Source organism: Chlorocebus sabaeus, chromosome 23 (genome assembly GCF_047675955.1).
Source record: "Chlorocebus sabaeus isolate Y175 chromosome 23, mChlSab1.0.hap1, whole genome shotgun sequence".
Lineage (NCBI taxonomy): Eukaryota > Metazoa > Chordata > Mammalia > Primates > Cercopithecidae > Chlorocebus > Chlorocebus sabaeus.
Genome location: NC_132926.1, coordinates 61,896,777 through 62,185,134, shown reverse-complemented (window position 1 = coordinate 62,185,134; position 288,358 = coordinate 61,896,777). Strand labels below are relative to the sequence as shown.

At 35.8% G+C, this 288,358-nt stretch overlaps 1 long non-coding RNA gene across 1 annotated transcript; it reads left to right on the top strand.

The window, feature by feature from the left end:
• Positions 1 to 113,498: 113,498 nt before the first annotated feature.
• Positions 113,499 to 279,130, top strand: LOC140709985 (uncharacterized). Its single transcript, XR_012090883.1, has 3 exons — positions 113,499 to 113,724; positions 270,109 to 270,337; positions 277,356 to 279,130. It is a non-coding gene; the product is annotated as an uncharacterized lncRNA (long non-coding RNA).
• Positions 279,131 to 288,358: the final 9,228 nt, after the last annotated feature.

Sequence of the window (288,358 nt, the reverse complement as noted above, 5' to 3'; positions counted from 1 at the left end):
TCGAAGAGGTACCAGAGAAAGGAGAAGTACAACTTAAGGAAATAATAATAATAATAAAAAAAGATAGAAGATATGAGGGTAGAAATCTACAGTGAAATAGATAGCATAAATAAAAAACAATCACAACTTCAAGAAATAAAGGACACACTTAGAGAAATGCAAAACGTTCTGGGAAGTTTCAGCAATAGAATCAAAAAAGCAGAAGAAAGAACTTCAGAGCTCAAAGACAAAGTTTTTGATTTAACCCAATCCAACAAAGACAAAGAAAAAGAACAAAGCCCCCCAGAAGTTTGGGATTGTGTTAAACAACCAAACCTAAGAATAATTGGCATTCTTGAGGAAGAAGAGAAATCTAAAAGTTGGGGAAACATATTTGGGACTTAATTAAACTAAAGAGCTTTTGCATGGCAAAAGGAACAGTCAGTAGAGTAAACAGACAACCTGAAGACTGTGAGAAAATCTTCACAATCTATACATCCAACAAAGGACTAATATCCAGAACCTACAAGGAACTCAAACAAATTAGCAAGAAAAAACAAACAATCTCATCAAAAAGTGGGCTAAGGACATGAATAGACAATTCTCAAAGGAAGAGATACAATGGCCAACAAACATTTGAAAAAATGCTCAGCATCACTAACTATCAGGAAAATGCATATCAAATCCACAATGTGATACCACTTTACTCCTGCAAGAATGGCCATAATAAAAATTAAGAAAATAATAGATGTTGGCTTAGGTGTGGTAAACAGGGAACACTTTTACACTGCTAGTGGGAATGTAAACTAGTACAACCACTATGGAAAACAGTATGAAGATTCCTTGAAGAACTAAAAGTAGAACTACCATTTGACCCAGAAATCCACTACTGGGTATCTACCCAGAGGAAAATAAGTCATTATACAAAAAACATACTTGCACACACATGTTCATAGCAGCACACTTTGCAACTGCAAAAATGTGGAACCAACCCAAATGCCCATTAATCAGCGAGTGGATAAAGATACTGTGGTATGTATATATGATGGAATACTACTCAGTCATAAAAAGGAATGAATTAATGGCATTCACAGCAACCTGGTTTATATTGGAGACTATTAATCTATGTGAAGTAACTCAGGAATGGAAAACCAAACATCGTATGGTCTCACTTATAAGTGGGAGCTAAGTTATGAGGATGCAAAGGCATAAGAATGACACAATGGACTTTGGGGACTCAGGGAAAGGGTGGGAGCAGAGTGAGGCATAAAAGACTACAAGTAGGGTGCAATGTATACTTCTTGATGATGGTTGCACCTAAATCGCACAAATCACCACTAATGAACTTATTCATGTAACCAACCACCACCTATTCCCCAATAACATATGGAAAAAAAATATTGAAAAAAGAACTTACTCATGTAGCCAAATACCACCTGTTCTCCAAAAACTTATGGAAATTAAAAAAAAAACTGACTTAAAAAAATTTTGGCAGACTGTAATGTGAGTATGAACAACTTTTATTTTATCATGACACTTCAGACACTGTTTTGTTCTTTAATTGTTGTAATAGAGAAGATGCACCTAGTAGGCCATCTGTTTTCACTCTTTTTTAAAAAAATATTTTTATTGGAAAAGATACTAACCTTTTTCTTTTATTATTTCAGTTTTGATTCACTACATTGGCATTGTTCTAAGCACTGAGGTTTTCTTTCTTGTTCCCTCTCTTTTGCTTTAAAAAGTTGTAGAGGGTGGGTGTGGTGGCTCATGCCTGTGATCCCAACACTTTGAGAAGATGAAGCAGGAAGATCGCTTGAGTCCAGCACTTTGGGACCAACCTGGGTAACACAGTGAACCTCAACTCTATGAAAAATCAAAAAATTAGCTGGGTGTGGTGTCACACACTTTTAGTCCCAGCTACTCAGGAGGCTGGGGTGGGAGGATTGCTTGAGCCTGGGAGGTTGAGGCTACAGTGAGCTGTGATTGCATCACTGCATTCCAGCCTAGGAGACAGAATGAGAGCCTGTGTCAAAAAAATATTTTAAAAATGTAGAAATGAATTAATCTATAAGCATATAAAGGATGTGTGAACATTTAAATGGAAAAATATATAAAAGTTCAGCCTTAATTGTGTTTTAAACCAATATTACTAAAATGTACTTATCTATACTTAAGTCTGAAAGATTAGCAAGCTGATAGAGATATTTTAAAATTAATGATTTTAGCATTACAGATTTCTGTTTTTTCAAATCAAGATGTGAATACGAAATAAAGAAAAATGATGAGTGATATTGGATTCCCATCAAATATGCTCATATTCAGACTTAAAGTTATATGAAATGCAAATTTCATGCCAATTAAAATGATCATATTCAGAAAACAACATATCCTGAGATTATACACTTCATATTTTAATACTTGTGCATGCAATATATTTGGAGTATATAATCATGACATTGTCAAGTTTTTGTGCATAGAAAGAAATAATCTATTATCTAACATGACAAATAGCCAATAACTATTCCTGTGTCTTCCCCTAGTAAAAGCAATATTCATTCCTTTGACTTGGTAATCATCATTCAATGATTTACCATTTCTTTGTGCTTTTTGAGGCCCATAGCAAATTGCAAACCTCATATTTTCAGAAGAAACAGTTGGAATAAATTTTGAGGAGCAGGCTGATATGCCACGCAACAAATGAGAAAACTACATCAGGGTTTATAAAGGGCCTGTCTTCAGTGTTGAAATGGTTTTTCCTTCATTCTTATGGGAGCCCCATTCTAATCTTCAAGCTGGAACCGTTCAGCTTGTTTTCTCTTGGTATTTGAATGGAAAAGTACAGGGAGCCAGGCTTTAAATTAAATAGCAGAGCACTCTTGGGATGGGGGCCTAAGTGCTATTCATAGGGAGTTGCTTTTATTCTCTGCTTTGCCCCTTCTTGGATGAGTTAGACTGGGGTGTGTACCTCAGTTCTCCATTCTATAAACAGAATGCAATCACTCATTTACAGAGCCTTGTTAATGCCTATGCACACTTCCAAGAAAGTATTGAAATCATCACCCAAAACTTTTCAGTATGATCCTTTTCCCTAAATCTGTGTTGATGGTCTGGCTTGTTATAAGTACCCCTCTATTTTGAAAATGAACAATGTTTGAAAGATTATTATTGTGGAAAGAATTGGCACCAAAAATCAAGTGCCAGTCTTTCTTATTCCAAAAACATTGGAACTTCCTGACAAACTGGGTCCATGAGTGAAAGCAACCTACAGGAAAGAGAGTTTGAAACTGGCAGGAATATTTAACTAGCACACCCAATAACTCAGAAATTATAATAACTCTGGCTGAATTTCCTTACAAATGAAAAGTCCTGCAATTTTTGCCATGAATTAAGGGTAAATAGATTCAAAAGTCATTTATAACAATTCATATCTACCCCCAACACATCTTTGTCAGGACTGTAGGCTGAGCCTTGGATAACAATAATTTATGATAACTGAATTGAATTGCTCTTGAGGCAGTTAGAAGTTAGAAAATTGATCACTAGCCAGGTTGTATTAAGCAAAAATCATGTAATCATTATGAACCTTATTTCTTCATCTTTAAGGTGGGGTATGTTCTCTCATAAAATTACAATATTAAATAATTTTAATGTAACATATGTTTAGTACTGTTAGTGGCCTCTAGTAAGAATTAAAAATCAGTATTATGTTGTTATGATGGTTAATATATCTATCACCCTAAACATTAAGTGAATGAGTTAATATGAACCATTAGACACACTTGTAAATTTCAGGACATTTTATTTCTTTTCTTACCTTTTTTTTTTTTTTTTGAAATGGAGTTTCACTCTTGAGTGCAATGGCTTAATCTCAGCTCACCACAACCACTGCCTCCTGCGTTCAAGCGATTCTCCTGCCTCAGTCTCCCAAGTAGCTGGAATCACAGGCATGCACTACCATACCCAGCTAATTTTTGTATTTTTATTAGAGATGGGGTTTCACCATGTTGGCCAGGCTGGTCTGGAACTCCTGACTTCAGGTGATCTGCCTTCCTTGGCCTCCCAAAGTGCTGGGATTACAGGTGGGAGCTACTATGCCTGGCCCAGATATTTTATTTCCAAAAATGTTTCATTACTTTTACTTTTCTTGGCTCAATTGCCTTCTTTTGCCACTTTCCTTAAAAGGTATGACTACTTAATTTTTTCTGGTTCCTTTACTTAGTGAATTGCTTAGTGAATTATGCCAATTATTGCTCACTAGGACAAAAGTGAAAATGCTTATCTATGCTATGCTGTGATCAACTCCGTTTTCACAAAGTGATGATGAACAGACTGATGAACTCTTCCTAATCTTGTAAGGCCACTGATGGTTGTAAGAGGGGAGATGTCAGTGGTTCTCAACTCTGCTGCTTGTGAAAATCACCTGCCTGGGCTCCATAACTGAAGATTCTGATTTAATGGATCAGGTTAGGACCTGTCCTGGGTGGGTGCTAAAAGCTCTCCAAGTGCGTTTAACATGCAACCAAGATTGAAACTCACTGGGTTGTCTGTATGGAAGCTTTGGTTTTGCAGAGTTGCTCTTAACAAGGTCTAAATTGTTGTGAATCTCTCCATGTTTTCATCAAGGGTAGTAACTAGCACTTGGGAGTTAACCTCATTTGTTTTTTAGGTTGCTGTAGTTTAGTTCAAGTCATGCACTGAAGATTTCAAGTTCAACTGTAACTTTTAAGGAAATTTTATTCTCCCTTTACTGTCTATGTTATGGCTCATACGTGAAAGGCTCCTACTTCAAATGTGAGAGTTAATTGGACTCATTTGCAATTATTGAGTGCATTGCCCAGATTTAGACAAGCAGTATAAGTGAACCCCAGTTAGTGTGGGCATGAGTTTGGCATCCTTTTTTTTCTGCCTTTCTAATGCTACTGAAATTTTTTAGAAGTACCTGCTATTGTATTTTTACTCTTTAGTTAGTGATATTTATATCAAGCACAGGTAATATCACATTTAGTAACTGATAAATCCACAGATGAAGATAACATGTGAGCTTCCCTTAAGGGAGGCTACTAGGTGCAGCCCACGTTACACCTTTCTGACTGTCCTATATTGGTCCATCTGCCTCCACGTCTTGTTCCTACTGCCAGAGCTCTTCGTTCCACTCTGGAACTTTGAGAAGGGCCCTTCCTCAAGGACAAACTTGAATGCTTCCTCCTTCATAAGCCTTTTCCACTTCTGACTATCCCCATCTCTGTGATCCCATCTTCCTTTTCATTCCTGCTTTCACCCACCCCATGATAAAGTTACTCAAAGCTGCTGTTTATACTTTTTTACGTCTGCATCTTGTCTTTATAACTAGCTTTAAACTATTTCAGGTTTAGGAAAATCCTATTGGCTTTACGAATAAGGTCCTGTATTACTCGATAAATGCATGATGGTGGTGGTGAAGATAAAATCACTTTTGAGAAAAAGAATAGACATGGTCTGGATATATTAGGGAAGACAACAGAGAAAGTAGAACTTGAACAGACATAGAGGATTTGGTAGAATTTAGGTTGTTGGAGGAGAGATCCTTCTATAAAGTGCTATTTTTGGTCAGGCGTGGATATTCTGTGTATGTGTGTGTGTGTGTGTGTGTGGCCTGTGTGTGTTTACAAACATACACATAATATGTACCTGTAGTACCAACTGAATTCCTAGATCATCTTACTTCTTAATACATGACTTCAGAATCTTCCCTGATATATACCAATTTTACATATCTGATATATACCAGTGTTTCAATTTCCAGTCTCCAAGTGAGGGCAAAACATATGTCTTTGAAACTTACTTCTAAATGCCAAGTAAAGGAATGCACACATTATTCTGATTCATATACACCCTTAACTGGAGTGAACTCTAAAGGTTGTTCGTTATCGTTTTTCAATAACATGATTGGGGAAGAAGGAATACTAATGTTATCTTATAACCTTAGCACTTGCTATTTAAAAATTTGTAGCCAAATGTCCTCCCATATGCATTTTGTCCTCTAGGAATATTGTATTGGAATAGAGCGTCAGTGATCTTATTCACTTAAAAAGTCTGTTTGGTGTTGCATGTGAAATTAAAAGCTTTTAAAGTTAACTGTGTAACAGAGATGCAACTGGAACTCTTGTCAGCAGTCCTAGCTCTGACAGCTACCTTAACTGCATAATTGGAACATGGTGATTTAAGAGGAGGGATAGTAAAATTAGCCATTAACCTATTTTAATTATTATGGCATTGATGTCAAGTCAATGCCACACAAAATCATCTTCTTTTGTTCATTGGGTTTGGAGGACTAGATTTTTCTGTCCAGCAAGACATTTATTTATTCCAAATTTAAAGCTTAATTTTAGGTTGAGGACCTTCATGTAGACCCAATTTTTTTTTTTTTTCTCCTGAGGACTACTCAGCTTTCTTACAACATACATGACCTTGCATCCAGCCTTCCTCCTAAATTTCCCTGTGATTTTGTATTCAGCATTAGCTGACTCCCACAGTAAATTCAGTGTGCCCAATTACTTTTCATAATGAAGCTCATGTAAATTGGAGTAGAGCAGAGGTTTTATTAATGAGACTGATCTATTATTAAGGTTGCTTCGATTATCTTTTCTGAATACTGAGATAAAAGTCAGAAATAATATAAGTTCTCTTGTCAACAGGCTTGATGAAGAAAATGAAGCTTGGAAAATTTATATTTCTCATTTTTTTTTTTTTTTTTTTTTTTTTTTTGCTTTTGGCAAGGCAGAGTAATTTATTTCAAGTCCTATTCTAGTGTTGTATAATTTCTGCTAGAAAAATTCAGATCTTCTTAAAGGTATATCAGTCATACATATTGAAAATGTTATTTATGTGCAATATGGAGCTGAATGGTGGTATCCTTTGGAATCCATGTATAGCAGGTTTTCTTGACTACCCATGTTCTCATAGCTTATTTTCTGTTTTATCTTCTTAATCTTCTTATCTATTTTATGAATATGCTTATGATTATCATGAATGTATCTGGATTTTTAGTGTGCAAAAGATGGTCAATGTGTCAGTACTCAGCTCACCTTTTTTTTTTTAACTTAAATAGTAGGATTATTAATGGTTAATACTTCCTGTGGTTTCACAGGAAAAAGAATAAACAGCAAGGTAATACAGTTTCAGAGTGAGATGGGGCCCTTCTAAATGCTCCTCAACCTGTGCCAGCTACTTGCTCTGTCTACTTTATAATCACCATTGTTTTGAGCGGGTATCTCAAAACCTTCATCAGTGATCTTATTAATTTATGTGCTTCCCGTGAATTATTTCCATGTTTTCTTGTATTTCTGACTACAATAATTTTAAGCAGAAAGAATCAAAACACATTCAGAGATGAATCAGGCAATCCACATTAAATAAATGACATTGCACAGAGCACTGGTATGTAGAGAGAAGTAGAGGATAATTAGAATAAAGCTCAGATGGGTTTCCTGAGTTTGTGAATGAAGGTTATATATTGGATCATGCAAAGAGACATGATCTTGTCAGCTTCAGATGGGGAGGAGGCCAGGTTAGCACTGGCTTTAGATCGGAGAGGAACGCGATTGAAGAGTGTGGAGTGCTCTGTGGCATACCAGATACCAATATTTCTATTTGCAAGTGACAGAGAATCAATTCAAACTGACTTTAATTAAAAAGAAAATCTGCTGACTTACAAATTGGCTTAATTAAAACAAATTATGGGCTTACATAATTGAAATCCAGAGAAGGCATCTCTAAAGGCAAGCGTATAATTGTATCAGAAATGTCTCTTTCTTCACCTCTTGATTGTGCTTTCCTGCGTCGGTTTCCTCCTCAGCTGAGCTCTCCTCAGAAGCTTCTGAGCTGTATTCGCCTTGTTTACCAACCCTAATGGAAAAAGAGCAGCTTTTCTAACAATTTGCACTAGTTTCTGGACTAATATTTGTAAGTTCAACTTGATTCATTAGTCCTTTGTGAGCTAAATACTATAGTCAGAGGATGCAATGATCTGACTGCTCAGGCTGGAGTTATGTGCCCATTTTTGAGCTTAGAACGGAATTGGCCCCACCCATCCAGACCACAAGGACTGAGGGAGTGGGGAAGGGAAGCTCTCCAAGAGAAACTTGGGAACTGATAACAGATGAATGGGCAATAGAGGAAATAGGCCAATAAGCTGAAAAGCAATTAAGAGGGCTGATGGCATATGGTTACAAATAATATCAGGATGGAGAATGGTCTTTAAGGGAGTAAGGGCTTCAGGGAAAATATAAACCAGGCATTAGGTCCTTTATAGGAGAATCTCAGGAAATAATTATTCAGGAAATTATAATGCTAATACCCGGTTGATGGTTATTAAGATAATGAATAGCTAAATCAAAGAACATATTTTCATGCAGATGTCTTAAATAATTAGAAAAATATGAGGAGGATTGATCAAACTAAAGGATGTTCAAAGTTTTTGAGGAGAAACTTTTAGGTTCAAATTATTTGTTCTTAGCAAGAGTGGGTGTATTTGTGAAAACAGAAAACATCCTTACACGACAACGTTTGTTTTTCAGTCGCTACTTATTTATGTGCCAATCAATACAATTGTAATGCAGGCACAAGTGGCTTCATTTTGCTGGTAAAATACTGCATGTTTGTCCAGAGTAACTTAATTTGTCATGGAGAGAAAAAACGTATTGTCATTGAGAGAAAAAACTTGATATAAGAAGATCAAGTCCCATGTCAAGTTCAAGTCCCATGAACTTGAACTATTGACAAAAACTTGTCACTCTTGAACTATAGACAAAAATCTGGTCACAAGGGATTGACTTGGTTAACATTTCAAAATTAAATATTGTTTGTGAATTTATTCTTGTTTTCTTTAATTTCTTTAATTATTTTCTAAATAGTAAAAAAGGAATTTTATACCAAGGTGTAGAAAGACAAATGAGGTACAGCTTTGGATTTTTGATAATTTTTGTTTCTAAGAAATAAGTTTGCTAGACAATTTGACACACGTGCCAAGAAACTCCGTGCAACAGAATCCAATTCAGAAATTATTTATTAAAGATAGGTGCTGCAGAGTATAAAACAAATAGAGCCTTTCCTGCTTTCAAGCGATTTTCAATCTAACACAGAAAAAAAATGCTGTATAGCCAAGTACACATGATTCTAATTATAAGTTCTATAAGAGCAGTATAAGTCAAATATTATAGAGGTTCAGAGGGGGAGGAGATCATTTGGTTGGGGGAAGAAAAGAGAGGAAGGACTGAAGGAAGTGACACTGACACATATGCCTTACAATTTTTTTTAACAGATCTAATTACTTAGCAAAATATTATTCTATTAGAATAAATAATAGAGAGGCAAATCCTAGATTATATTCCAAGAATAGGATGAAGACCATGAAGAGAAGAGGTGGGAACTGAGGCTGGAGAGGAAGACTGAAGCCACATGAGAAGATATACAGTGATTCACATCTGGATTCTAGAAGATCTAGTGACAGATTTAGTGTAAGGGTTGTGGGAGAAGGTAGTAAAAAATGCCTGAGGTGTTGAATGTGGAGGAATGGGAGACAGCTGATTCCATTTTTAGAAATAAGAAAGTCAATGGGAGTTGTCAATTACTGTGAGAGGGTGAAGATATAATAGGTTTGGGATAAATTAATTTTGAGTGCTCAGGAAATTACCAAATAACGTTTAGGGTAGAGAAAACATTTAACTGCAATATTCTGCCTGGAGGTAATGGTTGAGGCCTTGAGAAGAATGGATGAAATTAAAGAATGAGAGAAAGTTTGAGGACAGGGACTATGGCTGGAGTTCAGTTTTCCCTATAATTTGTCTCTGACCTTGTTACCAGTTCCTTCTACATGTGTCTTCTGTCAGAATTTACTATTGTTCTCTCCCATACCAATGTTGGCTTCAATTTGTCATAGAAGAGGTTTGCTATTTAATCAGATCTTGGGTAAGAAGAATCAGGTTCTTATCTTGGCACTCAGATTCCTGGTGACTTGATTTATTTTTTGGCTTGTGTTTCAGAACTTTTATCCACTGTGACTTCAGATACATACCTTCTTAACGTGTAATTCGAGGTATCAGTCAGGTATTCATCAGAAAACGGATGAAAAATTCAAAAGGGTAAGTGAAAAAAAAAAGAAAAAGTTTAATAAAGGGGCAATTGTCAGTGGTGATGGTAGGGTTAAAGAAACTGACAAAGAAGGGTGAAGCAGGAAGCTATTGCTCCTCTTGAACTTAAAGGGACAAAGGAAGTGATGGTTGGTGGAAGATGGGGAGAATTGTAGCTGCAAGAGAAGATCCAGAGTGACAAATTACCCTTGAGAGAAAAATATAGCCACTGCCACACTTCTACTCAGCAGGGAGGTATGCAGCAGTAAATTCCCTGACCTCTCCCTTTTCCCACCCTCCATCTCCTGCCAGTACCAACGAGGAAGCCAGAGGGTAAGGGAACCCAGGTGGTGTCTTTAGTAGAGGTCAGCTTGCTGAGGAAAAAAGCAGAGAGACATGTTATGTTACACCTGCCTATACTACTTAGACACTAACTTCTTGCTTTTTATGATTTCTAATAGATAAAAATGCATGTTTCAAAGGCACTGAGGACATGTCAAAAGCTTCTTCTTTTTCCATTCTTTTTTGCTTTTTCTCCTACATCTTAAACTGTGGAGTATTAAAGAATTTGAAGAAAAATAAAAGCAGAAGGCAAAAAAGACAGGAAGACTTGTAGAATGGGAGACTTCTTTTTATGTCTCTGCACAAAAAAATGGAGAGGAGATTTTATTGGAGAGAGTTGCTGGAGTTCTGTGTTTCTGCTCACCTGTAGCTGAGTGAACAGACAAGTTGAGCAAACCATTCATAGGGTGTGGGTGAGCTACGGAAGTCCCTGAAGTCCTGGTACAGCCAAGGGATCCACAGAGAGTACAGGAAGATGACTCCTGGGAGAACCTAACATGGCCCCATTGATTTGGGAAGCCAGGGAGTTCTTAAGGCGAGTCTCAGAGCTACCCAGTAAAGTGAGTGGAGAGAGTTTCAGTGGATACACATTGTTTTCTGCTAATATCTCTTTTTCTCATCTATCTATCTATCATCTATCTATCTATCTGTCTGTCTGTCTGTCTATCTATCTATCTATCTATCTATCTATCTATCTATCTATCTATCTACCTAATCTCTCTGTCTTTACATTTGTTGACACCATTGATCATCAGTAGTGGGAGACTCTGGCACTAATATCCATAAGTATAATTGATTTAGTTCTGGGAAATACTTTTGTAAAGGCAGAATATAATGCAGAAAACATAAAGGAAAATTCTGATAGCCCTGGATATACAAAAACTTAAAATTCTGCCAGACAGTATTAATAATGAATCTGAAAAAAATTGCAGCAATTAATCCAAAGGGTTAACATCTAGTAAATCTCCCTTCAAATGTTCAAAAGAGAGGCAAAGTTGATTCATAAAAGAAGAAACATAAAAAGCCAATAAATATGTGCAAATATACTTAAACCTGAGAGTAAGCACTTGCTCTGCTGGTGGGGGTACAAATTGGTAAAATCAATTTAGCAATATGTCTCAAAATATTTACCCTTTGATTCAGTATACCCCATAATAACATTCTCTTCAAAACAATGATGAACAGAGACATCTGTGAAGGAATGTTCATAATAGCATTATTTATATTTGTGAAAAATTGGAAACAACTTATATCTCCCCCAGAATAAGCAAATCCATGTATTTTTGTGGTGAAATACTATGCAACTATTAACAATCATATTTTAATGACTTGGTGATATTGTGATATGAGATTGTTAAAAAAAAAAAAAATACACACAGGGCAAAGAAAGCACTAGCCAGAAGAGAAAAAAACTAGACTTTATTGAAATGGAAACAGTATACTTATTCTTATTAAAATAAAAAACTATTAGCAAAATATGAAAGGCAAATCACGGACTGGGAGAAAATATCTACAATATGTATAATCTGACCATTGCTGCAACTCAATAATTGAAAGAAAACTAACCCAATAAAAAATGAGCAAGTGGCTTGACTATTTCTTAAAAGAAGAGATAAGGATGGCTAATAAGCATGTGAAAAGGGAGTTTATATCAGTGGTCATCAGAGAAATGCAAATTGTAGCCAGAATAAGACATCACCATATACCCACTGGAGTGGATAAAGTAAACTTAAAAAAAGAGGATAATATAAAATATTGGCAAGTTATAGAACTACCAGAAGTCTCATACACTACTAGAGGGAGTGTAAAATTGTACAACTCTTTTGTGAAACTATTTGACAGCTGCTTATAAAGTTAAATATAATACCTACCCTATAATACAGCAATTCCATCCTAAGAGTTACTCAAGAGAGAAACAAAACTGCATGCCTACAAAAGACTTATACAAGAATATTAATAGCAACTTTATTCATACTAACAAAAAATTGTCAGCGATGTAGCTGTTCATCAACAGGCAAATGTATAAATAAATTGTGGTGTATATTCATAATATAGAATATTATTCAGCAGTAAAAAAGGAAAGAAATACAAAATCAACAAACTGATGATTCTCAAAAATATTATGTCAAGCTAAAAGAAGTCAGACAGAGAGAGGACATAAATGTCATTTTATATATGTTAAGTTCAAGGACTGACAAAATAAACCTATAGTAATAGAAATCAGAATAGTGATTGCCTCTGAGTGAGAGTGGCAACAGAGTACAAAACAGCATAAGGACATTTTGGAGTGATGGAATCATTCTCTTGATTGAAGTAAAGATTACGTGGGCTTATAAAATTTTCAAAACTCATGGAGTGGTACACTTAAGATAAATGCAGTTTATTGTTTATAAATTATAATTCAGTTAAAAAAAGACATGAAACTGTATAATCTGGATAGGTGAGGTCAATGGGCAAGAAATGCTTAAATTTTCCTTTAGCTAAGATCCAGCAGAAAGAGCTAACCCACTAGTTGATTTGGCAGGTGCTTCTCTGCAGTAGCGATGGAAATGTAGACTGATGATTCTTTGTTTTTTGCATTTGACTGATGATTCTTCTGTTTCAGTGATATCCAATCCATCTAGTTCCCCTTGCTCTGATTGTATGTTCACCAAGAACATTCTCATTGTAGTAATTGTTTCCTTATATTGATATTCTTGTTGGAGAAAGAAGGTGCTGATCAGTAGACATGTACTAGGCTGTTAGGTTCCTAGCTACAAGTTCATGTATGGGTGCTCTGTTTAATATATTGACTAGCATCAGTGGACCCTCTAGTTGACCTTTCTGATCCTGCAATATTGAGAAGGTGACTCTGGAACAGGAGCCCACCTGCTATGGATGTCCACAGGACTCTTAAAAAAAAAAAAAAAAAAAGTCAGTTCTTTCCCTGCTCAACAGAGAATAGTTTTAATTGTAGTGTACATGACTTATATATTCAATCTCTTTGGGCAGGTTTGGCTTGTCACACATTAGAATCAGGCCCATCCCTGTTGTGATGCTGGTTTTAAATTCCAGCAGGGTCCAGAGATGGTGAGGGGCTGTAGGTGTGAAGAAGACTGCCTTCCAATTTGAGCTTTATTACATTTTAACATTCAGTCCCCATTTCGGTCATGGTGGGTTAAAGGCATAATGTTTCTGTTGTTTGCTGATATTCTCACTATAACTGCTGCTCACTGCATTCGTAGAAATAGAGGAGATGCTGTTAAAAAGATGATGGTTAGTGGAAAGATGGGGCCATTACTTTGGGAAAATGAGAAGAGGGGAAGGAATAACACAAAAACTACTTCAGAGAGTCAGAAGGGCACTCTTTTCCATTTATTTTCCAGATTGTATTTTTTTAAAATTGCCTTAAGAAGAGTCAAAGGATAAGTTAGTTTATTATTGCTTTCAGATAACCTGGTAATTTACCATTAAATGAACAAAAAATAATAACAGTATGAACATCAATAAAAGCTCTGTTTGGAAAAAATTGCTTTGTATGGAAAGGAAATTCTGTAATTTATCCTAAACTGAATTCACTAGATTCATAGCATGATGTAATCCTGTTATGTACCATCCGTGTGACTAACATTATGGGATCTTTTTCTTTTTCCTTAGAGATGAATTGTGCTATTTGGACAGTATTTAATTCTTAGAGCTCATAGGTTGTATATAAAAAGTGTAAAATATTTACAAATATACATATATGTAATTTCACCTATAGTTATGGGGAAAAAGAGCATTTCAATAGTATTTTAAAGATGCTCTGGGTAGCTAGCAAGATGGTTGAATAGAAACAGCTCTGGTCTGCAGCTCTCAGCAGGACCAATGCAGAAGGTAGGTGATTTCTGCATTTCCAACTGAGGTACCGGCTCATCTCACTGGGACTGGTTAGGCAGTATGTGCAGTCCATGGAGGGTGAGCCAAAGCAGGGTGGGTGTCACCTCATCCAGGAAGCACAAGGGATCAGGGAACTCCCTCCCCTAGCCAAGGGAAGCCAGCAGGTACTGTGCATGAGGTATGGTGTTATCTGGCCCACATAGTGTGCTTTTCCCATGGTCTTTGCAACCTGCAGACCAGGAGATAGCCTCGGGCACCTACACCATCAGGTCCCTGGGTTTTAAGCACAAAACTGGGCGGCTATTTGGGCAGACACCGAGCTAACTGCAGGAGTTTTTTTTTTCATACCCCAGTGGTGCCTGGAATGTCAGTGAGACAGAACTGTTCACTCCCCTGGAAACGGGGCTGAAGCCAGGGAGTCAAGTGGTCTTGCTGAGCAGGTCCCATCCCCATGGAGCCCAGCAAGTGAAGATCCACTGGCCTGAAATTCTCGGGGCCAGCATAGCAGTCTGAAGTCGACCTGGGATGCTCGAGCTTGGTGGGAGGAGGGGCGTCCACCATTACTGAGGCTTGAGTAGGTGGTTTTCCCCTCACAGTGTAAACAAAGCCACTGGGAAGTTTGAACTGGGCAGATCCTACCACAGCTCTGCAAATCTACTGTAGCCAGATTGCCTCTCCAGATTCCTCTTCTCTGGGCAGGACATCTCTGAAAGAAAGGCAGCAGCCCCAGTCAGGGGCTTATAGATAAAACTCCCATCTCCATGGGACAGAGCACTGGTGGGAAGGGGCAGCCGTGGGCACAGCTTCAGCAGACTTAAAGGTTCCTGCCTGCTGCCTCTGAAGAGAGCAGTGGATCTCCCAGCACAATGCTGGAGCTCTGCTAAGGGATAGATTGTTCCCTCAAGTGGGACCCTGACCCCTGTCCTTCCTGACTTGGAGACACCTCCCATCAGGGGTTGACAGACACCTCATATAGGAGAGCTCCAGCTGGCATCTGGCAGGCGCCCCTCTGGGATGAAGCCTCCAGAGGAAGAAGCAGGCAGCAATCTTTGTTGTTCTGCAGTCTCTGCTGGAGATATCCAGACAAACAGTGTCTGGAGTGGACCTCCCATAAACTCCAGCAGACCTGCACAAGATGGCCCTGACTGTTAGAAGGAAAACTAACAAACAGAAAGCAAAACATCAACATCAGCAAAAAGGATGCCCATGCAAAAACCCCATCTGAAGGTCACAACATCAAAGATCATAGGTAGATAAATCCACAAAGATCAGGAAAAACCAACACAAAAATGCTGAAAATTCCAAAAACCAGAATGCCTCTGCTCCAAAAGATCACAACTCCTCGCCAGCAAGGGAAGAAAACTGAACGGAGAATGGGTCCGACGAATTGACATAAGTAGGCTTCAGAAGGTGGGTAATAACAAACTCCTCCAAGCTAAAGGAACATGTTCTAATCCAATGCAAGGAAGCTAAGAACCTCGATAAAAGGTTACAGGAACTGCTAACTAGAATAACCAGTTTTGAGAAGAACATAAATGACCTGATGGAGGTGAAAAACACAGCACAAGAACTTTGTGAAGCATACACAAGTATAAATAGCCAAATTGATCAAGCAGAAGAAAGGATATCAGAGATTGAAGATCAACTTAATGAAATAAAGCGTGAAGACAAGATTAGAGGAAAAAAAAGAATGAACAAAGCCTCCAAGAACTATGGAACTATGTGAAAAGACCAAACAAGAGTAAAAAGAAACAAACAAAGTCTCCAAGAAATATAGGACTATGTGAAAAGACCAAATCTATGTCTGATTGGTGTACCTGAAAGTGATGGGGAGAATGGAACCAAGTTGGAAAACACTCTGCAGGATATTATCCAGGAGAACTTCCCCAACCTACCAAGGCAGGCCAACATTCAAATTCAGGAAATACGGAGAATGCCACAAAGATACTCCTCGAGAAGAGCAACTCCAAGACACATAATTGTCAGATTCACCAAAGTTGAAATGAAGGAAAAAATGTTAAGGGCAGCCAGAGAGAAAAGTCAGGTTACCCATAAAGGGAAGCCCATCAGACTAACAGCAGATCTCTTGGCAGAAACCATAGAAACCAGAAGAGAGTGGGGGCCAATATTAAACATTCTTAAAGAAAAAAATTTTCAACCCAGAATTTCATATCAAGTCAAACTAAGCTTCATAAGCGAAGGAGAAATAAAATCCTTTACAGACAAGCAAATGCTGAGGGATTTTGTCACCACCAGGCCTGCCTTACAAGAGCTCCTGAAGGAAGCACTAAATATGAAAACGAAAAACTGGTACCAGCCACTACAAAAACTTACCAAAATGTAAAGACCATCAACACTATGAAGAAACTGCATCAACTAATGGGTAAAATAACCACCTAGCATAATAATGACAGGATCAAATTCACACAGAACAATATTAACCTTAACTGTAAATGGGTTAAATGTCCCAATTAAAAGACAAAGACTGGCAAATTGGATAAGAGTGTGCTGTATTCAGGAGACCCATGTCATGTGCAAAGACACACGTAGGGTCAAAATAAAGGAATGGAGGAATATTTACCAAGCAAATGGAAAGGAAAAAAACAAAACAAAACAAAACAACAACAAAAAAAACAGAGGTTGCAATCTTCTTCTCTGACAAAAGAGACTTTAAACCAACAAAGATAAAAAAAAGACAAAGAAGGGCATTACATAATAGTAAAGGGATCAATGCAACAAGAAGAGCTAACTATCCTAAATATATATGCACCCCAAACAGGAGCAGCCAGATTCATAAAGCAAGTTCTTAGAGAACTACAAAAAGACTAAGACTCCCACACAATAACAATGGGAGACTTTAATACCCCACTGTCAATATTAGACAGATCAATGAGAGAAAATTAACAAGGATATTCAGGACTTGAACTCAGCTCTGGACCAAGAGGACCTAATAGACATCTACAGAATTCTCCACCCCAAGTCAACAGAATATATATATTTTTCTCAGCACCACATTACTTATTCTAAAATTGACCACATAATTTGAAGTAAAACACTCCTCAGCAAATGGAAATCATAACAGTCTCTCAGACCACAGTGCAATCAAATTAGAACCCAGGATTGAGAAACTCACTCAAAACCACATGACTACATGGAAACTGAGTAACCTGCTCCTGAATGACTACTGGGTAAATAACAAATTAAAACAGAAATAAATAAGTTCTTTGAAACCAATGAGAACGAAGACACAACATACCGGAATCTCTGGGACATAGCTAAAGCAGTGTTTAGAAGGAAATTTATAGTACTGAATGCCCACATGAGAAAGTGGGAAAGATCTAAAATTGACACCCTAACATCACAATTAAAAGAACTAGAGAAGCAAGAGCAAACACATTCAAAAGCTAGCAGAAGACAAGAAAAAACTAAGATCAGAGCAGAACTGAAGGTGATAGAGACACAAAAAACCCTTCAAAAAATTAATGAATCCAGCAGTTGGTTTTATGAAAAGATTAACAAAAAAGACCACTAGCAAGACTAATAAAAAAGAAAAGAGAGATGAATCAAAAAGACACAATAAAAAACGATAAAGAGAATATCACCACTGATCCCACAGAAATACCAACTACTGTCAAAGAATACTATAAACACCTCTATGCAAATAAACTAGAAAATCTAGAAGAAATGGATAAAATTCCTGGACACATACACCCTCCCAAGACTAAACCAGGAAGAAGTTGAATCCCTAAATAGACCAAAAACATGTTCTGAATTTGAGGGAGTAATTAATAGCCTACCAACCAAAAAAGCCCAGGACCACAGATTCACAGACGAATTCTACCAGAGGTTCAAAGAGGAGCTGGTACCATTCCTTCTGAAACCATTCCAAACAATAGAAAAAGAGGGACTCCTCCTTAACTCATTTTATGAGGCCAGCATCATCCTGATATCAAAATCTGGCAGAGACACAACAAAAAAAGAAAATTTCAGGCCAATATCCCTGATGAACATCAATGTGAAAACCCTCAATAAAATACTGGCAAATCGAATCCAGCAGCGCATCAAAAAGCTTATCCACCATGATCAAATTGGCTTCATCCCTGGGATGCAAGGCTGATTTTTAGATATTAGATAAAGGTTATTTTCAACAGATTTTTTCCAAAATGATTGCTGTATTTTCATAATAGTAATTATTTCTCTTGTATTATGACATTTTTAGTCTTGAAATTTTTTATATGGAGTTATCCTTAATGTGGGGTAGTAAGTCTATGAGTTACTTTTCATAATGGGGAAGTGAGCGTTTTCCACAAACATGGTTGAAAAAACACATTTTGTGAGTGAAAAATTTGACTCTTGGATGTACAATTTGTGGGTTACAATTTTCCCTTTACTACACTATAAACATTATTTTATTGTAGCCAGCTATCTAGATTTTTTTAAAAAGAAAACTCCAGGTTCAGTCTGTTTTTTATTTCTTTAATATAATGTTGTTTTTCACATTTTTGCTTTTTGTTTGAAACATTTTAAATTTATTCTTAACATTAGCACAATATTGGACATTGGACATGTTTATATATCATTATTTTTACTCATTTTTCTAAATATTGTAGGCCATTCATCTGTCCCGATTTTATCTTCAACTCAGAGAAGATTTTCTCCCTTATTTTTGTAATTGCCACCACCCCATTTGCTTTCATTTTTTTCTTCTAGACTTCCACTTAAATACATATTTGATCTTTTTATTATTTTCTGTATTTTTTTTATCTTCCCCTTATGATTTTCTTTAAAACTTTAAAGTCTTTAAAACTTTAAAGAAAACCTTGAACTTGTCTCGTACTTTACTAATTGGTAATTTTATAATAGCCAATTCTATATTATCTGCTTTCATGTAATTTAAAATTTTCCATTAAATTTTTCCATTTATGTGCAGTTTTACATGATCTCACATATATGTAGGTTTTTTATTGTGATAAAAACTCACATATATTTAGATTTTTTATTACGACTACCTGATCTAGTTTCATGGACAAAATGTTCTTGTGAAACCTGTTGAAAACTCAAATTAAAATATTAAAAAAAATCGATACTAATTTATTAGTTTCCTAAATTTATTAGCCAGGAAATCATTATTTCTGATTTTGCCAAGTGAACTTTCATTTAAACTGCATCATATTCTTAGTGAGTTTAAGATTTCTTTACTTATCCTTACAGAAGGAGGTTTACTTTTGTCTATATTGGCAGATAAAGTAAGTTTGGTAAGACATCCATGTCCATTTCTGAATACATCATGCCTTGATGGAAAATAAAGGTAAAATTTCATATTAACTGTCCGTTACTTTTCCAGGCCAGAAGTCCAGAAGCCAAGATGTGTGTAGGGGTGGCGTGATGCAGGGAGATGAGACACTGGAATCAATGTAGTAAGAAATAGTTGCAGTAGAGATCCTTTTTATTTAGAAGAGTTTCTCTCTATGTTTTATGTGGTAACCAGTAGTTAGGAACATATAGTCAAGTATAAGTCAGAAGATAATATGGCTTAGACACCCTTCTCAGATTAGTCCTGAAGCCAAGAAAATCTTCCACAGCTTCTGAGAAACTTAGTTGCTTTGTTCAGTTCACCTGCTTTCTCTCTCACTGTAGGGCAGTAGTGAGATTCTCCTGGGGTCTCATCCACCACTGTCTTGGCTTTTTAGTCTTTCTTCACAAGTATATTAGAAAAGACATTATTTATCCCTTTATTCCGTCTTCCTGTCTATGCTACATCTCATAGAAATACAGATTGAAAACCTAGAAATTTTTGACATGTAGGTGTCATTCTTCTGTGGCTTCCATTCCTTATGCTTGGTTTTCCAGTTTTTAAATTCTGTTTCTCACTTTGTGAGTAATTAGGATTGAGGGAGTGAGGAGGTGCAGTCATATTCTGTTACCTGGAAGTTATAATGCATTATCATTTTTACTCAGTTTTCTTATTTAGTCAATTTTATGGTGGTGCTACAGTGTGATGAACCCATGTAGCCTAGTTTCTTTATTTTAGAAATTTAGATTCTACAGTGGTAAAAAAAAAGATGTGTTCTCAGATATGTAATTATTATTGTTTTTAAATGATTTAAATGATTTTTAAAGTTTGGCATGTTTCTTGGGATGACTTAAATTGGAAAATCTAAAACAATAGCAGCAACAAAAACCTGATCAGTTCTGAGCTGTGTTAGAATATATTTGGCTGCTAATTTCCCAAATGTCTAAAATAATGTGAATTTAGAAATAGTTCGAAGTGAGAAAAATATTGTTATTAAGTAATATTTACCTCATATATGTAACAATAATTGATTCATTAATTTTTTATTTGTGACTTTATTCCTATAAAAATCTTACAAAGTCATCAACGTTAAATAATGTTTAGTGATAGGTTAAACAAATTTACTTTATTGAAAAGAACGAAATAATGTGAAGTTGACAATGTTTAGTCATGGTGTATGCAGGGATAGCTTGATTTTTCTTCCTGAACAATCTGATGGGAGCATTTCCAACTTAAAGTGTTTTCCTTCTCATAGCCACATGGTCGTTGACAATTTACACATAGGGATCCTGGATTTGTTAGTTGAGAAATAAGAAATTCCTCAGAGTTTCAAACCAATAAGGCAGCTATTCTTTAAGGGAACTCTTCTTTGAGCATGGGTAAAAGGAGTGACAGTTTCCAGGTGTTTGTGTGTGAGGTGTCATTGCATGAATTGCCCAGACCCCTGTCATGATCATGGTGGCTTACCTGAGAATCAGGAAGGGAGGACATCATACTCTTTAATAACCAAGAACTTCCCTTGTTTGAGCTGAGGACAGCATTCAGCAGTTCCAGGATATTCACTATATAGATGTCCTGTCTCTTCTACTTATTTCTTTGTTTGTATACTTCATAAAATGTTATAAAACATACTTATTTGATTGTAGATAAATGAGATTGCCAAAAAGAAAATGGCCAAAAATGTATCTACCTAGTAATATCTACTGACATATTACATATATATATATATATGTTTATGTACAGCAGCACACATATCTACATATGCTTCTTTTGATCACAGTGGGATCATACTAATCCTGTTTTTGTCTCTTTTAACTTACTAATATATGACATTCAACTAAATTTTTTTTACTTTGTAGAGGCAGTCATTTATTCACAAAACATACTTAAATAGCATGTACTGTGTATCAAACACCAAGCTAGATACTGGAAGACATAGCTAAAGAAGATGCAGCTGCTGCCTGAAGTATTTTACAATCGAGGAGGAGGAAAAGCAATTAGACTAATAGCCATAATGTGATATGTTAAGAGCTAGAATAGAGCCAGAATATAGGTAGGATATTTCTTCAAACAAGAGTACCTGTATTCCCAGAGGTTTGTGAAAAATTTCCAAGAGGGCACTTGGACACTAAGATTATTTTTAAAACAATTCAGTTGCAATTTCTCAATGCTCATTTGTATTTTTTCTTCAATTTAAATTGAGCTGCCCTAGACTGGTAAAAATGTAGTCAAGGCACATGCATAGGGGGAGGCTTAAAGCGTAGTCTCTGATCTTCTGCACCTTTCTTGATAGTCTTTTCTTTCACTTTAGAGAAAGGCAAACCTCTCACCCTCTGCAATTCTATAATGTTGAATTGGCCTGGACACAAAGACCACTAGATTGCCAAATGAAGGGACAATTTGAAATCATCCTATTGATGTTGAGAAAGTGAGTAATGGTAATGCCTGAGAACCAAATCCTTTGGTAAGTCAGGTGGTTCCCAGTTCATTACTTTCAACATCACTGGAGCAGGACCCAAAGGAGTTGTTCACTGAGAGGTGATCAAGAATAAGATGTCACTAAATATAATCAAGTGATGTTGGCAGATTATTCAAAAATTCAAATAATTGTATGACATGGTTATAACAAAACACCATACTACCCCATCCATAGTATTTATTTAGATGAACAAATTTTCTCAGTCCTGTATCTGTACAAATGAAAACTAGATATAGTATTGATGTTTAGCTCTGTTTCAGTCTAGGAATAAGTAATATTTACCAATGGACATGTGATCAATTAATAACCATAATCAAGAAGTATTTTTAAAACATTTAGAATCTTAAATTTATATAATAGAGATGGATAGGGTGATCCATGAAAGATGTTTAATTATATAATTATTACATTTGAATAAAAATTTGTCGGTGATGTCAAATGGAAAATCAAGTCAAAAATAAAGAAGAATGTTGCAAACCTTCCAATTGTAAAAATATGTGGTTGTTCATTTATTCTTCAAATAGATGGTGATTATTAAATTGCTATGGCATTTAGATTATATTGGATATTTTTAAAGAATAATACAATTATATATGCGAAGTGTCAATATTTATAATACACAGGACATAACATCTTTTATAATTACTTAGTTTTTTAATGAAAAATTTTAGATGTCATTGTAAAAATGTGTGAGGGCATACTAAGTTTTTCTAAATTATCTTAGAGTGTGTGCTTAAAAAAGTATGGTATAGCACAGTTGCCACATGAATAGTTGTTAAGGTAGGAAAAAAGTGGAGGTGAACTCTGAATATGTGAATACCTCGTTTATGACCTCAAGCAAGTTGCTTATTCTTTTTAAGCCTTAGTTTTTTCATCAGTAAAATAAGTTTACAGTACCTACCCATGAGATTTCCATGAAATTAAAGGTTTAACAAAAATGGGTATGCTCCACAACAGTGGGATTCAAAGAGAATCACACATTGTAAAATATTTTAAAAATATATAAAAAGTTAAATCTATTTAGATGCCACATTCAATTATTTTTTATTTTTAAATTTTTAGTGGAGTTGGCAGTACAAAGGGGGAAGATTCTTGCTCCTGGGAGTCATTTAACAATCCCAACGGAATAATACAGTTCTGAAAACTTGGACATGGGTCTTTGGGATATCAAGGGTGCCACTGAAGTCTTCAACTTTCAAGTCCATAATGGAATGAAGTATTTCTCCTAATCCTCTTTTTGCCAAGCATATACTCAAGGATCCTTTGATTTGGTTTTCAAACTTCTGACCCTTAGTGTTTTGATCCCATGACATCCACATATATCACCCTCCCCTGACAGGCAGCCTACTCCGCTCAAACCTGCTGTGTTAGAGGAGAGCTTGGTCCCTGCCACTTGCTAAAAGACTATTCTTACCTTCTTTTTCCATCTCAGAGAAGCCACACTAGGGATCAGGTCATGTTCTTCTTTATCCCTTGCTCCTCACAGAAAATCTAGCTTAATACCCTTCCATGAATCTGCACTCCCCCAGGGGCTTGAGATTTTCTTCAGGGCTCTAGATTTGGGCACAAAAGTTTGACCATCCCATCTCTAAGGGGATGTGCATCAAAGAATTATCGTAGCAGTCTTGTGCCTGCCATTCTTAGAAGGGCCTTCTTGCAAAGCTGGCCCTTGGTTGGTGTTTGGGAACTTGGATTTTTGGAGTGTTCACTTTTTCTAACTAATGAAAGTGGCTCATTGTGCCTAATCTGTTTGTGCAAACAATAGGGCTTACTCTGGGCACCTGCTTTACTTCTTCCAAGAGTCTGGGATTTTGGCAGAGGCAGAAGGTGAAACCAGTTCCCAGTAAAACTGGGTCCCTAATGAACTTCCTTGGTAGATAACATTTTATATGTGTTGTCACAATTCAGTGCTGTAGGAATTAAATGTACTCTGTATGATTCCACTGGGTAAGGACCCTTGAAAACTTGTACCTTGTTTTTGTTTGGAATACAACTCTATGCTGAGTCCTCTGAGGTTTCCTAGTCAGGCACCAAAACTTGAAGTGGTCTTAGGGCCTGCCTACACAGGGAGATACATGAAAAATTATCTTTTACTATTTCCTAGACTTTCTAGACCAGTAAAAACAGTATAACTAAGACAAAATTAGTATCTTAATGAATTATAGAAATTAAAATAAAATGCCAATAATCATTAAACCAAAAGAAGATTTCCCAAAGAAGATGACGCTTAGTAGGTCTCAAAGTCCTGATGTTTAGTTGTTATGGTATAGTGTAGAAAATTTTCTTAGAAGCGGGAACTCTTGAGTCTAGTTTATATCTTCTAGAGATGATCTCTTTTTCTTTACAATAATTGAATTCTGAGACCATATCCATGAAGTTATAGTTGAACCTGAAAATCTTCCTTTTTCTACAGAGCCTAGCTGGATGGAAAGATAATACAAGATGTATTTTTTAATTTTCTTGATTTTTCTCTTTGCTATTTCTCTTGATACAGTTATTTGCTGTTTAAATATTTTGCTAAAAACTGTGTGTGGGTGTGCGTGCATGTACCCCATGATTCAGGAATGAGCACAGTTACAGAAATCCAATGAATAATCCCAGCTCAAAATAAACAAAAAATAAATCCAATGAATAAACAAACAAATAAATAATGAAAAGTTATAAAAACAGTCTCTGGCATTGTTGAATCTGTGTTATGCTTTGCTAACAAGCATATCAGTCTTTTCAAAAATAATACCAAATAGAGCTGAAAGCACATGATGGAGTATATGGGAATCTTATTACATTGCATTTTATTTCTTAATCTCAATGGATGAGCTGCTGCTGCATCTTGATTTTTCACCAGTGAATGTTGATACAAAATATTTAGTTTTAAGCTGGCAAAATCTGGACAAAATAAATGTCACTAGCCTTAGATAGCAACCCAAGTTTTTGTTGTTTTTCTCAGGTAACTATTTCTCAAAAATCCTGTATTTGTATTTCAAAACAACAGAAATAAAACATATCAAACAAATAAACTTATAGACACCCTGGCACAAAACATTATTGTTTAGATACCAGTCATAGAGCTCTTCCAAAATGGCAGAAGAGTCTTGGCATTCACAATAAATGGTTCATCAATAAATCAGCTTGTGAGAAAATTTAGACTGCCTTTGAAATAAAAAAAGAAAAAGAGAGAGAAGGTTTGATGTACCTTATTTTAAAATCTGCAATATGATCGTGTTAGATATAAAAGTAACAACAAACCTCATCACATTTATCCCACAGAAATCATCGTTTTATTGATTGATATCCCTTTGCATATTCTATCTACCAACTCTTACAACTGAATCTCTGTTTAGTGCTAACAAACTGTCAGGCTTTGCTCTCCTTAAGGACTGGGTGTGTGTGATACTGGCCTTCTAGGGACAAGTCAGAAATGCCTCTCTCATATGCCTCGTGTAGTTCTTGCAGAATTAGTTTTTTTTTTTTTTTTTGCTTTCTACCAGTGCATACACTCTCCTGCTCCCTCTTCCTTATGCTTTCATTTGCATTTGAACTTTGTAGACATGGTTTTAACAGAGGGTTAGAAGGGAGCTTCTATGCATAAGTAAATGAGAAACTACTTATGCTGACACTTCTCAAAGAATATATAAAAAGAAATATTACATTTACTGACATGCTATATAATATTTTATAGAATTTTTTCCCTTGGGTCAGTTTATTTATTTGTGGAATGGAAGTAGCTTCTATTAAGTTTTCTCTGACTTAGGCTTTTTGGCTTTGTAAATAATAGAGGAGCCTTATTTTTAGTTGCTAATTTTAGAATCTCATCCTGTTAGCCAATTTAAAGGACTGGAATCACTCCCTCTAGCTGTTATCTATTTTTTATTCTCGTTTTTAAAAAATTATATAGAGGGCTGCCAGGGGCCACCAGAGGTATACAGCTGTGATCCACCCCAACGATTGTTGTCTCTTTTCAGCGAGGCCTCACTCACTCCCCATAGCACTCCCAAGGTTCTCTCCTTGCCCCACAGAGGAGAATGAACTGCGACAGGGATGGCGCCCCTGTAGTAGGAGCTTCTGTGTTTTTCTTGTATTATGTCTCAACATCTGTGAGAATTTTCCTAGTAAGGAACTGTCTCATCTCCTTAGTATTAACCCCGTATCTCCATCATGGATTCTAATCCTCCAAGGAGGTTTCCTTCCTCCTGAATTAGTGTCATTAGTTTTTAGTGACCCAATTTTCCCTACCTTCTTTCAAAAATATGGTCTTCTGATTTGTTAGTCACCTTCTTGTGACTCTGCCACTCTCTCCATAGCTGTCATCATCTTTATTTACTGCTAAATTTCTTGAATAAATGATTTCTATTAAATCTTCCTTTAAATGCCTCTATTTTCTTACCATTCACTGTTTTCTTGTTTGTAAATGTCTTAATTTTTGTTGTTTAATGAATGTCTCCTATTATTTTTCCAATAGCTGAATTCAATAGCCTTACCTTTCCATTATTCTGACACTATTTTGTACTTTCTTGGAAATTTCAGTATCTTATGCTCATTTTCCTCTTTGAAATACGACTCCTTTTCTTTGGATTAGATTTCTACTACTGCTCCTACATTTCAGTCATTCTTCTATGCTTCAGGACTCTGTTTTTCTTTGTTATATACTAATCCTCCAAAGAACTTCCTCATAGTCTTGACTTTGAGTGTTGTTTCTATGTTGATTTTCCTCAGCCCTATCCTCTACCCTGAATGACAGGTCTAATGCATCCAACACAGATACATACATGGTAAGCATGACCCTATTATGAATTAGGTGACAGCATGGATTTTTATATAAATATTTGTTAGAAAGGCAAATTTTAGTACCTAATCTGATAAATTTTAGAAAAAGAATTACATTATAAATTAAATTAAAGGTCAACTTTGTCTGGGAACTTTGTCAGAGAAAAGGACAAAGGGCCGTGCACTTTGACTTGAGTCAGAAATTTCTAAGTTACAGTGAAATAGCTTCAAGTTCATCTTGAATTAGTTCTAGGATGGGTAAGGATATCAGAGGGAGTAGTACAGGCTCTGTCGCCCAGGCTGGAGTGTAGTGGCACAATCTTGGCTCACTGCAACCTCTACCTCCTGGGTTCAAGAGATTCTCCTGCTTCAGCTTCCTGAGTAGGTGGGATTACAGGTACGAACCACCATGCCTTGCTAATTTTTTTTTTTTTTTTTTTTTTTTTTGTATTTTTGGTAGAGATAGGGTTTCACCATGTTGGTCAGGCTAGTCTCGAACTCCTGACCTAGTGATCCACCCACCTCAGCCTCCCGAAGTGCTGGGATTATAGGCGTGAGCAACTGCTCCTGGTCTCCAATTATTTTTAATAAGGCATTTTTTAAAATTTCCATCAAAGAAATTCCATCGAAGAAATCAGATTTCAAAATATCTTCCTAGAAATAGGAAGATAGGGGTGCTATCTTTGATGTTTACATTTCAAAGAGATATCTCCAAGTACTAAGTATACTAATTTTTTTCTATAGTGATATTGACTCTAAAGAGTTAATGTTTATATTGTGTTAAATGTGAAAAGTCATACAAGTAATGGAAAGAATGTATACTTTAAAAATACTAGCGAGTTTTAAGCTTTAAGGTGTTTCCTTAGTTTTAGGTATTCTGCAGTTTTACTATGGTGTCTCTAGGTGTTGATTTATTTTTATTTATCGTGCTAGTGTTTCTTTAGTCTGAGGAGTCATGTGTTGGGGCAGTTGTTTTCCCATGAGCTTTATACTTTTTAAATGTGAGCTCATCTTTTGTGTGACTTGCTTTCTTCTGTGAAAACGCCTTGTGGCCTGCATTTTGGAATCTTCTCTCCAGAATGGCCCTTCATTTGCTCTGTCAAGCACCCTAGGGATAGCATCAATTTTACCTTAATTTTTCAGCTTAGAGTTTTCTGTACCTCTGGGGAATTGTACATTTGGCCTCTAGATCCGTGTGAGGTACAGGGCTGGGCTTTCAATTTCCCACTAGAGTCTCGGTTTTTCTTTCCCAGAGAAAAGCTCATTATTTCCTTGCTTGCTTTGTTAGAATTTTTTTAGTGCTCCTTTCATGGTCAGTAGTTTTTGGTGTGTCTTGGCTTACAGCCATGGTGTCAGCTGCAACATTCCTCTTCACATCCTTATCTCTTCATTCTTCCCCTAGAAGCGTGGATGTTAACACTCAGCACCTACTGAACACTGGATTTAATCTCTATCTCTATCTCTCACACTGGGAGTTTAGGATCTCCCTGAGTATTTTGGTAAAGGGAATATCAGGGAGAGATAGTATCATGCAATGTAGGTTTATTATTTCACTCTTTAAAATAACAGATCTCTTTAACCACATGGGGCAGGTGATCATTCTGTTGATCTAAACTAGTGTAGGAACCCAAATGTTGAATAAGAATTTTTTATGTGGGCAGCATGACATCAAAGCACAAGACAGTTATTCATGAGTTTCTCTAAATTACTCCCTTTCTCACTTCCAGGCTGAAAGAAGTACAGGCCCAGAAGGAAGAATTAAGTCTAAGGGTTCAAAATCTAATCTATATTATTCCATAAAGTATAAACATACCGAAGGACAACCCTATGCCAGTTTCCTTGGTAGGAATAAAATCTGATTTAGGAAAACCAGAAACAATTAGAGAAAGTACGCATTCCATAGGTGGAGTGATAAACTTAGGGGTTTTTTTCATAAGTAGCTCTATAGTATTATTGTTGAAGTAATTGGCGCAGGAACCAGATGCCTAGATTTAAATTTTTATCCCAAATTTCAAAAATCGTTTGACCTTAGGTAATTAACTTCTCTGTGCCTTAGCAGCTCATTTCTAAAAGGTAGATTATAATATGACCCACCCAAGGGTCGTTGTGAAAATTAAGTTATTGGATGAGAAGTACTAAGAATGCCTGATACAAAGCAGGCATTATGATCTTGATGACAATAAGGGGTTGATGATGTTCTAAAGGAGGAATTGTTAACGTAAAGGCATTCAACTTCAAATGCTTTTAAAACATAGTGGAGGCAAACCAAGCAACTCTGTGGACTTGTATTAGTCAATGTTTATACCTGACTAGTTTATGACTTCCATTAAGGGTAGACATACACAATTAATGGAGAGCCATTACAGAGGATGATTGTTCAATTCAAGCAAAATAAGACAAAGCAAGCAAATATAGGAGTAATGGCACCCTTAAAATAGCATGTCTATCAATTAATAGATATGTATTGAGTATTTAACATGTACCTATTATTTATTTGAGTTAATTATTCATAGAGCTAATGAAGCAAAAAATGGTCAATTCAGTTGTTCATGAGTTATTTCACTCCTTTTTGGGGTCCCAAGCTGGTCATAACCAAATGCTACTTGGAGGGTTTGTCCATGGTTCTTATCATGTATTGGGGAAATAGAAGTAAAAACAAATTCTTTTCCCAATGCAGAAATTCTTTCCATAAAGATAAAAGAGAAAGAAGACACTTTCATGATTGAACAAGCACTAAAGCAGAATGTGATGCACATCACAGGCAAAAGATAACAAAGGCAGAAAAAAACTTCACTCTTTTATATAGTCAAGTAAATACAACCTGTTACGTATGTGTTTTAAAGATAAACAATAACTTATTCTAAAGTAGAAAGACTTGAAAACATCATTTTTTAATACATAGTTCACCCTAACTTTAACTGGTAATTGGAGTGACCACCTGTGTTAGCTAGTTGGCTTTACCCAGGGGAAAAACAAACTTCCCATATCTTTATGACAGAAGGTAGTTTTGCAACTGGAGCAAGGAACTAACAATAGTTAGGCTCTTACCCTCCCACAGAAATGGGAAGATAGGGGTACTATCTTTTGATGTTTACACTTCAAAGAGATATCTCCAAGGTCCTTGAAAAGACAATTCCTTGGTTATAGAACTGACAAATGGCCTATCTAGTTTTTAAAGTATTTTTATGCATTTCCAAGAGAGGAGAAAGTAACTACAATTACAAATCTAAATTAAATGCTCAGAGAAAAAGGAGGGAAGGAAAATCTCCTTTTTTTGAAATAGGAAGACTTAACTTTCTTATTTTTAGTTTGTATTTGTTCTTAAACATACACCTGACATGGATCACCTGAACATGGTTAATCTCCACTTCACAGATAAGTTTCTGAGGCACAGATAAGTAAATTATCTAATCAACAGTTGATGGTTAAAATTCAGGTTTTATACATTTTTAAAGGTGGCAATAGTAGGGAATATGTTTCATGTGAATTTTTTCTTCCTTGTATTGTTAAAATATGGTACCTCTTTCATGGTGTATCTCAGAAAAGAAATGAGAATACTCCAGATAACCTTTCATATTAGTTAGCATTCTTTCTTTATTACAAGACCCTTGGGGAGAAACTCTTGACTGCTTTAATTTAAAAATAATTGCTTATTAATTTTTTCAATATACAGACCATTTACTATGTTAAATCAGCCTGATGTTAGAAATGTTTAATTGTTAACCACAGTCAGATTGGTAGTATGTCATTCTATTAGGAATTTTTTCAAATGTTCTCACCAAATGTGAATTTTTGATTAACTAAATAATCTGGAGGAAAAAAAAAGAAAAGAAAAACGCAGAGGAAGTAGATCCTATGATAAATTCTCTTTATGTGCTTGTTAGGAGCCTGAGGCTGCAGATGAGGAATAAAAGATTTCAATACTGGTAGTAATGATGGTGGTAGGAAGTGGGTGGTGGTGATGAGGAGGATTTCTGGGGGACTTAAGACTTGACATTCTTTTTGCCCTTATTTTGTATTTTCAGTTGTGGGAGATTATCTGCTTTTAGTTTCTGCTAAGATGCAATGAGGTTGTTGAGTTCAGTGAGTGATTTATTGAATCAAAGTTCAAATAAAGCTCCCTGATTACTCTCTTTTTTTAGTCTGACATTTTATTACATGGGCAGTAACCTTGCTCTGTGTGCTGTTTTAATTCATGGTCTTATCTCACAGAGACCTTTGCTGTGGACAAAGTGAAAACATTTATTTGGAATAAACAGTTTTCTCTTCTGCTCAGTTTTTTTAAAAAAAATATATACAGCTTTTATGACATTTTAAAGGCATTATTCTTTACAGACATCAGGCAGTTCAATTCAAAAGTGGCCTTAGTGACTCACAGACATGCTTTGCATCATTGCCGAGCTTAGGGTAGTGCAGCCTCCTGGCTTAGCAGATGTTCTTGCATCTTGAATAGGTCTGGTCATAGAATTGGGAACTCTGGATCTATTTTTATAGCTTAAAACATTTGATGACCTTCTGAGGAGTATCTTTCTGAAAAAATGTAAAGATTAGTGATTCTAAAGTGTAAAACTGAAAACTTGAATTATACTTTATTTAATTTAGATTAGAAGTGTGGCAGAGAACATAATTATTTATCTTGTGGCCAAGTGAAAGAGAAAGAAGAGCAGCAGCAGCTTTTTTAGTTTTGAAGTTGGAATGGAGCATGCAGCTTGGATCCAAAGACACAATATGATGCCTCCTACTTTTTCTCTTGCTTCTAAGTCTAAGTCTTGTGACCCTCTTCCTTGGAAAGCTAGGTTTATTCCATGTGGAAGAACAAATGTGGAGTTGGAGTAGAAATTGTTTACTTTGACTTTGTTTCTTTTAGGGAGAGTTATGGGGGTGGAAGACTCTTTAGAAGCCTAAGGTGTGGGAAGACAAGTGCCTTTCTTACTGTAAAAATAATTAAAAGCAGAACACTTGTAGGGGAAACTGAACACACAATTGAAAACTCTTGAGACTTGCAAGGTTTGTATGACACACTACCTTTCTTGTTGAAAAATATTCCATCAAATTTAGGTTGCATAAAAATTGGTTAGGATTTGAGTTAATAAGTTTAGCTGTTCTTTGGTCATTTCTTATTTCTGTCACCATTATTCATTGTCCTTCAATAGCCACAATGTCAAAGGCACATATCTGTTTCTTGCTGACCTCCATGCAAAGAGTGGCAAATTTACTTATATGTCTTATTCCTTATGTATAGAATTTATTTGAAGAATTGTATATTTCATAGAGAAAAGTGACACTAAATATGTACCTTGGTTTTTATGGTTGACAAATGTAAAAAACAATATTTATAATCCTTTGAGAATCAGCAGTGGTCAAGCTATGGTGCAAGGCAGTATAAATTAGTTTTTCAGCCCTATTGCAAACATGAAAACAATGCTCCTTGTAACTGTCTTCTCTTCTGTGTGTGTGTGTGTTTTTTTTTTTTTTTTTTTTTTTTTTAACAAAAACAAAAACAAAACACATACATCCTAACGCCCAAGTTTGGGTAATGTTGATGACTTCAAGATTGGAGACTGGGGATATGGGGAAAAGTAGCTAGATCAAAGAAGAGAGGAAGGTGGCTAATCCAAAATGAACAGCTAGTTATGTGCAAATTTATTTTTCCATTTCCAGAAAATAATAGTCCATTCACCTACTTAGTTGTATTTTTATTCCCTAAATATTAAATTACATATAGACAGTTGTAGAAATAATAGATGAATCAGCTAGCCACCTAACTAGTGTAAACTCAAGGATTTGAAAACATTTCTCCTGCCTAGAATACTGGAACAACCTAAGGGTAATATCGATTTTTTTTCCTAAGATTTTCCTGTTGTAAAAATGCAAGTGCACTTTGGACAGGCAATTTCCTTGGAGTATCACAAATTTAGAACTTGTTCTAAATAAATTTATTAGACAATGCCCTGAAAAACTTATTTTGATGGAATAGAGATAGAAACAAGTTGAGGCCACCGTGGGTATCTAGAACAGAGGCTGATGGGTATCTAGAACAGATGGGTAAGTTTGTAGGACTGTAACCGCCCAATGGATTCACCTTGCTCGCTGCTTAGACAGAGTCGATTTATCAAGACAGGGGAATTGCAATAGAGAAAGAGTAATTCACACAGAACCTGCTGTGTGGGAGACAGAAGTTTTATTGTTACTCAAATCAGTCTCTCCAAATATTCAGGGATCAGAGTTTTTAAGGACATCTTGGTGGGTGGGTGGAAGCCAGTGAGCCAGGAGTGCTGATTGGTTAGGTAGAAGATGACATCATGGAAACTTGAAGTTCTCTTTGTGCTGAGTCAGTTCCTGGGTGGGGCAACAAGATCAGATGAGTCAGTTAATCGATCTGGGCAGTGCCAGCTGATCCATCAAGGGCAGGGTCTGCAAAATGTCTCTAGCACTGAATTTAGGAGCAGTTGAGGAGGATCAGAATCTTATAGCCTCTAGCTGCATGACTCCTAAACCATAATTTCTAACTTGTGGTTAATTTCTTGTCCTACAAAGGCAGTCTAGTCTCCAGGCAAGAAGGAGGTTTGTTTTGGGAAAGGGCTGTTATGGTCTTTGTTTTAAACTATAAACTATAAACTAAGTTCCTCCCAAAGTTAGTTCAGCCTACGCCCAGGAATAAACAAGAACAGCTTGGCGGTTAGAAGCAAGATGGAGTCGGTTAGATTAGATCTCTTTCACTGTCTCAGTCATAATTTTGCAAAGGTGATTTCAGGACAGAAATGACTGAAGATATAACTGACCTTTTCCACTATTTTATAAAGGACAATTTTTGTCCTCACAACCTTAACATATACCAAATATTTAGCCATGCCAACACGAGTTTTCATGCTGATATTTGTTACTTTGGCACATCAAAGCAATGTGGTAATGTTATATAGATAGGGAAGGAAAAGTTCACATTAGTTTAGCCTGTTATACAGGTTAGCAAAGAAACGATTGGCAAGGGGGAGCTTTTGTATACTATCTGTCCCATAATCCTGTGGAGTATTATGTTGAAAAAACATTGATTCATATTTCCTTCTACAAAATAATACATAAAAAGTACTAGGTGAGGAGTGGGATGTATGCCTCATATTTTATTTAGTACTTAGATAGCATTTTTGATGTGTTCTGCAGTGAGCAGGTCTATACAAACCTACTCCTGAAGGCCAAGGAAATTGAGAGGCTGAAGAAAGAAGCTCACAAATTCAGTTTCTCAGAAATAAACATTTAATAGGGTTTTATGAGCAGAAGCCACTTCTTGGCAGCCATGAGACAAGATACTGGATCTCCAGGCAGTTACTCCCACCCCCACCAGACCCAGGGCTTACATACCATAGGAAATTTGCCTAAGGGTGGGATTTATGGTAAGTATGTGTTTATGATATCATCAAGGTTGTTTTGACCCAAGGGCTGTATTTACAGTATGTATGTGAAAGTAGAAGTCTTAGAGGCATTCCCAGAACAGGGGTTCATCAGAAGTCAACATGGTGGATTAGCATCCAAGATGAAGCCTCTTTGGCCTCTGCAATATGCAATTCAAACAAATTAATGGATAAATATTTTAAGTGAGCTCATAAAACAAGAAACAATTTTAATGAGTATTTATGACACACACAGAAAATTATATTTTTTGGGGGTAATTGGGGTAAAGGGAATGGACATTTAGGGGTCAAACTGAGTAGATAAACATCTCAGCCCCTAAAACCCATTTCAATGTTGGCAGAAACTCTGCAGAAACTCTGCCCAACAATTGAGTAGAGTAATACTGCTATATTTCAATCACACAGTTTATAATGGTTTCCAATACTGTATCAAGTGACAATGATGCTTAGAAATTAATAAATCTATTTTCGTAAGATCAGAACTGTGAAACTAGAACAAAGCTAGTATATTGTTTCGTTTATAAACTTTACCTTTAAAATCATGCTTTAACAGGTTATCAGAATGAATGATTACATACTTTATGTATGAACAAGTGTCCTAATCCCTTCTATATGGCTAGTGAGAAAAACCATCTCTTTCAGACTATTGCATTACTACCTAGAAATAGGTGCCTCAAACTTAATATGTCTAAAATTGAACTCCATCATCTCTGCCAATCCTGCGACTCCTGTGTTTTCAGTTTCTGTAAATAGCTCCACAATTTTTCCACTTAACCTAGTCACTCATCTGGCTACATGCTTTTATTTTTTGCACCCTTATATAGAATTCGTAATATAACAAGTCCTGTTGATATTCTACTTTATTAAATTACAAAAACAAATACTTTAAAAAACAATAATAAATTTAAACTTTTCGGAGTGCATAAAGCAAAAAAGGGAAAGTTTCTGGCTTGTCCCTTTGTTCTCTGTAAGATTCTGAGGGGCCATATGAAATGTGTCTCAGAACTGTGTGCCACACGGAAGGGAGCTTAGGCGTACCCAGTATGGGTTGAAGTGAGGCATGTTCACCTTGCACCCGGGCAAGGCTGGTCAAGGCAGCCTTGACCAAGGCTGAACCAGCCAAGGCAGCAGTGTTTGTAAGAAGTGGGGTTGAGGCCACTGAAGGTAGCAAAAGAGGTGTCTGATAATATATCCTTATATAATTTTATCTGCATCCTGTACATATACAATTATGCATTTCTTTTAAACAAAATACAGAATTACATCTTTGTTCCACATCTTAAAAATAACAAAAATATGGCTGGCAACTTTTCATGTCAATATTTATAGAATTATCTCATTCTTTTAAGTTTATTTTGGAGGGGATCTATTGCATTGATGTATCACAATATTGAAACTGCCTTTTCAAAAATCATAACTGAGAAAAGTATTACAATGAAAAAGAGCTGACCTAACCTACTCCATCTCGCTTCTAATCTCCAAGTTGTCTTTGTTCATGTCTGGGTGTAGACTGAACTAACTTTGGGAGGAATTTAGTTTATAGTTTAACTTTGAAACAAAGATGATAACAGCCCTTCCAAAAACAAACCCCCTTCCTGCCTGGGGACTATACTGCCTTTACAGAACTAATAAATTAGTCACGGGATTAGAAATTATGGTTTAGGAGTCATGCAGCTAGAGGCTGCAAGATTCTGGCCCTCTCAAATAGCTCCTGGGAATAGCATCACTATTGTAAAACCTGAGATCAGTGCTTGAGATAAGCAATCAGCACTTCTGACTCACTGGCACCTACCCACCAAATTATGCTTAAAAACCCCTGATCCCTGAGTTCTCAGGGAGACTGATTTGAGTAATAATAAAACTCCAGTCTCCCATACAGGTGGCTCTGTGTGAATTACTCTTTCTCCACTGCATTTCCCCTGTCTTGATAAATTGGCTCTGTCTAGGCAGTGGGCAAGGTGAACCTGTTGGGTGGTTACAATATGGTGAAATAGAATTTTCCTGCTGATGGAAACTGGTTTCCAATTTTTTTTTAATTTTTGTTTTTTTGTTATTGCGAACATCAATACAATAAACATCCTTAAACATGTATTTTTGCTTTTGTGTTATTTATTGGATTTTAAAAATATCTATCAGTATATTTTTATAGTTTTTTAAAATAGTCTTGTATATCGTCTTATAAATATACCAACAAAATGAGGACCTGGTAAGAGAACACTCACTATGGATGCTGTAGAAAATCAAATGCCTCCATGACTGTTTTTGGTAAAAGAGGCCAGCAGCCTCAAGATCTTCAAATTTGTCCTCTAAGTCTCTTGTGGGTGTATCTGGTAAAAGCTAGTCATAAGTTTATACACTAGAAGAAAGGATGCTGGGAAATATAAATTTTGGATTCAACCTGGGAAAAGTGGTAGAACTATCAAAATGGAGAATGTCCAAAGGTCTTTGGGTAACCACAAATGAGAGATGTCCATCACACCCAATCTGCCATTTTGTGTAACGCTTCATTTTTTTCTTTAAAAATTTCAAATATTCTGATATTTATTTATGTATTCATTCAGTACACATTTATTGAGAGCCTATGATGTGCCAATCATTGTGCTTTTTAGTGGAAATACAGTAGTGATCCTGACTTCCTGGAGCTTTTAGTTTAGTAGATGAGAAAGACATTAATTACCACAGAAATAAATGTAGCATCACAAATGTGATCATTGTGTTAAAGGGGAGGAAGTGGTGTGCTGAGAGGATATATCGGGGATAACTGACCCGCTAAGAAAGGTCATCTAAGAATTTGCTCATGAAGTGGTGCTTGAGCTGAGATTTGGAAGATGAATAGGCATTGATTCAGTGAACGGGAAGGGAAGAGTGTTTTAGGCAGAGCAGATAACATTTTCAAAGTCTGGGAGCAGGAGGGCACCTGCTGCATATGAGAATTTGAAAAAACATGGTGATTGAAGCATACAGAGAGAGAGAAAATGTAGTTCTGAATGGTCCTGGAACATAGGTAGAGGCCAGACCGTTAAAAGCCTGTGGCTAAGATTAGCATTTTGGTCTTTGGGAAGTCTCAGCCTCAGGATTTAGTGTGGAAAATAGTTTGGAAGATTTGAGGTTCCCTTGGATGGACAAATTAGGAGGTGATCACAGTTATTCAGAGAGGAAATACCCAGTGCTCAACCCAAAGAAATGTATGACAATATGTTGGCTAAATAAATGAAGGAACTAAATGCCACAGGCAATACTGTACATCTTCTAAGCAATAATAAAGCAAAAATAAAGGTAGCTGGAGGGCATTCTGTGAAATTTGATGAACAAATCCAATATAGAGTGGAGAATAAAGAAGCTATTTGATACAGATTAGCCAGGCATGAGATTTCTACTAACTGAATATACCAAGTTATAACACAAAGAGCATCTAGGTTGCATATAATTATTGTGTTTAGTTCAGGTTATTCATTTTGATAATTTAACATTTTCATTGTCTGGCTAATGAGATTTCCTAGTAATAACATGTAAACAACTCAGTAGAAATCTGTTAATTTAGATCTTCAGGTTATATAGAAGCTTCCTTAAGAAAACACTCAATGCCTACCAAATGTATTGTTAAGTACGCCGGTTAATATGGTCATTTGTATAAAGGAAGTAATCTGTCAGGCCTTGAGTTTACATGTTAATGGCCACTGAGGAGTCAGAAAGGAATTTAGTAGTGTAACTTGTAAATGTTTTTGTATGTCCCCAATATCTCAAAATGCTATGAATGTCAGTATAAATAATAACCTTGAGTCGAAAGCTACCATAACAGCTACCAGCATGTAAATGCAACATTTATAAACATAGCAAAGAAAATACCCATCACAAACTCCAAGTTCTCTTCATCAGCCACACAAACAAACAAATTCAACACAAACAAAATGTTGTTACCTAATTTATTTGTAATTCTTCCTTGAAATACCATCCAGGGAGCCTTATGCTAGAGCCTAGAGGCAATTGGCAAGATACAGCAAGTCTTATAGCTAAAAAAATTCTATTCTATAAACTTTTGTTCATTTTCTTTTTCTTTTTTTTTTTTAGTCAACTTTAATCCTTTTGCCCTCAAACTTTTCTTGTCAAAAGTAACATTATCCTCCATTTTAACATCCCATTTTGTCCTTGTTTACCTTATAAAAAAAGACCTTTTTTTATTATACTTTATGTTCTAGGGTACATGTGCACAATGTGCAGGCTTGTTACATATGTATACATGTGTCATGTTGGTGTGCTACACCCATTAACTCATTTACATTAGGAATATCTCCTAATGTTATCCTTACCCCCTCCCCCGACCCCACAACAGGACCCAGTGTGTGATGTTCCCCTTCCTGTGTCCAAGTGATCTCATTGTTCGCTTCCCACCTATGAGTGAGAACATGCGATGTTTGAATGACTCTTAAGTCATAGTTTCTCTTTCTTGTTGAGTGGGCTAGATCCTCCTTGATGGAAACAAAGGGTTAAATCAGCACTCAAAGCAACAAACTCCCTTGGTATTCAGCAACTCATGTCAGAATGAGTTTCTTTAAGTTAGTAATAAAGAGGAGAAGTGACATTAGTGGTTGTACTAATTTACATTCCCACCAAGTGTACAAGTGTCCTCTTTTTCACACATCCTCAACAGCTTTTGTTATTGACTGTCTTTTGGATATAAGCCATTTTAACTGGGGTGAGATGATATCTCATTGTAGTTTTGATTTGCATTTCTCTGATGATCAATGGTGTTGAGCACTGATACAGTTTGGCGCTGGTCCCCACCCAAATCTCATCTCGAATTGTAAGCCCCACGTGTTGGGGGAGGGGCCTAGTGGGAGGTGATTGAATCATGGAAACTGACTTCTGCCTTGCTGTTTTTGTGATAGTGAGTTCTCATGAGAGCTGGTTGTTTGAAAGTGTGTGGCATGTCTCCCTTCACTCTCTCTCCTGCTCCGCCATAGTAAAGACATGGTTACTTCCTCTTCACCTTCCACCGTGATTGTAAGTCTGCTGAAGCCGCCCATTTATGCTTACTGTATAACCTGTAGAACTGTGAGTTGATTAAACCGCTTTTCTTCATAAATTACTCAGTCTTAAGTAGTTCTTTATAGCAGTGTGAGAACAGACTAATACAAGTACCTTTCATATGTCTGTTTGCCATTTTTATGTCTACTTTTGAGAAATGTCTATTTAAGTCTTTTGTCCATTTGTTAATTGGATTATTAGACTTTTTCCTATGGAGTTGTTTGAGCTCCTTATATATTCTGGTTATTAATCCCTTGTCTGAGGAGTAGTTTGCAAATACTATATCCCATTCTGTGGGTCTTTTCACTTTGTTTCTTGTATTTTTCGCTGTGCAGGAACTTTTTAACTTGATGTGATTCTTATTTGTCCATGTTTGCTTTGGTTACCTGTGCTTGTGAGGTATTGCCCAAGAAATCTTTGCCCAGATTAATGTCCTGGAGAGTTCCCCCAGTATTTTATTGTAGTCATTTAATAATTTGAAGTCTTAGATGTAAGTCTGTAATCAATTTTGATTTGATTTTTATATATAGAGATAGGGGTCATTTTGATCTGATTTATTTATTTATTTATTTATTTTTATTATTATTTTTTAAGACAGAGTCTTGCTCTGTCACCCAGACTGGAGGGCAGTGGCACGTTCTTGGCTCACTGCAACCTCTGCCTCCTGGGTTCAAATGATTCTCCTGCCTCAACCTCCCAAGTAGCTGGGATTACAAACATGTGCCAACACGCCTGGCTAATTTTTCTATTTTTACTAGAGATGGGGTTTCATCATGTTGGCCAGGCTGATCTCAAACTCCCAACCTCAGGTGATCTGCCTGCCTCGGCCTCCCAAAGTGCTGGGATTCCAGGCAGGAGCCACTGCACCTGGCCCTAGATTCATTCTTTTGCATATGGATATCCACTTTCCCCAGCATCATTTATTGATGAAACTGTCTTTCCCCCAGTATATGTTCTTGGCATCTTTGTCAAAAATGAGTTCACTGTAAGTGTGTGGATTTCTTTCTGGGTACTTTATTCTGTTCCATTGGTCTATGTGTCTCTTTTTATACCAGTACCATGCTGTTTTGGTTACTATATCTCTGGGTTCTGTAACCCAGCCTGTTTCTTAGGCCTTCAAATATAATTTGAAGTGAGGTAATGTGATTCCTCTCATTTTGTTCTTTTTGCTTAGGATAGCTTTAGCTATACCAGGTCTTTTGTGGTTCTGTATAAATTTTATAATTTCTTCTATTTCTGTGAAACATGTCATTGGTATTTTAATAAGGGTTGCATTGAATTTGTAGATTGCTTTGGATAGTAAGGACATTTTAACAATATTGATTTTGCCAATCTATGAACATAAATTACTTTTTCATTTTTTGTTGTTCTCTTCAATTTATAGTTTTCATTATGAAAACTTTCACTTCTTTGGTTAATTCCTAGGTATTTAACTTTATGTGTGGCTATTGTAAATGAAATTTTTAAAAATTTCTTTTTCACATTGTTCACTGGTGGCATACAGAAATGCTACTGATTTTTGTATGTCGATTTTGTATCCTGCAACTTTACTGAATGTTTATCAGTTCTAATAGTTTTCTTGAGCCATCTTTAGGTTTTTCCAAAGGTAAGATCATATCATCAACAAACAAAAATAATTTGACTTATTCTTTTCCAATTTGGATGATTTTTTTTTTGTTTGTGTTTGTCTGATTGCTCTAGCTAGGACTTCCAGTACTATGTTGAATAACAGTGGTGACAGTAGGCATCCTTATCATGTCCCAGATCTTACAGGAAAGGCTGTCAGTTTTTCCCCATTCCATATGGTACTAGCTGTGGAATAATATGGCTTTTAATATGATGTCATATATAGCTTTTATTATGATGAGGTAAGCTCCTTCTATACAGTTTTTTGAGAGTTTTTATTATGAAGGGGATATTGAATTTTATCAAATGCTTTTTCAGCATCAATTGAAATGATCATATAATATTTGTATCTCATTCTGTTGATATGATGTATCATGTTGATTGGTTTGCATATGTTGAACCATTCTTGCATCTCCCTCTTTGCTGAGAATTTTTGCATGAATATTCATCAAAGATATTGGTCTGTAGTTTTCATTTCTTTTTCTTTCTTTCTTTCTTCTTCTTTTTTTTTTGATGTGTCTTTGTCAGGTTTTGGTATCAAGGTAAAACTGGCCTCATAGAATGAGTTTGGAGGTATTCTTTCCTCCTTTATTTTTTGGAATAGTTTAAATAGGACCGATATTAGCTCTTTAAGTGTTTGGTAGAATTTAGCAGTGAAGTCATCAGGTCCTGGGCTTTTCTTTACTGAGATAGTTTTTATTATGGCTTTGATCTGGTTACTTGTTATTGGTATGTTCAGGCTTTGGATTTCTTCCTGCTTCAATCTTGATAGGTTGTGCGTATCTAGAAACTTGTCAATTTCTTCTAGAGTTTCCAGTTTATTGGCATATAGCTGCTCATAGTAGCCACTAACAATTCTTTGAATTGTTGCAGTATCAGTTATCATATTTCCTGTTCCATTTCTGATTTTATTTATTTTTATTCTCTTAGTCTGGCTAAAGATTTGTCATTTTGTTTTTTTTTGAAAAACAACTTTTTGCTTCATTAATCTTTTGTATTATATTTTTATATCAATTTTATTTATTTCTGCTCTTATTTTTATTATTTATTTTCTTCTACTAATTTTGAGTTTGGTTTGCTCTTATTTGAAATATTTCTTCTTTTTTGACGTAGGCACTTGTAACTAGATACTTCCCTCTGAGCCCTGCTTTTGCTGTATCCCACAGGTTTTGGGATGTGTTTGCATTATCATTTGTTTCAATACAACTTTTCAATTTCCTTCTTATTTTCTTCATTAACACACTGGTCATTCAGAAGCATGTTGTTTAATTGCCATGTATTTGTATGGTTTCCAAAATTCTTCTTATTATTGATTTCTAGTTTTATTCCATTGTGATCGGAGAAGATGCTTGATATTATTATTTTTTTGAATGTTGTTAAGACTTGTTTCATGACCTTACATATGATCTATTTTTGAGAATGTCTCATGTGAGGAAAAGGATGTATTCTGTAGCCCTTGGATGAAATGCTCTGCAAATATTTATTAGATCCATTTGGTCTGTGGTATAGATTAAGTCTGATGTTTCTTTGTTGATTTCTGTCTATAAGACTTGTCCAGTGCTGAAAGTGAGGTGTTAAAGTCTCCAGTCATTATTGTATTGGGGCGTATCTCTCTCTTTAACTCTAATAATATTTCCTTTATATATCTGGATGCTCCAGTATTGGGTGATATATGTTGAAAATTGTTATATCATCTTCCTGAATTGACCCCTTTATCATTATACAGTGATCTTCTTTGTCTCTTCTTACAGTTTTTGTCTTGAAATCTATTTTGTCTAAGTATAGCGACTCCTGCTGTTTTTTTGGGTTTTCATTTGCAAGGATTATCTTTTTTCCATCCCTTTCTTTTCAGTCTATGTGCATCTTCATAGGTGAAGTGTGTTTCTTATAGGCAAAAGGTGAATGGGTCTTGTTTTTTTTTTTCTCTTTAATCTATTCAGCCAGTCTATGTCTTTTGATAGTAGAGTTTAGTTCATTTATATTCAATGTTATTATTGATAAGTAAGGACTTACTCCTGTCATTTTGTTATTTGTTTTCTGGCTGTTTTGTGGTCTCTTTTTCTTTCTTTCCTTTCTGTTTTCCTCTAGTGAGGATGATTTTCTCTAGTGATATGATTTAATTTCTTGTTTCTTATTTTATTCTGTATCCATTGTATGTTTTTTGATTTGAGTTTACCATGAAGCTTGCAAATGCTATCTTGTAACTCATTATTTTAACCTGATAACAGCTTAACAATATTTGCATAAACTAATAAAAACTCACTTTAACTTTGTTCTCTTGCTTTTAAAATTTTTGTTTTTTCTATTTGTATCTTATTGTAGTGGTTATGTCTTGAAAAGCTGTTGTAGTTATTATATTTGATTGGTTCATCATTTAGTCTTTCTACTTAAGAGTAGTTTGTACACCACATTCACAGTGTTTTGACATTCTGTGTACTTACTATTACCAGTGAGTTTTGTACCTTCAAATGATTTCTTATTGCTCATTAACATCCTTTCTTTTTCACTAAAGTACCCCCTTTAGCATTTCTTGTAGGACAGGTCTGGTGTTGATAAAAATCCTTCAGCTGTTGTTTGTCTAGGAAAGTCTTTATTTATCCTTATGTTTGAAGGATATTTTCATGGGATATACTATTCTAGCATAACCTTTTTTTCCTTCAGCACTTTAAATATGTCATGCCACTCTCTCCCAGCCTGTAACGTTTCCACTGAAAAGTCTGGTGCCAGATGTATTGGAGCTCCATTGTATGTTATTTGTGTCTTTTCTCCTGCAGCTTTTAGGATCCTCTCTTTATTCTTGACCTTTGGGAGTTTGATTATTAAATGCCTTAAGATAGTCTTCTTCAGGTTAAATATACTTGGTTTTCTATAACCTTTTTGTACTTGGATGTTGATATCTTTCTCTAGATTTGGGAAGTTCTCTGTTACTATTCCTTTGAATAAACTTTCTATCCCTGTCTCTTTTTCTACCTCCTCATTAAGGCCCATAACTCTCAGTTTTGCCTTTTTGAGGCTATTTTGTATTTCCTTTATATGTGCTTCATTGTTTTCTTAAATTCCTTTCTTTTTAATCTCCTCTGGCTGTGTATTTGCAAGTAGCTTGTCTTCATGCTCACCTATTCTTTCTTCTGCTTGATCTACTCTGCTATTAAAGGACTCTGATGTATTTTTTAATGTGCCAATTGAATTTTTCAGCTCCAGAATTTCTGCTTGACTCATTTTAATTATTTCAATCTTTTTGTTAAATTTATCCAATAGAATTCTAAATTCCTTCTCTGTGTTATTTTGAATTTCTTTGAGTTTACTCAACACAATTATTTTGAATTTTTCTGCCTGAAAGGTTACATATCTCTGTTTCTCCAGGATTGGTTCCTGGTGCCTTATTTAGTTTAGTTGGTGAAGTCATGTTTTCCTGTATGGTGTTGGTACTAGTAGATGTTCTTTGGTGTCTGGGCATTGAAGAATTAGGTATTTATTATACTTTTCACTGCCTTGGCTTATTTGTAGCCGTCCTTCTTGGGAAGGCTTTCTAGATATTTGAAAGGACTTGCATGTTGCGATCTAAACTGTTTCTGCTTTAGGGAACACCCCAAGCCCAGTAACACTGTTGTTATTGCAGACTCCTAGAGATAACACCTTGATGGTCTTCGACAAGATCTGAGAGAATTCTCTAGATTACCAGGCAGAGATTTTTGTTCTCTTCCCTTACTTTCTCCAAAATATGGAGAGTCTCTTTCTCTATTCCGAGCTACCAAAAGCTGGGGGTGGGATGACACAGACATCCCTGTGTTTACCACCACTGCGACTAGGCTGGGTCAGACCTGAAGCCAGCATAGTGTTGGGTCTCACCCAAGGCCTGTTGTACCCACTCCCTAGTTAACGCCTGTGTTTGCTCAAGGTCCTGGGGCTCTACAATTAGCAGGTGGTAAAGCCATCCAGGTCTCTGTCCTTCCCTTTGGGGAAGTGAGGTCCCCAAGGCCCCAGGTGGGTCCAGAAGTGTCATCCAGGTGTCAGGGACTACAGTAAAAAACCTTAGAAGTATACTTGGTATTCTATTGTATTGCAGCTCAGCTGGCACTTAAACCATGTGATGCAGTTCTTCCCACTCTTTCCTCCCCTTTCCATAAAGAGAGGAGTGTCACCCTATAGCCTCTGCCAACCCTGGCCACGAGGAGAATTGCCAGACTATCACTGATGTTCCCTTAAGGCCCAAGGTCTCTTAAGTCAGCTTGTAGTGAATGCTGCCTGGCCTGAAACTCACCCTTCAGGGCAGTGGGCTCTCCTCTGACTTAGGGCAGGTCCAGAACTGCTGTCCAAGAGTCAAACCCTGGAACTGGGGACCCCAAGAGCCTGCCTAGTGCTCTACCCCACTGTGGTGGTGTTTCTACCTAAGGTGCAAGATGTCTCCTTTACTTTGCGCTCTGCTTTTCTCAAGCAGGAGGAGTTTTGCCCCATAGCCACCAACCATATAATGTGCTAGGTCTCACCTGAAGCCAGCAAGTCTTGGAGGCTCACCAATGCCCTCGATCTAGTACCTAGGATGTTGCTGCCGGTTGTTCAGGGTCCAAAGGCTCTTCAGTTAGCAGGTGATGTATGCTGACAGGAATGGGTTCTTTCCTTCAAGGCAGCTGGTTCCCTTCTGGCCCAAGGTGTGTCTAGAAATGTTATCTGGGAGTTAGGGCCTGGAACAGGAGCCTCCTGACTCTGACTGATGCCCTGTACTGCTGTAGCTGAGCTGGTATCCAAGCTCAGCTTGGAGGACAAAGTCCTCCCTACTCTTGCCTTTTCTCTCCTTGAGTGGAGGGAAGGGTCTCTTTTGGAGCTGTGAACTGTGCAGCCTGGGGTTAGGGGGATGGAACTTTGGCTCTCTGTGGCAATGTTTGCACACATTCAAGTTCAGACCACTGGGATTGGTGATTCCCCTCTGGGTAGTGGTGGTTTAAAGGCTTCCTTTGTGGGTGGGCATTAACTGAGTTTCATCTAATTTTCCTTTCAGCTCTAACAAGAGAGCACTGAGTTCAATGCCTTATAATTGCTGTGTTCTCCCTCTCCTAGTGCCCAGAGATGCTCTCTGCACCTTGCCTCCACTGCTGGGGGTGGGGAGAGATGGCATCAGCGATTCAAGGCTGCTTTTGCTATCTCTTCAGTGTCTCTTTCAGTGATATGAAGTTAAAGCCAGGTACCATTAGTGCTCACCTAATTTTTGGTTCTTATGAAGGTATTTTTTTTGTGTGTGTGTAGATAGTTGTTGACTTGGTGTTTTTGCCCCAGGGGGACAATTGGTGGAGCTTTCTCTTCTGACATCTTGCTGGAGCAAGATGAAAATGTCGACTCAGTTAGTTCTTAAGGTCACAGGAATATAAACCCTCTGCATGGAATTTGTTTCACTATCTGGTTTGTGTTCCCAAATGTCCTGCCGAATGGCACATCCTTTCTAAAAATAGACAACACATTTTATTGCTGCTAAATAGACATAAACCCAAAAGTTAACAGTTACAAAATTTCTTCCACAAAATCTATTATCAAATACATATTAAAAACTTGTTTCTCAATCTCATGTATTTTTTTCTATGCAATAGATTTTTTCTTTTAATCAAAACTACCTACCAGTCACTACAATTCTAAAACCTTTAAGGATACAGAGAAATGTTTCGTCAACTATAAAGTTTCTATGCTACAGTGATAAATTAGTTATATTATTCATGTTTGTTTATAATTTTCGTAGTACCCTGCAGACATGAGTGACAAGCTATAGGAAAGATTTAAGTTCAATACCTCAGAATTTTCTAATAGAAGTTGATTGGTTAATCTGGCAGTATTAAGTAGCTGCCATAATCTCCTTCAGCTTCTTGTCCTCCCCAGCTCCATTTGATGAGGCTCCCAGTAGGGATAGAAGCACAGTGGTCAGCGAATAGGGATAGCAGTCACAGCAGTCTCCCTTCCTTTCTCAGGGAGAAAGAAGCTGCTCCTGGAGAATAATGATCAGAACTGATATTTGCATGGCTTTTGGCAAGTGTAAAGTATATATCCCACATTATCTTTAGAATAAACACAGCAGGTAAATTGGGATGGTTGTTATTTTTGTCCTTGCTGATGCCAGTATTATTGTTATTCTTTATTACTTCTGATAGAGATAGAAATTGAGATACAGACAAAAAAGACAACTGTTTTAGAAAACTTACACGAGTTGCCCAATGTCCCATACGTAGTAAGTGGCAAAGCATAGACTTGAATCTGAATCCTTGAACTCTAAACCCTTTTTTCTTTTCCATTGGCCAACCTGAATGCCCACTTAAGGCTAGGCATTAGACTAGTCCCCTTACCAAAACTAACTGATAATCGTGAATTTGTGACATAGGTCCGGTTTTTCAGAGTTTAAGCATGTGGAATATCTTTCTATTCTTGATGCTTGAATAATAACTTTGGTTGTAGCACAATCCACAGTACAATCTTATACTGCATATCTCCAGGTTTCTTTTGCCTTTCTTAGCTTTTATTCATCCTGATGGGCAAATTCCTGTGTTAATCTTTCTCTCTTAGTGTTCTTTGTTGAGAAGTATTTTCACTGTGGGACATCCTCTCTCACTACTTTATAAACAGCTTCTTTTTTCTCAGTAGTGAACACACTGTGCTAAGGGATACGTCAAGTTTGTTTTATCTTCCTCAGGTGTTTGAAGTTCTAGTAAAAAGACCGACTACCCAAGGGCATCACCCTTTCTGGTAGGGTTCTGTGCTGCTAGCTTAGATGAATGAGGCCCATTTAAAAACATCTTTACTGGGCTTCTCATGAAAAGATTCTTACAGTATTAAAGGTTTTAAAATTTTATTTTAAAACTTTCTTTTTAAAATCATTAAAGTTTTATTTTTTTATCAGAGAAATATGTGTCTATGTTACAAAGTAAGAAAGACGGAATAATTTTAAATACATAATGAGTTTTTTTGTCCTCACTCCATCCTATTCTCACACCTACTTACCATGGGCAACCTATTATTTTAATTGTATGTGTTTCTAGTTATTCTAGTCATTACGTCATTACCTTTATCACTGCAAATACTATGATAACTCCTTTATTTTTTGATTTATGATCACTAGAGACGAGCTGCTGACATTACCTGCATTTCTAAGGAAGGCGTTTGTCACACTTGCATAATTTCCACCACTTTGCCCCATTTTCCTTCTTTCCATTCCTTCTAATTTATAAAATGTCCTATTGGTTCCCATTCTAATTTCCAGTAATATCCATATATATTTATTATTTAACATTCACTTTATTTTATTTTATTTTTTGAGACAGGGTCTTGCTCTGTCACCTAGTCTAGAGTATAGTGGTGTGGTCACAGCCTCGACTTCCTTGACTCAGGTGATTCTCTCACCTCAGCCTCTTGAGTAGATGGGACTAAAGGTGCATGCCACCATGCCTGGCTATTTTTTTTTTTTTTTTTTTTTTTTGTATTTTTGTAGAGATGGGGTCTGTCCATGTTGTCCAGGCTAGTCTTGAACTCCTGGGCTCAAACGATCCTCCTGCCTTGGCCTCCCAAAGTGCTGGGATTACAGGTGTGAGCCACTGTGCCTGGTCAATTTTACATCGACTTTCAATATTCTCCTTTGAATCCCTGATATGTAAGATGGATGTTTTAGAGTCACTAACTTTTCCACACACCGGTCTTTCCATTGCTCAACTTCTAGCAGTTATAACTCTACATTTGTCAAATTGAAAACATTTACAATTTATTTTGTAATCATAATTAATCTTGTGCATTTCTATAGGCTAATTTTTAAATCTGAAAATGAATAAAAAGTGTTTACATCATTATGTCTACATAAGAAGTTTTTATTTCTGTCTCCTCCCCCATGCCACTTGGGGAAGAGTGTGGCATCAAGGCCAAATAAAGCATTTTTTCTTACACTTCAACATTTTCTCGTAATCTTGTACATTTTAGTTAGCAACATTTTAGGGTCATGACTCTTCTGCATAGTTTTCATTTTCCTGGGGTTTTTTGGTTGCTTTTTCTTTCTTCAAGATTTTCTCCTTGTCTTTGATTTTCTGCATTTGAATATGACATGTTTAGTTGTCAGATTTTTAGTATTTATCCTGCTTGGTGTTCTTTGCACTTCGTAGATTTGTGGTTTGGTGTCTGTCATTAATTCTGGAAAATTCTCAGCCATTATAACTTCAAATATTTCTTCCTTTTCTCTCTCTCTTTCTTTTTCTCCTGCAATTCCCATTATGCAGTTTACACCTCTTGTAATTATGCAGTTTACACCTCTTATAACTGGACCACAGTTCTTGGACATTTTGTCAGGCCTCTGAGCCAAAGCCAAGCCATCGCATCCCCTGTGACTTGCACATGTATGCCCAGATGGCCTGAAGTAACTGAAGAATCATAAAAGAAGTGCAAATGTCCTGCCTCGCCTTAACCGATGATATTCCACCACAAAAGAAGTGAAAATGGCCGGTCCTTGCCTTAAGCGATTATATTATCTTATGAAATTCCTTTTCCTGGCTCATCCTGGCTCAAAAAGGTCCCCCACTGAGCACCTTGTAACCCCCACTCCTGCCCACCAGAGAACAACCGCCTCTGACTGTAATTTTCGTTTACCTACCCAAATCCTATAAAACGGCCCCACCCTTATCCCTTTGCTGACTCTCTTTTCGGACTCAGCCCGCCTGCACCCAGGTGAAATAAACAGCCATGTTGCTCACACAAAGCCTGTTTGGTGGTCTCTTCACATGGATGCGCATGACGCATTTGATTCCATCTATTTTTCTTTTTGCTTTTAAGTTGGGCTCTTTTACTGGCATATCTTTAAGTTCACTGGTTCTTTCTTCAGTCATAATCAGTCAACTGATGATCTCATAGAAGGCAGTCTTTATTTCTGGTACAGTGTTTTTATTTCTAGCATTTCCTTTTGATGCTTTCTTAGTTTCCATCTCTTTGCTTATGTTACCCATCTGTTCTTGCATGTTGTCCCCTTTTTCCCATTAGAACTCTTAGCAAGTTAATCATAGTTATTTTAAAACCCTAGTCTGATAATTCTAAAATCTCTGCCATATCTAAATCTGGTTCTAATGTTTGCTCTGTTTCTTCGAGCTGTAATTTTTTTTTTTTTCATTTTAGCATGCTTTGTAATTTTTTTGTTGAAAGCCAGATATGATGTATTGGGTAAAAGTAACTGAGGTAGATTTTATGTTTATCTGGCTACGAGTTAGGCTGTGAGTAGAAAAAAAAACTTTAAGATTTCTTGCTGGTATAAAAATTCCATCTTACCGTTCCCTTCCCTGATTGATAATTTGGGTATTCTAAGTTTAAAATAATTTTCAGTGTGGCTGATGAAGTCTGAGGCCAATATGATTATAATTTCTTTAGAGACGTAACTTTTTAAACTATGATGAATTTTTAGAACCTTAATTTTTACTCCGGGTATTCTGAAATTTTACAAATAACTCTTTAGGTGTGGGATTTTCATTCATTTGCTCAGGGACCAAGGAGATCTTCCAATATGAAAATCATTTATCTCCAACTCTAGTAAGTTTTTACTCTTTCTTTGATAACTTCAAATCCTTTATTTTTCTGAAACTTGATTATTTTTTCACGATTAAGAATAAAGGGCACAGTTTGATTAAGCTAGTAGTCAATGTACATTTTCTTCTACTGTTGTGTAAGCAGAACTGTTTTTCCTATGTTTCTCATCTAAATGAGAACTCTGTGTTTCTGGGCAGAACCTGTGGACTGGCAGCTCTCTTTTTAGACTATGTAAGCAGAGGCGATCAAAGGATCCTTTTTTTTTTTTTTTTTTTTAGACAGAGTCTCACTCTGTTTCCCAGGCTGGAGTGCAGTGGTGATCTTGGCTCACTGCAATCTCTGCCTTCCGGGTTCAAGCAATTCTCCTGCCTTAGCCTCCGGAGTAGCTGGGACTACAGGCATGCACCACCACACCTGGCTAATTTTTGTATTTTTAGTGGAGATGGGGTTTCACCATGTTGGCCAAGATGGTCTCAATCTCTTGATCTTGTGATCTGCCCGCCTCGGCCTCCCAAAGTGCTGGGATTACAGGCATGAGCCACTGCGCCTGGCCCCAAGGGGATCCTTAAGTGCCTAAATAAGTGCTTTCATCTGGGAGTACCAACTTGTTCCCTGGAAGCTTATCTGCAGTTAATTAGATTGCTTTAGAGATGACCTCTGCCCTTGCTCTGCACCAAGTATTTTACCTGTGAATAGACACCCAGAAAAAAGCTGTGTGGTTGAGACAGGAACCAGAGACAGTAACTAGCAGAGGTTGCTGCACAGTTAAACCCCTTGTGTTCTGCCCTGTTCCCACTGCTAGCCTCAGTATGTGCTCACTCTCGGTTTCCGGTCTTTGAAGTTCAGTCACTGGGCCCAACTTTCAACTTCACTACAGCCAGGATTTCACCTAGTTTTATCCATCGACTTGTTTGAATCCACTGTTTCCTAGAAATTTGTTAAAATCCTTTGAGAGCTGATGACTATGCCTCATTCTTTGCATTGTTGTTGTTCTATTCATTTTGTATGTTTATTGTGCTGTTTCAACAGTCTGGTGAAAAAGAGAGATAAATGTGGATGCTTAGTCCATCTCTTTGAACCCAGAATGCTTCTAATTTAAAATTTGTCTTAGTTATCTAAACAATATATGAAAAATTCTTATTGTAAAATTGTAAGAACACAATTATATAGAATAAAAAGTTAAAATCTGCTTTATCTCTGCCTCACTTTCCCTCCAGCTGCTTATCATCAGTTGACCTTCGCCGTATGCAAGCCCCACTTACCCAACCACTTACTTCCTCACATACAACCACTGTTAGTAGTTTGGTATATATCTCAGTAGACTTTTCTCAATGTATTTTGAATCAAATATGATAATAAAGGTTTATTTGCTTTTATAATAAGTATATTTATACTCCATGTATCATTTATGTAGCTTGCCATTATTATAGAATGACTATTAAGTAATATGTTTTCAATCTCTAGTCTTAATGGCATTCATTTCTTCTTCAAGTTAGCTGAAATAAATTTGGATTGACTCCTTTCCCTGAAGATAGCTATTTTGGATATCATAAGTCTGATATCAAGTCATAATTATCTACTAATCATTTTGTAATTTAGATTCTATTTATTTTTAATTAAATTATTCCTCTTAAGCATTTTTCCCTTTTACTATAAATTATGCAAAAAATAGAAGTTCTAGGCTACTTGTAATAAAAGCATTTTGGCTTTTATTAACCTCATTTTTTAAAATAAGAAATTGCAGTTCAGAAATACTGCGATTTTCACAAGGTCACATGGATAATGATCAGAGGACAAGAGTTTCCTGACTCCTATCACAGTGTTCTCCAGCCAGACAGTGTTTCCTTATAATTGAAAACTCTGCTTCTCCCAGGAGAAAAATAAAACTGCTAACAAATATGAATCAACCTTTGAAATAGAATAAAACAAAGATGCTATAAGAAATATGTAAGGGGGCATTTATATAAGAAATATATCCAGTAGCTCTTGGCACATGCACAGTTAAAAATTCTCATATAATAAGAAAGATAATCTGGAGAGTGTGTGTAAACCTTTTGTAACAATTTTCCTGACAATCTGCCCCATCCTGCCCAGCCCAGATAGTTAAACAGTTAAGCCCTCTGTTTTCTAAACTTTATTGTCCTTTTGACTCTGAATTATGACTTGTTTCATGTCCATATCCTCTCTTAGTAGCAAACTCCTTGATTACAGGGACTTTGTCTTATTCATATCTGAACCCCAGCGCCTAGGCAATACATGGAATGTGCAAGGTGCTTACTAAATGTTTCTTGAATGAATAGACACCTTGTATTACTATGCCAAATTCTTTAAATTTGACCCCTAAGGATAACTAACTGTGGGCTGTGACAAATATTACTTCTATGAATAATCTTATAGGAAGGAGATTCTAAGTATTTTTTATGACAATTATGGGATAAGATAGTGTAATAGGCTCATAATTTAAAGCAAACTAGGAAAGAAGGTTGTATCTATTTTATTCACTCTGAATTTGTAGACAGAAAACATCACAGTTTTAGAACTTGCACAAAAATAAGCATATCACCCAATAAAAATATTCAACTATGTTTTGGGATGACTATATTTTAAAATCTCCCTTGCTAATCAGCACCCCTCACCTATTGTTTAAAGTATGGGCTAAAGTATCTAGCTGTAATTTAATAATGTTTTGCTTTCATTGTTTTTTATTTAATTACAATAATATGCCATTTATGGTCAATGACAGCTTTTTATTCATGATCTTAGCATTAAATTTTCCTTTAAGGATAAACTAATTTATATTTTAAAGTGGGCCAATTCAAAGAATGACAGTAAGGAAAGGACAGTACAGGGAGTGCCACATGATAATAACTGTGGCAGCTGTATATGAATGGCTAAAGTTTGGGCATACTAGGTTATAGCATAAGGCCAGAGCTGGTGTCTAATTCCAGTAACAGATCAACCAAAGCCAAATTTGAACAGCTAGGGAGTCTGACTCGGTAGCTTTACTGTGACTCCTAAATGGGTTGTAGATGAAGGACTAGGATTTCTGGCCTAATGTGAATGAATGTGGAATCTTGTTGAAGTTCTGTGAAGCTTTAGAAGACCAGGGCTGTGAGGGGCAGGCCTAGCTGGAGTCCTGAAGGCCATTTATAGTGGACTTTTTTTCTCAATTTCTTCATCTCCCATTCACCTTTTTATGCAGTCCTGGCTTGCATCCACCCATCTCACATTACCCTACCAATACAGCTCTCACATAGTCAGTAATTACCTTCCCAGGGCATTTATCAATCTTCGTCTTTCTTAACCTTTCCGTAGCTTTTAATGTGTATTTTCTTTCCACCATTCCTTACACATTCCTTTTCCTTGGCTTCACGACACCTCATTCTCCTGGTTGATTTTTAATCATATGGTTTCAGGAAGGCAACCAAAGGGATAGAGGTTACCCTTGCAAACTCATTCTCACTTGTTAAGCCACTAAATGTGGGTATCCTCAAAGCTGGAGCCTAGGCCCTCTTTTTTCCCCTCTGGCCTCTTGCCCTGGACGTGGAATCCACATTAACATTCAATTCTTACCTGTATGCAAAAGACTCACAAATAAATACTTCCAGCCAGATCTTTTCTCTGGGACCCAGACCCATCTACCTAATTGCCATGCTGACAACCTTACAGCGAAGTGGTATGAAAATTTTGTCCAAATCAGCCCTTGGATTGCCCTCCTCCTTTCTGCCTGTCTCCCTTATCAAACCTAGTCCTTGTCTCCTGTCTTCTATCTCAGTAAACGTTGTCATATTCCAGACATTACCAAAGCCAGAAACCTAGAGTCACCCTAATACCTCCTGGAACCTTACATTCTATATCCCAGCCATACCCAAATTTTGGAAGCTTCACAACTTAAATTTATCTCTTACTCTTTTCTCTCTCTACTTCTAGATCATTATTACTGCCATTGCCCTGTTCAAGCTACCATCTTCTCTCCTGAATGACTAAAATGGCTTCTATGTCCCCCTCCCGGTTTTTTTTTTTTTTAAATTTTAATTTTCTTGCTACTCCCCTTCCGCATTCCCCATGCTGTGCATTCTCTTCCTTCTTCCTGAGATACTTCATCTGTTCTCCTCCAATCTTCACATCACACAAATTCAAATGTCCACCAAGGGTCACTCTGTCAGAGAAACCTTAGTTCTCCTCCCTCACTACAGCAAATCCTCCCTTGATAAGCTAACATGACACTGTATGCCTTCCCTTCATGACACTTAATCATGGTAATGATTTTACCTCTACTGTATGTTTTTGTTAGTTTATGTCTATCTTCCCTGCTAAATCATGTTAGCTTTTGTTCACTTGAGTATTTACTTTTTTTTTTTTGAGATGGAGTCTTGCTCTGTCGCCCAGGTTGGAGTGCAGTGGCGCAATCTCAGCTCACTGCAAGCTCCGCCTCCTGGGTTCACGCCATTTTCCTGCCTCAGCCTCCCGAGTAGCTGGGACTACAGGCGCCCACCACCACGCCCGGCTAGTTTTTTTGTATTTTTAGTAGAGACGGGGTTTCACCTGTGTTAGCCAGGATGGTTTCGATCTGCTGACCTCGTGATCCACCTGCCTTGGCCTCCCAAAGTGCTGGGATTACAGGTGTGAGCCACAGCGTCTTGCCGAGTATTTACTTTTTAGGAAAATTTCTGGTATATACGAGATACTTAATAAATAGGTGTAGAATAAATGAAGAGCCAAGTAAGGCCACGAAGTTGGTGTTGGAAGAGCGCAAAGGTAATGAGATTTGAGCATGCCAAGGGCAAATGGTCTTTTCACTGTTTAGCTATGGTGAGAGTGAGTGGCTTTTCTGTCTACTGAATTGGAACTAGAGATACCGGTGAGAGTGAGATTAAGAGTAACCGGCGATACTGCTTCTTTGAATGTTTCTATTCTCTAATGTGCACTTCTCCTCATGGGCTAGGTTTTGGTGTGAGAGTACATTTATAGGAAATGGTTAATTGTGGGATTTGGAATATAGAAGCTTTGCCTGATTAAAAGTATTTTCAATGGCTGGGAAGATTTTCCTAGGATGAAAATACTTACTCAAAGGTTGTTTCTATATTCAAATAAATGGGTTTTTGATAGCATAAACTAGATATTTTGTAAGGTACTTGCCAAAAAAATAAATCTTTGTTCATTTTAAAATCATCCATTTGTGTGCAAGTAAAATTGCCTGTCATGATTTGAAAGGATTATTTATGGTTTCTAAACATTAGTCTCTCCCAACTTGGCTCATATATTGCCTTTACAAAGTGGAAACTTAATTCCATTAGAATGTTCTATTTTCCAATATATACACCTTGTTATATTGTATTGTAATATGATTACTTTCAATTTCCCTACTTGCTATATTAGAAACTGCCAAAGCACATTAAGTAATGCTTAAGTTTTTACTATAAATGTACTGATGACTGTGACTAATACTGTTGGTGATCATTTCAAAGGTAATCATTAGGAACAGTAATGCTTTGCATTGACCCAAGAAGAAAATAGTTCACAGTAATGTAGAAAATAATAATTATGAAATATAGTTATACAATATACTCTCCAAGACCTTACAAGGTGGAAGACAGAATTGTAGCATTTATTTTAATTATTATTATTTATTTTCGAGACAGGGTTTCACCCTGTCACCCACGTTGGAGTGCGGTGGTGCAATCAGGACTCCCTACAGCTTCAAACTCCTGGGCTCAAGCGAGTCTCCTGGTTCTGTTTCCCAAAGTGCTGGGATTACAGGCATGAGACACCATGCCTGGCCAGAAGTGTAGAGTTTACATGACATTTCTCCGAATTTGAATTTTAGAAATGATTTCTTTGGCTTACATTGAATTGCATTGTTTGATATTAAACAGGTATCATGTAAATAGAACATTGTATTAATATGATTTTTGGTGACTGTAAAGTTCTGGAATTCTTGAACTCTTAAATTATGTTTCTCTGTCTATGAGATGGTGTTGCTTAGGGGTGAGGAACAGACTGAGATCTGACAAAAGAGTCTCCATGATGCCATGTCCCTAAGAAATTATGATAAAGAGAGGCAATCAGACTGAAGAGTACCCATCAGACTTTGGAAATTGTCTCTGTTGTTCTGTTTTGGCCAAATGCTTGCTTCATAGGAGGAGACACCATCTGCTTTAGGCATTATTCACACTGAGGGGGGCATGAGCAGTAATTAAGAGGAGATAGTGCATAGGCTGTTAACCACAAAAGAAGACTTCAGAGGAATTTGATACTGTGCACAAACATATAATTAGGAAGGACACTCATAGTTAAAAATTTGAAGGGAAATGCACACATTTGGTACTAAAAATGAACTTATTTTTAAAGACCAGTTTGTACTTTTTAGACAACAGCAGTCTGTATGATTTGAAATGTCTATGTCTTCCCATCTTTTTGTTCTCTTCCTCTACTGAATTTGAGGATAATTACTTCAGTATGTTGGTATGTTCTTTGACCATACTTTCAAATTAGAGTATGTATGGTTCTCCGTAGCTTCTTCTCTGTGCATGAGCAGGTGCGTTGGACGGGGGCTGTATTGTGTCCTGAGCATACACACTCATAAGGGGCTTCTAGAGGTCATCGGCTTTACCTGGAATGAAGTCACTGATTGAAACTGTAAGTTTTGATCCAAGATTGCCATTGAATTGTGACAGCCACACCTTGGAACTAAGGCACTGTCATCTTTTCTTTGTTTTTGTTGGTAGCTTCAAGAAAAATAATCTTTGCTGTCAGAGAAAAAAGCTTTATTTCCAGGTAAAAGGCACAACCATGGCAAGTGTCGGGATTATTATAAAACTTGTCAAATCATGGCAGGCTTTATTATGATATTATGATAATTTATCTTAACTCTCAGGAGATTTTGACAATTATTTCCCAATTTTAGTGACAGAGGAGATGTATAGGGATCAAAAACCTCAAAAACATTGTTTGACCTCCTGAGAAACTCAATATGGTCTATATATGTGCTTAGGAGATTTATTTTTGTAATAAAATGAAAGAGTTTTATAATCTTTCTTACTCTCTTTTCCTTCTAAACCATAGGGACAATTGGTATTAATGCTTGTATAGTTTTGTTTTTGAAAACAGCCTATGTGCTATGGGAAAGCAATTTATAATTTTAGCTGTTTGATGGACTAGACTTACTCAAGGAAATCAATCATAAATTTATCTTGGGTAATTTTTTTTTTCTAAGAACTAGTCTATAACCTCAGTGATGGTCGAGACCATGACTGTTTCGTTCATCTACATAGCCTGCAGGGACATGCTGTGTGCTCAATAAATATATGTTGTTTGGATGGTTAAATGAATGAGAAATAATGGCAGACTGCTGACTATTATTATTTAGTAGATGGCATATGTGGTGAAGACATTTATTGTCTTTTTCTGCAATGCTAAGCATCATGTAGTGTGTTATGCAGATATAAAATATAGGGTCCTGCTGACCATATTAGACAGAAGAGGGAAGAGAGAAAGTACAGTAATATTACTTATATATATAACATATATTTATGAAAAGTTATATATATTTATGAAAAGTTGTGTTAGTTGATAACATATTTAATGTTGAAGGAGAAATTACTACATAAAACAATTCTTATTGAAGAATTCCATGTAAATCTTTTGAAATGATGGAATTTATTCTTCATGTAAGTTAAGATTTCATCCTTTGGAACAGCATAAAATGCAGAACAGTAGTACAAAGGACATACTGTTATTTATGATAAAACTAAAGATTCTTTTTATGCTGCCATACAATGCCTTCTGTAAAAGAATTCTTACAGAGTGCTATCAGAATCACACCTTGCTTTACAAACAGAATGCAAAGTTTGCAGCATGAGGCAAAATAGACAAAAATAAGCCTAATGTTATCAGTTTTCTATAAAGTGACTTCTTTGTTTTTCCCATAAGAATCCCGATCTAAAGTCAAGTTGGGTCTACCCATCAATATATAAATATTTATATCTGAAATCTCTATTTTACTGTATACCTACATCTATCCATGTATCTATGTATGTATTTATGTATCTGTCTATCTATTTATTGGCCCATTTATCTATATATCTCTCTATAAAAATCCCTAGAGGTTTTTAAGAGAGTGACTGAGCCAGTAAGGAGAACTGTGCTCAATTTCTTATAGACAGGCACAAACACTTCTGAAAACCATCAATAATCTACCCTCCAAATACCAGGGGTCCTTCTGTGTATCCTATTCTGGCTTACCCACAGTGTCTACACTATGATGCCCATACTGTGATGTCTACACTGTGATGCTTTAGGCCCTTATTACTGAAGCAAGCTAATATGTATAAAGTTTTTTAAAAAAGTACCTAGTACATTTCCTAGATACTATTAGATAAAACAACAAAGAAAAGAATAACTTACTAAAAAAGATAAAGTCCCTCTGTCAAAATAGGGTTTGGGAGCAGATAGAAAAAAGTCACTGATGATTCAGCTGAAGGGTACTAGAAAGCAAGATATTAGTAAGTGAAAATCAAGATTGTGGAATATAAATGAAACAAAGAGATAACTGCCTAGAACTGTGAAGAGATTGAGATTTTACTTTACCTTCAGGCTACCAGTCAGCCTACTACAGTTTTATGGATGCTGACAAATCACTTTCCGAACTCAGTCTTACTGGTAAGAGGGTTTGCAGTTGCCTTCAAAGGTTTTTATTTTATTTTATTTTATTTTATTTTATTTTATTTTATTTTATTATGTTCCAGGGTACATATGCAGGATGTGCAGGTTTGTTACATAGGTAAACATGTGTCATGGTGGTTTGCTGCACCTACCAACCCATCACCTAGGTATTAAGTCTGACATGCATTAGCTATTTATCCTGATGCTCTCCTCCCACCTCCCTGCCCTCTCCTGACAGACCCCAGTTTGTGTTGTTCCCCTCCCTGTGTTCACGTGTTCTCATTGTTCAGCTCCCACTTCTAAGTGAGAACATGCAGTGTTTGGTTTTCTGTTCTTGCGTTAGTTTCCTGAAGATAATGGCTTCCAGTTTCGTTCATGTCCCTGCAAAGGACATGATCTCACTCCTTTTTATGACTGCATAGTATTCCATGGTGTATATGTACCACATTTTCTTTATCCAGTCTATCATTGAAGGGCATTTGGGTTAATTCCATGTCTTTGCTATTGTGAATAGTGCTGCAATGAACATACATGCACATGTATCATTATAAAATAATAATTTATATTCTTGATTCCATTCTGAACCAAATTATTCAATTGCCAACTGAAAAACCTTTGAGAGATTCAGTTCAGGAGCTCTACGGCTGTAGCACAGCATGAACTATGGCTTCTGATAACATTTGGTAGCCACCCCCCTCCTATTTTTTCATAGCCCTCTCTCACAATTGGTTGGAGATTAGAGCTAGAGATTCAGCACCTTATTTTTATGTGAAGGATTTTAAAATTTCCTCTTGCTCTCAGCATCTATTGCTTGCTTCACAATTTCTGGAAAAGATAATCTGCTCTGACTCCTGTTTACCATTTGGCTTTTGTTCCCTATCAAGTTGGTAGAGATGTCTATCATGTATTTAAACCCATGCCATTTTTCTTTTTATATTTTATCCATCTCTTTGGAGTAGAAAGGATTGATTACTTGCCAAGTCACTGAATCATCTTGAGCAGTTCATACCCTGAGCTGATTTTAGAGTTATGATTTTAGGCCACAGTCTTATTCTGTTTTGTAAAGCCCATCAACAGTTCCATTTCCTAATTTGAGGTGATGGTCTTGTAATTGTCAGATCAGCTGTAAGTCCTAGTCATAAGAGAGTGCATTGAAACAGTCATTTTATGTTAACATCCAGCTGTAGTGGATTAGGCATGCATGCGCTTTTATAAAAAATAATTTAAATAAAAAATACATTCTTACTATACTTCCTCCCACAATTGGAAAGTTTGGTTGTTTTTAATTTCCATGACTCCAAAATAAAATATCAGCCACATATATTAGATTAAATACTAGGTAATCACATGAGAACACGCCTTAGGAAATCATCTAGAAAATGTTAGTTAATCCCACTCTGTGGCAGAAGGGACTAGATAATTTTTTGATGTGTCTCACGGTCTTGATCTGCTAAATATGAGACAAAGGCAGAATGTTAACTCTATTTACTGCACAAAGTAGGTGTTATTTTCTCTGTTCACTTATTACTTTTCAAGGCGATGTTTACCAATGAAAGTTCAGCACCTGGTACAGTACACAGCTCAATAATGAACGCATGCCTCAATGAATGACAAGTTCAGTTTAAGACAATTATGGAAAAGGTTGAGAACTACATCAATTACACTTGGAGCACCTGTGGCATTAGTACATATGTTTATTCTGGAAACTACTATTTCATCTAGTTTCCAAAGATTCATTTTGGTGAATTTCATTTTTTTAAATAAACAATATTTAATACAGCTTTAACTAGTATGTTGATGACCTGCACTTGGTTGTATGATTATAATGACATGTTTAACTACACATGGCATGTTCATATTTTCTATTTTTAAAATAGACGTCAATCATTTACCATAGCCTCAACGAGACATTCTTAGGAACAATGTTGTCAAGGAAACATACTGAAACTGTTACATAAAAGAATGTCTCTGTGAGGAAAATCTTTCAAAATGGTATTTCTATTTTTTCCCAGATTATGTAAAATTATAATTTACAAGCAATTCAATTTAAGTAAATAATTTATAAGCAGTTTATGTAATGGTGCAGCTCTGGGAATCTGTCAGGTAAAGATATTTTTAAATTTGAAGGTTAAGTGATTAGATGCCACTAACATAATACAATGCCCTAATCGGGAGGAGATTTTTAAAAGTGGTATGATGCCTGATTCCCACGTTAAGCATATAAAATTTCAGTGAAATCTTTGAGATACAAATGACATAGTTCTTAGTAGAATTAATAGATTAAAAAATGTTCCTCTATTTCCACGTTGATAGAGTGAGGGAGTGAAAAAAAGGAGTGATTACTTTTGAAGGCATAAATGTCAAAGTCCATGGGAACTTACTAGGAAGTATCATTAAAGAGCAAGTATATATTATTTATGTGTTTAGGCAACTATGTTAGAAAATAGTAGTTGGAGACTAGGCTGGTCTCAGACTTTGCTCATTAGCACTTGCTTGTTACGTATTTTAAATTTATCATTTAGCATTGAAGGATATAAGCTTGAATGAAAAATTTGTAGGAAGATTTCCTGGAATATATATCACATATGTTTTGTTAAAAAGTATAGATTGGCCTACATTGCGTCATAGAATATTTGAATTTAAAGAAACTAAAGAGATTATTCAACAGATGAGAAAATGTGCCAAGAAAGGCTATGAAAACTGCCTAAACTTACTTAGGAACAAAGCCAGAAATAGAACCTGGTTTCCTGATTCCTAGTTCAGTGCTATTTCCATGATATTGTTAGCTTAAAGAACTTGGGGTACCACTCCTTTCCTGTGATTCTTTCCCAATCGTTAGCACTACTGATTTTCAACTGAAATGTAAACTACACATAGCGTTTTGTATGTTGTTTAAATTATTTCTTGTGGGATAGAGGAAAGAATATAAAAAGAAAAAAAATGTTTCTTTAAACATAGGAATTCTCAATGACCTTGATGATACATTAAGAAATAAAAGACTATCCAGTAAGTGTGTCAAGGAACTATAATCATGTAAATACATTTTCATTATCAAAATTTTAAAAAAGAATAAGCTTTTGCTGGAGTCAAAGTAAAAAAGATGTAAGCAGGGAGTTAAAGATTATGCTTTCTATGTGGCACATATACACCATGGAATACTATGTAGCCATAAAAAAGGATGAGTTAGTGTCCTTTGTAGGGACATGGATGAAGCTGGAAACCATCATTCTCAGCAAACTATCGCAAGAACAGAAAACCAAACACTGCATGTTCTCACTCATAGGTGGGAATTGAACAATGAGATCACTTGGACACAGGAAGGGGAACCTCACACACTGGGGCCTATTGTGGGGAGGGGGCAGGGGGAGGGATAGCATTAGGAGATATACCTAATGTAAATGACGAGTTAATGGGTGCAGCACACCAACATGGCACATGTATACATATGTAACAAATCTGCACGTTGTGCGCATGTATCCTAGAACTTAAAGCATAATAAACTAAAAAAAGAAAAAAAAAAGATTATGCTTTCTGTTTTCATTTCTTTTTCATTCATTCTTCTACATTCATATTATAAACTATTAACACAGACAAACCCTGTCTGAGATGATATTCTTACCTGGCTTGTCTCTGGGAGCACCAGCATCTTGACTGGCATTGTCAAGTAGACTCATCCGGTAGACCTCTACAACTGACAGAATAGCATTTATACTCTGGCCTTTTTCAGGGCTGCAAAACGATCATTTAGTGCTAATTATCAGTGATCAATGTTGGTTACTAATCCTATGCATGTGAAAAAGTATGTAGTCGTTTTTCCTCCAACTGTTTTATTATGTGTTAATTAAAAATTTTAAAAATCAAAGAAATGTTCTCTTTGCTTTTGGTTTTCAGAGATTTACTAGTATATGTCTACATGCGATTTTCTTTGCAATTGTCTCTCTTATTCTGTTCATAGCACTTTTTGAAGCTGGGACTTAATGTATTTTTGTCAATTTTGGGCATTTCTCAAGAGCCAGTAGCTCTTCAAATACTGTTTCTGCTTCATTTTTTCTTTCTCCTTCTGGGTCTTCAAATACGTGTACGTAATACCTTTAAACCATATGCCATTTGTTATTTCTACACTTGTTTCTGTATCTTCCATCTTTTTTTTTTCCCAGACTGTAGCTTGAATATTCTGTTTTAGATATTTCTTTTTTCTATGTCACTCATTCTGTCTATAGCCGTATTTAGTACTGTTGATACCAGCATACTGTTTCTAGAATTCCCATTTGGTTTATTTTTGTAATAGTTTTAGTTAATTGCTCAATTCTATTTGCTCAATTCTATTAGGCATATTTATTTAATGCTTTTGTTTCTGGATCCCTGGTGTGACTGTTTTTTATTACTTGTTTCTTTTGGGAGTTTAGATGAACTATCTTGTCTCCTATGTGACCTATTTTTTTGATCAAGTGCTAGATATTACTCATCAAAAATTATGGATATAATTTGAGGATCATGATACTGTTATCTTCTATAAGAGAAAATTTATATTTGTTTCTGGCACAGTTAGGGACACTAACAATTTCAGGCCACAATTTTCAGTCCATATGAAAATCATTTTATTTCTAATTTCTACTTGTCCCCAGGATGTCAGTCTTTGTAATCTCAGCCCAGTCTTAGTGGTTGACCCACGCACCTTCCCTGTCTCTGCCCTTGATTAATCCTTGATTTATGTTTTGTTTTCAATCTTGTGCTCTTAGCCTCCTGAGTGTAATGAAAGCTTTCTTCAGCTTCTTATTGGGCTTTTCTAGTAAAACAGGCAAACACCCTTCGGACACACAGCTCTCAAATTCCAGGTTATAAATCTGTTTTTTGTTTTGTTTTGTTTTCTTAGATCTTATCACAATAAATCTTCACTGCCTTAGTAGTTTTTCAGTGCCATTACACAGATTTTATTTTATTTTGTCCAAACTTTCTATTTTCTTTCAGCAGGAAGATAGTTCCAAGTTATCTAGTTTTCTATTACTGGAAGCGAACATCTCAAATTTTATCTTTGAAATTTGTCTCATTTTTATATACTTGTGAAGTTTTAATTTTTCTACTAACAAGATTTTTTTTTGCGAGGGAGTGAGCTGCTGTGCATTTCTTTTTCTTTTTACTAGTGATACAAAGCTATAACATAGCTAAGAAGAAATTTAACTTAGTATTTTTACTATGCTGCTTTTAAGGTTTGGAGGTACAAATTCAGTAGAATTGTTTGGGAGTGGAGGAAATGTAGCATGCTATATCTTCTTTATCATTCATTTAATACCAGCGTTGTTTCAGCTGATATCATATGTTTATTCCAGAAGTTCAAGAGATAATATTTTTATTTCCTGATTGAATGTTTGTATTGTGGAATATAATTAGTAAGTATAGAGTTTTCTTTTATTGATATACTATTGAACATTCCATAATGTTAAGGAAAAAATTATTAAGAATCATTTTTATGTAATTAAAACATTTCATTTCCAGTTTTCAGAACAATACAAATGAAAGCAAAAGTTATCTGCTATTGTAAATAATTTTTTTTTGCATAGGAACATTATGTATACATATATATATTTTACTGTACTCTAGGTACACAAAATTGAATTGTTCAGAATATTTGATCAATTGTCCACTTTTATTATTGACATATCATGGTCCTCTTTTATTTGTTTCATAATTTACTTATTTTTAATGAATTAACCTCCATGAAACCATCACGTGATCAGAAAACTAGACCCGAAAACATTAACAAAAACTTCCATCTGCCTATTTGTTTTCTCCATCTCGTTTTTCTTTCTTCTTTCTGTGCTGATGTAACCACTTTCTGGGACTTGTGCTCAGTACCTAAACAATATATTGCTTAATTTTAGTTGTTTTAAAATTTTTGTTTAGAGTCTTGACCTTTTGAAAGTAACAAAATCTTCCTAAGTATTTATTGCTAAGCTAGCTGAATAGAAGGCTAATGCCCTAGGCATCTCAGGTCTATTGCTGATTCCTATCCAAGAAAAAGAGAACTGTTACTTGTTGTTAAGGCTCACATCAAAACAGTTAGAGCTTAAGCATACATTCTTAATAAACATTGGTGGGTGGAATAATTGTGCTGCTTTTATTGTATTTTTTTTAAGCCAGGTTTATAGATGGTTTGTAAAGACAGCTAAGTCCATGTGGGCTACAAATAACTAGTATGAATTTTATGCCTGGCATACAAATGCAGTGCTTCATCCATTGCCCCAAATTCCGTTCCTATTTATGTTATTCTCAACTACATTCAGCAACAAGGGAGGGAACTGTGGGGGAGCTAACTGCTTAGAATCTCATGAATTGTGCACTCTTCCATCCAACTTCATGGACTCACATGGGTTCTAAAAATAATAATTATGTTAACTCTGACAGTGATTTTTATTTCAGAGACTCAGATTCTAGTTTTACCCATAGAAGTTGGAAGAACAAATAAAAAAGAATAGATGTTCTTAGTACATAGTGGATAGTGCAAAAAGTCAACAAAACTATTGTGAATCCAGAGCTTAAAATGGCGATTAAAATAGATTGTGCCTCCTACACTCTGTTTCTGGAATGGTTTTATTTGGAATTTAAGAAGAATGTCTTGATTTAAAAATACGCTTTGTGTTATTATTAGAATAAGAATTTTGGGAAGAATGAAAGAAAAATAAAGTAACATAGACAAATTCCATTGGAGTAAGAAAGACATTTTCTTAGGAGAAATGTTAAAATCTTAGTTAGAGGTTTGACTAGCTAGATATGACAAATTAAAGAAAATAAGCCCCAATTTATCTACTTTTTAAAGTGGGACTGTAAAAGAGGGGATTTTTTAGTTCTTCTAGAATTAAGGAGGGTAAATGGAGCATAGAAAAACATGGTTGTAGCATAGTAGCAGGGGCAAAGAGACTGTAGTGTAATTGTTATGTTGAGCAATACCAGATCAAACAAGCCATTTTTTTTTTTAAGAACTTTTGAGTAAACTTTATTCTAAACCTAATAATGAGATGTTTTAGGAACAGACTGACAATGTCAGGCTTTGTTTTGTACCGTTTTCTCTTTCTACTATGTGGATCTAGAAGAAAAATAAAAGCCATTGATATAACTGACTCTACTTTAGGCTAATCTACTTTTCAATTTCATTGTAAAAGGGAAAGATTTTTAGAAACTTTACTTAGTCTATAAATATCCTTGTCTATAGACACCGTGATTATAGACACAGTTATAGACAGATGTTTCGTATTTGGGTAGAATTTGTTTTTTTAGAGTCATCTACGAAATTGTGGACTTAACAGACTCTTGAAAATGTTCCTCTTAAAGTTGTAGATAAGGAGTCTTTAATGAGAACTAACCACATGGGTATAGAATATCTGGACACATGTGAAAGAGAATGATTGAAATAGCAGCCTACATTAAAAGAAGTACTGATGCAAGGTGATACACCTGTTGTAAGTGGGCAGGAAGATACTGTCTCTCTCTCAAGGAGAAGAAATATAAAATAAGGGCTTTAATGAAAGTAATGGGAGCTACTATATATTGAAAGAGAAAGAAAATAATACATCTAATTCAGCCTGTCTCTGATGAGACAATGATTGAGATGATTCAACCCAGGAGGTGAAGGTTGAAAATATTTTTTTAAACAGTGGATGTTTTGGCAGCGCACCAGAACTCACTGACTGTAATGATCTCAAGATAGCGTACCCTACCAGAAAAAACCTGGAGAAAATTATGTCATTGAAAACAGACAACTGAACTTAAAAACAATGAGAAAGAGAGGCCGGGTGCAGTGGCTCACGCCTGTAATCCCAACTCTTTGGGAGGCCGAGGTGGGTAGATCATGAGGTCAGGAGACCGAGACCATCCTGGCTAACACGTTGAAATGCCGTCTCAAATACAATAAATTAGCCGGGAATGGTCGTCGGCGCCCGTCGTCCCAGCTACTCGGGAGACTGAGGCAGGAGAATGGCGTGAACCCAGGAGGCGGAGCTTGTAGTGAGCCCAGATTGCACCACTACACTCCAGCCTGGGCGACAGTGCGAGATTCCGTCTCAAAAAAAAAAAAAAAAAAAAAAAAAAAAACCAAAAACAAAAACCAAAAAAACCCACAAACACAAAAACAAACAAACAAACAAAAAAAAAGAGAGAAAGAAAAGCAGATACTCAGGTTTTGCGGATAGTTATGCCTATGGTAGAGAAGGAAAGTAATCCATTTAAGAAGCAAGGTAAACTATTGTGAGCCTACTTGGAATAAGAGAATAGCAGACAGAAATAAAGCATTAGAGACCTTCCCTGTTGCAGAAAACTATTAAGCAGAAAGAGATGTTGCTGAAAGCCTGGAACATTTGAAAGCTAAGGAAAAGAAGGGCCTTGCAGAGAGTGATTCTCCAGCAGAGACCAAGACTGGGGAGAGGGGAATCTTCCCTTGAAGGCAAGTCTCATTCTCTAAGACATTCCAGAGCAAGCAGCAATAGTCCCTTGAAACAGGCCTGCATCGTGGTCAGATCTCACCCTCAACTGCTATCCTGGAATGGGGGCTAGGGACAGAAAATTAGGCTCAAAGGGAAAATGAAGTTAACAAGTTTTAAGTACGCTGCATGGGAAAGAAGGAAACTTCAATAAGACCCGCTGACTTGGGGCCATGACTACTGCAAATTTCAAAACTTTGTCAGGAGTTTTTCCCACTCTCTGATTGAGGAGAGAGAATGTAAAAATGAATTCCTTTCCCCTTGATATTTGTTAAGCATAATTAATCTTATGGCTGACTTCACAATTCACTGATTTTGGACCCTGAATAAGCGACACTGACTAACGGGGAGTCTAGAGTAGCAGAAATTTTTTCTCTGAATTGACTATCCTTTCGTTAGATAGCACTGAGCCTTTTATGGTCTTTGGGGACAGTACATATTGGTTCCTAGTTTTTGGAGATCTTTTTCTAAAAAATTGGAGATATTCACTTTGGAGCTGCAATTAAGTTGTTTTAAAACTAGGATTCTAATAATTTTTGTGTTGTGTTAACTCTTTGGACTTTCTTAGTAGAGGAGCCCATGGGGAAAATAATTTAATTTCTGATGTCTTGTTGTACAATATCCATTCCTATGGAACACAGCCCAGATTACAAGTCAACTAGTCAGGACTTTTCTAGATAGTACACAAAGAACTTGAGAAAAAAAAAATTTATATTTCTGAATTTAAAGCCAGGTGTGTTAACATTGAGGCTTTAATTTCTTCCTGAGAACTTCATAAGGGAGCATATTTATATTCCCATTTGGTAATTTTTATGTTGTTGATGCTATTATTGGAGAATAATTGTGCCTCTATTTGACTTCATTGTGTAACCTCTGGTGAATTATGATGGAGAGTGAGGCTGGGCACAAATTAGAATGAGAAACAAAATAGGGAGTAAAAACAGAACTTCGTATGAGGGTAGAAGTAGAACTTTGGAATAAGTTTACTTAATGTATGATTCTTTGGACACAGTGGAGCATTGGTTGGTATTTGCAGAGAAGCCTCATCAACAGGGCTGTTCTGAAGCTCATCTCTGTCCCTGGGGATGAGCTGAATCCATCATTAGCCATTTGCTTAGCTGTTAAACCAAATACATGAAGAGAATGGAAACCAGAGGAATGTGTATACATGTGTGGGAATCTTATTTACTACTTCTCATATTTCCACAAGTAGGAAATAATATGTATTCAATCTCCAAGAAGTAAAATGGGCTAAAATCCTTCTAGACTTTTCTCTACCAACTTTACTCCTAGCCAAAGTTCAAATGATGACTTTTGGGATTGATATACTGGGGAAAGGTACTGAGCATGAATGGTTTTGATCTTTCTGGGTTTTCCTTTCTTTGGAGTCAACCTGACTGAAACACACACTAGAGGGAAGCTTACCAGGGCAGATTCTGTCTCTGCAGCAGAGCAGTCAGCAGTCTCGGATGGGGTTGAATTCAGGTCAAAGTGAAATGGATTAGGAGACCCATTTGACCACTGATCCAAACCATGTTCTTCAGTTTAATGTTATCACTAGTACAGTTGAATTTTTATATTCATTTCCTTGACTCTCTGTTCTATATTTTTACTCTGGGAGGCTATAGGCACAAGAGTGATTATCATTCCTAAAACCCCAGGAGATTTAGAGAAGTACCAACTAATGAAGGAGGCACAGTGAGTGCAAGAGCAGGCAGTGAGCTGGGAGAGCCCCTCACGGGGCACCATATATTCAGAAACATAAGAGGAAGATTTGGGTCATCAAAAGCAGAATAAAAACGATGACTTGTGACTATGACCACTTTTTTTTTTTTTTTTTTTTTTTTGAGACAGTGTCTCGCTCTGTTGCCTAGGCTGGAGTGCAGTGGTGCGACCTCGGCTCACTGCCAGCTCCGCCTCCTAGTTTCATTCTATTCTCCTGCCTTAGCCTCCAGAGTAGTTGGGACTACAGGTGCCTGACACCACACCCGGCTAATTTTTTTGTATTTTCAGTAGAAACGGGGTTTCACTGTGTTAGCCAGGATGGTCTCGATCTCCTGACCTCGTGATCCGCCCGCCTCAGCCTCCCACAGTGCTGGGATTATAGGCATGAGTCACTGAACCCGGCCAACTATGACCACTTTTTTTTCTGAAGCAGTGGTTATGATTTCAAATGTCTACAAGGACCAGGTAGGTGAAATGAAAAGTAACAAAGGGCTAGACCTATGTGTTTTTGTGTGAGCAAAGGTGATCACTGGGGGGCAGGTGTCTCCTCCAGAGTACAAGTTCTTGTGTGTGTTAGCAGCCTGTAGCTATGGGGGAATTGTTGGGTCTTCTTATTTTTAAGAAAATGCTGATGTAAGTATTTTTATAAGAAATTCCCTAAGTTTTAAATGTTGGCTAAAATTTATGGGAAAAAATTCTTGGCCAATTAAAACAGGTCTATAGACTTGAAGTGGTTTTGGGACTGTTGTAATAGAAATGATATCCCTTTCAGCATGTTGGGGACCTGCCCCCCAATGTACTTAGATTTGAATTTCTTTCTTAGGAGTTTACTTTATTCCAATTGGATAAGACATTTCAGTTTCCTGTCTGTTTGCTGTATTTAAACTTCTGCTCTACCTTTTTTATTACCACTGATTTAAGAATTTATCATGTACTGCCCTAGACCAAATGTGGAGTTTATGAGTCCAGTGTTCATGGGACTTGACTGGATCCAAGAAAGCACATATGGGGAAATGTGCCATCTCAACATTTTGTCAATTATGCCAGTATACTTGGGCCAGGGAAAGTGATTTCTCTCTCCTAAAGACATATGAGCCAGAAAGAAGTTCTTTGATTTCTTGTTTTATGTGACATTCTGTCTGCAATTAGCAGACTTCCAGATGTTCATGCATTTTATATTCAACTTACACAGTCATTTATGTTTCCCACCAGAAAGCACAGTGGTTTATGTTCCAGAAACTCCATCGAAAAACATTTTTACTAACTTGAACTTGAAATGACTAAATATTTCATGGTGTAACTTCTAATTATAAGTGTTCTGTGAGATTAGAGGACTTTTATTTTTATCTGGGTAAGTTTGAATTTTATCTACATCAATTGAACAAACATTTGAAAATATTTCCTTCAGTTTGGAACTGTTTGCATCTTTTATTTTTTTCGTTGATAGGATCTCTTCTGATAAACTACTGAGACTTTGTAACTTTTAATCTTATTTTAAAAAATCATAGTTGTTCTGTGTTATAATTGTATATTCTAGTTTTCATTAGGCTATGAAGGCCTAGAGAGGCCCTTGCAACATTTCATACAGGACTTTCTTACACCAGGTGCTCAAGAAATTTACTTCATTTGTACGAATTCACTTTCCCTAAGAATTAGGAGAAAAGGCATTTGTAGATCAGTCATTTAACTAAGGGTGGAGCCTTCATCAAGCTGGTCCCCTTTGCCAACCCATGTGGGATATGTGGTATGAACAAGAAATTGACTTTGTTAAGCTGTTATTTCAGGTCTGTTACTACAACATAAGCTAGTCTGTTCTGACTAGTAGACTGAAGAAGAAAGGTTAACAGACACTGGCCAGGCAGCTAGCTGGATCTGCAACATTCTTCCACAGAGCCTGTTTCCATTGAATCCTGCAAAACAGTGGTGGTCTTCACTTCCCTTCTAACTTAATTTTGTTGTGGGCAAATTTTAAATAGATACAAAACCAGAGAGAATGATATAATAACCCAATATACCCATCAACACATGACCAGTCTTACCCATTTCTACTCCTCCCCCTCTTCTCTCCACTCCAATTATATAAATCAAATCCTAGGCATCACATAATTTTATGTGTAAATATTTATGTATATGTCTCTAAAATAAAGAACATTTATAATTTAATCATAATATTATTTTCACAGCTAACAATTAACAGTGTCCCTAATATCATCAAATAGTATTCTCATTTCACCAATTGTCTTATAAAGGATTGTTTTTACAGTTTATTTGTTCCAATTGAGATCCAAATAAAGTTTATAATTGTGATTGTCTAACATATCTTTGAATTCTCTGTTAGTATAAATATTACTCTAGATATTTCCCTAGTTCTAAAAATCCTGTCATTTTTTCCTGCAGAGTTTTCTGCAGTCTAGATGTTGCTGTGTGTTCCCATGGCGTCTGTTAAAACAGATTCCTCCATTTGTTTTATTTTCTGTTTGGATCTAGATCCAACTGGTCTTTAGATCTAGACAATTGATAAGATTGCATTTTTTTTCATAGAGTGGTATCATGTTCTTTCATCAGGAGGCACATGCCTGCTTGTCTCTACCACTCTCCCTCTTGTCCTCTTTTTTAGTGCCTTGAACACCTTAGAGATAGCTTCTGTTTCTGTTAATGGTGATGCATGAAGCTTTCAATAGGACCCTTAATTGTATTGGCAGGGCCATCTTCTCATTTTCAGCAAAATTGAATGTTCTCTTACCTTCTGTTTAAAATCAACTTTCTTGGGGTATAATTTACATAATAGAAAACATCCATTTTAATTAAATAGTTCCATGTTTTGACGAATGTATACATTAATGTAACTACCCCCCATTAAGGTATAGAATTCTATTATCCCAAAACCCTTTTTCTGTCTCCTTCCTGAACAATCCCCTCTCCCTGTCTCCAGGCAACCAGTGATAAACTTTTTACCACAATAGATTAGGATTTCATATAGACAATACAAAGTTTCATGAAAATGAAATTATACAGCATGTACTCTGGTGACTGACATTTTGCTCAGAAAAATATATGTAAGTTTCATCCATATTGTTGTGTGTATAAGCAACTTGTTCCTTTTTATATCTGAATACAACTCTATTGTATGGATGTTGCTGAAAAAGTAGAGAATGTGAGAAGACAGAGGCAGGGAAAAGAACAATCAAGGAGTCTTAAGATGAACAATTCCCAGAGCTCAAACAAAAGAGAAACACTCAAATTCCAATCCTCCAGAGGGCAGAGCATTTGGGAATCATCTGGGACATTAAGGAAAAATGCAAATGGGTCACACTATCTCTGTTTCTCAATACAAATAAATAGATGATGATGATAGATAGATAGATAAATAGATAGGATAGATGATAGAGAGAGAGAGAGATAGAAAGATTAGATACATGATAGAGATAGATGACCGATAGATAGATAAATAGATGATAGATGAGAGAGAAAATAAAAAGTTGACAGGTACACACTTGAAAAAATGATCAATATCATTAGTAATCAGAGAAATAAATATTTAAAAAAAAGATACCACTACACACCCATTTGATTGGCTAAATTAAAAAGACTGCAGGCCGGGCGTGGTGGCTCAAACCTGTAATCCCAGCACTTTGGGAGGCCGAGACGGGCGGATCACGAGGTCAGGAGATCGAGACCATCCTGGCTAACCCAGTGAAACCCCATCTCTACTAAAAAAAAAAAAAAAAAAAAAAAAAAAAAAAAAAAAGAACTAGCCGGGTGAGGTGGCGGGCGCCTGTAGTCCCAGCTACGCGGGAGGCTGAGGCAGGAGAATGGCGTGAACCCGGGAGGCGGAGCTTGTAGTGAGCTGAGATCCGGCCACTGCGCTCCAGCCTGGGCGACAGAGCGAGACTCCGTCTCAAAAAAAAAAAAAAAGACTGACAATACCAAATGTTGACAAGAGTGTAAAGTAATAACACTGTCATACATTCTGATGAATATATAACATTTAACTTTGGAACTATAACTTTGGAAAACTGGCATTTTCTTCCAAACTTGTATATATGCCTGTCCTATAACCCAGTCATTTCACGTCTAGGTTTACCCTAGAGGATGAAAACATACAAATATTCAAAGACATACAGAAATTTTTGTAGCAACTTTATCTTAGCCAAAACCCAAAAACAATCTAAATGTCAATTGACTTGTGAATGATACACTCCTTGGTTGTTCTTTTCCCTGCTTCTTAAAATTTTACATGCACAGATTAGTACTCAGTTCATTTTTAAAGGAACTTATGCAGGTTTTTTGATAACTTCCTCTTCCTCCTCCTTTTTCTTTTGTAGCTTCCTTCTCTGTTTCATAACTTCCAGTCACCTGATTGTTCTGAAGCCCTAATCTCTGTCTTCTCACATTCTTTAATTTTTTTGTGCTCTGCCTGGGGTTCTCTACCCCAGCTTCATGATCCAGAATATTGGATGACATAGAAGCCAAAATGATCGTGAGGTTCACTCATTTTTTTTTTTTATTCTCAGGATCATATGTCTGCACTAGTTGTTGTGCAACGTCTGAAAACAGTAGTCTGATGTATTTTTTCAATTTTTTGTTTCGGTATGAGGCTAAATATGTTTGTTGTTACTCCAAATGGTCAATGGCAAAAATCCTGTGACTTCTTTTTTACATATTCTTGAACCTCTTACACTCAGCTGAACCCTCAAAGATTGGTTTATCAAAATTTACTGACTTTAAATTTGTTGAATCCTTTAAATTTGTTCAATTTCCGTCTACCTACAGTGGATGTTCCTAATCTTTACTATTCTCCTTATGCTCCATCTAATCTTTTCTAGATTTGTTTTTGTAGATTTCTAGAGTTTTTCTTCTCTGAGTAAATAGAAAAGATCAGTCATAACCTCCCTCAATTTCACTCCAGCATGCCTCCAATGTCTGGTAAGGTATCCTGCTCCTTGCTTTAAAGTGCAGTGCTCAATCAATATTAATACATTTCACTTTCATACAATTATATTTTCTTTACTCTTTCATTCTCCAAATTGACCTGTACATCAACATTTCTCTCCATCTATCGCTATGTCTTTATCTTGCCACTTAAAATTAATGCATGATCTTCATTCTTAGATTTCTCTCTTGGTATGGGTTGTCAGTTTTCTTCTTTGAGTTAGTATGAAAAGCCCTTGGTATAACAGTTATTAAGGCTTCATCCAGCCCCAAGTCTCTTTTCTTACACACTTTTATCACTTAATTTCTTTGAGTACTCCTACAAAAGGGGCTTTTCAGTCTCAGATTTATTGTCATTTGGGGCCAGCTTAGTTGAGGGGGACGTTGTTCTGTGCATTGTAGGATGTTTAGCAGCATCTGTGACCTCCACCAAGATGCCAGTAATATCCATCCCTCCACCCAAGTTGTGACAAAATGTCTCCAGACATTGCCAAATGTGCCCTGGTGGGCAAAACGATCCCCAGTTAAGAACCCCTGACTTAGAACAATTTTCTTTGACCTAGAGATTTCCCTCAACTGTAAAATGAAGATAATGAAACCTATTTGAAAGGGCTATTTTGGGGACTCAACGATGATGTACAGGAATTTTTAGCATAGTGCCTATTCAAAAATTGTTTGCTATTATTACAATTATTATTAACTTTTCTGTGAATATACTGACTCACCACTCTCCTTACTTCTTAAATCTAATGTATCATGTGTATGTCTATAGTGTCTCTTATTTATTTATTTTTCCGAGATGGAGTCTTGCTCTGTCGCCTAGGCTAGAGTGCAGTGGTACGATCTTGCCTCATTGCAAACTCTGCTTCCTGGGTTTAGGCAATTCTCCTGCCTCAGCCCCCTGAGTAGTTGGGATTACAGGTGCCTGCCACCATGCCCAGCTAATTTTTGTATTTTTAGTACAGATGGGGTTTCACCATATTGGCCAGGCTAGTCTCTAACTCCTGATCTCGTGATCTGCCCGCGTGGCTTTCCAAAGTGCTGGAATTATAGGCATGAGCCACTGTGCTTGGCCTCTATTATTTATTATAATATTATCATTTTTTCTATTTCTTCTTTTTCATTTTATGTTATTAAAAATTTTTATTTTTAATTTTTGTGGGTACATATTGGTGTATACATATACTTATGGGGTACATGAGATATTTTGATACAGGCATACAAGGCATAATAATCACATCAGTGTAAATGGGATGTCCATCATTTCAAGCATTTATTCTTTCTTTGTGTTATGAATAATACAATTTTACTCTTTTAGTTATTTTAAAATGTACAATAAATTATTATTGACTGTAGTCACTCTGTTGTGCTATCACATACTAGATTATATTCATTCTAACTATATTTTTATTCCCATTAGCCATCCTTACTCCTCCCCGATCACCACCATCCTTCCTAGCTTCTGCTAACCGTCATTCTACTCTATCTCCATAAGTTCAATTATTTTAGTTTTTAGCTCCCACAAATAAATGAGAACATGTGAAGTTTGTCTTTCTGTGCCTGGCTTACTTCACTTAAATAGTGACCTGGACTAGTGATAGAGGGATCAGGTAGGAGGGTCAACATAAATTTCTGTGGGAGATGCTGAAGGGTTAAATTGAGGCAGTAAAAATGAATATGAAGAGAAGACGTTAGATTCCAGAGACTCTTCTGAGATGTAAGTACCATAATTGACGGGGAATAAAATAAGTCAAGAAAAACTGAAATTTCCAGTGGTAGAATAGATTGATAGCGATACCATTTACAGAGGTAGAGAGGCAATTTCTGAGCAGGTGTTAGAGAGTATGTTATATTTGGAATGCTCATGGATAACAAGGTATACTTGGGAACAGAAATCTGTAGCTCGGGAGAAGACCATCCAGAGAGAAGAAAAAGATGTGGGACTAAGCAGATAAGATGCAGAATTAGAGACTGATGTGGGCCTAATCTAGCATGACAAATGAAAAGAAGACTTAGTAGATAAGTAGGAGAATTAGGAATGTGAAGTACCCAGTGAGCTAAGAGAGAAAGGAATTTAGATAAACAGAATGGTTACTTTGTCACTTGGTTGAGTACTGAAGGTAACATTTTGATTTTTTTTTTTCCGCCATGGAGTCTTGCTCTGTTGCCCAGGCTGGAGTGCAGTGGCGCGATCTCGACTCACTGCAACCTCCGCCTCCCGGGTTCAGGCCATTCTCTTACCTCAACCTCCCAAGTTTCATCGCCTTAGGCAGGATGGTCTCCATCTCCTGACCTCGTGATCCGCCCGCCTCGGCCTCCCAAAGTGCTGGGATTACAGGCGTGAGCCACTGCGCCTGGCCAACATTTTGATTTTTTGGTTAGGAGTCTTTGGTGGTCTCAACAACAGTAGTTTTAGAAATGGGTTTTGCCAGTGCTCAACCTCTAATATTAATTGTATATTCCACTAGTCTTCATATGTTCTCTAAAACAATTCTGTGACAATATGTTCATGTTCTTGCAACATCTTGGCAGTATAATTTATCTGTGTTAGGGACTTAAACTGTAGACTCTTTTAATGAATACAACAAAAGATCATGTTTGTATACAGTTTTCAATTTCACAGCACTGAGTTTCTGGAAGATCTAAGTTATACGTATCATTGCAGTCACAATGAACTGGGTAAGTAAACAAGGCAAAATGGTAACAATGCAAGCTCTTTATGATAGCTTCCAGAAAAGCAAGCGCTGACAGTAGGACAGCAAGATATTTAGTTTGATGGACTGGAAAGTTTATTTGCATTAGGTGTGAGCTCTAAAGAAATGGCGGGCAAGTACCTTGCCCGAGAAGAACTCAAGCTCAAAGCAATTTACTTTGATTAATAACTCATCTTCATTTATCTGATCTCAGTGAGTCCCCTGCACAAACCACTCCCTGTTCATCCCTCTTTCTTGTAGTGATAAGAATGTTAACACTATATAGTTTTCTTATTATCAGGACTTAATCTTCAATTATGATCTAGGCATTTTTGTTGATTCATTTATGCTATTCTTATTTGTTTTTATTTTTGTTAGCATAACACACCAAATATTTCCAAATATATATTCAAAGTCCCTTTTCCCGTGAAAGACCTATTCTTCTGAGTTGGTCTAATAACCTCTTCTACTAAATTTAATAGATCTTCTTTTGGTCATTAATGATTCATACTCAACACTTCTCGCATTTGCATACTGAATCACACATCCTGGCCTTTGAGCTTCAATTACTTCAGTGTCTTGTTTGTTCTTCCATTTGCAGTTTTGAGGATTGATTCTTTGATAGAAAGGACAAAAGAAAAATAGGACTTGAGAAGTTCTGTGCTTTTTTGCCATCTGTTAACATTATGCCATCTGCTTTAAATACTGATTTAACCCTCTTTTTCTGTGCTTTTAAAATGAATCTGTTTCTTTTTCTCCCTTGTGTTGTTTGTGATTGTGTTGTCAGAATCTCCTACTGCCAGCCTCCCTCCCTCCCTCTCTTCCTCGCTCTTTCCCTTTTTCCTTCCCTCTGTCCTTCCTTCCTTCCTTCCTTTCATTCCTTCCTCCTTCCCTTCCTGAGAAGCTCATTTTCTTGGACTACTGTCTAGTATCTTAGACCAAGTGATTATACCTATTTTTCATAGAATATGCTTGAAGATACTTATTTAAAGTCTAGAATACCTGATTGTTATGCAAAGGGCTCTTTTCCTAAATTCCATGTATGCATGCATATGTGTGTGCTTGCTGGTATGAGTTGGAGTGGGATGGAGAAGGACTGGGCTGGCAGGAAGGCAGAAACTTGATCATCTCTGATTTGTGTTCCTAGTTACATAGCCTTGACTAATGACATCACTATCAGCCTAATATCTCCAAATAAGAAATTCTCATGCCATCCTAGGCTCTTCCTATTTCTTATTTCTTGCATTCAATTAGTTCCAAGGGCCTATCGATTCTACCCAGGGATAGCATTTCAGATAGACTGCTACCTTTTACTTCACTGCCACCTCACTCCCTTAGTTTATGCTCTTCTAGCCTGGACAGTTTCACAGCTTCAGGCTGTGCAGGCCCCATTTCTTCATCCTCCTTCTCATGCTGTCTATTCACCTGTCTCATCCCACATTCTCATTAACCTCATGATGACTTGTCATCACTGGTGGAAACTTCGACATCCACCTAGAGGATCTAGCCAGTACAAGGTCTCTCATTTCGTTAAACTCCTAAATTTTAATTTTTGTTTTCTGCATCTTCTTAAACCAACCACTGCCATAATCATCACCAGTTACTATCCTGACTCTATATTCTTGATTTCAAACGTTTCATTCTCTTATTATCACTTCTCAGCCTTTCAGCTTTCTTGGTCTAATATTCTTATTTGAATAATTCCCCAAACTTTATGAGGCCTTCCATCTATTGACCTCACCTTTTCTTCACTAGACTTAATTTTTCAACTTTTATTTTAATTTCTGTATTATTATGTTCAAAGATAATTTTTCCAGTTTTATAATTGGAGACAGTAGACAATTTATTTCTTTAGAGTGTGTTTTTACCTACAATCTCAGACTCCCAGATTGCAAAGTTTGGGCAAGTTTTAATATTGCTGTTCCTTTTTGTGAGTCCTAGTAGAGCTGGAAAAAAAAGGATTTTAAGTCAAGAAAAGAATCTAAAGATTACAGTGCACTACACCAGCAGGCAAGACCTGGGCCACACTGACTGAAGAGAGGCTGAATGGTTATTCTAAAAACGTTTAGGCAGCAGGTGCAGTAACAGCAACATGGACCACGTGTGTATGTTTTAGCCTTAAGCTAGATGGTCATTCATATAGACCTCCCTTTCATGAGGTCCGCTGGTTTCTGTCTCTTCTTGGTTCAGACAAGTAAGGGTTGTGATTCCCTTAGCAAAATTAATCCACCAAACATTTTTCGGATATAGTTAAATTTCAGTTATATGCTTAAACTTCAAATGTATAAGTGGCTTCTAACTTCAAGCAACTTTAGTATTATAGATGTTTATCTGCTAGCTTTATTAATCAAAGTCTACGAGCTTTAACTACATTAACAGATAATCTGGTGATCAAATAAAGTCTCCCTGCATTATAGTATTTGCTTGAGGGGCCACTTACCAAGATGGGTCATCATCTTACTTGACTTGCAAGTATCATTTGACAGAAGTGACACCTCTCTCCTTCTCAGAACACTTGCTTTTCTGTGCTTCTGTAATATCACACTCACTTGGTTTTCTTGCTATCTCACCAGTCACTTCTTTGAGTCATATTTTCTAACTTACCCTTCTCCACCATATACTGAAGCACCCCTTAACTGTCTTTGTCTTCTTTTCTGCTACCTAATGGGTTCACTAAATGATAACTTCCATAGCCCTGACTTTAAATATTATCTATAGGTTGAGGTTCATCCAATTTATGTGGTCAATCTTTACCTCTCCCCTGAAACCTAGACTTTTACATCTACTGCCTTATTGGCATCTCTGTTTCAATGTCTGATAGACAATTCAAACCCAACATGGCCAACTTAGAATGTAGATCTACCTCCCACCCTATCTCTTTCCCTTCAGATTTTCCTCATCTCAGAATAGCAGTATTGTTCACCCAATAGTTTAGGACAACATTTTAGGAATCATCCTTGATTTATCTTCTTTCCTCATATCACAAGCTCATTCATAATTAAGTCTTGTTGGTTTGAATTATGGAAAACAGTGTGGAGATTCCTTAAAGAACAAAAAGTAGAACTACTGTTTGATCCAGCAATCTCACTACTGGGTATCTATCCAGAGGAAAAGAAGTCATTATATGAAAATGATACTTGCACACACATGTTTATAGCAGCATAGTTCTCAATTACAAAATCATGGAACCAAACCAAATGCCCATCAATCAATGAGTGGATAAAGAAACCGTGATTTTTATATATATATAATCTCCACACACAATGGAATACTACTCAACCATAAAAAGGAATAAATTAATGGCATTCAAAGCAACCTGGATGGGATTGGAGACTATTATTCTAAGTGAAGTAACTCAGGAATGGAAAACCAAACATCGTATGTTCTCACTCATAAGTGGGAGCTAAGCTATGAGGATGCAAAAGCAGAAGAATAATACAATAGACTTTGGGGCCTGCGGGGGGAAAGGGTGGGAAGAGAGTGAGAGAAGGCTACAAATTTGGTTTAGTGTATACTGCTCGGGTGATAGGCACACCAAACTCTCACAAATCACTGCTAAAGAACTTACTCATGTAATCAAATGCCACTTGTTCCCCAAAACCTGTGGAAATAAAAGAAATATTATCTTGAAACTGAATACTTCTTATTACCTTCACCCAAAATATCCTAATTGTAAACCTCTATCATTTCTCAGCTGTAATATTTTAATACCCACCTAATTAATCTTTGCTTTACTTTTGCCTCTCCTAAAAGGTCATAAAACATATCATGGCACAAATATTCTTTCCATGTATACATTGGATTATGGCATTCTTTCTGTTTGAAAATCCTCCAGTGGCTTCCACTGCAACCTGAATAAAATGCAAATAAACTTCTTACCTTGATCTGTATTTTCTGGCCTTCTGCCTACATTTATGACTTAATTAATCTGCATTCTTCCTCTTATTCACTACACTCTGGCTAAAATGCCTGGAAAAGTGCCAAGTTTATCTCTTTCTTTCTTTTTCTTTTTCTTTTTTTAACCCTAACCCTAACAAATATTTTATTGACTTGGAAAGATTTTCCTTTTTTTTTCTTGCGTGTCTCCATTTCACAACTTAGATATTATTTCACAGATCATGTCTTCAAAGAGAACATCCCTAATTATAGCAGGCCTCATCATTTTCTTGTGGTTATAGGTCTGAGGCTTCCATTTTCCTACTAGCTATTGGCTGGGAACTGCATTCAACTCCTAGCTGTTGACACATCTCCTATAGTTTACAATATGGATGTTTGCTTTCTTCCAGACTAGTCATATTGTGCCTGCCTCTATACCATTCTCTTCCGTTACCAGCTGAAGAAAACTTTGGTTTTAAATAACTTACCAAATTAGTTTTTGTCCACTCAGGATAAACACCATTTTGTCATATAATGTGACATAATCACATGAATGATATTTCATCATATGCGCAGGTTCAACTCACACTCAAGGGCATTATATAGGGCATTTACACCAGGGAAAGAAATTTTGGAGATCATATTCGGATTTTGTCTGCCTAGTTCTATGTTAAAGGAAATGAATTCAGTATTAATAAACTTCCAACAACGAAAACTTCAGGCCTAGTTTATTTCACTGGAAAATTCAACCAAACATTTAATGAAGAATGAATTCAAATCCTACATAACTTTACCAGTAGAAGAAGATAAAAATTGCTTACCAACTTATTTTGTGAGTCCAGCATTACCTTGATACTAAAACCAAAGGTATTACAAGAAAATTACAGACCAGTACTTCATAAACATATTTTCAAAAATCCTTAAGAAATATTATCAAATTAAACCCAGCTATATATTAAAATAATGCATCATGATCAAATGGGATTTATTACAGGAATTTAAGTCTTGTTTAATTTAAATCAAAACATATTTTCAAAAATCCTTAAGAAATATTATCATATTAAACCCAGCTATATATTAAAATGATAATACATCATGATCAAGTGGGATTTATTGCAGGAATTTAGTCTTGTTTAACTTAAATCATATAAAATTTACCATATCAATAGATGAAAGGTCACATAATCATCTCAATAGATACAGAAAAATATTTGAAAAAATCAGCATCCACTCAGACTGACAGAGACAAAATAACACAAAACTCTTAATGTACTAGGAAGTAATGGAAACTTCTTTAAACCAACAAAGGGAGTCTACAAAAAAACCTACTGCCAATATTATACTTTATGGTAAAGGGCTGATTACATTCTCTTTGGGATCATGTAGATCTTAGAGCACTAAGGCAAGAAAAAGAAATAAAAGGCATACATATTAGAAAGAAAAATACAAAAACATCTCCATTTGGAGATGACATTATTATCCACTTGGAAAATAACAAAAAATTCAGAAAAAACTAATAAAAATAAACTAATCAAGTTTATATAATATAAGATTAATAAAGATAAATTATATTTTTATATATTGGGAATGAAAGTTTGGAAATTTAAATGTAACTATAATAGGTTCAGAAGGACTAAAAACATGAAAAGCAGGAATAACTCTAACAAAATATTTAAAATATTTGTATTCTGAAATGACAAAATATTGATTCCAATTATAGAAATCAAAGGAGAATTATGTAGATACACCATGGTCATGGATTAGAAGACTCTGTGTTGGAATAAATGTCAATTTTCCCCAAATCTATAGATTCCATGCTATTCTAATTAAATTTCCAGTAAAATTTTGTTTATTGGTTAGGGAATGACCAGCTCATTATAAGATTCATATAGAAAGGAAAGAACTTAGAATGGTCAAATAATTTTGAACAATAGCAAAGTTGGGGGACTCATTACCTGATTTCAATTCTTATTATAAAGGCATAATAAGGCAGTCAATGTCATATTGCTTGAAAGACAGACACAACAGATCAATAAATCAGAATAGAGAGTAATATAGATAGATACATTCAGGCCGGGCACGGTGGCTCATGCCTGTAATCCCAGCACTTTGGGAGGCTGAGGCGGGCGGATCACGAGGTCAGGAGATAGAGACCATCCTGGCTAACACAGTGAAACCTCCTCTCTACTAAAAAAATACAAAAAATTAGCCGGGCATGGTAGCAGATGCCTGTAGTCCCAGCTACTTGGGTGGCTGAGGCAAGAGAATTGCGTGAACCTGGCCGGCGGAGGTTGCAGTGAGCGAAGACTGTGCCACTGCACTCCAGCCTGGGTGACAGAGTGAGACTTTGTCTCAAAAAAAAAAAAAAAAAAAAAAAAAAAAAAAAAAAAAAAAGAAACAGACGCATTCAGTTATGGTTGATTAATTTTTCATAAAGATGCCAAAGTAATTCAATGGAGGGTAGTGACAGCATTTTAACATATAATGCTCAACTAATTAGACATCCATATGCAAAGGAGTAAACGCTAAAATTACCTCACTCCATATACAATATTATATCAAAATGTATAATACACCCATATGTAAGAGCTAAAGCTATGAAACTTCTCAAAAAAATCTACAATAAAGTCTTAAAGTATTCAGTGAGATGAAGTTTTTAAAACCAGGACTCAAAAATCGTAAACTATAAAAGGAAATATTGATAAACTAATGTTAATTAAAATAACACCCCTCATTTGCCCGCTGTGTTATCAAATGTTATGAAAACGAAAAGGTAAGACACAGACTTGAAGAAAATATTTGCAAAACATATAACTGACAAAATCAGGAATGTAGAAAACTCTCACAACTCAAAATAAGAGCAATAAACTCAATTAAAATGAGTAAATGATTTGAATAGACACTTGACCAAAGAAGAAATATAATTGAGAAACAAGTGCATGAAAATATTTTCAAAATCATTATTAAATGTAATTTCAACATATTCAACATAGTTTGGTAATAGGGAAATGCAAACTAAAACAAAGAGAACTCATTATTACACACTTATTAGAATAGCTAAAAGAAAAATACCTGATTAGTATGCAGGACAACTAGAATGGCCATTTCTTAGTGATGTAAATGTGCAATAGTACACCCACTTTGGAAAATAATTTGGCAGTTTTTTATAAAGTTAAAGAAATACTCATACCATATGACCCAGCAATCTCATTCCTAGGTATTTGCCTGACAGAAATGAAGACCTCCATAGAGACCTTTTCAAAATCTTCTGTACAAATATTTATTTTATCTCCATTTATAATTGCACAAACTGGAAACAACCCAAATATCCTTAAACTGATGCATGTATAAACAAAATTAATGTACAATGGTACAATGGAATATAACAGCAATAAAAGGAGAAAACTACTGATACAGGTAATGACATTGATGAATCTTGAATGTATTATGCTAAATAAAAAGCTACACTTGGAAGGCTATGTAGTATATGATTCCATTTATATGACATTCTGGAAAAGTCAAAAGTAAACAGATCCACAGTTGTCAGATTGACATTTTCATCTAGTGTATTTATTACCTCAAACATTGTAGTTTTCATCTCTGTTGGTTTCATTTGGGTCTTCTGTGTATCTCATGTTTATATACTATATAGTTTTTGAATGTATAGAATGAAGTTATATAAATGTTTTAATGTTCTTGTCTTTTATTTCTAATATCTATGTGTCAGTTCTGGGTCAATTTTGATTGATTTCTTTTCCTTTTTATTAAAATCATGCTTCCTTTTTCCTTTTCATGCCTAGTGCTTTTTAAATAAAATTTAGTTATTGTGACCTGCATCATTTCAGGTTTATATTTTACTTTGTTAGGTTGGAAGCTTTGTTAGATAGCAGAGCAAAATTTATTCTGGAGCTAATTATTCTCCACTATGAAGACACATATACTCTACCCACTGCCCTGTGAATCTTGGGGCTTTTTATTCTGGCTGATATGGAGGGGCACTCTCCATAGTCTTGTGTAAATCCTGAACAATGAGCTTCTAATCCTTCTAGGTGACACTTTCTTCAGCCTTCATAGTTTCTTAACACATAAACTGATTAGTGGGGACCCTTTGGAGACGTCTCGTGTTCTCTCACTGTACAACTACGTTCTCTATCTCATGAACTCTAGCTGCCCTGGCATTCCTGAACCCAACCTCTGTCTCCTTGACTTAGGGACTATACTGGCCCTTTTCTTGATTTATGTTGCCTGTGTTTTGGCCTGGAAACTCTCAGGTCAGTAAACAGACAATCTCAAAGCTCACCTCACTTGTTTGCTGTATCTCAGGGTTTGCTGCCCATTTATGCTTGCTGTCCATTGTCTTAAAAACATTGTTTTATATATGTTTTACATATTTTTTGCAGTTTCTTTGATTAAGCCAGAAAAATAAATCTGTTCCCTGTTACTCCGCCTTGACCAGAAATAGAAGTCTGCAGGATATATTTTTCATACTATTACGGTTCCTTCCTCTGTCTCATCATTGAATGAAGTGAGTTTCAATACACAGGCACTTTCCAGGAAACTCTTTGAGAGGAGAAGATGAAGTTGAAGATAGTATTCCAGTTTTACTGCTATTTTCAATTTAGAAAATCTTTCTTCTCTGCTGCTAAATAGTGGACTGCTGCATCTAATTGTAGCTGTGTCTTTTTAATAATGTATTTATGTATTTTTAAAATTGACAAATAAAAAGTGTATATACTTATTGTGTATAACATGATGTTTTGAAATATGTATACATTGTGTAATGACTAAATCAAGCTAAAAACACTTAAAATCCACTTTTAGAAATTTTCAAGAATATGATACATTGTTACTAACTGTAGTCACTCTGCTGTAAATAGAGCTCTTGAACTTATTTCTCCTATTGAACTAAAATTTCATAATATTTGACAATCTCCTCCATCCCATAACCCCTGATAACCAGCATTCCACTTTCTACTTCTATGCATTCAACTTAATTTAGATTTCACATAAAAGTGAGATCATGTAGTATTTGTCTCTCTGTGCCTGGATTATTTTACTTAACATAATGTCCTCCAGGTTTATCCTTATAGTTGCAAATTACAGAATTTCCTTCTTTTTAAAGGTTGAATAGTATTACAACCTTTAAAAAGAAGGAATGCGGCCAGGCGTGGTGGCTCACACTTGTAATCCCAGCGCTTTGGGAGACTGAGGCGGGCAGATCATGAGGTCAAGAGATCGAGACCATCCTGGTCAACATGGTGAAACACTGTTTCTACTAAAAATACAAAAAATTAGCTGGGTGTGGTGGTACATGCCTGTAGTCCCAGCTACTTGGGAGGCTGAGGCAGGAGGATCGCTTGAACCTGGGAGGCAGAGGTTGCAGTGAGCCAAGATGGCACCACTGCACTCCAGCCTAGTCACAGAGCAAGACTCTGTCTCAAAAAACCAAAAGCAACAACAACAAAAAGAAGGAATGTGTGTATATATGCCATATTTTAAAAATCTGTTCATCTGTTGATGAACACTTAGGTTGGTTCCAGAACTTGCGTATCTATCGTGAATAATGCTGCAATGAACATGGGAGGGAAGACATCTCTTTGACATACTGATTTCGTTTCCTTTGTATATAACTTAGTAATTGGAACATGTGATACTTCTATTATACAGTTTTTGAGGAACTGCCATACTGTTTTCCATAAGGGCTGCACCAACTTACATTTCCACCAACAGTGTGCAAAGGTTTCCTTTTCTCAACATCGTGGCTGTCACTTGTTATTTTTTATCTCCCTATACTAGTCATTCTAACAGATGTGTGGTAATATTTCATTGTGTAGTTTTAATGTGCATTTCTCTGAAGATTACTGGTATTGAACATTTTTTTCATATACTCATTGACCATTTATGTATCTTATCCTTTGCCCATTTTTAATAGGGTTGTTTTCTTACTATTGAGTTGAGTTCCCAATATATTTTGAATATTAACCCCTTTTTAGATATGTGATTTGAAAATATTTTCTCCGATTTCACAGCTTGTTTCTTCGTTCTGTTTCTTGCTTCCTTGGCTGTGCAGAAACTGTTTCATTTGATGTAATCCTATTTGTCTATTTTCACTTTTATTGCCTTGAATTTGGGGTCATACCCGAAAAGTCTCTGCTCGAATAAATGCTATGTAGTTTTCTACTGTTTTCTTCTAGTAGTTTTAGAATTTCAGGTCTGACTTTTAAGTTAATTCATTTTGAGGCTTTTTAAATATACGGTGTGAGATAAGGGCCTAATTTTACACTTCTGTATATGGATATTCAGTTGTCCTAACAGCATTTATTGAAGAAACCATCCTTTCCCCATTGCTTGTTCTTGTCATCTTTGTCATAAAATCAATTGAACAAAAATATGTGGATTTATTTCTGGGTTCTCTATTCTGTTCCATAGGTCCATGAATCTGTTTTTATGCCAGTATCTTGCTATTTTAATTAACATAGCTTTGTAGTAGAGTTTTTTTTTTTTTTTTCCTGAGACAGAGTCTTGCTCTATCACCCAGCTTGGAGTTCAGTGGTATGATCTCGGCTCACTGCAACCTCCGCCTCCCAGGTTCAAGTAATTCTTCTGCCTTAGCCTCCTGAGTAGCTGAGATTACAGGTATCCTCCACCCCACCTGGCTAATTTTTGTATTTTTAGTAGAGGCGGGGTTTCACCATGTTGGTCAGGCTGGTCTCGAACTCCTGATCTCATGATCCACCCACCACAGCCTCCCAAAGTGATGGGATTACAGGCATCAGCCACCATGCCCGGCCTGTAGTAGAATTTTAAGTCAGGTAGCGTGTTGTCTCCATCTTCGTTCTTTTTGCTTAAGATTGTTTTGGACAATTTGGAGTCTTTTATGGTTTCATACAATTTTAGTGAAATTTGAAATTTTCACTGTTTCTATTTCTGTGAAAAATTTCATTGGAACTTTGATAAGAATTGTATGGAATGGCGTCTTGCTCTGTTGCCCAGGCTAGAGTGCGGTGGCGCGATCTTGGCTCACTGCAACCTCTGCCTCCTGGGTTCAGGTGATTCTCATGCCTCAGCCTACTGACTAGCTGAGATTACAGGTGAGTGCCGTCAAACCCAGATAACTTTTGTATTTTTAGTAGAGGCAGGGTTTCGCCATGTTAGCCAGGCTGGTCTCGAACTCTTGGTCGCAGGTAATCTGCCCACCTCGGCCTCCTAAAGTGCTGGGATTACAGGCGTGAGCCACCCCACCTTGCCAGTATTGTATGGAATCTGTAGATCACTTTGGGTAGTATGAACAATATTAATAATATTTATTCTTTAAATCCACAACAATGAAATATATTTTCATTTATTTCTGCCTTTTTCATTTTTTCATCAGTATTTTATAGTTTTCAGGTCTTTCACTTCCTTGGTTAAATTTATTCTTCAATATTTTTATTTTTTGGTAGCTATTGTAAATAAGATTGTTTTCTTGTCATTATTAGCGTATAGAAATGCTACTGACTTTTGTATGTTGGTTTTGTATCATGTAACTTTACTAAGTCAGTTTATTAGTTCTAATGGTGTTTTAGTAGCATCTTCAGGGTTTTCTATATATGAGATAATGTCATCAACAAACAGGGACAATTTTACAATTTAACTTTTTCTTTTCCAATTGGGATGTCTTTCATTTCTATCTCTTGCCTAATTGCTTTTGCTAGGACTTCTTGTACTACATTAAATAGAAGTGGTGTGAGGCTGGACGAATGGAACAGAATAGAGAACCCGGAAATAAAGCCAAACACTTAGCCAACTGATATTCAGAAAAGCAAACAAAAACATAAAGTAGGGAAAAGACACTCTATTCAATGAATGGTGCTGGAATAATTGGCTAGCCACATGTGGAAGAATGAAACTGGATTTTCATATCTCACCTTACACAAAAATCAACTCAAGGTGTATCAAAGACATAAATCTAAGACCTGAAACCATAAAAATTTTACAAGATAACATTGGAAAAATTCTTCTAGACATTGGCCTAGAAAAAGCGTTCATGACCAAGAACTCCAAAGCAAATGCAACAAAAACAGAGATACCTAGATGGGGCTTAATTAAACTAAAAAGCTTCTGCACAGCAAAGGAAATAATCAGAAGAGTAAACAGACAGCCCACAGAGTGGGAGAACATCTTTGCAAACTATTCATCTGACAAAGGACTAATATCCAGAATCTACAAGGAACTCAAACAAACCAGCAAGAAAAAAACAAATAATCTCATCAAAAAGTGGGCTAAGAACATGAATAGACAATTCTCAAAAGGAGATATATAAATGGCCAACAAACACATGGAAAACATGCTCAACATCACTAATTATCAGAGAAACGCAAATCAGAATCACAATGTTATACTATCTTACTCCTGCAAGAATGGCTGTAATTAAAAAATAAAATAATAATAGATGTTGGCATTAATGTGGTGAAAAGGTAACATTTTTACACTGCTGGTGGGAATGTAAACTAGTACAACAACTATGGAAAACAGTGTGGAAATTCCTTAAAGAACTAAAAGTAGATCGTGTGTGTGTGTGTGTGTGTGTGTGTGTATACATATCATGGAATACTACTCAGCCATAAAAAGGAACAAAATAATGGCATTTGCAATAACCTGGATGGAATTGGAGACCATTATTCTAAATGAAGTAACTCAGGAATGGAAAACCAAACAATGTATGTTCTCACTTATAAGTGAGCACTAAGCTGTGAGGACACAAAAGCATAAGAATCAGACAATGAACTCTGGGGACTTGAGGGAAAAGGTGGGAGGGTGGTGAGGGATGAAAGACTACATATTGGGCACAGTGTACACTACTCGGGTGATGGGTGCACCAAAATCTCAGAAATCACCACTGAATAATTTATTCATGTAACCGAACACCACATGTTCCCCCAAAACCATTGAAATAATAAAAAGATTTTTAAAAGATGAAAGAAAAAGAAGTGGTAGGGGGAGGACTCTTGTCTTGTTCCTGATCTTAGAGGAAAATCTTTCACCTGTATTCACCAGTATGATGTTAGCTATGTGCTTATCATATGTGTTCTTTATTGTATTGAGGTCCATTTTTTCTATGCCTAATATTTTGAGAGTTTTTTAAATCATGAAAGGATGTTGAATTTTTTTCAAATGCTATTTTTCACACTATGGTTTTTGTCCTCTATTCTGTTAATGTCATATACCACATTTATTGATTGAATTCCTGGGATAAATCTCATTTGTCATGATGAATGATTTTTTTTTTTTTTTTTTTTTTTTTGAGACAGAGTCTCACTGGGTTGCCCAGGCTGGAGTGCAGTGGCGAGATCTCGGCTCACTGCAAGCTCTGCCTCCTGGGTTCCCGCCATTCTCCTGCCTCAGCCTCCCGAGTAGCTGGGACTACAGGCACCTGCCACCACACCCGGGTAACTTTTTGTGTTTTTAGTAGAGACGGGGTTTCACCATTTTGGCCAGAATGGTCTCCATCTCCTGACCTCGTGATCCACCCTCCTTGGCCTCCCAAAGTGCTGGGATTTCAGGTGTAAGCCGCCGTGCCCGGCCGATGAATGATTCTTTTAATGTGCTGTTGAATTCAGTTCGTTAGTATTGTGTTGAGGATTTTTGCATCTATGTTTATCAAGGATATTGCATGTAATTTTCTTTTCTTGTAATAACCTCGTTGGTTTTGGTATCAGAGTAATGCTGGGCTCGTAATATGAGTTTGGAAGTATACCTTCCTCTTCAATTTTTTGGAAGAGTGTGAGAAAGATTAGTGTTAGTTTTTCTTTAATGTTTGGTAGAATTCAGCAGTGAAGTCATCATGTCCTGTTCTTTCTTTGATGGGAAACTTTTTATTATGAATTAAATCACCTTTCTTGTTTGTATTCTGTTTGGATTTTCTATTTCTCTATGATTCAATCTTGGTAGGTTGTATATAACTAGAAATTTATTTGTTTTTCTAGGTTATTCAATTTTTTGGTGTACTCATGTTCCTAGTAACCTCTTATGATTCTTTGTATTTCTGTGGTATCAGTTGTGATGTCTTCTCTTTTGTTTCCGATTTTGTCTTCTCTCTTTTTTGTCTAACCAAATAATTGTCAATTTTTTTGTGCTGTAGGCATTTATTGCTATAAACTTTCCTCTTAGAACTGCTTTTGCTGTATCTCATTAATTTTGGTATATGTTTTGCTTCTATTTTTCTTTGTCTCAGATTTTTCTAATTTTTTTTTTTTTTTCCATTTCATTGACCCACTTGTTGTTCAGGAGCATGTTTAGTTTTTGTGTATTTGTGACTTTTTGAAATTTGTCCTGTTATTGATTTATGGTTTCATATCATTATGGTTGGAAAAAGATACTTGGTATAATTTCAGTCTTCTTAAATTAGTTAAGATTCATTTTATGGATCAACATATAATTTATTCTGGAGAATGTTTCATTTGTGCTTGAGAATAATGTGTATTCTGTTGCTATTGGCTGGACTGTTCTGCATATGTCCGTTAGGTCCAGTTAGTCTAAAATGTGGTACAAGTTCAATGATTTTTTAAGTGGTTTGTCTCTCTGAATAATCTGTCCGTTGCAGAAAGTGAAGTATTAAATTATCTAGCTATTGTATTACAGTGCATCTCTCCCTTCAGATCTATTAATATTTGCTTTATATATTTAGGTGCTCCAGTGTTGGGTGCATATATATTTACAAATGTTCTCTTCTTTTCCTGAATTGAGCACTTTTTCATTATATAATGACCTTGTCTATTTTTACAGTTTTTGAGTTAAAGTCTATTTTTTTCTGGTATAAATACAGTTACACCTGCTCTCTTTTGGTTTCTATGTGCATAAATATCTTTTTCCATCTCTTCTATGTGCGTTCTTACAGGTGAAGTGAGTCTTTTGGAGGCAGCAGATAGTTGAATTGTGTTTTTAAAATCCATTAAGCCACTTTATGTCTTTCGATTGGGCAATTTAATCCATTAACATTTAAGGTTATTATTAATAGACAATGACTTACTGCTGCTATTTTGTTAATCGGTTTCTGGTAGTTTTATGGAGCCATTGTTTCTTTTTTCCTTTCTTACTGTCCTCTTCTGTGATTAGGTAATTTTCTCTAGTGATATGCTTTGATTTCTTAAGTTTTATCTTTTGTATATCTACTATAGGTTTTTGCTTTGTGGTTACCATAAGGCATACATAAAACATCATATCATTTTAAAAGGCTTTTTAAAGCTGACAACTTAACTTTGATTGCATATAAGACTGTATTTACTTTTTCCTCCTCTAACTCATCTTATGTTTTTGATGTCATAATTTATTACTTTTATATTAAATATGCCTTAACAAATTATTGAATCTATTATTACTTTTAATAGTTTTGTTTTTCAACCTTTATACTAAAGACATAAGTAATTTACATATCACCATTACAATATTAAAGTGTTCTGAATTTGACTACGCATTTACTTTTGCTTATAAGCTTTATACTCTCATACGTTTATGTGTTAGTAATTAGCATCCTTTTCTTTCAGGTTTTTTCCAGTTTAAAGAACTCTTTAGCATTTCTTGTAAGACAGATATGGTGTTACTGAACTCCCTCAGCTTTTTTTTGGGGAAAATCTTTATCTCTTTTTTATTTCTGAAGGACAGTTTTGCCATGTACAGTGTTCTTTTTTGGCAAGTTTTCTCCTTCAACACTTTGAATGTATTATCCTACTCTATCCTGGCCTATGAGGTTGCTTCTGAGAAATCTGCTGCTTGCCTTATCAAAACTTGCTTACGTATAATTTCCTTTATTTTGTTCCTGTTCCCACTTTCAGGATCCTCTCTTTTTCTTTTATTTTTTGACATTTTGATTATAATAGGTCTTGATGCAGTCTTGTTTGGATTGAATTTTGTTGGAGACCTTTAACATTCCTATATCTAGATATTTACATCTTCTCCAAGATTTGGAAAGATTTCTGCTATTATTTCTTTAAATAAGCTTTCTACCACTTTCTTTCCCTCTCTTTTTAAACTCCTGTAACTCAAATATTTTCATTTTTGTTGCTATTCCATAACTTGCATAAACTTTCTTCATTCCTTTCCATTCTTTTTTATTTTCTTTCTGTATATTTTCAAACAACTTGTCTGAGTTCACAGTCTTCTGCTTGATCAATCCTGCTGTTTTACTCTATCATGGGTTTAATTTCATACATTGTATTTTTTAGTTCCAGAAACCACTGTTTGATTTTTTAAAAAATATAAATCTTTCTGTTAACATTTTTATTTTGGTTGTTTATTGTTTTCTTTACAACACTGAATTGTTTCTCTGTATTTTATTCAGGTTTTTTTGAGTTTCCTTAAAACAATTATTTTGAGTTTGAATTACTTGCCAGGTAGTTATCGTATCTCTTGCTCTTTTGGGTCAGCTACAGGGAAATTATTGTGTCTTTTTGGTGGTGTTATGTCTCCTTCGCTTTTCATGTTCCTCGTTGACGTACACTGACGTGTTTGCACTTGGTGGCACAGTCACCTCTGTCAGATTTTATAAGCTAGCTTTGGCATGTAAAGACCTCCCTCTATGTAAGAGCAGTGTGAAAGCACTTATTGGGTATGGTACAGCAGTTTTGGCACCAGTGAGGGTGCAGCTGTGTACTCTCTGTGTAGCCCTATGAGTTGAGATGGGTGTTGTCACAGATTGTAGGAATTCTCAGCAGTTAATACAGTGGATGCTGGCAGTGATGGTGAGGATTCTTGGGGTCTTCAGTAATTGTGATTGCTAATGTCCTCCTGGTCTCTTTCTCCCACTAGGTAAGTTGGGTTCAGAGCATCTCTCTTGAAATTGGGTCTGGTTTACGGCCTGCTCACAGTGGTGGTAGTGACAGTGTCTGATGAGTCATGCCCAAAGGTGTGGTCCTGTGCTGAGGCTTGAAACACAGGCATGTGTGGAGGAACTATAGTTCCGGGATATGAGGTGGTAAAGGTACTGATGTTTTGAGTGCAGCAGCTCCTGGTGCTGCACTGGTAACACTGTGTAAGGTACAGATGCTTGTAAAGCAGCCAGGGAGTCAAGAATGGGAACATAGGCATGTGCAGAGTTACAGTGACTTCAGGGTCACGGCAAGGCCTAGTTCTTTATGGAGGGTGAGCTAGTGCCCAGAGAGCAGGCATGCTCAGAGAGACCTTGTCTTCTGACCCAGATTGTGAACAAGCTCACTATGGCAAAGCCTCCAGTATCTGAGACATGGGTGGGTTCGGTGCATCCACATTTGGAGTGCACGCACTTGTGGTGCAGCCATCAGTTGGCGGTCAGGGTACATGTGAGGTTGTGAGGTGGTGGCTTCTTTCCTGAAACAACTCTATAGTAGCTGCTTCTTGGTGGATGAGAAGAGGGAAGAGGTGTGCATTATGTCTCCTTCTGGAGTTCCCCAACAAGAATGACTGTCAGTCACCTCAGTGGCAAAAGATGCCAGTGTCCTCTGTGGAGCAGGCCGCTTGGAACCATAATGGTTTGTTTTCTGGGTAGTTATCTGCATTTATTTGTGTTGTGGGAGAATAAAGGCTATAGTATCTCCTACTCTGCCATCCTGGTGATATCACCCCAAGGGATATGTTTTTGATCATCAGTTAGAACCTCTCACTTTTATAAAACACATTTTGATGGAAGTTTTGGGTAGGTGCTGCATAAGGCAAATTTCACCCTAAATTTTTATTTCAAATTTTCCCTCCCTATCCACTTCCTTTACCTCAGTTGTTTTGGCAACACTTACACATATTTTACAAGTTAGGGATTTTTCTATCTGTTGAAAATGGCATTTGCTTTATAAATTCTCATTGTTGCTTTTGGATAATTTATACAAGATGTTGAGATACTGATTTATAAAACTTGTTTATCCTGGAAGTCTTGCATTTTTAAAAAAACAACTAAAAATTGAAAGTAAGAATTGCCTAATATAAAGGGAATTGATATTTTCAAATAACAGTATACAAATAATTTATTGATATGAAAAACATGTACTTAATATTATTGAGTCAAAATTTATGTTACAAAGTATCATTTATAGCAGTTATCATTTTGGAAAAAATAGTATAACATGAAAAGGAAAATGAGGAAGGCTATGCACCAAACTATGGACACATTTTGATGTTTAAATTTGGGTGTTTTAAATTTTTTTCTTTTTTTGCCAGCTTTTAATGTTTTTAAACAAAAAGCACTCATTTATAATGTAGAATTGCCATTTCGTCAAATTATAGTAAGCACAGAATTTATGTTAGAAACAGGGCGATTTAATTGATAATGTAAACTAAGCATTGTGTCATCAGTCCATATTGCTATATCCTTCCAAGAATATAAATTCCAAATATACATACATATGAGCTTATATTACAATGTTGACAGCATGACACAATTAAATTAAATATTAAAAGTAGAAATAATTTTCATTTTTACCTTATAACAGGAATCATTCATTTTTACCAATATAACCAATGAGACCATCCAAATCAGAGCCAGACTTAGTAGGGATCAAACTTCAATGTAGAACACATTTTGTCCTTTAACCATCAACTTGAATGGAAAAAATTCACAATGGAGTTTCAAGGACTGATGTGGATGTAGAATTATGAAATATATTACTCCTATAGATGGCACAGAGACTTATTGTATGGTGTATATATGAGTTTCAACTGCTGCAAAAAAGTATATTCTATAGATTAGTTACACTGTTTCACTTTCTGTTTTGCCATCAGTTGGACTGGCTGTCTGCTTAAGTTATTATTGAGCAAAAAGTATGAATTTTCTCTTCCCTAAGTGCATTTGTAGACTGTAAAAATGGCATTGCACCAAGATTGCAATAGTCTGTGCCGTGATTTCAAAGAGTACTGTGAGAACTTGGGAATATCCATTTAGATAGCCTTCTCTATAAAATGCACGCAAGATAATGATGCTTCTTTGATTTGTAGCAGCATCTGTCTTTGCAGTATCTATAATATTCACAAGTTTGTCATTTTAGAGTTTTATCTGAAGTCTTTGATTTACTATTCTTCATTACTGCTATTGATGGCCAGGTGCCCAGAACTATGATTTTTAAATTATATATCTCAAGTCTGCCTAATGCTGTTATACTATGTTCAGTTGGTATCTATATGTCCTGAATTATTTTACAGACTGTAAATTTGAAAATCACCAGTGTCAGCCTTTAAATATGGTCAGGATATCTGGAACTAACTTGAATCTGAGTTTAATGTATTTGTTCAAAAAATTCTTATGAAATGCCATAAGGTACTGGGAGTAAAGCGATGAATAATCTCTGTGTCAAATCTGTAAGCCCAAAACCATCAGGAATATATCTATAGTCAAATGAAGTTAGATTTATTGACTTATGGCTAAGAGAGAAACCACACACGTGGTGAACCATGAACCTTCATAAGAGGAAGATGTTAAGAATGATTTGCTATAGGATTTGTGTTTGTGTTAGATATTTTTCAGGAGGGTCGAAGGAAATGGAGTTTTCTCTGGATTGAGTAATGTCAGAAAGCAGGGTAATTATTCAATTGAATATTTTAATGCATCTTATCTAGAGAGTGGGAAGAATTAATATGAAGGGAAGTCCATAACTGGCAAAACAGCACTTATTATTCATAGTAATAAGGAGGATGCTGGTGATTTTTGCTGTTTCCACTGTTATCTTGTTTTTGTATGTGCTTTGCCAAGGTCACGAAATATTCTTTTTCTTTTTTTTATAATTTCACTTTATTATAGTCTTAGAGCTACCCGATCTGGTGTCAATGCTCCATGAGGTTAATTTTAACAGAAGAATGCCACAGCTTAGCTGAGAGTGCCAGGTCAGCTCCTAATAACACCAGTACCTAGCTGTTAGTGTTAGATGAGTTATTATGTTTCAAGGTCTGGTTTTCCTTTTTCTTGTCAGGAATTTTCGTGTAATGTCATTGTCTTGTTTGGGTATTGGGGTAATTATGGTATCACAGAATGATTAGGAAGTGCTCCATCTACTTCTGCTTTCTGGAGGAGATTGGGATAAGTTGGTATCATTCTTTAGATGTTTGGTAGAATTCACCAGTGAAAGAAAGTTGGTGCTTTCTTTTTTTGGAAGGTTATTAATTACTGCTTTAATTTCTCTAGTAGATATAGAAGTATTTTGGTTATCTATTTCTTCTTGCATGGGTTTTGATAGCTCATGTCTTTCAAGGAATTGGTCCATTTCATCTGAATCATCAAATTTGTGAGCATAGAATTTTTCATAGTATGCCTTTATTAGCTGTTGAATATTCATGAGATCAGTTGCAATGACTCCTCTTTCATTTATGATGCTGATAATTTGTGTCTTTTTTTGGGTTTGGGTAGAGATGTTTATCAATTTTTTTGATATTTTCAAAGTATAACTTTTGGTTTCTTTGATTTTTCTCTATTATTTTTCTCTTTTCAATTTTATCACATTTTGCTCTTTTTGTTATAATTTTTTCTTTTGCTTGCTTTAGGCTTAAATTCCTTTTTAAAAAATTTTCTAAGGTGAAAACTTAGTTTATTGGTTTTATATCTTCTCTATTTTCTAATATATGCATTACATCTTAATTTAGTTAAAATATTTAGAATTTTTTGAGATTTTTATTTCATGGATTACTTACAGTGCTATTTAGTTTCCAAATGTTTGGGGATTTTTCCAATTATCTTTGTTTGCCTTTGTCCCCTTCTGGTATTCCTGTTATGTGTGACACATTTTGTTACTGTCTCACATTCTTGAATGTTCTGTTTTTTAAAAAATTAGTCTTTTTTCCCTTGCATTTCAGTTTGGAAAGTTGCTGTTCATCTATCTTTAATCTCTTCTCAGTCATGTTGGATCTACTAATTCTCTTTCTGATAATTTCAGAAATTATGTCACATCATCTGTGTCTGAGTCTGATGATTGCTTTGCAGTCTGCTTTGCAGACTGTTTTCTCTTGGTTTTGTCTTCATGATCTTTCTCGAAACCACATTTGTTGGATAGAGTAACAGAAACTGAGGTAAATAGGCCTGTAGTGAGAGGTCATATATGAATACGGCAAAGATCTTATCTGTATTTAATGTCTTCTGTAGCCATAAGAGCCAGATAATTCAAATTTTTTCTAGTTTGTTATTTTTGTCTCCCCTCTTGACTTTGGGCTTGCCTAAGTTCTCCCGGTCAGAGAAAGTCCGTGTCTTACAGCTGTCTCCGTTGTAAACCACGATTATTATACTGGAGCTTTGTGTGTGGTAAGATGCTGGAGAGGGAGAGTATTTTATAATTTTCTGATTAGATTTCCGACTTTTAGTGGGTCTGTGCATCAGCGCTGTGATCTCCCGACTGTTTCTCCAGTGATAAGGTTCTCCCCTGCTCCCTACCACCTTTCCTGGCTGCAGCATTTCCAGCCTGTTCTTTGACACCCTGCCCCTTGTTGACCTTTACTTCTCTTAAGGGTAAGAGGGGTTAGGGGAGGTGGAAGAGGAGGAATGCTCCTCTTCCATCTGTGATAGACTATGGCAATGGGCTTTTCACCTGACCAATAGATCTTGGTTATGGAGAAACCCCTTGTCATATTTCACAATGACTATTCTTCCTTTCCCTTTAACAGAGACCCAAGGGGCCAAAGAGATCTTTCTAGGATCATCACTGTGAGAATCTGGTGAAGTTTCTGGAGGTAAGGTCCAAAACATTGTGAGGATCTCACTAAGACTGTGGCCCTAAAGAGTTTCTTACTCTGGAGCTAGTCCACACACAGCCTCCAGTAAGCCACGAAAATTACTGTTTAAGTGTTACTACTAGTTACTATATTCAGAGGTGTCTTTTCACAGTAAGAAGATGTTGGATGTGTCTCTTTAATGGGATTATCTCTTCAGATTTCCTGGTGGTGATTTTTCGTGTGACTTCAGCTGCTTTGAATCCAAGAAAAGACATTAATTTCAGATTGTCCAGCTTTTCCTTGTTGTAAAGATGAGGGTTATGACTTGCACGGTCTTTATATGTCAAAGATGAAACTGTAAGTTCTCTTTCAAGCTTTAAAATAAACCAAACATGCCACTAAAAACAGAAATCACAAACTGGCTTATTATAAATATTGGCTGGCATAAACTTTTTTGGTACTCAGTGGCTCTATTTGATAATGGTATAACCATAAAATAATGTCCTTATCAGTGTATATTATTTAAATATGCTGATTTCCTATATTTTAATATTATATCACTATTAGAATGTTTTCCTAGAAGAGTAATGCAACTTTTGTAACTTTTAAAACGAGATAAAATCTGAATTGCAGTTACAAAAATATCCATGTTGGACTCCTTTAATAAATTTTATCTGTGGTTTTCAAAACATTTATAGACATTCCCTATTTAACCGTCTTTTTCATGATGCAAACAAGATGATGTTATGTATCTTTAACTATTTTAGCCTAAAAAATTGAGACACCAAATGGTCAAGTAATTATTTAAATGTTAATGTAACACCAATTCCATGCACTTGATATCCTCATGATTCTAGAAAAATTTTGAGCCTGGCTATGTAAATTAGTGAAGTAACTAAAATTCAGTTAGAATGTTCAGACTTTAAGGTTAGAAGTAGGAAAAGTTATTATCTTATATATGAGGACAAACAGAAGAAATTCTCTGGAATTAAATGTAAAGCTGCAGTCAGAACAGAAACTTTTCATAAGTCAGGCCCGTAAGTATTGACCAATATAGTTTGCAGTAATGTATACATGTCAGTCATCTTCAAAGAGACGTTTTTATTAACCTCACAGCATATGTACTGTAGTCCTTCTTGCAATAAGCAATAGAAGTGAAATATACAGGTAAGACTTATTGACAAAGAGGTGACCTTTTTAACTATTATAAATACTGGTGGTTTTCTTTTACTCAGTTGTTTTTCTGCAGCATATTGTGTACCTGTTTGTTTTTGCCTGGCATGTCATCAATTCTTCAACCAAGGTCTGCTTCTTGATTACTTTGCTTAAATTTCAAATCAATTTAGAATAGATAAATGGGGCACCACCTATCTTGTAGGTAAAATTGTATTTTCAAGGTCACAAAGCAGAAAACGTATGTGAGACTGATGCATTTTGTTGTTAAGTATTTAGTTTTATACATACTATAGGATGCTGCAGTAGTTAACTATAGTTACCTGTGAAAGAGGTCTCAGAGATATAAAAACTGGAAACTCACTCTGCATCTCCTGGGAAGGTCCTGGAAAGTTTTTAATGAGAACAGTATGAAGAATTCCATGGCACAATGAAGACAACAGAAGGCTAAGATGAGGCTTGTGATCCTGAGAAAGTGATGGGGAAGCTAGACCTCAGAGATGTACCAAGAAGAAAGGAATGGCTTATTGACTCACTACTAATCATGTCCCTCTCACTGCTCAGTTTGGGCTAAGTTTGCAGGCAGCTATCAATACCCAAGGGCTTCTCATCCATTTCTAAATCTGCTTGCTTGGGTCCAGGGAGGTACAACAAATACCTGCCCATAGTGTTGAACACAAAGTGATCTGTGGATGAGATAATAAGGGTATCAGAATTAGAATACTCAAATCCCCCAAGTGCTGAATCATAGCAAACTCTCTGATACTTTGATGCTTCTCTGGTCTTTTTCACTTTTCTTTCTTCTCTTCTCCTCTCCCCAAAGCCAGATAATTTTGGATTGTCAAGGATGTAGTTTGGGAAGGGTAGTGGTCACGGATTAGTGGGAAAAAGGATCAAGGCATTATTCGCGTGTTTTTCCCAACTTAAACTTTTCATGTACAACTTCTAATGCTTTCCAAACAGCTGTGGTAGATATAAAACTGTTACCTTACACCAGTGGTTCCCAAATTTTGCTGCACATTTTAAAACACCACCTGGGTATCTTAAAAAAATATTTATGCCTAGTTCCCTCCCCAGACATTCTGACTTAATTGGCATTAGCTGTTATCTGGGCACTGGGATTTTCAAAAGCTCCCTAGGTGCTTCTAATGTGCAGCAAACTTTTGGAACTACTACTTTACTCTCTGAAATTCTGGTATACATTTTATTCTGGCTTTGTAGGAATCAAAGATCCCTGCAGAGATTTTGTTGCTGTATTTCAGTTTGCCAGTGTGCAAACTAATACAATGTTTATTTAGTTGTTATCTTTATATGGGCCCAATGTGACTTCTAAATAGTTATTTCCAATTAGCTTAGAGTTTACTACATATTTTTATGAGTGAGAAATTAGAACAAATTATTGGTACCCCCCAACTTCTGATATTGCACAAATAATCTCAGAAGGATGGCAATTGTTCATTTTTTATTTTATTTTATTTTATTTTATTTTATTTTAAATTTATTTATTATTATTATTAAACTTCAAGTTGTAGGGTACATGTGCACAACGTGCAGGTTTGCTACATATGTATACTTGTGCCATGTTGGTGTGCTGCACCCATCAACTCGTCATTTACATCAGGTATAACTCCCAATGCAATCCCTCCCCCCTCCCCCCTCCCCATGATAGGCCCCGGTGTGTGATGTTCCCCTTCCCGAGTCCAAGTGATCTCATTGTTCCATTCCCACCTACGAGTGAGAACATGCGGTGTTTGGTTTTCTGTTCTTGTGATAGTTTGCTAAGGATGATGGTTTCCAGCTGCATCCATGTCCCTACAAAGGACACAAACTCATCCTTTTTTATGGCTGCATAGTATTCCATGGTGTATATGTGCCACATTTTCTTAATCCAATCTGTCACTGATGGACATTTGGGTTGATTCCAAGTCTTTGCTATTGTGAATAGTGCTGCAATAAACATACGTGTGCATGTGTCCTTATAGCAGCATAATTTATAATCCTTTGGGTATATACCCAGTAATGGGATGGCTGGGTCATATGGTACATCTAGTTCTAGATCCTTGAGGAATCGCCATACTGTTTTCCATAATGGTTGAACTAGTTTACAATCCCACCAACAGTGTAAAAGTGTTCCTATTTCTCCACATCCTCTCCAGCACCTGTTGTTTCCTGACTTTTGAATGATCGCCATTCTAACTGGTGTGAGATGGTATCTCATTGTGGTTTTGATTTGCATTTCTCTGATGGCCAGTGATGATGAGCATTTTTTCATGTGTCTGTTGGCTGTATGAATGTCTTCTTTTGAGAAATGTCTGTTCATATCCTTTGCCCACTTTTGGATGGGGTTGTTTGTTTTTTTCTTGTAAATGTGTTTGAGTTCTTTGTAGGTTCTGGATATTAGCCCTTTGTCAGATGAGTAGATTGCAAAAATTTTCTCCCATTCTGTAGGTTGCCTGCTCACTCTGATGGTAGTTTCTTTTGCTGTGCAGAAGCTCTTTAGTTTGATGAGATCCCATTTGTCAATTTTGGCTTTTGCTGCCGTTGCTTTTGGTGTTTTAGACATGAAGTCTTTGCCCATGCCTATGTCCTGAATGGTACTACCTATGTTTTCCTCTAGGATTTTTATGGTATTAGGTCTAACATTTAAGTCTCTAATCCATCTTGAATTAATTTTCGTATAAGGAGTAAGGAAAGGATCCAGTTTCAGCTTTCTACTTATGGCTAGCCAGTTTTCCCAGCACCATTTATTAAATAGGGAATCCTTTCCCCATTTCTTGTTTCTCTCAGGTTTGTCAAAGATCAGATGGCTGTAGATGTGTGGTATTATTTCTGAGGACTCTGTTCTGTTCCATTGGTCTATATCTCTGTTTTGGTACCAGTACCATGCTGTTTTGGTTACTGTAGCCTTGTAGTATAGTTTGAAGTCAGGTAGCGTGATGCCTCCAGCTTTGTTCTTTTGACTTAGGATTGTCTTGGAGATGCGGGCTCTTTTTTGGTTCCATATGAACTTTAAAGCAGTTTTTTCCAATTCTGTGAAGAAGCTCATTGGTAGCTTGATGGGGATGGCATTGAATCTATAAATTACCTTGGGCAGTATGGCCATTTTCACGATATTGATTCTTCCTATCCATGAGCATGGTATGTTCTTCCATTTGTTTGTGTCCTCTTTGATTTCACTGAGCAGTGGTTTGTAGTTCTCCTTGAAGAGGTCCTTTACATCCCTTGTAAGTTGGATTCCTAGGTATTTTATTCTCTTTGAAGCAATTGTGAATGGAAGTTCATTCCTGATTTGGCTCTCTGTTTGACTGTCACTGGTGTATAAGAATGCTTGTGATTTTTGCACATTAATTTTGTATCCTGAGACTTTGCTGAAGTTGCTGATCAGCTTAAGGAGATTTTGGGCTGAGACAATGGGGTTTTCTAAATATACAATCATGTCGTCTGCAAACAGGGACAATTTGACTTCTTCTTTTCCTAACTGAATCCCCTTGATTTCTTTCTCTTGCCTGATTGCCCTAGCCAGAACTTCCAACACTATGTTGAATAGGAGTGGTGAGAGAGGGCATCCCTGTCTTGTGCCAGTTTTCAAAGGGAATTTTTCCAGTTTTTGCCCATTCAGTATGATATTGGCTGTGGGTTTGTCATAAATAGCTCTTATGATTTTGAGGTACGTTCCATCAATACCGAATTTATTGAGCGTTTTTAGCATGAAGGGCTGTTGAATTTTCTCAAAAGCCTTTTCTGCATCTATTGAGATAATGATGTGGTTCTTGTCTTTGGTTCTGTTTATATGCTGGATTATGTTTATTGATTTGCGAATGTTGAACCAGCCTTGCATCCCAGGGATGAAGCCCACTTGATCATGGTGGATAAGCTTTTTGATGTGCTGCTGAATCCGGTTTGCCAGTATTTTATTGAGGATTTTTGCATCGATGTTCATCAGGGATATTGGTCTAAAATTCTCTTTTTTTGTTGTGTCTCTGCCAGGCTTTGGTATCAGGATGATGTTGGCCTCATAAAATGAGTTAGGGAGGATTCCCTCTTTTTCTATTGATTGGAATAGTCTCAGAAGGAATGGTACCAGCTCCTCCTTGTACCTCTGGTAGAATTCAGCTGTGAATCCATCTGGTCCTGGACTTTTTTTGGTTGGTAGGCTATTAATTATTGCCTCAATTTCAGAGCCTACTATTGGTCTATTCAGGGATTCAACTTCTTCCTGGTTTAGTCTTGGAAGAGTGTAAGTGTCCAGGAAATTATCCATTTCTTCTAGATTTTCCAGTTTATTTGCGTAGAGGTGTTTATAGTATTCTCTGATGGTAGTTTGTATTTCTGTGGGGTCGGTGGTGATATCCCCTTTATCATTTTTAATTGCGTCGATTTGATTCTTCTCTCTTTTCTTCTTTATTAGTCTTGCTAGTGGTCTGTCAATTTTGTTGATCTTTTCAAAAAACCAACTCCTGGATTCATTGATTTTTTGGAGGGTTTTTTGTGTCTCTATCTCCTTCAGTTCTGCTCTGATCTTAGTTATTTCTTGCCTTCTGCTAGCTTTCGAATGTGTTTGCTCTTGCTTCTCTAGTTCTTTTAATTGCGATGTTAGAGTGTCAATTTTAGATCTTTCCTGCTTTCTCTTGTGGGCATTTAGTGCTATAAATTTCCCTCTACACACTGCTTTAAATGTGTCCCAGAGATTCTGGTATGTTGTATCTTTGTTCTCATTGGTTTCAAAGAACATCTTTATTTCTGCCTTCATTTCGTTATGTACCCAGTAGTCATTCAGGAGCAGGTTGTTCAGTTTCCATGTAGTTGAGCGGTTTTGATTGAGTTTCTTAGTCCTGAGTTCTAATTTGATTGCACTGTGGTCTGAGAGACAGTTTGTTATAATTTCTGTTCTTGTACATTTGCTGAGGAGTGCTTTACTTCCAATTACGTGGTCAATTTTGGAATAAGTACGATGTGGTGCTGAGAAGAATGTATATTCTGTTGATTTGGGGTGGAGAGTTCTATAGATGTCTATTAGGTCTGCTTGCTGCAGAGATGAGTTCAATTCCTGGATATCCTTGTTAACTTTCTGTCTCGTTGATCTGTCTAATGTTGACAGTGGAGTGTTGAAGTCTCCCATTATTATTGTATGGGAGTCTAAGTCTCTTTGTAAGTCTCTAAGGACTTGCTTTATGAATCTGGGTGCTCCTGTATTGGGTGCATATATATTTAGGATAGTTAGCTCTTCCTGTTGAATTGATCCCTTTACCATTATGTAATGGCCTTCTTTGTCTCTTTTGATCTTTGATGGTTTAAAGTCTGTTTTATCAGAGACTAGTATTGCAACCCCCGCTTTTTTGTGTTCTCCATTTGCTTGGTAAATCTTCCTCCATCCCTTTATTTTGAGCCTATGTATGTCTCTGCGTGTGAGATGGGTCTCCTGAATACAGCAGACTGATGTGTCTTGACTCTTTATCCAGTTTGCCAGTCTGTGTCTTTTAATTGGAGCATTTAGTCCATTTACATTTAAGGTTAAGATTGTTATGTGTGAACTTGATCCTGCCATTATGATATTAACTGGTTATTTTGCTCGTTAGTTGATGCAGTTTCTTCCTAGCCTGGATGGTCTTTACATTTTGGCATGTTTTTGCAATAGCTGGTACCGGTTGTTCCTTTCCATGTTTAGTGCTTCCTTCAGGGTCTCTTGTAAGGCAGGCCTAGTGGTGACAAAATCTCTAAGCATTTGCTTATCTGTAAAGGATTTTATTTCTCCTTCACTTATGAAACTTAGTTTGGCTGGATATAAAATTCTGGGTTTAAAATTCTTTTCTTTAAGAATGTTGAATATTGGCCCCCACTCTCTTCTGGCTTGAAGAGTTTCTGCCGAGAGATCTGCTGTTAGTCTGATGGGCTTCCCTTTGTGGGTAACCCGACCTTTCTCTCTGGCTGCCCTTAAGATTTTTTCCTTCATTTCAACTTTGGTGAATCTGGCAATTATGTGTCTTGGAGTTGCTCTTCTCGAGGAGTATCTTTGTGGCGTTCTCTGTATTTCCTGGATTTGAATGTTGGCCTGCCCTACTAGGTTGGGGAAGTTCTCCTGGATGATATCCTGAAGAGTGTTTTCCAACTTGGTTCCATTTTCCCCCTCACTTTCAGGCACCCCAATCAGACGTAGATTTGGTCTTTTTACATAATCCCATACTTCTTGCAGGCTTTGTTCATTTCTTTTTCTTCTTTTTTCTTTTGGTTTCTCTTCTCGCTTCATTTCATTCATTTGATCCTCCATCGCTGACATTCTTTCTTCCAGTTGATCGAGACGGTTACTGAAGCTTGTGCATTTGTCACGTATTTCTCGTGCCATGGTTTTCGTCTCTTTCATTTCGTTTGTGAGCTTCTCTGCATTAATTACTCTAGCCATCAATTCTTCCACTTTTTTTTCAAGATTTTTAGTTTCTTTGCGCTGGGTACGTAATTCCTCCTTTAGTTCTGAGAAATTTGATGGACTGAAGCCTTCTTCTCTCATCTCGTCGAAGTCATTCTCCGTCCAGCTTTGATCCGTTGCTGGCGATGAGCTGCGCTCCTTTGCTGGGGGAGATGCGCTCTTATTTTTTGAATTTCCAGCTTTTCTGCCCTGCTTTTTCCCCATCTTTGTGGTTTTATCTGCCTCTGGTGTTTGATGATGGTGATGTACTGATGGGGTTTTGGTGTAGGTGTCCTTCCTGTTTGATAGTTTTCCTTCTAACAGTCAGGATCCTCAGCTGTAGGTTGTAGCTGTAGGAGATTGCTTGAGGTCCACTCCAGACCCTGTTTGCCTGGGTATCAGCAGCAGAGGCTGCCGAAGATAGAATATTTCTGCACAGCGAGTGTACCTGTCTGATTCTTGCTTTGGAATCTTCCTTTCAGGGGTGTACTCCACCCTGTGAGGTGTGGGGTGTCAGACTGCCCCTAGTGGGGGATGTCTCCCAGTTAGGCTACTCAGGGGTCAGGGACCCACTTGAGCAGGGAGTCTGTCCCTTCTCAGATCTCAACCTCCGTGTTGGGAGATCCACTGCTCTCTTCAAAGCTGTCAGACAGAGTCGTTTGCGTCTGCAGAGCTGCTGCGTTTGTTATTATTTACTGTGCCCTGTCCGCAGAGGTGGAGTCTACAGAGACAGGCAGGTTTCCTTGAGCTGCTGTGAGCTCCACCCAGTTCGAGCTTCCCAGCAGCTTTGTTTACCTACTTAAGCCTCAGCAATGGCGGGCGCCCCTCCCCCAGCCTCGCTGCTGCCTTGCCGGTAGATCACAGACTGCTGTGCTAGCAATGAGGGAGGCTCCGTGGGTGTGGGACACTCCCGGCCAGGTGTGGGATATGATGTCCTGGTGTGCCTGTCTGCTTAAAGCGCAGTATTGGGGTGGGAGTTACCCGATTTTCCAGGTGTTGTGTGTCTCAGTTCCCCTGGCTAGGAAAAGGGATTCCCTTCCCCCTTGCGCTTTCCAGGTGAGGCAATGCCTCGCCCTGCTTCAGCTCTCGCTGGTCGGGCTGCAGCAGCTGACCAGCACCGATCGTCTGGCACTCCCCAGTGAGATGAACCCAGTACCTCAGTTGAAAATGCAGAAATCGCCGGTCTTCTGTGTCGCTCGCGCTGGGAGTTGGAGACTGGAGCTGTTCCTATTCGGCCATCTTGCTCCGCCCCGAAATCAATTGTTCATTTTTTAAATTCTTCAGAGAAGCTACTAAACAATACTGGTAATCAATTCAAAGAATTAAAAATTGTAAAATTGTTGTAATTACTATTTCCTGGCTTCTGGGTTGGAGACAGTAGTTAGCACTTGCTATATCCCTGGCATTATACTAAAAATCATATTTAAATTAGCTTTAATTTCCACAAAATTTTGTACATGCTTATTTCAATTTGCCAATGAAAGATGAAAGTGACACAATAGACCCATCTCCCTCATGAATATTTGAACTTAAAAGAAAATGTCAGGGAGAAGAAAATTCTAAAGCTTAGACTGGATCTCTAATAATGAAACTTCAGGCATCAGGTAGAACAATATCTTTAGAAGAAGTGACTTTACATTCTATCTCAATGACATTATCTGTTCATTCTTTTTTCCTATCCTTATTTTACCCATGGCCAATTCTGATCCATCTTTTCTTAGTTTCAACTTTGAAATTATCCCACCTCTTAGTGTCAACATGTCAACCTGGAACATACGGAGATAAAAACCTAAACAAAGCAAGACTCCTTGGAACACTACTTAGCTGTTGCAAAAGCATTTGTAAGTTCTGTATAGATGGCAATCATTTTTTTTTTTTTTTTTTAACTGAGGCAGGAACACAACTAAATGAAATGTCTCCTTGAAAAAGGAAATTTTTGCCTTTATGTACATTTCTAGCTTAGCAGGTAACATGACCTAGAATGGAGAACTGGCATCTCAGATTTTCTCTATCCTGGTTAAAGCAGCACCAGTCACATGGTCACTCAAGTCTGAAGTCTTGAAGTGATTTGACAATTTTACCTCAACCCATTTTAATTGGTCACTAAGTCCTATTAGGGCTACGTTTGAAAACCCTTGATTTTATCCTATTTTATTCTTCCCATCTCTCTGCCTTAATTCTTGCCCTAATCTCTTATTTGAATTAAAACAATTGCTTCCTAACTGCTTCACCTAGAAAACAGAGATTTACCCCAAATATGATATGCACAGTAGCCTAGGTTCATGTGAGCTGTGATACCTGAAAGTCATACAATATATTCAGGAACAAAAATTCCGACCAAATAAGAGGAAGAGATGTTTACACAGTTTTTTTATTTTTTTACTTTTTTTTTTTTTAAAAAAAACCTGTTTTATTATGAAGTATAATTCACATATATAAAAGTGTATACAACAAATTTGCAGCTCAGTGAATTACCACACAGACACACACACACACGCGCGCGCGCGCACACACACACACACTCATGTAGCCACCACCCCGGGAAAGAATTTGGGTGGAGAGTTGCCATACTCCAGAAACTCCCCTTCTAGTTCCTCTCAATCAATCCCGGCAATAAATTCAAAGAATTTATTTTTCCCTCCCCAGACATAGCCTGTTTTCCTGACTTCCACTACAGTTTAGTCTTGCCTCTTTATGAACGATATATAAATGGAATCATACAGTATGCTACATCTAGAGCCTTTTACTCAACATTTTGTGCGCGTTTCACAGTTCTTCCCTTGTCGTGACGCCATGTTCAATGTGGGTATGAACTGAGCTAAGAGTTGCCTTTTCTCAGGCCTGAGAGCATCTCACTTACATATAACCCCTGTTCTTTTATTATTCTCTCTCTCATCAGATTCCATGACGAGAGTGAAATTCACAAAGAGGCTCTTTTTCCTTCCCCTAGGGTTCCAGCAGGGCAGGAGGCAGCCTGAGGGAAGGTGCTGAGGAGGGAAGGGTTCAGTGACTTACTTCCCCATGTAGAGCTTCTACCTTCTGAAAGCTTTCACAGACAGGACTCATTACCTGAGCCCTCATTAATTGACTTCTAGGTGCCCTGAAAAGGCAATCACTTGTTGCATTTACTATCATTTTATGTTCATTTAAAAACAAGGTAAAATACTTTTTCCTCACTTTGAGATGGCAATATAAAAATAACTTTCATGTCCTTCTAGATAGAAAGAAATCTTCTAGGCCATTTGGGGCATTGTACAGTAGGTGCTCTTATGCATGGTACATTTATTCCTAAAATCAAGTAATATTCTAATGAGATATGTAATAGAGGTGTATAGAGATAATAGAGAAATGCAAAACCTCGTTATATTTGATATTTTAATTACTATTAAGATGATACTATTAAGATGATTTAAGAAAATGCACATAGATTCCTTATAGTTACGTGCATTTTCTTTTTTAAATCTTCTATTATAATTTATAATATAAAATTGTATATTTGCAACTTCTGTTGCTTAACCTATACCTAGCTACTTCATGTATCTGTATCTTTCATCCTGCTGTTCCCTTTGCCTGGACTACCTTTCCCAGCTTCCCCTTTTTAAGGCCATGTTCAAGTGACGTCTTCCTAGGAAGGCATTCCTAACTCTAGTTTGGGAATATGACACTCCTTTATGCTCTCATAACACCCTGTCTTGGTCTTTCCTATCATTTTATTACAGTTCATTGAAATCCTTTTTATTTTCTGTTTCTCTCATGAAACTTAAGCTCTTCAAGATCAGTTACTTTTTGTATTATTTATATATCCCAGCACAATTCCAATCAGAGAGCACACTTGATAATTGCTGAAGTAAGTTAGTGAATGTGATCTAGTGCAGAGGTTCTCCCAGTATGACTCCAGACCAACATTATCACTGTCATCTGGAAACTTGTTTGAAATGCAAATTCTCCAATTCCACTCCAGACTTATTGAATCAGAAACTTTGGGCACCAGCAATTTGTGGATTAACAAACCTTCCAGGTGATTCTGATATACAGTAAAGTTTGGGAACTATTGATCTCAGATGGTTTGCTTGACTTTTGGATGATGGGAAGGGTCTAAATGCCTTTTAACATGCCTTCTGATGATAAATCCACAATCATATGAAAATTCCTGCAACCTCCACTTCCAAAAGAACCTCATTTATTCTTCCTATATTTAAGTTTACATCAAGTTTAGGAGGAAAATCACCTCAAAAACTGTTTTGTTTTCTTGATTTTGATTAGTTCAGTGATCCAACAAAGTTACTAGGAAGCAGAACATTTGTTGGGCATCTTTACTGTAAATATAGATTAGATGTTAAATGAGTATTTCAGAGCCAGATGCAAGGGTCTCCAGTGCCCCTTCTTCTTATCTATAGCCCCTGTTACTCTAGATAGTTGCAACTTTCAGACTATTTGAAGTAGAAACAGTACAACTTTAAAGTCAAGAGACAGGCTGAGACAGCTACTTTCTAATTCCCCCATAAAAACTTGACACTGCACCAGATTTCCAATAATTTTCTTTATGCTGATTCCTTGAAAAAGCAACTCTCCTGTGAATGTTGATGTGGTTCCTTGTCTGTCTTATGATTGTTTTCCTGTGTATGGAAAAAAATCCAATTTAGTGCCAACCATTAATCATATCTTAGGCTATTTGTACCTGAACATGAAAGGTGTACATCTTAAGAAAATCCATCATGATTACAGTGAAACACAGACAAAAAACCATGGTGTTAATATGATCAAGGACTTTTTGACTATAAATTTTGAGATCAAAGTTATTATATATGACCCTTCAGAAAGCTACATGGTCTCTGAGCACTCTGGCTAATGAACAGTTCTACTGTGATATTATGTTGCATGTGTTTAATAGCATCTAACTTCTTGTTACTTTGGCATAAGGTTCCTAGAGACATGCCAACAATGAAAATGCCACTTTATCGTTCTGTATTTCTTCCTCTACCATTAAAAGAAATTAAGAATATACATATAGCTTTTACAGTTATGATACTAACTCATCTTTTAAACAATTCTTCTATTGTAATTTATAGTAGTAAATTGTATGTTTATAAGCTCTGTTGCCTACCGTTGCTGCTAAGAGGAATTCAGATAATAAACTTTATAAATACCGCAATCTCCTATTATCTTTAGGGGAGATGTTCCAAGACTCCCAATGGATGTCTGAAATTGAAGATAATACCGAACCCAATTGCCCTCAGTCAGAACAGGATTCTGTTCATGTTTTCCGCTCACAAATTTAATGACTTTTTCATCGTAACTAAGCACTTATGCACTGTGGGCATAACTTTTGCAGTTTAAAGTGCAACAGCAAAACTAGCACAGATTTTATTTTTCCTTTTCACAATTTCATGGATAGAAGGTTTGTTCTTATTGTAGATCTTAGCAACCTCAGCATACGATTTTTTTTCTTTCCTTATTAAGTTGAGAACTTTCAGTTTTCACTTAAAGGAAACACCTTATGGCTTCTCTTTGGCATAGCCAAAATGCCACCATCATTATTCTTGCACTTTTTTGAGTAAAATAAGTGTTACTTGAATGCCAGCTTTGCAACATCATGACGATCTGATAACCACAATGGCTACTAAAGGGCAATGAACATCTACAGCATGGATCTGCTGGACAAAAGGATGCATGAGGTGGGACAGAGTGAGATTTTTTCGTGCTACTCAGAACAGCATGCAGTTTAAAACTTATGAATTATTTCTGGAATTTTCTATTTAATATTTTCAGACTGGTTAACTGCAAGACCACTGTATAAGCACTTTTAGCATGTATTACTTCTGTGGTTATATACAAAAATAAAGCATGCTGTCTTTTATATGCAAAGGAGTTGTTTGTTTAGTTTAACTTGACTAAATTTGCAAAAATGCTTTCTATGTGTAGGAACTATGAGGACACCGGAAATACTAAGACAGTAAAACCTAGTTCTTGTAAATGGCCATTTTTCTCCCTGTGTTTTTCCTTGATCCGTCTCTGTGCATATCTACATCCCAATCTCCTCTTAATAGGAAGACAGTCATATTGGATTGGGGCCCACCCTGATGTCTTTAAGTTACCTTTTTAAAGACCATATCTCCAAATACAATTATATTCTGATGCGCTGAGAGTCATAACTTCAACATGTGAACTTTTGAGTGGACATAATTCAGTTATAACATTCATAGTTCTATCACCTCTAAAGTCTTCTACTCCGATACACCAAACACTCACTGCCAACTTCTATCTCTTCAGTCCTATCACGAAACATCATGAAGCTCTCCTGTGTTGAACTGCTTGTTCTCCAGAGCCATCAATTCTTCATGGCTTTATATATTGTCTACCCACCTGAACCTCCATAATGACTTTAATCACTGAAATGCCAAGAGCTGTAACATTAAGTTCCAAAGTCTTTTCCAACTACCTACCCTATACATTATTCACTGAGTCACAAATTGGCTTGAATAAATCACCCAAATATAAAAGTGCTGCTGTCAATTCACAGCCTTAGTTGTAAATATCCAAATTCATTCTATCTCAACAGACAACTTTGCCTTTTTAAATTATTTTTCTAAGAGATGGGATCTTGCAATGTTGCCCGAGTTGGTCTCAAACTCCTGTGCTCAAGTGATTCTCTCACCTCAGCCTCTTGAATTGCTGGGATTCCAGGCATGTACCAATGTGCCTGTCTATCTATGCCTCTCTTTAAAATAGAAAATGGGTTGTTGAGTTCCTTAACTTCCTTTCTTTATATGCGTATTTCCTTATGTTGCAGAATATTTCTGTAAATAAAATTTATTCATTTATATTTACTCTTATCTCTTACCTCTAAATCTCTTCCTTAACTTCCTTTCTTTATATGCATATTTCCTTATGTTGCAGAACATTTATTTCTGTAAATAAAATTTATTCATTTATATTTACTCTTATCTCTTACCTCTAAATGCAAAAGAAGACTGTACACTTTCCTGTAAAATTTTTTTCCCTACCTATTCTTTCTTTAGCTGTTTCTTTATCAATTAGTTACTGATTTAGCTTTTGTTTTCCTACTAATTCTTTTTTTTTAATCAGTATAGAAAGATACCTGACTAGTATAGTCATGTATTGCTTAATGAAAGAGATCTGTTCTCAGAAAGGTATTGTTAGGTAATTTTGTCATTGTGTAAACATCATGGAATATACTTTCAAGAATCTAGGTAGTATAGCCTACTATACACTCAGGCTATTTGGTATAACCTCTTGCTTCTAGGCTATAAACCTGTATAGTGTGTTACTATATTGAATACTATAGGCAACTATAACACAATGGTAAGTATTTGTGTATCTCAGCATATCTAAACATAGAAAAGGTACAGTGGGAATATGAAATAAAAGATAAAAAATGGTACACCTACATAGAGCACTTACCATTCCAGGTAGTTAGGAAGGCAATGAGCAGATCAGGGGAGGGCTTTCCCCACGCCCACTAGGAATGTCAGGTGCTGGTTTGGCAATTATCACATTGCCTCTCTAAAAATAGTATTTCAGCAGCCAGGGAAAGACAAGCTCCTGATGGCCCACACCTGTTAACGTTAAAAATGCTAATTGAAAGCAGGCCCCAGGGAGAAGCAACTTCCTGGGCGTGCCTGTTAAAGAGACAAACATGGTCTTCCGGGTCACACGCCACTGGAAAAGGGAAGAAAGCCTCAGATATGCGGATAAAACTCCCTAAACACACTGTGCTGTGCGTGCTCAATTCCCAAAGGTAAGGAGGGCACTGCGCTATGCAGAAAGCCCACCCTAAGGGAAGAATCATGGGAAAGAGGGGAGACTATAAAGTCCTAGGATCAAGGTTAAAGGCACTTTGTCTCTGCCCATTTTTTCTCTTCGACCTTCAGACGCCCACTTGGATCTCTTTGCAGGGTGCTTTCCTTTCTCTCCTGTTTAAAGCCTTTTAAATAAACTTCCACTTCTGCTCTGAAACTTGCTTCAGTCTCTTTTCCTGCTTTATGCCCCTCAGTCGAATTCTTTCTTTCTTTCCCTTTCTTTCTTTCTTTCTTTTCTTTCTTTTTCTTTGACGTAGTCTTGCTCTGTTAGCTCTGTTACCCAGGCTAGAGTGCAGTGTTGTGATCTCGGCTCCCTGCAACCTCCACCTCCTGGGTTCAAGTGATTCTTCTGCCTCAGCCTCCCAAGTAGCTGTGATTACAGGTCCCTGCCACTGAACCTGGCTAATTTTTGTATTTTTAGTAGAGACGGGATTTCACCATGTTGGCCAGGCTGGTCTCGAACTCCTGACCTCGTAATGCACCCACCTAGGCCTCCCAAAGTGCTAGAATTACAGGCGGGAGCCACTGCGCCGGTTGGATTGGTTCTTTTGAGAAGGCAGGGATTGAAATTGCTGTGAACCCGGGAGAATATACCACTGGTAACCCGGGGTAACTGGTAACTCTGCCACCACTAGCACTTCTCTACCACGATCATGTGTCTACTCATTATTCTCATCAAGTGGGAATTTTGTAAGAGTTTCGGTGAGAAATTAGGCAGCCTTTACAGTTCTGATTTGGCTCCTTCTGACTTCTCTTTGTTTCCTAATTTTAAAAAGTCTTTAAAAGACATTCACTTTTCTTCAGTTAATAATGTAAAAAATACTACATTGACTTGGTTAAAATTTCGAGACCCTCAGTTCTTTATGGATGGACCAAATGTCTGGTATCATTACTTAACAAAGTGTTTTGAACTTGATAGAGCTTATGCTGAGAAATAAAATTTATATTTTTAAATTTTATCTTTTGATACATTTCCACAACCTTTTTAAAGGTTGTGGAAATATATGTATGTATATATGTATTATACATGTATAATCTTATGTAATGTATATATCTATTATACATGTATATAATTTTTTTGCCATTTCTACTGTAGAAGAAATAAGAAATACAGAAATATTCTGCTGTAGACATTGTATGTCTAAAATGCTCCCCCAGATGGAATCAACTGGTCATTTTATATATCTTGGTAATTTAATTTTATGCTGTAAATAACTGAATAATATTTTAAAATAGTTATATCCATCAACCTCATTTTAGCTTCAAGTGAGAGTTTGTATGTAAAATAACACAACACAATATTGTATGGGAAACAATAACAGTAAAATGTGACAAAAGTAGCAGAAAATTGGCAATGTGGATAAGCAGCAGTTTTTCTATTCTCCAACACATAACATTATGAAAATAAACATGACTAAGCAAACATATGGGAAGGACTGTGAATATTAGGTTATTTATCATAAAAGTCAATTTGTATGATTGCTTTTCGTTAATAAAATGTTCAGTAACATAATAAAATATGCATAAATAAAAAATGAATGCTCTATTTCAAAGAATGTCTATAGGACTTATGGGAATAATTTCACAGATAGACATAATGCGATAGCTGCTGAATAACTTAAACTTGGATATAGCAGATAATTGTAGGGAAAAGGCTTTAGCCTGGTTATGGGTTATGTTTCAAATGGCATTTGGAGAAATGAATATTTCACAGTGGAGAGTGAAAAAGAGACTCTGACCATGATTAAATAGGTATAAACGTGAATAAATCCAACTAGCTATCTTCTTCTAAAAATATTTCCTTTAATACTAAAAAGAAAGAACAAAACATTTTAAGTTTAGTTATTCTTTATTAACTACATCCTTAAATATGGCATATTTTTTCTGCCTCTTAGAAGTATTCTCTAATTTGCTATGACATCTGTAATTTTTCATTTCATTAAAATTCATTTGTCTTACCTCATATAATTAGAAAATACAAACATTTTGTATTTAAATGTAATTTGTGGCTTTTAAGGAGAAATCCAAGATATAGACTGGACAATCTCATTATTGCCCATAAGATCCATAAGATCCTAGTAAAATGGAAGATCATAGAGAAAGCAGGGAGCAGAACAGTTAAAGGATTTTCTTGAAGTCAAATAGGATGAATCATGAGCTGATGGAAAGGCATAATTCAGGAGTTTCAATAACAACCAGGCTTCACAAGCTTAATGGTTTTGCATTGGTGGCCTGAGCACATTTTAATCATTTGGATTAAACTTGGTAGCTTCCTTAGTGGTAGATTAATCTTGTGGCATGGTGGCAACCTCTGATGTCTCCTCTCATTTACTATCCTAGGAGTTGGAGAATTTTGTGAGGAAATTGTATTTGGAGCTCGGCTACTCTTTGCTGGGCTACTTTCTGTTTCAACTTGCCTATGGTAAATGCAGTTCTAAAAGTCTGAACCTCTGGATTACTGAGGAATCCTCCTTATTATGAGCAAAGAACTATATAAGAAGTGAAAGCTTAACAAAAATCATAAAACCAGTTCAAATAAATTCACCCCCTGCTCTATCTCTTAGAGATGCATGTGTCTTATTTTTCATTCTGCTTTCCCCAATCTTTATTTTAATCCTAAAAGAAGTTTTTACTTTGGTTTAAGAAGTCAGAAGGAGGTTATAGGGCAGGAATTGGTAAGAAAGATGGCCTGTGTTCTATAACTTTATAGATCCCTGTCCTTTAAAATCCTCATGCTTAACATAAACAATGAATCATTCTTTAGGACAGCAACTTCTCTTGTAAAGTTTTATAAGAAGGAAACTTGGCATAATTTTAAGTAGATGGGCTGGACATTATATTATATGTATTGTGCTAATGGTTTCCGGTATTTAATACCCTCCATAAAACCCCTGAGATGTTGGTAATGATAATGACCTCATAGCACAGTTGGAGCAGCTGAATGTAAACGGGTATATAAACTTGCCTAAGGTTTCTTAGCTCTTAAGTGGCAGAACTGGGACTCAAACCTAAGTTTGTTTGCTTTCGAAATTCACACCTACTTTTAGGCTTCCTGAATCTTGAAATCTATGTTCTTTCTCAGATTTTGGAAATTTTTATTCATTATTATTGTTTTTAAATAAGCTGTCTTGTCCTTTTTCTTTCTCTTCTCCTTCTGAAATTTCCATAATGTGTACATTGGTCCACGTGATAGTGTCCCACATGTCCCTTAAGCTATCATCTTTACCCCCCTTTTTTCTGTTTTTGAAAATCTGACTGATTAATTTTCAGTAGCTTATCTTTGAGGTCATTGATTATTTCTACTCCTTGATCTAGTCTGCTTTTGAACCCCTCTTTTGAATCTAATTCTTCTATTTGGAACATATTTTCCTGTTTCTTAATTTTTCTTGACTTTCTGTGTTGGTGTCTACGAATTAGACAAGATATCCAGTGTTCCCATTCTTCACAAACTGGACTTGTACAGTGGAAGACCCTGAATAATCAACCTGGCCAGAGATCCTGGACCTCTCAAAACTTCATGCTAGTCCAAACCACCATCTTTGTTCTTTGCAGCCCCCATGTGTTGGGTATCCCAAGCCCCATTAGCCCTCAAATATAGGCAAGTTAGAAGCCATATCCTTGGATATCAGCCAGAAAAGTTGGGGCAGTGAATACGTGGTCAAAACCCTTCACTCCTCAGGAAAAAATCTAAGAAATTCCCTCCTGACTATATGGCCCTGTGCCAGGAGTGGGGATGTTGGTGAGAGTATGTCCAAGCTTTTCCTAATGTGGGTAGTTTTGCACTCACTCAAGGTACAGGAGACTCTCAGACAGTTACTATGTTTCTCATAATGAGAATTAATCTCTGTTGCCATTGGGTCGGTGTATCCATGAAGGGAAGGAGAGTCCAGAGCCTTCTATTCTACCATCTTGTAATACTATTCTCAGGCCTGTTTTTATTTGCTATTTTATTTTATTTTTGAGACAGGGTCTTAACTCTGTCAGCCAAACTGGAGTGCAGTGCAGTGATGCGATCGTGTAGTCTCAACCTCCTGGTCTCAAGTGATTCTCCCACCTCAGCCTCCTGAGTAGCTGGGACTACGGTCGTGCACCACCTCATCCAGTTAATTTCAAAAACTTTTTTGTAGAGATAGGGTCTCACTATGTTGCCAGGCTGGTCCTGAACTCCTGGCCTCAAGTGATTCTTCTGCCTTAGCCTCCCAAAGTGCTGGGATTATAGGCATGAACCGCTGCACCTGGCTTACACCTGTTTTTAATTGCTATGCTATACTGCATATTAGCCTTTACCCAGGTGATTTACACTTTAAATCATTTGAACAGCAACTCAGATTTACCACTGGATTAAGCAAAGCAAGTGACTCCTTGGTTTTCAATGTCTAGTCTGGAAAATGTCCATAATGGAATCTAACACATAGGGTTATTTTTAGGGTTAAAGTTGTTAATATATAGGAAATATCTATTAATTGTTAAGTCATATCCTAGCTATTAATACACATTTATACTACGAAAAAAGTTCATGCTTAAGAAAGTTAGTTCTTTCTTTGCCACTTACCTGTCCAATCTATAATGCATATTAGCTCAAATTTTGTGCAATTCAAAGGAGATAAACCAGTGACTGTCATGACTAGTCTTACCCACCCCATTCAAAAAGATAAAACATATTTTATTGAGGATTTTTTGTAAAGAAATTTCCAGCATGTCTGAAGACAATCGTGAGCAAAGTGTTGTGGATTCATGGAGGAAAAAAATGAGCTTTATCCTCAGAACCAGGAGGCAGAGAAAGAAATTTGGGAAAGTCTCATGGAGGGGATGGCACTTTCATTTAAGCTTTACAGAAAAAATTCGGAAAAAAAATAGTGGAGAAGGAAGCGACTGCTTTTTTTTTTTTTTTTTTGATATAGAAGCTGCATTAGCAAAGACAAACAATACACTATAGGACTGTTGGATCAGAGGGAGGAACAGCTACATCTGGGAGTGTTTTCAATGTAAGAGGCAGGGAGGAATGTAATAGGAGATGGTAATTTCATGGGGGGAGAGTACCTGATTTCCGAGCATCTTGAGTTCTTTGAAAATTAGTGTTCCTTGTTTTATTTAAATAATACTGCATAACCACTACATGTTTTTTCATCTTTATTGCCTTTGAGTAGCGAAACAACTATTGTGACTTATTTTACTTATCTTACCAATTATAAAGAAATCATTTGTTTTATTAAATGTAGCAATGCCTAAATTTATTACATAATATCAATGATCTAAAAGACAATGTACGTTGAATGATAATCAATTGGATTAAAAAAAAAATCTGGCTGCATAAGGCCTTGTTGGGGTCACTTGCTTTTTTGTGAAACCAAGAGATTTAATACCGTTATTTGTGTTAATTCCACTGTCTTTTAAAGTTTGGGCATATCAACTTTTTAAGTACAGCATCAAGGAGAACTCTTGGAAGATATTTGGTAAAGTTCCCTATTTCATAACACTTGAAAACTGCCTTGTTAGAACAATTTTTAGAACAATTTATCAAAAACCCCTAAAAATACTTGCTGACGTTGAGAAATCATTTGCTTCAAGTGTCATAATTCATAAAACTATACGTGAATCCACTGCTTTAAAATATTTATTAACTCTATGAAATGCTGGTATACTTTCTAAAACTTTCTCTTCCTGAGTTAAATGAGAACCATGGAGTTCTGTGGTTTATAAGGTCACATATTTGAACTGAAACCTTAGAGGGAGGAAATAAAACGTAGATGTTCAAAAAGGATAATTTCATTTGTCTTTGGCAAATACTGCATTATGTAACTAATTAAAATAGTTCATAGATGTTGCATTTCAGTAAAAGTAAATGTATACAGTTTATGTATGTTTATGTGTATGCCTTTAAAATGAGAATTACCTTGACTTTTAGGTGTAACTTTTCTCTTTCATTGCTAAAATAAAGACAAACTGAAGTCTGTTCTCTGTTCTGCAAGCATTCGTAGCTTGGGATATTTAAAGGGTGTTCTTGGGGTCCAGTTTCTTTTGCTGAAGAAATTTGAAATCAGACAAGAGTGTCAATTCAAGTGCCCAATTTCCAGCTTGCTTCCTTTTAGCCAATGAATTTTCTAGGCCGTACAACAATCTATTTTATACTGCTTTGCATTTATGCAGAATTTTTTCTTTTAATCAAGTTTATGTTGGTATATTCATTTTGTGGGAGTGGGTACTCCTTGATGCTCTATTTTCTTCCTTTTTATTGTCCTGGTACTAACAGCACAGTTGAGTGTTTATTAAATGTCTGGTGGAGTGCATTGGAGTGATTATAAACTTTTGTTCCTTTCATAAGCACATAATTTATTTATAAGCTATGGTCTTTATAGTTTGGCTCTCACTTTATAATATGCACCCATTTTTAGTATATATATACTAAAATATATGTATAATATAAAAATATATATACATATATAAAATACATATATTATACTTTTACCCAGGCCTTCTCCATACCTAGTCAAACTCTTCCCATAATAAATTAAACTATTTTATCTTTATTACATTGAAGAGATGAAAAAATGATTGAAGAAGAAAGATGGTCAAGTCATGAAAACATAGTATTAACACATATTATCTGACATTCCTTTAGTTGGCCCTTCTTTGTAAAATAAATCCTGGCCTAGAAAAGGTACCTAAAATTTATTTAAATAAAGGATGCAGAAAAATATTTGGAAATATGCACACCAAATTCTAATTATAGTGATTATGTCTGAGGAGTATACGTGGAAGCAGACAACGGGAAAATTCTTTCTCTTGTTCCAATATTCATAACCTACTTTTGGAATGATAAAAGGCATTAAAATGTGTCATGAGCCAATATTTTCATAAGTATAAATTCTAAGAATTTTATGTATACTGAAAACTTTAAACAATCAATGAAATAAACTGGAGCAGACACAAATAAATGTAAAGATATCATGTGTTCATGTATTAGAATAATTAACATTATTAAAATGTCCATACCATCCAAAGTGACCTATAGGTTCAATGCAATCTTTATCAAAATTTCAATGTAATTTTTTTATAGAAATAGAAAATATACTAAAATTTACATGAAACCACGAAAGAGTCCAAATAGTCAAGGCAATCATGTGCAAAAAGAACAAAACTGGTGACATCACGCTACCTGATTTCAAACTACAAAGTGATGGTAATTAAAATAGGATACTGGTGTATAAATCAATTCATCAACAAATGGAACAGTACAGAAAGCCTAGGAATGAACCCACAGATGTATTAAGCTGATTTTCAACAAAGGTGTGAAGAATACACAATAGGAAAAGGATAGTCTATTCAACAAGTGGTGCTGGGAAAACTGGATATTCACATTCAGAAGAATGAAATTGAATGTTTATCTCATACCATACACAAAAATTGGGTCAAATGTAGATTAAAGATCTAAACATAAGACTTGAAACTGTAAAACTTCTAGAAGAAAACATAGGGAAAAAGCTACGATCCATTGGTCTGGGTAATGACTTTTTAGATTTGACCCCAAGAGCTCAGGCAACAAAACTATAAATAGACAAACGGAATTACATCCAACTGAAAAGCTTCTGCAAAACAAAGGAAAGAACAGAGTGAAGAGATAACCTATAGATTGGGAAAAAATATTTGCAAGCAATACATCTGTTAAGGGGTTGATATCCAAAATATATAAGTAATTCAACTCTACAGAAAGAAAATAAATAATCTGATTAAAAGTTAAATTAGGGATCTGAATAGTCATTTCTCAGAAGAAGACATACACATGGTCAACAGGTATGTTTAAAAAATGCTCAACGTCACTAATCAACAGGGAAGTGCAAATCAAAGCCATAATGAGATATTACTTCCCATTTATCCAAATGGCTATTTTCAAAAGATGAAAGATAAAAAGTGCTAGTAAGGATGTGGAGAAAAGAGAATGCTTGTATACTCTTAGTGGGAATGTAAATTAGTACAGCCATTATGGAAAGCTCTATGGAGGTTCCTCAAAAAACCAAAAATAGGATTACCATAGTATTCACAATTTTAAGTTAAAGATTTGAAGTCAGTATGTGGAGGAGATATCTGAGCTCCCATGTTCATTGCAGCACTATTCACAACAGCTAAGTTCTGGAATCAACCTAGGCAGCCATCACAGATGAATGGATGAAGAAAATGTGGTATATATACACAATAGGATACTACCCAGCCTTAATAAAAGAAAGGAATTTTGTTAGTTGCAACAACATGGATAAACCTGGAGAATATCATGCTAAATGAAATAAGCCAGACACAAAAAGATAAATATTGCATGATCTCACTTATACCTGAAATCTAAATAAATCAATTTTAGAGAAGCAGAGAGTACAATAGTGGTGACCAGAGGCTGGAGAGGTGGGTAATGGGGGAGAAGATGGTCCAGGGACACAAAGACTCAAATAGGAGAAATAAATTTGATTATTTTTGCACAGTGTGGTAAATACAGTAGATAATGTACATTATGAAATGTGTAAGAGAGTAAATTTTGAATGTTCTCACCACAAAAAAATAAGTTTTTGAGGTGAAGGATATGTTAATTAACTAGATTAAATCATTCTAATTATATTCATAAATTGTAACATCACATTATACCCCATAGAGATATAAAACTATAATTTGTCCATTTATAATTTAAAAAATAAAAATTGAATAAAAGAACTAATGACTAAATAGAGTCTACAGAAATTTTCTTTAAGGACCAATTTGTTGATCTAATTTTTTGCAATAAGAGAATCTTAACAAAGAAAACATTTAGGAAGCTCCCAATAATCTGTATTCCAGATGCATTAATATTCCATGCATCTCTATAATGTTTTAAGTTTGCTGTTTGACTTTGAGCATGTAACAAACTCTCTGAGCCTTAAAAATGAGGAAATTTGCATGAGATTATTTCTAAGATCTGTTCAAATAATATTATTTCTAGATCTTTTTCTAAGATTTCTAAGCTGATTATTTCTTCAGCTCTAATATTTTATGATCACAAAATTAGTGCATTAGAAACTGATTAAAAATTTAAAAGCAGTTAAAAGCATGAATTGTGGATAGATCAGCAAGTACACCCACACTGGGTTGAGGAAGTCAGAATTCACACAGAATGAGCTGTTTGAATACAAAAAAATAACATTAATTATTAAAATATATTAAAGTATCATAACTGTGTTGAATATTTACTATATGCCAGGAAATACTATACATTTATTATCCCATTTAATCCTCATATCAAGTGTATAAAGTAGGGATAATTATTATCCTCTTTAACAAATGAGAAAATTGTTGTAGAGAGAAATTTATCTTCTTAGTAAATTTACACAGCTAGTAAGTGGTAGGTCAGACTTTGAACTCAGGTGACCAGATTCCAGAACACATACTCTTAATTACTAGTTTATTCCCAGATTGTGATTAGTTGGCCAGAAATACCCTTTTTGTCTTCAGTACTGGTGGTTGAAAATTTCCCTAAGATGATTTCACTTTTGTGCCTCAATTTTTTTAGTATAACTCAATTTTGCCTCTACTGAATAATTTTTCATGTGTAAAGTTCAAGTCTAGACATCTTTTCTTTTCTAGAAGATTACATATGTAGAAGATTAAGTTGACTTTTTACTTCCATCAGCAGCTACCTTGGCAATTGGATTTTAAAATAAATTTCCTAATACTTTTCCCCTAAAAGTAGAGTTCTTACGAAAAAAAATATTTGAGGATGGTCCTATTTAGATAGGTTCTTGCAAATGTGTTTTGAATTCAGTATTATGTGCCCTTGCTAAAAAGGAACTCAAATCACCATCAACAATACGTATTTCATAATCTGCTATGGTATGAACATATTGAAATATGTATTTGTGTGAAACCCTGTCTCTACTAAAAAATAGAAAAAATTAGCCGTGGGTGGTGGCCGGCGCCTGTAGTCCCAGCTACTCCGGAGGCTGAGGCTGGAGAATGGCATGAACCCGGGAGGCGGAGCTTGCAGTTAACTGAGATGGCGCCACTGCACTCCAACCTGGGCGACAGAGCGAGACTCCGTCTCAAAAAAACAAAAAAAACCAAAAAAAACCATGTATTTGCTTTGGAAGTAGTGGGAAAAATTGGTCAACTGAATGCAACCCAATAAACATTAATTTTTTATTAAATTTCAGAGATTTGTAATCTGGAAACCTCTACAAAAAGAACTGGAGGAATGATATGGAATTTGGAAAATTAGGATAATTACAATTTTGAGGCTACATTCAACTCCTATTGAAATGTACTTTTTGGCATATTTCTGGGCTAGATTGCAATAATTTATTGATTTTAAGTTTACAGTCTAAGACATAAAAATTATGATTGGAAGTTAAGATATAATTGGAAAATTTTACCTTTAAAAATGGTGAAATATAAGTTTAAGGTTTTTTCTTTTAAGAAAATAAATCGAGACAGGGGCCTTGCTATGTTGCCCGAGCTGGTCTCAAACTGTTGGCCTCCAATTATCATCCTGCCTTGGCCTACCAAAGTGTTAGAATTAAAGGTGTGAGATGCCATTCCAGGCCACATTTAAGCATTTGTAAATTAAATTTAAATTAAGTCTGAAAAACGGTAGGTAAAATTGGAATCCCAAAATTAGAAAAGTACATGGGTTTCAGTGTAGATTAAAATCTTACTCAGATTAGTGAACACTGGAATCTTACACATTCTATGTAGTCACATACAATAAAAATTGAAAAAGAATCTACTGTATAAATGAGTCTACGGATCATTGAAAAAGCAAAAGAAAAAAAAAAGAAATTGCTGTGCTTGTACTTAAAATGGTTCATGGAAGTCTTAAGACTATCTTTGTTCTTCTAGTGCTTCTCATTTTTGAAAAGACTGCCAGTTACATTTGTCGCTGGTGCTCATTATTGTAGTATATTTTTGTGATATGTTTATACAGCTGTATAAAAGCACTATAGAAAAAAATCAAAGACTCATATTGAAGGGAAACACCTTAAGTGTCACATTAACTGCTAAATTGGTTAATAAATGCAACAGATACAAGTAATGATTAAATGGCATCTGAATCAAGAATGCTGTTGTTAATAATTAAATTAGTCACATTTGTCATCCTGACCGCTAATGATTTAAAAGTCAGTTTATGGTTCTCCAGAGTAGTTGCTGAGACAATGAATCCAGACTGGGTCTTTTTGTTTTTACTAGGCATTTGCTTTTTAAATATCATAGCATTTACAGCAGGGAGTGCTTCCTGGTGTAATATATGGAGAAAATAATAGATGATTACAGGATTAACGGCTAGAAATAATTAAAATGACACTACTAAGCTCTGCCTTTTCAGGGAGAGAACTCCAATTAAGCCACATTTCCTTTCCATTATCACTCTACTGCCAATTAAAGTCTGATGTATTTTGTCAGTTTTATACAGATGAAGCTTTTAGTCTTTAATATACTCAAGAATTTACATTTTGGCAGGATTATAAAGGGCTCTGTCATTTAACTTTTATATCCCTATAAAAGACTCCACTCAGATCTTCCTTTTCCAAGTTTGCAACTTCTCTCATTGTCACCAAAGATATCAAAAAATGCCTTTTATTGTCATAGCAATATGATGCTTGTTAACATTTAGCATTTACATTTTCTCAGAATGCAATTATGTAACAAAGGAAAATTCAGAATCATTAAAGAGACAGTACATAGCATACCCATAAGATTCTAATTTATGTAACCTTTTAGGCATCACAGTTTTGTATGGGACAAGAATAAGGCAGAGTTTCCTTTTAGGCTACAGTCTTTGAGGCAATGGAAACCTGGAAGGATAGATATATCATTAGTGGATGAGATAATTGTTTAATGATCATCTGCAATAATGGTAGAACAGCTTTTGGGGGAATATAGATAGTAGGAAAAATATGAAGAGTGATCTCTTTTAAAATTATACATAGATTTAACCTACTTAAATGTAGAAGATTGATAGTAGAGAGGTAGCATGGTGTATTGGAAAGTGGTGAGTTCTGGTACAAAGCAGTCCTGAGTTTGAATCTCAGTTCTATATCTCAGTCAATTGGAGTATTAGTCAATTATTTATTCTCTACAAGTATCAGCTTCTTCCTCTTTTATGTGAGGATGATAATACGTAGTTAGGATTTCTTTTCAAGAGTTAGAGACAATGCTTGGAAAGCTCCAATCATTGTGTGGAATAAATATTCAGATATTTGGTGAGTGCCAATTGTTATTGTTGGGGTTATGGTTGTCATTCTGTGGTTTTATTACCTGAGTTATTCCCAGTCTCAGATGCCCCTATTGTTCCCACCCTTGTTCCTACAGAAGCGAGCCATATGGGTTCTCATAAAGACATTTGTATTGGCTTTCATATCAAAATGTTAAACTACTCATTAAGAAAGCTTTTTGAAAAAAGATAAACATTATAAAACCAGATAAATGGTTATTTACATCACTATTGTCCTTTTTCTTTGATTTCTTCCTCTCCCTTAGTCTTTGATGTAGATAATGAAAAACTTTGAAAGACGAAATAGAGCACATCAGTTCTATTATTCATTCAGTTTTAAAGAGATTGAGAGTGGAGGTGAAATCTATAAATATATTGCTTTAATATTTGAAAATGAATGATTTTATCCTTGTATTAATAAAATGGATACAAATCTTTGGAACTATATATGTCTGGTCTTTTTTGGTATTGTTACTATTGTTTTTCTTATTATTGTTTTGCAAATAAAACCTTAGTACTTAAAAGTCAGTGGCAGAATATTGTATTTAAGCACACCACACATACTGGATATTAAGTCATTGGTAAATGTTGTAAATGGTCCTATTGCTACAGAACATTCATTCATTAATTTCCAATTAGCACATAAACATTTTTATTAACTCCCTTATTTAAAGAGAAACTTTTTCTTGAACCCACAGTTTCCTCCAGCCCCTTCTATCTCTATGTCTCTTTAGAACAGAGTTCATCAGAAAAGGTGGTCAATAAATTAACTTCTCCACTTTTCCCTCTTATTGTTCTTTCTTATCTAATTATCTTTTAGCTGTACATCTCCACCGAAATGGCTCTTATAAACATCACTGATGGCCTCCATGTTGCCAAATTAAATGTTGTTTCTTAGTTTTCACCTTACTTGACCTATTAACTTCATTTGACAGTGATCACTCTCTCCTACTTAAAATGCTTTCTTCACATAGCCTTCAGGATATCACTCTCCCTATTTTCATTTTGCCAGTCATGCCTTTTCAATCCCCTTTATGGGTTTCTCTGCATCTTCCTAAATAAGGGCTCAGTCCCTGGGCATCATCTCTTTTCTGTTTCTACTCCTTTTCTGGGTAATCTCTTCTAGGATTGCTGCTGGCTCTCCAAGGAACATCCATCCTGAAAATCTCTTTGTTTACACAATTGCTTAATTGATGTCACTTAAATACTATTAGATATACCATTCTACATTCTATGCTTCTCCCATGCTTCCTCCTTCTTTTGCAGTATTCATCATTTTAGAAATGGGAATTCCATCCTTCTAGTTACTCAGATCAGAAAACTTAGAGACAACCTTGATTTTTGTATCTCACACCTCACACCCTATCAGTAAATTCTGTTCATCCTACCTTCAAAATATATGCAGAATCTGACTCTTCTTGCTATCTGGGGTCAGGTGTAAACCACCATCATCTCTTGCCCTGTGTATTGCAGTAAGCTAACTGGTCTCTCTGCTTCCACAGCTGCTGCTATGCTGTACTCTTAAACACAAGTCAGGTTAAGTGATTTCCTCATACCCTCCTCCTTCTGCCCTCATGGAGTGGAATATCTAAAGACCTTACAGTGCTTCCAGGGCCCCAGATGATCTGCAGCTCCCCTTGGCCCCCCATCTCTCTGACCTCATTTCCTCTCCCTTGCTTACTCTGCTCCAGTCTCACCAGCTTCCTTGCTATCCTTCAAATAAGCCAAGCAGCCAAGCACTTCACCACCTGAAGGCCATACCAATATGCTCTTCCCATTGCCTGTAAGTTCCTTTCCTCCAAACTCATCTTGCTTGCTGCTTCATTCTTTTACATCTCTGTTCAAATGTCATCTTTTCTCTGAGGCTCTCCCTGACACCCTATAAGATAACATCACACCCCAACTGAACACATCCTTTTCCTCTTATTCTGATTTCTTTTTTGTCCAAGGAACTTATTACCATTTTATATATATTAATATTTATTCTTTAGTTTTCTGCCCACTCCGTTAATAAGTTCTTGGTGAGCTTAGGCTTTATCTGCATGAATATATCCTGGTGCCTAGAACAGAGTCTGGTAAGTAGTAGGCCTTCAAATGTTTCTTGCATGAATAAATGATTAAATAAAATGTAGATAGCTATAATCACTTAAAGACAGGACATAATCCAAATTTAGGGGCTCTGGAAAGATTTTTTTTTTAAGTGACTTCTAAGCTGAGACCTGAAATATGAGTAGGTGTTAACCAGCTGAGATGAAGGAAAAAAGTGCTTCAGATGGAGGAAAATGACTATGTTAGAAAGAATGGCATGTTTGAGGAGTTAAAGTAGTTGACTGCAACCGGTGTGTAATTTGTATTTGGGACAGGGTGTGTGGGTGGGAAGTGGCAGTGGATATGACATAAGTACAGAGTGACTTGCCAGAAAGGCTTTATATACCATGCTAATAACTTAGGAATTTTATCTGAGGAAAATAGCTGCCCCTCAAGGGTTTCAAGGAGAGAAGTGACATACATTTTAGAAAGATCACACCAGCTGCCACACATAAAATTGATATGAGAGAGGGAAGGGAAGGAGGGAGGACTAGTTAAGGAGACAATTATAGAAATCTAGGTGGCTGCCTAAACTGGGAAGTAGCTGTGGAGTTGGAGAGTAGTGGGTGAAGTCCGAAATATTTGGGAACTGGTAACTGGTTGGATGGGGGATAAAGAAAATGGAGGGATCCAGAATGTTTTATAATAACTAAATGGCATATTTATATTTAAGCAGATATAATTGTAGAATTCCCAACCTATCTTTGCATATCTGAATTTCCTGAGATAACTGTAAAATATGTTCTTGCATTAGCCTTGGCATGTTTTCCTCAAAGAAATTTTTAAAATTATAAAGGACTATTTCATTATAAAGCATTGATGAATTATGATTTATTTAGAATAAAACAAATCAAAATTTACTAAGCCCTTGATTTGTGCAAAGTGTGGTGTTATTAAACTATGAAGATCGTAAAATCTTACGTTTTTTTTTAGTTTTTGGTTTTTAAGGTATAATTGAAAAAAATTATAAATACACTGTCTATAATGTGATTTTTTTTTTTTAAATTTATTTATTATTATTAAACTTCAAGTTGTAGGGTACATGTGCACAACGTGCAGGTTTGCTACATATGTATACTTGTGCCATGTTGGTGTGCTGCACCCATCAACTCGTCATTTACATCAGGTATAACTCCCAATGCAATCCCTCCCCCCTCCCCCCTCCCCATGATAGGCCCCGGTGTGTGATGTTCCCCTTCCCGAGTCCAAGTGATCTCATTGTTCAGTTCCCACCTACGAGTGAGAACATGCGGTGTTTGGTTTTCTGTTCTTGTGATAGTTTGCTAAGAATGATGGTTTCCAGCTGCATCCATGTCCCTACAAAGGACACAAACTCATCCTTTTTTATGGCTGCATAGTATTCCATGGTGTATATGTGCCACATTTTCTTAATCCAGTCTGTCACTGATGGACATTTGGGTTGATTCCAAGTCTTTGCTATTGTGAATAGTGCTGCAATAAACATACGTGTGCATGTGTCCTTATAGCAGCATAATTTATAATCCTTTGGGTATATACCCAGTAATGGGATGGCTGGGTCATATGGTACTTCTAGTTCTAGATCCTTGAGGAATCGCCATACTGTTTTCCATAATGGTTGAACTAGTTTACAATCCCACCAACAGTGTAAAAGTGTTCCTATTTCTCCACATCCTCTCCAGCACCTGTTGTTTCCTGACTTTTGAATGATCGCCATTCTAACTGGTGTGAGATGGTATCTCATTGTGGTTTTGATTTGCATTTCTCTGATGGCCAGTGATGATGAGCATTTTTTCATGTGTCTGTTGGCTGTATGAATGTCTTCTTTTGAGAAATGTCTGTTCATATCCTTTGCCCACTTTTGGATGGGGTTGTTTGTTTTTTTCTTGTAAATTTGTTTGAGTTCTTTGTAGGTTCTGGATATTAGCCCTTTGTCAGATGAGTAGATTGCAAAAATTTTCTCCCATTCTGTAGGTTGCCTGCTCACTCTGATGGTAGTTTCTTTTGCTGTGCAGAAGCTCTTTAGTTTGATGAGATCCCATTTGTCAATTTTGGCTTTTGCTGCCATTGCTTTTGGTGTTTTAGACATGAAGTCTTTGCCCATGCCTATGTCCTGAATGGTACTACCTAGGTTTTCCTCTAGGGTTTTTATGGTATTAGGTCTAACATTTAAGTCTCTAATCCATCTTGAATTAATTTTCGTATAAGGAGTAAGGAAAGGATCCAGTTTCAGCTTTCTACTTATGGCTAGCCAGTTTTCCCAGCACCATTTATTAAATGGGGAATCCTTTCCCCATTTCTTGTTTCTCTCAGGTTTGTCAAAGATCAGATGGCTGTAGATGTGTGGTATTATTTCTGAGGACTCTGTTCTGTTCCATTGGTCTATATCTCTGTTTTGGTACCAGTACCATGCTGTTTTGGTTACTGTAGCCTTGTAGTATAGTTTGAAGTCAGGTAGCGTGATGCCTCCAGCTTTGTTCTTTTGACTTAGGATTGTCTTGGAGATACAGGCTCTTTTTTGGTTCCATATGAACTTTAAAGCAGTTTTTTCCAATTCTGTGAAGAAGCTCATTGGTAGCTTGATGGGGATGGCATTGAATCTATAAATTACCTTGGGCAGTATGGCCATTTTCACGATATTGATTCTTCCTATCCATGAGCATGGTATGTTCTTCTATTTGTTTGTGTCCTCTTTGATTTCACTGAGCAGTGGTTTGTAGTTCTCCTTGAAGAGGTCCTTTACATCCCTTGTAAGTTGGATTCCTAGGTATTTTATTCTCTTTGAAGCAATTGTGAATGGAAGTTCATTCCTGATTTGGCTCTGTTTGACTGTCACTGGTGTATAAGAATGCTTGTGATTTTTGCACATTAATTTTGTATCCTGAGACTTTGCTGAAGTTGCTGATCAGCTTAAGGAGATTTTGGGCTGAGACAATGGGGTTTTCTAAATATACAATCATGTCGTCTGCAAACAGGGACAATTTGACTTCTTCTTTTCCTAACTGAATCCCCTTGATTTCTTTCTCTTGCCTGATTGCCCTAGCCAGAACTTCCAACACTATGTTGAATAGGAGTGGTGAGAGAGGGCATCCCTGTCTTGTGCCAGTTTTCAAAGGGAATTTTTCCAGTTTTTGCCCATTCAGTATGATATTGGCTGTGGGTTTGTCATAAATAGCTCTTATGATTTTGAGGTACGTTCCATCAATACCGAATTTATTGAGCGTTTTTAGCATGAAGGGCTGTTGAATTTTGTCAAAAGCCTTTTCTGCATCTATTGAGATAATGATGTGGTTCTTGTCTTTGGTTCTGTTTATATGCTGGATTATGTTTATTGATTTGCGAATGTTGAACCAGCCTTGCATCCCAGGGATGAAGCCCACTTGATCATGGTGGATAAGCTTTTTGATGTGCTGCTGAATCCGGTTTGCCAGTATTTTATTGAGGATTTTTGCATCGATGTTCATCAGGGATATTGGTCTAAAATTCTCTTTTTTTGTTGTGTCTCTGCCAGGCTTTGGTATCAGGATGATGTTGGCCTCATAAAATGAGTTAGGGAGGATTCCCTCTTTTTCTATTGATTGGAATAGTTTCAGAAGGAATGGTACCAGCTCCTCCTTGTACCTCTGGTAGAATTCAGCTGTGAATCCATCTGGTCCTGGACTTTTTTTGGTTGGTAGGCTATTAATTATTGCCTCAATTTCAGAGCCTACTATTGGTCTATTCAGGGATTCAACTTCTTCCTGGTTTAGTCTTGGAAGAGTGTAAGTGTCCAGGAAATTATCCATTTCTTCTAGATTTTCCAGTTTATTTGCGTAGAGGTGTTTATAGTATTCTCTGATGGTAGTTTGTATTTCTGTGGGGTCGGTGGTGATATCCCCTTTATCATTTTTAATTGCGTCGATTTGATTCTTCTCTCTTTTCTTCTTTATTAGTCTTGCTAGTGGTCTGTCAATTTTGTTGATCTTTTCAAAAAACCAACTCCTGGATTCATTGATTTTTTGGAGGGTTTTTTGTGTCTCTATCTCCTTCAGTTCTGCTCTGATCTTAGTTATTTCTTGCCTTCTGCTAGCTTTCGAATGTGTTTGCTCTTGCTTCTCTAGTTCTTTTAATTGCGATGTTAGAGTGTCAATTTTAGATCTTTCCTGCTTTCTCTTGTGGGCATTTAGTGCTATAAATTTCCCTCTACACACTGCTTTAAATGTGTCCCAGAGATTCTGGTATGTTGTATCTTTGTTCTCATTGGTTTCAAAGAACATCTTTATTTCTGCCTTCATTTCGTTATGTACCCAGTAGTCATTCAGGAGCAGGTTGTTCAGTTTCCATGTAGTTGAGCGGTTTTGATTGAGTTTCTTAGTCCTGAGTTCTAATTTGATTGCACTGTGGTCTGAGAGACAGTTTGTTATAATTTCTGTTCTTTTACATTTGCTGAGGAGTGCTTTACTTCCGATTACGTGGTCAATTTTGGAGTAAGTACGATGTGGTGCTGAGAAGAATGTATATTCTGTTGATTTGGGGTGGAGAGTTCTATAGATGTCTATTAGGTCTGCTTGCTGCAGAGATGAGTTCAATTCCTGGATATCCTTGTTAACTTTCTGTCTCGTTGATCTGTCTAATGTTGACAGTGGAGTGTTGAAGTCTCCCATTATTATTGTATGGGAGTCTAAGTCTCTTTGTAAGTCTCTAAGGACTTGCTTTATGAATCTGGGTGCTCCTGTATTGGGTGCATATATATTTAGGATAGTTAGCTCTTCCTGTTGAATTGATCCCTTTACCATTATGTAATGGCCTTCTTTGTCTCTTTTGATCTTTGATGGTTTAAAGTCTGTTTTATCAGAGACTAGTATTGCAACCCCCGCTTTTTTGTGTTCTCCATTTGCTTGGTAAATCTTCCTCCATCCCTTTATTTTGAGCCTATGTATGTCTCTGCGTGTGAGATGGGTCTCCTGAATACAGCAGACTGATGGGTCTTGACTCTTTATCCAGTTTGCCAGTCTGTGTCTTTTAATTGGAGCATTTAGTCCATTTACATTTAAGGTTAAGATTGTTATGTGTGAACTTGATCCTGCCATTATGATATTAACTGGTTATTTTGCTCGTTAGTTGATGCCGTTTCTTCCTAGCCTTGATGGTCTTTACATTTTGGCATGTTTTTGCAATGGCTGGTACCGGTTGTTCCTTTCCATGTTTAGTGCTTCCTTCAGGGTCTCTTGTAAGGCAGGCCTAGTGGTGACAAAATCTCTAAGCATTTGCTTATCTGTAAAGGATTTTATTTCTCCTTCACTTATGAAACTTAGTTTGGCTGGATATAAAATTCTGGGTTTAAAATTCTTTTCTTTAAGAATGTTGAATATTGGCCCCCACTCTCTTCTGGCTTGAAGAGTTTCTGCTGAGAGATCTGCTGTTAGTCTGATGGGCTTCCCTTTGTGGGTAACCCGACCTTTCTCTCTGGCTGCCCTTAAGATTTTTTCCTTCATTTCAACTTTGGTGAATATGGCAATTATGTGTCTTGGAGTTGCTCTTCTCGAGGAGTATCTTTGTGGCGTTCTCTGTATTTCCTGGATTTGAATGTTGGCCTGCCCTACTAGGTTGGGGAAGTTCTCCTGGATGATATCCTGAAGAGTGTTTTCCAACTTGGTTCCATTTTCCCCCTCACTTTCAGGCACCCCAATCAGACGTAGATTTGGTCTTTTTACATAATCCCATACTTCTTGCAGGCTTTGTTCATTTCTTTTTCTTCTTTTTTCTTTTGGTTTCTCTTCTCGCTTCATTTCATTCATTTGATCCTCCATCGCTGACATTCTTTCTTCCAGTTGATCGAGACGGTTACTGAAGCTTGTGCATTTGTCACGTATTTCTCGTGCCATGGTTTTCGTCTCTTTCATTTCGTTTGTGAGCTTCTCTGCATTAATTACTCTAGCCATCAATTCTTCCACTTTTTTTTCAAGATTTTTAGTTTCTTTGCGCTGGGTACGTAATTCCTCCTTTAGCTCTGAGAAATTTGATGGACTGATGCCTTCTTCTCTCATCTCGTCGAAGTCATTCTCCGTCCAGCTTTGATCCGTTGCTGGCGATGAGCTGCGCTCCTTTGCCGGGGGAGATGCGCTCTTATTTTTTGAATTTCCAGCTTTTCTGCCCTGCTTTTTCCCCATCTTTGTGGTTTTATCTGCCTCTGGTCTTTGATGATGGTGATGTACTGATGGGGTTTTGGTGTAGGTGTCCTTCCTGTTTGATAGCTTTCCTTCTAACAGTCAGGATCCTCAGCTGTAGGTTGTAGCTGTAGGAGATTGCTTGAGGTCCACTCCAGACCCTGTTTGCCTGGGTATCAGCAGCAGAGGCTGCAGAAGATAGAATATTTCTGAACAGCGAGTGTACCTGTCTGATTCTTGCTTTGGAATCTTCCTCTCAGGGGTGTACTCCACCCTGTGAGGTGTGGGGTGTCAGACTGCCCCTAGTGGGGGATGTCTCCCAGTTAGGCTACTCAGGGGTCAGGGACCCACTTGAGCAGGGACTCTGTCCCTTCTCAGATCTCAACCTCCGTGTTGGGAGATCCACTGCTCTCTTCAAAGCTGTCAGACAGAGTCGTTTGCGTCTGCAGAGCTGCTGCGTTTGTTATTATTTACTGTGCCCTGTCCCCAGAGGTGGAGTCTACAGAGACAGGCAGGTTTCCTTGAGCTGCTGTGAGCTCCACCCAGTTCGAGCTTCCCAGCAGCTTTGTTTACCTACTTAAGCCTCAGCAATGGCGGGCGCCCCTCCCCCAGCCTCGCTGCTGCCTTGCCGGTAGATCACAGACTGCTGTGCTAGCAATGAGGGAGGCTCCGTGGGTGTGGGACACTCCCGGCCAGGTGTGGGATATGATCTCCTGGTGTGCCTGTCTGCTTAAAGCGCAGTATTGGGGTGGGAGTTACCCGATTTTCCAGGTGTTGTGTGTCTCAGTTCCCCTGGCTAGGAAAAGGGATTCCCTTCCCCCTTGCGCTTTCCAGGTGAGGCAATGCCTCACCCTGCTTCAGCTCTCGCTGGTCGGGCTGCAGCAGCTGACCAGCACCGATCGTCTGGCACTCCCCAGTGAGATGAACCCAGTACCTCAGTTGAAAATGCAGAAATCGCCGGTCTTCTGTGTCGCTCGCGCTGGGAGTTGGAGACTGGAGCTGTTCCTATTCGGCCATCTTGCTCCGCCCCCCCTATAATGTGATTTTTGATGTATGTATACATTATTAAATGATTAACTCAAGCTAATTAACATATCATCACCTCACATATTTATTTTTTTTTGTGGTAAGAACATTTAAGATCTAATCTCTTAGCAATTCTCAGGCGTGCAATACAGTATTATTAATGACAGTTACCATGCTATACAATAGATCTTAAGAATTTATTCATTCTAACTGAAACTAAGTCTTTGTTAAATTTAAATTACATCTCTTTATTCCCCTGCCCTCATCCCCCTCAGCCCCTGGCAATTACAGTTCTACTCTCTGCTTCCATGAGTGGACTTTTAAAAACTGCTCACATAGGTGAGATCCCGTGACATTTATCTTTGTGTGCTTGACTTATTTCACTTAGCAAAATGTCCTCCAGGTTGATCCATGTCACAAATGACAGGATGTTCTTCTTCTTCTTCTTCTTCTTTTTTTTTTTTTTTTTTTTTTTTTTTTTTGAGACGGAGTCTCGCTCTGCCACCCAGGCTGGAGTGCAGTGGCGCGATCTCGGCTCACTGCAAGCTCCGCCTCCCGGGTTCACGCCATTCTCCTGCCTCAGCCTCCCGTGTAGCTGGGACTATGGGCGCCCGCCACCACGCCCGGCTAATTTTTTGTATTTTTAGTAGAGACGAGGTTTCACCGTGTTAGGCAGGATGGTCTCGATCTCCTGACCTTGTGATCCGCCTGCCTCAGCCTCCCAAAGTGGTGAGATTACAGGCGTGAGCCGCTGCGCCCGACCGATGTTCTTCTTTTTTAAGACTGAATAGTGTTCTGTTGTGTGTGTGGACATGTGTGTGTATATATCCACATTTCTTTATCCATTCATCTGTTGATGAAATCATTAATGAATTTAAATGATAAAATACTTGTACCTTGGATCACTCTTTTCTTAAATATTTTAGAATTCCAGAATATAAAATGTATCTAGTAAGTGCTATCATCTTCCTGATTTGGCTAAGAGTGTGTTTCTGGAATTTGAAAAAAACCCCAACAACCCCAGTGTTACTTTAGTAATGGCAGGTGCCATTTATTGAGCTCTATGTGTTAAACATTGTGCTAAGCACTTCACATTAATATTATTCATTTAACGTTTATTACAATTCCACCAGGGGAAAAACTATAGCTATCCTATTTTTGTGAGTGAAGAAACTGAGGCTCCGAAAGGGTAAGTAACTTGCCTAATGTTACACAGTAAACAAATGGTAGATTCAGAGCAGAATTTTCAGTTTTCTGTTTCTCCAAAGCCTGTGCTCTTCCGTTGAGCCTATTGCTTTTCTGTCTGTGTGATTTCCAGGCTTTTTCAGAAAGCTTGAAAATATGAATTTTCTGACAGCTCTTAAGAAAAGTTTGGAACTTTGCACACATCCATCAGATTTTATAATAAGTGTCCTCTTATTGTTTCTAATTATAACTCATCTCACAATTGTGCTCAATAATATATTTTCATTGAATTTTGTGCCTTTCACAGATTTATGAGTTCATATCAGCTTCCTTAATTGCTGCATAGCTAAGCAATACTAATTTTATTCCTTTAATTTGACAAATGCATAATGTGGAAATCAGCAATGGTGTAGGGATCCTTACTTTACAATATTCCCTGTGTTCATTCTTTTAAATCTCCAACTCTTACATTTTCATTGCATTTAATATGCATCATAAAAGTGTCTCTTTGGCTAGTTCATTACATATGCTCTTTGATTGCAGTTAGAGCCTTTGGAATTGCTATTAGGCACAGTGGAAATAATTAAGAGCTTCGGTCCATGCTGATTTTAGAACAAATAAGTGCAGTCAGTTGGGTTCTCAAATAACTTCATTACTGTAAATCAGTGTAGTAATATATACTCTATAGCAATGGAGTGAGTGGATAACAACTGTCCACTCAGCACTCCCTGGGAAAGAATAAATTAATGTCTTTTACAGTTCAAAGCTGATAAACATAAACTTTTCATGTGTCTAAAATTTTAAAAAGAAATATAGTAGTGTTATTGGAAAACATTAAAGGAAATTGTTAAAATTCATTTTTGATCATTCAAAGTTGCTAGATAATATTGATAATATTGGTGAACTGTAAGTGACAAATAGCTTCTATAATCATAAAAATACCTTGAGGTGTTTTATATTCATTGATTTAAAATATTTCTTTCGAAAAACCAGGCATATAACAAATTTAGACAAAAGAAACTGCAAGCATTTTACCAAATAAACAAAATTTTAAGAATAGATTGGGAGATATACTTGCATACATATGAATGGTAAATGGACAATAGCAATAAAATACAAACTGTTCTTACAAAATGATAAAAAAGCATTAATGATACCATGGAAAATGGAAAATAAGTATAAAAACACAATTCATACAAAAGAAAATTGCCAGTAAATTTATACTCAGTCTCATTGTGTTCAGGGAAATGAAAATTAAAGTAACAGTGAGCTCTCGTTTTCATCTCTATCAGTTTGGCAGATAGTAAAATTAGTGATAATTCTTTCTGCTGGTGTAAATGTTGGGGGAAGTGTACACTCATATAATTGTAGTAGAAACATGAATTGTTATAGACTTTAAATAAGCTGTTAGGCAGGGTCTGTAAAACTTAAATATATACCTAATCTTCAATCCAGCGATACAACTCTTGAGAATCTATCCTAAATAAGTTATCTCTCTACCATTTAAAAATGTCTAGTGCTATGTAGTTGGTGATAGCAACTAATTAAAAATGAAATTAATGGCAATTAAGAAGGAGGATGACTAAATAAATTGCAGTACATCAATTGCACAGAATGTTATGCATCCATTAGAAGGAGTGGGTTGGAGTTTTACTTGTTGACTAGGATAAACTTTTACCATGCATTGTTATGTGGGAAGTGCAAGTTGCAGAAAAGTAAGCAATGTCAAAAAGCCCTTTGATTTTATTATATATGCTTGTAAAATATGAAAATAAACACATAGAATTATTAGCATTATTTATCAATGTGTGTTGGTCAGGCAAAGAAAAGAAGGGAGAGACCAAAAATAAAACTATAAGACATAGAAAGTTCAAAAATAAAGAAGTACATTATATACAATTCAATGTATGAAAATGCAAAAGTATAACCATACGTGTGTAAATGTATATATACATGTGGAAAGGGCAGAGAGTTTTAAAATTATTGTAACTATTATGGACTGAATTGTATACCCCCAAAATTCATACAATGAAGCCCTAATCCTTGATGTGACTGTAGTTGAAAATAGAATCTTTAAAAAGGTTACTAAGGTGAAATAAGGTCACAGGGTAGGGCCTGAATCCAGTATGACTGGTAAGAAGAGAGACACCAGGAATATGTGTGTATAGGGAAAAGACCACGTGATGATACAGAGCGAAGGTGGCCATGCAAGTCAAGGAGAAAGGCCTCAGGAGGAGCCAAACCTCTGGACCCCTTGATCTTAGACTTCCAGCCTCCAGAACTGTGAGAAATAAATTGATGTTGGTTAAGCCACCTGATTTGCAGTATTTTGTTATGGCAGTCCTAGCAAACTAATATTGTTATCAAAATAATGTGAGTCACCTCAGCATTTCAGGTGATTTGGTACTTTTTTCCTTAGTGTGCATGCTATATGATCTCTTTTTCCACAAGAATAAATTATTTAGAGTCATTATTGTAAATATATTTTAAGTGATATAAAAAGAAAATGAATGGAAGGTAATAGGCACTGGAAATGAAAGGTCATGTAAGTTTAGGACCAGGTTCATCACAATGGAAAATTAAAGTCATGTATCTTATTGTAGCAGAGAGGAGCAGTGACACCCCAAGGAAACATATAAATAGGTGTACAAGAGTGAGATAACAGGACAGCTGGTCAGAGAGAAGCAGAGATGAAGGCTCAATAACCCTGGAGGAAATAAAATAACTTGTTGACTCTTTGTGGATTGGCAATGTCTTATTGCTATTTTTAGATTTTCATAAGATTTCTCATATATTTCCAAGACATTCCTTTTCTGATCCTTCTGATAACTTGAGTTGAATCTCTCTGCCTTGAATTCCAGTGTCTCCTAGAAAAATGTTCAAGACTTATCTATGTTCAGTGGCAGAGAAATCTGATTATCATTGCTCAAAAAGTTTGGTAGACTTGAGAACCTGGATTGTAGAGCATGGAAAGTTTTTCCAAACCAAAGCCTCTGAGTTCTCTGAAATCTTCATATTTAAAGATCTATACCTTCACTCCAACAGTGCCACTGTAGGAGTCTACCATTGTCACCTTCTATTTGGCCTTGAGCTTGTGGTACAACTAAGGAGGTAGTGACCATCTTAATTGAAAGATAAACTGAAGTCAATTTTTATTTTAAAAAAGGTTTAATTGAGAAAAGATTTCAGAGCTGATGTTTTCTGTCAAATTTGCAAAATAACTACATTCAGCATATTCAGGGTTTCTTTGATAGACTACAATGAATCCATCAAAGCCTCAGTGACTTGCTGTCACTGTTATCTAGTTTGTCTCTTAACATCTCTCCTGGTTCCTGCCTCTTTGTCACTAATATATCTTGCAGGCTCTGCTAATCTGAAGCAACTTCCTCAAGGTTCTTCCTGCCCAAGACTCTAAATGGCTCATCGTCCTTGGTGTCCCATAATGGGTTTGTCATTTTGTGTTTATCTTATCCATTAGTTCTCCCAACAACTGCTGATGAAATTGTGTCACACTTTGCTATTCCCTTCACATACCATTAACATTTTGCCTCTACATATTTTCATGTGTTGTTTAATCCACAGAAGTCTCTTTCCTTCCTATCCTTTATATACATAAATTATTCCCTGCTTTTGGGTCAGCTTCATGTCTTTTTCTTGCCCTGTAGCATTTTCTGATCACTCAATATCATATTTAAGCCACTCTCCCTTTGATGCTCTCAAGTACTCAGTGTTTATGAATACAGTTTAGTCAGATATTTGGCTGTGAAAATAATAGAATCCCAGTAAGACTGTTGGCAGGTTGGGGGAAACACCTTTAAGTGTTGATAAAGGGTCCCCATGCAGACCTATAGTCACTATTCATTGGTCTCAAAACCACAGCTTTTGACACATTTGAGTAGTCACACAAATATGCTACCAAAATCCTCCTGTTCTGTGCTAGAAAGAAGGGAAATGATGGTATTCTGACTGCAAACATCACTTTTATTAGATCCTTAAGATGGCTTTGTTATTGTATTTTCTTTTTAACAAGACTGTGCCCTCAGGGACATATCATGACTGCATATTACATTGGAGTCCCTAAATACTTAAAATGTCCCTCCTTATTTGACAGTCTTAGGGGTAAGATTCATGTAGAGTTAATTACCTCCCTTCCCTGAAACCTAGCTATTAAATATAAAACGTGAAAAACAGGGAGGGATTTCTATCCTAATAAAACAAGAGAACTGAATCTTAGAGTTTGTGACAAAATTTCACCAGATACGAAACATGCCTCAAATTGAGAAGGAGACTGAAAACTGATTATAAGGCTTCAATTTTCTAGTACACATTTGTTTCTCTGAATATAACTGATAGTGTCCCGAAAGGAGGGGAAGGAAACTGGCAATATAGTAGACAGGTTTGAAGATATATGTGAAAACAAATGAGCAAATATAAATGATACCATGTGTCTGAACTTGTTAACTGTAGGACTTTCCTATGAGCTATGGGGCCACCTACAGATTAGGCACAGGTACATGTAAGCCATATGTGACTGTGCATATGAGTTGCATATGTGCATAGAGCCTAAGCAATAACCAAGAGTACACACCTTAAATAGTTATTGACTCTTTAGTACAAACCATGTGTACTATGCATAAATAAGTTTAACAAAACCCCAGAAAACAATTTTGTTTTCTGTGTATGATAGGGTGTGTGTGTGCACACGTGTGTATAGTGCTGTTGAAGTAGGGAGGGAGGAAGCAACTGGGGAGGCACGAGTTGAGGAATTGCTGACTGCCTCTTTAAAAAACATATAATAGAAGTCCATTACTGCTAAGGTGGTCTGGGGATCAGCATTATGAGTATAGATTCTGGTCTCTCTACAAACAAGTAGTGAACCCATTTCTGAAATATGTTTTATTTGAGAAACAGTGTCTTTTGTGGTTCTGATATAAAGTGTGACTTCAGCTTACAGCTATGATGTTAAATTCCAAGGAATTTTTCCCCAGGAGCTTCTTGAGGAAAGCATGTCCTTCAAGATTTTTTTTTGCTCAAGAGCCCAAAATGGTCCCTAGTTCCCCTTAATAGCAAATGCCCCTTAATAAGCTTATATGATAGAAGCGGACAGACATGTACTTCTCAAGGCCCACTTTGAGGTACAAAATTTAGGCTGCTTCGAGGAACAGTTACTGAAGCTAATGGACATCTATGAGTTTGCTCAAGACCACATAGAAACTTTGTAGACTTAGAGAACTCTTGCTTTTCTTTCAATTACAATGAAATGTAGTTCAGCAGTCTTACTTGAAGATGTTTGTAGGTAATATATATTTGCATTATATTTTGCACATATACAGTATATGTATTTTAATACTGAACATATAAAACCTGTGCTAGCTGGCTGGGTGCGGTGGCTCACACCTGTAATCCCAGCACTTTGGGAGGCCGAGGGGGGCAGATCACGAGGTCAAGATCGAGACCATCCTGGCCAACATGGTGAAACCCTATCTCTACTAAAAATACAAAAACTGACAGGGCATGGTGACACGTGCCTGTAATCCCAGCTACTCAGGAGGCTGAGGCGGGAGAATAGCTTGAACCCAGGAGGCAGAGGGTGCAGTGAGCCAAGATTGAGCCACTGTACACTAGCCAAACAATTTAAATTGCCTTACCATTTCTTCTTTTTTGAATTTCCTGCCACCTTCCTCAGACTTCTTTTTCTTCTTTTAATATATCAGTATACAATCAGGCACAAGAACCACTGGCTTAGATATTCTAAGATAGTGATACCTTTCTGTTGGTTAGGTTGAAGAATAACCGAGATTGTTTTGTGCAAATATGGTGCTTACATATATCACCTTTTAACAAGATCCAAAAGAATGTGTGAAGTGAATGACCAACTATGCATTTGTAAGATGGGATCTAAAGTCTGTGATTCCAAACGCTCTCATCACACTCACTCAGACTTTCAAGAAAAAGCTCCACTTACTTTTCAAACAACATAAAGCTTTCAGCAGTAAATGAAATAAAGCACGACAGATTTTTACTCAAAGATTGCAGATGCTGTGTGTATTTTTTTTAGGTGTTCTTTTTTACTTCAATTTGTAAAAGCTCAACAGTAACTTAAAATCATTTCTTTTGTAAATATCTTACCATATGGTGATTGGAAGAAGATAAGTTTGTCAGAACTTAAATTTATTTATTTATTCATTCATTCAATGATATGTTTTAAGAACCATGTATCATGCAGGTTTAGGAACAAGTACTAGGGATAGAGTGATAAACACGACAGGCATGTAGTTTATTGGTGTATAGAGCTACTGAACAAGATTATGAATGCAGTGAGCAATAAGTACTATAAAGGTCCCATGGAAACATAGAGGAGTGGATTATGACCTGATCTGGATTTCCAGGGAGAGCTCCTTTGAGTAGTAGTTTGATACTTGTATTAGTTTCCTATTGCTGCTGTGACAAATTCCCACAAACTCAGTGTCTTAAAGCAAAATAATCTGTTAATCTTATAGTTCTGGAGGTCAGAGTGTTCAAAATAAGGCTTAGGGGGCTAAAATCAAAGTATCAGCAGAGCCGCATTCATTTCTGAAGGCTCTAAGGAAGAGAATGCATTTTCTTGCCTTTCCTAGTGTCTAGAGAGCTCTTGTGACTCCTTGGTTCCTTTTCCCCTTCTCTTCAAAGACAGCAGTGGCTGCTTGAGTCTGTCTTACATTGCATCACTCTGACTCTGTCTCTTCTGCCTTTCTGTTTTACATTTACAGGACCCTGGTGATTACATTGGGCTTGCCTGTATAATCCAGGATAAACTCCTTATCTTAATGTCAGTTGATTAGTAACCTTAATTCCTTTTGTTGTGTAACATAACATATTCACAGCTTCTAGGGATTAGGAAGGACATGGACATCTTTGGGGTGGGGGTACCGTCATTATTATTATTATTATTATTATTATTATTATTGCCAAATACTTGAAGAATGCATAGGGATTATCTGGACAAAAGAACATGAAGAGGATTTTAGCTTGAGAGAACAATATGCATGAAGGTCCTGATGTGAGAAGGGCCATGGCACACATGATGAGAACCCCTGTGGCAAAGTCTGACAGAAGAAGGAGGTACATTTTCAATGAGTTCTGCACACATCTTGCAATCTCAGTAATCTCCATTCAGCTCACAGTTTCTTAGTAGGTGCTCTCCGTTATACCTTGCAAAGTCTTTTCCTAAACATGAGCCACTAACTTTTTTGGTCAGTGATTCAAGGGGAAACCTATGCAGTTTCCTGGGGTGTTCCTTCTGTGAATTTCTCTTTCCTTTCTGGTGCCCAGCTCTTCAAATTTTAGCGACTTCAGAAGCTACAGGCATCAGGATAATCCGCCAAAGAGGTACATCCCTAATATTTGGAACCTGTGAAAATATGACATTACATGGCAAAAGATAGTCTGCAAATATAATTAAGGTGACAGAGTGTACATAGGGAGATGATCTTGCATTGTACAGGTGTATCCAATCTAATCATACAAGCCCTTAAAAACATAGCACTTTCTCCACTTAGAATCAGAAAGATGTAACAGAAGGGGAAATCAGAGAGATTAGAATATGAGAAGTACTTGACATGCCCTTGCAAGTTTTGAAGATGGAAAGGCAATATGATAAGGAATGCATGTGGCCTTGAGATGAAAGAAGCTCCTAGCTGACAGCCAGCAAAGAAACAGAGACCTTAGCTCTTTAATCTCAAGGAACTAAATTTTACCAAAAACTTGAATGGGTTTAGAAGTGGATTCTTCCTAGAGCCCACAGAAAGTAATGTTGCCCTGGCAACACTTTGGTTTTGGTCTTATGAGACCGTAAGTGGAGAATTGGCTGATTTATGCAGTACCTAGATTTCTGATTCATGGAAACTGTGATATAATCAATGTGTATTGTTTTAAGCCACTAAGTTTGTGTGCATTTGTTACAGCAGCGATAGAAAATTAATACAACACTCATAAATTCCAGTATCTTTTCCCAGAAAGATTACTGCTTTGTTTAGGCTCCACTTCTCTGTGCCATGGTTTGTGAAGTGCCCCCAGGAAGAATGTGGCTTTTGCCTCATGTTTTTCTCTTCTCCCAAGGATTGTAGCTTCATATTACCATTGCCTAATGTCTGAATATAGATACTTCATACACTGTGTTCAATTTTATAGTTGTTTATAGCAGGATGGTGAGTCCAGTTTCACTGACTCCATCATGTCTGAAACTATGAATTCAAATAGATTTCTGATTCATGGTATGCTACTTGTTTTTGTTTGTTCTTTGTTTTGTCTCTGAGAGCTTTTAGAAACATGTCTTTTTTTTTGTTTTTTACCAGAAGTTTGAAATTTCATGATAACATGACTTAGTGTGGGTCTTTTCCCATTTGTTGTGCTACACAAATGCCCATCAACTTAGAAACAAGTTTTTAAATTCTGGGCAATTTCTTTAAACTATTTCTTTGACAGTTTCCTTCTCTCTGTACACTCTTCTATTTTTCTTGAATATATGTTGCAGTTGGTCACTATTTTTCAAATCTTATAAATCCTTATGATTTTTTGTTTAGTTCTTCTATCAATTACAAAGAGATAGGTGTTAAAATATTTAACTTTATGGATTTCCCTATTTCTTCCTTTAGTTCTGGAAGATGTTTCTTTGAGTATTTTGAAGCTCGCTCATTAAGTTCATATACATTTAGAGATGTTACTATCAAGAATTAATATTTCCTATTGAAAAATTTCCCTCTTTATCTCTAGTAATACTCCACGTTTTGAAGCCTACTATACCTAGACTCATGTGCTTTAGATGAATTTATTTACCAGTTTTTGTAGTGCAGGTTTGCTGATGATGAATTATGTTAGCCTTAGTCTATTTAAAAATGTCTTTATTTTACACTTCTTGAAAGATAGTGTTATAGGCTGACAGTTTTTGTTTCTTTTAGCACATTAAAGGTATTATTCCATTGTATTTGGCCCTTCATTGTTTTTTGATGAGAAGTCAGTCATCATTTATATCATCGAGTCTCTAGTAGGGGGTGTGTGGGTTTTTTTTTTTTTCTTTTTTTTTTTTCTTGCTGTTTGTTTTCAAGGTTTTTCTTCTTTGGTTTTCAGCATTTGATGATGATATGCCTAGGTATGTGTTTCTCTGTACTTTTCTTCTTGCTAAGCTTCTTCCATTCATGTGTTTATATTTTCTTCAAATTAGCTTTTCTGCCTCATTCTCTCTTTCATCTCCTTTTAGTATTTCCATTATGCATATACTAGACTTTAATATTGTTCCAGAGTTCACTGAAATTCTGTTTATTTCGATATTTTTGTCTCTTTCCTTCAAATTGGATAATTTCAGCTGCTTTAACTTCAAATTTATTGATCTTTTCTACTGCCATACATAATCTTCTATTAAACTTCTCCAGCAAAATTTACATCCTTAATTACTATGCTTGTGATTTCTAGAATTTTTATTTTGTTTATTTTCATAATTTACATTTCTCTGCTGAGATTTCTGATATGTTAACCTTTATTACTATACTTTTCCTGTAAGCCTTTGAACATATAGAACTGTTTTGATGTTTTAAAATTTTTTTCCTGGTAATGTCATTATCTATGTCATCTCATATTCCCTTCTTATTGATTTTTTTTCTTCACGATATATCACACATTGATTTCCTAGGGTAAGTCTCCAGGAAAGCTGAAGTGTTTACCAAGCCCCTCTAAGTTGGGAAACTCCCAACCCGGTCTCCCTTGTGGTAAGTAACAGCTGGAACCTCTACTGAATTCTTTCAGCTGGTCAGTTGATGTTGTCCACCCAATCCTCTTTCAGTCTTCCATGTGGATATGCAATCCTGGGAATTAGTCAATATTTGAATTTAGTTATATGTAGATTTAGTTCTCCGCTGTGCTTCCCTCCTTTCGAATGCTGTTCTCTTCAGTTTTCAGTCTAGGATTCATCTTCTAGTACCTCAAGCTAAATTCTAACCTCTGCATTATGAGCCCTGCTGAATGTCTTTAGCATTAAAGCCATGTAATCATTCATCTCACTCAGGATGCTTCACTTTCTTCAAAGGTCAAATCCCTCTAGGATCTCTCAGCTTTTGGCTACTCTCTTTTTTATTTTTATTTATTTTTAAAAGAAATTTGGGAAAAGGATAGTAGAATACTAAATGCTGACTTTCACAACACCATTATTTTTAATTATGATGTGTGACACTAATGAGTGTCACTAATGTGACAGTCTTTTGTATATTAATTTTAATTCCTACAACATTGTAGTTGCTTATTCTAAAAGTTTATTGATACATCCTTTGGGTTTCTCCATAGAAAAATATTATATGTGAATAACTATCATTTATTTCATCCTTTCTGTTTTTAAAATGTCTTTTAACAATCTTAATGATTTTAAATGTTTGATCTTAATGCATTGTTAAGAGCAGTCACATAAAAGTAGTGAGAGTGCATAAATATTGTTTTTGATGTTAAAAGAAACAATTTAAATAGTTCAACATTGTGTTGCTGTAGGTTTTTATAGATATTATTTAAGCAAGCTGTGTTCTTTTTTATAGTAAGGAATGAATGTTAATTATATTTTGCTATCTATAGAATTAGTTACTATTTTTCTACTTTTAATCTTGTAAACTGGCAAATTACATTAATTGCTTGCTTAATGTTAAACCAATTTTGCATTCCTGAGAAAATCCCAATTAGTTCACAATATAGTATCTTTTTCATTCATTGCTAAATTAGGTTTGTTATTATATTTTTAGAAATTTTGCATCAGTGTTCCTGAGTGATCGTTCTTTGTAATTTTTCTTTTTATGTTCTCTTTCTTAAGCTTTGTTCTCAAGGTTATACTTGCTCCTTACAATGAGATGGAGACTGCTTGCTTTATTTATATACATTGTCATAGTGTGTATTAAACTGCCATTATTTGGTTTTGGATTGCATTCACCAGTAAAATTGTCTGGGAAAATATGAAACCATTAGTTCATTATTTCTTAATGTTTATAGGATTTTTGTGGCTTCTATTTATCTTTTGATAAACTTGTTAATTTCATCTAAATTTTTATGTTTATGGACATAAAGTAATCATATCCTCTTATCTGCTTAATATCTGCTACACTGATTTTTATGTACATTTTTCTTTTTTATTTCTAATACTGTTCATTTGTGCCTTGTCTTTTTTTACTGTGGTAAGTTTTGGCAGAAGTTAATTAAATTTATTATACAATTCAAAAGACTAGTTATACATTTCTTATGTTTATCATTTCATTTCTTTTTTGGGGGGAGGGCTATTCTTTGTTAGTTGTGTGTTAGTCTCTTAACTTAAATGCCTAATGTATAATTTTGAATGTCTCTTATTTCCTATTACAAACATTTGAAATATACATTTAAAAAAATATCCATGATTGCTATATTTCATAAAATGTTTATGTACTATTTTCATTATAACTCACTTCTAAAATATTTTGAATTTTTAATTATGATTTTTCTATGACTCGTGCATTTTAAAAAGTGTTATCTTTGAATTTTTTGATTTTTAAATTGATTTTCTTATGAACAGAAAACAACAACAACAAATTGTCTTTATGATACAAATCTTCCCAATTTCTTGAGACTTGCTTCATGACTTAGTGGTCAGTTTTCATAATATTCTATGCATCCTTGAAAATAATGGATATTTTCCATTTGTTATATGCCATTACTTCAAATTTACATCAAGTTGTTTGTCCTCTAATTACTGATTTTGTATTGTTCTAGATCTATAAAAGCTAAAGAAAAATGTATGTGAAAATCTAAGCACATTGGGTGATTTTTCAATTCCTTTTTAAAAAGTATCTCTCAGTTTGTTTCATATATTTTGAAACTAATTTGGATGTATCTAAGTTTAGAACTGGTAAATCTTCCTGACCTACATTTTCTTTACAAATGCTTTTTGAGTTAAAATCTGTATCTTCTGATATTAATAATGGCACACATGGTTGATTTTGAATAGCGATTTCCCAATATATATCCTGTATTTTTCTTTATTTTTATGTTTAAATAGATGGCAATCATTAGATTTTTTTGGTTGTTATTTTTGCATATGTATATTTACTTCATATATGTATATGTATATTTACTCATATATTTACTTCAGTCAGGTAAACTTGTCTTTACTTATATTTATTGTTACCACTCTTTTTTGGATTTGTTTCTATCATCTTATTTCATACTTTCTATTCATTCTACCTTTACTCAATTTGCTTTTGTATCTTTCTTTTTGTGTTTTGTTTGTATGTGTGTGTTTGTTTTAAATTTTCAAACCTCTGTTCTTATAGAAGCTATATATTCAATGGGCTTTTTATTTATAGTTAACCTAGACGTTTTAATATCCATTCTTTGTGAAATTAAATAATTTAAGCCTAAAGCTGTTGGAACTTTAAACTATTTAGCCTTGAGAAAAATGTGACTATGTAGCCTGAGTCACATAGCATAAGCTCCAGTTTCTGCTTCTACAATTACGGATTAATTCCCTTTCTTATTCTTGTACAGTGGATGATTAGGAAAGACTGAACTGTGCCACGGATAAGAGCCCCCTTGAGTCCATTACCCCTCCTTATGGAATGTTAAAGCAATCTTCCTTGGAATGTAGCAAACTGTAACTGATCAAATTGCTGTAATGTATGTATTGGCCTTGTGTGGAAAATGTTGCAACCCTGTTAAGTTTCTCTCTCTTGGCTTATATAAGTGAAGCCTTAACTTCCCTCCTTAGGAGCACTGACTGCATTCGTTTGGAGTCTGTTATCCAGATAATGCGATTATCACATTTTATACTCTCATAAACTCTATAATTAATCATATTTTCTAATTCTCATTATTTAAGGATGACAATTTCTTGGAAAATCAAAAGTCAATGAACAATTTTATGTTCTTCTTGAATAATTTGAAGGTCTTAGAATCTGTTAACAGTCATAACACTTCTCCACTCTTATGTGACATTTATTTCTATCCCATTCATTTTTAACCCCACATAACAATATTGTTTACATTCAATGTTTGTTTAATCTTCATATTTCTCTTATTTTCATTTCAGTATTCTTTCATGCATTTCAGATGCCCATTTTGGATTACTTACCTTCTGCTTGAGAATTTTTGAATTTCTTGGTTCTATTCATGCCAAAGTTAAGTTTGTGTGTGTTTAAAAAATTCATATATTTTACCCTAATTGGAAGTTATTTTCTTTGTGAATACAAGTATAGAATGACAGTTATTTTCTTTAAGGACATTGGAGAGATCATTTATTTGTCGTCTGGGTTTTATTCCTGTGATTGAGAAACCAGCTTTCAGTCTTATTTTTATTCCTATGTAGGAAATTTGTCTTTTAAATTTTTCTTTAGTGTTCTTTTTTTTTTTTTTTTTTTTTTAATTTATTTATTATTATTAAACTTCAAGTTGTAGGGTACATGTGCACAACGTGCAGGTTTGCTACATATGTATACTTGTGCCATGTTGGTGTGCTGCACCCATCAACTCGTCATTTACATCAGGTATAACTCCCAATGCAATCCCTCCCCCCTCCCCCCTCCCCATGATAGGCCCCGGTGTGTGATGTTCCCCTTCCCGAGTCCAAGTGATCTCATTGTTCAGTTCCCACCTATGAGTGAGAACATGCGGTGTTTGGTTTTCTGTTCTTGTGATAGTTTGCTAAGAATGATGGTTTCCAGCTGCATCCATGTCCCTACAAAGGACACAAACTCATCCTTTTTTATGGCTGCATAGTATTCCATGGTGTATATGTGCCACATTTTCTTAATCCAGTCTGTCACTGATGGACATTTGGGTTGATTCCAAGTCTTTGCTATTGTGAATAGTGCTGCAATAAACATACGTGTGCATGTGTCCTTATAGCAGCATAATTTATAATCCTTTGGGTATATACCCAGTAATGGGATGGCTGGGTCATATGGTACATCTAGTTCTAGATCCTTGAGGAATCGCCATACTGTTTTCCATAATGGTTGAACTAGTTTACAATCCCACCAACAGTGTAAAAGTGTTCCTATTTCTCCACATCCTCTCCAGCACCTGTTGTTTCCTGACTTTTTAATGATCGCCATTCTAACTGGTGTGAGATGGTATCTCATTGTGGTTTTGATTTGCATTTCTCTGATGGCCAGTGATGATGAGCATTTTTTCATGTGTCTGTTGGCTGTATGAATGTCTTCTTTTGAGAAATGTCTGTTCATATCCTTTGCCCACTTTTGGATGGGGTTGTTTTTTTCTTGTAAATGTGTTTGAGTTCTTTGTAGGTTCTGGATATTAGCCCTTTGTCAGATGAGTAGATTGCAAAAATTTTCTCCCATTCTGTAGGTTGCCTGCTCACTCTGATGGTAGTTTCTTTTGCTGTGCAGAAGCTCTTTAGTTTGATGAGATCCCATTTGTCAATTTTGGCTTTTGTTGCCGTTGCTTTTGGTGTTTTAGACATGAAGTCTTTGCCCATGCCTATGTCCTGAATGGTACTACCTAGGTTTTCCTCTAGGGTTTTTATGGTATTAGGTCTAACATTTAAGTCTCTAATCCATCTTGAATTAATTTTCGTATAAGGAGTAAGGAAAGGATCCAGTTTCAGCTTTCTACTTATGGCTAGCCAGTTTTCCCAGCACCATTTATTAAATAGGGAATCCTTTCCCCATTTCTTGTTTCTCTCAGGTTTGTCAAAGATCAGATGGCTGTAGATGTGTGGTATTATTTCTGAGGACTCTGTTCTGTTCCATTGGTCTATATCTCTGTTTTGGTACCAGTACCATGCTGTTTTGGTTACTGTAGCCTTGTAGTATAGTTTGAAGTCAGGTAGCGTGATGCCTCCAGCTTTGTTCTTTTGACTTAGGATTGTCTTGGAGATGCGGGCTCTTTTTTGGTTCCATATGAACTTTAAAGCAGTTTTTTCCAATTCTGTGAAGAAGCTCATTGGTAGCTTGATGGGGATGGCACTGAATCTATAAATTACCTTGGGCAGTATGGCCATTTTCACGATATTGATTCTTCCTATCCATGAGCATGGTATGTTCTTCCATTTGTTTGTGTCCTCTTTGATTTCACTGAGCAGTGGTTTGTAGTTCTCCTTGAAGAGGTCCTTTACATCCCTTGTAAGTTGTTTTAAATTCTTCTTTCGTGCTGTTTGGGTTTTTTTTTTTTTTTTTTTTCCTGCTATATTATCCAGAGCATGGATTTCTTTTTATTTATTGTGCTCTGGGTTAACTGGGTTTATTGAATCAGCAGGATGATATCTATCAACATACTGGAACATCTTCAGTAATATATATATTTTAAATTGACCTTTTTTACTTTGTCTTTTCATCCTTTCTGGAACTCTCATGTGAGAGTTCCTTTCTCATGTCTCTTAAATTCTTTTTTATATTTCGATTTCCTTGTCTCTCTGTGCATTACATGCACACACATAGACATGTAATAGTGAATATCTCTAGTATTATATATCGCTAATATATAATCTATTATTTAATCAAGTGATGAATTTGTAAAATTTTGATCTTATAAAGTTTTTATAAGTTTCATTTACTCATTTTTATGACTTATTTCTCTGTCAGTTTGGCCTTTTATTATTTAATATTAATTTTATGATTTTTCATGTTTAAATAGTTTATACTTCATATTTAAAAATATATCTTAAACTATTTCAGAGATATATTTTTAAGTAAAATTTATGACAGGCCATTGTTTTGGGTGAGCTTGTGCACTAGGTTCCAACAGAGTAAAGCAAAATAGAATCACTAGTGCCATATAATCAAACTGAAGCCTTAAAAAAAAATAAAAAGAAGAATCCCCAAACACACCAGCTTTTCCTTAAAACAGGATATTTACAGCAACTAATAAAAAAGGGCCCAGTTTACCTGAGCCAGCATGATATGGAAGTCCTCTCTGTTTGAAATCTATCAGGAAAGTATCTTTAAAGTGACCAATCTGCTTTTCATTCCTTGTTTCTGCTTTTTCAGCTCCTTTCTGCCTGTGAAGCCCACCTCCTCTGCTCTACTCATCAGAGCACCTTTTCTAAATGCTTAAAATGGATGCTGCCTGACTTATGAACTCCTAATAAAAGCAATTAGATTTTAAAAATAAATTTGTTGAAAATTTTTAAACACTATATTTCTACAAACTTTATTATTATTATTACCATCTAATAGTTTTTGAGGAACAGGTGGTATTTGGTTAAATGGATATGTTATTTAGTGGAGATTTCTGAGATTTTGGTGCACCCATCACCCAAGCAATGTGTACTATACCCAGTGTGTAGTCTTTTATCCCTCACAGCCTCCCACCTCCCCCTCAAGTCCCCAGAGTCCATCAAGTCCCCAGAGTCCATTATAACATTCTCATGCCTTCGCATTCTCATAGCTTAGCTCTCTCTTATAAGTGAGAACACATGATGTTTGGTTTTCCATTCCTGAGTTACTTAACTTAGAATAATGGTCTCAAACTCCATCCATGTTGCTGTGAATGCTATTATTTCATTCCTTTTTATGGCTGAGTAGTATTCCATGGTATATATACTCACCACATTTTCTTTATCCACTCGTTGGTTCGTGGACATTTTGGCTAGCTCCATATTTTTGAAGTTGCAAATTGTGTTGCTATAAACATGTGTTTGGAATTTTCTTTTTAATATAATGACTTCTTTTCCTCTGGATAGATATCCATTAGTGGGATTGCTGGGTCAAATGTTCTATTTTTAGTTCTTTAAGGAATCTCCATACTGTTTTCCATAGTGGTTGTACTAGTTTACATTCTCACCAACAGTGTTAAAGTGTTCCTTTTTCACCACATCCATGCCAACATCTATTTTTTTTGATTTTTTAATCATGCCATTCTTGCAGGAGAAAGGTGGTATTGCATTGTGGTTTTGACTTGCTTTGACCTGGTAATTAGTGACGTTGATTATTTTTTCATGTGTTTGTTGCCCATTTGTGTATCTTCTTTTGAGAATTATCCATTTATGTCCTTCACCCACTTTTTGATGAGATTGTTGGTTTTTCTATTGCTAATTTGTTTGAGTTCCTTGCAGATTTTGGATATTCGTCCTTTATTGGATGCATAGTGTGTGAAAATTTTCTTCCATTCTATGGGTTGTCTGCTAACTCTGCTGATTATCTCTTGCTGTGCAAAAGCTTTTTAATTTAATTAAGTCTCATCTATTTATCTTTTTTGTTGTTGCATTTGCTTTTGGGTTCTTGGTCATGAACTCTTTGCCTAAGGTAATGTCTAGAAGAGAGTTTCTCATGTTATCTTGTAGAATTTTTATGGTTTCAAGTCTTAGATTTAAGTCTTTGATCCATCTTGAGTTGATTTTTGTAGAAGATGAGAGATGAGGATCCAGTTTCATTCTTCTACATGAAGCTTGCCAGTTATCTCAGCATCATTTGTTGAATACGTGTCCTTTCCCCACTTAATGTTTTTGTTTCCTTTGTCAAAGGTCAGTTGGCTGTAAGTTTTTATCTTTATTTCTGGGTTCTCTATTATGTTCCATTGGTCTATGTGCCTATGTTTATATCCATACTATACTGTTTTGGTGACTATAGCCTTGTAGTATAGTTTGAAGTCAGGTAATGTGATGCCTCCAGGTTTGTTCTTTTAGCTTAGTCTTTTTTTGGCTATGTAGACTCTTTTTTGGTCCTTTATGAATTTTAGGATTGTTTTTTCTAGTTCTGTGAAGAATGATGATGATATTTTGATAAGAAATTCATTGAATTTATAAATGGCTTTTGGCAGTATGGTCATTTTTACAATGTTGATTCTACACATCCATGAGCATGGGATGTGTTTTTCATTTGTTTATATCATTTATGATTTATTTCAGCAATGTTTTGTTGTATTCATTGTAGAGGTCTTACACCTCCTTAGTTAGGTATATTCCTAAGTATTTTATTTTAATTTTCAGCTATTGTAAAAGGAGTTGAGTTCTTGATTTGATTCCCTGCTTGCTTGCTGTTGGTGTATAGCAATGCTAGATTTGTGTATATTAATTTCATATCCTGAAACTCTACTGAATTCATTTACCAGATCTAGGAGCTTTAAAGATGAGTCTTTAGGGTTTTCTAGGTATACAATCATATCATCAACAAACACTGACAGTTTGATTTCCTCTTTACCAATCTGGATGTCCTTCATTTCTTTCTCTTGTCTGATTATTCTGGCTAGGACTTCCAGTACTATGTTGAATAGAAGTGGTAAAAGTGGGCATCCTTGTCTTGTTTTGGTTCTCAGGGAGAATGCTTTCAACTTTTCCCTTTTCAGTATACTTACTGTTGGCTGTGGGTTTGTCATAGATGGCTTTTATTACCTTAAGGTATGTCCCTTCTATGCCAATTTTGCTAAGGGTTTTATTCATAAAGGGATGCTGGATTTTGTGAAATGCTTTTTCTGCATCTATTGAGATAATATGATTTTTGTTTTTACTTCTGTTTATGTGGTGTATCACACTTATTGACTTGCATATGTTAAACCAACCCTGCATCTCTTTATAAAACTGACTTGATCATGGAGTATTGTCCTTTTGATATGCTGTTGGGTTCAGTTAGCTAGTATTTTGTTGAGGATTTTTGCATCTATGATCATCAGGGATATTGATCTGTAGATTTCTTTCCTTTGCTTCATTCTTTCCTGGTTTTAGTATTAGGGTGATGCTGGCTTCATAGAATGATTTGGAGAGGGTTTCTTCTTTTTCTATGTTTTGGAATAGTTTAAGTGGGATTGGTACTAATGTCTAATAGAATTCAACTGTGAATCCATCTGGTCCTGGATTTTTTTTTTTTTTTTTTTTTTTTGGCAATTTTTAAATTACTGTTTCAATTTCACTACTTGTTATTGGTCTGTTTAGAGTTTGTTTTTCTTCCTGGTTTAGTTGAAGAGGGTTGTATATTTCTAGAAATTTATCCATCTCCTCTAGATTTTCTAGTTTCTGCACGTAAAGGTATCCATAGTAGCCTTGAATGATCTTTTGTATTTCTGTGGTATTGGTTGTAATATCTCCTATTTAGTTTCTAATTGAGCCTATTTCAATCTTCTCTCTTTTCTTTGTTAATCTCTATAAAGTTTTATTGATTTTGTTTATCTTTTCAAAGAACCAGCTTTTTGTTTCATTTATCTTTTGTATTTTTTTGTTTGAATTTCATTATTTCTTTTCTGATCTTTGTTATTTCTTTTCTCCTGCTGGGTTTGGTTTGTTCTTGTTTCTATAGTTCCTGGAGATATCAGTTTAGATTGTCTATTTGTGCTCCTTCAGACTTTTTGATGAAGGCATTTAATGCTGTGAACTTTCCTCTTAGTACTTCTTTTGCTGTATCCCAGAAGTTTTGATAGGTGTTGTCACTATTATCTTTCAGCTCAAAGAATTTTTAATTTCCATTTTGATTTCGTTGTTGACCCATACATCATTCAGGAGAAGGTTATCTAATTTTCATGTATTTGTATAATTTTGAGGGTTCCTTTTGGAGTTAATTTCCAATTTTATTTCACTGTGGTTTGTGAGAGTATTTGATATAATTTTAATTTTCTTAAATTTATAGAGACTTGTTTTGTAGCCTATTATATGGTCTATCTTGGAAAACGTTTCCTGTGTTGGTGAAAATAATGTATATTCTGCAGTTGTTGGATAGAGTTTTCTTGTAAATATCTGTTAAGTCCATTTTCCTAGAGTATAGTTTAAGTCCATTGTCTTTTTGTTGACTTTCTGTCTTGATGACCTGTCTAGTGCTTTCAGTGGAGTACCAAAGTCTCCCACTATTATTGTGTTGGCATCTGTCTCATTTCTTAGTTCTAGTAGTAATTATTTTGCAAATACGGGAACTCCAGTGTTAGGTGCATATATATTTAGGATTGTAGTATTTTCCTATTGTACTAATCCTTTTATCATTGTATAATGTCTGTCTTTGTCTTTTTTAACGTTGTTGCCTTAAAGTCTGTTTTGTCTGATATGAGAATAGCTAGTCCTGCTTCCTTTTGGTTTCTATTTGCATGGAATATCTTTTTTTCTACCCCTTTACCTTAAGTTTATGTGAGTCCTTATGTGTTAGGTGAGTCTCTTGAAGACAACAGATAGTTGGTTGCTGGAGTTTTATCTATTCTGCCATTCTGTATCTTTTAATAAGTGGAGCATTTAGGCCATTTATATTCAATATTAGTTTTGAGATGTGAGATACAATTCCATTCTTCATGCTAGTTGTTGCCTGAATACCTTGTTTTTTGTTTTTCCGTTTTGTTATTGTTTTACAGATCCTGTGAGATTCATGCTTTAAGGAGGTTCTATTTTGGTGTATTTCAAGGTTTTGATTTAAGATTTATAACTTCTTTTAGCACTTATAGTGCTGGCTTGGTAGTTGCAAATTTTTTCAGCATTTGTTTTTCTGAAAATTTTCAGCATTTGTTTTTCTGAAAAAGACTTCATCTCTCCTTCATTTATAAAGCTTAGTATGGCTGGATACAAAATTCTTGGCTGATAATTATTTTACTTAATGAGACTACACATAGGACCCCATTCCCTTCTGGTTTGCACCATTTCTGTGGAGAAATCTACTGTCAATCTGATAGGTTTTTGTTATAAGTTACTTGATACTTTTGCCTCACAGCTCTTAAGATTCTTTCCTTTGTCTTGACTTTAGATCACCTAACTATGGCTATGTGCCTAAGTGATGATCTTTTGGGGATTAATTTTCTGGGTGCCTGGCTTGGTTTACCTAACATAATGACCTCCAGTTCCATCCAGATTGTTGCAAATGACAGCATCTCATTTTTTTTCAAAGGCTGAATAGTATTCCATTGTGTATAAGTACCACATTTTCTTTATTCATTCATCTGTTGACAGATACTTGAGTTGCTTTTAAATTTTGGCTATTGTGAATAGTGTTGTGATAAACACTGGAGTGCAGTCTTTGAGCTTCTTATATTTGGATGTCTATATCTCTAGCAAGACCAAGGAAGTTTTCCCCAATTATTACCTCAAATAAGTTTTCCAAACTTTTAGATTTTTCTTCTTCTTCAAAAATACCAATTATTCTTGTGTTTGGTTATTTAACATAATCTCAAATTTCTTGGAGGCTTTGTTCATTTTTTAAAAAATTATTTTTTCTTTGTCTTTGTTGGATTGGGTTAATTTGAAAGCCTCATCTTCAAGCTCTGAAGTTCTGTCTTCTACTTGTTTGATTCTATCATTGGGATCTTCTAGTGTATTTTGCATTTCTCTAAGTGTGTCTTTCATTTCCAGAAGTTGTGATTTTCTTTTCTTTATGATATCTATTTCTCTGGAGACTTCTTCACCTATATCCTGTATTTTTAAAAAAATTTCTTTTAAGTCAGTTTTTAGCTTTCTGTGGCACTTCCTTGAGTAGCTTACTTATCAACCTTCTGAATTTTTTACCTGACCATTCAGGGATTTCTTCTTGGTGTGGATCCATTGCTGAAGAGCTAGTGATCTTTTGAAGGTGTTATAGAACTTTGTTTTGTCATATTACCAGAATTACATTTCTAGTTCCTTCTCATTTGGGTAGACTGTTTCAGTGGAAAGATCTGGAACTCAAGGACTGTTGTTCAGATTCTTTTGTCCCAGGGGGTAATCCTTTGATATGGTGCTCTCCCCTTTCTCCTATGGATGGGGCTTCCTGAGAGCTAGACTGCAGTGATTGTTATTCCCTTCTGGGTCTAGCCACCCAGCAGGGTCACTGGGCTCTGGGCTGATGCTGTGAAATGTCTGCAAAGAGTCCTGTGATGTGATCCATCTTCAGGTCTCTAAGCCATGGATACCAGCACCTGCCCTGGTGGAGGTGGCAGGGGAGTGCAGTGGACTCTGTGGGAGTCCTTGGTTGTAGTTTAGTTTAGTGCACTGGTTTTCTCAAATGCTGGTTATACGAGCAGCAAAATTGTCACATGAACAAACTCAGAACCTCTGGTTAGTCAAGATGTTGCAGGCAGTGGAGTTAGCCATTGTGTTCTCCTTCTTTGGAGTAGGTTCATTTGGTTATAAGTTGCTGTAATGGCTTGAGTTGGTTGGCCTCCAGCCAGGAGGTGGCGCTTTCAAGAAAGCGCCAGTGGCAGTAGTAGAAAGGGGATATAATCTTGCCCTGTGTTGGCCAGAATAAGTACTTGAGTTTCTCAGGTGATGGGTAGGGGCATAGAGCTCCCAAGAGTTTATGTCTTTTGTCCCTGCTACCAGGGCAGGTAGTGAAAAACCATCAAGTGGGGGCAGGGTTAGGTGGGTCTGATCTCAGACTCTCCTTGGGCAGGGCTTGCTGTAGCCACTGTGGGGGATGGGAGGATGGTTCTCAGGGCAATAGAGTTATGGTCCCAGGGGGGTTATGGCTGCCTCTGCTGTGTCATACAGGTTGCCAGGGAAGTGGGGTAAAGCCAGCAGTGACAGGCCTCACACAGCCTCCATGCAGCCAACAAGGCCAGTCTCACTCCCACTGTGAACCCCCAGCTGCACTGAGTTTATATCCAGGTAGCCATCGAGCAGGGATGATATCTTTCCCAGGCTACGATCCTCCCCACTGAGAGAGCAAACAAAGCTTTCAGGTCTCACCCCTCCCCACCTGCCTGAACCTTTAGCTTTGGCTTCTGTATTTATATCTGTACTTCCTATTCACCTCCTACCCCCAGAATCTGCTTAGGAAAATTTGTGCTTAGTCAGACTTACTACAATTTCAGCTAGGAGCTTCCTTCACTCTGTGACCCCTCCCTAATTCCACTGGCTGCCTTCCACTCCCAAAGACCCCTGCGAGAAAAGGCCAGAAATGACTTTCTTGGGTTTGAGCTTGGATCAGGAATTCCTATAGGGCTTTTCCCACTGCTTTTTGTACTTTTATATTTTGCTCAGCTCCCAAAATCCATTTCAGCTCTAGGTAAGGTTAAATCTTTCTCCCATGATTGGGATTTTCAGGTTCTCCAGTGGGGATGTGTGTTCAGAGGTAGACTTTTGCCCCTCTCACACTTTGGGAACTCATATGGCTGTCTCACAGAGTTTACAGCGACAAGCAGATCCTTTTAAAGGGTCTGTGAATTCTTTAGGTTTTCCTGGCATGTTCCTGTGGTAGTTCTTGGAGCAAAAGTTCACTATGTGAATCTCCACAGGCTGTTCTGTCCATCTGAGTGGGAGATGCATATTAGTGTTGTCTCCTATCTACCATTTTCCTCAGATGTCTATTTATACAAACTTCTTGATGACAGAGAGTTTTCTTTGTTTTATTCACTACTGTATTTTAAGAATATAGGACAATATTTGCCAAATAGAAGACACTCTGTGATACTGTTGTATAAATAAATGATACACTATTATTGCTCTGATTTTAAAGTATTTGTGTGTCTCACTTCTTGCCTACTTTTTCTCTTGGTTCTTGATCATCATGCTTTGTTTACAGGAATGTTTTATTATTTTTGATTTAAGCTCATCTTCTTTTAACTTTATTTATGAAAATTGTGTTCATCTAGAGAAGACTTGTGTTCATTTCTGCCAGTTTCTTGGATGCACTGCAAAGTTGGAGCAACTTGAAACTTAATTACTGGCTTTATGGTTTTTAGACTACCTAAGTAGTATTAATTCAGGCTGCATCAAATAAAAATCTGGATTTGGGATGTTTTTGTTTGTTTGCTTTTTTCCTCCTCTTCCCATCGTTAAAGTTCAAGGCAGACAATTTGTCTTGCTAGTGGTTTGGCAAACACATTTTTAGTCTACATGTACATTGGGCATTAACTTGCTAGGCCAGCACTGTTCAACAGAAATGTAACATGTGCCGTATATACATAATGTAAAATTTTCTAGTAGCAATATTAAAAAATAAAAAGATATAGGTAAAATAATTATAGTCATATTTTTTCTTTAATATTATTTTAATATGTATATAATCATATAGAAATTATTAATGAGATTTTTACATGTTTTTCATCCTAAGTCTTTGAAATGTGGTTCTTCACACAGAGCACAGATCAGTTCCAACATTGCAGTTTTATTGAAAAACCATCTGTGTTTATGTTTCAAAAATGTTACAGTTGAAAAAGTAGATTTGAATGCCTAGTTTGTTCCAAACGTAGCTAAAATTTTCAAATAACTGAATTGAGTATCAGTTCTTAAAGCAAAATTAATTTAAATAAAATTGAAATTTAGTTTTTCAATATCATCAGACAGGTGCCAAGTTCTCAATATCCATATGTGGCTGGTGGCTACAGTGTTGGACAGTACAGATCTCAGGTCCAAATAAATGGGGGCTTCTTATATTAGATACTCACACCTTGGGCAGGCCCTGCCGGTTTTTCGTGTGTTTTCTGAACACTAAGAGACCATTGATAACCACATTTCATGGCCAACCGTGAATGGCAAACGTTTTTATGGAGTATTTGTATTCAGTGTTCCTCTTTCCACTGATATTTAGTCTCTCTCTTCTTTTTTGTCTTCAAACTTCTATGTTTGCCATCCTTTTCATATACATTTTATGTAATGTTTTCAATACTTTATCCTACATTTAAAACATTTAGTCATTGGGATAGTCAGCTATGTCATGCAGTCTTTGTTTCTCCCTGAAAAGGAAGTCCTTTGAATTATTTGATCCTGCGGAGAAAATACAGAAAAGATTATTCTTCCAAAATGCTTAACTCAACCCTCTCAAATTCCTCTACAGCTTTAGGGAAAAAATAAAGCAGTGATTTAAGTAATAAAAATAAAAAAGGGCTTACAATTTAAATAGCCTAGTTCATACCAACGTTTATTGTTTGTGAAACAGTATAGTTCTCCCGATATTATTAAGATTAACAATGGGTATCCTATTTCTTGCTCTTGAAATATTATAAGAAGTAGAAAATTGCAAATGTTTCAAAATAAAAATGGCATCTACCATGAAAGGTTTATTTACTCACTTTGAGAAATAGTACAGAAACCATCTTAAGGGCAAATTTCTTATAATCTCTCTCATAGTTCTCAAACTGTTTGCTATTGTTCTTTATGTTTTAATGCTAACATTATTTGCTTCTCATACTCACAACTCTTCTTTATTTGTAACAGATAGTGTACAAAGAGACGTAGAAGTCTGTGTTTTAAAATGAGGTTAGTTGTCTTTTCATCTGAATGAAATGAAAGTTGACAGTTTTATTATAAACCGTGGTACAACAAAAATGTACAATGCCTGAGCTATTGAAAAACTAGTTTTCTTAGTAAACACATGGAGTTTTTATAAGTTAAAGAGGAACTAGGAATATATATCATAAAGCATTTGACAACTGATTTATTGCCATACAAGTTAATAGCATAAATAAGTGAATATCTACAATAGAAGTATAGTTTCTTGGTATACTTTGTGCTATTTATTTATACCATCAAATAAGTGTTCCATGAAGTAGGTTTACATTAGGTAGTTCACCAATTTAGCAATGTCTTATTGAGCAACTACTACAGGCAAGGTGCCTTTTTGTAAGAGATACATAAATGAAAAGACCTTTTTTTTTAATGTCCTAATGGAGCAAACTGAAAATGTCCATTTTAAGTCATAATTTTCTAAGCACAAGAAAGGCCATTAACACTTATCAATAACATAAATGTATCCCATAAACTTTTTGTGTTTTTTTCCAACATTTGGTTAGACTTAATGTCCAAATTCTTCTCATCAGCTAAAGCCATATGCAACTGATTTCTATTATGTATGTACCTTGATTTGCCCTCAATTGAACCTTAGCCAGAAACCATTTTTATTCTTCTTTAAACTTTTAGAGAATGGACTCATGTGTCTTCTATGCTATATTTCTTATTTTGCTTTATATTTTGTCTCAACCATACTTAATTTTCTTAGCTTTTTTTTTTTTTTTTAATCTTAAAGTCAGAATCAATTTCCTGCATTGGCATAGTGCCCTAGCTATATTAGGTTTTCCAACACTGAAAAAATGAAAAAGCAAAAAAAAAAAAAAAAGTATTCTATATATTTTCCTTTACATATAGGCAAGAAACATTGTTCTTTACATTGAATAGTAAAAGCTTATCTAGCATTTTTATCAGCAGGAAAATTCTAGAAGCTAGAAATTCTGGTGTAACCCAATACCAACTTTCAATCCAGTATTAGATAAACTTAAGGAAGTTAATAGTAAATATATGTAACATATTGTATTCAGAAAACTATTATTTACTGTTCCTGCAGTTCTTTAGTAAAATGGTTAAGACAATGCCCCATAGAAATTTTAGAAATAATTACAATATGTAATTACTACAACACTACCCTGTTACTCACTGAATGATTTCTAAGAGGTAGTGAAAGAGAATTGCTTAGAAAAGAAAGCCATTTGAGACAAAAAAATTAAATTTCGGAAACAATCTAACACCAGTATTTCATTTTGATGAAGTGACTTTTAAAAATACCTTTTTTTTTTTCTGATTGGCACTTAATTAAAAATGTGATTTTTGTTGTAGTAAAAGACACTGAAAACTGAGTTACATAGTAATGTAATTTGTAAGATCTATGGATAGATTACAAAATAAATAATTTTACATATATTTGGAATTGGGGCATCATCAAAAATATATTATTAATTAAATGTAAATAATATATTTATACTTCAAAATTTAAAATTTTGAAAAGTTTGTACTTAGACTTTGGCTAAATTTTACTTTTCATGGATAAAGTGTTATTATTTTTTCTGAAACTTTCTTCTTCTAGCCATAAAATATTATTTAAAATCAGAAGATGTACTTTATATTTGCTTATTCAAATTTCCTAATATTTGTCAGGTTTAAGAAATATTGTACAAACACTTTAGTTTTGCTTTAAATAATGTGTCATTGAAAAGCAGTTTTTCTCTGATTATCGGAATGTATTTTTCTGTTAGTGTGATGACTTGAGCTTTTCAAAATATTCACTGGGAGGAGAAAAAATTTACATGTTGCTGATAATAGACCTATTCTTCAAAATGCCAAAGGAAGTTGTGCTATCTGATGAACATTTTATTAAAAAGTTGAGTGGAATAGTAATAAGGGAGGTTTTTCTCTCCATCCTGAATTTACATTTTCTCAGTTGGCCCACTTAAAATCCCAGGGGGAAGTACTTACCTTGGATAACCCTTTTTTTCCCTGTCCTCTATACATTGACTTTACACATAGAGGCAAATAGATTTTGTCCAAGAGTTTTAAATTCTTGGATATTACAACTTTTTATTAGATTATGGCATAGTCTGAATTTAGCCATTTTGGACAATGTATCACGCATGGTTATGGTGATGAAAGATTCAAGGGCTACATGCTGACTGAAATAATGAGCCAGCTTCCAAGTAATTATGAAAGTAAATGTGTTTATAAGAATGGTTTTTGGATTCAGTAAGATCTCAGGTACATTTTAGTTATTCCTACAGAGTGCCGTACTTATCATAATATGTAGTCACTAATTAGAAATGTTTGAAAAGAAAATTAACCTGATATAAAACTAATCTAATATCACAATTTTAAAACTAACTTATTGCATATCATGAACTTACATGTATTTTTATCTATGACATTTAAGGGTATACGTGTTTTACGTGAAGATGTGGGAGAGTTGCAAAAGTTACATAAATATAAGCCTTCCAAAAATGTTTTAAATCAATATAATAGGGATTTTTTTAGTGTAACGCTCTTTGTAGCATTTTTAGTAATTATGGCTTTAAACACTTAATATAAAATTTATTCATTACTTAAACTATTTTTGAATGCAAATATTGCCTTATTTTGAAATATTCAACAAATCCATGCATTGAAGATGAAAAAGTATTTAAAATTTGAAGGAAAACTCAGTGACTAATCAGATTTTAAAAAATTATTGTAATTTCTCTCTTTTTAAAAAAATGCGTTGCTTATCAATATGGAACAAGGGCTTATTTTATTATTAATCAAGACAGCTTTAATCTTAAAAAATGAATCAAAATTTGTTCTGTGCCTGATACCATTCAACACTGAAACAATTTTGGAAATCTTATTTCCACACTCCCTATTTTCGACTTTGCCTTAACAATAGGTTCCACAGAAAATAGTATAGAAATTGAGCTTATTGCTTAGTCAAATGCATAAGTAGGGCTGATTTAAAATAACAGAAAACACCTATTTCACTTTTCTTTGATATTATCATTATTATTTTTCTTTTATTTTAGGTTCAGGAGGTACATGTGCAGGTTTGTTACATGGGTAAATTGCATGTTGTAGCAGTTTGGTCAACAAATTATTTTATCACCCAGGTAATGAGCATAGTACCCAATAAGTATTAGGTTGGTGCAAAAGTAATTGCCATTTATTGGCATTAAAAGTAATGACAAAAACCAAAATGATAGTTTTTCGATTCTCACTCTCATCTCATCCTCCACCTTCAAGTACGCAGTGGTGTCTGTTATTGTCTTCTTGTGTCCACGTGTACTCAATATTTAGATCTCACTTACAAGAGAGAACATGCAGTATTTGTTTTTTGGTTTCTGCGTTACATGGCTTAGGATAATGATCTCCAGCTCCATCTGTGTTGTTGCAAAGGACATGACTTTGTTCTTCTTTACGGCTACATATGATTCCATGATGTGTGTACAACATTTTTTAATCCAGTCTGCCATTGATGGATATCTAGGTTGATTCCACATCTTTGCTATGTTGTATAGTGCTGTGATAAACACACGTGTGCATATGTCTTTATGGTCGAACAATTTATATTCCTTTGGGTATATAGTCAGTAATGGGGTTGCTGGGTCCAATGGTAATTCTGTTTTAAGTTCTTTGAGGAGTCGCCACACTGCCTTTCACAATGGCTGAATTAATACACCCCCACCCAGCAGTGTATAACATTCCCTTTTCTCTGCAACCTCACCAGCATCAGTTATATTTGGACTTTTTAATAACAGCCATTCTGTCTGGTGTGATATCATATCTCATTGTGGTTTTGATTTGCATTTCCCTAGTGATTGGTGATATTGAATATATTTTCTTATGCTTGTTGGCCACATGTACATGTATATCTTCTTTTGAGAAGTGTCTGTTCATGTCCTTGGTCCATTTTTTAATGGGGTTGTTTGTTTTTGTATGATCATTTGTTTATGTTCTTTATAGATTCTGAATATTAGACCTTTGTCAGATGCAGAGTTTGCAAATATTTTCTCCCATTTTGTAGGTTGTCTGTTTACTCTTTTGGTAATTTCTTTTACTGTGCAGAAGCTCTTTAGCTTAGGTGCCATTTGTCAATTTTTGGTTTTGTTGCAATTATTTCTGGCATCTTTTTCCTGAAACCTCTGCTATGGCCTATGTTCATAATGGTATTTCCTAGGTTTTCTTCTAGGATTTTTATAGTTTTATGTTTTACATTTAAGTGTTTACTCCTTCTTGAAGTGATTTTTGTATATGGTATAAGGAAAGGCTCCAGCTTTATTTTTCTGCACGTGTCTAGCCAGTTATCCCAGCACTATTTATTACATAGGGAGTCCTTTCCCTATTGCTTGTTATTGTGAACTTTGTCAAAGATCAGATGATTGTAGATGTGAGGCTTTATTTCTGGGTTCGCTAACCTGTTTCCTTAGTCTATGTATCTGTTTTTGTATCAGTACCATGATGCTTTTATTATCGTAGCCTTGTAGTACAGTTTGAAGTCCAGTAGTGTAATGCCTCAAGCTTTGTTCTTTTTGCTTGTGATTGCTGTGGCTATTTGGGGGTCTTTTTAGATTCCATATGAATTTTAGAATAGTTTTTTCTTATTCTGTGAAAAATGTAATTGTTGTTTGATAGAAATAGGATTGAGTCTGTAAATTGCTTTGGATAGAATGGCCATTTAAACAATGTTGATTTTTCCTATTCATGAGCATGGAATTATTTTATTTGTTTGTGGCATCTCTGATTTCTTTTAGCAGTGTTTTGTAATTCTTGCTATAGACATCTTTTACAAATCTGTTTAGCTGTGTTCTTAGGTATTTTATTCTTTTTGTGGCTGTTGTGAATGAAATTCTATACTGAACATTGATTTTGTATCCCAAAGCTTTGCTGAAGTTGTTTATCAAATCTAGGAGCCTTTGGGCAGAGACTATGGGGTTTCCTATGTAGGGAAAAATATCATTCATGAAGAGAGATAGTTTGACTTTCTCTCTCATATTTGGATGCCTTTTATTTCTTTCTGTTGCCTGATTGCTAGAACTTCCAGAACTAAGCTGAATAGGAGTAATAAGAGAGGTCATCCTTGTCTAGTTCTGGTTCTCAAGAGGAATGTTTCAGCTTTTGGCTATTCAGTATGATGTTGGCTGTGGGCTTGTCATAGATGGCTCTTTTTATTTTGAGGTATGTTCCTTTGATGCTTAGTTTGTTGAGGGTTTTTAAAATGAAGGGATATTGAATTTTATCAAAAGACTTGTCTGAGTCTGTTACAATGATCATGCCTTTAGTTTTGTTTATGTGATGAATCACATTCATTGATTTGCAGGTATTGAACCAATATTGCATCCCAGGGATAAAGCCTACTTGATCATGGAAGATTAGCTTTTTGATGTGCTGGTGGATTTGGTTTACTAATATTTTGAGCATTTTTGCATCTGTATTCATCAGGAATAGTGGCCTGAAGCTTTTTTTTTTTTTTTTTCCATTGTGTCTCTGTCAGATTTTGGTATCTAGATGATGTTGACCTCTTAGAATGAGTTATCGAGGGGTCCCTCCTCCATGATCTTTTGGAATAGTTTCATTAGGACTGGTACCAGATCTTCTTTATACATCTGGTATAATGTGGCTGTGAATCCATCTGGTCCAGGGCTTTTTCTGGTCGGTAGTTTTTTTTTTTTTTTCTGATTAAATTTCAAAACTCATTATTGGTCTGTTCAGGAATTCGGTTTCTTCCTGGTTCAATCTTGGGAGATTGTAGTTTCCAGGAAATTATCCATTTATTCTAGGTTTTTCAGTTCATGTGCATAGAGGTGTTCATAATAGTCTTTGAGGGTTTTTTGTATTTCAGCGGGACTAGTGGTAGGGTTCCCTTTGTCATTTCTGATTGTATTGATTTGAATCTTCTCCCATTTTTATTTGCTGGTTTTTTTAGTGGTCTATCAATCTTAGTTATTCGTTGATATTTTGTATAGTGTTCCTTTTCTCCATTTTGTGAGCTCAGCTCTGATTTTGGTTATTTTTTTTCTTCTGTTAGCTTTGGGGTTGGTTTGCTTTTGTTTTTCTTGTTCCTCTAGGTGTGATGTTAGGTTGTTAATTTGAGATCTTTCTAACTTTTTGATGTGGGCATTTAGTGCTATAACTTTCCTCTTAACACTGCTTCAGCTGTGTCTCAGAGATTCTGGAATGCTGTATCTTCGTTCTCATTGGTTTCAAAGAACTTCTTGATTTCTGCCTTAATTTTGTTTTTTACCCAAAAATCTTTCAACAGCAGGTTTTTAAATTTCCATATAATTGTATGGTTTTGAGAGATTTTCTTAGTATTGATTTATATTTTTACTGTGCTTTGGTCTGAGAGTATGAGTGGTATGATTTCAGTTTTTTTGAATTTGTTGACAACTGCTTTATGGCTAGGGTCTGGTCGATTTTAGAGTATGTGCCATGTGCACACAAGAAGAATGTATATTCTGTTGTTCTTGGGTGGGATGTTTGGTAGATGTTTGTTAGGTTCATTTGGTCAAGTGTCAAATTTAAGTCCTGAATACCTTTGTTAGTTTTCTGTCATCTTGATGATCTATCTAATACTGTCAGTGGGGTGTTAAAGTCTCCTACTATTACTGTGTGATTATATAAGTCTCTTTATAAGTCTCTAAGAATTTGTTTTATGAATCTGGGTCCTTCAGTGTTGGATGCATATATATTTAGGACAGTTAAGTCTTGTTGAATTGAACCCTTTATTGTTATGTAATGTCCTTCTTTATCCTTTTTGATTACTGTTGCTTAAAAGTCTCTTTTGTCTGAGATAAGAATAAGAACCCCGGTTCTTTTTTGTTTTCCTTTTGCTTGATAGATTTTTTTCCATCTCTTTACTTTGAAACTATGGATGTTATTGCATGTGAGATGGATCTTTTGAAGATAGCATGGAGTTGGGTCTTGCTTCTTGATCCAACTTGCCATTCTATACCTTTTAAGTGCGGTGTTTAGCCCATTTACATGCAAGTTTAATATTGATACGTGTGGAATGATCCTCTGTCATTGTACTATTAGCTGGTTGTTATGTAGACTTCATGGTGTAGTTGCTTTAAAGTGTCAATAGTTTTTGTACATAAGCGTGTTTTTGTGGTGCTGCTAATGTTTTTTCATTTCCATGTTTAGCACTCCCTTAAGGACCTCTTGTAAGGCAGGTCTGGTGGTAACAAATTCCCTTAGCATTTGCTTGTCTGAAAATGATTTTATTTCTGCTTTACTTATGAAGCTAAGTTTGGCTGGATAATTCTTGGTTGGAATTTCTTTTCTTTAAGGATGCTAAATATAAGCCCCAATCTCTTCTGGCTTCTAGCCTTTCTGCTGAAATGTTCACTGTTAGCCTGATGTGGTTCTCTTTGCAGGTAACCTGCCCCTTCTTGCTAGCATTGACTTTGGAGAATCTTATGACTGTGTGTCTTGGAGATGGTTTTCTTGTATAGTGTCTTACAGGGTATCTCTGAATTTCCTTAATTTGACTGTCAACCTCTCTAGTGAAGTTGTGGAATGTTTCATGGACAATATTCTCAAATTTGTTTTCAAAGTTGCTTGCTTTCTCTCTCCCTCTCGTGTATGGATTCCAGTGAGTTGTAGATTTGATCTCTTTACATAATCCCATATTTCTTGGAGGTTTTGTTCATTCTTTTTTCTTGATTTTTCTCTGACTGATTTAGTTCAGATATCCAGTCATCAAGCTCTGAGGTTCTTTTCTCCATTTGGTTTATTACACTGTTAAAACTTCCAATTGTGTTATGAAATTCTCGTAGTGAGTTTTTCAGCTCGATCAGATCAGTTTGACTCTTTCTTGATATGGATATTTCATCTTTCAGCTGTTGTATCACTTTAATTAATTCGTTAGATTTCTTGAAGTGGGTTTCAACTTTCTCCTGAATGTCTATGATCTTGCTTGCCATCTAGATTCTGAATTCTATGCATGTTATTCCAGTCATTTTAGTCTAGTTAAGAGCCATTGCTAAGGAGCTAGTGCAGTTGTTTGGTGATAAGAAGACACTGACATTTTGAGTTGCTGGAGTTCTGATATCGGTTCTTTCTTGTCTGTGGGGGCTGATACTCCTTTAATCTTTGAAGTTGCTTTCCTTTGGATGGGGTTTTATTGCTTTTATATTCTTTTATGCCCTTGAGGATTTGACTGTGGGTTCAGTCAACTAGTTTACTTTCTGGATAATTTCAGTGGGCCAAGACTTAGCTTGTTACTCCTGGGTTGCCTGCTGTAATGCTGGGGGGCTGGGACCAGGCCCAGGACTTTGTTCTCTGGCCCTTGAGGTTAAGCAGCTGCTTTGCTAGAGGGACCAAGGTGTAACTGGTCCACTGTCACCAACACTCTGATGCGGGTGCTGGAAAAAGTACTTCATCAGAGTGGTAGCAGTGGGGTCCATGCGTGGGCACATATGCCAGCAGAGCAGGAAATATTGTTTTTTAAATTTTTGTTTTATTCATATAGAAGAATGTTAAGGGGTCATAAATGAACTTATTAGCTATAGAAGCTTAATTTCACATTATTCATTTTAATAATGTTATTCTCTATTTCACGGATTAATATATAATTTAACTTTCAAAAATGTTATCTGTGTCTCTAATTGTGTTTTACTACGTACAACTTATGAAATTACTTTTTAGTGTTATAATAATTGGCATTAAATTTTTGCTAAAAAGTATCAGTTCTATAAACTTGAAGAAAGTTTCTTTGATATATCATTTTTATATGCGATCAGAAGTCTCATGAAATGTTAATACTTCATAAATTATTAGTATATATAAAGTATATTTCAGAAGGCTGAAAATATTTATTTGGTAACTAAAAGCACATTTCAATTTGACAAGATGGGAATTTGTTGTCTAGAACACTATATATTGCCGTAACATCTCAATTAGCCTACCTAGTAAACACATTTGCTATTGTAGTGAGCAAGCAGGGATTTTTCTGTGTGGTTTTGTTGTCTTTCAATACTTCATTTTAATCAGAGCTGAATTAGAGAACTGAGAATGTCAGACCTGGAAGGAACCAAATATGTCAACTTTATCAAGTTTATGAGACTTTGCCAGGAGATTCTCCATTTGTTCTTTTAGTCCATATAAAAGCAAGTATAGTCATGCACTACATAATAATGCTTTGGTCAATGATGGATTGCATATATGACGGTGGCCTCATAAGATTATAATGTATTTCTGCTGTACTTTTCTCTGTTCAGATATGTTTAGATACACCAATACTTGCCATGTGTTACAATGCCCTACAATATTTGTATAGTAACATGCTGTACAGGTGTGGTGGCTCACACCTGTAGTCTCAACATGTTGGGAAGCTGAGGCGGGAGCATCCTGTGAGGCCAGGAATTTCAGACCAGCCTGGACAACTGAGCAAGACCCTGTCTCTAAAACAAAATCCAAAGCAAACAAACCAACAAAAAACCCACATTTAAATGTCTATTATTTGTATGTGTTAAGCACTTATTATATAAGCCAGTGCTGTTCTATGAGCTTTACTTGTGTTAATTATTTTTATAATTCTCAAAACCATCCTATAATTTAGGTATTAGTATTATTTTTGTTTTATGCAAAATGCAACTGTAGAAGGGTTGTTACAACACAGTTTATTTATAATGGCCAAATCCTTCAGTGGCTTATGAAAACAACTTCATTGTATGAGAATAGTAGCCCTATCAGTGGACTAAAAAGCAGTACTTCCACTAATTTGGGCAAGTCACTTAGATATTTCTGTCTGCATTTACTAAGGTTTCATGCAATTGTAACATCATCTGATTTTATTGCTTAAACTCTGGTAATACTGTATTTATAATTATTTAATAATATAATGATGTGAGTGAATTCTATTATGGTGTCCAGGGTGACAAAAATATCATCCCTAGGAGATATTAAGAATAGATGCTAAAACTAGGCATTCTTTTGTCTTTGCTTCTTTGTTAATATCTGTGGAAATTCTTTGTATTAGAAAATCTGTAAGTGAAGAAAATGTTAAAATAGCTTATTTAACAACATGTGGTTTTTTAAAAACTACTTTGGTTCTAGGTAACATAAATCATATGAGCAAGTTTATGCAAGACAGGGAATTGATTGGAATAGTCTGGAATGTCACAAAATCTAAGGAAATATTAATGTTCAGATCTTATGGGGGATGGAGTTCAGATCAGCTCTACTCCACGAATCTTAGCAGAGGATTTAATGTTCCCTCATTCTATGGGTTAGCCATTAATCTCAAAGACTTATCTCTAAATCACCCAATTCAAATTATTGGGTGATAATTTGATTGGCCCATGTCACATTATATGCCCACCCTGTTCTATTATTTCTGGCCAGAGGGCCATGTTCCCTTAATAAAAGAAAAAAGATCCTTGCTGTTGGTAGATATCTTTATAGATGAGGTAGGCAGTTCTCAAAATAACATACCAGGATATATACGCCAATATGATCTATGTTAATATTACAGTTGGGAAAACCATCAGAATAAAGTTATTTTTCCTTCCTTCTCCCATGTAATAAATGCATTACAAACATGGCAAAAATACTACCTGCTTCACCGAATCTGCAGTCTATAATGTGGTCTTGTAGCTCTGTTCATCAAGAGATGGAGTCTTTGAATCTGAGCTGGCCCTATTTTGGTCAAAAGACATTGTAAGTTATGTAGTGTTAGTTCTGAGGCCTAGCCTCTAGCATCTTTTTTTTTTTTTTTTTCTTTTATCTCAATCCATGGCTTGTGAAAAAGCCCAAACCATCCTTCTGAATTCTAAAAGACAGCTTCTAACAGTGCTATTGTGCAGCCTGTGGCCACAATGTGATTGAGGCCTTTCTAGACCAGCCAGTTTCCAGCCAACTCACCAGCTGCTTGTGGATGCACGATGAACAAGCTCAATCAGGATCCGTTGAGACTGGCTTAGTTTAGTAGAACCACCTCACTGACCCATAGACTTATGAGCAATAATAAATGCTTTTTGTTTTAAATCATTGAGTCTTGAAGTTGTTTCTTTTGGAGTAATAGCAAATGTGCACACCCAATTAAACAAATAACTATTTTTCCCCAATTTTTCAGTTTTCCTGTAGAGTGAAATAGTTTTCCCATTTGGTGTTAGAATGAGTCCTTATTTAAATGTAAGAATGCAAAGTAACTCAATTTTCCCAAGATTATTTTATATTCTATTTGGTGAAAATAGTTATAAGTATTTTGTAGAAAATTTTGGCTACTCTCAAGTGTTTTGTAAACTTCTGTTTTTGAAATTGGTTTTGTGGTATAGTTAATTATCATGTAATCACCAAACTGCTTATTTGAACATTTCAAATTATTTTAGTTTTGCCTGTACAAATGAGTTCTTTTTCAAAATAGCGATAGAAATATAATTATACATAAAGAATAGAATGAGAAGAAATCAAACACATTCGTTTTGCTGTAATAAATACAAATAAGGATTCACATGAATGAAATATTTATGAATTTCTAAAAGTGAAAAACAGCTATGAACTCTTTTTTTTCCTGTTCAGACTTTTCTAGTCTTTAAATTCATTTATTATTATTTTCAGTAAAGCCTGTGTTCCTGATCACAAGTGGATGGTATCTAGACTGGAATCAAATTCAACTTATAAACCCAACAGAGAATTATTGACCCCCTCATACTGTTGGATCTTCTTTTCCAAACATCTCTTGTCAACTTTTTTATTTGTACAGATCTGTTTCTTATATTTTTCATAAATACCTTACACTAATTTCCTAATATTTACATTTTTAAAGATAGCTTTTGATAGAATCTTGGTAAAGTACTTTTTAAAAACTATGAACGTGCACACATGACATTCTCATTGATTCTATTAATGTGATTCATTGTATTACTGGCTTTCCAAATGCTAAATTTCATGTGCATATCCGGCATAAAGGGCACTAGATTATGAGATCATGATATAATGCTTCACTGTGCTAACACAATGATTTCTAAGATTTAAAATTTTTAAGTTTACATTCATATGTCCTATATGTCTATAAAAATCTTTTTCTAAAACTTTTATTTTAGGTTCAGGGGTACATGTACAGGTTTCTTTTATAGGTAAATTGTGTGTCACATGGTTTCAGTGTACAGATTATTTCATCACCTATGTTAGAAGCATAGTATCTGACAGTTCTTTAGTCCTCTGCCTCTTCCCACCCTCCACTCTCAAGTAGGTCCCCATGTCTCTTGTTTTATACTTTCTGTCCAAGTGTACTCAGTGTTTAGCTCCCACTTATAAGTGAGACTATCTGGTAGTTGGTTCTCTGTTCCTCCGTTAGTTTGCTAGGGAATATGACCTCAAGCTCCATCCATGTCCCTGCAAAGGACATGATCTTGTTCTTTGTTATGGCTGCATAGTATTCCATGGTGTGTATGTACCACATTTTCATTTCCTTTTTTTAAAATGTATTTTATTTTATATTTACAAACAATACACCTATATTTATAGATCAAATGAATATTGTCATCTTTTTTTAGTCCCCAATAGGTAGTTTTTATTTTAATTAATTAATTAATTAAATTTATTAAATAAATTAAAAAAATTTATATTATACTTTAAGTTCTAGGGTAAATGTGCACAATGTGCAGGTTTGTTATGGCTACACCCATTAGCTTGCCATTTACATTAGGTATATCTCTTAATGCTATCCCTCTCTCCTTCCACCACCCCATGACAGGCCCCGGTGTGTGATGTTCCCCACCCTGTGTCCAAGCGTTCTCATTGTTCAATTCCCACCTGTGAGTGAGAACATGCAGTGTTTGGTTTTCTGTTCTTGCAATAGTTTGCTCAGAATGGTTTCTAGCTTCATCCATGTACCTACAAAGGACATAAACTCATCCTTTTTTATGGCTGCATAGTATTCCATAGTGTATATGTGCCATATTTTCTTAATCCAGTCTATCATTGATGGACATTTGGGTTGGTTCCAAGTCTTTGCTATCGTGAATAGTGCTGCAATAAACATATGTGTGCATGTGTCTTTATAGCAGCATGATTTATAATCCTTTGGGTATATACCCAGTAATGGGATGGTTGGGTCAAATGGCATTTCTAGTTCTAGATCCTTGAGGACTCGCCACATTGTCTTCCACAATGGTTGAACTAGTTTACAATCCCACCAACAGTGTAAAAGTGTTCCTGTTTCTCCACATCCTCTCCAGCACCTGTTGTTTCCTGACTTTTTAATGATCACCATTCTAACTGGTGTGAGATAGTATCTCATTGTGGTTTGGATTTGCATTTCTCTGATGGCCAGTGATGATGAGCATTTTTTCATGTGTCTGTTGGCTGCATAAATGTCTTCTTTTGAGAAGTGTCTGTTCATATCCTTCACCCACTCTTTGATGGGGTTGTTTGATTTTTTCTTGTAAATTTGTTTAAGTTCTTTCTAGATTCTGGATATTAGCCCTTTGTCAGATGAGTAGTTTGCAAAAATTTTCTCCCATTCTGTAAGTTGCCACATTATATAATCTGTCATTGATGGGCATTAACGTTAATTCCATGCCTTTGCTATTGTGAATAGTGCTGCAATGAACATCCACATGCATGTGTCTTTATGATAGAATGATTTATATTCCTTTGGGTATATACCCAGTAATGGGATTGCTGGGTCTCATGGCAGTTCTGTTTTTAGCTCCTTGAGGAATCATCACACTGCTTCCACAATGGTTGAACTAATTTACACTCCCACCAAAAGTGTATGAGCAGCCCATTTCTCCACAACCTCACTAGCAAGTATTTTTTTATTTTGTTTTTTAGTAATAGCCATTTTGACTGTAGTTAGGTGGTATTTCATTGAGGTTTTGATTTGCATTTGTCTAATGATTAGTGATGTTGAGCATTTTTTCGTATGCTTATTGGCCACCTCTATATCTTCTTTTGAAAAGTGTCTGTTCATATCCTTTGCCTAATTTGTAATGGGGTTATTTATTTTTGGCTTGCCAATTTGTTTACATTCCTTATAGATTCTGGATATTTGATTTTTGTCAGATGCATAGTTTGCAAATATTTTCTCCATTCTGTTGGTTGTATGTTTACTTTATTGATAGTTTATTTGGCTGTGCAGAAGCTCTTTAGTTTAATTAGGTCCCATTAGTCAACTTTTGTTTTTGTTGTAATTGCTTTTGGCATCTTCATCTTGAAATCTTTTCCAGGCCCTATGTCCAGCATAATATCTCCTAGTTTATCTTCTAGTGTTCTTATATTTTTAGGTTTTAAATGTAAGTCTTTAATCCATCTTGAGTTAATGTTTGCATATGGTGTAAGGACGGGCTCCAGCTTCAATCTTCTGCATGTGGCTAGCCAGTCATCACGGGACATAATCTGCTGTCCAAGTGCCTCCTGGGGGATTGTGGGGTTGTGCCTGCCTGCAAAGTTCAGGCAGAAGTACAACTCGTGGACTGGAAGCTCTAGCAGGTATGGCTTGTCTGGCTATGAGAAGTTGAGGTAGGTGTAGTTGCCCATCCTGCCATCCATGTATTTCCCAGGACAATAGGAGGCTGCACCCTCTTGCTGGGTTCACACAGAGTGGGACTTCTGGGCTGGAGCCTTCAGTAGGTATTTACCACTTGGCTACCAGTGATGAGAGTGGCTGGAGTTGCTGGCCATGCTATCTGTTTTTTGCCTGGGGCAACAGGAGGCTGTGGCCACCAGCTGAGTTCAGAGAGAAGTGGGACTGCTGGGCCAGAATTTGGCACTGAACTTTGTCTGGTGATGGAGGGTGAAGCAATCTTATTGCTCTCAGGGACCATGACATTGCTCCCAGGGACTCTGCTGGGGCTATGGTGCCCATGCTGGTCAGCTCCAAGTCCCAAGGCTTGTAGAGGTTCCCTTGGACTTGAGAGTTGCCCTTGCAAAGCATTCACGTGGCGCTGTGCTTGTCTAATAGTGCAGTGGGGAGTGTAGGAGGCCAGGCGCATTCTCCCATTCTTAGTCTTTCACAGTTCCCTTTGGAGAATGTGAATCTCCCAGACGGCTCTGACTCATTCACCTTTCCCGTGTTGGAGACGTTCTCCTGGCTCCACGCTGAGCCTAAATGGGCTGGTACCTACCTTTGCTCCTCTCTTGCTCTCTGTGTCACCCTGCTGCCTGATGGATCCCAATGTGGTTTCTCAGATGACTATCCTGCAGGATCTGTGTTCACTAGTCCTTTTGTTTCCTTTCTGTGAGAGCAGCACACACGAGCTGCTTCTAGTTTGCCATCTTCACCTTTTAAAATGAATTATATAGTATGTTCATTAACTTATGTAGAAATAGATTATTTTTTGTCATTTATATTTTTGATTCTTTCCAAATTGCTTATGTTAGTGGACTAGAGTAGAATTTAGAAGAGAATTATGCAGATTTGTCTGATAGATTGGTAGTTTGATAGATAGATGTAAAAATGGATGGAATGTGTGGTAAACTGGTTAGTACAATATCTGGTACGCAGTTTTCCCTCAATAAATATGAGCTGGGTATCATCTTACAGAGGTTTGTTATTAAAATTATTGTATACACCATGGGGAGGTATTAATCTTAAAAATAAGACAATTGTTGAGAAGTAGCATCATTAAACAGAATATTTTGAAAATGTCATATGATGTTTTTCACTATTATTTAATTTATTTGCCTGAACAATCAAAATTGTTCATGAAAGAGGACTCAGCCTTGGACCTTTTAAACAGCTGCAATATAGTGCACTTTACTTAAAATACATATGCTGCAAGATACTTTTCACTTTAGGATTTGGAAAGGTGATGGCGAAATTATAGTTGTCAAAATGGTGATTTTCAATAAGTACTGTAATTAGTATGCATTGCTTCTAGAAATTATACTTTTTAGCAATGGGCCATGCATGACTCACTTGTATTTGCATATAATCAGTGCATGTTAGAAATAAATGTCCATTTATCTTCAGAATACAAAGAATGAAAATTTGGCCTAAAAAGTGATGTTAATTAAAATACCTTATCAGATCCTACCCATATCTTATACAAAATGTCATTTTTGTGTTCTGCAGAGAACTCTGTTAGTTACATGCTCTTTCAAATTTAGTCTGTGCCAGGTTGTGAAAGCCACTGGAGAGCTCCTTCTTTTCTCTGATTCCTGGATAAATAGACCAAGAATTCTCTTTAAGCATTTGGTAAATATGTATAACTCCTCTTGAAGCCACCTGCCACACCCACGCCTGTTGTAAAGAAAGCACCATACTTCATCACAACAGATTTTCAGAGTGAACTCCATGGAATAAGCCTAACAATTGTTCAGAACTCGCAGCAGACATCATTTGTTCCTTTGCTCTCAGAAGTTTTGGCTCAGATGCTTATCACTGTGCCTGAGCTTTCATATCTGCCTTTGGGTTCCTCTGATCTGGGGACCCTTCTTGACTCCTTTCCTGTCTTTTTCGAATCATGTCTCTCTGGTATGATTTTGGATCAGCGCCTTCTTTTAACTTCAGTACACTAGATTTGCTGCATTCGGAGAATACTTCCATCTCTAGATCCAGAAGACAAGTTGCTTCCTGGGAGACCAGCTTCCAATCTTCTCATGACAAGAGATATAAATACTGGGAATTCTTGTAATAAGAAATTTAATTTCAGCATTTCTAACAAGTGACTCTCACCAACTTACCATTCCCACCAAATACACATATTCTAATCTTTGATAAAAGGTCGATGATATGTTCTTGCTTTTCTCTTTACATATATTTCATCAAAGTTTTCAGGTCATTGATTATTCTTTTATGTGCCCAAATATCCAACTTAATTTTAAATTAAGGATTTCCTTAAAAAAATATCTCTCTGTTTCTGGGCAATATGGTGATGGGAAAGGTTGTAAATCTCATCAGTCTTATCCAGCTCCTTCCTTATCATGTAAGGAAATGAGCAGATTATGTTTATTGAAAGTATACTTGTTAAAGCCTGATTGGGTAAGCACAGTTAGCATTGATTTGATTCAAGATTTCAGAAGTTCTAGCATTTGTGAAACACTCATATTTAGATTAGACATTTAATAGATGTGTTTCATTTGCAAAGAAAACATTTTGCCAGACTTTCAATAAAATTGTATATGAAATCATCTAGAGATTATGACATTTAGTATGACTAGCCAAGATAATTCTTATGAATTTCTTTGAAAATGGGGAAAAAATGTCCAGTTGCATCCTTCTAAAGCTGGTTTCTAGAGATAATTTTTTTACTAATATTTTAAATAAACTACTTCTGATTGAATCTGTATACCCAAAGGTATGTGCTACTGCATTAATTTTCAGTTTAATTCAGAATATCACATTGAATAATATTATGTAGTATTGACAACTAGTATTATATTTAAAGCAGCCTGGAGGATAAATTGATTCCTGTAGACACTTATTTAAGAACCTATACTTTTTCTCAGAGAGAAGTTAATTCTGACTGCTGCAAACAGAATGAAGTCTTGTTCCACTGACTTAGTTTGCTTCTCTATTTCCCATGTGGTGATTCTAAATTCTCTGCGTTCTGTGTCACTGCTCTCCAATTGATAAAGGAGTTCTGGTCCTTAGTTACCTTTTGCCCAGAATGTAATGTTTCTCCAAAGTCCTATCATAATGAAGTTAATTTTGCTCTCATAGTCTCAGGCTCTGTTTGTTGACGACTGATAGGTGTGTGGGATATATCTTAGCTTCTTGAGTATGACTGAGCAAGTGTGTCCCTGGCTTTATTTAAGTGCCTTTTAATATAAGAAAGTGATACTTAAAGAAAGAAAGTGACGTTTTAAATGGTGTTACTTAATTCCTGAATCTATGTGGACTCCCAAATTTCTATATTTTCAATTTTGTTTCATTGTATTCAATGTACAATAATTTATTTTTCAAATTAGCAAAATAGTGTAAGCTATTTTAAAAAATCAAACATTGCTGAAACTTATAAGGTGAAATAGTAAAATTTCAGTTCCCTAGAGGAATTCCTTTAACAAATATTTTTCTGTACAAGTTATATATCCAAGAAGCCTGCTAGTAACATCCAAGTGTGAAGCAAACTTTTTTCTTCTCATAGCCTTTTAATTTGTTCAATGTAATTAGTTTATTCATTGGATGGAAATGTAGGAGATTCCATAAATTTTGGTTTTATTTTAAGATAAAAAGATGATCAGTCTGGATTCAGAATACCCAATTCTATGTATTAGTTAATATATCAGTATTCATTCAGAGATTAGATGTCACAATGCCTGGCTCCAGTTAAGGCTGCTCTGGAATAAGCCTAGAAAAACCTTGAGGAATCATATTAGCTTATTCTCTCTCTTTCTTATGAATGTCCTCGATCAATCTCTCTCTAGCTTCTGCTACTGATTTCTCATGGTTTTGGCATTTTTGGTGGAAGAGTTAGAGGGTTAAGGAAAAAAAAAAAAAAACATTTGACAGGCACAGGCACAGTTGTAAGCTAGCTTCATTTATAAAGATTTAAAAAAAAATGATCTGTGACTTCTTCAGAATTTCTCCACCCCCATAGCTGGGTGTTGAGAGATAATTCCCCATGGGTCTCTTACATTTCTGCCCATCTTGTAAACAGAAGCACTGTATTACTTTGTTCTGGACATCTTTTTGTTATTGGACATCACATTTGTATAGCAAACAGCCTTGGAATAAAGAGAGAGCATCTATCTCCAGAACAAACAAAATACATGCTTAATTTCTTTTATAAAAATGTTGGACTCCTTAAATTCAGAGACCTGTTCAAGGCTGGGTATGAATGCACTCTTTCCATAATAAAATAGATTGCTTGTTCAACCCCTGACATTATGACTCAATAGAACTGTCTCAGTAGGCACCTCAGATAACAGTCACTTCATGCATCATGGCCAGGTGCTAAGTCTCTACTAATGCCCACATGTGCTCCAGAGTTGTTCTCCAATAAGGAGAGCATCACTGTGCTTCAGAAACTGGGGTAGACCTTGCAATTTATGTAGTTATTTAATTACTCCAACACTGTATAAAGCTCTCTTTCTCTGACAAATTTCCTTTGTACCCTTGTCAAAAATGAATTGACTGTGTATATGCAGGGTTGTTTCTAAACTCTGTTCTATTATATCCTGTTGATCTGTTTATCTTTATATCAATATCATATCATGTTGATTGTTGTCACTATTACTGTATATTAAGTTGTTCAAAATGAGATATTGTAAGAAATCCAATTTTATTACCTCTTTTCAAAGTTGTTTGACTATTTTAGGTCTTTTGCATTTCCATATGAATTTTAGGATTGGCTTGTCAATTTTGACCAAAAAATTTGCTGAGACTTCTGTTGGACTTCTGTTGAATTTACATTTGTAAATAATGTGATAAATAGTGACAACTTTATATTTAGTATTTTGATCCGTGAACATACCATACATCTCCACTTATTTATATCTTTTTAAATTTATTTCAGCAACAATTTGTAGTTTTCAGGGTATAGATATTTGGTCAGATTGAGGCTTAGGTATTACATTTTCAATTCTATTATAAATGATACTGCTTTTGTAATTACAATTTCTGACTGTTCACTGTTAGAATATATCGATCTTGTATATTGATACAATATTGTATCAATTTAGCCAACATTGCTAAATTCCCTTTTTAATTCTACTTTTTGTCAATTTTATAGTACTTTCTATTTAGATGATTATATCACATGAAAATAAAGAGTTTTACCTCTTTTACAATCCTAGTGCCATTTATTTCTTTTTCTTGCCTTGTTACACTGGCTACAACCTCCTGTCAAATGTTGAATAGAAGTGATCATTCCTAACCTTAGTGAGATAGGAGCAAACATTTTACTATTAGAATGATATCAACTGTGAATTTTTTTTGGTTGCTCTTTGTCAGTTGAGACAGGTCCTTTGTGTACTTGAAAAAAATATACTTTCTGCTCTTATTGTGTTTTATTCATGTTAATTAGGTCAAATAGAAAATGTTGCTCAAGACTTCTATATCTTCACTGATTTTGAACCCACGCTTTCTATAAATTGTGATAAGGAAGGCACTGAAGCCTCCAATTATATTTATAAATTTATTTCTAAAAGTATTTCTGTTAGGTTTTGCTTCATAATTTGGAGCTATATTATCAGGTGCATAAATGGTTAGGCATGTTATGTCTTCTTGATAAATTGACTCATATTTATGACATGGTCTTCTTGGTCTCTGGTAATATTATTTTCTTTGAAATATATTTTGTCTAATATTAATATACCATTCCAACTTTCTTTTGATTAATGTTTGTATAGTATTGTTTTTTCAGCCTTTTACCTTTAACTTTTTATGTCTTTATAAAGTGGATTTATTGTAGGCAAATAATGAGTATTGCTTTGTTATACAATCTTATAATTTCTACCTTTTAATTGGAGTGTGTTTGGACTATTTACATTTGATATATTATTGATATGATTAGGTTTAAGCCTACATTTTGCTATTTGCTTCATCTCTCCCTTGTTCCTCTTTTTCTTTTTTTCTCCTTTTTTAAATTAATTGAGCATTCAAATTATTTTATATTATCTCCTTTGTTGACTTGTAATTTAAAACTACGTCTTGTAAATATGTGAATTAATTCTTTATTATTGGCACTTACACGGCATGGGTAGCTATAGAATAAAATTTTGTTAGGGCAAAAATATGACATATTGTTTCTTATAAGGCGATTGGGGCATTGAAAACCTCTAACCTACATATTCAAGATCCACATGATTCCTTTCTCTCAAAATTCCATGATTTTAATTGCCTAATTAAGATTAACTTCATTGCCTAATTAATTTTCCCAGGATGTTTGTAGGTTCTTGTTTTTGTCTTAATATTCCAGCTTTGAAAAATGAGCTGGGCAACTAATGTTAACTGCTCTGATACTCATCTCTTTTACCACCTTTCCCCAGCATCACTAGTATATGAATTGCCAAAATTCAGTTAAAACTAAAATTTATTCTTTTTATTCTAGTTGTTGCTTACAGTTTGTAGTAGATGATTTTACATATAGTATAAGAGTTTTACAATATGTTTTATTTCTCATATCCTAATTATTGTCTTAGTTTCTTGTCTTTTCCTTCTACATTTTGTAAGCTCCAGATATATCACATCTTTATAATTTTCGTTTAAACTCTAAATTATATTTTAAACAATTTTAATAATTCTTAAGGAAAATTATGTTTATTCAGTGAGTTATCATTTCTGGTCTTCTATATTCCTTTCTATAGAGCATTCTGACAGGATTATTTTCTTTAACATTTCTTGTAATGCAATGTAGTTCTGCTGGTGCTATTTCCTTTTAGGTTTTGTATTTTATTTCCCTTTTGTTATTCAAAGATAATTTAGCTGTGTTTAGAATTCTTGACTGACAATTTTCCTTTCCTTTTAGTATTTCCAAATGTTAGTCCAATATCTTTTGATTTTAATGATTACCTATTAGCTATTTTTTTTTTTTTTTGAGACAGAGTCTCGCTCTATTGTCCAGACTGCAGCGCAGTGGCGCTATCTTGGCTCACTGCAAGCTCTGCCTCCTGGGTTCACGCCATTCTCCTGCCTCAGCCTCCTGAGTAGCTGGGACTACAAGCACCCTCCACCATGCCCCGCTAATTTTTTGTATTTTTAGTAGAGACGGGATTTCACATTTTTAGGCAGGATGGTCTCAATCTCCTGACCTCGTGATCCACCTGCCTCAGCCTCCCAAAGTGCTGGGATTACAGGCGTGACCCACTGCGCCTGGACTAGAAATCTTATGTCATTCTTATCTTTCTTCTTCTGTCTATATTTTTTCTCTTTCTTTAATATTTTAGTTTTTCATTAGTTTTACTCAATTTGATTATTAAGTGCTATCCAGTACTTTTCTTCCTATTTTTATACTTAGAGGTTTCTTGGATTTTCTAGGATTCATGATTTTTGGTGTTTATCAGATTTGTAGTGTTTTGACAATGATTTCTTTAATTTTTGTCTTCTCTCATTCTTCTCTTCTTTGGTTAATTCCAGTTACACATATGCTTAATATTTTCCTAAATGGTCTGATTATTTTTTAAGTCTTTTTTGTACTTTGTGCTTCGCTTCAGATCCTATCTACTGCTATTCTTCAAGTTTATTAATTTTCTTCTGCATTATTTCATTTGATGTTGATTCTATCTGCCGTATTTTTCACCTCATACATTGTGGTTTTCATCTCTAGAAGTTCAATTTAGGTATTTTTACATATTCCATGTCTCTGCTTAACAGATTTAATCTTTTATTTAGCTTTTAGATATATGGAATTCAGTTATAATGGTGGATATAATGTTTTTGGCAAATAATTCAATCATGTATGTCATTTTAGGGTCAATTTTTATTGATTGACTTTTCTTCTAGTAATTGGTCTTATTTTCCCATTTCTTTGATTGCCTGGAAATTATTTATTGGATGCAAAAATGTAAACTGTGCCCTGCTGAGAAATGGATAGTTCTGTATTCTTATACCAAAAAAAAAAAAAAAAAGAAAAAAAAAGAAAAAAAAAAGAAAAAAGAGTTGACCTTTGTTACCTGACCTGGTTAAATATTAAAATAAAATAAAGTTAAAACAGATTGATTATTTTGAATCTTGCTTTTAAACTGTTAGATGGAACCAGGACAGCATTTATTTTAGGGCAATTTTGTCCCATTATTGAGGCAATTTCATTTTGTGGCTCTATCTAATGCCTAATGAATTGTGAGGATTTCTACTCTGGCTGTTGAGAATGGGAAATATTGCTGTCTCTGTGTAAGTTTCATAGCTTTCAGCCTCTAATCATTTTTGTTGGTTCTTTCCTTAAGCAGATGAATTACAAGCGTGTACTGATTAGTACCAAACTGAAGACTTGCATTTAACCTCTAAAGCTCTTCCAAACTCTCTCTCCTGTAAGTTTTCTTCTCTCTTACACTCTGTTATTTTTGAGTCAGTTTTGCCTCCTTATATTTCATATTTATTCCCATAACTCAGAGAGATCCAGTGGTCTCTGTGAATCTCTTCTTGGGTTTTCTGGCCCTGCACTGTGGTCTGTAAATTATCTGTAGGCAGTGAACTGGACAATTATAATTTTCTCATAAATCATTTCACATCTCTTGGCATCACTGACCTTTTATGCTTGTTGCTGTAGTCAGGAAAACCATTGCTTCAATTACTCTGTCTTGTATTTAATTGTGTTCTGGAAACAGGGTAACTCTGGTTCTTGTTACTTCATCTTGATTAGAAGTAGAAGTCCTGGAGTTTGTACTTGGAGTCTTTTATTGGGTCTTGATAAGGAACCAATTCTTATCCATTACAGATATTTCTAGCATCATTGAAACCTCAGGATTATTTGGCTCAAGATATAGGGAAGCTTGCACCATAGCTAGACTTACTGCAAAGTCTTTTCTTACTCTCTGCTCTACTCAAAAGAGATAAACTTATGGGTCATGCCGTAAGTGGATCAAAGCAGTATTCCCATGTGCAGTATATTCTACCTCAAAAATGGACTCAAGTCCACCAAATGCTTTGCCACTTTTGCAATGGTAGGAGGCATAGCTTGAACAATTTCCTGCTTTTCTTTATTAGGGCTATTCTGGCATTCTCCAGTCAAGTGGATCAATACACACTTCACTGATAGGTCAGGCTCATGAATCTTCCTAGTGTTTAATCGCAGACCTCTAGCTTGTGAGCACTAGGGCATATAAATTACTTGACATTTGTTGCTCACTACATCCAATTAGCCTGATATCATTAATATAATGGACCCACCTGATGTTTTGAGGAATAGCAAGTCATCAAAATCCCTATAGACTATGTTATGGTAGAAAACATGAGAGTTAATATAGGTTTGTGGCAAAACAATGAATGTGTACTGCTGTTGCCCTGAAAAAGCAAACTGGTATTGATTATCTCTACCAATGGGTAGGAAAATAAGCATTTGCTCAATTAATAGCTGTATGCTGATCACCAGGTGCTGCACTAAACTGTCTTAGTAAAAATTCCACATCCTGCATTGTAGCTTTGCTTGATTGATTGAGGCTACTAGTTGATTATATTTATGCTAGTTGATTATCATCTACTCATAGTACATTTTTTTTTCCGGGACAAAATAAAATAACTATAAAAATGATTTGATTGAGACTATCACTCCTATATCCTCTAAGCTCTAATAGTAGCTCTAATCTTTGAAAGTATTCTCAAGATACAGTTTTGTTTTTGATTTATTCTTTTGGCTCCAGTACAGAAAGTGGTTTTGGGGCCAGATACACAGAGCATTTATTCAATTAGACATGTGGGGACTAGTATATGCTTATGAAGTGAGTCCTTAGACCTGTTGGACCTATTGTGAGCAAAATTGAACAAAAACTCCTTTTATTACCCATCCTCTATAAACCTAATACGTGATGTGAAGAAGCATGATGACGTTTTGAGTGCTTTGGTACCAGTGCCAGCTCAGTCCTGTAGCGTATAGTTCTGTCTATAAGTCTGTCTTTACAGACTCACCATACAGAGGTTACCTGGGAAATTTCAAGAACATAAGCCTGAGATTGAAATTATTTGAAAAACCTGGAGAATGTCTTACCTTTTCTGGTGTTGGAAAATCTTCCTTTGTCTTCTGCTTCCTTTGCTTCTGCTTCCTTTGCTTCTCTTAGAAGTAAAGCTATTGACTGATAGTATTGCCTGACAATAGCTCTTTAAGGTAGTATTGACTGATAGCTATTGCCTGACAGTAGCTCTTTCAGATTGTTTGTCACATAGCCATGTTATTCTCTAATTGTGTAGGCTAGAAGTTTTTCTGTCTTGGCAGCACCTTATAGCTACTGTTGGATTACTAAGAATAACATTTTATTTGACTATTTCTGCATGTCCTGAACTTAGAACTGAGCGCCTTTCTTCTTGCCATGACTTTGTGGTTTGAGTCCACTCATTTTCTTTTTCTTTATTTGCCCTTCCAGCAACCTCTTCACTGGTAGCATCAATCAGAGATGGAAACTAATAAAAACTATAGTCCTGAAATGTACCTTTCACTTTCTCTCCCAACTTCAACTTCTACCATTAGGCTCTTGCTTTTGGGTGTATCTAGAGACTAAGCCGCTTTTATAGGCATTCAACACAGCATTGGTTTGGGGGCTTTTAAAGATTTCATTATGCATAAAATTTACATATTGATGTAATGTTAACTCAAAAGATTATAATATACTGTGAGTCCGAAGGAAGAATCATGTAAGATGCAGTTTGATATTGTCTCTGACATTCTCCATTTTCAGGAGTCATTTTACCTCCTAGACCTCTTTTTAAAAATCATCTTTTACTTAATTGATTATTTTAAGAATAAAATTAATACATTTTGAAAAATTAATGTTATTTTAAACAGAACCATATATTGTGATACTGAGGATGTTTTGATTAGGGTTACTAAGGCACAAAGTAATACAAAACAAAGATAAATTACTCAGATTCCGTTAACATTCATATAATGTCTTTTTTGTAACTTAGCTCATCATTATTATTTCTAATGATTATTGTTACTTAGTGAACTTGAACAAGTTTTTTTTTTTTTTCTGTTAAATAAAAGTGATACCTGTCTCCTAGGTGTATTGGGGAATTTAAATGTAAAATTGCTGAGCACATTAAACAGCATGCCATAAGATTTCAGTATATGTTATCTTCCCGTTTCTCTCCCTCTTCCCCCTTAATATCCAAAATAAGATCGTCAATCCTGACAGCTATGGTCTTAACTACTCAGCTTATGTTACCAGATAGTTGCATAAGGAATTTGATGATGGACTGAAAGGCATGAATGTGAAGCCATTAAAATAAATCCCCAAACGTGCAAAATAGAAACAGAAGAGAGAGAAGGGAGAACTAAATTATCTCATCAATGGACCATGTTATCTATGTGATTAGGAGTCAAGTTTATTTCTTTATAATATTATAGACAGTCCATTAAGCCTCTTTCTTTCTGTTCTGCTAGACTATTCACTATTAGGCTCATAAAGTCACTACCAGAGCTTTCTAAAAAGTTTTTGTTTTTTTTTTTCCAAAAGTGTCTTTGCAGTCAGCTTTTTTATTCTAGCTACATTAATAAAAATTTTAGTTTCTCTGAAGGAGTTCTTCCATATATAATTCCCTCACAGCCAAGCATTTATTGGTCCTTCATTCCCAATAGAATAAAATCTAAATAAGTCAGCCTAAAGGCCCTCGTAGAACATCCTGGTGATGTCTACCTTGTCTTTGCCTCTCTAGATCCATTCTCCACTCTTTTTCAGTTACTCTTTGGCTCTGGGTGACTGATCTGCATAAACTACATCAATGGGATCTCCAGTGGGAAATAGAAACAAAGGAAGAGGGTCAGGTCAGGGAGTTTATTTACTCAGCTTCCTCTTTTCTACTAAAAGTCATGCATCTTGTCAGGCACCCCACTCCATAAGGCTCTCTCCTTCTGGGTCTGGAAATTCTCACTCCTCACTCCATCCTTCAGGCTGAGGGGTGGAAATGGTTTTTACTAGCACTGGAATACTGCCATATTCTTGTGGCTTTCCTACACCCAGCACATACCTTTGTAAATATTCCCTGTATCAAAACTCAACTCGAATAATCCAATTTCAGTGTGCCATCTGTTGCCTGGTTGTTATACCTCCCAAATTTATCTCATGCCATACACTTTTTCCTTTAAAGACAGATGGTTTATTTATTGCAGGCATAGTGGTTCAGAACACCCAATCTGGAATGATAAAGTATTGGGTTTGAATTCTGATTTTACTGTTTATCAGATCAAAGGCTTTGGTCAAGTTATTCAGCTTCTCTGAGTCTCAATCTCTTCATCTATAAGGCAGGCATAATAATAGTAGTCACCTTAAAGAGTTATTGTGAGAAATAAAAAAGTTTCTAGATCTTTAATAGAACAGATGCTGAGGAAATATGGTTTTGGCCATGAATGTTTCTTGAGCATGTATACCTCATGCATTTTTGCTACCACATCTCTTTTTCTATTTTTCCCTCCACCTAAATTTATCAGTTTTAGGTTTAATTAAAAGCCTAGTTATTGTATAATCTCTTGTGTTTCTCAATTTTTATGACCCTTGCTCCCTGGAACTCTCCTTTGTGTCTCCCTAATTACATTGTTAACCACCTGGGGACAGAAACAAGCACTTTTCATTTCCTTGTATCACCTCTAACTAGCTCAGTGTTGGGAATATAGCAGAAGCTTCACAAATATTTGCTTGGTTATTTAATTTTAATCATTTAATTTCAATTAAGGCAGGTAAATCTTATAATGCAATTAGTTTCAATTAAGGTAGATAGGCAAACTGCATAATGCAAATCTCCAGAATAGATTTTTTTGATTATCACAGTGCCCATTTCAGGGTAGGTACTTATTTAATATTTGATGATTTTTGGTAATTACTATACAGATAAGTTATCTGTAATAACATCTAAGTGCCTCACTGATTACTGTGTAGACATAATCTATACCTGTAATGAGATCCTTTTTATTAACCATCAAAGGTGAATGATCTAAGCAGGTTAAAAAACACAAAAAGGAAATTGTATTAATGTCAGTATATTCATTTGTTAATACTTTTGTCATCTTTTAAATATACCAGATTGTAGTCTCACTAGAATACTAGAACTTTGTTTTATTTTGTATTGTACTCACTGTGGAGTACTTATGGGTCACTAACATAACGTTAAACTACCGAAGGGTCCAAACACAAGAATCAGCTTTAGTTTCTTGTGAGCAGTGTAACTTACCACCTCTCTAAATATTGCATTTAATTTTGTCTTAATAAAAAAATTAAATAAAGGTATAGCCTGTAGGTGGCATTTGAGTCCACTAATCACTGTCCTGTGCTTTATCTTGAATCTTTATATTGGTGTTTCCAGTACAGCAGCATGTCTATAACTAGTGTTGGCTTCTCAGTATGATGATGAAGTTTAGTGATAGCTTAGACCATAAGCTACTATGAAAAATCCTCATTGAACCTTGCCAGATTCCTGTTGGAATGTGGCAACTCCCCAAACTTCTACCCTGTTAGTAGAAATGAAGGATAGTACAAAGAAGCAATGAGGCCTGCCTGACTGATGTTCGTATCCCTGACAGCAATCTTGGTGGTGTTTCATGGGAATTAAAAGTAGGCTGATCGTGAGCAGTGAATTAACTGATGATTAGAAAGAGTTGGGGTTGGTTTCTTTAGAGGCTGTCTAAGAGCACAATAAGATGAGTTTTGTTTGGTTTTTGATGTAACACATTAAGAGATTTAGGACTTTTAGAATTAGGATATTAATTGTCCTAATCACCCAGGGTAATATTTTTAAGCAATTGTCCTAATCACTGAAGGCAATTGCTTAAAAATATTACCTTCTCCTAATTGTCTTCATCACCGAAGGTAATATTTTTAAGAAAAAGTAAATGAAAGAGCAAAAATTAAAATATGTATTTATGTGCTGAGCTGAATGACTTAATGAAGATAGCTTATTTTGTTCTTTTTATTGACATGACTTATCTTCTTTTCATACATAGCCTTTATATGAAAGAGAGTGAGAGATGCCTATTGTGGAGTACTTATGGGCCTCCAAAATAAAGTTAAAGTATAGGGGCCCAAGTACAAAAACCAACGTTAGTATCTGGTAAGCAGTATAACTTACCACCCTTATTTAAATGTTGCCTTTAACTCTTTTGAATTTTGAACCAAAAAATCCTCAGTCAGTCTTTTACCTACTTTTCAGATTCACACAAGATGTAAAAAAGAGTCTTTGGGCAAACTCACTGTTCATTTACTTTCTGTTATCTTTATTCACATGTGCACCACTAAAATCCCTTCTTGAAAGCTGGGGAGAAGTGGGTTCATGTACAGTACCCTTCCCTCTTCACCTCTCTACCTGTCAGTGTAGAAATATTGCAGGTATTCACAAGTATGGACCTTGTCTGTTTTTGTTTAATCAACTGGTACTTGTGCTATTTTGAATATAATCTTTGGATGTATTGAATGCAGAAAATGATTGTTTTTTAAAGATCCTTCATAATTGGAACCTCAGATATTTACATCAAAATCAGTATAATATTGATCTATCCAGTTTACTCCCAAACTATCAAACACTTAGTTTGTCTTTTTTTGGTTTTTGGTACCAACAATATGAATTACATTACCATTAGTTGATAAGGTTTTTCAGGTAAGCAATTTGAATAAATATATGAGTTTTCATTTCTGATGGTATAGTGGTCCAAAAATCCTTAACAAACCTTTCACTTCAAAATAATTAGAACATTGAAAAAACATTAGCAAATATATTAATTATTGTTATTTTTTTACTTTTAAGTTCAGGGGTACATGTGCAGGTTTGTTACATAAGTAAACTTGTGTCGCGGGGGTTTGTTGTACCGATTATTTCATCACCCAGGTATTAATCATAGTACTCATTAGTTATTTTTCATGATCTTCTCCCTCCTCTTGCCCTCCACTCTCTGAAAGGCCCCAGTGTGTGTTGTTCCCCTGTATGTGTCCATGTGTTCTCATTATTTAGCTCTCACCTGTAAGTGAGAACATGTGGTATTTGGTTTTCTGTTTCTTTGTTAGTTTGCTAAGGATAATGGTCTCCAGCTCCATCCATGTCCCTGCAAAGGACATGATTTCAATCTTTTTTATGGCTGCAGAGTATTCCATGATGTATTGAGCTGAAAAGAAAATAAGGAAAATATCCAGAGACTCAAAACAGAATGTAAGCATAAGTTCAGAAAGTTCAGCAAGCACAGAATAGCTGGCCATACTGGGGCAATTATCAGTTAATGATAACTCTGAAGGTCCATTTTCAGAGGTTGGGGGAAAGAATGTAAACCCAGTCTGCATAAGTTAGGGGAATTGAAAGAAGATTATTCCCCAGAACCAGGACCAAAAAAACTGTATCCTCAGTAGAAGAAGACATTCACCTGCCAATGGAGATAGGAAAGACACTCCCTTGTTTCAACCATGATGGTGTACAACGAAGAAAGTTTGTAACTCAAATCCTGTCCCCACATGAATTTAAGGCCCAAATTCACACTCTCAATCTGGGAACATTCAACGTCATCTAAAACTTTATTTTAGGTGATATTTGATTAGGAGTATACCTGAAGACCTGACAGAAACAAGAACGGATTCTTTCGTAAAAAAATACACTTTCAATCCAGGCCATAAAATTCCCCAAAATGAAAGTCTACCTCAAATTTTGCACAGAAAAAAATCTACAATAATAGTTGGAAACTTCAACATCCCACTCTCAGCATTGGACAGAACATATAGAGGGAAAATTAACAAAGAAACATTGGATTTAAATTGCAGGTTAAACTAAATGGATGCAACAGACATTTACAGAGCATTTCATTCAACAGCTGCAGAATATGCTTACTTATAAGCACATGGGACATTCTCCAGGATAGACCATATGTCAGGCCACAAAACAAGCTTCAACAAATTTTTTAAAATTGAAGTCATATCATGTATCTTCTTATACCACAATGGAATAAAACCAGAAATCAAAAACAAGAGGAAGTTTTAAAACTGTACGAATACATGGAAATTAAACAACCTGCTCCTGAATGAGCACTGTGTCCATGAAGAAATTAAGAAGATGAAAAAATTTCTTGAAACAAATGAAAATGTAAATACAACATACCAAAACTTATGGGATACAGCAAAAGCAGTGGTAAGAAGCATGTTTACTGCAATAAATACCTACTCCAAAAAAGTAGAAAGATTTCAAATAAACAACCTAAGGAACCTGAAGCAACTAGGAAAGTAAGAATAAATGAAACTCAGGAATTAGTAGAATAAAGAAATAATAAAGGTCAAGAAGCAGTAAATGAAATAGACACTACAAAGAAACACAAATAAAATAAATTAAATAAAAAAGTTATTTATTTGAAAATATAAACAAAATTGATAAACTCCTAGCTGGACCAAGCAAGAAAAGAGAGTAGACCCATATCAGCAAAATCAGAAATGAGAAAGGAATTATTACAACTGATACCACAGAAATACAAAAGATCATCAGAGACCATCATGTTAAACTACACACTAACATTAGGAAACCAAGAGGAAACAGATAAATAAAATCTAAGATTGATACAGGAGGACAGAAAAAACCTGAACAAGACTAATAACCAGTAAGGAGTTGGATTCGGAAATAAAATATCTCGCAACAAAGAAACTCAGGACAGGATGACTTTAGTGATGAATTCTACCAAACTTGTAAAGAAGAACTAACACCAAATCTTCTCAAGTGATTCCAAAAAATAAAAGATGAGAGAATTCATTCTAACTCATTCTATGAGGCCAGCATTAGCTTGATACCAAAACCAGAGAAAGACACAACAACAAAAAAAGAAAATTACAGGCCACCATCCTTGACAAACATAGGTACAAATATCCTCAACAAAGTAGTAGCAAACTGAATCCAACAACATATTAAAAAGATAATACACCATGCTCAAGTGGGATTTATTTCAGAGACGCAAGGGTGGTTAAACATATGCAAATCAATATATTGTGATTCATCGCAAAACAGAAGTAAAAACAAGAACCATATGATCATCTCAATAGATGCAGAAAAAGCATTTGAAAAAATCCAACACCCTTTATGATAAAAAACCCTCACAACTAGGCATAGAAGTAATATACATTGAAAGAGTAAAGATCATATATGACACAGCCACAGACAACATCATACTGAATGGGGAAAAGTTGAAAACAATCTCCCTTTTTTAAAGGATCCTTAAAACAAGGCACAATGGCGTGGCATGATGGCTCATGCTTGTAATCCCAGCACTTTGGGAGGCCAAGGTGGGTGGATTGCTTGAGTCCAGGAGTTTGAGACTAGCCTGGGTGACATAATAAGACCTTGTCTCTAATTTAAAAAAACAAAAGACAAAAAAGAATACTTATAGTGTTACTCCATTATGTTAAGTGTAAAACTAAATTATGTATTATTTGGAATTCCATAATTTTATAGGAAACCTACAAAGATTAGTAAGGGAATAATAAATAAACAATTCAAGTTGATGGTTACCTTAAGTGGCAAGGAGAAAAGGAACTGGCATTGGGAATGGGTACACTCAGGGCTTCAAAGACATTTGTAGTGATTTATTTCTTAGGCTGGGTGGAGGGTATGAAATATTCATTTTTATTGTTACTTTAAAAAGTACATATACACATATGTTAAACATATACAAATATTTTCTATATATAGCTAAAATTATTTTATTCTAAGCAAAAATGGAAGCAATGCTGTGTTATTCTTTCCAAGACTGATAAAGTTGGGGAATCATTTAACATGGGCTTACAAACAGCCAACATGAGGTATTACTGAGAATTCTTAGTTATTATTGGAGATTAAAAAAAAATTAAAATCCTATTAATGGATACATAGGGACCAAGAAAATATTTTTAGTTTTTAAAAATAGTAAAGGTGATATCTAACCTCAAATACTTTATATCAAATTGCTATATTTTTTAGCTTTGGCTGAAAGTAGACAAGAATGGCTGCACTCATAACAAAAAAAGGGGTGAGTTGTTTGTTGGTTTATCCTTCCACTATTTGGAATGTCACACTAGATCTATAACCTTCTGTGCTTAAACCAAGCCCAGAGATGGCTGCTCAGGGCTCTCTAATCAGCAATCAGTGACCTGCTTTCCAATTGGCTTCCCCAAATACCTCCCAACTGTAACGATTGCTCCAGGGAGAGCTATGTCTTTATTGAGCCCTGAAAGCGTTCATCTGGCCAGATTGGAAGTCTTCAAAATGTCCCCAATGGGAAGTTACCTAAGGGGAGTAGGGACTCTGAAAGAATGTGTAAGCACTAGGCTGCACAGGGGTGTTAGCTGTACCAAAGCCAAAGAATGAAAGGACATTTCCAGAAACACATTTTCCAAGCCTTTGAATGGCTTTGCCATAACAACCCCATCAGCCTCATATTGTCTGGCTGAAGAGAAACGACTGTGATTAGCAGAAAAAAATAAATAGGGCTTATACTTTCTCTGTGTTAGAGTCCGTTTTGTTTAAAATTATCAGTTTGGCCATTTGCAAATAGTTTCTCTGATTCAATTTCTTCTCTGGCTCTCGGGAGTCGTGATTGCTGTAACAGATAACTCCCCTCCAAAGAGCCTGAAATAACCTCACTTGGGATCAATACTCAGTAAAATTAAAATTGAATTTCTTTGGTGAGGTTTAAATTAGATTGATGTCTGTAAGGAAATTCATGTATTCCTGCACAGTATATCACAGATATTGAGTATATTTTTTATTTTAATTTTTCAACATTCTGAATTATTAATAAAATATGTGTTTATCATATATGGCAGCTTCTATAAAAATATTTCTCTATGTTTTCTAAAAAGGTAAATGGAAAAGAATACAAAATAAAATTAGAAAAAGAAAAAAAGGCATCAAGAAACGATATTGGAATCTTTCCCATTAACTCATAGAGAAGATAGCCCCTCCCAACAGGGGATTAAAATAGTTTTCAAATAGATCTCAAGACATCCCAAATCCTTATGAGGAAATGTTATATAATGATGGATTACCACGTCCTTTCTGATTTGTTATATGATTGTGGATAAGCCGTTTAAGCTATCCTCTGTTCTCTCTGCTGTCCTCTTGAACAGGGTCTAAAATGTATTGACATAGATGTTTGACAGTTGAAAAAGAGGATGAATGATTTTATGGTACTCCTTGGTACTTTTGATTTAAAGAGAAATCTTAAACCTCTGTTAAGCTTTAAAATCTTTGTCTCTCTGTTGGCTTCTATCATTCCTAACTCTATAGATCTAACCAACACAATATCAAGTTGCTGATATCCTCACAAAAATTATACATATTTCTTTCTTAGGAAACACAAATGTTATTATATATCTTTTGCAACATATTTCAAGAAATGAAAGAGATAATACATTAAACACTGGGTTGATGATTCTGTAAAAGCACATACATGAACATAGTTTAAAAGCAACTTTGTAATTTATGAAGATTTATATTAATACAAATTGTGCAGTATTGTCAGAGGCATTTGAACCAGAGCAACTCCATCTTAAATAGGGGCTGGGTAAAATAAGACTGAGACCTACTGGGCTGCATTCCCAGAACATTAGGTATTCATAGTCACAGGATTTGTCAACTCCAGAAATCTTCACAAAAGCATGAGAAAAGAAGCCTATGTTTGAAAAATAAAATTTGAAAATAAAAACATCATAAAAAATTTACCAATAGAAAAAAAGAATTTTTACTGAAAATTAAAGCTTAAATTTAAAATAATATAATAACAAAGATAATTAAGATTTGTTTATGCTTAAGAAATAGCCATAGTTCTAGTCAGTTCACATATATTTAACTGGTTTATGTATTTAATTAATACCATAAGTAGATATTATCCCCATTTTACTGATGAGCAAACAGATTTAGAGAGGTTTAAGTCAGAGGGATGATCAATAGAGCCAGGCCTTGGGTCTTAACTATGACAAAGACTTTTTCTCTGATGTATCATGTAGCCAAAAAAAAAAAAAAAAAAAAAAAAAAAGTTTACTTCTAATACTTTATTAGAGTATTCAACTTATGGTTGTCTACCCCTTTCATTTCCCTACATTCTTTTGTCCACCTACCATTTTCTCCTAATGCCCTTCATTTTTTCTCTATCCCTTTTATCTTATTTTCTAACTTTTTAAAATAACACTAATAGGTTGTTACTGAGAACTAATATATTTTATCATATCAATTAAATAATTTTGTGGTCCACTTTATGTTAATCACTCTCCAAAATCTTATAGGAAAAATAATTAGGTTTCTTGTTACTTCTCAATATTGCAGGAGAGATGCTGAGTTAGTGACCTTTGGTAGAAAAAGTTTTCACGCCCCTGGTTCTACATAAATCATGATCACACATTAGCCTGAGCCAAGAGCTATAGATCAACAGGTCATTAGCATGAATAACCTTTGGACTCACTACTGAAAATACTGAATAAAACAGCGTTTGAAATTTGGTAGAATATAGACAAAATTGACTAAAAAATGTGTTTTGTTTGTTCCACACTGTTTTAAACTTTTTAAAATTAGTTGAAAATGTTTACAAATCAGAAACATTACATAAGACAATTTGAATTTACAGTTTCTCATGAAATATTTAATCTGACAATGCTAGTCTTGACTTTTTCAGGGCAATAATCAGATGATAATGATTGACAACATGTGTCTTCCTTACATAGGCTTAGGACTCCAATTTTTGTTCCTACATACAGCCCAGTTCATTCATTTATACCTACTGGCCTTTTGAGGTAGTTGAATTTGTGGACCCCTGATTTTAAATATTCATGAGGTACAGTAATACCTCCTAGGGATGGAACAGAGATTAAGAACTTTCTTCTGATTTGGTTTGTAACTTTAAATATTTTACCAAATATTTCAAACCGGTTCTAAAGTTGATCTACTTTGCATATTCACTAGTTCTTTTTTAGAGATCAAGAATTTTAATGCATGACATCTATGAACACTAGAATTGACATTTTTGTATAAAATAGGAAAAATTCAGGGGTCAGCCCAGAAGACATATGACTGTGTCAAATCCAGATAGGACATAATTCTGAAAAAGGAAATATCATTCCCAAATAATGAAAGTGACCAAGTGAAGAGTGGTACTCACACATTTTTGAGTTTTTCAGTATTGGCAGGTTTCTCTTTGTTTACTCCATGGCTAAAAAGCATGGTTGAATGGTGACTTCTAAGTTTTTGAGTAAGCAGAGCTCAGAGGGGATAATTTAGTGATTAGAGGGGAAGCTATTGGACCCGCTTAGAAGAGGCATTTTTAAGAACAAGCTCCTTTTTTAAAATTTAGATTATATGCTACCAGATCTATAAAAAGGGTAAGGTTTATGATATTTCTTTTATTTGTATTTTATATAAGATTGAGAAAACCTCAATTAACTTGACTCTGTGGAGGAATCTCACTTTGTGGAGGAAGGTTGTTAAAAAAAAATTCCTCAAGGCTGGGCATGGTGGTTCATGCCTGTAATCCCAGCACCTTGGGAGGCCTGAGATGGGAGGATCTCTTGAATTCAAGACCAGCCTAGGCAAAATATAGACACCCTGTATCTACAAAAAAATTACCTGGGCATGGTGACATGCATGGGTAGTACCAGCTGCTCAGGAGGCCGAGGTGGGAGGATCACTTGAGCCCAGAAGTTTGATTGTGCCCCTTCACTCCAGCTTGGGCAACAGAGTGAGACCGTGACCCAAAAGAAAAAAAAAAAAAAAAGAGGAACAATCCTCAAATTACTACTTTGTGTACCATTGTTCCCTTAAGATTTGGAATTAGAATGATTTATATTTGAATCAGTTACCTATTGGTTTTATAATGTTGGACAAAGTACTCAAAACTTTCAGAGTTGCAGATTCTTCATATAACACTGGGCAGGACAGGAATCTCAACTCATGTATTCGAGCTTTTATAAGATAATGAACATAAATCTCTTAGCACAGTACCCAGGTTATGTAAGAAAATTTTATTAGAGTTTGATCACAAAACTGAGACAGGCAGTTCTCAAAAGGCAGGATTGTATGTCGAGGCAGAATTTGGTCCCAAGTTTCCGTGATGTTATGTATCAACATTTCTAGAGAAAAATACTAAAAACTAAAATTATGTCCACTAGAGGAGGTTACTGTGACTTTCAGAACTCCTCATATGGAACAAATTATATTCACTGATTTTAAAAAGTTGCTCACATTTCTAATTAATAATGCATTGTCTTTGGTTCATTAGAGAAATTACTGATGATGAACTCAAATCTAGCTCATGGCTAACTACAGCTCTTTCCCCCTAGAATTTACATGCAGTGGCTCTGGCTTCCAAGAGTTTTGCCATTCTTTCATTCTCAAAAGTATTTCACTGCTATTGCTATTTTTGATACCCCCGGAAAGGCCTGTGCCTCTATTTGCTGTTTCATTCCTCTGCATTCTCTTGTTCCATACTAACCTCTTACTAGGTCAGTTTTATCCTTCTTGATTGACGATAAAATTTGCCCCCAGGCAATTACTTTCTCTACCTCTTATCACTAAAAGATAGTTTCACTGATATCTCTGAACATTTGAAAAGACCCTAGGCCCCTGTGCAAGTTCTTTGCCTTCCAGACCAAGTGGAGCCCAGTAGAGAGCAAAAGCCCTTTGCCTGGTCTTTGATTTAAATGTTCCCCAATTGCCTGCTAGACCCAAAGTTTCTTAATTTCAATTTTTTGGCTCTATATTTTGTATCCATTGGTTTTATTTTACATGATCCAATAATGTCTACTTTTCCAGTACCCTTAACTTTTATCACTCCAAGTTTCTTAGTCTCTTAACATAGACAAATCTGAAACAGAAGATATTCCCATAATCAGCTCCCATGGCAGACTTCCTAGCGTCTTAGGCAGGAAAAGGTATCCAGAAAAAAATTCTAAAGAGATAAGAACAAAAATGTATAAGTGCCAATGCAACCTGGAAGACAGAAATAGGGGCAGAAGGAATAGAAAGCAGAAGACACAAAATAAAATGATTTACATTTGGTGAGTCTTATGTCTCCAGAATCAGTGCTGGGTGCTTGATATGTTTATATATGTATGTATATAAATAATATATGTACATATAAATATATGTGCATAATATACACACATATATGTACACATGTATGTATACATAAATATATACACAAAGCATATATATATATGATCTCATTTAACTTCATAACAGTCCGGTAGGCTATATTTCACCTCCTTTAAGATAAATAAGCTGAGACTCAAATAGACTGAAGTATCTACTCAAGAGTATATTCTACCAAGTCACAAAACTAAAATTCAAAGCCAGATCTGGCTTATTTTCCAGTGAAGCACCTGGCTCACACAACCTCAGTTTTTAAAATCAGTGTTAATGAGGTATGCCTTTAGCAGAGCCTGAGACAGTGATTTGACTGAATGGATTTACTGAGGGGATGCCTTCAGTAGAAAAAGATCGAAGAGGAAAGGATGAGGCAAGTGAAGGAACTAGGTAAGGATGTCTTCTCAGCTAGGCTGTACCTGCAATTTGATCCCATGGGCAGTTCTGGAGTATGAATTAAGCCAGAGTTGCAGCCACCTTGAGGTAAGAGAGCTGTTTGTATCCCCATGCCAGTTAATCCTTGACTGTGGTTTGTCAGGAGGGAAAGGACTGTGAACAGTAAGCCCCAAGTGCCCAGGAGCACCTGGAGGATGGCTGCACTGATTATAGGATTTGGGAAGGGTACAGATGATGAACTCTCAAGAAGACACAGTTGAAAGTAGTATATTTAAAAATGTAAAAATAGTTCATTTAAAAACATAAAATGAAATGTAAGCTCATCTTCCTTCTGAAACATGGATATAAAATTTTAATGTGAGTTTTCCCTAGAGAATTCAGAGAATTACACTTCTAAAGTATAGTTAAGAAACCAGAAAAATAGAAAACAATTGTCACAAGTCTCCAATATTGAAATCATGCCTCCGTAGAAGAAATTTTTATGAATTAGGGAAAGGTATCTTCTTTTTTGTGCAAAGAAATCAAGAACCAAATAGTTTAAATACCTTGACTAAGATTTCAGAAATAATAAGTAAAAGAGCTAGTATTTGAGTCCAAGGTTATCAGACACTAAAATTATTTTTCATCATCAGTAGACCATAAGTTTCAATTACAATAACATGCTAAAACATTAACTTTTGAACTGGCTAAATAAAAATACTGATTTCCTAATCAAGATCATTATTTCAGATCATGGTGCCAAATCATCGCTGATTCCTATTTGTTTTTCAAATGGAATTGCAGAACATATATTGTTTTAAGGAATGTCAAAGTGCACATTTAAAATAATAGTTTAAATTTTGTTTTCTTTCTATATCTGCTAGATAACAAAATTGACATTGTAGTTTCAGTGCCCATATAGAGCTCAGTCTTGCTAATTACAAGCAAATAAATTACTGTGAAAGATGGAATATGATATGACTTTTTTCTTTTTCTTTTTCTTTCTTTTTTTTTTTTTTGTGAAGAGACTCATCTTCTGGATATTTAGATTCCAAATGACTTAGTAAGGCAGAAAGTCAATGAAGTACAATAAATATACACGGTGAAAACATTTTTCTTAAACAGCCCAGTCTAAAACACTCATTCTTCAAATAATGACAAGATTGGATTAGCCTGGTTAGGAGTCCCATTTTCTAAATAAAATTTTGCACCTGAAATGTCACAGTTTTTACCATCCTATTATCCTCTTGAGAAAAATCAGTAGACTACTCACTCTTTTCTGAATATTTGATATGATGCATAAGCCATTTCCATAAGGGAACTAGATTTCTCCCTGATTTGCCAGTACTATATGCTGAGGATAGCAGAGGATCATAAAGCAATTCAATAATGTATATAAACAGTGTTTCAATCACAACTGTGTATAGTATTCAACATTTAATGTATTTCCCATTCAAACATTAGAATCCTTAAACAGAAAGACCTTAGAAACCACCCAATTAACTGCACCAAGCAGACTGACAGACATACTCTCATCACCACACACATGCACACTGAAGCCACAGTCAATTGGGCCTAAACGTGATAAATAAGTATTAGCATCTTCAGGTCTAGCCTTGTATTGGTGCTGATCCATTATTTGAGAATTTTGAAAGGGAATAAGCAATTATAGTGAATATGGGATCAGGTGAAAGAGAAGACAAAAGTCTTAAGAGTCTGATGCATGCAAAGTGAGCAGCAAATGGAGGACTAAAATCAAATAGATAGAGAGACGAACAGAAATATCACTTCCCTATGGTCTTTACTTTCTCCCATGTCATAACACTTCAGGAAAGAAACAAACATGGAATGGTGTAACCCTTATTTTAGACTGATGTATCAAGTCTTATAAAGTACATTATTCAATTCTAGATCATTATTCCTGAGGGTCAGTCTTCTATATAAAATATATATGTATGTGTGTATATATGTATGTGTGTGTATATATATGTGTGTGTGTATATATATATGGGTAATATCCTCAAATATTCGTTCAGAGGAAAAAAACCAGAAGTTTTTCTATAAGACAAATGAAAACGAGACCTTTTGTGATAAGTGGCTAGAACATATATTTATTAAATTACCTAAGCAAGCCAGCAACAGAAGATGAGTTAGTGACAAGGGAATTCCATGGTCTGAGTCTTCTATCTTTTTGCCATATCTATGCTACCTTAGATTATCAGAGTCTAGTTCCAAAGCTGCCTTTTCTGTTAAGTTTTCCCTGATCCCTTCAGTCTTAAATAACATCTCATTAAAATCCGACTTCTTGTTCAATACTTACTCTTCTGCTCTATAACCAAATTCTTAAAATCTGGCATTATATCTTGGTTTACCTTTATAACCCAGCACCCAGTTGAATATATAATACTTGTCATTGCTAACTTTGTGGGAGCAAACCAAATTACAGAAAAAAGTGACTAAAATCCCAACTTGATGTAGTAATATATACTTTAGTTTTCAGAATATGGCAAAGATCACTAGAACAATAACCAAAAGGTACTGGTAAATGTATAAAGCTCCAAAGGATATGATGTGGTGCTGCCATATGATCAACATTATTACCAGTATACTCATTTTTGAATCAGAAGTGCAATCACAAAAGTAGTGTAAAAAGAATTAAGCTTCCCTGACAGAGGAAAATTTAAAGCATTAATTCTTTTTGAAATACTATTTGATCATCAAGAGACATTCTTATTTAATCATTTCTAAGATCTCCTGTCATGCGTTACAGCAAAGGGATTTGCTTGAAATAACCTCAAGGGCAATGCTTATAGTCTCAAACTAATACAATTTTATAATTCTAGGCTATTTCTGAGAGTACAGTAGCTACTTCTCAAACTAATTAAGAGATGAGACTGTGTCGGAGAATTAGAATTGCACTGTCACATAGGAGTCTAAAATTATAGTTCCAGATTTCCACCAGTACACTATAACGTTATTTGATTTTGCCCATTGATCCTTTTATGAAATGTGACTTTTATGTCATTTTCAGTGTTTAACATATCTAAGGTATCTCAGTTAATGGCTAATTGAGGAAAGCTTTATGTCTGAAGCCTGATGTAGAAAATAGTTAGAAAGAAGAACACATATTCTACTTTCAAGGAATTTGAAAATATTAGGGGACACAGATGCATCACCCACCCACCCACCCACCCACACACACACAGAGGCATATATACATATACTGAACCTAAGGCAGGAAAAAGAAGTTATAAGGACATATTTGATCAATGATGATATATTAAAGGTATATACTAAAATGCCAAAGAATCAGGAATGCACATATTAAAATTTTACTCAGTTGATTAAAATGATGTAGAATGGTTTGAAAAAGCTCACGCGAGGAAAGGAGACTTGACAAAAGACAGGCATAGAGATGTACTTTTAAAGTTCATTTGGTCTAACCACTCAATATATCCAATATACAAACGTAATGATGGTGCAACTGCTTACGTTACAATGGCATTCTCTTAAGTACCAAAATGCCCTTGCTTGTTTAATAATAACTTGGTTTTACTGATAATGTTTGTCAATGTTATAGAATCATTTTCATAGAGTTTAATAGATACAGAACTTCAGGATAATATCCTGAGGATAAACATGTGACTATCTCATAATGTTTTTACATGTATTTATAATTTTTTATTCCTAGTAACATATAACTTGTAATTTTGGAATCACCAGGAATGATGCTTTTTAAAAAATGTTTCTTGGGAAATGGAAATGATAAAACATAAAATGTACTACTCAAGGACACAAGTGATCTTAATCCCAATCACTTATTTGGTGAACAATGAGAAAATTAATTAAAATGTCTTGGCTTCAATTTTCTCCTCTAAAATTCTTTCTTTTCTTCTTTCTTTTGTTTACTCACTTACTCCACAATTATATTTATGAAGTTTCAGGCATCATATTAGTCACTGGAAATACAGAAATAAAAGATATAGTAATGCCCCCAAGAAAAGTATATACTAGTTACAAGACAAGAAAGTAAACAAATCAAAAAGAAAGTTCATCCGAAATAAATTTGAACCACAAACAGAAACTAATTAATTATTCTACGAAGTTCCAACAGAGGAAATCACCGATTTATGTGAATGTACATATAACACTAGGGCTCCTAAGTAGGGCTGGATAAGGTGAGGAGCGTAGAGGATGCAGGCACAACTCACTGGAGAAGATAATACCGGAGTTTGATGGAATCAGACTGCATGGGGTAAAAGTAGGCATAAAAAAATCTATGAATATGTGAGGAACATATGAAAAAGCATGAAATGAGAATGAGCATGGTGTTGCTGGAGTGCAAGGTGAAGATGAAAGACAAATGTAAGAAATAAGGGCAGACTTAGAGGCCATGTTGAGAGGGTCAGTATGTATTAAATAATTTGGGTTTTACAATGACTGTTTAGTTAAGGATGGTCCTTGAAGGATTATAAACAGCAGAATGACTGATTAGTTTGCATTTTAGGAAAGATTATTCTAATATCAGTAAGGAAAATGGGTTGGAATAGGATCACACTAAAGCCAAGGAAACCAGTAATAAGATACAGAGTGACTTAAAGAAGAGATAAGTGCAATGGGGTGTTAGAGAAGGAGAGCGAGGCACAGGAGACATTGTGCACAAAATATGATTTAGATATTATTCCATGTTACTGTTATTAGAGGAGAGAGTCAGGGATGGCTGCTAGGCTTCTCATTTGAGTCTTGCATGAGTTAGTTTTGGCTGAATAAAAATCACAAAATCTTAATGATATAAAATAATATGGATTTATTTCTTGTTCACACAACTGCAGCTGTATCTTCAGTATGACTGGGATTGACTCAGAGCATCAGGCTTAGTCCAAATGTGCTTCACATGTCCCTCAGCCTTCTTTGACTAATGCCTGCCTGAAGCATCTTCTTCTCGTCATGAAAGGAAGATGTATAAGCAACAAGCCCAATAGCCTTTTAAGCCTTTGATTGTGTCATACACAGCACTTTTGCATTAACCAAAACAAGTAATGTTGGCAAAAGCTGAAGTCAAATGGTGGTAAGTTAACTCTCTTATGAAGCCATAACAGACACAAGTATACATGATACTACTCCAGGCAGGTGAAGAACTCAGTCCAATAATTCAGTTTATGACAACACCATGTCAACGGTGGGAGAATTCCTAAGAAAATAAATTAAAAGAAAGAGCATGATTTGAGCATAGAGAAACAGAATTTGGGTTTGGACATATTGAGGTACCTCTAGCACTTGAAATAATTGTTTATAGATAGTTGCGTATTGACTGGACTGTTAGGAGAATCATATCTGTGTTGTGAACACAGATCGGAAGTTGTCAGTATGGACAGTCACAAGAGTCTGTAGAATGAAAAACAAAGAGTCTGGGGGAAAGAAGCCCAACATTTAAAGGATGAGCAGCAGCACAGAGGAAAATGAGATAAATGGTAAAGACATAAGACAAAAAGAGAGGGACTTTGTGTGCTAAAACTACATAGGGGTCCAGAGAGGAAAGGACTCCGAATTCTCAATTGAGTTTAAAACTAAAAGAGCACTCGTGGCCTTCAACAGAATCATTTCAACATATTAAAGTTAGAATCCAGGTTCATCCCAGGAAAGATTACTACTGTCATTCCAGCTGCCCCAGCGTTATCTGTTTCCTCAACCCTTTCATTCACTCCATTTCCCATCCAGTGGAAAAGCAAATCTATGTCTTCTGTTGGTACAATTCTGTACATCTTCAGCGCTCAGACCACCACAATAGCTACCGTATTCTAAAAGAACTTCCTAGTCAGTCTCCTACCTCCACTCCTGCCTCCATCACAATGCATTTTCACATTACAAACAGACTAATCCTCAAAACCAACAATCAGATAATCACAGTACATACTTCCCACTGTAAAATACCACTCCACATCACCGATATCTTAGTATGGGAAATTCTATGTGGTTTGACCTCTCACAGTATCATCTTTTACTACTCTCCCTCCAGGGCAATATATTTCACCCATTTTCTCCTTATTTATCGATGCGAATCATCCCAAGATCATTCCCAATTCAGGACCTTTGCTCTAGCTGTTCCCTAATCTATAGTGTCTCTTCTGCTAGACAGCCAACTTCTTAAAATCTGAGATAATGTCTACCTGAAAATTCTCTTTTCACAGATTTCATGTTGCTGAACTTTCTAATAATTGATATCAGCTTAAATGAAGCCTTCCCTGAACATTGACATGATTAACCTGTTAGTCACTACTCTGCCTATGTCATAGACATGAACTTATTTTAATTATCTATGTGGTACTTGTCAGTATCTGATTTTGTTTTATTTTTTGTTTCTCCAATATTCATACAGATACATTACCCTATTCACAAGTTATATTCATATCTCCCAAACATAGAACTGGATCTCACACATAGTATTAATAACTATTTGTTGAATAAATGCATAGTTTTGTATTAACTGCAGTGATCAAAGAAACTGGAAAATCTGTGTATAAAAAAATAGTAAAAGCCTGACTGAAACAAAAAGGAGAAATGATCAATACCTATAGGGAACAGCTTTATCCATATGTTTATGTATGTATGCATGTATTTGATGGAAGAAATTTTGGCATTTTTGAATGCTGGTAGGAGTAAAAGTTGGGAGAACAAATGAAACAGAAGATAGAGAAAATAATGAGGAAGAACAGCTCATGAGAAAGTGAAAGGTAGTATATCTAGAATATGAGTGGATTTATGAGCATTGAGAGAAAAAAGACACCTCTTCCACTTAAACTGGCAAGAAGGACGGATATAAATATTTGATTATTTTTTCTTTCTCAAAATTACTATATACCTATCATCACATAATCTACTTTTCTCATGTTTCATGCATATTTTCTTTCATATAGCATCATTTTATTGGCCCTGTAAGTGCTCTTCATAAACATGTATTACATTGATTTAACCAGTATGTTTTATTATTTGACAACAGGAAGTTTGTTTTCAGTCATTCATCATTATAAACAGAATTACAACAAAGTATATATAAAATATATGTGGAATACATACATAGTTTTACATGGGCCTTTGAATACTTCTATGGCAAAAATTTCTATAATTGAAGTAATTGAAGACTTTTAAGTCTTAAGAAATACATTGCAAAATTAGTCTCCAAAATAGTTTCTACCTCCAACTCTGTTTCCTTCTACTTTTAGGTACCATCTATTGAAAATGTTTCTAATTTGATAGAATAAATATTGTAGTTTCTTTTATTCTTTGATTTCTAGTAAAGTTAAAATTTTTGTACATATATTGTCCATTTAGATTTCTTTTGTGAGTTGTTTGTTCATGTCAGCCATCTATTTTCATACCATGGCAATTGCTTTTTTATTACTTTTCATAGCTCTTTCTGTGTTTACATAGTATTTAAGAGTAGCATATGATAAATTATTATTCATAGATTAACATATCATGATAATATACATCATATTATGTAGAACAAGGGGAAAATTGTTGTCAATTTGAATATGACAAACCATTGACTTTAAAATTCATCCCATTTCAAGGATGTTAAACTGTGAAAAAAGATAGTATATTGTTATAATAGGCAAGTTAATGAACCTTAAAGATGCTGTATGAGTCAAGGTTCTCCAGAGAAACAGAACTGATAGGATACGTGTAGGTGGAGTTTTACTATGGGAATGGCTCACAGGATTATGAAGGCTAAAGAGTCTCATAATACACTGTCTGCAAGGTAGAGAACCAGGGAAACTATAGTGTTAATTCAGTCCAAGTCTGAAGGCCAGAGAACCAGGATGCCTTGGTGTAGTCCTGGAGTTCAAAGGCCTGAGAAGCAGGAGCTCTGATGTTCAAGGGCAGGAGACGATGGATGTTGCAGCTCAAGAGAGAGTGAATTCATTCTTCCTCCACCTTTTTGTTCTACTTGAGCAAGATCTCAATAGACTGGATAATGCCTACTCACGTTGGTGACGGTGGATCTTCATTACCCTGCCTACCTATTCAAATGCTGATCTCTTTGGGAAACACTTTCAGACACACCCAGAAATTATACTTTACCAGCTATCTAGGCGTCTTTTAACCCAGTCAAGTAGGTAAATAAGATTAACCATTACAGATGGCCATACTCGAATCCTCAGAAAATGTGAATATGTTATGATAACATGGAAAAAGAGACTTTGCACATGTAATTAAGGTCACACTGAACTTAAATTAAGATGACTGTGGATTATCCAGATAGGCTAGGGAATAACATGAATTCTTAAAAGGAGAGAAATTCTCTGACTGGAAACAAAAGTGATGTGGCAGGAGACTTGAACAAGATTCTAAGGATAAGAATTCAGTGTGCCAATTGTGAATGGAAGTTCATTCATGATTTGACTCTCTGTTTGTCTGTTACTGGTGTATACGAATGCTTGTGATTTTTGCACATTAATTTTGTATCCTGAGACTTTGCTGAAGTTGCTTATCAGCTTAAGGAGATTTTGGGCTGAGACAATGGGATTTTCTAAATATACAATCATGTCATCTGCAAAGAGGGACAATTTGACTTCTTCTTTTCCTAACTGAATCCCCTTGATTTCTTTCTCTTGCCTGATTGCCCTAGCCAGAACTTCCAACACTATGTTGAATAGGAGTGGTGAGAGAGGGCATCCCTGTCTTGTGCCAGTTTTCAAAGGGAATTTTTCCAGTTTTTGCCCATTCAGTATGATACTGGCTGTGGGTTTGTCATAAATAGCTCTTATTATTTTGAGGTACGTTCCATCAATACCGAATTTATTGAGCGTTTTTAGCATGAAGGGCTGTTGAATTTTCTCAAAAGCCTTTTCTGCATCTATTGAGATAATGATGTGGTTCTTGTCTTTGGTTCTGTTTATATGCTGGATTATGTTTATTGATTTGCGAATGTTGAACCAGCCTTGCATCCCAGGGATGAAGCCCACTTGATCATGGTGGATAAACTTTTTGATGTGCTGTTGAATCCGGTTTGCCAGTATTGTATTGAGGATTTTTGCATCGATGTTCATCAGGGATATTGGTCTAAAATTCTCTTTTTTTGTTGTGTCTCTGCCAGGCTTTGGTATCAGGATGATGTGGGCCTCATAAAATGAGTTAGGGAGGATTCCCTCTTTTTCTATTGATTGGAATAGTCTCAGAAGGAATGATACCAGCTCCTCCTTGTACCTCTGGTAGAATTCAGCTGTGAATCCATCTGGTCCTGGACTTTTTTTGGTTGGTAGGCTATTAATTATTGCCTCAATTTCAGATCCTGCTATTGGTCTATTCAGGGATTCAACTTCATCCTGGTTTAGTCTTGGAAGAGTGTAAGTGTCCAGAAAATTATCCATTTCTTCTAGATTTTCTAGTTTATTTGCGTAGAGGTGTTCAAGGGATGTAAAGGACCTCTTCAAGGAGAACTACAAACCACTGCTCAGTGAAATCAAAGAGGACACAAACAAATGGAAGAACATACCATGCTCATGGATAGGAAGAATCAATATTGTGAAAATGGCCATACTGCCCAAGGTTATTTATAGATTCAATGCCATCCCCATCAAGCTACCAACGAGTTTCTTCACAGAATTGGAAAAAACTGCTTTAAAGTTCTTATGGAACCAAAAAAGACCCCGCATCTCCAAGAAAATCCTAAGTCAAAAGAACAAAGCTGGAGGCATCACGCTACCTGACTTCAAACTATACTCCAAGGCTACAGTAACCAAAACAGCATGGTACTGGTACCAAAACAGAGATATAGACCAATGGAAGAGAACAGAGTCCTCAGAAATAATACCACACATCTACAGCCATCTGATCTTTGACAAACCTGAGAGAAACAAGAAATGGGGAAAGGATTCCCTATTTAATAAATGGTGCTGGGAAAATTGGCTAGCCATAAGCAGAAAGCTGAAACTGGATCCTTTCCTTACTCCTTATACGAAAATTAATTCAAGATGGATTAGAGACTTAAATGTTAGACCTAATACCATAAAAATCCTAGAGGAAAACCTAGGTAGTACCATTCAGGACATAGGCATGGGCAAAGACTTCATGTCTAAAACACCAAAAGCAACGGCAGCAAAAGCCAAAATTGACAAATGGGATCTCATTAAACTAAAGAGCTTCTGCACAGCAAAAGAAACTACCATCAGAGTGAACAGGCAACCTACAGAATGGGAGAAAATTTTTGCAATCTACTCATCTGACAAAGGGCTAATATCCAGAACCTACAAAGAACTCAAACCAATTTACAAGAAGAAAACAAACAACCCCATTAAAAAGTGCGCAAAGGATATGAACAGACATTTCTCAAAAGAAGACATTCATACAGCCAACAGACACATGAAAAAATGCTCATCATCACTGGCCATCAGAGAAATGCAAATCAAAACCACAATGAGATACCATCTCACACCAGTTAGAATGGCAATCATTAAAAAGTCAGGAAACAACAGGTGCTGGAGAGAATGTGGAGAAATAGGAACACTTTTACACTGTTGGTGGGATTGTAAACTAGTTCAACCATTATGGAAAACAGTATGGCGATTCCTCAAGGATCTAGAACTAGATGTACCATATGACCCAGCCATCCCATTACTGGGTATATACCCAAAGGATTATAAATCATGCTGCTATAAAGACACATGCACACGTATGTTTATTGCAGCACTATTCACAATAGCAAAGACTTGGGATCAACCCAAATGTCCATCAGTGACAGATTGGATTGAGAAAATGTGGCACATATACACCATGGAATACTATGCAGCCATAAAAAAGGATGAGTTTGTGTCCTTTGTAGGGACATGGATGCAGCTGGAAACCATCATTCTCAGCAAACTATCACAAGAACAGAAAACCAAACACCGCATGTTCTCACTCATAGGTGGGAACTGAACAATGAGATCACTTGGACTCGGGAAGGGTAACATCACACACCGGGGCCTATCATGGGGAGGGGGGACGGGGGAGGGATTGCATTGGGAGTTATACCTGATGTAAATGACGAGTTGATGGGTGCTGACGAGTTGATGGGTGCAGCACAGCAACATGGCACAAGTATACATATGTAACAAACCTGCACGTTATGCACATGTACCCTAGAACTTAAAGTATAATAATAAAAAAATAAAAAAATAAAAAATTAATAAAATTTAAAAAAAGAATTCAGTGTGCCATTGCTCTCATGTAGAGCCATGTGATAAGAGACACCCCAAGGACCTAAGGGTAGCTCCCAGCTGACAGCCCACAAGGAAACAGGGATTCCTTTCTCCAACTACATGCAACCAAATTCCACCAAAAACATAAAAATGCTTGAAAGCAAATTTTCCTCTAGACAAGAGCCCAAGCTGACTGATGCCTTAATTTCGGCCTTATAAGACCCAGACCGGAGAAAACACCTGAGCTCACTCTGATATTTGACTTGCAGAATTGTGAGACAATAAATGATATTGTTTTAAGTCATTAAGTTTGTGGTAATTTGTGACAGCAGCAATAGAAATCTAATATGATTACAGAGTAACAAAATAAGGCATATGAATTCAGGACAATTAAGTTATAAAATCTGAAATTTACAAGATTTAGAGCTGACTGACTTTATGAAACCAGGGATGGGATAGAACAAATTTTATATTAAAGTAAATGAGGGGAAATCCCTGGAGTTTTAAAATCAAAATGTAATGTTATAAATTGTGAAGTTTTAATTTATAGGCTACAGCTACATTAGAAATTTAAAGCTTGCATATTATTTATATTTAAAAACTTTTCCTTGTCTTCCACTAATTTTATAAATTACTCAGTTGTTTCTGTAAAATATGCCTTCCTACTGGGACATATCATTTGACAATCTAAAGTAATAAAAAGTTGTATGTTTCTGCTTCACTGGATGAAATACAGATAAAAAATAGAAATGTAAATTTACTTCTGAGACAAAATTCTAAAGAGGTAATTTAAAAAATTAACTATTATAAATGTACATCTCAGGTTATAACTTTTAAAGCATAGGAGAATTACTCTGAGATTGTAAGTTAAATAAAAGAAATGCTTATAAAAATATGAGAGTAGGTAAGTTGATTAACAGACCTAAGAAGTGATCAAGTTTTTCAAATATTATTGCATCCTGCCATTTAATTACTGCATCATTCAGCTCAAAGAAGTTGCAAAACTTTTTCCATCTTATACTTCTCTAGGGGCATAGGTAAATAATTTCAAATATGCACTACTTATTCCATGGTATCTCATATTTGATGATACCTTAAAGACATCAGCTTGTATTCTTATCAAATCCTGTTTAATATGCCTGAAAATCTACCTGAAAACATAATGTGAATTGGCAAGAGACAGAACACAGCCTGTCAAAATGAGATGACTTTAAAAAAGAAGGTCCCCACAAATAAGGACAATGATTCTAAACCAGGAAATTATTTAAGTGTGGTATTCCTTAATAGGCTTTAATATGAATATTATATATAAGGGCCTACTAGTATGCTGATCCTCTACATACTGGTTGGGTGAAGTGTGTGTTCCATTTTGCTTCTACCCTTGTCTTGTACTTACCTCTCAAGATAGCTCAGCCAAAACAGATGATAGGAATGTATGCTAGAGCAGGGGGTAATGGAGTACTTTTAATTTTTTTCTCTTAAATTCAAAGATCTGAGGGAGCTACTTTGATAAATTAATTCATTTGGCAATTACTTCCACCAAGTTTGTTCTTAGGAGAAATACTAGTGAATCAGGGAATTCAGTAGCTCTTTCCAGTAATTTATTTAACACAATGATGATGTTGACTGGAGATGATCTGACATTACGCTGTAATATATTATTGCTGGAATATATTATTGCTATGCAAACACATAGAAGCAAAATTCTTTTAGCTAAAATATTTGCCTACATATTTGAATACAAATGTTTATTTGGTAATGATATTTAGGGTAAAGTATATAGGAAAAAATTACTTTAATAACATATATACATATAATAAATTAATATAATTATAATAATTTCCTAGTAGATAACTTACTCATCATTTTATTACCTGCACTTAAACACAATACCCAGAACAAATGATGGATGCACAGATGCTGAATAAACTAATGACAGTAACCCTCCCTGTGTTTTAAGGCAATATATTCTATAAACAATGGCAGTAGCAGAAAACACTATGTAGGCTTGGTCTTTCCACAGTGCTGACTTTCTGGACTTATAAGTTAAAAATGAGTCATGGCTGAAAAAAGAAAGAACAAAGGAAAGAAGGCCAACTGGAAAGGTCACAAGGTATCTTGTTGAAAGTCACAGACCTAATTTTCATTTTCTATTCTTCCACTTATTGGTGGTTGATCTTGGGCAAGTAGTTTAGCTCCTCAAGTTTATTTTCCAAATTTATAAGTGGTGATAATAATACCCAATTTATAAGAGTGCTTTGAAGATTAAATATAATATTACTGATTGTCTTGTACTATGTCTAGCATGTAAATCTAAAATAAATGATTATTATAAATAATTTGAACTAAATTAGCAAAAATAGTTTTTAGCTTACTTTGTAACAAATGTTTAAGAAGATATCTTTCATTTCTTTTCCTTGTTAAGTGGAATTCTTTCACTAACTCCTCTTGAATCTTCACTGATTTGCATTATGTCTCACTAATATAGGATGAAGCCAACCATTACTGATTGCATTATGATTAACTTTGCTAGTTTGTCATTTTTACAGTGAAGGATTACATGGCAATGATACCCCTTAATTAGTTAAATATTTATCATTTATAAATTTGAAGGTATATTATATCGCAATGAATTTAAATGTATTATGAGCCCCAAAAAGCTAATTATTTTGTTCATGGATGTGGGATATTTGAAATTGCATTTATTATGGAGTTATTAAGTCAGGGAGAGTTACCACTTTCCTGAAACACAGACCAAGTAGTTCTCTGAGAAGACTATGTCTATATCTATAGTCTGAATTTGTCAGTGGTAAAGTAAATGAGAGGGTCATGGTCCATAGTGAGACCTGGAAAAATCTCATCAAGGTAAATACAGCTAAATTATGCTATCAGCTTTCTTCCATTTCTTTCTATATTTTTATCCCCAGTAGTAACAGAATACTTAAAACAGACTTTCACCACTCTTACTATTCGGAAGCTTTGCCTCCTGTTGCCTAGAATCTGCTGTCATAGAACATACGCTTTAGAGCCAGTTTTGCCTCTGCAGTCACTTGATTGCAGGAGCCTATACACATTGAAGATAATTTGTAACTACTAATTCTCTTTTTTTAATGAAAAACTCTGAATTACTTTATTCATTCATTATTCAGAAGGTGTATTTATCGTGTGTGTGTGTGTGTGTGTGTGTGTGTGTGTTTCCAATATAAAAGAAGTATAGGTTTAGGGATAAGAATACATGCAGTGGATACATATTTCCCTCCCAAATATGATAACCTACCTTCCTAGACACAAAATATAGCACCCAAATATGATAGCACCCTCCTAGACAGAAAATTCACCAGTCACATCATTAAGAGAACATAACTATTTTTAAAAGGAACGTTAAAGCAAAATGTTAAATACAAAACAAAGAATGGTTTCTCTTTTATTCACACTGCTTACCAAATGGAATATATTTGAATAAAACAGTGCCTTGACTACTTGAAGGCATTGACTGAACACTTTGGCACAGCCACACTTTAAACACTCCATACATTTGTCAGGTTCTTACACCACGTTTTTAATTTCCTTCTGTCTGTAGCTTTAGTTTGTTGGGGTTTTCATACAAAAATAGATAAAAATAAAGATATAACACAGTGTGATGTTGTTTCATTATGTTTTATAAGATGTCTTTGCATTACTTCTAGAATTTTACTGTGTCCAAAAATATAACATTGAGAAATTAGAAGCCTATGAATCGAAATGTTTTATGTGATGATATTCTACTAAATTACAATGAAAATGGAAAGCAGAATTCTCCATTTTTAACTATGTATTAAAAATTGTCTACTTTAGTTTAATTAGATCCCATTTGTCAATTTTGGCTTTTGCATCCATTGCTTTTGGTGTTTTAGTCATGAAGTCTTAGCCCATGCCTATGTCCTGAATGGCATTGCCTAGGTTTTCTTCTAGGATTTTTATTGTTTTAGGCCTTATGTTTAAGTCTTTAATCCATCTTGCGTTAATCTTTGTAAAAGGTGTAAGGAAGGGGTCCAGTTTCAGTTTTCTGCATATGGTTAGCCAGTTTTCCCAATGCCATTTATTAAATAGGTAATCTTTTCCTCATTGCTTGTTTTTGTCATGTTCAAAGATCAGATGGTTGTAGATGTGTGGTGTTATTTCTGAGGCCTCTGTTCTGTTATATTGGTCTATATCTCTGTTTTGGTACTAGTCGCATGCTGTTTTGGTTACTGTAGCCTTGTAGTATATATTGAAGTCAGGTAGCACGATGCCTCCAGCTTTGTTCTTTCTGCTTAGGATTGTCTTGGCTATACGGGCTCTTTTTTGGTTCCATATGAAATTTAAAGTAGTTTTTTCTAATTCTGTGAAGAAAGTAATTGGTAGCTTGACGGGGATAGAAGTGAATCTAAAAATTACTTAGAACAGTATGGCCATTTTCATGATATTGATTCTTCCTGTCCATGAGCATGGAATGTTTTTCCATTTGTTTGTGACCTCTCTTAATTTCCTTGAGCAGTGGCTTGTAGTTCTCCTTGAAGGGGTCCTTCACATCCCTTGTAAGTTGGATTCTTCAGTATTTTATTCTCTTTGTAGCAATTGTGAATGGGAGTTCATTCATGATTTGACTCTGCTTGTCTATTGTTGGTGTATAGGAATGCTTGTGATTTTTGCACATTGATTTAGTTGAGACTTTGCTGAAGTTGCTTATCAGCTGAAGGAGATTTGGGGCTGAGACGATGGGCTTTTCTAAATATATGATCATGTCATCTGCAAACAGAGACATTCTGACTTCCTCTCTTCCTATTTGAATACCTTTTCTTTCTTTCTCTTGCCTGATTGCCCTGGCCAGAACAGCCAATGATATGTTAAACAGGAGTGGTGAGAGAGGGCATCCTTTTCTTGCACCGGTTTTCAAAGGGAATGCTTCCAGGTTTTGCCCATTCAGTACGATGTTGGCTGTGGATCTATAATAAATAGTTCTTACTATTTTGAGATACATTCCATCAATACCTAGTTTCTTGAGAGATTTTGGCATAAAGGGGTGTTGAATTGTATCAAAGGCCCTTTCTGCACGTATTGAGATAATCATGGTTTTTGTCATTGGTTCCGTTTATGTGATAGATTACGTTTACTGATTTGCGTATGTTGAACCAGCCTTTCATCCCAGGGATGAAGTTGACTTGATTGCAGTGGATAAGCTTTTTGATGTGCTGCTAGATTCAGTTTACCAGTATTTTACTGAAAATTTTCTCATCAATGTTCATCAGGGATATTGGCCTGAAATTTTCTTTTTTTGTTGTGTCTCTGCCAGGTTTTGGTATCAGGACGATGCTGGCCTCATAAAATGAGTTAAGCAGAAATCCCTATTTTTCTATTGTTTGGAATAGTTTCAGAAGGAATAGTACCAGTTCCTCTTTGAACCTCCGGTAGAATTCGACTGTGAATTCATCTGGTCCTGGGCTCTTTTTTTTTTTTTTTTTTGTTCAGTAGTCTGTTAATTACTGTCTCAATTTCAGAACTTGTTATTGGTCTATTCAGGGATTCGACTTCTTCCTGGTTTAGTCTTGGGAGGATGTATGTGTCCAGGAATTTATCCATTTTTTCTAGATTTTCTCGTTTATTTGCACAGCAGTGTTTATAGTATTCTCTGATGGTAGTTTGTATTTCTGTGGGATCAGTGGAGATATCCCCCTTATCTCTTTTTATTGTGTCTGTTTGATTCTTCTCTCTTTTCTTCTTTATTAGTCTGGCTAGCGGTCTATTTTGCTAATGTTTTCAAAAAACCAGCTCCTGGATTCAATAATTTTTTGAACAGTTTTCATGTCTCTATCTCCTTCAGGGATGTTTTGATCTTAGTTATGTTTTGTCTTCTACTAGCTTTTGAATTTTTTGCTCTTGCTTCTTTAGTTCTTTTAAGTGTGATGTTAGGTGTCAATTTTAGATCTTTCTGGCTTTCTCCTGTGAGCATTTAGTGCTACAAATTTCCCTCTAAACACTGCTTTAGTTGTGTCCCAGAGATTCTGGTACATTGTGTCTTTGTTCTCATTGGTTTTAAAGAACTTATTTATTTCTGCCTTATTTTCATTAATTACCCAGTAGTTATTCGGGAGCAAGTTGTTCAATTTCCATGTAGTTGTGTGGTTTTGAGTGAATTTCTTAATCCTGAGTTCTAATTTGATGGCACTGTGATCTGAAAGACTGTTATGATTTCCATTTTCTGTATTTGCTGATGAATGTTTTACTTCCAATTATGTGGTCAATTTTAGAAAAAGCGTGATGTGATGCTGAGAAGAATATATATTCTGTTGACTTGGGGTGGAGAGTTCTATAGATGTCTATTAGGTCCACTTGGTCCAGAACTGAGTTTAAGTCCTGAATATCCTTGTTAATTTTCTCTCTCATTGATCTGTCTAATATTGACAGTGGGATGGTAAAGTCTCCCACTATTGTTGTGTGGGAGCCTAAGTCTCTTTAAGAACTTGCTTTATGAATCTGGGTGCTCCTGTATTGAGTGCAGATATATTTAGGATAGTTAGCTTTACTAAAAAGTCAGGAAATAACAGATGCTGGAGAGGATGTGGAGAAACAGGAATGCTTTTACATTGCTGGTGGGAATGTAAATTAGTTCAACCATTGTGGAAGAGTGTGGTGATTCCTCAAGGATCTAGAACTAGAAATACCATTTGACCCAGCACTCCCATTACTGGTTATATACCCAAAGGATTATAAATAATTCTACTATAAAGACACATGTACACATATGTTTATTGCAGCACTATTCTCAATAGCAAAGACTTGGAATCAACCCAAATGTTCACCAATGATAGATTGGATAAAGAAAACGTGGCACATATACACCATGGAATACTATGCAGCCATAAAAAAGGATGAGTTCGTGTTATTTGCAGGGACATGGATGTAGCTAGGAACTATCATTCTCAGCAAACTAACACAGGAACAGAAAACCAAACACCGCATGTTCTCACTCACAAGTAGGAACTGAACAATAAGAACACATGGACATAGGGATGGGATCATCGCACACTGGGGCCTGTGGCGGGGTGGGGGTTAGGGGAGGGATAGGATTAGGAGGAATAACCTAATGTAAGTGACAGGTTGATGGGTGCTGCAAAACATCGTGGCACGTGTATACCTATATAACAAACCTGCATGTTATGCACATGTAATCCAGAACTTAAAGTATAATTAAAAAAAATAAAAGAACATCAAACAATTGGAAGAACTATGGGGAAACTGACAAAATCCAGAACTAGACAGTCGTGTTGAATTATTTTAAGACATTAATTCTCTTTAAAAATGTTAAAAGATAATTTCCATTTATAGTGTAGAAATTACAAAGTTGTGCCATTTTTTTTTGGACAGCTCTAAGTTAATAAAATAGCATAAACCAAAAAAAAAAAAAAAAAAAAAAAATTGTCTACTTTACAATATGCCATTCTCCCTAGCCTATCTTCTTGATTTATGTCTCCTTCCCTCCCTCCCTGCTTGCCTCCCTCCTTTCCTTCCTTCCTCCCTCTCTTTCTTCCTTCTTTCTTTTCTTCCTTTTTCTTTCTTTATCTCTTTCTCTTTCTCTTTACCTATAAGATCAAACTTAAGCCTTATTTGGGGTATCTCTCTCCTTTGGTGTGATAAAGCAGCATCCCTAATATTATGACTTTTTAAAATATTGTGAGTTTTACTGTAACTCTACCATATCATTTTGATATTGCTTAGTTTTATGGAAAAGTACTACAATTATCCATACCCTGAACAAAAAGTATACTAGGCCTACTTAAAACCCATACAAATAAATTAAATTGCTGTATATATTTACTGTAACTATAATATTTTTTTCCATCTCATTAGGTAAAACCCCCCAAAAACTACTAAGTCAAAGTGCTCCTATGAAAAAATACTAATCAGTGGTGAAAACAGAGGAATCTCAATGGTTTTCTAATAACGTAAAAGAACACAGTTATAGTTTTTAGATTATTTAATGCTTAGACAATAGCATGATATAAAATTCAAATTCAGTCAGTACTCATGATAAATAGATGAAGCTTTTTTGGAAAGTGTTAACATTACACCCACAGTAAGAAGTCTTGGGATACAGATACTGTAATAAATAATAACTTTTAATGAGTGAAGTAATGTAATTGGTGTTACATATCTAAAAACTAAAGCTTAGACTAAATTAATGTGAAAACTGACAGGTCTTGGGCATAACCTGTTATGACCCTTTTCCTTCATAGCATATCTAATCTCATTAAATATAAAAGCTCAATATCTGTTATATCAGTCTAGCATTAATTTGGGCATTAAGGTGGTACAGTCTGATTATTAGGGTGTGGTCAAGTTAGATAACTATTTAAAAGTGAATTAGACTAATTCCATGAATGTATTCATCAAATTGACTGCATTGTCAGTGTGTTATGTTCAGATACTTTGACCTCTATTTCCTCAAGATTGAAGCTTCTTTATTTTTTATCACAAAATTGAAGAATTTAAATACATTTGCGTTCCATGCTTCTACTTTATCTTCTTATGACAGAAATATTTTTCTTTCTGAAGCTTTTGATTAGAACAAAATCAGGAATACCAGCACAGCTGTAGCATTTAATCAGGATTTATTAAGGAATTTAATGTTGAATTAAGGGAGGATTTAACTAGAATTTATTGAGAAACTTAGACAAAGTCAAAAAACAAATGTAATAACCTCAGACAGAAGTTGTAATGCACAGACTATATAAAGACTATATGTGCTTTTATTTGGGGATATACTGTAAGAAGGCAGTGACATAAGAAAGATATAGGGGGGCGGAGCAAGACAGCCGAATAGGAACAGCTCCAGTCTCCAACTCCCAGCGCGAGCGACACAGAAGACCGGCGATTTCTGCATTTTCAACTGAGGTACTGGGTTCATCTCACTGGGGAGTGCCAGACGATCGGTGCTGGTCAGCGGCTGCAGCCCGACCAGCGAGAGCTGAAGCAGGGCGAGGCATTGCCTCACCTGGAAAGCGCAAGGGGGAAGGGAATCCCTTTTCCTAGCCAGGGGAACTGAGACACACAACACCTGGAAAATCGGGTAACTCCCACCCCAATACTGCGCTTTAAGCAGACAGGCACACCAGGAGATCATATCCCACACCTGGCCGGGAGTGTCCCACACCCACGGAGCCTCCCTCATTGCTAGCACAGCAGTCTGTGATCTACCAGCAAGGCAGCAGCGAGGCTGGGGGAGGGGCGCCCGCCATTGCTGAGGCTTAAGTAGGTAAACAAAGCTGCTGGGAAGCTCGAACTGGGTGGAGCTCACAGCAGCTCAAGGAAACCTGCCTGTCTCTGTAGACTCCACCTCTGGGGACAGGGCACAGTAAATAATAACAAACGCAGCAGCTCTGCAGACGCAAACGACTCTGTCTGACAGCTTTGAAGAGAGCAGTGGATCTCCCAACACGGAGGTTGAGATCTGAGAAGGGACAGACTCCCTGCTCAAGTGGGTCCCTGACCCCTGAGTAGCCTAACTGGGAGACATCCCCCACTAGGGGCAGTCTGACACCCCACACCTCACAGGGTGGAGTACACCCCTGAGAGGAAGATTCCAAAGCAAGAATCAGACAGGTACACTTGCTGTTCAGAAATATTCTATCTTCTGCAGCCTCTGCTGCTGATACCCAGGCAAACAGGGTCTGGAGTGGACCTCAAGCAATCTCCTACAGCTACAACCTACAGCTGAGGATCCTGACTGTTAGAAGGAAAGCTATCAAACAGGAAGGACACCTACACCAAAACCCCATCAGTACATCACCATCATCAAAGACCAGAGGCAGATAAAACCACAAAGATGGGGAAAAAGCAGGGCAGAAAAGCTGGAAATTCAAAAAATAAGAGCGCATCTCCCCCGGCAAAGGAGCGCAGCTCATCGCCAGCAACGGATCAAAGCTGGACGGAGAATGACTTCGACGAGATGAGAGAAGAAGGCTTCAGTCCATCAAATTTCTCAGAGCTAAAGGAGGAATTACGTACCCAGCGCAAAGAAACTAAAAATCTTGAAAAAAAAGTGGAAGAATTGATGGCTAGAGTAATTAATGCAGAGAAGCTCACAAACGAAATGAAAGAGACGAAAACCATGGCACGAGAAATACGTGACAAATGCACAAGCTTCAGTAACCGTCTCGATCAACTGGAAGAAAGAATGTCAGCGATGGAGGATCAAATGAATGAAATGAAGCGAGAAGAGAAACCAAAAGAAAAAAGAAGAAAAAGAAATGAACAAAGCCTGCAAGAAGTATGGGATTATGTAAAAAGACCAAATCTACGTCTGATTGGGGTGCCTGAAAGTGAGGGGGAAAATGGAACCAAGTTGGAAAACACTCTTCAGGATATCATCCAGGAGAACTTCCCCAACCTAGTAGGGCAGGCCAACATTCAAATCCAGGAAATACAGAGAACGCCACAAAGATACTCCTCGAGAAGAGCAACTCCAAGACACATAATTGCCAGATTCACCAAAGTTGAAATGAAGGAAAAAATCTTAAGGGCAGCCAGAGAGAAAGGTCGGGTTACCCACAAAGGGAAGCCCATCAGACTAACAGCAGATCTCTCGGCAGAAACTCTTCAAGCCAGAAGAGAGTGGGGGCCAATATTCAACATTCTTAAAGAAAAGAATTTTAAACCCAGAATTTTATATCCAGCCAAACTAAGTTTCATAAGTGAAGGAGAAATAAAATCCTTTACAGATAAGCAAATGCTTAGAGATTTTGTCACCACTAGGCCTGCCTTACAAGAGACCCTGAAGGAAGCACTAAACATGGAAAGGAACAACTGGTACCAGCCATTGCAAAAACATGCCAAAATGTAAAGACCATCAAGGCTAGGAAGAAACTGCATCAACTAACGAGCAAAATCACCAGTTAATATCATAATGGCAGGATCAAGTTCACACATAACAATCTTAACCTTAAATGTAAATGGACTAAATGCTCCAATTAAAAGACACAGACTGGCAAACTGGATAAAGAGTCAAGACCCATCAGTCTGCTGTATTCAGGAGACCCATCTCACACGCAGAGACATACATAGGCTCAAAATAAAGGGATGGAGGAAGATTTACCAAGCAAATGGAGAACACAAAAAAGCGGGGGTTGCAATACTAGTCTCTGATAAAACAGACTTTAAACCATCAAAGATCAAAAGAGACAAAGAAGGCCATTACATAATGGTAAAGGGATCAATTCAACAGGAAGAGCTAACTATCCTAAATATATATGCACCCAATACAGGAGCACCCAGATTCATAAAGCAAGTCCTTAGAGACTTACAAAGAGACTTAGACTCCCATACAATAATAATGGGAGACTTCAACACTCCACTGTCAACATTAGACAGATCAACGAGACAGAAAGTTAACAAGGATATCCAGGAATTGAACTCATCTCTGCAGCAAGCAGACCTAATAGACATCTATAGAACTCTCCACCCCAAATCAACAGAATATACATTCTTCTCAGCACCACATCGTACTTACTCCAAAATTGACCACGTAATTGGAAGTAAAGCACTCCTCAGCAAATGTACAAGAACAGAAATTATAACAAACTGTCTCTCAGACCACAGTGCAATCAAATTAGAACTCAGGACTAAGAAACTCAATCAAAACCGCTCAACTACATGGAAACTGAACAACCTGCTCCTGAATGACTACTGGGTACATAACGAAATGAAGGCAGAAATAAAGATGTTCTTTGAAACCAATGAGAACAAAGATACAACATACCAGAATCTCTGGGACACATTTAAAGCAGTGTGTAGAGGGAAATTTATAGCACTAAATGCCCACAAGAGAAAGCAGGAAAGATCTAAAATTGACACTCTAACATCGCAATTAAAAGAACTAGAGAAGCAAGAGCAAACACATTCGAAAGCTAGCAGAAGGCAAGAAATAACTAAGATCAGAGCAGAACTGAAGGAGATAGAGACACAAAAAACCCTCCAAAAAATCAATGAATCCAGGAGTTGGTTTTTGGAAAAGATCAACAAAATTGACAGACCACTAGCAAGACTAATAAAGAAGAAAAGAGAGAAGAATCAAATCGACGCAATTAAAAATGATAAAGGGGATATCACCACCGACCCCACAGAAATACAAACTACCATCAGAGAATACTATAAACACCTCTACGCAAATAAACTGGAAAATCTAGAAGAAATGGATAATTTCCTGGACACTTACACTCTTCCAAGACTAAACCAGGAAGAAGTTGAATCCCTGAATAGACCAATAGTAGGCTCTGAAATTGAGGCAATAATTAATAGCCTACCAACCAAAAAAAGTCCAGGACCAGATGGATTCACAGCTGAATTCTACCAGAGGTACAAGGAGGAGCTGGTACCATTCCTTCTGAGACTATTCCAATCAATAGAAAAAGAGGGAATCCTCCCTAACTCATTTTATGAGGCCAACATCATCCTGATACCAAAGCCTGGCAGAGACACAACAAAAAAAGAGAATTTTAGACCAATATCCCTGATGAACATCGATGCAAAAATCCTCAATACAATACTGGCAAACCGGATTCAGCAGCACATCAAAAAGCTTATCCACCATGATCAAGTGGGCTTCATCCCTGGGATGCAAGGCTGGTTCAACATTCGCAAATCAATAAACATAATCCAGCATATAAACAGAACCAAAGACAAGAACCACATCATTATCTCAATAGATGCAGAAAAGGCTTTTGACAAAATTCAACAGCCCTTCATGCTAAAAACGCTCAATAAATTCGGTATTGATGGAACGTACCTCAAAATAATAAGAGCTATTTATGACAAACCCACAGCCAATATCATACTGAATGGGCAAAAACTAGAAAAATTCCCTTTGAAAACTGGCACAAGACAGGGATGCCCTCTCTCACCACTCCTATTCAACATAGTGTTGGAAGTTCTGGCTAGGGCAATCAGGCAAGAGAAAGAAATCAAGGGGATTCAGTTAGGAAAAGAAGAAGTCAAATTGTCCCTGTTTGCAGACGACATGATTGTATATTTAGAAAACCCCATTGTCTCAGCCCAAAATCTCCTTAAGCTGATCAGCAACTTCAGCAAAGTCTCAGGATACAAAATTAATGTGCAAAAATCACAAGCATTCTTATACACCAGTGACAGTCAAACAGAGAGCCAAATCAGGAATGAACTTCCATTCACAATTGCTTCAAAGAGAATAAAATACCTAGGAATCCAACTTACAAGGGATGTAAAGGACCTCTTCAAGGAGAACTACAAACCACTGCTCAGTGAAATCAAAGAGGACACAAACAAATGGAAGAACATACCATGCTCATGGATAGGAAGAATCAATATCGTGAAAATGGCCATACTGCCCAAGGTAATTTATAGATTCAATGCCATCCCCATCAAGCTACCAATGAGCTTCTTCACAGAATTGGAATAAACTGCTTTAAAGTTCATATGGAACCAAAAAAGAGCCCGCATCTCCAAGACAATCCTAAGTCAAAAGAACAAAGCTGGAGGCATCACGCTACCTGACTTCAAACTATACTACAAGGCTACAGTAACCAAAACAGCATGGTACTGGTACCAAAACAGAGATATAGACCAATGGAACAGAACAGAGTCCTCAGAAATAATACCACACATCTACAGCCATCTGATCTTTGACAAACCTGAGAGAAACAAGAAATGGGGAAAGGATTCCCTATTTAATAAATGGTGCTGGGAAAACTGGCTAGCCATAAGTAGAAAGCTGAAACTGGATCCTTTCCTTACTCCTTATACGAAAATTAATTCAAGATGGATTAGAGACTTAAATGTTAGACCTAATACCATAAAAATCCTAGAGGAAAACCTAGGTAGTACCATTCAGGACATAGGCATGGGCAAAGACTTCATGTCTAAAACACCAAAAGCAACTTCAGCAAAAGCCAAAATTGACAAATGGGATCTCATCAAACTAAAGAGCTTCTGCACAGCAAAAGAAACTACCATCAGAATGAGCAGGCAACCTACAGAATGGGAGAAAATTTTTGCAATCTACTCATCTGACAAAGGGCTAATATCCAGAACCTACAAAGAACTCAAACAAATTTACAAGAAAAAAACAAACAACCCCATCCAAAAGTGGGCAAAGGATATGAACAGACATTTCTCACAAGAAGACATTCATACAGCCAACAGACACATGAAAAAATGCTCATCATCACTGGCCATCAGAGAAATGCAAATCAAAACCACAATGAGATACCATCTCACACCAATTAGAATGGCGATCATTCAAAAGTCAGGAAACAACAGGTGCTGGAGAGGATGTGGAGAAATAGGAACACTTTTACACTGTTGGTGGGATTGTAAACTAGTTCAACCATTATGGAAAACAGTATGGCGATTCCTCAAGGATCTAGAACTAGATGTACCATATGACCCAGCCATCCCATTACTGGGTATATACCCAAAGGATTATAAATTATGCTGCTATAAGGACACCTGCACACGTATGTTTATTGCAGCACTATTCACAATAGCAAAGACTTGGAATCAACCCAAATGTCCATCAGTGACAGATTGGATTAAGAAAATGTGGCACATATTCCCCATGGAATACTATGCAGCCATAAAAAAGGATGAGTTTGTGTCCTTTGTAGGGACATGGATGCAGCTGGAAACCATCATTCTTAGCAAACTATCACAAGAACAGAAAACCAAACACCGCATGTTCTCACTCGTAGGTGGGAACTGAACAATGAGATCACTTGGACTCGGGAAGGGGAACATCACACACCGGGGCCTATCATGGGGAGGGGGGAGGGGGGAGGGATTGCATTGGGAGTTATACCTGATGTAAATGACGAGTTGATGGGTGCAGCACACCAACATGGCACAAGTATACATATGTAGCAAACCTGCACGTTGTGCACATGTACCCTACAACTTGAAGTTTAATAATAATAAATAAATTTAAAAAAAAAAAAAAAAAAAAGAAAGAGGAAAGAAAGAAACAAACAAACAAAATAAATAAAAATAAAGTTTTACTGGAATCACAAAAAAAAAAAAAAAAAAGAAAGATATAGAAGAGATTATACCTTTGAGAACAACGAAAGCTATGTAGGCCTCTGATTTTGTTTGTTGCAATAGCATGTCTACTCACTGTTTACCAAAAATTTGTCAGTAATAATCACTTCCATAGAAATTAATTATTCAAGGATCATTAAAAGAGAATTTTAAGACAGATTGACATGTTAAGAGATCTTAACTATTAATTATGTGAGATTTTCTAATGAATCTATAAAGGCCATTTATAGTCACATTAACAATACCCATTGTCAAGTTATATCAGTGTTCTTAAAAAAAATGAGCAAATAGCTGGGACTCAAAAAAATTAGTATCCCCCCCAAAATTATGCCTGAAATAAAAGTAAATAAGAATATGTCATTTCGTCTTGAATCTTTTAAAATTGGATAGATTTTCCTTGCAATTAAAAGGTGTTGAAAGACCAGTTTCTAAAACTCTCATAATGCAAGTCCTCTTGGTGAGCAATCTTCAATACAATCTTCTACATTCCTGCTTCTAGTCACTCCTCATAGGAGAATAGCTCATGACAGGTCTTTTTGGTGCTGTCACTCGTTTTTTCTGAAGTCTGTGCCCCATGCTTAGCAATTTCCCTCGTCCCATGCAGTGGTGGCTTCAATTCCATTTCTTCTATTGGGGAAGACCATTTCTTTGTAATTTTCCTCAATCAAACACTCATATTTAGTAATGATCTCCTCACCCTTTTGTTTGTAAAACTCACCATGCTTAAACTTTCTTAAGGAATTTATTTTATATCTATAACAGACATAACCAGAATTTTGAATTCCGTAAGTGGATCATATTTATTGAGAAGATAAATAAGAAGAGATTATCATTAGCCTTAAAATCTCCATGTCACAGATATTTAATGTATTACAGAGAAAGTAAGTCACAAGGGCTTCAGTAGCAAAGGAAGCTTCCTTCAGCTAGTTCTAAGCTGCTGTCAAGTTCTTATCCTTCCTTTGTGAATGTAATAAAATGTATTTTTCTTGTTAGTCGTATGATATGACAGCAGTGCTGATTGTAGTCCTGAAAGACACAATCCTGAATTCTATTACTATTAATCTCAAATTCCCTTTTAAAAATGTAAATAGATATCTTTTAAAGAATTTTTAAAATTATTTTTTCCAGAAATGTATTTTTGGGATCCTGATCTTTCAAGACTTCAACATTTGGGATTATAGTACTTGAGATTATGGTTTTTAGGTTATGACACAAACCCGTATACAGTTGACCCATTAAAAAACACAAGATGGAACTGCATAGGTTCACCTACAAGAAGATTTTAAAATAAATGCAGTTGTTCCTTTGGATCAGCAGGTTCTGCATCTGCATCCAAACTTGGACCAAAATATAGTATTGCCATTCTGCATATATGGAGGACCAACTTTTCCTATTTGCAGGTTCCACATCATCCACTGTGAGACTTAAATATGTTCAGATTTTGGGATCTCCTAGGGTCCTGAAACCAATTCCCCTCAGATAGAGAGGGGCAACAGTAGTAGAAACTCTTTAGATTGAACAAGAGCAACAGCAATAAAAGCTGAATTTGAAGTCCTACTCTGCCCCCCACTGCTTTGGGAAATTTACTCACCTCTTGAAGCCTCAGAGGCTTCATTGTACAACACAGATAATGTCCTTATCTTACAGGATTGTTGTGAAGATTTAATTCTATCACGTGGAGTCATTCGTGATTGTCATCTCTCCGGCATTCCTCACATCTGTTCTATGAGGAATCTCTTTATTTAAAATATATAAATAAGTCTACTTTACTCATCTTCCTTCTACCACTCAGCCCAAATAACTTGTTATGACCCACGGTGATGCCACCATGATTCTCAACTGTGCTCCCAGCTTTCTTTCTTACTTCTCTATAGGATTTCCTACAAACACACATCCAAAATATTTTTCTTTCACAAACTTATGAATTATATTCTATCCTTTCCTTGCTGAACACCCACGAACGGTTGCGCATTGACCTTAGTAAAAGTGTAAACACCTTAATGTGGTCTTCTAGGCCCATGATCTTACTCTTACTATTATGGCTCTTGAATCACTATTCTCTGGTAATATTGTCCTTCTTTTTGCTCTTCAAACATGCCCAGGCAATGCAGTGTTCTTTGCCTGAAATGTAAACTCTGGTCATTTATACGTTTGCCCAAATATTTTTCCTCAGTAGGCCGATTATTGCTCACCCCGAACTTGACATTCTAGTCACTCTCCATCATAGAACCCAGATTCATTTTCTTCACAGCACTTCTCAGTATCTGAAAATACCTTGCTGATTCATTTTGTTTATATACTGGTATCTGTACTCCCATCCCAAAATGTGAAATTTTATTCTTTAAGACTATTTTACGGATATTGATTTCAGGCAATCATAATGACACAATGAGATTGGCACAGCAGATTGACCTGGAACTCAATCAAGCCACAGAGTCCTTTGAAAGGACTGGCATGGATTCCAAGATAAAAACTTTAAAGACAATGTAAACCTGGGGCAGTTGCTGACTATTTTGGCAACCAAGTATAGTGCCAGAAATGGGTAAAAAGACAACAAAAGGGAAAGCAGAACTGAGAGACTGAAAGGCATAATCTGTGTATTATCATTTGAAACACTGTATTCAGACACTATTAGAGGCAGTTCTACTTCTGGATTTCCACTTTGTGTGAACCAGTAATCCCCCTCTACTGCTTTAGCTAGTTTGGATTGAGTTTATATCATTAGTAACAAAATGAAAGCTTATTATTTCCACAAATGTCATGTAAAGACTGGCTAAAAGAGTTATCATTTCTGACTGGTAAGACTAGAATAGCCCAGCTTCAGTCATAGGCAGAATATTTGTTATGTTGGAGAATGCTCTAATTTTTAAAAATTGCATGGCTCCTACCACCCACTCTTCTCCAAAAATTCCAGCTTTTATAAATAGTAGATACAGTTGTTTTTAGATTAAGATTTCAAATGCTAGATTCTCCTTTACAATATGACATTCATGCTCCTTAAGAAGAGAATTACAAGAAAAATATTCTGCATTAATTAAAGATACAAATGCAGATATTTTTAGAAGATCCCATTTTTTCTTTTCTTGTAATTCTTTGCAGACAAGTGAGTAAATACCATTTTGTAAGAATTCGTTAAACCATATTTTTCTATTTCACCAGGCTATCACTAAGAATGTTTAAAATATACATGAAGCAAATGTGCATGGAATATCTTATTACCTATGTTTAACACATGTCATACAATAAATTAAAAAGTAATATAGGTCTTGTACATATTTTAAAATTTAGAGAGGAATTTAATCTAGAAGTCTCTAAAAACAAATAGTAAATAAGCATTTTTCCCCCTATTGCTGTTTAGGGCTAGCAAGAGCCTACATATTGATATTAATGATGAAGAGTTTAGATTGTGAACAAGACACCGAGGGAAATTTTGTGTATAAAATGATGTGTTACAAAATATTCTTTTTGTATCATGTCATGTTCAGAAATTCCAAAGATTAAAGAAATATGAGAGTCGGAGAAAGAAGATTGACACTGCTGCATATACAGTCTGACCTCCAACAGCACTCTAGAGAGAATAAGCAATAAACCGACAGGAGAAGTAAGAAAGTCATGACATCTATACATAAAAAATAATTAATTATGTTTCTGAATAAAATTATGTCAAATGTATCTGCACTTAGTTGGCTTCCTCCAGAAGGAGTGGGAGTGATTTGACGGAGAAATGAATGTCTAGGAAACACCAGTAGGAGTACTGCACTTTACTTCCCTCCCATAGCCCCAGGAAAAACGAGACAGAGAAAGGATGAAAGGGAATGAAATCAATAAAGTGTGTGTTATTAAATGAGTTATCCCTGTGGATAACTGGATCTTAATATTTTTGGAGAAATCTGGAAAAAAGTTAGAGTTGTTCCACTGAAGAAGCGGGGGAACTAAGGTACATACATACTGACTCCAGTCAGTCATCATTTCAGGATGTGGGGGTGAGGGGAGGGCAGTAACTCCCTGGCATTTCAGGCTGGCTGTGCATGTGATCTCCTGGCTTAGAGAATCTTTCATTTAAAAATTCAAGCACTAGCAGCTGGAGACAGGTTGGAGTGCAGCAAGACAGTAAAAGTTAGAGGAGTTGGAGCAGGCATTGGCATAATTTACTCTCATCTTCCTTGACTAACCAGGGTGGTGGTGGGGGATACAAAATGCTAGAATGACCCATGAGTTATCCTGTAATAGAATTAATTAATGCTGACTTCCCTACCTCCTGCTGATACTCTCCGGGTATATGTAATTTTAAGCCTTCAGAATATTTAAAATTAAAAGCAGAATTTCCACCTGAGATTACTTCTCATTCTTATTTCTCATACAAACAATCCTGCTTTGAAGCACAACCAAATAAATAGAATAAATGAGTGGGAAAATACCCATGAGCCAATTTCCCCCATGCTGTAGTCAAGGTTTACGACTCCATTGGCACCTCCTATCATTCTTTCCTTTCACAATATAATACCATGATCCTAGAATCCTCCAATACAATCTTCACTCTTTTGTCCTATTCTTTCTATAATTTGGCATGCTACTCTACCAGTAAATTTTGTTAAATAAAAAGTGAATTTTGTTGAGAAGTAAACACTTTCCTCCCGTCCCCCAGGAACACACTGTCTCCCAAACTGTGCGCACACAGTCCGTTAGCTGCACAGTGAGCCTATTCTCTGCCTTTCTTCCCTCTTCTGAAAAAATGTGTTGTGTACACCAATTATACCAAATTCCAAAAGTACTTCTAAGTACTAAGTACAAACAGTGAAAACCAAAAGCTTATAGTTTCTTGGTTTAGACAGCATGAGTGTAACAGACAGCTCTTCTTTCCAGAGTAACTGAGTCTAAGTAGCCAGGAAGAAAAAACAGAGCCTATTATACTTTTAATGGTTCCACAAGGAGATAAAGGAAATGTTGAAAAGAAAATTACATGATTAGAGAAGTGTTAATGAAATGCAGATATACATCAAAATGTCTAATATAAAAATTCCCAACATATTAAACCATTGTAGGGTTCTGTAATTTTTTTTTTCACCCAGAGAGATAAGTTTCCGAAATTTTAAAGAAGGATACCATAGAATAGGAGAGCACAGGTGTATGTTAGGTGATTGTAAAATGTTTTTCTTCTGAGAATGAAAATATGTCCTTGACAAACCTGATTATGGAATTCTTCCCATATTTTACAAAAGATGTTAAGCTTTGGTTTTATACATTCCCTTACTTTTTGGCACTCTAAAATACCCTAAGCTAATGTTGTATATTTCCTTCCCTAGTCTTAGAATAAGCAATTTCTTCAAGGATTCTGATAATATGTATTAGAGAAAGGTGGTAGAAACCGAAATTTGGGCTTTACTTGTGCTGATTTTGGATGACAAAGCAAGGAAATATATATATGTGTAATAACCCATGTACATACAACATGCACACATCTATTAATATCTCTTTATGTAACCACTTTTATTTATATTAAGCTAAATATGACTTCATACCAATGTCTCCATTCTAATGCATTTCTACATAGATCTTTCTAACCTCCTCCCCTTGACTGTAACTTCCCACTTCAATAAGAAGAAACACAAGAAACCTGGCTCCATCTTTCCTCAAATATTTACTTAATTATTCAATTCCAGTATACACATATAATGGTATGAGAATTATTAAACCATACCTCCGTAGGAAAACCTTTTCAACTAGGGTACAGTGCTTACTCATGGTTTCTTTTGCCATCGATCTTACAGACTCCATTCACTTCAAAAGTTATCTAGGTCACCATCTTTTTCCCCATCTTCCTCGTTGAGGTTGTTTTATATATTTGTAACACAGTTACATTCTCTTGTCATAATGTGTGTTCTTTCCCGAGATCACCCAATCTCCTAAATGATTTTTTAAATTGCATATATTATGGTTTATGCTGTAAAGTTTTAGGAGTTTTAACAAATGCACAGTATCATGTATCTATTATTATAATATCATACAAAACAGTTTCATACACTGAAAAAACTTGCCTGAGCTTCACTCATTCGACCCTCTCCCCAAATCTCTGGTAATTACTGATCATTTTAATGTATCTAGACTTTTGATTGTTTCAGAATGTCACATCATTTGAATCCTATGATATGTGACCTCCACAGACTGGGTTTGTTTGCTTATAAGCTTTGTTTTTCTATCTATATATCTAATTTTTTTTGTATTGCACACATGGTATTTAGATTCTTCACTAATGCTGACACAATTGGGTGGCCCATAAGGAGTTATACCATCTAAAACAATATTTAATAGATTGACAGGCATTATTCTAAACTAGTAGGCTACCCTGGTGAACTTTTAAAGGAGAAGGAAGGAAGCAAGGATATATATATATTCGTGTGTATATATGTGTGTACATATATGTATATATGTATGTGTGTATATATACACACACATAAATACATAGAGAGAGAGAACTTATTAAATATTAAAATGAAGCTGGGCTGTACAATTCAAACATGGACCACCTCCAACTCTCACTAGTGTGAAAAATTTGCTTGTTCTCATGTTAGTACATGAATGAAAATATTCCCAGGTATTACAGTATGATCACATGTTTCTATCTTTCATTAAAATCCTACTGATTAGCTTAGCAGAAAAATTATTTCAACTGCGACGCTATCTATTACAAAATATATGAGCACTATGTGCTAAAGATAAAGCTGGGGGCAGGGGTTGAAAACAAGCTATCACTGGTGCAGTCTGGCTTTTCCTGTAGATAAAAACCGTATCTTGCATGGAAAGAGTGATCTCCAGTATCCATATAATCATATGTGATTGACATTTATGAAATCTCATTATTAGCATCACTGTATAATAACTCTTATTAAGTTTATATTTGAAGATAGTGGCATTTCCCTCCTATTCCAAAAAATCATACAAAGGCAAAAAGGAGAATTAAAAATATAAAATTGTTCCCCATTTTTATAAAAGTAGGAAAAAGCTAAACATTACAAAGAAAATGGGTGTAATGGCTACTAAAAAAAGTAAAGATTGATTAGAGTAGGGTAGATGAAAGCAGAGAAAGCAAGCCATGGTTCCAAATCACAGCAAAACACAGAAAATATACTTCTTAAAAGTGAGAAGCACATCATGGGGAGTAAAACTTAAATCCTTTTTGCAGTAAAAGAACATAGAGGTTAGCAATAAGAGATTTTCTAGAATAGGTTTTGTTCTAAACCTATTCTAGAAGCAAAGGATATGAGAATCACCCAGAAAAGCTACTTACAGGAAAAATCCAGAGGCAGAATAGTGAGAAAGAGAAGTTTTGCATTGTTTAAAATTCTACAGCTCTCTGATATTACTGATGAGACAGTAAAAGCTAAGTGAACTCACACAAAACTAGGTTATAAGGAAAATTTCTTTTAGATTAGTCATTGACCTTGAGTCTTCCTTCACATAGAACACATGTAAATAATTTATTTAGAAAAAACTTTGCTCCATCACAAATGAGAAATAAAAAGTATACCATTATAAGATCTATACAAATGTAGTACACAAAAATTATAGAAAAGAAACAACAACAAAAGTGGCAGAATACACTTATGAGAAAATCAGTCAGGGAACAGAAAGATCATATGTTTCATCATGATTCTTTTTAAAGAAACTTTTTGTATTAGTCTTCTACATATAGAGATGCAAAATCAACAGAGGAAATAAAAGATCAGCTGATAAAGCCCAACAAGAAGTAGAAGAAAACAAAACTCACATAAACAAGGCAAACTTAAATGAATAAAAAGAAAATGAATATTGCTTAAAACACAATAAGAAACATAGGGAATATAAATTACTAAAGTGAATAAAATTATATAGAATTATTAATAATTCTAAAAATTATTAAACTATAATAAGACAGTTTCTGAGTGCCAGCATGAGGAGCTCTTCACACTCTCTCCCCAAACACAAGTGATGAAAATTATTTTTAAAAACAAGCAAACAATCATTTGCAGCACAAGGTAATTGTCCTAAGGCATATAGAAATTTAAGAAACATTGATTGAAGAACTCTATTAAATCTCTGCAAGAATAGAAGATTTTGCATCACTTGAGCAGCAGCATTTTCACCCCTTTCTCTAGCTCATCATAACAGAAGTTCCACTCTGATGGGTGTGGCTGAGAAAACAGGGTTCTCCCAGTTCCCAGTCAAGGGTCAACATATATCCTCAGAAGGGGAAGACCACCAGCATGTCTCATACCCTCCCCTCAGCTCTGTACTGAAGAGACATAGGAGAGTACACTTGGGAAGCTGGAGGCTTTCTTCCTCTACCAGCCTCCACTCATAGGATGGAGGCTCCATTTTAGGTAAGGCAGGCCAAGAATACTGGGAACCAGATCGCCCTTACCCCAGCTGGCTCACAGAAGAAGTTCTCCTGTTGGGGAAAGGAAGCCAGGAAGGCCAATGATTACCCACCCCCCATCCCCACCCCACCCAGTGCATTGCCTCAGTCCAAGAGAAGCAGACCACTGTTCCCGCTTCCAGCTTCCAGGACAGGGATTATGCCTAGTAAGAGAGGCAGGCCATAAGAACAAAGAGCTCCAGAGCTCTCCCAAGAAAACTGACTTAATTGTCTCCAAGGGACAGTTTTCCAGAAGAGTGTGGAAATAATTAGGCCCAAAAGAACTTCAAAAACAATGATGAAGGGTTTATTGTGTTAGGTAGTAGAAATCGGAGGTAGTCATACAGGGATACTGTTGTTTATTAGGGGACAAAATAGAATTAGGAATTGGCAAATTTTGTTAGGAAAAACGAAGTTGAGGATCAGTGGGAGAATATAAGCATCACCTGTGAAACTCTGATATTTATTGTAATTCATCTTAAATATCTAATCTGAGTATACAGTATTTTATGACAAAAGACTATTTCTCACTATGAATAGTCCAAATGGTTTTACCTGGCAAGTAGCTTTATATAAATGGTGAATTTGGGGACTGAGGCACCTTTCATACCTGAGTTTCTCTGTCTTCAACTTATAGCTACCAGGATTACCAAACGGTGGGAGGAAGTATGGAGACATGGAGGATCCAACTTTGAGAGGTTCCTAAGAGCCCACCCAGGAAGTGAAGAAATTTACTTTGCTCACATTCCATTGTCTGGAACTCAGTAGACTGTTCACACCTAATTTCAAGGGAGGCTGGGATATGAAATTTAGAGAGAACAGGCTGGTTATTGATTAGCAGTCTGCTACAAGAATTGAAGCACTACAACATAATCAGTACAATAGGACCTAAAGCAGAGAGGTGACAGCATGAAGGCTTTGGTTGCCATTGAGACACGGATGAAGAAGGAGAGAAATATAGGCTTAGAGATCAAGTGGACAAGCACTTTGCCTCCTTTACAACTTGACCATAGACAGACACCTAAAGACATGTTGGAAAGCCTCAGTTGATACCACACAGATAAATGTGGGAATCATTTTTCTTCCCATTATGGCACACACATCAAGCATGATATAGCATGGTCTACATGCAGACATGGCCTTCCACAAACTCTAAGATCCTCCTAAAGCATGTTTTTATATCTTTATATGACTTTGGAAAATCACTGTGAGTTGACGGTTGGTAGAAAAGTTTTACAAAGAAGTTGATGAAATATCATTTTCATGTAGAAGGTAATTTAGAATTCTCAGACAAAAAAATCAGATGAAGATTTGAAGAAAGGAGGTCGCTTTCTGAGAAACTAGGAATTTTCTAGGAGAGGGTAAAAGTAATTAAGTTTTATTAAAGAAACAGATTTTAAAAATGATTTAAAAGAATGAAAGCAGTTGTTTCTTCTGTGATTTTGGTGTATTGGATTTTATTTTTTTAAGTCGGTTCTCTGTCGAAAACAATTATGTCATGCTACAGAAAATAATTATCAATGTTGTTGAATTTTTCCTCAGTGAACTTTTTTTCTCAATGGTATGGCTAACCTTTCCTGTGATTAAAAGATCTGAATTTGTTGAATGATAGTTTAATGTTATTAACATAAGTATTCCAAAGAATATTCTTATTCTCATAATAAACTTTGATAAGAAATATCAAGAGAAATAAGTGAAGAGCATCAAATAATAATAATTAACGAGTTAACAACGTGAAAGAGGACATTTTCTTCGACATAAAGGAGAAAGTTTCATAATTAAAAGTCCAACCATTCAGCTGACAGAGATTAAATTTTTATGCAGTCACTTCTCTACTCTTATTTATTATAAATCATGAATGCTAATAAGGGAATTCAATTCTTTATAAAACACTATGAAAAATAACTTTAGTTTGCTAATTAGATCTAAACTTTAGATGGTCTTTGCAACTCATAAGGATAAATTTATTCTATCTTTAAAGTAAAATGATCAAATTTAATGAAGACATAACTTGTAGAGATTTTGCTCTAAAGTGACTGATACTATTAAAATTGGCTTGTGAAATTTTCAAGCATTATTTATAAAGCTACACGTGGAGGAATTCTTGCTTTAAAACTGGGCAATCACCAGGCCAATGGGTTAAATCAAATCTGCTCACAGTACAGATACCGAAATGAAACTGAAATGTGTTTCCTTGGAATATTGCACACTTCATTTCATTCAGTAGGTCTGATAATTTTCCATGAGGAGAAAGGAAGGGAACATAACCTTCCTCCCATTGCGTCATAGCTCAAGGTTCAAAAGAGGAAGTTTAAAGCTCGGTTTTTAGAAAGTCCTGCCCAACAGCATTTCTCAATTCCAGTGGTTGGGTGTCAGATCAACTCTGAGGAGTCCTAAAAGAAGGAGAAAGCAGTGTTCTTCAGAGATCTGTTGTATCCTTTAAGGAAAGGCAACACTGTCCCTTCTTTCTCTCCAGTGTTCCTGATCTCACATTGTTCACAAGATGACAAAAAAAAAAATGACTTATCTCTGTACAGGAAGAACATGAATTCAGATAGCAGGAAAGCTTCCAAGTGCCTCAGCACATGTTTAGAAATCTGCCTGCTTCTACAACTGCAGTTTGCAATGCCAAACTCATCTTCCATCACTGGTTAGGATGCCACCTCTTAGAGTATTCCAGCAACTGAATCTGAGCCTCAGGGAACCAACAAAGAAAAATAGCAGTATATCTATAGGTGCTGAGCAGCTTGATAGAGGAAGATCAGTCCGAAAACATACAGTATAAAATACAGCTTTTGGACAATCCAGGCAATGTTTTTAATTTAAAAGGGGAAAAGAGGCATTTAAGCAAAATCAAGTATACCATGATCACACAGGAAACAGGGCCTTTCTGGATCTTAAATAAAAACATAAGTTCCCAAATAATTCAATAAAGAACAGCATAATCACTTGAAGGACAATCTGGACTATCAAGTGAAAATGTAACATTTTACAACAAAGACAAACTATTCAAATATAGAAAACAAGAGAAAAGGTAAGCAAGTGAAAGAATCAATCCAGGAGATCTAACTTGTAAACAATAACAGATGTGGAAACTGGAGGAGAATCAATATTGTGTGGAAAATTATGGAGAATTTCAAAATCAACAAGAGAAAAAAATGGAATATGTAACAATCAATAAAATCTAAAATGATAAAAGTGAATAAAAAACTACAATTTAAAACAAATATTAAACTCAAAGTAAGGAAGGAAAAAATACAACAAGTCATAGTAGGCATTATCCTAAATGTGAAAGGTCTGAATTCTTCAATTAAAATAGAAACATAATTGGATTGTGCTTAAGCACACACACACAGACACATCCACCCATCCACACAGTTATTTGATGTTTAAAAAAAATACTTAAAACAAAGGGATAGAGAGAAAATACAAATAGAAATAAAGTAGCATCAGACAAGGTAGAATTTAAGGTTCAAAGAATAGAGGAATGTGAAACTGAAGAATAATAATAAAAATCACAACCTATAAAAAATATAAAACACTCCTAAAACTGTGTACCAAATGAAGAACCAAATGAAATACGTGATCCAAAAACTATTACAAATGTAAGAAGAAATTGATTAGAATTACAGTAGGAGACTAAAATATCTCTCTTCCTATCTTGGACATATCTAGTACACAAAAATCAATAACAGTATGTAAAAATTGAATTTTTAAAAATTAACAATTTTGGACACACACATGTGCACAGGTACAAAAGCTTAGATTTCTCAAATGGAGTGTAATTTTTGTCTTATGTCTGTGAAACACTTACAAAAAAAAACCTTTATATTCTTGGTCACATAGAAACTACACAAATTTGAAAGTGGAAAGTTACATGCTAAGTCTTATGATCTAAATCCAATAAAATCAAGTATAAATAGCAAAACGTGACCAAAGCTTAGTTCATTAGAAATTAAGAAACAGGCCTCTATAAAATCCATGGATCTAAAAGAAAATCAATAGAAAATTGCAAAATACCTTAAAGTTATTGAAAAGAGAATACTTAAAACTGACAACTTATGAGACACAGTAAAAACTGCTTAAAAATTGTGTAGTATTTAGTTCTTTTACTACTAAAAAGACTAAAAATAAAGAAAATTAATTATACATGAGTAAGAAAAAATTAACAAAATTGAAATACTCTTGATAAAAAGGATTAAGATAACACCTGAAATTAATGAAGCAGAAAGTAAATAGCCAAAATTAGTAGAAAGAAATAATTCAAAAGCTGTTTTTCTGTAATGACAAATAAAGCAGCTAAACCTTGTATTATTCCAACAAGAGAAAAGAGAGGGAGAGATACAAAATTAAGAGAAAGGAAACAAAGGCACAAAAAAGGTGAAATTAAAGTAATACTTGTGACTCTATAGCAATACGTTTAAAAATTTTAAATAAATGAATAACTCCTAATAAAAATTTAATTTGTCAAAATTAAAAATCCCCAGAAATTGAAAAATTGAGCAGGTTAATTAACATAAAATAATTGGTCATTTCTATTAGGTTACATAGAGCTTACAAATGAAGAATGATACGGCATACTGTCTGAATAGCTCTGGCTTCGGGAATTTAGAGATGGTCTGCTATAGCTGTCTGTCCTGTAAACAAGTAGTACGCAGCTTAACTGAGTATAGGAAAGCCACAGACCCCAGAATTCTAGGCAAAGCCAATGATGATTGAAGCTCTTCAAGAGAAATCTTATTGAAGTGACTAAACAAATGCAAAAGTAAGTGCCAATTGTGTTTTATGTATGTTTATGTGAGACTAAGGAGCTATTCAATTGCTAATCTAAATCTACATTTGTTTAATTTTTAAAAGAACTTACTTTGATACTGGTGGGAGGTGATTGTTATAATCATATGAAGAGGACTGACTTAATAGTTTACATTGGGTACATAAGAGCATGTTAATATTTCTCTGAGTCATGCCCTGTCTTCACTTGAATAAAACTGTAGATCAATCATGGAACACAATGTCATCTAAATACTCTTATCCGTTATTGAAATGGAATAATGAAGCACAGCATGCAAAGCTTTAAACATACATTCCTAGATTGGTGCCACACTCAAAACAGAAATGTTATTTAGAGGTTTGCAATTTGTCTTACTAAGAATCTAACTTGAATAGCTAGCTATTCAGTGCCTCCGAGTCACTAAGCAGCCATTACATTAATAGTAGTTCAACACTGAAAGTGAAGAAAGGATGTGGTCTTTACTAACTCTGTAACAATATATTCTAAGCAAAGAAAACAAATTTTAAAAATATACACTGTACAGAAAAAATGCAGTGCACATTTTCAGGGATATCAACGTGCAACAGTGTATATTTTGATTTATTTGTTGTCATATTCAATTTTGGTATATACTTGCTAATGTTTATCTCCACTATTTAAAATATATTTCATTTACCACATATATATATATACACACATATACATCTCTTATGTGTTAATTAGTACTGATATTTTCCTGTGAGATGTACAGTATAAAACATTTAAACCAAAATAGATATTAAAAAGGGATATGATAAAAAAAATAAAGCCTGGTGTTTCAGGGCCTTGATATGTACACATACCCTACTTAGAGACCACATTGCTTGAATATTGGGAAAAACAGTTTCTATTCTTGATAGAAAGCCTTGAGAAATGCATGAGAAGAAGTTCATTAAGCAAAAATGTCCTTGATAGAAATAAAGTAAGCTACACAATTTTCTTAAAAAACACCTGAGGTCTACCTATTGGTTTAGATAAATATAAACACCAAGAGAACCATCCTAAAGCTATTGCCTTACAAAAAAATTAATGTATATCCTTGGGAAATATTTACTACCTTAATTTTCACTATCTTGTTACTCACTCAGAGTGGAAAATCTCTGAATCCTAGACAAGACTAAAGAGAGGGCTAAGCCTAGCGGAAGAAATTTTGCACGTTTTATATAACTTTTTAAAATCTGTATCTGTTAGATACCTGAATAGGCCTACATTGTGTTATATTACAGAGTACATTCCAGAGTGATAGAGTCACGTTTGAGTTTTTTCTCATTCTCTTTTTACTTTCATGGCTTTTTATTGACATGTTCAGCCTAAATTTGAGATATGTTAAAGTACCATATGCTGTAGTTCTTTTCAGTAGGCAGTTGAATATAAAGAATTGGGATTAAAAAGGAGAATCTGTCTAGGCATATTGACTGGCCATTGTTGGTTTTGTTATGAGTACAGTGGAAGGGATGGAACAGAAAGATACTAGAAAGTCCGATGGTATATATTATGGGTATATTTTTCTTCTTTCTACTTTCCCATATTGCCTACAATAATCATACTTTATTATAAGATAAAATAGTATGAAATTTAATTTTAAAAACATCTTGTTCTAAAATTACTGCATTTAAGTACTCCATGTTAATTTTAAAGCAATTTTCAATAATTATCTGTATGTCTTTTCCATCAATACATTTATTTATGTTTCAAACATTTTTTGACATGATAATTATATGAATATGCTTTTTTAATGTACCACCATTATTATGCTTCAATTATTAAACAATATTCTGTTCCTCTTCTGGTGCAGAAGTGGAAATTATCTATCTATTTTAGTTATATAAGATTCTTGGCCCTGAAAATTTCACTTCTAAGTATCTATAGTGATGCATGTAGTCTGATGAATTATTCAAATCTAAAATATTGGCCACCTCTTATGCAAGAAATTTTCCACACAAAAGTAATTTGCCCAACATAGAAAAACATTCAACAGTATTTAAAGATGAAAGGTAATTTATTTTGCTTTCACATGCAAAAACAATATAAATTCCAGATGTGACAATTTCACTTAATCTTCTATTTTAATATACATATATAGTTAACTATTTTAAATGTTGATTAGTGGAAGCAAAAATGGTCTTTATCATAATTTTCTTCACATCTTATAGTTTCTATAAAATGATAAATCTTATTTAGGCTAATGCAATTTAGATATGGTGATATATCAGAAATAATCATAGAGTTAGATTGATTTTACTTTTTAAATAATCCTACAAATCACATAAGAGTAATATAATCTGTAAATAGGAAACATAATTAAGGTTCTGATACCCAGCAATGATAAAGTTATCTTAATAAATGGAAATAAAATTTAAAAAGATAGACACTTCAGTTATTATGTATAACTAAATATACAAAAAAAAAAATTTACCCTAGGTATCCTTTTTTAAAATGTGTATTTTTAAGTACCGCATTGTAACAAGTAGTTCCTACTGTGGTCTTTATCTTTCCATAGCTTAGACTTCAAAAAAAAAATATCTATTACATCTTTCAACTCATGTTAATTGCTATGTCCAAAAAAACTGGAGGTAATTTCTAATCACATCAGTATAATGAAGGTATACGAAATCACCTTATATTTACTGCTTATACAGTCATAAAGGGCTTTTTGCAGATAAGTAGGTTAAAACATACAATTTCTGTTTGAATTATTCTTGTTAGTTTGCACAGTGGCATTATGACAACCCAGGCAGCAATTAGATCAGCTACTGAAGTGGTCCTGAAGCAGCCACACTTGCTGGCTCATCTACTCTATGTACTGCCTCTTTGGCAACCTAGACAGATTGGATATATGACTATGGATACAAAAGCTTGTTGACTACATGAAATTTAGACCTCTGTGATTCCTCCCCATATAAAGACTATTACTTTGAGTGATTTTTAAACTTCAATTTTAAGTTTTCAGTGAAAGTAAACCATTATTAGGATATGGCATATCTCCATGGTCTATTTTCTTAATGAATATGAAAGAAATCTCCTTGGAAGTTGTAGCCCAGATAGCATACCCTTTAAATTAATTCAGGTTTCTAAGTTTTCCATTTTAGTATTCAGAAACATTATCTTCTTCTGCATGTTTTCTAGTCTGAAAACGATAGAGTATGATATTGGCTCAGTGACTAGACAAACTAGTAGTCTATTTCAAAAATTCAGAAGAAATACTTGATCAAACAATGACAATACTTTGCAATGAAAGTAGAACGTTGTGCTGCTCTGTTTTAAAAGATAGTTAAAAACATGGATATGAAAATACTACCTAGGCATTTGAAGAATTATAAAAACAGAACCAGATAGTGACGTATTACGATTCCACACACAATAGTATAAGAAGCATAGTTTGTAGAGTTAAATGGAGGAACCACAATTTAAATAATTACCTAGACCTGAGTTAAATTGTGGTTCCTCCATTTATTAGCTGTTTGACAAAGAACATGTTATTTCACATCTCATATTCAATTTTCTTGTCTGCAAACTGGGAGGAAAACTTTATTTTAAAAACGTGTGAGTTTTACTAAATGAAATAATGTATTTTAAATGCCTCATATGTGGCCTGATAAATAAAAATGTTGCAAAAACATCAGTTTCTGGCATAACTTTGCACCATGTTGTATGGTGTTATCTGCTACTTAGTCATTTTCTCAGCTACTGCTTATCCTCTGTTTTGTTGGATATAGTTGTCTTTTGTCGATCGATTCAGCTCATGCTAATTCTCTTATCTGTAGGAGGGAACATGACTTTTCTCTGGGATACTATCTCCAAATGTTATTAAAGGCAACTACTCAAAAGGTTTAGAGTCCTCAGATCAACTTTGGAATCTCTAGAGGACTGATTTTTATTTATTATTATTATTATTATTTGTTTACTTAATTCTCAGCTACCTGCCAAATATTAGGGGTATAATATCCACATCCCCAATACTTTCACCATTTGGAATGCCACCATGCCTCTGGGCCAAGTGACTTTTATCCCAATGATAATTCCCTTTTGTCACCCTCCCTTATCCCATTAATTTCAATGAGAAGAAACATGATTGATATCTACCAAACTAAAAATTACACCACAAACCTCCCTCCGTCTAGGGAAGAGACAATATGCCCCTACAGGAATTTAACAATTTAATTATCTACCCCAGAGGTAAAACTTGATTATAACTTTGAAAGCTGAAGTTTTTCAAAAATATAAGAAAAATATTAAGATCCAGTTATCTTTAGCAATGTATGAAACACAGGAAGTGCTTAGGTCTATAATAAATCAAATATTAAACACTTCTTGTTTTCACACCCAAGCATCCATTGACAATGTGATCTTATTTTAACATTGGTCTTGCTCTTTAGATTGAAATTAAAAAAAAAAAAAGTTCAAGATAGAATAGTGAATTGTTATCTAAAGTTTTTCTGAATATTTGTGTCTTAAGGAATGGACCTTAGTATTTACGCAGTTTTCTTATTTGTTTTCACACCTAGAAATTAGTGAGTTTGACTTAACACAGTTATAAAAAATTAAAATAATTTCCATGGCAAAGATGAATCACAATGTTTCGTCAACTGATTATCTGATTATGAATATTCTAAGGATTATTATATTATTAAAATGTTTCTCAATTCATTTTTAATATTTGAAAAGATATGAAAATCTGTGGATATTTCAATAACCTGATAAAAAGCTCAAGATATTTTTAAGCATATTTCTCCATACGCTTCTGATTTAAACTATATTTCATGAGACAGATGTTTACATTTGTTTATTTTACAATGCCACATGCAAGCAAAACATTTTTGATCCCTCTACTTTTTGTGTAAGTCAAATAGAGACTAGATGCTCATGTGGACCAGTCTAGAGGTGTTGGTAGACACCTAGATCAGCAACTATGATGACATATTATAAAAATCCCCTTGCCTCTCACCTCCAATTCTCTCATAGTTTGTCATTGCTCCAGAGTCCATATTTAACACTCTATTAACTTTCTCCCTGAAACGCTCCCAGATACCCCATTTACATGGGCTTTTTATCCTTCTAATTTCCCCCCATGCTACTAGTGCCTCCTTCCTGTTATATTTTACTGGAGTTTCTGAATACACACACAAATTGCCTGAGACCAAAAAGTTGGTGGCTAGAGGACCACCAATATTCTATTTCTCCTCATAGAGACACTGAAGAGAAGTTCCCACAGTCTAACTGCTTTTCACTCTAAAATCTCAGTGGAGCAATTCTGGGGAATAACATTGTCTACATCTGGATTATGCAAATTGATAGATTATCCCAGACACCTAAATGTTGATACTTGGTTGTTGGAAATGCACAGTAATATGCCAACACATATATTAATAAACATCCTCAAAGTGTGCAGAATCCTGATATATTATTTGAGCTAGGGTGGTAAAATCCATTCACACTGCTATTCCCTTAGTTTATGGCCTGACTTCCTTTTCTTTGAATTACTGTATAGCCAACCAACTGTTCCTCCTCCTACCATTTCATTGTTTCCTTCCAACGTTTCTTCCAAGTTGTTACCAGAATCATGTTAACACACAAACCTAAACATGTTACTCCTCATGAAAATCCTTTGACTGACCCCTGTATCTACCATACTGGTCTCTAATGTGTTGTGATTGAAATCCAGGGAGTAAGTACCCACTGAGATATGCAAAAAAATAAGAAATTTTATATTCTTCTTAGCATATAGAAAATATAAATATTTACTATTTTTAAATATTTAGCTTTTGATTTGACATGACACGGCCCTACCTGTTTCAACTTTCTCACCTCCTGCCTCATTTTATTGTTTTCCCCACCTCTCTCCATTTTCCTGAATGACTAATATGAATTTACCACATCATTAAATGTCTTCAACCTTCGCACAAACTCTGCTCTTCTATCCACAAGTGAATTCTTACCTATGCTTCGGGAATCAGCTCAAGAAAACTTGTTCCCTAATTAGTCCTCCTAATCAGGCAAGGAGAGTTGATCATATGCTCCTTTAAGATACTGACATACTTTGGACTGTCCTTTTATATGGTACCGAATACACTTTTCATTCAATTATTTTAATTATTTATCATTATAGAGCAATTGCAAATCTATACTTCTTTTTGAGTTACTGGTTTAGAACTTTACATTTCTCTAAGAATTGTCCATTTCACCTTTTTTGTGTTCATTAATATGAAAATATTTAAACATTATTTTACCATGTTTTAATATTGCTGCAGAAAATCTGTCTTCTTTATCATTTTAAATATTATTTGTTCATTTTCTCTTTTCTGCTGACTCAATTTTTACCAGAGATTTGTATATTTTTTTTTTTTCAGTTTTATTAAAGAACCAACTTTAGGATTTGTTAAGATATTCTGTGCTAGGTTTGTTTTATGTTTTATTAGTTTCTACTCTGATTGCTACTACATATTTCCTTCTCTTCATAAATTTGTCCTGTTTTTTCCCTCACTTAATATTGTTGATGCTTAACTTGTAAAATTTTAAGGCTTCTTTACTCGGTCTGTATATTTTCTTAATATACAGTATATTAAGAAATATATAGTATATTTTCTTAATACTTTTTTACCTGAATTGCACATGTTTTACAGGATATAATTCCGTTATCATTCAGTTCTAAGTAGTTTCTAATTTCTGATAGGACTTTTTTTTCATTAACATATGGATAATTTAGAGTATGTTTTTACATTCCTCAATAATAGGGTTTTTGGGGATTTTTAAGTTATCTTTTCTTATGGGTTAGAATGTGGTTAGTTCAACAGTGATTATGAAATTTATTGAGCTGCTTTATCATTTTGTATGTGGTCATTGTTTGTAAATGTTCTAAATGTTGAAAAAAAATCCATATACTCTTACTGCTGAATGTAATCGAACTCCATATTTTGTTGCTCAAATCTCCCATATTCTTACTGATTTACCATCTACTTGATCTATAAGTTAGTCAGTTGTGCTAAAAACCTTACACACTTATAGAGATTTGATATTATTTTTAAGTGCTACTAACATTTATTTTATGTAGAATAGAACTTGTATATAGAATTTTAGGGCTTTTATAACTTCCTGGTGAATTGGTCCCTCTTCTAGTGACAATTTTTACTCCAGGAATAACTATCTTTGTTAGTAATACTATTCTCTGTTTTATACCTTAAAGATAACTTTAACTGCTATTTATACAGCATATAAGCTGCTTTTCATTAGCATTGCTCTTGTTTTATTAATTTTCAACTGTTCCGCATATTGTATCTCTTGTAATCACATATAGTAGGCTGTTCTTCTTTTTAATTTAGTATAAAATAGCCAGAATTTATTCCATTAAATTGCTATAACTAGTGATGCATTTTACTTAATTTTTCTTGTTGTTCTCTCATATGTAACAATGCTTTAATAATTTCAGGAGCCCGGAATTATCAAAGTACAATAATTTCCTCCTAAATTATTGACTTCAAGATTTTAGTTCTATACATTTTTTAACTTCACAAATTAAATATTATTTTAGTTGTTTTACATAGTCATTGTTAGTTTAAACATGAGTTTTCATACTATTTTAAATATATTTAACACTATTTTACCCACCATTTCTTCTTGCTTCTTAGAACTTCCCTTTCTGAGTCCAATTTCCTTCTTGTTGAAGTATAACCTTTGTAAGCTACTTTAGGAAAGGCCTAAACACTCTCAGTTGTATTTTTTTAAATCTCTTCGTTTATCTTTCATTCTTAGAAGATAGCTTGGAATAACGTTCTGGGTTGATGATCATTTTATCTCACTAATTTAAAGATGTTGTAATTTGATGACTAAATATTCTCATTAGAAAAAACGGTATGTGAATACCTATGTTAATTAACTCAATTTAGTCATTCTACAATCTATACCTATTTCAAACATCATGTGTACACCATAAACACATACTACTTTTATCAATTTAAAATATTAGTTTTTTTTTTAATTTTGAAAAGAGACATAATTTTCTGGCTCCTGGTTTCACTTGTTTCTGTAGAAAATCAGCAGTCAATTTGCCTTTCATCCTTTTGTATATAACAGTTTTAATTGGCTTCTTCTGAGATTTTATCTTTCACTTTGGTATTCTGTAGTTTCACTATGGTTTGCTAGTAAGGTTTCTTTACATCACACTTAGGATTAATTGGGTTTCTGGAACCTGTGGACTATGTTATTCTCATATAATGAAAATCTCATACATTATTTTGTAAAATATTTTACTTCTCCCATTATTTATGTTATCTCCTCCTGGAACTCCAACTAGATATAATTTCATCCTTCTTTCCCAACTCAGAATTTATACAAAGTTCCGTAGTGAGTTTTGAAAGAATCATATTCCTTCTTCATATAGCCTGTCTTTATTTTTTATTAACATATTAAACATACTTCCTATTTCTGATAGTTCCAATATTTACATTCTTTGCTGGTCTGCATAATTTTCCATTTGCACTAATCTTACTCCAGTGGTTAGTCATTTATTGTGAGTTCATGTTTACTGAAGATTTATCCAGGTAAAATACAGGCTGGATTTAGAGATTTTTCTTTTAAGAAGACAGGATTTGTTGACAGCATTTATCAGGTCCACTTTTAAGATAAACTTTTAGCTTTTGGTTTTTCATACTAAAAAAGTAGTTTTGATTCTAATTTTTAAAAAATAAAAGTGCATTTGTGGTTAGAAATTTCTACAGGAAAAATTTTTCTAATCTACCCACAGTTAAGATTGATGCATCCATCTTCACCTCTACTTTTTAAAAAAATATAACCAATAGGTCAGGCACGGTGGCTCAAGCCTGTAATCTCAGCACTTTGGAAGGTGGGGGCGGGCGGTTCACGAAGTCAGGAGCTCCAGACTGTACTAGCTAACACGGTGAAACCCCGTGTCTACTAAAAATACAAAAAATTAGCCAGGGGTGGTGGTGGGCGCCTGTAGTCCCAGCTACTTGGGAAGCTGAAGCAGGAGAATGGCATGAACCCGGGAGGCAGAGCTTGCAGTGAGCCGAGATGATTGCGCCGCTGCACTCCAGCCTGGGTAATAGGGCAAGACTCCATCTTAAAAAAAAAATCTACATATATATACACATTTATGTGTATATATATATTTATGTGTATATATGTATATGTATATACATATATATATACACACACACCAATAAATGTGATTATCCAGTCTTTCAACCCAGTAATGTCCAGGCCTTGTCTTTTGCACTGCTGCTTTCCTGCCCTTTAAATCATCATTAGGCCACCAGGTATAAACCAACACTCACCCAAACAATGTCAACCTAGTGTTTATATCTGCCCCTCTAGATTTTCACTTTCTTGACATTCCTGTCATTTCTTGTTGTTTCCACCAAAATCTATAATTTCTTTCACTTTTTTTCCAGTTCCCTTTGGTCAGAGGAATGTCATATTCCACAAACACCGTCATGCCATATCATGTGTGTGTGTTCATATTATAAAAAGTATTTAATCAAGAGTTTCTTCTCTAAATATCTAGCTCATTATATTGGCATAGATGTCATTGTAGACTTTCTCATGCTTTTTTGTGCTTTCCTTAAAAAATGCTTATGTATCCTTATACATAGATTGAAAATTCTATTTGACACTATTCCTTCTCTGTACCTATATTATTTAGTGCTTCCCTTTTTTTATAATCATCAAACTTTTCATAACTCTGAATTTAAGGCTGATCCTGATAGATAATAAACAATGAAGAATTTCTCATGAGTTGCTAGAACAGGTGACCATTTCATCTGCGTTTCACAGAGCAAAGCCAACATATGCACTCTTTCTCCTTCAATTTTCTTCATTGCCAAAATTGTGTTAAACTTATGCTTACCTTCTTAATAACATGCTTAACATAGCAAATGATCACAATAGATGGTATATTGATAGCTTTCTTTTATTTTTACAAATTTTTTGCCATCTAGAGAAATAAAGTGTCTCAATTTTCTCACTAATGGCAGAGCCATCTGTATTAGGCCATTCTTGTATTGCTATAAAGAAATACCTTTATTCTATTTTCTAAAGAAAAGAGGTTTGTAATTTGTAAAGAAAAGAGGTTTAATTGGCTGACAGTTCTGCACGCTTTACAGGAACCCTGGCGATGGCATCTGCTTGGCTTCTAGGGAGGCCTCAGGAAGTTTACAATCATGGTGAAAAGTGGAGCGGGAGCAGGTGCTTTGCATGGTGAAAGCAGGAGCAAGACACAGTGAGATGGTGGAAGTGCCGAAGACTTTAAAGTGACCAGATCTCACAAGAACTCACTATCACAAAGACAGCACCCAGCCATGAGCGATCTGCCCCCATGATCTGAACACCTCCCACTGGGCCCCACCTACAGCACTGGGGATTACAGTTCAACATGAAATTTGGGCAGGGACAAATATCCAAACTATCCCACCATCTAAAACACATGGAGATTATATCAGTCAGGGTGGGGTCTGGAAAACAGAAGCCGCACTAGGATATACTGAGTAAGAGAAATGTAACTCCAAGAATTAAAGGCTTACACAACCATGGAGGCTGGGGGAGTAAAAATTAGGAAGGCTGTTTTAAGGAAAAATGAATGCACAAGGATCCCTCAACAAAACTGCCAGCAGTGGTCTTAGTTTCCTGAAGCACAGAAATGAACAATTCTCAGGTAGAAGAATTGAACCAATTTTCATCCAGAACCACTGAAAACAATTGATGATTTCATATGCCAGAAATATTGAAAAAAATAATTTTCCTGAGGAAGCTTAGCAGCGTCTTGCAAACTCCACATCTATTGTTGCCAGTGTTCCAACCTGCAGCAGCCAGGCTTTTCTTCTCTTTCGCCTTCCAAATTTTATGCAAAGCCCACTCATTGCTGAAATCCAACCATACTCTTCTGGTAATGGAGTTTGAAAAATGTAGTTTCCATGCTTTATGCCCTTCAGTTATAGAAAAAAAAATCTTAGCAGAGAGGGAATAATAGTGATTATCATCAGAGAATATTCTACAAGGTGACACATTGACTTTGCACATATAGGGCAATGCCAGTTACAATATACCACTACTTGCAATTTTTCTAATTTGTGTCCACAGTGCAAAATATACTTCATGTAGTGAATACTGCAGTGCTCTGCCCAGATCCTTCATCGGATTTGATGTACTGGTGCATGGTTATCAGCCTCACCAGCAATTGCTCTCAGCCATAGATTCTTCCCTGTCCAAGTTTAAGCCTCCTTTATAGGGAGCTTTCTATATCTAACTACCTGATGGAGAAATACAAAGACTCAGTGACCTTGCCTCAACCTGTGATACTTTGGCCACCTGTGTAGGACTTTCTAAGGCCAAAGTTTCTATCACAGTGTGAGTCAGTTTCTCCCTCTGCCCAACTCTGCCTTCCTCACATCCTAGAGGTGTATCGCTCTTGAGCTCTCCCAGCTACACATTCTGCTTCCAGCTTTTTATCCAAGTCTTTCTAGCAAACCCAACCTAATGTATGTGCTACAAACTTTAATTGGATTGCAGAAAAGTTTGCCATGTTGAAAAAATAGAAGTACAATTATAAAAGTAAGAGTGTATAATTGGAAAGGTAATTTAGTAAATGCATACTGATGGCACAAAAGTGATTATATATCCAAATGGAAGTAATTCCATGCATATTGCTAAAATTGCTTTCAATAAATTGTTAAGTACCTAGGAATTTTTTGGAGGAGCTATTTTTAGGTAACTTTTTGTTTTCTAGTCAGTGTAAGTTGCTCACTGTAAGTATTTACAACTCATTTCTGAGAAATTGTTAGCATGTTTGCTACAGCTTCTTATAGCTCTACCAATTTAGTGCTCAGTCATATATATGTGTGTATATATATGTATATACACTATATATGTGTGTTTGTGTATATTTGTATATACACTATACACACACACACACACACATCTTATTATATGGAAAGGTTTCCATAAGTTATCCACAACTGACAAACCTACATTGAGATATATGTCGCCCAATTCACCAATGTTAAAGTAGCAGCCAGTTATCAAGCATTTTGTTAGGTGGAAATAAATATATGCATATCCTGGTTTGCTTGGTACAGTCCAAATAAGAGTCAATTAGTGACCGTTAATTATTTTCATGCCTTCCTCTTTATTCTAATGTCCATCCTGGTTTGAAAGATGTATGATATTTTCTCTCTAAATAGATGGCATAATTTTTATTATCTGAGAATTAATTGGGAAGGCCTGACACAACAAATACCGAGTATACTCATTAGTGTGGATTTTTAAATTATGGTCATTACCCTGAAGAAACTCACCCAACAACAGCATTCACTCTCCCCACACCCCATACACATAAAAATCATGCCAACAATATGTGTGTTAAGTTTTCTTGTTATGTTTCCTATTTAAGTGTCTTTGGTTCCAAAAAAGAAACTAACTCAGGCTGTTTTTAAATAAATAAATAAATGGAATTTACTGTAACTACATGAGTTAGTTCAAGAGTCAAAGGTAGGGCAGGACATGGTGGGTCATGCCGATAATACCAGCACTTTGGGAGGATGAGGTGGGCGGATCACTTGAGCCTAGGAGTTTGAGGCCAGCCTACCCAACGTGGCAAAACCCCATCTCTACAATTTTTTTTTTTTGTAATTAGTGTGGCATGGTGGTGCACACCTGTAGTCCCAGATTCTCTATTCAGGAAGCTGAGGTGGGAGGATGGCTTGAGCATGGGAGGCGGAGGTTGCAGTGAGCTGTGATCATATCAAAGCACTCAAGCCTGGCCAACACAGCAAGACCTTGTCTAAAAAAAAAAAATCAGAAAACAAAAACAAAAAACAAAGGTAGGCCTCAGAAACAATAGGAATCAATTCAACTCTGAAGATTTGTTAATAATGTAACAGGAATAAGTGGAACATCAGTAGGATGATCCAGCTCCCACGGTGTTTATCTTTCATATATTAGACTATCATTGGTAATGTTCCTACCCCTTGACCAAGACAGCACCTTAAAGAAAACTGATTAAATTTGAATTTAAAGCCTCTCATTTATGCTCTGGCAGTTTTTCTGACAATTGGAAGGCACATATGATAACCAGAGCTCCAGTAGATATTGTGGACCCTGAGCTAACATAATAAAATAAACGGAGTAAAAACAGAGAAAAAGCTCTTGGTAATGATGAACCCACCATCACCACACCAGCCTCTGCCATACTATCTCTGGACTATACACGAGAAGAAACTAAGTAGATAGACAGATATATAATTTGCTTAAAACATTGTTATTTTACATTTTTCTTTTACAGGCAGTCAAATTGTATTCATTTGCTATGTTGAAAAGGAGATCTTGAAGCAAAGAAGATGTAAAAAAAACTTGTGTTTACCCACTTGTGTTCCCAACAAGAGTTATAATATTAGATGGATCAAATTTTAAAAAGAAAGAGACAGGGAGAGAAAGCAAAAGGGAAGGAAGGAAAGGGGGGAAGATGGGTGGGATGGAAGAAAGGAGGAAGGGAGGGAGAGACGGGGCGAAGAGAAAGAAAGGGAGAAAATACAATGAAATGTTTTTGGTAACATAATGACTCTAGGTTCAAAAAATGAAGAGGGAAAAGAGAGTACTTCCAAAAAAAAATTAAGATTCAGAGTTTAAGCAGCAACTGTGAAAGAAAATATGTCAGAGATCTATCTATGCCTTCATTTTCATCTACCATTTTTAAGCTGAATAATTATACATTCTTCTACTTTGAAAACACCTCCTGTGTCAAGAAATTTAAATTAAAAGAATAAATGTTTACACTGGTAGATTGCTAGAAGTTAATTTATAGAGAACCAAAATATTAATGTTAAGAAAAATGAAGTGTAGTGCAACAGTATTAATTTGCAGGGATGCCTGGGGACAGCTGTTTCAAACTGTTCAATTTAGTGGCTTAGCGAGTATTGTAGGAGGACAAATGCCATTTAAAAAAATCAGACGATCCAAAGCAGGCAAAGACAGACTCATAAAATTCATATTCAGTTATCTACAGAGAATCCCCATCTAAAAATAAATTACCTCTGTGTTTTAAGAGTCCAATAATATAGAAATCTCCTGGTCTTAAAAGTCAACAATTACATCATATAGTAAATCCGGACTTTAAATTATTTGAAAAGTCTGTGAGCTATCAACTAACACAAGTGTCCAGGATATGCCACAGAGTAGAGTTTATGACCCTATCTGCTACAGCTTTAGGTGGTCAGACAACCATAAAACTGCAACTAGTACACAGTCCATGTTCTGAAGCTTTCTGGTGAGAGTAAATAATTGTATAATGAAAAGAGCAGGGCAATCATGTGTGCCCTCTCCCCACTGCACATTTCTTACCCATGCCACAAACCTACCTTAACCAACCTTTCCCCAAAGAAGCAAATGCACTCAGCTATGACTGATCTAGTCACAAGTCCAAGAAAGCCTCCTTGTCTCTAAGGGAAGACTAAAATAATCAAAAGCCTCTTCTCCAATTTTCTGCGCATGATTACCCAGAGACAGCATCTCACAGTCCTTGATACCTAGTTAAACCCCTGTAGATTCACTGTTGGGTTTTCAAAAAAGGTAAAAACAAATCTCCAGAATCCAAACCCAAAGGAGCTGAAGATGATACTGGTGCATTCTCACTGCTACTTCACCTAGTTTGGGCACTTTTGCTAAGTTCAGTAACGTAAAATGAACTCACAGGTTCAGAAAATGAGGTTTGGACTCATGCAGACTTAGAAGTTGGGTTTCTCAACAATCTATATCCTCAGGCAAAGAGTAAACTAAATATTTAAAAGTCATCTTCAGTGACTTAAGATTACAAGGAAGCATGTCTTGAACTGGCTTTGGAAAACATCTCCTTTGAGAATTCAGAGTATCAGGTCCGCACTCCTGTGGTTTGCAGCTGTGAATTTATAAAAGTTGTGCTATATTACCCAAAAACAGAAATTAACAGAAAAAGCTGGCAGCAATAAAGTCTATCCTTTGGAAGGGTGTGAACATAAAAAGCATCAATGGATTTCCACAAATATCTATATTTATTGATGTAAATCAATAGGTACAAAACACATAAGTAAATAAGCCACACTAGAGAATCAGCAGACAAAATAAGCATTAGAAGTTGTCCACAGATAATGAAATAATCACAAGCAATATAAAGAGGTAGAAATAAAGTACTTAACAGCACAGACTCTGCAGTCAAATGACCTAACTTCGATTCTTGTGTGACTAACTTTATGACAGCAGAAAAGTTTTCTGTGCCTTCATTTCCTTATTAACAAAATACATTAATATGAGTTAATATGTATATAGTGCTAAAATGCCCATGACATGTTAATTTCTATATAAGTATTAGGAACTACCATTAAAAATAATTTTAATGAAATTGAGTTGAAAAAAATCATAAAAAAACTATAAAAGTAGACTAAATAAATTTTAACCCAATACAGCTTCAATGAATTGACCTGCTAAATATTTTGAGAAAGGTTCCCTCCCTGAGGGATACTGGTCTATAATTTTCATTTCATGTATATTTGTTAGGTTTTGTTATCAGGGTTATACTGCCCTCATAAAACAAATAAAGAACTGTTTCTTCCTCCTCTATTTCTGAAAGAGTTTGTGTGATAATAGTATTATTTCTCTCCTTAAATAGTTGATAGAATTTGTGGCTGACGCCATCTAGGCTTTGATTTACTTTATGGAGGAAGTTTTGAATAACAATTCAATTAATATGTAAATATATAATATAGAAATATATACTTATATTTTGTATTTTATCTTCTGTCAGTATTAATAAGTAGTATTTTTTAAATTTTTTTATTTTCTAAGTTGTCAAATTTGTTGGTATAAAGTTGTTCATAATATTATTATTCTTGTGACACTTGTAAGATCTATAATACTATACTGTCTTTCGTTGCTGATATTATTAATTTTTTTCTTGATCAATCTTCTGGTAGTTTATAGATTTATTAATATTTTAAAAAATCAATTTTTGGCTTTGTCACTTTTCTCTATAGTTTTGCTGTTTCTAGTTTATTAATACCTTTTCTCACGTTTATTATTTCTTTCATTTTATTACTTTGGTTTAATTTACTCTTTCTTTACTAGTTTCTTAATGTAGAAAATTAGGTTATGAATTTCAATGTATTGCCTCCTTTCTGCATAAGTATTTTCAGCTCTAAATTTGACTACTATATTTGTAACATATAGGTTATCTTAGGTTTGGTATTGTTGACTGTTTTTATCTTGAGTACGAGTCACATTTTTCTAATTCTTCTCATGCTTACTGATTTATATAACAGGACATCATAAATGACACTATAGAGTTTCTGAATTGCTATGCTTGTCTGAAGAATGCCAGTTTATATTTCTAGCAGGCAGTTTGGCTGGGCTCAAATTCTGAATTATTTAAGATTTTAGATACCGCTTTCTCCACCACAGGTCTCCTGTGGCCCAAACATTACATTGTTAGTAATTACCAAGAAGTTTACGAAATTTGAGAGACGTTCTCAAATTTCTCATTCCTCTGTGGTTCCTTCCTAGGGAAGTCCCTTCCTTTCTCATGTTCCTTTTGAATTTTATGACTTCTTTTTTCACAAGTCTTACCTACTGTACTTTGTCTTTCATAGACTGCTCTTTAATTTGATAAAGCTCTGGTAAATTATTTTCTCTTAGAGAGTTCTTAGAGGTTTCTGTTGTGAAGAACATTCTGGGTATATTTCAAAACAGTTACTTGTCCGACCAGAAACACAAGATGATTTTTTCATCTGATTTTGGTCACTTCATGGGGCTGTCAAAAAACTGTGGGGTTTGTGTATTTTTTTTAAATAAATATGAGTTTTGTCCAGGAAGGTCATTCCAGGGAGGCTTGTTCTAAAGAAACTCTTTTTCCAGAATCTAGAACCGATACATTGAAATTTAAAATGAAATTGATCAGTTCTTTAGACATACAGTCCTCTCTTTTTTCTTAGCAAATTGAACCCAAAGAAAGAGAAAAGTCGTAGAATATAGATCAGAAGAAACAATCCACAATAATAGAAATGATAAAGGAGTATATAACAACAGCAAAGATGAAAAAGCTTTTCATGCAGCATGGTTCTGGGTACTATTCTACTGAAGATAACAAGAATCTTCAATTTAAATCAAACAAATAAATGATAAACAAAACAAAACAAAAGCTATAAGCATCCCTGAGCAGACAAAAAATAAGTATTTTAAGGGCTGGATACATAGAAAAGGAGAGAAGTAAGAAAGGAGAGTATAGGTATCAACTCGCTTTCATCATTGATCTTAGATTTTTATGGCCTGAGGGGCTCCACACCAGAAACCAAGCTCCTGAACCTTGTGAAGTGGGACCTCTAATAGAAGATACTCCACTGGTAGCTAGAACCAAAAAGGGTCTCTCCCTCATTGTAAAGGAATTCAGCTATAATCTACAACTACTCTCTCTATTCCCCATTATGGATCTGCAAAGAAAATCAATCTTCTCAAATCTTAGCAGTGAATTTAAAGGGATAAAGCAGTCTCAGAATGTTTGGGCATATGTTGGCCCTCCAAAACCTGATGGTTTTCAGAAGTTACCGTTCATCTGTATTATATGGAGATCTTATTAAAGCAGTTTGCAGAGACCTACTGCAAAGGTACTGATTCAGTATATCTAGGTAGGTTCTGAAATTTTGCATTTCTAAAAATTGCCAGATAATGTTAATATTGCTGGTTCAGAAACAGACTTTGAAAATCACTGCCTTAAGTATTTCAGCCGAAGTATATATCATCTTGCACAAATATTCCTAAGCTTGAAGTTAATTGACTGACCTAGACAGGCAGTGCCTTCAAATAACTTGAAGAAACAAATTGGAAACCTCCTTAGAGCAGAAACAACAGAATAACAAATGCAAAGCAAAAGGATAAAGAGGAAGAGGAGAGGGAGGGGGAAAAGGAAGCAGAAGAGGAGGTGGGAGACACAAAAGCAGAATATTTAAAGTAATAGTTGCTGAAAATTTTGCAAATTTAATGACAAAACTAATTTTGCAGAACAAATATAAAGATCATGGTCCTGTTTTCCAAAACCAGGTTTTGACACATAATAGATGTCCAGTAATTTTTTTTTTTTTTTTTTGAGATAGAGTTTCACTCTTGTTGCCCAGGCTGGAGTGGAACGGCACTATCTAGGCTCACCACAACCTCTGCCTCCTGAGTTCAAGCGATTCTCCTGCCTCAGCCTCCCGAATAGTGGGGATTACAGGTGTGCACCACCAGGCCTGGCTAATTTTGCACTTTTAGTAAAGACAGGGTTTCTCCATGTTGATCAGGTTGGTCTCAAACTCCCAACCTCGGGTGATCCACCTACCTCGGCCTCACAAAGTGCTGGGATTACAGGAGTGAGCCACCATGCCTGGCTGATGTCCAGTTAATTTTATTGTATGAATGGGTGAATGGAAACGAAAAACAACTGAAATAGAGATATACAGAGGGTGAACAGAAGCAAAGCTTTATAAATCAAGAAGATGAGTAGATACCTACTCCACATATTTTTAAATTTTATTTTTATACATTTAAATCACATTTGCCTTTAAAAAAGGAAAATGGAATGCTCATAGGACACCAAGGAAGACTGATACCAAAAAGGAAAGAGACCACCAAGGCGTATCATATACAAACTGCATATGAAGATCATATAAGTTTGAAAACAAAGAGAAGATCTTGAAGCCAGAGGGTATAAAAACATCTTAATTATAGAGGAAAAATTATTAGAATTACATTACAATTCACATCGCAAAGCATGCAATCAAGAAGAGAGTGGAATGTTTTTTTTCATTTGGATGCTGTCTAATTTTTAAAATTTAAATCCAAGGTTCTCCAATTATCTGAAGTGTTGAATGAAGAAAAAAAGAAAAACACCAATCTCGAATTCTGTATTCACCAAAATTTTTCTTCAAAAGTGAAGGAAAAATAAAGATTTTCTCAGACAAACAATCATGTATTTATCTCCAGTAGACCTTCCTGTAATAAATGTTAAAAGATACTCTTCAGAGAGTAGAAAAATGGTGGTGAGAAACTCAGATCTACCTAAATAAAGGGAAAATGTCAGAGAAGGACTAAAGAAAGTAAAATAATATTTTATTTGAATTACTCTTAATTGACACAGATAAAAATTATGCATCCTACTACACTGCTGCTGCTGCTGCTCCGCTAGAACATGCAAATGAGGATGGGTCCCACGCATGCTACAAAACACTTTGCCTGACACCACCCATCAGAGTCCAGAAATGAAGTCAGTCAGCTGAATCCATCTTAAACCACATTCAAACCCTCACGGTCATCAAATAGGATAATAGGAAAAAAAATTCCAAAGGTCAGCACCTTCAAAGACTGAACGAACATCAGCTCACAAAGATGAGAAACAACCAGTACAAGGACCCTGACAACTCAGAAAGCCAGAGTGTCTTCTTTCTTCCATATGACCACACTACTTCTCCAACAAGAGTTCTGAACCAGCCTGAGATGGCTGAAATGACAGAAATAGAATTCAGAATATGGATAAGAATGAAGATTATTTAGATATAGGAATATGTTGGAAAGGAACCCAAGGAATTTAAAAATGACAATAAAATAGTGTGGGACCTGAGACACAAAATAGCCAAAATAGAAAAGAATGTAACCTATCAGATAGAGCTAAAAAAGACACTACAAGAATTTCATGATGCAATCGTAAGTATTAATAGCAGAATAGACCAAGTAGGGGAAAGAATCACGGAGCTTGAAAACTGGCTTTCTAAAATAAGACAGTCAGACAAGAATAGAAAGGAAAAAAAAAAAAAAAAAAAAAAAAAAAAAAAAAAAAACAACGAAAAGGAATGGACAAAACCTTTGAGAAATATGGAATTATATAAAGAGATTTAATCTATGACTCATTGGTGTTCCTGGAAGAGAATAAGAGAATGGAACCAACTTGGATAACATATCTCAAGATATCATCCATGAGGATTTTCTCTACATGTCTAGAGAGGCCAACATCCAAATTCAAGAAAGGTAGAGAACCCCAGTAAGATACTTCACAAGAAGATTATTTCCAAGACACATAATCATCAGATTCTCCAAGGTCAAAATGAAAGAAAAAATGTTAAAGGCAGCTGGAGCGAAAGGCCAGGTCACCTACAAAGGGAATCCCATCAGACCAACAGTAGATCTCTCAGCAGAAACCCTACAATCAGAAGAGATTGGGGGCCAATATATAACATTGTTAAAGAAAAATTCCAACCCAGAATTTCATATCCAGTCAAACTAAGCTCATAAGCAAAGGAGATAAATGATCCTTTTCAGACAAGCAAATGCTGATGGAATTTACAACAAACCTACCTTACAATACATCTTGACGGAAGCACTAAATATGGAAAGAAAAGACCATTACCAGCTGCTATAAAAACAAACTGAAGTACACAGTCCAATGACACTATAAAGCAACCATCTAAAGAAGTCTGCAAAATAACCGGTAACAGCAGGATGACGGGATCAAATCCACACATATCAATAACAACCTTGATTAATTAAAAGGCATAGAGGGCAAGATCGATAAAGAACCAAGACCCATTGGTATGGTCTCTTCAAGAGACCCATTTCAGATACAATGACACCCAAAGGCTCAAAATAAAGAGATGGAGAAAAATCTAGCAAGCAAATAGAAAATAGAAAAATGGAGGGGTTGCAACTCCAGTTTCAGACAAAATAGACTTTAAATCAGCAAAGATCAAAAAAGACGAAGAAGGGGATTACATAATGGTAACGAGTTCAATTCAACAAGAAAACCTAACTATCCTAAATATATATTCACCCAAAATAGTAGCACCCAGATTCATAAAGCAAGTTCTTAGAGACCTTCAAAGAGACTTAGACTCCCACACAGTAATAGTGGGAGACAAAGATATTCAGGACCTGAAATCAGTACCAGATCAAATGGACATGATAGACATCTACAGAGCTCTCCATCCCAAAACAACAGGATGTTAATTCTCCTCATTGCCACATGGCACATAATCTAAAATTAATCACAAAATCAGGAATAAAACACTCCTCAGCCAAAGCAAAAAAACTGAAATCATAACAAAGCATCTCTTGGACCAGAGCACAATCAAATTAGAAATCAAGACTAATACATTCACTCAAAACCATACAATTACATGAAAATTGAATAATCTGATCCTGAAGTACTACTTCTGGGTAAATGATAAAATTAAGGCAGAAACAGGAAGTTCTTTGAAACTAATGAGAACAATGATACAACATACCAAAATTTCTGGGACACAGCTAAGGCAGTGTTAAGACAGAAATTTATAATACTACATATCCACATAAAAAGTTAAAAAGATCTCAACTTAGCAACATAACATCATGATTAAAATAACTAGACAACCAAGAGAAAACCAACCCCAAAGACAGCAGAAGACAAGAAATAACCAAAATCAGAGCTAAACTGAAGGAGACTGAGACATGTAAAGTCATTCAAAACATCAACAAATCCAGGAGTTGTTTCTTTTAAGTTAAAAATACATAGACTGCTAGCTAAACTAATAAAGATTAAAAGAGGGAAGACCCAAGAAATATTATGTACACCTCCATGTATGTAAACTAGAAAATTTAGAAGAAATGGATAAATTGCTAGACACATACACCTTCCCAAGATTGAGCCAGGAAGAAATTAAATCCCTGAACAGAATAATAACAAGCACCAAAATTGAATCAGTAATAAATATTCTACCAACCAACAAAAGCCCAGGACCAGACGGATTCACAGTCAAATTCTACCATATGTGCAGAGAAAAGCTGGTGCTATTCCTACTGAATACTTTATTATGGTACTGCCTATGTATTGAAAAATTGTTGTACTTATTATTTTGTATTGTTTCATCATTTAGCCTTTCTACTTAAGTGTAGTTTACACACTATAATTACAATGTTAGTACAGGAGTGGTGTTCAGGTTAAGATGCATCCTGCTAGGACTGGGTTCTTCCCTTCAAGACAATGGGATCTCTTTTGACCCAGTGTGTGACTAGAAATGTTATCTAGGAGCTAGGGCCTGGAATGAGGGCCTCACGACCCTGCCCGGTGCCCTGTCTTACTGTGACTGAGCTTGAATCCAAGATGCAAAACAAAGTCTTCTTTACTCTTTGCTCTCATCTCCTTAAGCAGAAGGAAGGATACATTTTCATTGCTATGAGCTGTACTGCCTAGGGGAGGATGGCAGAAGTTCTCCTTTGGCCACTCTGGCTTGTATTTCCCTAGGTTACACGCCACCCTAGTCCTCTGGCTCTTAGCCCAGTCCAGCACTAACATTAGACTAGGAAAAACCAAAAGAGAAACAGCAAAAAGTTAAAAAGCAAGGGGATGAAGTTAAAATGTAGAGATTTTATTAGTTTTCTTTTTGCATGTTTGTTGTTTATGTAATCAGTGTTGTCATCAGTTTAAAATAATTGGTTATAAGATAGTATTTATGCACCTCACAGTAACCTTAAATTGAAAAACACACAATGGATACACGAAAAGTAAAAAGCAAAAAGCTAAATCATACCACCAGAGAAAATCACCTTTACTAAAAGGAAGACAGGAAGGAAGGAAGGGAGGGAGGGAGAGAGGGAGGGAGGAAGGGCAAATAACACAATGGCAGAAGTCCCTACTTATCAATAGTAATGTTGAATGTAAATGGACTAAACTTTCCAATCAAAAGATGTAGAGTGTCTGAATGGATGAAAAAAAAAAAAAAAAAAAAAAACAGGACCCATTGATCTGTTGCCTATAAGAAACACACTTCACCTGCAAAGATAAATGTATACTGAAAATGAAAGAATGGAAAAAGGTATTCATTGACAATGGAAACCACAAAAGAGCAGAAGTAGCTATATTTATATCAGACAAAATAGATTTCAAGACAGAAAACGTAAGAAATAAAGAAGGTCATCATGTAATGCAAAGGGATCAATCCAGCAACAAGGCATAATGATTGTAAATATATATATATGCTAACACTGGAGCATCCAGATATATAAAGCAAACATTTTTAAAGCTAAAGGGAAAGATAGACCCCAAACAATAACTGGAAAGTTCAACACCTTGTTTTCAGCATTGGACAGATCTCCCAGACACTCAACAAAGAAACATCTGATATGGTTTGACTGTACCCACCCAAATCTCATCTGGAATTATAGTTCCCATAATCCCCACATGTTGTGGGTGGGGCCTTGCAGGGGGTAATTGAATCATAGGGGTGATTACCTTCATGCTGTTCTCATGATAGTGAGTAAGTTCTTACAAGATCTTATAGTTTCATAAGGGGCTTTTCCCCCTTTTGCTTGGCACTTCTCTTTGCCGTTGCCATGTGAAGAAGACGTGCTTGCTTTCTCTTCCACCACAATTGTAAGTTTCTTGAGGCCTCCTCAGTCATGGTGAACTGAGTCAACTAAATCTGTTTTCTTTATAAATTACCCAGTTTCTAGTATGTCTTTGTTAGCAGTGTGAGAACAAACTAATACAACATCAGACTTAATCTGCACTACACAACAAATAGACTTAATAGATGTTTACAGAACATTTCATCCAAAGTCTAAAGAATACACATTCTTGCCAGGCCTGTACTTCCAGCTCTTTAGGAGGACCAGGCGGAGGGATCATGAGCTCAGGCGAGATAGAGACCATCCTGGCTAACACGGTGAAACCCCGTCTCTATTAAAAATACAAAAAATTAGCCAGGCGTGGTGGCAGGCGCCTATAGTCCCAGCTACATGGGAGGCTGAGGCAGGAGAACGGCGTGAACCCGGGAGGCAGAGCTTGCAGTTAGCTGAGATTGCGCCACTGCACTCCAGCCTGGGAGACAGAGTGAGACTCTGTCTCTAAATAAATAAATAAATAAATAAATAAATAAATAAATAAATAACACATTATTTTCCTCAGCACCTGGATCATTATCAAGGATAGACCTTATGTTAGTTACAAAACAAGTCTTAAAACATCTTAAAAATTGAAATAGCAAGCATATTCATAACCACAATGGAATAAAACTAGAAATCAACAAGAGGAATTTTGGAAGCAATACAAACACATGAAAATTAAACAATATGCTCCTGAACGACTAGTGGGTTGATGAAGAAATTAAGAAGGAAATTACAAAATTTCTTGAAAAAAATAATAATGAAAACATAACATACCAAAACCCATGGGATACAGTGAAAGCAGTACTAAGAGGAAATTTTATAGCCATAGGTGCCTACATCAAAAAAGAAGAAAAACTTCAAATATAACCTGGTGATACATCATGAAGAACTAGAAAATCAGAGCAAACTGAGTCCAAAATTAGTAGAAGGAAATAAATAATACATATCATGGCAGAAATAAGTGAATTCGAAATGAAGGAAATACAAAATGTTAATAAAACAAAAAGTCATTTTTTTCAAAAGATTTAAAAATATTGACAAACCTCTAGCCAGACTAATGAAGAAAAAAAAGGAAGACCCAAATAAATAAAATTACAGATGATAAGGGAGACATTACAGCTGATATTGCAGAAATTCAGAGGATCATTAGTAGCTACTATGAGAAACTATATGCCAACAAATTGGAAAATTTAGAGGAGATGGATGCACTCTAAGAGACATACAAAACATACCAAGATTGAACCATGAAGAAATCCAAAACCTGAACAGACTAATAACAAATAAAGAGATTGGATCCCCAATACAAAGTTTCCCAGTAAAGAAAAGCCCAAACCCAACAGATTCACTACTGAATTCTACCAAACATTTAGGGAAGAACTAATAGCAATCCTACCCAAACTATTCCAAAACATAAAGGTGGAACAAAAACTTGCAAATTCTTTCTACAAGGCTGGTATTATCCTGATGCCAAAACCAGACAAAAGTGTAGGAAAAGAAAACAACAAAAAACAGAAAACTACAGGCTAATATCTCTGATAAATATTGATGAAAAATCCTCAACAATACACCAGCAAAACAAATTCAATGATACATTAGAAAAGTAATTTATCCTGAAACACGTTTTCCAACTTGGTTCTATTCTTCTCATCTCTTTCAGGTACCCCAATCAGTCACAGGTTTTGACTTTTTACATAGTCCCATATTTCTTGGAGATTTTGTTCATTCTTTTTCATTCATTTTTCTCTATTCTTGTCTGCCTGTCTTATTTCAGAAAGGCAGTCATCAAGCTCTGAGATTCTTTCTGCTTGGTCTACTCTGCTATTGACATTTGTGATACAGTTATAAAATGAGATATTATTATAAGAAAAAAAGAAATGAGCTAGCAAGAAACAAAAATGCATGAAAGAAACATAAATGTATTCTAAGCGAAAGAAGAAAGTGGGATGAATAAATAAAGCTTAGGGATTTGATTTTTTAGGACAATGAAACTATTCTGTATGATACTATAATGATTAATACATGCCATTGAGCATTTGTCAAAAACCATGTCTATTAGTTCATTCTCATGCTGCTATGAAGGAATACCCAAGACTGGGTAATTTATAAAGGAAAGAGGTTTAATTGACTTACAGTTCTGCATTGCTGTGGCGGCCTCAGGAAACTTACAATCATGGCAGAAGGGGAAATAAACACGTCCTTCTTCACATGGTGGCAGGAAGGACAAGAATTAAACCAAGAAGAACCTAAAGAAATATGTTGATTAAATGTTATTGGTATCCTGGATAGGATTTTAGAATACAAAAAAATATATGCATATAGATCAAAAAATACAAAAAATCTGAATTAACTATGGACTTTAGTTAACAATAATATACCAATATTGATTCATTGTGAGAAGTGTAACATGGTAATCAAAGATGTTCAAGGCAATATGAAGATACATATTTTTCTCATCATTTAAGTAACTACAAGGTATTTAATGGTACCCCTTAGTATAATGTCTGAGACCAACATATTTAATATAAAACTAAATTGATAAAATTAGGCCAAACAAGCATGAAACAAATTGAGAATTCTGAATGTATATAACACAAAGAAAATGAAAGAACTGAAATTATGCATTTAGGTTCAAGAATAAGCTTAGTTGTATTATATTAAAAGTTCAGCAGCTGAAAATGACTTGAAAAAATTTAGAAACAATTCAGATAAACTATGTTATAGAATATAATTAAGCATTAATGAGGAAATTTTCAGATTCAATGAGGGTATCTACTGTGGATATATAAATTATGTGAGAAAGTACAGTACTCAGAATAATCTCTTTCATATATTAAACTAAGCATAAGAGATTGTGAATAATACAATATTAACTACTTAAGGGATTTATAGCATGGTTGATTAACAAATTCAAGCATTAAAATTAAAGTAAGCCTTCAGCTCTAGGGAATAAATCTGATGAACTGGTGTCTATGCACTGTGAATTCTACTGTTGATTCAAGTGTTACAAAAATTATTGCTGCTGAATGAACAAAAATATGTTTGTTTTATTAAAGTAACATATTTTGTAATAATTTAAATTTAATTACTTTCATACTCAATGAAGTTTTTAACTCTCAAAAACCTTTTCAGGTGGGAGAGGAATTATTTCCATTCTAGAAACGAGATAACTGAAGCTTCAAAAATAAGTCATTTAAGGTTAAACCAAATTTGAACCCAAATCCTCAGTTCCCTAGCACATAATACGTGCTCATTAAATATAAATGGAGACTATTATCCCGCTGTGGACACAAGTATTCCAAACCATTTACTTCAGTATAAAGCACATTATTGTGTGTTTACTATGTGACAGGCACTGTGCCCTTTGCAGGGAATACAAAAATTAATAAAAAGTAGAAAAAAATGTTTTATATAATCTGCATTTCTCAAGTATCAATTTCTTGATTCAGATATTGGCTTTAGGATCCTTCTCCTGTTACAACAATTCTATGGTGGTTTATACCACTGAGCCATTATTCTGGATACATAATATTAATAGTTTGTCAAAAGCTAGGCCTGATAATAAATAATCAAAAATATCCCTGCAACATAATCCAACTGAGAATCTGAAATCAACACCCCGTTGTTGGGAAACTAAAATCACTCCTGACACTTAAGAGAACACCTGTTTTATTGACTAAAAAAGCAGTATTAAAATGATAGATTTTCTTATAATTCATTTAGATTGTTTCAGTAACTACTTTTTTAAGTTAAATAGTAGATATACTTGTACATCTTCTGAGAAAATCTGTTCATATCCTTTATCCACTTTTTAAAGGGGTTATTTGTTTTTATCTTGGTGAGTTGTTTAAGTTGGTTGTAGATTTGGAATATTAGTTCTTGTCAGATGCATGTTTGCAAATATTTTCTCCCATTCTGTAGGTGGTCTATTTACTCTGTTGATAATGTCTTTTGCTATGCAGAACATTTTTAGTTGACTTAAGTCCCATTTGTCTACTTCTTGTTTTATAGCATTCGCTTTTGAAATCTTAATCATGAATTATTTGCCTGGGTCAATATCTAGAAGAGTTTTTCCTAGGTTTTCTTCTAGGATTTTGTGTCAATTCAGGTCTTACAGTTAAATGTTTAATCGGTCTTGAGTTAATTCTTGTATATGATGACAAAAATCCAAAAAGTTCTCAATATCACTAGTATTCAGAGACATGCAAAGTGAAATACCATCTTACACCATTAAGAATTACTATTATTAAATAGTCAAAAAATAACAGATGTTGGTGAGGATGCAGAGAAAAAGGGAACACTTTTCTCTGCATCCTCACCAACATCTGTTATTTTGGGAATGTAAATTAGTATAGTCTCTATGGAAAACAGTATGGAGATTTCAAAGAACTAAAAATACAACTATCATTTGAGCCGGCAGCCCCACTACTGGGCATCTATCAGAGGAAAATAAATTATATAAAAAAGATACCTGCACTTTTATCACAGTGTTTATCACAGCACTATTCACAATAGCCAAATCATGAAATCAACCCAAGTGTCCATCAACAGATGACTGGACAAAGAAAATGTGGTATATATGTAGCCACAAAAAGAGAATGGAATGCCTTTTATAGCAACATGGATGGAGTCGGAGGCTATTATCCACAGTGAAATAACTCAGAAACATGAACTCAAATATCACATATTCTCCTTGTAAGTGGGAACTAAACAATGGGTAATCATGAACATATAGATGGAAATAATAGACACTGGGGACTTCAAAAATGTGGATAGAAGTATGGGTTGAAAAATTACCTATTGGGTATACTTTTCACTATTTGGGTGAAGGGCACACTAGAAGCCTAAACCTCACCATTATGCAATATATTTATGTAACAAACCTGCACATGTAATTCGTGAATTTATGGAGGAGGGAAAGAAGGTAGAGAAGAAGGAGGAAGTGGAGGAGGAGGAGGAGGAGGAGGAGGAGGAGGAGGGAAAAAGAAGAGAAATTATAATCTTTGTGTAGCCAATAGATATTTGTCAGAACTCTATTTTGACCTAAAACACCCAGTCTTTCTATTATCTAGCAAAATAACAATCTGGTGCCATTATTTTATTATTCTTATTATAGAACTGCATTTATTTGGAAGGCTAAATCCTCATTCTGGGCTTGCTTAATATGTAAATGTGTTATTGGACAGAACAGAATTTTCCTTATCTGTACTTTATTACTCTATACATTGAAGCAGAAATTTTGTAAGAGACCCTACACTGCCACACACATTTCTGCTTGGGCCGCTATAGGAGTTGTTGGTATCCTTTTGTTCTACACATTAATGACTAAAATGGCATTAGCAAAATCCTAGCAGATTTGAAAGGCTTTTCTTATCCATGTTGGCTAGTGTGTCCTAAAGGACTTAGCCCGTTGTACCAAATTCTTCACTGCGGGTCAGAAGATGTCTAGATTTGTATGATGTAATTTTTTGCTTTCTATTGCCATCTGTTCTCAAATTGTCCTTTCATGTAGATCTGACAGATGCTCTGGAATTGCTTTCTCGTTCCTCTGTGCATTTTCTTCCTAAAACTAAGTTGTATCTTTTCTCCCCCCACACCTTCCTTGACTGCAACTGCTTCCTGGAACACTTTCAGGCCTTTCATTATGGATAATTGAGATATCCTTCCAAACTACCTTACCATTAATGAATTAGTTGCATCAACTTCCCTGTTTTAAAAATCAGTGATATGTTGGTTTTGTTTTAAACATGGCATATGTGATAAATTCATTTTTTTTACCTTTTAATAATACATTCCAAATTTTCACCCATAAAGTTTTTCATCACTTTCACTTTGGCTAAAATCAGATGAAATTTAAGTATATTGGCATGTTGGAATAATTTGTAAAATTTGTCTTCATCCAGCCAATATTACCTGTTGAATGAAAAGCTTTCATATTAGTAAATACACAACCTATCTCTGAATCCTTGAATCTCTGAATCCCTTACATTCAATGTTGATATTGAGATGTGATGTTCTGTTCCAGTCACCATGTTGATTGTTACCTAAAACCAGCATCTAAGAAAACCATCACACAAAGACTCTCTACAACCAAGAAATTCATACAGAGTCTTCACCACTGACAGCAACCAAAGCTGAAGCTAGTTGACAGTAAACTGTAAATATTAAAGTCACATCCCCAAGGAGATGTTGTTGTGTTTCAATTTTAAGCATTTGTCTTACGGAATCTTACCACACTGTTCTAAGACATGCTGTAAATTTTACTACTTTTGAAGTTTGCATATAGCTGTATTTTATTAATAATCAAAAAATGGAGTTTTTATATAATTGGATCAGTACTTTTCTTTGTGACTAACTTGTGTATCATGTATATAAAGTCCTACTTCACAAATAAGTATATGCTTTCCCTCTTTTTGCTATTTTATGTATGCCTTTTCTCCTCATTTAAAATCACCTTATCTGTAATTTACTTTGTTATGTGGTTAGAGCTAATATTTTTGGTTTTCTAATGACTCACTCAGCTGTAGCAGTATAATTACAATGTTTTTGTATGGTTTTGGCCTTATATATGATTCAAGTGGTTTTCCCCTACTAGGTTTATGATACTACCTTTGTTATAAACTAAATTTATATTTATGTGGGACAGTTTTAAGGCCTTCTACTTTACTCAGTGTCTGTAGCTCTCTAAACATCATTCTATTTCCATAATCGCTGAAAATGAGGATTGTCTTCATTTCATTCTTTTGTGTTGCTATAGAGGAATACCTGAGGCTGAGTAATTTATAAACATAAGAGGTTTATTTGGCTTATAGTTCTGCAGGCTATACAATAAGCATGACACCAGCATCTGCTTCTGGTGAGAGCCTCAGGTTGCTTCCACTCATGGCAGAAGATAAACAGGAGCCAGCTATTCAGAGATCAACTGGCAAGAAACAGGAGGCAAGACAGAAAAAGAAAGAGATGCCAGGCTTTTTTCAACAACTAGTTCTTCAGGGAACCTAAAAGTGAGACTTAACGCACTCTTGTGCGTCTAGCACCAAGCCATTGATGAAGAATTCACCCCTACATCCCAAACACCTCCCACTAGACCCCACCTTCAACAGTGGGAATCCAATTTCAATGTCAGACTTAGTGGGGCCAAACAAACTGTATCTAAACCATAGCAATGATGATGATGATCATGATTATGATCATGATTTCAGCATACAAGGAGCCAAGACTGCACGTTACTCTCTTTTCCGAAATATTCTAAGCTATTTTTGCTAATTTTTTTATGACTCTGTCAAATCTCTGAAAGAATTTCCTGATGATATTTTGGTCATAATTGCAGTAATTGTGTTGATTATTTGTAGACAATTAGCAGCATTACAGTGGTCATTTTTTCTATCAAAAAATATAGATCACTGTATCCACTTATTTAGATGTTCTTTCTAATCTATAGTAAAACATTTTTTATCTACAGTAAGCATTCTAATATCCTTTATTATATACTATGATGATTAATATTGAGTGTGAACTTAATTAGATTGAAGGATACAAAGTAGTATAGTTCCTGGGTGTGTCTATGAGGATGTTGCCAAAGGAGATTAACATTTGAGTCAGAGAACTGGGAGAGGCAGACCCACCCTCAATCTGGGTGTGCACCATCTAATCAGCTGCCAGCACAGCTAAAATAAAGCAGGCAGAAGAAGTTGGAAAGAGCTGACTTGCTGAGTCTTCTGGCCTTCCTCTTTCACCAGTGCTGAATGCTTCCTGCCCTTGAACATCACACTCCAAGTTCTTCAGCTTCTGGACTCTTGGACTTACATCAGTGGTTTGCCAGGGGCTCTGGGGCCTTTGACCACAGACTGAAGACTATGCTGTCATCTTCTCTACTTTTGAAGTTTTGGGACTTGGACTGGTCCACCACTGGCTTCCTTGCTCCTCAACTTGCAGATGACCTATCGTGGGACTTTACCTTGTGATCATGTATGTCAATTCTCCTTAATAAACTCCCTTTTATATATACATATATCCTGTTAGTTCTGTCCCTATAGAGAACCCTGACTAATACAGATTTTGGTACCAGGAATGGTTCTAGAGGAAGGGAATTTTAGTGATGGATTTCTTTGGTTGGTTTTGGGATTTCTGGATTTGGCTGCTTATTATGATTAGACACCAAAAAGCTAAGGATTCTACTTCTAATAGTATGAAGAATAATGATAGTCCCTGCTGTGACCTGTTTAGAGAGTTAGGCAAAATAAATGCATTTGATACTCCTGATTCACCACTCACGAAAGGCAAGAAGTTTAGTGACTCTATACATAATATCTTTGACTGTATGTGGAGAACCAAGGAATATAATGAAGTTGGTTGGTTGCTCCTAAGTTCGCTTGGAAAAATGATGAAAGAAAAGGATGAGCTCAGGGATTCTAACTCCCAGCTCCATAAGCACATACTGAGCCTCAAGTCTTTTTTTTTTTTTTTTTTTTTTTGAGACAGAGTCTCGCTCTGTTGCCCAGGCTGGAGTACAGTGGTGTGATCTTGGCTCACTGCAACCTCTGCCTCCTGGGTTCAAGTGATTCTCTTGCCTCAACTTCCCAAGTAGCTGGGATTACAGACATGCGCCATCATGCCGGGCAAATTTTTATATTTTTAGTAGAGACGGGAGTTCATCATGTTGGCCAGGCTCGTCTCAAACTCCTGACCTCAGGTGATTCGCCCACCTCAGCCTCCCAAAGTGCTGGGATTACAGGCATGAGCCACCACGCCCAGCTGAGCCGCAGGTCTTCTAAGATTGCCCTGAGTGAGAGTCTGATTTTCCATAAAGGACTGAAATTACAGAAAATCAGATACAAGTTCTTACCGTGCAAGTGGCTGACCTGCAGAAAAAGGTGCATGCTCAGCCTCACCTGTTGTCTACTGTTAAAGTGAGGGCACTGATTGGAAAAGAATGGGACCCTGCAACTTGGAATGGGGATGTGAGAAGACCCTGACGAAGCTGGGGACAGTGAGCTTGTAAACTCTGATGAGTCTTTTTTGCCAGAGGAAGAAGCCTCCCCACACCCAGTGGGGGCAACATCCCCTTCCTGACCCAGGCTGCCATCAGCCTTTCCACCTTTGTCTGAGGAGATTAACCATGCACTCTCTGAGGCAACAGTGATGACCGTGCCTGAGGTAGTTGCCAGGCAAGATAATGCCATGCTCTTCATGACCCACCCCCAATACCCCTGTCTGCTTCTAGACCTAAAACTGAAGTTCCAGCAAGCTTCTGGAGGTGAGGTTCAGAGTGTGCCCCATGAGGAGGTATGCTACACCCCCAAATGAGTTTTCTAATTTATATAAGCAGAAATCTGGAGAAAAGACCTTGGAGTGGATATTAAGGGTGTGGGGTAATGGTGGAAGAAACATAAAGTTGGATCAGGTTGAATTTATTGATTTGGGCCCATGAAGCAAGGATTCTGCATTGAATGTTGCAACTCAGGGAGTTTAAAAACAAAAAACAAAAAACAAACAAAAAAAAACCAGGTTCTAATAGTTTATTTGCTTGGTTACTGAAACGTGGATCAAAAGATGACCCACTGTGAGCAGGCTAGAAATGCCTGATCTTCCTTTAATATAAGGAAGGGATTCAAAGGCTTAGGAAGTTTGGGACGCTAGAGTGGATTATTCACTTTAGATCCACTTATCACAGCCGGGGGCGGGGGGTCCAGAAGACATATCCTTCGCCAATATTTTGCAAAATAGGTTTGTGAGGGGAGCACCTGAATCCTTGAAGAGCTCTGTGATTGCTCTTCTCTGTATGCCTGATCTTCCAGTGGGAACTGCAGTCACTCAATTAGAAAATTTAAATGCAATAAGAATAATTGGATCCAGAGGTGACACTCAACTATCAAGGGCAAGGTGGGCATAGCTACCGTAATGGACAGCAGAGACAAAGGAGCAATCAGAATAGTCTGACTCATGTAGAGCTCTGACATTGGCTAATTAATCACAGTGTCCTAGAATTGAAATTGATAGGTAGCATACTGCATTCTTACTTAATTTGTATAAGCAAAAAACTTCCAGGTTGAATGGACAAAGATGAATTTGAATTATAAAAGTATCAATCTATTTCCAGACTTTGAACCAGTTTAAAGACCCAGAACCCCTTGAATAAAAGGGAGGCCGGGTCTCCTTGAGGAAAGACCCCACTACACTACCGACAATTTATACTGTTAACATTTCCCCCATCCTTGCCCAAGAAGAACTCCGGCCTTTTACCAGAGTAACTGTGCACTGGGGAAAGGGTAATGATCAGAATTTTGGGGGACTACTGGACACTAGCTCTGAGCTGACATTGACTCCAAGTGACCCAAAACGTCATTGTGGTCCTTCAGTTAAAGTAGGAGCTTATGGAGGTTCAGTAATTAATGGAATTTTAGCTCAGGCCTAACTTACAGTGGGTCCGTTGGGTCCCCAGATTCATCCTGTGATCATTTCCCCAGTGCCAGAATCTATAATTGGCATAGACATATTTAGTAGTTGGCAGAATTCCCACACTGGCTCCCTGACTGGTAGGGTGAGGGCTATTATCATGGGAAAGGCAAATGGAAACCATTAGAGTTGCATCTAACTAGAAGAAAAAAAAAAAGATAGATAGATAGATAGATAGATAGATAGATAGATAGATAGATAGATAGATCTCACATCCCTGGAGGGATTGCAGAGATTACTGCCACCATCAAGGACTTGAAAGATGCAGGGGTGGTGATTCCCACATTTCCATTCAATTATCCTATTTGGCTGTGCAGAAGACAGATGGATCTTGGAGAATAATGGTAGATTATCATAAGCTTAACCAAGTGGTGACTCCAATTGCAGCTGCTGTACCAGAAGTGGTTTCATGGCTTGAACAAATTAACACATCTCTTGGTACCTGATATGCAGCCATTGATTTGGCAAATGCCTTTTTCTCCATTCTTGTCCATAAGGTCCACCAGAAGCAGTTCACCTTCAGCTGGCAAGGCCAGCAATATTCCTTCACCGTCCTACCTGAGGGTATATCAATTCTCCGGGCTTGTGTTATAACCTTATTCTCAGAGATCTTGATCATAGTTTTCCTTCCCCAGGATATCACACTGGTCCATTATGTTGATAACATTTTGCTGATTAGATCCAGCAAGTGAGAAGTAGAAAACACACTGGACTTATTGGTGAGGCATTTGTGTGCCATGGGATGGGAAATAAATCTGACTAAAATATAGGAAACTTCTACCTCAGTAAAATCTCTAGGGATCCAGTGGTTTGGGACCTGTCAAGATACTCCTTCTATGGTGAAGGATAAGTTGTTGCATTTGGCCCCTCCTACAACCAAGAAAGAAGCACAATGCCTAGTAGGCCTAGTTGGGCTTTGGAGGCAACACATTTCTTATGTGGGTGTGTTACTATTACCCATTTATAGAATGACCCGATAGGCTGCCAGTTTTGAGTGGGGGTCAAGAACAAGAGAAGGCTCTACAACAGGTCCTGGCTGCTGTGCAAGCTGCTTTGCCACCTGGGGCATAAGACCCTGCAGATCCAATGATGCTTGAGATGTCAGTGGCAGATAGGGATGGGTTTGGAGCCTTTGGCAGGACCCCATAGATGAATCACAGTGGAGGCCTCCAGGATTTTGGAGCAAGGCCCTGTGATCTTCTGCAGATAACTACTCTCCTTTTGAGAGACAGCTTTTGGCCTGTTACTGGGCTTTGATAGAGACTGAACATTTGACTATGGGTCATCAAGTCACCATGCAATCTGAACTGCCTGTCATGAACTGGGTGTTTTCTGGCACATCTCGCCATTAAGTGGGTCATGCACGCATCATTCTGTCATCAAATGGAAGTGCTATATATGCTATAGGGCTCAAGCAAGTCCTGAAGGCACAAGTACATTACATGAAAAAGTGACTCAAATGTCCATGGTCTCCACTCCTGCCACCAAGCCTTCTCTCCCCCAGCCTGCACTGACGTCCTCATGGAGAGTTCCCTATGATCAACTGACAGAGGAAGAGAAGACTAGGGCCTGGTTCACAGATGGCTTTGCACAATATGCAGGCACCACCTGAAATTGGACAGCTGTAGCACTGCAGTGCCTCTGTAGGACATCCCTGAAGGACAGTGGCAAAGGAAAATCTTCTTAGTGGGAAGGACTTCAAGCAGTGCACCTGGTTGTACACCTTTCTTGGAAGGAGAAATGGTCTGATGTGTGATTATATACTAATTCATGGCTGTAGCCAATGGTTTGGCTGGATGGTCAGGGACTTAAAAGAAGCATGCTTGGAAAATTGGTAACAAAGTAATTTGGGGAAGAGGTATGTGTACGGACCTTGCTGAGTGGTCAAAAACCATGAAGATATTTGTATCCCATGTGAGTGCTCACCAAGGGGTGACCTCAGCAGATGAGGATTTTAATAATCAAGTAGATAGGATGACTCTTTCTGTGGTCACCACTCAGCCTCTTTTCTCAGCCACCCCTGTCATCGCCCAATGAACCCATGAACAAAATGGTCATGGTGGCAGGGATGGAAGTTATGCATGGGCTCAGCAACATGGACTTACACTCAGCAAGGCTGACCTGGCTACGGCCACCACTGCATGCCCAATTTGCCAGCAGTAGATATCAACACTGAGCCCTTGATATGGCACCATTCCTCAGGGTGATCAGCCAGCTACTTGGTGGCAGGTTGATTATATTGGACCTCTTCCATCATGGAAAAGGCAGCAGTTTGTCCTTACCAGAATAGACACTTACTCTGGATATGAGTTTGCCTATCCTATACAGAGTGGTCCTGCCAAGACTACCATCCATGGACTCATGGAATACCTTATCCACTGTCATGGTATTCCATACGACATTGCCTCTGACCAAAGCACTCACTTTACACTTAAAGAAGTGTGGCAGTGGGCTCATGCTCATGGAATTCACTGGTCTTACCATGTTTCTCATCACCCTGAAGCAGCTGGATTGATAGAACCATGGAATGGCCTTTTGAAGTTACAACACCAACTATATGGCAATACTTTGCAGGCCCAGGGCAAAGTTCTCCAGAAGACTGTGTATGCTCTAAATCAGTGTCCAGTATTTGGTACTGTTTCTCCCATAGCCAGGATTCATAGGTCCAGGAATCAAGAGGGAGAAGTGGAAGTGGGACCATTCACCCACACCCCTAGTAACCCACTAGCAAAATCTTTGCTTCCTTTTCCTGCAACATTACATTCTGCTGGCCTAGAGGTCTTAGTTCCAGAGGGAGGAATGCTGCCACCAGGAGACACAATAATTCCATTTAACTGGAAGTTAAGATTGCCACCTGGCCATTTTGGGCTCCTTCTACCTCGAAGTCAACAGGCTAAGAAGGGATTTACAGACTGGGTGCTGTGGCTCACGCCTGTAATCCTAACACTTTGAGAGGCTGAGGCAGGTGGATCATAAGGTCAGGAGATCGAGATCATCTTGGCCAACATGGTGAAACCTCATCTCTACTAAAAATAAAAAAATTAGCCAGGTGTGGTGACATGTGCCTGTAGTCCCAGCTACTCGGGAGGCTGAGGCAGGAGAATCACTTGAACCCAGGAGGCAGAGGTTGCAGTGAGCCAAGATTGAACCATCACACTCCAGCCTAGGAGACAGAGTGAGATTCTGTCTTTAAAAAACGAAGGGAGTTACAGTGTGTTGGCTGGGGTGATTGATCTGGATTAACAAGATGAAATCAGTCTACTACTCCACAAAGGAAGTAAGGAAGAGTATGTGTGGAATATAGGGGATCCCTTAGGACATCTCTTAGTATTACCATGACCTATGATTAAGATCAATAGGAAACTACAACAGCCTAATCCAGGCAGGAGTACAAATGGCCCTGACCCTTCAGGAATGAAGGTTTGGGTCACTCCACCCAGTAAAAAATCATGACCTGCTGAGGTGCTTGCTGAAGCCAAAGGGAATACAGAATGGATAGTAGAAGGCAGTCATCAATACCAGCTATGACCACGTGACCATTTACAGAAATAAGGACTGTAATTGTCATATTTCCTCTAGTTTGTTCAGAACATGTTTGTACATATATACACTTGTACTAAGAGAATATCTTCATTTTTTTCCTTTTTCCTTTATCATGTGACATAAGATTTACTGACTTCATATCAGTATTTAAATGTTGCTAATTTTATGTAACAGCATTTATGTTAAGGATTAGTACACTTTTGGATGTATGAAGGGTAGCTTATTATGTTAGGCATAATTATGATCTTATTATTGTCTTCATTTGAAGATTATGTATGATTTCGGGAGACGTGTATGGGTTCAAGTTCACAAAGGGTGGGCTTGTGATAGTTAATATTGAGTGTCAACTTGATTGTATTGGAGGATGCAAAGTAATGTTCCTGGGTGTGTCTGTGAGGGTGTTGCCAAAGGAGATTAACATTTGAGTTAAAGGTCTGGGAGAGGCAGAGCCACCCTCAATCTAGGTGGGCACCATTTAATCATCTCCTAGCACAGCTAAAATAAAGCAGGCAGAAGAAGTTGGAAAGAGCAGACTTGCTGAGTCTTCCAGCCTTTGTCTTTCTTCTGTGCTAGATGTTTTCTGCCCTTGAACATCAGACTCCAAGTTCTTCAGCTTCTGGACTCTTGGACGTACACCAGTGGTTTGCCAGGGACTCTCAGGCTTTTGGCCATAGACTGATGGCTGCACTATCGTCTTCCCTACTTTTGAGGTTTGGGGACACAGAATGATCCACCACAGGCTTCCTTGCTCCTCAACTTGCAGATTACCTATCATGGGACTTTACCTTGTGATTGTATGAGTCAATTCTTCTTAATAAACTTCCTTTCGTTAATACATATATCTTATTAATTCTGTTCCTAATAGAGAACCCTAATACATATATTTACAACTTTCATTCACTTTATATAACACTATGCATTTTATACTGTCTTGCTATTATAAATGTGATTCTTATTCCATTGTATTTTCTTTTTTTTTCTTTTCCAGGCAGGGTCTCACGCTGTTGCCCAGGCTCTGGAGTGCAGATCACAGCTCACTGCTACCTCCACCTCCCAGGCTCAAGTGAGGCTCCTATTTCAATCTCTCAAGTAGCTGGGACTACATGTGTGCACCACCATGCCCAGCTAAGTTTGCTTTGTTGTTGTTGTTTGTTTTTTTGTAGACATGGGGATCTCACTATGTTACCCAGGCTAGTCTTGAACTCCTACCCTCAAGCAATCCTCCTGTCTCAGCCTTCCAAAGTGCTGATATTACAGGTGTGAGCCACCACACCCAGTCTGTAGTAATTAATGGTATTTAGGAATGCTACTGTTTTATAAAAACACATACCTTGTTACTGAATTATCCTCTCATTAAATCTGGTAGAATACAGTTGATAACTTTGATTATCCAGGTAATACCATCTGTTAATAATAGTAAATTTATACTTCCAAGATTACTAAAAGTTTAGCTCTTCTCATGATTCCCAGTTTCCCTGGAACATCTCTTCTGCTTTGGCTGTTGTAACAAAATACCACCGATTGGGTGGCTTTAAGAACAAAAATGTATTTCTCATACTTCTCTTGACAAGGAAATCCAAGATCAAGGTTCCAGGGAATTTGCTTTCTGATGAGGGCTCTCTTTCTCACTTGCAGATGGCTGCCTTATTATGTTTTGCATGACCTTTCCTTGGAGTTCACTCAGAATGAGAGAAAAGGAGCTCTCTAATGTCTCTTCCTAGAAGGACACTATTTTATCAAATGAGGACCTCACCCTTATGACCTCATTTAACCTTAGTTATAACTTTATAGGTTCTATTTCCAAATGTAGTCACATTGGGAACTAGGGCTTCAACATATGTACTTGGGAGGGACACAACTTAGTCTATAGCATGTGCTTTATAATTTCCGTCTAGGACCTAAGTGTCACTTTTAAGTCAATAACTTTCCACTCCAGAAATTCACCCCATCCATTTTCTGAGCTCCAGAGTGATATTTCCAGCTGCCAATTAGATAATGAATTGAATTTGTTATCTTTGCCTACCTACTCAAATGCACTAAAGCAAGTTTTACTTAATTTCTCTTTCTTCTTCATCCCTCCAAACATTTGGTTACCAAGTCCTGTTGACTTTCTTTCAACTATCCTCTTCACACAAGACTCACTGCCCTGACTTCATCTGAGCTCTCATGATGTTTTCCTAGATAAATGAAGGTGCCTTCTTCTACATCAACTTCCTCCAAGTTACTTTTCCTTAGGGGATAAGATCAGTTGTCATTAAGTTTTTAAATGACACCCTCCAAAGGATTCAGCTTATAGAATAAATGGTATGGTATGTATGAGAAAGGTTAATTTCAAAATTAGCCGGAACCGTAATTATCAGAATTTTTTCAAATCTTCTTAAGAACTTTAAAAATGTTTTATTGTACCTGCTGTGGGCATCCAACTCATATGATTCAAATTAAAAACAAAAGCAACAAAACAAAAAAGAAATAAAAAACATTGATCTAACAACTAGGATTATAGTTTTTTCTTAATTACTGCATACTAATTACTACATATTTTGTTATATTCTATCAGATTACTATCTATGAGATACTCAAAGATTTATTTTTCCCTTAATTTAGGCACAGAACTAGCTAATCTATTTCTAGAGGTACTGAAGAAGATGAATGTCTAAGTCTCTGTATATGTTAAGATACTATTAAAAGTCAAAAGTGTACTGTTCTCAGATATGCCTATAAAATCTAATTTATATGTATTTTTAAGAAATAAAACTAGCTACCAGTAGATGAAACTTCTGCATTGCTTAACCTCTGGAATTTTGTGGCCATCATCTTGACTTTGAAGCAATGACAAAAGAGTAAAATGCAAAAAAAAAAAAAAAAAAAAAAAAAAGAAGAAGAACATTTTAAAACAATAAAATGGTATCTGATACTGCAGTCAGCACAAAGATAAGAAAAGAAAACAATCAAATATTCTAACTTTATTCCCAATATAATTCTGATCAGCAAGCAAAACATCTAAAATGCTATGATTGTTTTGCAATTTCTATATAAAGTCAGACTCTGAGTCAGAAAGCTGAAAAGCATAATGAAATCTGAAAATTAAGCAGGGGAAAATGAAACTAAGGTCCTAGAAGATGAGTTAATAGAAGCAAATAAAAAGACACAATTTTTCCACTTTTGTGAGGTTTTTTGTGTTTGTTTTTTGGTATACTTTTCCACTGATTGCCTTACCTCCCTCCAAACTCATTTCTGTATTTTGAAACATTACCCAGAGATTTTGGTTATACCAAGACAGATTAACATTCCTGTATATCTTCCCTCTCATCCCAAAATACTCTGGACATAACACAGCAAACAAATACAGGCACTCCCTGAAAATGTGGAAAGAAGAATGTGGACTGTGTAGGGACCTTAGGACTTGCAGAATTTCTCTGAATTTCCTTATTGCTTGTCATATATCACAGATAGGGGATTGCAGAAGCCTCCAAAAAGAAACTACAAAGATGTAGACAGAAAAAAACTCTAAGAGCCTCTTCCTCCTAGACAGAAGACATAAGACAGGGTAGCCTAACAGATAAAACAATTTTTTTCTGCCCCGGTCCAGCCAAATATCAAAAGAATTAAAACACACCTTCACTGCTTAATGAAGCAGTGGGAGGCAGGGATAGCAAGTACTCCATGTTTCTCTCCCTTGGTATCAGGGAGCCTAGTGGAAAACTGAGTTTCCACCTTCATTCAAAGGCAACTAGACTATAATAATCCTTTTGCCACTTTTACCCAGAAAGTGGCAGAGAGGCCCCATCCCATTCATCCTAAAATAAGGCAGTGCTGATTAGTGCCCCACTTTGCCTGAGTGATGTTAGCAGGACAAAGGGAAGCTGAGTTTACACACTCACCTAGTCCTCATGCCAACAGATGGACTGCCTACTAAAATAACAACAGCAACAACAACAACAAAATGCTTAGGTGGGATCCAGTATCTCGTAATATCTGAAATGTCCAGGGTACAATAGAAAATCACTCATATTAAGAACCAAACTACAATATGATTGAGAAAAGCATTCTACTCGTACCAAAAAGATGTCCTTGAATGAGTAAGTGGTTAAAGTACAGTACATCCATACCATGGAATACTATTAGGCAATAACAAGGAACAAACTATAGATAACACAGCAACTTGGAAAACTCCCAGATATTTTGCTGAGTGAAAAAGCTAATATCAAAAGGTTACACACTCTGTAATTCTATTTATATAATAATCTTAAAATGAAAAACAGATTAGTGGGTGTCAAGGATCAATGATGGTGGGGATTATGGGGGAGAGAAGGGGCTCTCTAGGCACAGCTAGAAAAGAGCAACATAAGGGATCCTTGTGGTGGTAGAACTGTTCTATAGCTTGACTGTATTAATACCAGTACCTGGTTGTACTATTTGTATGATAGTTTTGTAAGATGTTACCACTGCGGGAAACTGGGTAAAATAAACATGGTATCACACTATATTATTTCTTATAACTGCATATGCAATTAAAATTATTTAAAAATATTTAATGTAAAAAATAAAAACAAATAAATCTATCTAAATTTAAAATGAAAACTACAGTTAAAGGCCAGGGCTGGCTATGTAATTTTCAGGACACATTGCAAAAAGAAAATGTGGACCTTTAACTCAGAAATTAAGAATTTCAAGACAGTGACCACAGAGCGTTATACTAAGTAGGGCACTTCTGAATGTAAGATCCTCTATGACCACATAGGATGTAAAACTCTCATCCCACCCCTGGCTCAAGGTTGGGATTTTTAAAGCATTCCTACATTCCAATACATCATTAACCAGCATTTTGAGCCTAAAAATGCACTTTCCACCCATTTTCTGCTCTGTTACTCAAAAGCAGTGCTTTGATGAGCCATCCTGGAAGCTAAATCAAGAGGAAAAGTCAAAAACAAAAAATAAAAATAGGAAAATCCAGTAATATTAATATCATCTTTTTTAAAAATTTTGATGTTTTGTTCATTATTGCTATTTTTTTTTTAATTTTAAAACTACACTAAAACATTATTTTGATTAGTGGTGCCTCCTTAAATTTTGCTGAAGAGGCAAGTGTCTTACTCATTCCCCCCTAGTCAGGCCTGCCAGGGAGGCTGACCAGTGTGACCTGCATCTCTCAGGCTCCCTTTTCCTTTGGCTTCAGCTTGGGGTCAGCAGACCTCAGGGAACAGAAATAGGAGATTCATGGTGAGACAGCGAGTTTAGAATACCGATTTCCCCAGTTTCTCACTTCCAGCTTGCAAATTGGCAGTAGCTATGTTCCTTGTGGGAAGGTGATATCCTTTGACTGTGTCCCCACCTAAATCTCACCTTGAATTGTAATAATCCCCAAGGGCAGGGCCAGGTGGAGATAAGTGAATCATGGGGGTAGTTTCCCCCATACTGTTCTCATGGTAGTGAATAAGTCTCACAAGATCTGATGGTTTCATAAATGGGAGTTCCCCTGCACAAGCTCTCTTTGCCTGCTGCCATGTAAGATGTGACTTTGCTCCTCCTTCACCTTCCACCATGATTGTGAGGCCTCTCCAGCCATGTGGAACCGTGAGTCCATTAAACCTCCTTCGTTTATAAATTGCCCAGTCATTCAGGTATGGCCTCATTAGCAGCCTGAGAACGGACCAATACAGATGGTCACAACATCACAAGGTTGCCTTTACTACAGCCACCACTGCATCTCTCTCTAGGTTCTAATAAGCATACCTCCAACTGTATCCTCAGTCCCAGAGTAAATGATAGCTCCTTGTTGTTGCTAGCCTTGAGTGCCTCAGTATCTATTCTCATGCTCTTGCAAGCAATCCCTTCATTAAACTCTCCCCACTTGCTCCTTGAGTGTTATATCTGTTTCCTGTTAGGACCTTGGTTGATTAGTATTTCAAAAACATTTTGCTTAGAAGTATATTAGATTCTCCCTTGTTTCTGTCATGTATTGCATTGTATACAGATTTGCCATTTCTGTCAACAACAGATATTTCATGGACGCAGTGGATTTCTTACTTTTCTGTATATCACACCCAAGTCCTTGCAGAGTGCCTTAAACATAGCCTGCAATAAACTGATGATTGCCAATTTTAACTTAATGTGTAAAAAAAGTGAAAGATTAACCTATTGTGTAATCAGGAATGAAATCCTGAAGTGTTTTGACTCTAGACAGCTGATGGCAAAAATAAACAGTTAATTTTTGGAAGCTGAAAAAAATTCATACATGTGGAGGTTATTCCATTATTGGATTCAATACTTTTGCAATAAGTCCACTATACATAGGAATTTTTCAGTGGTGTGTTCCAGATCTTCTTTTTCAAAAAGCCACTGGATAATCAAAATGTAGTGTGAAAGCTGGTTCTTAATTAAAAAACATATTTTAGAGCAACTGTCAATGCCAGTAGTCATTCAGACTTATGCCTCAAATGCATATGTGTATATATATATATAGAACAAAATGCTTTATTCACTTTATTCAACTACAGATTTTATTTATATTTAAATTACACATGCTGTTCCACTAAAATTTAATATATATATCTATATGTATCTCAGTATCAATAGCTGTATCATTGAAATATCATAGTAAGTAATGTTCATAATGTCCAAAATTACAAAAAAAGATATTTGCAGGCAGATGAGTTTAAAATACATATTACAAAGATACAAATTGAAGAAACAGCATTTAAATCACTAGGCTTCAAGTTGCCAAAAAGCTTGAAATATTATAATGAGTAATTCCTGGTGGGTTCCGGTAACTGAAATTTGAGTACAGTTAAAATATCTCCTGATATGCACATGTGCACGTGCACGCACACACCCCCCACACACAAATCACTGAAGTAGCATTAACGAGAGATTGAACTATATCTATGAGAGATATTAATGAGAGAGTACATTAATGAGAGTACTGTCACTATTTCCTAGACTCAGTAAAGAAAAGCAAAGAACAGGATAATACATAATATCAATATTTGGCCTATTCTTTGCTATTTCATATTCAAATATGATTTTTCCAAAGGAAGCTAAAATGACAGAAAACCAAAAACAATGGCATACTCCATAGACTATGAGATGCCATGAAAGAGTCTTTCTCTGTCCAGATTTGATCATTTACTTTGCAGTTACCAAGAACAGATATAAGAGCAGATGCCAATAGAAAGGCAGCTATATATGTATAACATTCACAAAGGGCTTTGCAAGAACACCTGAAAGAGTCTTCAGTGAATTAAGGCTAATATTTCAGTCTTACATTAATCCACAGTTTCACATTAATTTTCACTTTTTCATTTGATAAACAGATGTTTATTGAGGATGTACTGTGTTCCACGTGGTGGCATAAAGGTGGTGAGCAAGACAAATGGGTTATCCCCCTAATAGAGCTCAGATTTTAGTGAGGGGGAAAGACAATACACAACAAAACAAGAGATAATTCCAAAACGTGCCAACTGTTACCATTAAAATAAAACAGTGTTTGTGAAGGACAGTGAATGCTGCAGGTGAGTTGGTTTATTTAGGTTATTTTGGCAGAGAAAGCTTCTGTGAAGAGGTTATAATTGAATAGTTAAAGTGAAATTTAAAAATTAAAAATAAAGCTCTTCAGCTTTGTGAAGATCTGAGAAATGCCTGTAGTGGTGTCCTAGTGATAATGTGAACTTTGTGTTTTTGTGGAAAGAGAAGAAGTTATCTGTGTAACTGAAGAGGTGAGCAGGGCCAGATCAATGTGGCCTTCTAAGACATATTGAAGGGTCTAGTTTCTGCTCTAAGCTTGGATAGTAGAACTAATAGTTCCTGTTTCATATTCTATGTACTTTTTGGAAAACCGATATTATAGATAGTTATTTTAAGCACAATAACCAACCTATTATTTATACAAAATTAGGCAAAAATTATTCTGCAACTGGAACATAAAAGGTCAATTTACTAATACTATATATATCAAAAGATCACATCATAGTGGTTTAAGATTATAACCTTTTGGGACATATAATTTAGAGTTATAATTTCAGCTCTATAGCTTAAGTACTAGGCTCAATCTTGGACAATTTCAACTTAGTCTCTTCCTCTATAAAATGGTGACTAAATTATTTATAGTATAGTGTAGCAGTGTAGATTAAGCAAGATAAGTGTTTACTGCAATGTATGATACCTTATAAGTGATGAGGAAATAGTAGCTGTTGTTGTTGTAATTATTATTCTATTATACCCCATACTGGTGTTTACTCTGTTAATATTTAAGTTTTAGGTTGAATTTTTTGCCTTGGTCAAATATTCTAGAAGTTTACTCTGATAAGATAATTTTTTTTGCAAATGATTTATTAAGAATACTCTCAGCAGAAACTGGCAAAATACTAGCTAAAAGTCGGACAGAGAAGGGAGGAAGGGAAACAAGGCCACAATCTTAGGGGAAATCCTACAGAGGAAGGTTTCATTCTGCAGGAGAATTTTGGAGTCTAGATTATGCCTCAAGAGTATCCTGATTCAAAGCAAGACAGCTGAACTTTCTTACATCCATATCTGTCCATCTCTAGTCCATGGTTGCTTAAATACTCCTAGTCCCCACTAAGAGAAACACAGTTGATTCTTGTTATTCATGGTAGTTATGTTCTGCAAAGTCATCATGAACACTGAATGATGAATCCTGATCATTGTACCTAGAGGAAATAAAATGTTAGGTTTCTATGAGCTTTTTATCACATTTTTGTCAACCAATCACCATATAACCTTGTTTTATGGGTTTCTATTTAAAGACACCTTACTTAACATACATGTTTTATTCATTAACATTGAATTAATGGACAACATTATAACTCATGCCTGAATTAAGCTTATCTAGCACTTACATTTTTTCCACAAGGCACATCATTGATTTAGAGGTTACAAATAAGTTTTAGCAAGTAGATGAATTCTCAAATACAGAAGCCAGGACTAATGAAGATCCACTCCAAATTATCAGAAACCCCTTCTCTTTTGATGTGGGCAAGGTAGCTTCAGCGGCCATTGGCAGTGCTCCAAAGATTAGTTAAGATTCAGGGTATTAGAAGTGAAGGGCAGAGCACTGGTATTATTTGCTAGTCACCAACATGATTAAGTAAAAGAACAACCGTGACTACTATATTATCATGTACAGTGATAGCATAGAAATATACTTGTGTATTCTCCCCAGAGACTCCTGGATATCAAACATATTGTTAATGTAATAATTAAGTGAGCCTAATAGTGACACAGTCTAGAAAAAGAAGTAAAATCATATTCGAGGCCAGTATGTATAAACAGAAATTTCTGAATGCAGTCTGTTTGTAATTTTTCCTAGTTTTTTGTTTTGTTTTTGTTTTTTGTTTCTTTATTTTTTGTTTTTTTCTGAGATGGAGTCTCACTCTGTCACCCAGGCTGGAGTGCACTGGCACGATCTTGGTTTACTGCAACCTTTGCTTCCCAAGCTCAAGTGATTCGCCTGTCTCTGCATCCGAGCAGCTGGGACTACAGGTACGTGCCACCATGCCCGGCTAATTTTTGTATCTTTAGTAGAGACAGGGTTTCACTATGTTGACCAGGCTGGTCTCCAACTCCTGACCTCAAGTGATCAACCTTTCGTAGCCTCCCAAAGCACTGGGATTACAGGCGTGAGCCACTGCACACAGCCTATTTATAATTTTCCCTTTTGAGGGATTACTCCTTCCATCAAAGCTGCTTACCCTCAATATTGTATACTGAAAATGTTTTCAGATTTTACCATGTCTTTTTTTTCAACTATACACATTTTCCAATATTTTGGTATATAGTATGGAAACTGCCATTTTATATACTAGAAATAATTAAAATTTACTTATCTCTCTCTGTTTTCACTATTCTTATATTTTTGGTAGACTTGGAAGATGACATTAATGTTCATAATTCCACAGAATAATTCTCCACAACTCTTAGAGGCCAAATCATATCAAGAGATCATCATAAACTGAGGTTTTGCTTACTATACTGAGACAGTTGCTAAAGATGCATTTTAGAGAAAAATAGTGAACAAAGAAAGACTTTTTTTTTATGTAGCATGAGATCAATCAAAGGGAAATAGTGTACTCTTTGGAGCATAGGCATGTAATAAAATAGCTCTTAACTTCATTAACACAGAGGACAAGAACTGGCATTTTAACAGAGGACCAGAATTGTTTTCTCCCTCCCTGAATTTTTCTGATTATTTATGATACAATAAGGACAACATAATTGCTTACGCTCTCCTTATTCCTTATATGTATGTTTCTTTCTAAAGTAAACAACCCCTTTCTTACTGCACTGTGACATTTTTAGGTTAGTAGCTGGCAGTACACAGTTGAGTTGACTCTATAATATCTGGCCCATGCCTCCCCGCACTATGCAGCAGCAATGTGGTTCAGAGATTGACCTTTCTTCCAAGGGTGGGCAGTGCGTAAGTTAAGTCAGTTGGCTCAATACTAGAATCACCTGTGGAGTTTAAAAGCTATGATGCCAGGGTTTCAATGCAGAGACTCTGATTTAATTTGTCTGAAGTAGAGACCAAGATTTTAAAACTCCCCAAGTGACTTTAAACTGCCGTCAAAGTTGAGAGCCACTGGTTTAAACCAGTCTTGCTAATTCCAGATCCGTTGACATTGATCGATTTAGGAGGAGGGCCAAGCCAACCCAAACATGGTGCTTATATCAGTTATGATTAGTGTCAGCTGTCATCTTAAGAAAGAAGTCTGATGATAGACCAACTAAGCACGGTATGGAAGCTCAACAAAACCATTGGAGGCCCAGGAATTTTCTGTATTTCCGTCTGTTAAAATCTTACTCCAGCCAGAAAGAAGGAGAAGGGGAATAGGAGAAGGGCTCAACACCTCTTTTACAGATCACTGCTGGGATCCTCAAGTATCACACATCACTGACAAGACTTAGAAATGGAGAATGCTCATCCCTTTTAGAGAGTTTAGTTGGAAGCCCCATACATCTCTTTTCCTTGGCAAAACCTTGATCACATAACTAAATCTAGCTATGAGGGAAAATGTAATTTTTAAACAAGTGTATTGCAGCCCTAAATAAAATCAGATCCTCTAGAGGTAAAGGGAGAATAAATTAAGAATAGGCAGTTAGTAGTATTGGCCATAGTGGCCATAGTGTTTATCTTAGCTGGGATTGGTCCACAAATGACCTAGGCCAGAAAAAAGTTGATAGTAAAAGGAAAAGTAAAAAAGTGGGAAGAAACTTACTTACACTTCCATGTAATAATTACACCATTGTGTCATTGAAACCACCAGCCTGAAGACTTCTTAACTTATATTTGTGAGGCCAGTAAATTCTAATATAAGATAGTTTTCTGCTACTTACAATTCAAAGCATATTCGTAGTTACAAAGGCTAAAGCTAATTTGGTTATTCATTTTAATTTATCAAATGGTAGTATATTTTCTTTGTGGATAAAATAAAACAAGCACTATACCATTCTTAGATTGTTTCCAATCTATTTGCAACTTGTCATTTTGGTCTAGAAAAGCTCTTCTGGTTATTACCAGTTAATAAATATGCATAAAATCAGTTTATAGTAAGCTAAATTAGGAATTAAAATATTTTGATATACTTTCTTGAAGTAAATTCATTGCTGGAAAATAAATGTTTTTTCTACTGGACCAAAAAAAAAAAAAAAAAAAAAAAAGCTCAGTGCTTTAAACCTAATAACTTTTTAGTAAATTTTTTAAGAAAAAATATGTGGGAATTATTCCTATACTTATTTATTTTTTTGTACCATTTTATGTATGTAAGAGGATTATGTCAGATACATGTGTTTTATGATATATATGTGTCTTTTGAGGGCATGTAAGGAGAATCTAAACCAAGCCAAAAATTTACAAAGACATCGCTTAGAGCTGAAATCTTGTCCTCAACTTCAATTCAATAGAAAATGTAGTGTTCTGAAAACAGCCAAAGCCCAGAACTAATAATTAACATAATAATAAGGATAGTACTAGTTATG